The 288358-nt window shown below is 38.1% G+C and overlaps 1 long non-coding RNA gene across 2 annotated transcripts; it reads left to right on the top strand.

Annotated features, from left to right (window-relative positions):
* The first annotated feature begins 91817 nt into the window (after nucleotides 1-91817).
* On the top strand, nucleotides 91818-270026 carry LOC148107625 (uncharacterized). 2 transcript variants are annotated; one of them, XR_015721946.1, is made up of 5 exons: nucleotides 91818-91861; nucleotides 205209-205285; nucleotides 231679-231776; nucleotides 235410-235456; nucleotides 269977-270026. It is a non-coding gene; the product is annotated as an uncharacterized LOC148107625 (long non-coding RNA). The 2 variants fall into 2 exon arrangements; XR_015721947.1 differs by lacking the exons at nucleotides 91818-91861; nucleotides 205209-205285 and adding an exon at nucleotides 229497-229690.
* The last annotated feature ends 18332 nt before the right edge of the window (nucleotides 270027-288358 follow it).

Raw genomic sequence — 288358 nt, 5'->3', positions numbered from 1 at the left:
GTTTATAAGAGATCATCTTACTCTGTAGTTTAGCGAGACACCCCACCCCTGCCGTAGTGTAGTTTGCACTTGGATTTACGAACCAAAATAAGATCACGTTCCTTATCTTCACCTTATTTCTTAACAAGGCCAGACTAGCCTAGACAGCGGTATAAACACCAAAGTTTATTCTACTGCCTCTCCTTCCAACAGTTGGTTTCCTAGAACATTTTCTAAAATTTCTCATTTTCTCTTTGTTCTCAATCATTTTACCTACATGCGTGTCAGGCCTAGAAATTGCCCATTCTGACAGAAAACAAAACAAAACACAAAACAAATTGAACTTCTTGAAAGAGGCTATCACTGTTCCGATGAATGAGACATTTGTTCGGGGTCCCTCGACTCTTCTGAGAGCTTTGATTTGTCTTGCTCTCTTCCTGGGGTGCTACAGGTCACTTAGGTTAGACTATTTGTGCGCATTCGTCATGAATTATAGAAAAAACAACTGTAAAGTGAAAATGTGGGGAAAAGTAGGGTAAAACAAAGTATAGGTGTGATGATCTCAATCGTTAAAAAAGGAACATAGAAAAGTTTTTAAAGGGGCGCCTGGGTGGCACAGCGGTTAAGCGTCTGCCTTCGGCTCAGGGCGTGATCCTGGCGTTATGGGATCGAGTCCCACATCAGGCTCCTCCGCTATGAGCCTGCTTCTTCTTCTCCCACTCCCCCTGCTTGTGTTCCCTCTCTCGCTGGCTGTCTCTATCTCTGTTGAATAAATAAATAAAATCTTTAAAAAAAAAAAAGAAAAGTTTTTAAAGAAAAGGCTACAATATTAGCCACGGTTATCTCTGGATGGAAAACTATGGATTATGTAAATTTTCTTCTTTATGCCATTTTGTATTAAAAAAACACAAAAAAATCTTTTGAAATAGCATCTATAAGGCTCTGGTTGTGCTATAAGAATTATTTTCATTTCGCTGTCGCCTTCTAACCCATATCAACATACATAATTTTACATAATTATATTTGTGTATAATTATATTTGCATGCAATTTTGGGTTCTGTTTTTCTTGAAGAAACGAATAAATACATTTTAGATAAGAAAACATGAATCGTATGTCAAAAAGGAAAGACATAAATCTAGCTCCGGAGACCTTGAAGTCTAGAGAAGGAACAATGAACAGGCTGCCTCTTGATAAATGTCAGGATAGAGGGACAAAGTTCTATAAGAACAGGAAGTAGAACAAAACTGGACAAAATGGAAAAGACTTTACCAAAAAAATGACATTTAGATTGGCTCAGGATTCTATATCATTACACTAATTAATTTTTAACAGCTTCATTATATTCCAATCGATTGATGTGTCAGATTTTACTGAACCTAATTGTCTAATTATAACAATGTCTATGTCTTAGTTACTTTCAAGCTTTTACTACCTTCAGAAGCACTACTATGATCAACTTTAATTCAAAAATCCTACCCCTAGGAATTTAGCTAAAAGAAATTGTTTAAAATCAAGAAAAAAACTGCAATATGTACACTGGTTGTAAACACTGTCATGACTGTTGATATATGTTACCCAATTGTTATTATTATGACTACCTTTATTATGATTATATACATTTGTGATTTCTGCTTTCACTTTGATCTTTGCTTCATCTTTTAATATTTTTGGCAATTGGTCTTTTTTGACCTTGGTCTTGTCTTCTTTCCTAATTTTCTGATCATATGTCTCTCCTGAACATTCTCGGTGGGCGCCATACTTCAGAATCTGGTATTGAATTGGCTGTTCTCACCCGGACTTCTAAGTGACCCATTCTGGATAGTCCATGATTCCCATAGTGACTAGATGTGAATTATATTTCAGTTCAAAGGAAACTAGTTTATATGTATACTCACTACTTCTGTATGGTGAGAGCTATCATAAAGAATCAAATGAATCATCAAAAATGTAGACAGACAGGGGTGCCTGAGTGGCTCAGTCAGTTAAGCATCTGCCTTTGGCTCAGGTCATGATCCTGGGGTCCTGAGATCAAGCCCTGCATCAGGCTCTCTGCTCAGCAGGGAGTGTGCTTCTCCCTCTGCGTCTGCCCACCCACCCCTGCTCATGCTCTCTCTTTCTCTCTCTTGCTCTCTCTTTCTTTCAAATAACTAAATAAAATCTTTAAAAAGTGTATACAAAGCAAACAGTAATATCCACAATATATAACTGCTCTAGAAAATTTGTATGAAAATGATGAGCAGTTCTAGATGAAAATGGACAATGGCCATGTAAAGATTTTGTTGAAGAAGAAATACAATGAAATAATGAGTGTATGAAAGAAGCTTGTATGAAATCAGAAAAATACAGGTTAATATAGTGAGATACCATCTTTCTCCCATGAGAAAGACAAAAGTTGGCAGTGGTTGCTACATGTATTGTGGGCAAGAGTGTGGAAAAAAGGTATTTTAAACGGTGTTGGTGCATATGTATAGTTCTTTAGAAGGCTATGTGGTAGTAAATAGGAAGCTTTCAATGCACATACTGCATCAGGCTATTTAGTCTAAGTTATATTCTCACGTCCAAGAACCCCCGGAGAGCAGTCATTTATAACCAAAAAGACTTAAATTGTTTTTGTTTCCCTACCTGCCCATCCTGAGTCCTCTGGCATCCAGTTTGATGAAACAGCCTCTGTCTGGGGCGTCTTATGGAAGGATGAAAGAGAACACACACACCCTAGCTTCTAAAGTGTCCACTTACAGGGGTGCCCAGTTAGGCTCAGTCAGTGGAGCATGTGACTCTTGATCTCGGGGTTATAAGTTCAAGCTCCATGTTGGGTGTAGAGATTACTTAAAAATAAAATATTTAAAATAAATAAAGAAATAAAGTGCCCACTTATAGGGCCTGTTGTCCCTTCTGTTGGCATTTGATTGGCCAGAGCAAGTCATATGACCAAGCCTGCTGTCTATGCAGCAGGGAAGCATAATCTTCCCTGAACCACGTGCTCTGCAGAGAGGAGGGCAAGTGTTCCGAATAACAACATAGTTATCCTGTATACCTTTCCTCTTTCACCAAATAGCTCTTGTCTGAAGTCATCTAGTCACAAAACCATTTAAACAGATGATCAAAAGTATAAGTCCAAGGATGTGCGTTAAAACTTTAAGTATATTAGTATAAAAAGGACACTGGCAAACACTATAAAGAAGGGGGTAGCGCTGCCTGTATTAATATACTTACGTGAAGGATGGGCGGGTTATGCTAAGTAAAAAAAATATGTTATAGAATAGTGTACTAGTTTCCGATGGCTGGTGTAACAAATTACTGTAAACTTAGTGATTTAAAACAATACACATTTATTCCCTGACATTTCTGGAGGTTAGAAGTCTAAAATCGTGGTGTCGGCAGAGTGGTGTTTCTCCTGGAGGCATCAGGGAAGAATCCATTTCCTTGCTTTCTTGTATTTCTAGGGGCTGCCTGCATTCCTTGGTTTGCGGCCCTTCCTCGAATCATTCCAGCCTCTTGCTTCCATCATGGCATTTCCTAGTACTGACTGATCCTCTTGCCTCTGTTTTCTGTGGATCCTTGTGATTACACGAGGCTCACCCTGATATTCCAGGATAATCTCTCCATTCCCAAATCCTTAACTTAATCACACCTGCAAAGATCTTTTTACCATTTAAGGTAATATGTTCACAGGTTCCAGTGATTGGGACATGGTTATCTTTGGATCATTAATCAGCCTACCATGAATAGTATAATGGCAGTCAATATATGTACACACAAACATGCACACACGTGTGTGTAAATACAACATAGATATGGGTGCATGAGAAGAGGTCTGGAGGACGATGTAATCAATTATTGACATAACTATCCCTAGGAAATGGGAGTAGAAGACAGGGAAGGAGGTGGGAGATAATTGTACCTTTTAGTTTGTATATTTCTGTGCTATTTTGCACTATTAAATGTCTTAGAGGAAATTAATGAAATTAAACATAGTTAACATGTAATTAACTATATCAAGAATATGTTTACTAGTTTTGATCTCAACAGAGCAATTAAACGCTACTATGAATTCCATATTTTACATATTTTTACTGAAAACCCTGCTTTTATTTTAGCGTTAGAAATAATTGATTATAGTTATATAAGCTAATACAGTAGCTCAGGCACCTCTGTCTTCTGAACAATAGCTTGGGCATTTTAAACGCAAAGATTTTAAGAAACTTAAAGGTATATTCCATTGATTGATTGATTGTTATTTTGTAAGACTTAATCCTCTTTCTAAATCCAATGGTACATGTGAATCCTCTCCCCAGAAACATATACACTTCAAACCTAAAATGATTATGTAATTTTAGGTGTTTAGGGAGCTCGTTGATTCCAGTTTAAGAATCTCCCACCCTGGGGCGCCTGGGTGGCACAGCGGTTAAGCATCTGCCTTCGGCTCAGGGCGTGATCCCGGCGTTATGGGATCGAGCCCCACATCAGGCTCTTCCGCTATGAGCCTGCTTCTTTCTCTTCCACTCCCCCTGCTTGTGTTCCCTCTCTCACTGGCTGTCTCTATCTCTGTCGAATAAATAAATAATAAAATCTTTAAAAAAAAAAAAAAAAAGGAATCTCCCACCCTAAAAACATTTGAAGAAAAAATATATTGTCTTTCATAGAAACTTATTGCTGAAAAAATACTTCTCTATAATGAGACTGCCGTATTGGTGTCAAATTCTATTCTGGAGCCATGCTACACCATACAGTAGCTATTAACTACATGTGTTCATTTGAATTTGAATTTGAATGAATTAAAACTAAGCAACTAAAAATTCAGTGCTTAAGTCACACTGACCACATTTCACATGCTGGATGGCCGCATGCACCTAGTGCCCGCCATTTGGATCGCACAAACGCAGACTCTTTCCATCACAGAAGAAAGTTCCATTGTGCAGTACTGCTCCCGAGCAGGTGCTCCACGCTTCAAAGTGAATAAAGATAAAATTTAGATGAAATGATTCTAAATAATAAGATACTTAGAACAAAGTAATATTTCTTCACCTGCGGGTGCTGTCATATAAGTTATCTTATTTATTCCTTCTAACACTTGTGTGAGGGACATATGATCTTCATTTTACAGAATTCAGATGACAAACTTTAGTATAACCTGTGCTTTCAAACCCAGATCTTGACCATGCCTACCTAATGAGTGTTCTTAACTCTTCTAAGCTGCTTTTCCTATTCTAATGCTTCAGGTTCACAACTTCCCTTGAAAATGGAATATTAAAGCTCTCCACTATCAAAGGTTTCTTATTCATTATTATGTATAGAGTAACTATTTTCTATTTTCTCATATGTTTTTACCCATAATAATGGGACATCTTGCCTAAAGGCTTGCCTGAAGACAGCCAATGCTCAACAATTGTAAAGCTTATTCCTATAAAGCGTAGTTAGCACCATGAAATGTGTTTCTCTTGTTGTGCCTGCCAATGGTGCCTCATTGCTTCAGCAACAGGACCAAGCCATTGTTTAGAATTGTTTGAAATGATACTACTGCGGATATTTCAGGGGAAAATTGATATACAAGAAAGTCCTATTATAATCATCACGTGGCATGAAAATGGTTTTAAAATATTGCCTATGCTTGGAATTCTCTAAAAGATGAGATTTTAAACAGGACCTAGAATGCATTTGAACTCATTTTTGTTTCCAAATATCTCTTGATAAATTAGAGTTGGGGCTAAAAGTAATGTATAAATAGGGCTTTCAGGCCTCATGTGCTGAGTTTGCTAAACCAAGGCCCCCACAGGGTCAGATGAGAGCTGAAACCTAGCCATTGCTCAGCCCACTAAGCCATGCAGAACTCAGGTCTGGGTTACTCAAAGTAAGGGCAGGCTTTTCCTCATCTACGTAAAGATGCCATTGGCTCGCCAAACCATATTGTCATGGGAGTTTTTCCCTTTAAAGGAAGGCCACACAGAGGGGAAAGCTTTTCTGATTTGCTTGAAAATATCATGGGTAGTTATGTAGCAGAAATTTTTGGAATGACACTTTATTACAATTACTGAATTAAGGAACATAAAGTAGGAGGGGCTGAAACTACTCACCATAGGATTTAAGGGACACTCTGTGCATGTATTAAAGAGAGAAGACTGTTTTGAATGCTCATGCGCAAAGCATTGATAAAAAGTGAAATAAATTCTAGAGAAGAGAACTCTGGATAAAGATCAATTCATCTGTTTATTCAATAATTCATTTTGAAGAAAGGCAGCTGAATGGTAGTCTAGTACTTTTCAAGTTGTGATCTGCAGAGCTCTTTAGGGGTTATGCGGGTAAAAGCAAGGTTGGGAGAAAATAGAACCAGTCAGGCTTCGGATGCCCACTCCTGCTTCCAACAGAGCAGCTCAGAGTTAATCCATTTTACATAAGGGATTTCTAACATTTGAAGAAACTCCCAAGGCTAAAATATATGTGAAAACAACTACCCTAGAAAGTTCATTATAGCTATACTCATTGAGTATTCACCATATAACAGATAGTCACAGGTGTTTCCAATTGAAGCTTCACCAAAACCTTCGGTAGTCTTATTATCCTCTATCTGTGAAACAGAAAGGTTAAGTAACTTGTTAATATCACTTAGCTAGTAAATGGCCAGGCTGAAATTTCAACAAGATCTGACTTCCTTCAAAAGTGTGACTACCGAGTAATTCTGAACACTGTGTTAGCTTGATTACAATATCAAAAAATCCAAATAGAGTGTCTATTTTTAGAAAAATAAAATTTATATTAAAAATGCAATATGGGGCGCCTGGGTGGCACAGCGGTTAAACGCCTGCCTTCAGCTCAGGGCGTGATCCTGGCGTTATGGGATCGAGCCCCACATCAGGCTCCTCCGCTAGGAGCCTGCTTCTTCCTCTCCCACTCCCCCTGCTTGTGTTCCCTCTCTCGCTGGCTGTCTCTATCTCTGTCAAATAAATAAATAAAATCTTAAAAAAAAAGTGCAATAATGAAGATACAGTTTGAGATAAATACAATCCCAATGACTTTTCCTGGAGGAGTTTTGTTTGGAGTGTTATGTGCTGATGATCGATTCACATCATTTGTCTGGCCATGTCTTTGGCCACATAGCTTATAAACCTGAACGTCTGATCCCATAGAAAAGCTCAGTCATCTAGAAATAATCATTTCTTTCACAGTGTGCATTTTTCAAGTCTGTTCCTTCTTTTTATAATAATCTCTTCATTGCCTCTCATCTGTAGAATTTGTACTCATCCTTGAGGGTCTAACTTCCCTCTCATCCCTGACTTTCTTACCCAGTTTTATCCCATTTCCTCCTCTGAGCCTCTGTAGTATTTTGAATAAAAAATTTCATTATAGGGCTATATATATAAAAAAATAAAATGTGCTGCAATTATCTCTTTATATGTCTTGTAGAGCAAGGATTCTATAGGATTCACCTTTATATACTCCAACGTGTATTAGATCTGCAATAAAAGCTAGTTGAATGAGTATAAATGAATGATGACCACTGAAAATTTCCGCAACTTGGAAGTGTGAACCGTTTACTGTGGTTTCAAAACAGTCTCTCCACCTGGCCCATTCTTCTGTTCCCAGACCCAGGGGGCACTTTACCAAGTAAAGGAGGTGATTGAAGACGAGCTCCAGTGCTCTAATCTGGTCCATTCTGCGGCACTTTTCTCTCTCCACCCTTCAGACCTCAGCATTGGGAAGGCTTTATCCCTTGCAGCTCGTAATGGCTTTTAGTTGTAGAGTGACATTTGCAACACCCCTCCCCACGACAGCTCTAATTGGAAATGAATACGACGGAAGTTTCAGAAGTCGCTAGAGAGATTCTGTACTTCTTTCCTTCCCCGCTGTTACTCACTCCCTTGCATTATTTATATTTGCATGGTTTTTGGTTTAACCTGTGATGTAATGAACTTCTTGTGCGGAGAGGACAAATATCACGACTTACTCCTTATTTTTTTATATCACCCTTCTTTGCCACCGCCTTCATGCAGGACTCAGCACAGTGCTCTTCATAGGGCATTCCTAAGTTATGAAATAAAATGACTGTCTCTGGTCAGTATCGAGACAAAATGCAATATAGCATAGCAGTGCATTGCAGGCATGCCAGTGCGTTACGTTCTTTACGGTATATCGCACACATTGCTACTGTAGACGCAGTAATTTTTAGTCACCATTCTTAGAAAGTTTGTATTTAAGTTGGGCAGAAGTTTTTTTCTCCTTTCTTTCTTTCTTTCTTTCTTTCTTTTTCTTTTTCTTTTTCTTTTTCTTTTTCTTTTTTTTTACCAGGCACTGATGACATGAAGTGCTTCGCACGATCTCATTTGAGATACGTCACCACGGTCAGTTCCCTGCACCTCGGGGTCTTGTGTGTCATGAGCTTCTGTTACTCTACCCAGTTTTTCTGGGGTGAGGGGTCGAGGATATATCAGAAGGCTGAATCCGTTATCTGTGACGGTGGTGGCATGAGAATCTAAAGCAGTAGTAGTCCTCCTTCCTGGATGGAACTACTGGCTTCAACCAAATATGCCTTTTTATGGAATGTTGGGTATAAGAGACAGAAGCAGCAGGAAGTGTCGAAGAAGTCTTAGTAACACTGGAGAGGTGGGGAGAAAATTCAATTGAAGAGAGGAAGAGATAAGGAGACACCGAGTCACATGTAAGGTGGGCCTCTTGAGTAAGAAAAATGAAGCCAGTATTTGAATGGACAAGATACTCAAGCAGAGCTACTCTGGGTCATCAGTGTTACTGTTGCACCCGGAGAGTAATAATCCTAGCTCTCCAGGAGTAGTTCACTTTCACTCTGTTGTTTTGTTTTGTTTTCCTGTTTTTGTAGTTACCGAGGTTACCTAATGCCTCAAGCTCTTTCACATTTCTTTGTGAAACATTCTTCTGTCAATACACTTCCAGTTAAAGGAAAGATTAAAGGTTAATAACTTTCAGGTCAATTAGGAACTCAAGTTCAAGATTTTGCATATGGACTGATTTTGATTTTAAGCAGTCAATATATGTGTTTGGTTAGTGTTTATAAATCAATACAACTAAACTGAAGATGTGCCTAGAGCTCCCCACTTAATTTCTCCTCTTTCTGTATCTGATTTGTTGCCATTTCTCTTACGTACAAATAACAGAATTTGCCTTTAGGGACCAAAGAATGTCCAAAGGGAATGAACTCAGTCTTAATGTTAATGGTAAGAAAGGGTTAAGGCCGTTGAGAAAATTCTGTGTTGATAAATGAGGTGTGGAATATTTTTTCAGTCCCCCCAAAGGAGTGACTATATTCCTATATACCTGTATGTGCATTTGCTCTAGCTTATTCAACTTATAGAAATATTTGATGACCGAATGGTTATCAAGCACTGAAACAGTGTAGTTAGGGTAACAGGGAGACTCCATGCCTTGTGACTTTTTAAATGGGAATTACAACCATATGTCTTCGATGGTTTGGGTAATTAACTGTTTAAGGCAGCAGACTGGATAAAATTAACTCTTTGGAAGTCTTCTTCAAAGGTATGATTTTGTGTTCATTTATATATTTTGTGTAGCAGATTTTAAAATGGGTAACTGTGGCTGGAACAATGAAAAGATCAGAAACACTTTATCAATGACTGTAGATTTGCGTTTCAATCGCTTTGTAACCTGTAGTAAACACTCTAGAGTATGAGTACAAATGAGACAGTATCACTTGGAGTTCTAGTAAGCATAGACGTGATTAAGAAAACCCATGTCATGGTTAATTACGATTATCTTAATAAATTGTTATTGCTGTAGATGCTCCATTCTGTTCAGTTATCCTACTGTTTTCATTGCCTCTGCAGCTGGTTCAAATCATTTAAAACAAGAAGCAGGACAAAGGTTATTTGAATGAAGGTCACTACAAGTACAAACACTTCCCAGAAAAACCCATAATCACATTGCCTAAGTCATAGTGGTATTTCCCACAGTTAAAAACTATTCTCCCAAACCGACTGGGGTGTCCACACATTTTGAAAAGCCATTAGCAATGCAAACACTTTATTACCTCTGAGTTCTTGGGGAACGGAACAAAATTCCCAAGGAGGTTTTTGTTTTGTTTTGCTTTGTTTTTTAAATTTCCTTCCTCAGTTTTCTCTTATAAGGCACAAGGGGCACATATACAAATGGTCAAAATGATCTGATGGCTTTTGGACCACTAAGTTGAGGTCCCTCGGGGATGCACACTCACTCTGACTTACTTCCCTTTCAGCTGATGGAGGGAACTCTCTCCACGAATGAGCTGTGGATGACCCCAACCTTACTTCCCTTCATTGTTCATTTGATGGTTCACTCATTCTGGGGATCCAGATTGATACACGTATCAGACATCACACCAAGCAGTGGGCAGCACAGCGCTCGCGGAACAATCTTAGAAAGAAGTGTAGATGACCTTCTGTTAGGTAATCGTCAAGGATTATCTTTGAAAATAACCACTCAAAGCTAAAGAAGATACGAAACACATTTTTAAGCATTTCAAGAACGAATGTCCTAGTGGTAAAGAGCTGAAAGGAATTTTTCAAAAGAAAAAGTGTGTTTGTGAAATCTGTTGACCAACAGAATATGTTTATTGAATGAAGGACAAATGATAGTCTGAGAAAATACAGTCTGGGGCTCCATAATCAGAAAATAGAAGGCCAGCATACTCTGGAGTCTGATACACACTTTTCTAGGCTCTCATAGCATACTGACCATGTTTAAGTTTAGAATGAAGTTTTCAGAGGTTTTCTCCCCCACCTTGCTCCTCTGTGATGTGACCCCACGTGATAAATATATATTATTAATAGTACATCTTTGCCACTGACCGGGTTCGTATTATGGATCACTGGCACCTGTACCACTAAAAGCCACTTCCTCTACATTTGTACTCGGCTAATAGTTCCCTAGCTTGTAGTTGTAATTCTATGCCACAGGCGCTAACCACCATCTCTGAATCAGGAGCTGACAGATATGAAAAAGGTAGGAACAAAACCTAAAACCTCATCTAGAGGAAAAACAGGCTTCCCAGAGTCATTATAACAAAGTAATAGTCCTCACCACCAATAAATAACATTTATTAAAAACAAAATCTATACTCGGCTCTTTGTTGGACATTTTTCGTACGTTATTTCGCTGAATGCTTTCTCTTACCCTACAAGGTAGAAATTATTTCTCCTGTTTTATAGATAAGGAAACAGGCGCAAATTGGGTAATTTGTTTTTAGCCACACAGCTAGTAATTGGATTCAAATGAAGATTTGTCTGACCCCAGATCTGTATTCTTACTGTCTCACCTAATATTAAATATCTGCGGGAGGCCAAACCCTGAGTGGGGTGTACTGAGGTTGTAGTTCAGTGGACGGAGAACATACAATGGTAGAACGAAGCACAAGCTCTAGATTCCTCTGGAATTAATTCAAGTCCCATCCAGAGCACTTCCCAGCCATGTCGCCTTCATCAGACTCTGAGCCATGGTTTCTTCATTTGCAAACTGAGGCCTACAACTGCATCCGTCATCTAGGGTTCTTGTCCATTTTCCATGAGGTAATGCATGTTGTACAAGTTCCCTATTGGTGCTGTCACTGAGTCCCTCAAATTTAGTGGCTTGAACGAACACAAATTGATCATCTTAACATTTCTGTAGTCCTGAAGGCTGAAATGGGTCCTGCTGGCTAAAATCAAGGTATCAACAGGGCTATGCTTCTTCTAGAACCCCTATTGGAGAATCTGTGTCCTTCCCTTTTCCAGCGTCTGGAGGACGTCTGCACAGCCCTGCTCGTGGCCTCTTCCACCACCTTTGAAACCAGCAATGGACTAGTTGAGCCCTTTGCCATATTGTGTCAGTTGTCAGTTTGTTGTTGACTCTTCTACCTCCTGTGTCTGCTTTTAAGGACCCTCATGATTACATAGGACCCACCAGGGTAATCTGTACAAATCTACTGATTTTAAAGTCAGCTGACTAGCAACCTAATTCCCCTATGCCAAGTAACATAACATAATCACAGATTTCAGTCATTAGGTTGTGGACATCTTGGGAGGGGGGCATTGTTTTGCCTACCACAAATATAAAATGTGCCTTTTAAAAAACTTACTATATCATTTTTGTTGCAATTATTAGCATTATTTTAATATACAGATAATATAATGTATGAATCTCTTCTCTTTATAAAAAAGAAGTCCCCCCCACACCTGCATTTATTTATTTACCAACGGGGTGTGTGTATGTGTGTGTGTGTGTGTCTCCCTAAATTCCATTCCCCCCAGAGGTAACCACTGTTAAGAATTTAGCATGAATCCTAGTAGAGTTTTTAAAATTCATTTTGGGGAGCCTGGGTGGCTCAGTCAGTTAAGCATCTGACTCTTGATTTTGGTGCAGGTCTTGATCTCAGGGTTGTGAGATCGAGCCCTGCACTGGGCTCCGTACTCAGTGGGGAGTCTGCTTGAGATTCTCTCTCTCCCTCTCCCCCACCCCTCCCTCCACTTACATACATGTTCTCTCTCTCTCTCTCTAAAATAAATAAATCTTAAAAAAAATAAAATTCATTTTCAAACATATAAATAAACATTCACAGAAATATACATATATATTTAACATAAAATGGAATTATGCCATTCATATCATTTTACAATGTGGACATTTCAAATAGTTATTGTCCCTGAATAAGTGTATCTCTACCTTATTCCTTATTTTGTGCTGTTTTATAATGGCAGTATACTATAATTTATAAATCCAGTTCCTTCACGCTGAATGTTAAGGTTTCTATGAATTTTGTCGTCATAAACAATGCCACAATGAGCGTCTTTGTCCAGCCTTGCAAATGGATCTCTGGAAGGGATTTCTGAGAGTACAAATCGATGTAGTAGTTGTAAAACATTATTTAAATTCTTTAAAATAGTCGTACATATGTTTCCCATAAATGCGCGGGTACAATCAAATCTTATGTTCCCTGTCCTCTCTCTTCTGCCCATAGCCACACCCCAACCACCAAGGTACCTTTCTGGTATTAATACTGCTAATAGATCTCATTTCCTCCTGCTGCCAGGCTTATGGGCATAGAGTATAATGTAATTCCCTGTTACTTTAACTTCTGTTTCCTTGCTCATCAGAGATGTTAAACGACTTTCCTTGTGATTATTCATCATTTAAATATGCTTTTTCATAAATTATTCATATTGCTTCTATTGGATTGGTTATCTTTTCATTATCAATGTGTAAGTGGTCTTTATTATAGAGACTAATCCTGTGTCATCTGTGCTGCAAATATATTTTCGCAACCTATCAATTTTTTATTGTTCTAGTTTCTGATGTGTCCTGCAGTATTTTTTTCCCACTTTTATGCAGTTGATGCTGCCTATTCTTACAGAGCTCCTGAGTTTCTAGTCTTCATAAAGGAGGTCTCTTAAGTACCTAGGCTGCTCATGTGGATTTCTAATGCTCATAAAATTTTAGGAATCATTTCTGGAATTTATTTTTATAGATGATGTAAAATAAAGTTCTTACTATATTTTCTATGATTGTGTACAACTAGCTGTAGTTCTGTTTATTAAATAATATACCCTTAAACCTCTAAATTAAACAATAACATTTGGCATATATTAAATATAAAAATATAGCAGGATCTACTTTTGTATTTTCTATTGTCATCTACTGATATTCTCGTCTATGGTTCTATTAACACTACAGTTATATTATTTTAATGCTTTATGCTATGTTCTGATTTCTGATAAGATGACTTCCCGTTTGCTCTCCTTGCTAATCTTGGGCATGGATCTCTCCTTAAAATATTTAAGATCATTTTTTAAATCCAATTCAAAGCAAATAAGAACAAAAGTAAACAAATAATATACCAACATCCTGTTGGAAGTCCAAAGTAATTGTATTTGTATTAAATGTAATTATATTAAATGTAATTGTGTTAAATATAACTATATTAAATTAACATATTTCTTTAAGGAAAGATATTTCTTTTCTCCCTCTCTTTTAGTAACACAACCTTCAAATTGTAGCTGGGTCCACAGCTATCTGGAATAAAGCCTGTATTTAATAATCTCTGCAAATGGGGAGGCTATGTGCTTAAGTTCTGGTAATATTCCCATTACCCTCTGCTAGCATCTTGTCTGGACAGGATAAAATGGGTGGTGGAAGAAAAGCAGCTGTGATAATCAATTTCAACCTTGAGACTGGCTCCGGAAGTAGGGACCTTTATGGCTATGTTTTTCTGTTCATTAATTGTTTCTTTTTCCCCTTTTCTCCTACTAATTTATTTAAGAATACAGTGGTAGGATTGTGTCCAAACTTATAGCACCCTGTGGTGACACAGAAACTATTAGGACTTTGTCTAGCCCCTATATAAGGGACACAGATTTGTCTCCTGGGCAAGGGACAGACATGCTAAGGAGTACATGTTGTGGACTTTGCTGGATATGTTCTGTCTAACCCTCTATACCCCCTTCCACCTTTTTTTCCCCTGGAGGGCTGGTGTGTATGTAATATACCAGTAAGCATCTTCACGTCCAGATTCCAGTTTGGTTCACTCTGTGGCAGACACTATCAGGAGATTAGGGGGAGGGGGGAGAAGGAGTTCCGAGCTTATGTTCTCCAGGTTCTTTCCCTGCTGGTTTATCTCAAGTTGACTGCATGCCTCCACTGAAGAACGCAACTCCTTCCAGACAGCCCTTTCTGTACAGCTTCTCCTAGAGTTCTAGTATCTACTCCCTCCCTTCAGTGCTAAGCATGGTCACGGCTCCTTGCTGTTGTGAGCCCCATCATTTGTCCATTTCCCTGATGGCCACACATTTTATTAAAATCTCTGTAATTACCCAGTTTGGGTATGCTACTGTTTTTATTACCAGTTTCCTGGCAATGCACTAAATTTGCCATACAGTACACTCAACCTCAGCTGACCTGGTGTCTCCAAATACAGAATCCCTGTGAGTATCTTATCCTGTCCTGAGAGTCTTGCTTTGGTTGGTATTGCTGAGTAACAAATTAACACAATCATAGGAGCTTAAAAGTCACCCATTTATTATCTCATATTTCTCTAGGTCAGAAATCTGTGCTCAGCATAACTGGGTCCTCTGCTCAGGGGGTCAGCAGGTTGAAATCAAAGTGCCCACTGACTAAGTTCTCATCGGGAGGTTGGAATCCTCTCCCAAGTTCATTTAGGTTGTTGGCAGAATTTAATTCCTTGTGGTGATAGGCCTGAGGTCTTTTCTCAGTGGCTGTTGGTTGAGTGGTGGTCACTCTCAGCATCTAGAGGCTGTTGTCAGGGACCAGCCACAGGGCCCTCTCAGAATATGACAGCTGCTTCTTCAAATCCAGGAGAGGATCTCTCTCCAGTGGGCTATCATAGAGTCCAAAATTATATAATGTAATTACATGAGTAACTATGCCATTACTTTTGCTATATAAAAGTGACCTAACCAAGGGAGAGACATCCCATTATATCCACAAATTTTTCTGAAACTCAAGATTCCTATTCCCTTGGCTATACATCCTGTAGGAACTCAAGAGCAAGGAGAGGAATCTGGAAGGCCATTGTAGAATTCTACCTACCACAGCTGCAGAGGATTTAGGATGTCTAAGTGTTTCACATATCCTCAATTAACTTTCCTATTTTCTTCAGTACTGTACCCTCACTATCAGAGATGCCCACGCCTCAATGTTACAATCTTATTGGGATTCTTTTATATAAAATGACTTGTTGATAGGCTTTCCTAACTGTTGGCTTCCTCTTGGCTATCTTGGGTCTGATAAGACTTGGTGATTTAGTTTCTCCATATGAATTCCTTAATCTCCTGCCTGGAGGCAGGGTGGGAGGAGGGGAAGTTTAAACCAGACCGTGCTATCCTGGAGCTTGTTGGGGAAAGTAATCTGAAGACCTTTACCATCAAATATATAGACTTTCATTTAATCATTCTGTCTTCAGACCAGCACCTTACCTGTACTGTCTTCTTCCTGTAACTCCAGGTCTGGGGTCTCTTGGTCTAATTTTTTTCTGGAAAAAGACCCTCTTGTCTCCTATGAATAGAGAGCAGGAGAGTTTGCCTTTCTGTTCCAGTGGTGTTGGGAAGCTGGGCTTTCGAATGTTCTCCTATAGTCTAAGCCAGACTTTGGTTGTTAATGCCCCACCTTGCCTGCCCCCTTCAATGCTCTCAGTCTCTCTAGCTTCTCAGCTTTTAAGGGGTTTTATGAGGAAAACCTACTTGTTTATCTTCACGTTTATGTTAATAATTCTCTGCCCTGATAATTCATTGCTGTTCCTTACTAACAGCTTTCCGTTGTCATCATCATGCTTTGGGGTTACGGATATCTCCTTGTTCACCAAATACATGCACTGAATAGAAAGTTTTTGTTTCTGTGTCCATTATGATTGTTGTTTGAGGGTGAGTGACTCTCAGGTAGAAAAGGGGACACACATGTCTTTATTCTACCATGAAAACCAAAGGTCAATGTTCTGATAATGATCATTACGGTCATTATTTTGCAATGAAGTTTACAGGTTGCGGTATCTGCTTGGGGAGTTTGGGTTCTTTTTATGGAAAGAAGGTTTCAGCCCATTGTCCCCGAAGGGATAAGAGAGCTACAGTGTGGCCCACAAGCACAGGCGAAACTGAGAATGTACATGAATTACCTGTGTTGGCTTAATAGTCTACCTGCCGTCTGTGTGGAAGGAAATGCCCTCGTTAAGTCAGTGGAGTCCCTTGAGGTTGCGGGAGCGAAGATGAGATGGTTTCTGTCTCCAGATAATTCATGTTATCAGTAGACCTGCCGGCCACCTTTGTGTACTTCAAGCCACCTTTTCTTAATGTAAGTAATAAACACAATGGAAAATATAAACAACGTAGTAACATTTGGGGAAGAATTCCCATTAAAAAAAATCCCACTGGACTAGTCATTTTTGTCTAATATAAATCTATTAGAGGTTCGTTTGGCCTGTTGAAAGAAGGATGGAACATATGTCTCTATCGAAAAGATTGTGTAAGCTTCTGGCTAAGACCTCACAGGAGATGTTAGGATGAAAAAGACAAGAGGCAGATAAAAGAGGAGTAAGGGCTGGAACGCAGCACAGCAGGTCTTAAATTTGGGTGCCTATTTTTTTTAAAACTATGAAGATTCCGTATATATGCACGCGTACATACACGTGTGCAAACACGCGCACGCTCACATCACCCTGGGGTAATTAAAGCAGAGCCTCTGGGTGATGGGCTCGAGCTCTAGAATTTAAACAATAGAGTGGAGAGACTCTGAACTAAGGTCACAGATAACTTTGGCTGAAGACGAAGCTGGGAGGAGAGGTACCTTTTTCTTTTGTTCTTTTTGTGCTTATACCTCATTTTATAATTTCTAAGAAATCCATTGAAAAACCTTGAAACATTCCGTGCTTCCGGTACCCTTTCTTTCTGGACAGCAGAGGCAGGTGATTGGGTCTCTGCCACCAAATCTCCGTCTCTTCACGTAGAGAAAAAAAGAGTAAAACGGCTCCACGTCTGAGCCAAGGCTGGGTCAATTAGCATTAGAGGACTTTTTTGTTTCCCAAGGCACAGTTCCCCCTGCTTCCCCTGCAAACCCATCCTCCCACTTTAATCAAACCACCGATTGCCATGTCATCAATTTAATCACAGGCTTCCTTTTGAAAGGTTTGCTGCTGAGGAATTAGTTTCCAGGGTCACTGAACCCCTGTGAGCAGCCTCACCCCTGAAGCCAAAGAGCTCATTTGGAATTCAGAGGCTTACCTGCTCCGATCTCTGCTGCAAAACCTAGGAAGTAGTCCTGCTTCCAAAACATTGCTCAGAAATAAAGTTATGAGGGCTTGACTGGCCCCTGTGAAGGTATTGAGTTCAGCTCTTATTTTTAATCATGTTTAGAGAGAGGATCTCTTTTCATTCCTTGTAATAAAACCCGTCTTTCATTTTGAAAGGCAAACCACGGCAAGAACAAAACAGAGTGTCATCAGTTCTTTGGGTGGTTTATGTCTCACGTGGATATATTTCAGAATCATGGATATGAAAATGAGCACTTTTCTATTAGTGTGAATTAATCCCAAGGAAAATTTCCCCCTTCCATTGTCAAGAAGAAGAGAGTTAGTCAATATGATTCCACCTCACTCAGGAGTAGCTTCTGTCTGCGGATCACTGTTTTCTGGTTGTTCTGTTTGTTTCTAACTTGGATGAGCAGGTTTTAATTTTGTTATAGCCTCTTAAGACCTAGGTAGCCAGGCATAAGCTGATCTGAATTCCATTCTGTATCACGAATTGATACCCAAAGTGGTCCTCTTGAAAACTGTTTCAGACTCTTCATTACAAATGACAATGTAGGAAACCAGAAGAACACAGATGGAATTCTGAATCCCAGGTGGGGTTTTCAGCATCAGAGTAGGCAGGGTTAAAAAAAATATTATATTTGATTTATAATTTTGTTATAAGATAAATATGGAACGCTTCAATGCCAATTTCACCAGCCCCTTTTCTCTGAAATAATATTGCAGATATATTTCACTTCTTTCCTTCTTGATTCTCAAACATTCTGTAAGTTATGGGTAGAAATGTTCCTCAGAGAAAGAGAGAAAGAGAGCAGAAAGGGGCAGCGAACATTGCCAACTCTTCAGTGATATTGAAAACTATTTGAATTTAGGATAGCAACACATAGATCCATTCAACATACCTATTAGGCAATTTCCCTGGTTTTAAGTTGAATATTTGGCATTGGAATTGTGATAGTGCCTCTATTTCAAATTTCTTTATAAAAAGGGAGAGAAACCGAGCCTTAAAAGGCATGTGTTTATATTATCACAGAAAAAGAAACAATTTCTATAAAACCGACTACTCACAAAATTTTCTAATTTGAAAAAGGTTTTTGAAATGTGTTGAAGCACTTTAATATTTTTGTAGAGTTGGGGAAGACATCCTTCAAGGAGTGAGCACATCATTTTAGATTCTTCCCCAATAAAATAGTTGCTGCTTTCTTTTGTTCTCTTGTCCTTTAAGGAGAATCTAAGGGAACAGCACATCTTTTTTTCTTAGAATCTTGGCTGATCCCAAGTCACAGTCAGTCTAGAATCCAGGACTGTGTGTGTGCTTTGCTCTACCCGGATTGCAGTGAGCTTTTCTAAAACGAATGAGATCTTTGTCTTCCTTCTTTCCTGGACCTGAAGGCATTTCGATGGGTTCTTGGATTATTCTTGTCTCTTCTTAGCCTGAGGTGCTCCACATGTAATTTTGGCGACTCCCTCAACTACAGTACTCTGCAACAGCAGGGAGCTAATTTAGTTTTGGTATTCTCTCACTAATAATTTATTCACTTGTACAATTTGAAGACGTAATAATGAGAAAGACACTGTCTGATGTCAGCGTGTTTACACACTACCAGGCAACAATTTAATAAATAATTTTAACAAAATCTTTTAAAAAAAAATCTATAAGATCACCGTAAGCAAAATAGCACAAGGATTCAAAGGGAAACCATTCTGATCATGGGAATTAGGAACTGACATTTTAACTAGACATCATTTGGTGGCAACTCTCATCTTAGATGCGAGAGGCATCTAAGGTATTTCTGGAAATACACAGCTCTGGGGAGCTTGTTTCTTGGTGGAGATGAGATTATCGGTGGAAACTATGGAGTTCCCATGTCTAAATTTCCTTCCCTGAATTCATGAGAGGGGACAGTAAAGAGAGTACTGTACAGGGCATCCCATTTTTTTCATTTTGAGCTGTAATAACCACAAGTCAGGCAATAATCAAGCATGAAGAAATAAGCAAGTGAAAATCCTCTAGAATGGAACCAGGCTACTGTACAACTTAACTCCGAATGAACAAGATGACCGTGGGTATGCCTTCGCTCTGTGCACCCCGAGACTCCATTCTGAGAGACACTGTGAGGCAGGACGGACCAAGCAGTGTAACATTTGCCTCTTTACCCTCGCTGATCGCAGACTGACACAATGCTCGCACCTTCCAGAGCGCTCCCAGAGTTTGTGACAACCTAGCATAAATATTTCAAGACAGCTTTGATTCTCTTGTAAATGTAGCTAGAATACATTTTTTTTTCTTGTAAGATGTGATTTATGAAACATGAACCTTCCTATGCCAGATTCCCCTTTTTCCACCAACTCCTTTCTGTCTGAAATTAGATACTTAAAGAAATAACCCTTTGATTTAGAGGAATTCATTACAGGTTAATGTACATATACCTCAAAACACATGCACTATTAAGTCTTTTCATCAGTGTGAATTGGTTTAATCAGGTATTTTACTCAGTAATATTTATTATTTTTTAAAAAGACATTATTATTATTATTATTATTATTATTATTATTATTTAGAGAGAGAGAGGGAGTGTGAGTGAGTGGCAAGGAGGAGCAGAGGGAGAAAGACTCTCAAGCAGATGCCCCATTGAGCACAGAGTAGGATGCAGGCCTTGATCCCGTGACCCTGAGATCATGACCTGAGCCTAAATCAAGAGTCAGATGCTTCACCGACTGAGCCACCCAGGCTCCCCCACTCAGAGTAATATTTAATAAGAAGGAAGAGGAAGTAAGAAATAATATTTTTTAGAATTAGGCATGTAAGTACATTATTTCAAAGAATCTAGTAACCTAGTGAAAGATGCATTATTATTGAGAAGGACTCTGGAGTTCAAACAGGCTAAAGTACTGGCTCAAATTAGTCCCACTCATAAAAGAAGTGATATATACAGTTCTGTGTATAAATTAAATACACTTGGAGGAGAGAAAAGTGGGAGAGAAAGAGAAGGGCAAGGAGAAGAGGAAGAGGAAGGGGCAGCGATTGGTGTTGCCGTATTTTTCTTCATATTCTGTATGTGTACAAAACACCCTGTTGTTCAGAGTGGCCTTGGACAGAATGACCTAGTTGAAATTTACTTCTGTGCAATAGAACTGAAGAGAAACAGTGACAGGTGCTACGTTGATTATATATGATGTGATCTGTACATTTTTTGAGGGGATAAGCTTGAATGACAAAGGCAAAACAAAACAAAATGGCACATAGCAAACAGCAACAACAAAACTTGTTTACCTTACTATTCCCAGTCGTTCCTCTTCGACGTATAAAGCAAAAGGAGCATTCACAGGTTAGCACTTGAGGGACTGCAAAGATGTGAGGGCTGGTTCCATTATATTACTTAGAGGCGCAAGAGGTAGGCGGTGGCTTGTGTTTACCCTGCATCATTTGGACAGTCCGCAACTGCTTGGGATGGAACTGTTGAAAACCAGTTCTTAAAGATGTGCTTTGGCGGGGGGCGCCTGGGTGGCTCAGTCCGTTAAGTGTCTGCGTTCGGCTTGGGTTATGATCCCAGGGTCCTGAGCAGGGAGTCTGCTTCTGCCTCTGCCCCCCTTCACCCTCCCCCTGCTCATGCTCTCTCTCTCTCCCCCTTTCGCGTGCACGTTCTCTCTCTCTCTCAAATAAATACATAAATTTTTTTTTTTTTAAAAAGGTGAACTTTGGGGAATACATTTAATTGTTTTGCCAGCTTATGGTCATGTAGTGGAAAAACCTCCAAAATACTGTATTAGTACCATTGCAGCCACTAAACTGGCTTTTCCAAGTGCGTCGTGTGTGCGCGTCTGGTGGTGTGGGAGATGATTTGGTTTTGGTGGTACTGTGTTTGTGTGTGTGTGTGGTACTATATATAAAAGATATATTAGTATATATATTAAGAAGAGTTCACTATTTTAATAAACAGTACAGCATGCCTTTGATTTAAAGGGAATATTACATAAGATAAGGCCAAGTTCATGCATGTATTGAATGTGTGAGCCTTAAAAATATTATTAGTACGTGTGTAGGTGGTGTCCAGACGTGACAAAAATCATGATCGTGGTACATTAATGAAATTCGGAAAACACACACATACACACACACGTGCGCGCATGCGCACCAGACAATAAACTATAGGAGGTCAAATCAGGGAAGTTAGAGGCCTTTGTCTTGTCCATATTTCCAGCCCCTTGTGAAAAGTGTAGCACATAGTAGGTGTTCAATAAATATCAAATAAATTAATACTAAATGAAATTTTAAAAGCCACATTTACCTCTACTGTGTGTTTAGGGACTTATTTGTACCTTCTGAACTGCCAAGCATGAATCTATAAATAGAAAATGATGGCACGTACTGTCCTCCAATCCCACAGGGCTATTGTAAAATACAAATACAATGACATAAATGTAAAGGCTTTGTAAACTGCTGAATATCACACAAATTCAAAGTAATTTGACGTTAAGTTCCTCATCCCTGTGTCACAGATTGGTAACATAGGTGAATGAATTACCATTGTCCTTAGTGTTGGAAACCACACAGATCATGAAACAGTTTAGTGCTCCTGGGACATGATGAGAATGTTCTAAGTGCTACAAGAAATAGAAATACATGATACGATTTTGTTTCTCACACTCTGGTCTGGTAACCAATGCTGGTCCTTAGTGTTTTGCCAAACCTGTAAATAGTTGAGTAGTTTCAGAAGAAAGAGAACTTAAAAAACTTCAGTACATACACATGCATGTTTTTGTATGTACAAACATGAAATATGATTAGCTATGAATGTTAGACGTCCTCCAGTGCTCTTAATAATTATCATCATGAAAACTCACCCATGTGCCACCAGGACTGTCTCCATCGGTCAGCCTTGGTGTGCTACATGGAAAAGGGTACAGGTATGTTTTGCCAACTCTTCTCATTGACAGGTGGATTCTAATTCCCCTCCCCTTGAAACAGAAACGGTGGTAGTAAATACCTTTGACCAACAGAATATGAGGGAAGTGACACTTAGCCAGTTTCGGGGTCCAGGCTTTGGAGACCTGTTTCCACATCCTGTTCCTAAGCACACTTTCTCTGCGAGCCCTAAACCACGAGGTAGGGACTCTGATGCTCCCGAGACTGTCGTTGTGGAGAGACTTGTAAATGCTCTGATAGAGAATCCAGCTGAGAGCAGCCTTCTGGCCTTCCAGCCATCCCTGACAATGCTCCAGACTTGAGGATGAAGTTCTCTTGGCCCTTCCAGACCACGCTATCTGGCAGCTAAATACTGAGGACTTTCTTCAACAACACATAGAACCGACAGTTGTCCATCCCATCTTGATTCCTGACCCATGAAACTGTGAAATATAATTCAGACATTGTCTTACAAAGTAGTGGGTATAGTTTGTTATATCATAGTAGATAACCAGAACACTTAGCTCAGTCAGGACATTTCATTCATCTCAGCTATAATAATTCCATATAGTTTGTGTGTTATGTATATTTGCTGAAGTTTTCTTTTGCCTGTTTCTTAAATCCTCAATTCATACAAATAAAACAATGGATGGTTGCAAAATAAAAGTTGTAAAATAGCTATTTTAGTGGAAATATTCCAACTTCAAAAATATCAATATGAATATTGATGAAAATTTCAGTACAAACACGGGATGTATTTTTTTTTATGTGTTGGAACAAAGGAGGCTCTGTGATTTTTAACTGAAAAAAAGAGCAAAATTGAAAAAGTATAAATTTAAATATTTGGAAATTCAGACCAGTTTATTTGCTGTTAAGAAATTTGGTCAAAAGATAGCGTCAAATTTATGGAGTCTTTCATGTCATTTTCAAACAAAGCAAAGTACTTCTTTAGTACTCCAAGTGGCTTGTTTTAACAAGTGCACAACAGGTTCCAGGTAAAAAGTGATGTCAGCAAAGCCCCATTCCAAACCGTTCTTTTCCTAACAAAAATGAGGTATGACTCACAGTAAAACAAAGAAGCTTGTAAAACCAGCTGCCAAGTTACTAACAAATACTATACTCTTACTTATCCCTGAACTTCCTTTACCAGTGACACTAATGAATAGTACATGTCATACGGAGAAGAAATCCGATGACCAAAGTGTGCAATTTGGCCAATAGAGGAGAAATTTGGCCTTACGTTTGGATAAAATCTCTTAAGTCAAAAGGTGAATCAGCTGGTACATCTTGAGAGATTCACATATAAGAGAGAGAGGCTCCACAACTTTCTGTTCTTTTTAGCATTGAAAGCACAACCGATAGAGGAAAATACTTTTGGTTTACTTTATACTTATTTTTTTAAAGATTTTATTTATTCATTTGACAGAGAGAGAGACAGCCAGTGAGAGAGGGAACAAAAGCAGGAGGAGTGGGAGATAAAGAAGCAGGCTCCCAGCGGAGGAGCCCGATGCGGGGCTTGATCCCAGAACTCCAGGATCACGCCCTGAGCCGAAGGCAGACTCTTAACGACTGAGCCACCCAGGCGCCCCTACTTTATACTTATTTTTTTTTAAAGATTTTATTTATTTATTTGACAGAGATAGAGACAGCCAGCGAGAGAGGGAACACAAGCAGGGGGAGTGGGAGAGGAAGAAGCAGGCTCATAGCAGAAGAGCCTGATGTGGGGCTTGATCCCATAACGCCAGGATCACGCCCTGAGCTGAAGGCAGACACTTAACCGCTGTGACACCCAGGCGCCTCCCTACTTTATACTTATTTTATAAACATGACGTAGACTATGACTGGTCCATCGGGCTTGGCCCCATGTGTGTAGGCTGTGTGCCCATTCTGTGTGTGGGAAGGAAGGTACTGCTGCAAGAGTAAGCACTGCTCTAGTCACAAGAGCTGTGGGGGCCAATGATACACTTTGTTCAGTGTGCGCACAAACCCTAAACATTGGGAAGAACATCAATTCTCAACTGTTGAGACTTAATGCTAACGTCGTGTTGCTTGAAGCAGCATATCAATTTTGCCACAGTGACCATCTAGAGAATGGCAACCACACCTGAGCTTAAAATTTAAAAGGAGATTCAAAATATTTACCCTTAATTATAAATTCCAAGAAGAACATTTTTATTATGTCAAGGGGCAATACATTCACATCTTGAATTATCTGAATATTTCACTTCACTAGCACAATAAAATACATTTTTTTCAGTTGTTTTAAAAGATTTTTTTGAGAATAGTTGACATACATGTTACGTTAGTTTCAGGTATACAATATAGTGATACAACTTCTGTGTACGTTATACTGTGCTCTCCACAAGCATAGCTACCATCTGTCACCATACAACACTATTACTATATCATTGACTATATTCCCTGTGCTGTGCCTTTTATTTCCATGACTTAGTCATTCTATACGTGGAAGCCTGTATCTCTAACTCCACTTCACCCATTTGGCCACCCCTCTCCCCTCTGGCAGCCATCTGTTTGTTCTCTGTATTTATATACCTGATTCTGCTTTTTATTTATTTATTCGCGTATTTTTTTAGATTCCACATATGAGTGAAATAATATGGTATTTGTCTTTCTCAGCCTGACTTATTTCACCTTGCATAATACCCTCTAAGGTCCATCCGAGTTGCCTCAAATGACACAATCTCATTCTGTTTTCTGGCCGAGTAATACTCTATTGTGTATATGTAACACTTCTTTATCCACTCATCTATCAGTGTATACTTAGGTTGCTTCCATATTTTGCTACGATAATAAGTGCTGCAATTAACATAGGGGTGAATATATCTTTTCAAATCAGTATTTTCATTTTCTTTGGGTCAATACTGAGTAGTGGAATTACTGGATCATAATATTCCCATTTTTAACTTTCTGAGGAACCTCCATACTGTGTTCCACGGTGGCTGTACAAATTTGCATTCCCACCAACAGTGCAGGAGAGTTCCTTTTTCTCCACATCCTCGCCAACACTTGTTATTTCTTATCTTTTTGATTTTAGCCATTCTGACACGTGTGAGGTGATATCTCATTGTGGTTTTGATTTGCGTTTCCCTGATGAGGAGTGATGCTGAGCACCTTTCATGTACCTGTTGGCCATCTGGATGTCTTCTTTGGAAAAATACCTATTTGGGTCCTCTGCTTTATTAGGCTAGCTTTTTGTTTTGTCGATTCTTTCCTTTGTTGTACAAAAGCTTTTTATTTGGATGAAGTCTCAATAATTTGTTTTTGCTTTTGTTTCCTGTGCCTTAGGAGACGTATCTAGAAAACTGTTGCTATGGCCAATGTCAGGGAAATTACTGCCTGCGCTCTTTTCTAGGATTTTTATGGTTTCAGGTCTCACATGGAGGTCTTTAATCTGTTTTGAGCTTGTTTTTGAATGCGGTGTTAGCAAGTGATCCAGTTCATTCTCTTGCATGTAGCTGTCCAGTCTTCTCAGCACCATTTATTGAAGAGAGTGTTTTTTTCCCCATTGTATATTCTTACCTCATCATTGTGGGTTCATTGACCATACAAGTGTTATTTCTGGACTCAATCCTATTCTGTTAATCTATGTGTCAACTTTTGTGGCACTACTCTACTGTTTTGATTACTGCAGCTTTGTTTTATATCCTGAAATTTGGAATCGTGATATTTCTAGCTTCATTTTTCTTTCTCAAGATTGCTTTGGCTCTCTGGGGTCTTTTGTGGTTCCATGCAAATTTTAGTATTATTTGTTCTAGTTTTGTGAAAAATGTTGTTGGTATTTTGCTAGGAATTGCACTGAATCTATAGATTGCTTTGGGTAGTATGGACATTTTAACAATACTCATCCTTCCAATCCATGGGCATCTTCCATTTCTTTCATTAATGAACAGAACAAATATTTAACTTTAAGGCAATATGTAAGGATTTAAGAAGACTGAATCATTATCGAAATAACTGAGAGCTGAGAATTGTCTCAGATTGATGACTTTATTTAGGCATTAGAGAAATAAATATATATATCAGTGATAGAATAGAGATATCTTCTTATCGTTTCTTCAGACCTGAAACATTCAAAATCCTTCCTTTTGAATGTAAATGTTTATGGTTTTGCCCTCTGATAGGGCACAGAAGATAGACTTCATGGGGAAATTACTTTGAAATTCAAAGTCCATTTAAAAACCTAATATTCAGAATAATCTGTCAGAGACACCAAAAACTCATTTCCATTCCAAAGACCTACAATTATGGGTTTTAAAATTTAATATAAAAGGAGTAAACAAACTAGATTTAGTATCTGACCAATGTATCACGTATTCATTTTTGAACCAGATATGTTGTAGATCCTTTGGTAAAAGTTTATAAACAGTATCACCCTTTTGGTAAAACAAAATTCTTTTTATTAAAAGAAGTCCACTGACATTTGGGAATAGGCAAAACTTAAGAAAAGAGAACAAATCAGTGGTTGCCAAGGGTTCAGTTTTGGGAAGAGGCACCAAATACAAAGGAACAGTATGAGGATTTCTTTGGGGTGTTGGAAATGCTCCGCATACTGTCTGTTGTAATGATTACAAAAACCTACATGTGTGTAAAAACTCATGGAACTGTATGGCAAGACAGGGTGAATTTTATTATTTGTAAATTAAAAAAATAAAATGAGTCTGTTTTAGAGTGATATGGGATGAGTTTTCACATGTGCATTAAACCCTCATTAATTTGTCTAAAACATCGAGAGACCACTTTTCCTTTTTTGCGCAAGTGATTAAAAAATACGTCAACTTGTGTCTATTCAGATTATCACAAGGCCCTAGGGTTAGATGGAAGAGAATGAGAAAAGATATTAGAAGAAATAAAAACAGAGATGGAGTACTGAAACACACGAATTATTTGGACGACATGCTTGTACCGTCCACGCTCAACGTGGCAAAGTTCTCAGCTCCGACGCATGAGGTGCAAAGCGGCATATCTGGATTTAAATAGCACGGTTGCTCCCAGAAGGAGATTAAGAAGCAATGGATAAAATATTCTGTTATTATACACATGTCTTTACATTAAAGTTGCCTAATATTCTTCCTGGAATTACATTTTATCTAGAGTCCACTGTATCAGTGTATTTACCTCTTTAGATAAAAACCAGGAGATGAAATGATTAAAGTTCCAATATTCTTCTCATAAAAGAATATTTACTTATAAAGTGCTTCCAGTACTAAAGCAATTGGTCAGAGCTTTGAACTCCTTCTCTCACAGTTGAATTTAAAGCATCTTTTGCAAGCAGCACAATAGCTGTCGTGGGGACAGACCTGTGGAGAGAACAGGGGATTACGAATCATAAGGCCTTGGGGCACCTGGGTGGCTAGGCGGTTAAGGGTCTGCCTTCAGCTCAGGTCATGATCCCAGGGTCCTGGGATGGAGCCCCACATCGGGCTCCCTGCTCTGCAGGGAGCCTGCTTCTCCCTCTCCCTCTGCTGCTCCCCCTGCTTGTGCTTTCTCTCTGTCAAATAAATAAATAAAATCTTTAAAAAATCATAAGGCTTGGATTCTGTACCCAGTTCTGTCATTAGTGGGATGAGTTTGGATGACAGTAACTGTGATGAGAATCACCATGATGATCATTTTCTTTGTCCCAAATCCAAGAAGATTGAGATCAGTCTTGAAGATACTGAATCTAAAAACCGTGGACTCTGCTCAGTTCAGTACACAAGGATTATTAAGTGTCAGATAAAGACAAGGGTTCTGGAAATGTTTAATTTTGATAGTTACCCAGCAGTGTGAATATATTTAATGCCACTGAGATGTCCACTCAAAAATGGTTAAAATGGTAAATTTTATGTTATGTACATTTTACCACAAAAAAATTTAAAAGGGGGACAGCAGAATGGCATAAGCAAAGAATACACGTAAGCAAGTCTGTCTCTCAGGCATTATGTGAATTTCTATTCTTTGTAAGAATATACTCAGGGTGGACCTGTGGTCATATTCAGCACCCTGTTTGGCCTGAAAAACCCTTCAAAAAAAATCTTGATTTTTATCCTCTCCTCTGCAGAAGAGACATATCAATGGCCAGGCACCACTTCTAAGAGGTCAGACAATAGAGTTACAACCAACTCAGCCAACTCCTCCAGGCCTGATGTCTTGGTATAAGGCCTGATGTCTTGCTGTGCCAGTGCTGTACAAGCTCTTCTCCATATCATTGCTGCACATGAAGAAACCTTATTTTGCTGTGTCTATGTTGCACGACCTAGGAATTTATTTTTCTTTCTTTCTTTCTTTCTTTCTTTCTTTCTTTCTTTCTTTCTTTCTTTCTTTCTTTCTTTCTTTCTTTCTTTCTTTCTAGATTTGTCCATAGTCAGGCATGGTTATCTACAATAAAATAAAGCAGCCACAATAGATTTCATTCCTTCCCCTTCCTGGTATTCTTCTATGTGAAGGGAGTTTCATATTAGGACACTTGAGGTCCCTGATTGTCTCTTTACTCCTTTCCAAGAGAAGTAACTTAATCAGATTATTGTATTGGGAAAGATAAATGAGGAATGCATTACGAGCCTCTTCCTGGTTCCTTTTTCTTAGAAGCAGCCTTGCTTACAAAGGTTATGCATTGTCTTCTGTTCTTTCTTATTGTACATTTTATAGGGCTCTGTGTCAATGTGGAGAGATGCCTGAGATTGGGTGAATCTGTCTGGTTTCAGGTTTAATATTAGGAAGCATAGCCGACTGTATGACCAACATTTTCCAATTTCAGCTTTTTCAGTAAATAAAGGTGAGATTTTTGTCCCCAACCCCCTTTCCTCACTCCATTTGTCTCACTTTCCACCTAGTTTAGAACTTAGGGAGGCAAAAAGGATGCTTTATTGAACTTACCAAAACATCCTAATATCTGCTGCATGGATTGATGAGTTTGAAAAAGAGGCAAGGAGTAAAAGGTGGAAGGTCAAAATATATGAGGAGTAGTTGACACTTATTGCATACCTGGAGCAGGTAGGTTGGGCTTTGGAAACGCTTTACTGAAATACATTGGGTATTCAGTAGGTAAGTGTCAGACTTGCCCTTCTTGAACAAAGGCACACAGACATCAGCAAAATCACAGGCCTCAGTAAGAGTTATGGCATTCGTGAAGGTTTTGGCCATATTGAACAGTGAGCCTCAGCAAAGAAGGAGCAAAGATTGAGGGTAGACCTCAGCCCCATCTAGGCAATGGGCCTTAGGGGAATTACCCAACCAGCTGGCCCTGACTGTATCAGCAAAGGCCCAGCCATGCATACAGGTGGGCAGCCTTACAGGTTCTGCAGGAACTGGGATCCTCACTCATCTGCCATTCACAGAGGTCTCGGTAGGCAGGCTCAGACACAAGTTTTCAATCACACAGCCCAGAGTCTTACTGGTCTTTTTCACTTTGGAGGATGAGTAATTTTTGCGGCTTCTAAACTGTAAAGCAGCTGATTTCTACAGAACTCTATTGAGGTTCTAGCTTTTAGTGGTTATGCCCAGAGAAAGTGTCAATGAGTGAAAGGACATGGTCAAAATGGAGTGAAAAAATGTCGATAGTTGTTGAAGCAAGGAGATTGGTTAATCGGAAGGAATAATTGCATGACTCTCTCAATTTCTGTGCATTTTAATGTCAGGCCTAAGTAGGTGGTAATCGGTCTTATGTGTTATTTAGAGACAAAGAAGATATTGTGGACAGTACACTTGAGTTCAAATGGCTTGTCTCCATGGTCTTAAGTTTGATGTCTATAGGTTAAGTTCATGAGACTTACAGTGAGGAAATGTCTATTCACTAACAATATTTAAATCTGTCACTAGACAGGGTCCACCCTCAGTTTGTCACTCAGGTGACAAAACCATGGTGCTCAGAGAAGAAATTAAAATTTGAATATGATGAATGGAAAAAGAAAGACATCTGAAATAATTGTCTCATTTCTGATGGGCCTCATTGGTCAATGCAACTAGATATAATCGAGGATATTAAAATCAGGACTAAGTTTTCGGGTTTGAGTGTGGTGTTAATCTAATAAATGTATCTTTGTGGCTTATTTTGGAGTCTTTGGGGGAAAAAATCAACCCCGCACACCAGTGGCCTCAGGAAAATACCCAAAGGATCTGTACTTCCTTTGTGATGGGATGAAGGGTGGAGGGAAGCTTCATAAAACTAGGAACAGGCCTGTCCTAACAGACAGACCACCTCTGTTCCCAGAGAGGAATAGCTATATCTTAGTTGACCATGAACTTCTTGGTTGAAATGAATGAGTTAAAAGAACAAATAGTGAATTATTTAGAGAGTGGGGGAATGCTACCTCTTTCCTGGGTTTGGGGCCTGCTTTCATATGGAAGGTGTTCCATTAATACAGCATTCCACACCTTCATTCATTTCTTCCTTCCCAGGAAGGAGATATCATCCCTTCAACTAGTTAGAAGAACCTGGACATGGGTAGCTGTAAAGTCATTAGGGCTGTTCTAACCTGTCAGATACATGATAGAGTTGCAACTCTCCTCGCAAAAGAACTTAGGCTATTGATTCTCCTGCCACAGGACCTACTAGGACTGTTCCAGCAGCCAAGAGGATGGTGGTGAGGCCCCCAAACAACCCTTGATAGTCATGTTGCACAAGTCTTGGTAACTTGGAAAGATTTGCTGTCAAGCTATACGTAGCCTATCTTAACTGAAGCAGAAATAAGTTCCTCGAAATGTTCATACCAAGAAACTAAACTATGTAGCATTGCCTTTAGGCCCAGGTGATGAAAAGTGGGGCAACTAATATTGAACTATGGAAATATTATGAACCTATTCAGTGACAGAAGATTTGTAAAAAGCATTGCCTGCAATAATTCAAAAGGCAGATAATGTATCCAATGAGCTTATAGGTCTTAGGAGATTAGAAAACACATGTGGCTTACTGTTTATTGCATTTGAAAAGGTACTACAATCTCAGAAAAGATGGACTGCTTTGCAAGAAACAATGCAAATACCGAAAGGCCATGTAGGATTAGAAGGGGCCATTACATCTTTGTCTAATAAACGAACTATAAGTCATAGGAACTCCTTGAGCAGCAACGCTGAAAGACTGATAGGACTCAGCCCTGCAGGTAAGGAAAAAATCAAGGATTTTTGTCATCACAACCATTGTTAAAACTTGAAAAAAGGATAGATTAATGTAACATCCAGTAAATCCTTTCAGTTAGACGTCGCAGCACAGGGAATTGAGGCTAAAGATGTGGTTCTCACCACAGAGCTTGATAAGCTCCAAGTACTTACTGGTAAGTCTAGACAGAGAGGCATGCTTTTGGAAAAAAAAAATGCAATCTTGGTTATTGGCATGTGGCTCTGACTAGAATCAAATAGGAAGAAAAATGTTTTGTTTTTTTTTTTTTGAGAATTGTACTATTTGGTAAACTATGAAACTGTTCTAAAATAATTTCAGACTCTTCGAGACTTATAAAAAAAATTACCCTGGAAACCCTGTTCTCCAAGGAGCAGGAGGCTCATGAACTCTCATGAAAAAGAAGCTCTCCATCCCAACAGGGTACGTTCTGCAATGTTGTTTTCAGATGTGAAGGAGAATAATGAACAAAGAAGATCTTTCCAAAAGGCAGAGCCAATTGCCATAGAAATTGCTGGACTGTGAAGTGTTACCAGGCATCAGAATTGAAGTATAATCAAGGAACATTACCGGTCAGGGAAAGGGGCCCCTCTAGCATTTGTTGAGTGGGATTTAGAATCACCGTGAATTGGTGATGCAGAATGTCTTCTATCCTTGAGTGTATCCCTTTCTGAATGGGAACGCGAGGTTGCCCTGTTTGTGTTCATGGTTGCATAGTGTATATACAGGTGAAGGAACTGATGATGTGGGAAATATCTTTATACTTCATAAGTGTGTGGAGCAAGACGGTCATGTCTGGACCAATACAGATGTTCCTCACATCATCTTTGATGTAGAGACTGCCATTTCACCCAGATCCTAGACTTTGACTGATTCTTTGACTAAATGGGACTTGGGTTGCCTTCCTAGGGAAAGAGGTGAGTCTATTTTTGTGTAGAAAGGGTAGTGAGCCAAACATTTGGTGGCAAGAAAGGAGAATCATGAGTTTGTAGGGCTGTTCACAAATCAGCTGCTCCTCTTTCGTTCTCTAAACATAACAAAGATGGAGCCTCCCTACAAATGACCCTAGTTAGGTGTCATTTGACCATATGGCTTGTTTTTCTCAATACAATGTGGGAAGAACCAATGAGTATCACTTCTAGTAACAAGCCTCCAGCCAGTGTGGTTCACCAAGCCCTCCTCACCAACACCCCAGCTACCCCAGCAGTCCACATACTGGCTCCTCCATCAGCTTGAGTCTGGGAGTGAGTTGCATGTGAAACACATCCCTAAGGCTGCCTGTACAAGAAATGTGTATGGGCTGGAAATCCTCTTAGCCCAGCCTGGTTGATACAATAGCCCTGGCCATTTCTCTTTCCATCTTCTTGGGAGCAAACCTGCCCATAGCGGGTAGTTGTTCTGTTCCTGCATACCAGAAGTCTTAAAGATTCAGTCATACCTGCGGGAGGTGTATCAGAAAGCTCACTGTTAGCAGATGTAAATAAAATCTTCCAACTTTGCCTTTATAAGTCATAAAAATGATTTGACCCTAATCAGTGAATTCTTTGTCTTATCCTCCATTGTTTCAAAATTCAGGTATAAAAGAGGCAGGATGATCTGGGACACATGAAATGCAACGTTTCTTAAGCAACATTTGCCAGGCACTATTCTAAGTATTTTACATACAGCATCTTAAGCTTCAAACTACCTTATGAAGGAGGCTTTATTACTCCCATAACTTTACGACCCTTACAGATATTCTTAATATTAACAGTCCTTACAGAGGAGGGAATGGAGACACAGAGAAGTTAATTACCTTGTCCAACAAGTTTATTTCATTTCTTTTATCTTTATGAGTACCTATTTTATTGAATAAGAGGAGACACCATCAAAAGTGAAAGACACATTATTTTTTTTATTTGTACAACCCTCTGGGACTTTTTGTTTGATTTTTAAAACTCTGCATTATGCTTTCAGAAGAAAAGGATTTAGGATCTTTAGGAATAAGTCAGCATTGTTCCCCAAATAAATAGTTCACTAAAAAAGAATTCCAAGCAAGGAAAGAATCTGAGAATTTATTTTAAAAATTGTATTCATTAAGAGGCCATCAGAACAGAAAAATGAGCAACTCTGTATTGTCTATGATAGTCAGTATACGGTGAAAATTTAATTTCACATTATATGTAAGATATCGAGTCATTAGATAGATTGCACTTTAAAAAATCTTTGAATAGCCTTGATATAGACATAGATACTGGTTGCATAATTAAATACTATTTAGATGCATGTAAGTCTTTGGAGTTGAACTTTTATGCACCGTGGACACCTATACTGACTTCCCAAGGTCTCCACACTATCCTGGTTTATGCCTGTTGCCCTTGCACTCTCAAAGGTGTCCTGGTATGAGCAATAGATTACCTATATACCATGTCTTGATTTGCATGCAAAAAGTCATATCCTATATTCAAAATAACATACTATGGAAAAATAAGAGATAAAAGTCAGCTGAGAAAGAGAAATCTTAATTTATTTTTTATCAAGATAAAATTTGTCAAGATAAAATTTAAGTGTGCAATATAGGTATGGTTCTTGTGGCAAAAATACAGAAAACATTAGAGCCGACTCTTGTGTAGTTTCCAAGGCTGATACTATAATGTATTTGATAAAAGTTGGGGAATATTGATAGGAGAGTAGTGTGTTGTGGGGTGAGGTGAGGGGTTCTTTACCCCTTATCACCTATGTATTTTTGGTCAGGAAAAAGGAATTTTATTTACCTTGTCTCCCAAAGGAATTTCCAATCTAGTTTGGGTATTTAGTTGATTAAGAATTTAAGAACACTTAAGCCCTCAAAACAATCATGTATTATCACATTTCATATAAAAGAGTTTTAGCCACCAGTCTGTTCTCTAAATATGTGTATTTACAACCTTATTTGTAACCTTCTTTCCAGTGTAAATTTACCTTGAGTTGGTCTTGAGCCAGAGTTTCTGACAGGTGGAGTCAAGCAACTAATGAAGTTAGTGCTTCAGTTGCGTTTGCTGCTCAGGATATAACCCCATTAAGTTATGTTAGATGGAGGGAGAGTCTTCAGCATAAAAGGGTTATGAAAAGAAATGTAATTAAGTAGGTGGGTGGAAGCTCAATATATTGTAAGTTCTTAATGTTGGAAATTTCCATTGTTTATACAATTTTGTCCTAGAACTTTCTAAATAATAGATCTTTAAGTTCCTTTTTAAATTGTTAATCAGAATAATCTTCTTTGATCTTGACCTCTTTTCAGTCAACATCTGCTTGATGAATCAGATGTGAAGATAGACCAAATAGTTTTATTATAGACCATTATATATTTAATATATTCTCATTAGCATTCATATGCATCTTTTAAAGGTCAAGAGGTCTCATATGTATTTTACCTCTAATACGTTATATGGTATATATCAGTCATTTAATCTTTCAAGAATGCAGGTATAAATATTAAAGGATCCCACCATTAAATAGCATATTCAAGGAAAAGGTTTTTTTTCTGATAAATCAGAAATAACTCACCTAGGTGTGTTTGTATTTCTATTTCAGGTGACATAAATTAGTGATCTGAGGTTAGGTAAGGAAACATATCCCTACTCAAGCCATTGATGATCTCTCATATTTGTGTGGTGTCTCCATTTTGCCAATTAATTTATATACATTAATTCATTTGATCCTTGATATAATAAGCTGAGTTAGGTATTGCTGTTTTCACTTTTAACATGAGAATGTTCAGGCCCCGAATCGTAGTCCAAATCACATAGGGCTTAAACTGAAAATCAGTCTTCTTCTTCTTCTTCCAAGTCCAGTGTTCTTTTTTTTTTTTTTTTTTTCCCCAGAAGAGCACTGTTTTGTATTAGTCGTAACATTTTTTTAGAAACACATTGCCTGGGTAGCTCAGTCAATTAACCCTTCATTTCAGTTCAGGTCGTGATCCCAGGGTTGGGATATCGAGCCCTGAGTCAGCTCTGTGCTAGGTGTGGAGTCTGCTTAAGATTCTCTCCCTCTCCCTTTGCCCTTCCCCTCCTCTAGCAACAACAACAACCACAACAAAACCCCCTCAATATATATTTATGTTTGTTTGATTTTAGCTAAAGGCCTGATGTGTTCTCTATATTCATAGAGGAGACAAGAATAGCCACCACATATTAATTTAAAAATACAAATTTTAACTATGTATACTTCATATGGATTGATTGCTAGGATACATCGAAACCAATGTACTATACCACATAACACAGAAGAGTCCATGCTGAGATTTAAAAAAAAGGGCAATCGTTGTCCTTCCTAATGTATTCAGCCCGCTGAAAGCCTCCATTATTCATGACTGCAGGTCACAGAATGGGCATTGGTGTATTCAAACACCAATAGTACGAGCGCCCGATACAGTTCTCCACTCTTGAGCTTCATTGTCGGTGTTCCAATCTCTTCGCCTTGACCTATACCAAACTCAGGAGCTTTTTACCTTATACAAATACAGAGATATTGACCACGTGACCTGATCTGATCCTCACTTAAAAGTAAGAGTAGATTTCAGGAGCTCAACTCAGCTCATATGAAATACAATGTTCATCTCCGGCCCTTTGACAGAACCAAACAGTAGCTAGACAGCCGTTACATTCCATTTTGGAAATGGCTGTCTTGCGGCAGTGGATGGATTCACACTTTCTGTACATATATCACTTTAAGATGGAGATGAAAATGCCCTGTGTAAATGTAAGTTATTATCAACCATTTACAGGATTAAGGACTTCCCCCAATACAGGCTGATGCCAGATATGTTATTAGTTCTGAAGAAGCCATTATAGTTTATGGTGTCAGTGATCTGATGAGAGAATGTAATAGGGACATCATCTCTGTGACCCAGCAAAATATCATTTATACCTTCGATGAGATGGAAGAAAAGACATTAAACTTATGGGATATCTTAAGCTACAAAGAATGGTAGGAGAATGTTAGGTGACCTTGTGAATCAAGTCTGTCATTGTTTCCAGGGACAGTAATAAAGGCTAAAATGGCGGATGTATCCACTTATGTATGAAACCTTTCCAAAATATCTGGGAAACTGCATGGATAATTAAAATAAAATAATCATAAACTACTGTAGGGTGGAAACCAACCACAGCATTAATAGCCATGCACACAGAATTTCGTCAAATCCCTGAGCTAACTATCCACCCATAATTTGTTTTTGTTTTGAGTCATACGACAACATACAGTCTTTTATTTCTCCAGTCGCTGGTTGCAGAAGATTAGACACAGGAACAGCCATTTTGCATAATGTACGTTGGAGGTTTATTTGTATATGAGTTTAATGTATGTTTCTTAAACACTCTCTACATACTATGTCCCCAGCATCCATCCATCCGCTGAACAGAATTCACGAAGGCAGGACTGATGGGGGATGGATTCATTGTACCTTTGCCTCAATTATGTGTATTTTCTGTCCTTTCCTCCCACCAGCTTTCTTTTTTCTGCCATGAATATTTTGCTGATTTTACTTTTGGGAATCATGTTTGCATTTCCCTTGATCTGCTTGAGTTATATCTCAGTACACACCAGAGGGGAGTCCGAATCAATATACTGAGGTAGCAACACTGATAGGGAAATTAGGTCTTAGTGTAAGTGAGAAACAATTTGGAAGAAATTTAGAGGGAAAAACTCCCCTCCGTAGCTATATGTTTCCTACTTCATTTATATTTCTTTACAGAGCAGAAAGTATAGTATGAAATACTTTGTCAGAGCAAATACACTGTCTAAATGGGGCAGGTTCAGACACATTCTAAATCGTAAGCAGGGACAAGAATCTAGTATCTGTCAAGGGGCAACGGTGATGCTCTGCCCAATCATGCGGTGTTATTGTCATCATCATATTTGTGCCCCCTCGCCTACCAAAACTTTGCATTTTTGTAGAAGATTATAAACATTTGTTTGTGTATAAACTCAGAATCTCAAAAATCGGTATAAGATAGATAGACGTTATTGTCTGTATCTTACCAATAAAAATATGTAGGACACAAAAATATTAAGTAATTTGTCCATAGTCACATAGTTTGTACGTGGCTGAGAAGAGATTTGAAACCTCATTTTCCCCAGAGTTCAAACTTGTCACTACTTTCTTACACTGCCTCCAAAGACAGTGCATGGTTAGGACCTATTTAAAGAGTCAGATGTTATTTGAAAATGCTCTCTCTCATCTAGGTCATTTGAGTAAGCCATCTGGCCTTTGCCTAAGATTTCTGAGTGCTACAGAAGCTAACACCTTGACCAATAAGAATATTCTGGAAATAGAAAATTCTGATTATTTTATGGGGAAGGTGCAAGTTACAGGAGTTAGGAGGTTATGAATGACCAAAGGACAAAAACGAGGGCTAGTCCATTGGAAAAAGTTCGGATGCTCATTATACGATCACACTCTACTCTTTCTGTGCCCTCACAACTTTATGTCAATCCATAAAGCATCCATGGCTGCTAAAAAGTGGGGGAAATTGCCATGTTCCCAGGGTCATTTTCCTATTAGGGAATGCTGGTGGAAATGCTGGTTGGGAATCTTGGCAGCTGGGAAAATAATTGCAACCTTGATATAGAATGTTCCTCCATTCAGCACATATGCTGTACAAATTTGTGTGTGTATCCATATATATACACACACATGCATGTGGGCGGTAGAATAGAGTCCTCTAGGCTCCCCTCCGTACCCCTCCCAGCAACTCTATTTGAAAACTCAGTGCTGCTTCCATGTTTGGGGCAGGTTGACTAGTAAGAATTATCACCCTTGGTTAGGCAGAGTGGAGACCAGGAAGTGGCTGAGAGTGGAAGCTTATCAGAGCAAAGGAGATGATCCTGCCAGTTGATAGAAACCAAACCAAATTCTAAATCTAGGAGGCTCTTAAGTCCTATCTTATTCATGATCTCTTTTTTTTTATTTTAATGTTTTTTTTATTATATTATGTTAGTCACCATACAGTACATCCCCGGTTTCCGATGTAAAGTTCGGTGATTCATTAGTTGCGTATAACACCCAGTGCGCCATGCAATACGTGCCCTCCTTACTACCCATCACCAGCCTATCCCATTCATGATCTCTTAATCGCCAGGGCAAAAGAGTTCTTTTCTTACAACTCCTGTAGTTAGTATCAGGGTAAGAAGTGGGGTCTCTATTCTCTCTCTCTCACTGTTTAAAACAGTTTTAATTTTAGAATAGGTTTAGATCTACAGAAAATTTGCAAATGTAGTGCTGAGGGGTTTAGTATACTTGTCACCCAGTTTCCCTTATTGCTAACTTACTGTGATAAATTTGTCACAAATAAGCAATCAACATTGGTATGCTACTATTAACTACATTTCCTACTTAATTCTGATTCCCTAGTTCTTCCCTAATGTCAGTTTTCTGCTCTAGGATCCCATCCAGGATATGACATTGCATTTAGACATCATGTCTTATTAGTTTTCTCTGGTCTATGTCAGTTTCTCAGACCTTCCCTGATTTTGATGACATTGAGAGTTTTAGGGAGTAATGATGGGCTCTTCTGTAGAATGTTTGTTAATTTGGGTTTGTTGGATGTTTTCTCGTAATTAGATTGGGCTATGGGTTTTTGGAAGGAAGACCACAGGGGTGAAATGTCATTAGCATCAGATCATATTTTGTCTACCTGCAATCAGTGATACTAACTTTTAGCCCCTTGCCAGGTTTCTCCTTGTCAATATACTTCCCCACCCCTTTACTCTTTGAAGGAAAGTCACTTGGCACAGCCCATACTCAGACTTGGGAGAGAATAGTAAAGCTCTGGTTCCTGGATATTAGACTATCTATATAAATTATTTGGAATTCCTTTCACTTGAAGAAGTTCCTTTAACATTTCTTGTACCACAACTTTACTAGTGACAATTAGTCACTAAATGTCTTTGTTTTGCCTTCATTTTTTGTTAATTGAAAAATGTCTTTGTTTTTGTTAATCGAAAAATGTCTTTGTTTTGCCTTCATTTTTGAAGGATGTCTTTGATGAATATAATATTCCAGGTTGACAATTTTTATTTGCTTTCAGTATTTTAATATTTCCTTCCATCTTATTCTGGCTTGCATCGTTTTTGATGAGAAGTTAGCAGTTGTTATTATTCCCTTGTAGATAGTGACTGCTTTCCAGAGTCTTTAAATTTGGATTTTAGCAACTTGACTCTGATGTTCTTAGGTGTATTTTTCTTTGTATTTATCTAGATTCGTTTTTCTTGGGTTTATTGGATTTATGCACTGATAATCACTGGATTTGGGAAATTTTTTTGGCTATTTCTTCAAATGCTTTTTTTAACAAAAAAACTTATTTTCTCTCTTATCTCCTTCTGAGATTTGAATTACATGAGTGGACCACTCATTACTGTTGTATTGTTAAGTAGGACTTTGTTTTCATTGTATGTGTTTTATATTTGTTTTATCTCTATGTGTTTCAATTTAAGTAGTTTCATTTGACCTATTTTGAAGTTTACTGATATTTTCTATATCCAATGTCCAATTTGCTGTTAGCCTAATTTCACCTTACTCAATAAAGGTATTGAACTTTCACCTTTAGAATTTCCATTTTTTTTAAAATAGTTTCCATTTCACTCTTGTGATCATTTATTTATTAACTCATCATGTCTGTCTTTTCCTTTAAGGCATTGGAGTTATTTCTGATGGCTCTTTTAAAGCCTTGATATGATCATTTCAACATTTCTGTAATCTCTATGTAGTTGTCTGTATTAACTTTCTTTCCTCCTGATTAAGAGTCACATTATCTTCCTTCTTCTTATATCTAATAGGTTTTTATTTGGGGGTAGACATCGAGAATGTTACATTATTGAAAATCTCATTGTCAACCTTAGCTTGTTCTGGTCAGAGTTTGGTTTTGGTTTTAGGTTTTGCTGGAGTAGGTCTAGAATAGCCTAGCTCCTCAAGTGAGACTTTTCTAGAGTCCAGGATCTCAACCAAAGGCTGAGTGTGTGCAATGAGGCCTTTCTGCTCTGGCTAGTCAGAACTCTAATGTCTGCCAGTATTGTTCAACTCCCAAGATTGCCATTTGGTTCACGGGTCCCCACTAGTTGGGCCCTAGAAATCTTGCACAGCATTCTTGCATTTGTACAACTTCGTATTTGGCCAAAAGCATAAGAGGAATTCTTTCTAGATTTATGGGGCTCCTTAGTTATGCAGCTCCCTCTTCTCTGGTTCCCTGAGCCACACATAACGATCTTCTCAGAAATGCTGGACTTTCATGTCTTTCTCCTGACTAACAAGACTGCCTCTGTTGGCTACAGGCAGAAAGTCTGGTGCATTTGGAGCTCACATTATATATTTTCCTTATCTCCAGAATTACATTCCTGCACTGTCTGTTTTCCATTGTATGAAAGGAATTGGTTCATATATTTTGTCCAAATTTAGGGTTTCTTGTGGTGAAATGACAAGTACAATATTGGTTATTGCTTAATGACTTAAACTGGAAGACTTATTTTGATATTTATTTAGTCTTCTACCAATTCAGCCAGTTTCTAAGTATTCCGGAATTACTGTTTTCAAACATATTACTCTAAATCTTTGTCTTTATTTCCAAGGCATAGCATCCACCAGTAATATATAAAGTTATGCAGATTTTGTATTACAAAAAGTGGAACATTATCAGAATATTTTAAATGAGTGCCTATTGAAAATAGCATAGGTTATTTTACATCACCAAAACATAATCAAGGAACAGAGATAGGCCACTATGTAAATTTAGTCAGATTTTAAACAACGTCAGATCTCTAAGGCACAGAAGAGGAAGCATTCAAGACAATTAGAAACCTTTTATTTGGGGGCACAATTCACCCCAGTTCTGTTTAAGTTTCAGATTTTCATGTGATTGATATCAGGTCTCCAAAACATGAGCTTTAAAGAATATATGATTATGGTGCTTCAACTTTACACTTTGTCTACAATTAGCTCTTAAGAATGAATTGACTGGTGTTTTTAAAGATTCTCTTATTACCGTGACCTGAATGAATCCAGCACCTTCTCGGCAGAAAGGCAGGAATATTGGTGACAACCACATGGGACCAGGATGAAACAGAACCAGAGAGAACTCTTTTTATTCTAAGTAGTTGTAAGAACATGGGGAAGTCATAATCTTCTGAAACCTCATTTTTTCCTGACTAGTAAGTACATATGGGAAAGAACTCATTTGTTTACCTAACACATATATATATGAAAGCACTTTTAAATAGTAAAATGCTATACATAATATCAAGTTATGGTTAAATTGGGTGTTTTGTGGTAGTTTTAAGGGACACCAAAAAACATCAACACCTATCCATTGTTAGCTATTAATGCCTAAAAGCCCCATCATTTGATTCTCTCTCTTCATTTAAAACATAGACTTCAGAGGGCCCCACCTGGAATGAATGAAGAATTAGTTCGCGTGCTGGTTTTGTTCAGGAAACATTGAACTGGGGAGAATAGAAAGTAGAAAAGTAAACTTTCTTGGAAGAAAGGGTTGGGGAGCTCTGGAGCGTGGTGTACCACTGGCATGATCAGGCCTACAGCAGTCAAGTAGCCTAAGTAGGAAATACCATAAAGCAAAATGGGGCGCTGACAGAAGGGAGGCATCTTGAAATAGGAGCTGACCTCTGCGCTCTGGTTTAAACCCCACCTTAACTGGAAGTTTTTACAGCACTCAACACACTAATCTTTGCAAAACCACCGCCCCCCCCCCCCCCCATGTAAGAAGCAGCAGTTGCAGAAAAGGAAGCTATTAGGGAATATTAGAGACAACCTAATTTTAGTTTGAAGATTAATATACTAAATTTTCTCTTAATTCTGTGGCCAAAGCATGAAAAATGACTTGCTCTTAACACAGAGCTAGTTGGTATTAGATTTCAGACTGAGCGGAAGGCCTCTGGCTTTTGGCCCGTGGTTCGTTCCACCCCTCCAGGACACCTTTTATGTTTCTGGTTATGGGCACTATAAGAGAGGACATAACCTGCCTGCAGTCTTAGCACAAACCAGAGGCGTGATTAAATCTCTTGCCATGATTTCTAAACGTATGCTCATACTCCCAGGTGCTTCCAGACCTCTTTAAGCATGCTCTAGTAAAGTTTTGGACAGAATATAGATGTGTGTTTCTATCTACAGACAGTGATCTATCCTTAGAGTATATATCATTGTTTTCTGTAATCCTGTGCTGGCATTGTTACTACCCAAGAGGTTAAAAAGATTGATGTATAACCTGGAGTGCTTTCCTTTTCAAGAAGAAATACATGTTGCAAAACTGTCTGCTGGTTGCGTCATTGCCAAAGTGTTATTCCCGACATTGCATAGACACATCGACAGGCACCTTAGTAGGTCTTGTGCTCAAAATTCTGTGCATGAGTGATTGGATGTGTTAATAAGGAGCCTGAGACACGGAGTGGAGCCAACAAGTCAGATCCGTCTACTCCGTGTCTGAGAAAAACTATCCAGGAATGACTCCCAGTTCATTACAGCTCAGTTCACAAATAGAATAATGAGATTCTAAAAGCTTAATTCCTCCTTTTTACCAATAAAAATAGGTAGACGATACCAAAGGATGAATGGCTCACTCGAGGCCACACTGTCTGTAGCAGAGTTAAGATGGAATCCAGGTCCAGGGACTTAGTCCAGTGGTCGGGGCTCCTATGAGGATTAATGCTATTCCAATGGAAAAAAACCTAAGTCAGGAACATATCTTGAATAACTGACTTTTCCACATTAAAAAAAAAAAATAATAGAGGGGCACCACAGTTGGTTTAATGTACGACTCTTGGTTTCAGCTGGGGTCATGATCTCAGGGTCATGGGATTGAGCCCTACGTCAGGCTCCATGCTCAGAGCAAAGTCTGCCTGGGTTTCTTGCTCCCTCTCCCTTTGCCCCTCCCCCCAACTCACTCACTCTCTCTCTCTCTCTCTCTCTCTCTCTCTCAAATAAATAAAATCTTTAAAAAATGAAACAATAGAATATTTCATGACAGACTGTCAAAATATGTCTTTTGTTGGATCGGACACAATCAGACATATAAATGCAGACACATACCCACACTCAGAAACCTCTTCTAGATAAAAAATTGGGTGAAATTCCCCAAGTCGCTGCTTTGTCAGCCACTGGTATCATCAAATATTTTTAATCTCTTTTCTGAGCACAACTCAGATATTCAACAGCTGGGAATAAATAAGCAATATAAATCTATTTCTTGAAAAGAGAAATGAAGTCTATACCTTTCAGATAACTTAATAACCTCTAGCATCAGTAATAAATATCCAGCTTTCTGTGTAAATTACACTGGGTCTTGGAATATTGTACTCATATATCGTATCTCTATGTATACAAATTAGAAAGAAATGCTTTGGAACTCCCATGATTAAATTACAATTACAGGGAGGTGCATGGTGATATTATAATTCAGAAGCATTCCTTTCTATGGGTTCCCTGGTTCTTTGTTATAATTGCATTTGATTAAATAATTGCTCTAGATTTGCATGATAAGGCAAGTGTTCTCAGTGTCAAGGGAAACCACCTAGTCGCTCTGCTGTCAAAATAGTCTAATCTTGCCCAAGATAGTGAAGGTTCATCGTCTGATGATCACAGTCCTCCCAAGCTCTTCCTTCTGAGCCCTACAAGCTGGTCCAGCTTTTGTAGAGGGCCAGGGTCAGAGACAAGTTTGGCCAAGTTTTAATAGTTTTATGGTTCAGGTTGAGTCATGATGCTTTGTCTATGTTTGACCAGCGACCAGGCCTGTTGCACGGCCATTCTGATCTTTGCACCTGTCATCAAGGCTTGATACTGGCCTGCGCAATCATGCTGACGCCAGATGGATCTTCATCTGGGTCCGTTCTTCCATGGTTCACTAGCTGCACTGAGCACCACGTCGTTATGGAGCTAAAGGTGGTAGGTGGGCCTTCTCAGAAAGGCTTTGAAAGATTGAGATCAATCTTTATTACGATGTCAGTAAGTTTAGGCACTGACTAGACATAACCCTTATGTTCTAAGAAAAATGGGTGAAGATTATTTGGGTAGCTCATTCACTGTCAGTTCAACACTTCATTTTAATCAGAATGTATTCTGCAAGGAACTCCTATCTGATACACAGAGCAATGAATTTGTATCTGCTGTATATAGACCCATGCATAAAAGGAAAACACCCACAGCACAAGATGTATCACATCCTATCTCTGCAAATCACTCTCTCCCAGAGTCACAGATTTCATTATGTAAAAATTTCATTATAAATTTTGCTTGGATCACTGAGTTCTTGACCCTTTTTTTTTGTTTAACAAAACAATATTAAGTTCAATGTATTAATATTTTAGACAATAAATAAAATGTGCTTGAAAGAAATGGGTTTAATACACACACACACACACACACACTTATTCATATATGTTGAATTGAATATGTTTGTTTTGTGCTTTTTCCTTAGATTTTTATAAGGTTCCTAATAATTTAGAAGGGTGAGTCAAATGTTAGAACTCTTAATTTTGTAGATAATTGGCAAAGCAGATAGATACCCTTGCATGGTACAGTGTCCATGTTCATCTTTCAGGTTTTAAGATGACAGTAACAGTCTCAGGTCTGATAATCAGCACTGTGTGGCATGTTGGGCATGCAGAAGGAGCAGGCCCAGCAGAAGCTCATTTGCATGAGGCCTTCAGAGCCTCTTGGACAAATTTATCTGAGGGAAGAAAGAAACCACCCATCGCTTGCCCTGTGCCCTGGGTATATCATGGTATTAGGGATAGACACAGGTTAAGGGAGGGATTAAATGACCTTTTTTCTAATCTGTGTATCACATTGGGGCACAACTGTGCTATCCTGAGACCCTCTAACATGGCCTCACAGAAGGGGACACTCCTTTCTCGCACTGTATTTATAGATCACCTTTCAGCTCGGATACTTTACAGCTTTAAGGGACAAGCTGGGGTGTCCAGTGGCAGATGTCATAACATCATTTCAGTAGATCACATTTCCTTCCCTAAGAGAGGACTTTTTGCTTACACAAGCAAATTAGGAACCGAGGAGACCCATTTGCATTCCAGTTTGGATATCAATTTCCCAAGCTGTTAACCACTTGGAGCTTGGGTTATAATTTATATTAAGTCATATTACCAAGGAGAAAACTAAGGGTCCTTTTGTTTCTTTTATTCTCAAGTTTTCATCTTCCTCGCTAGTGTGACTGATTTCAAATAGTTGGCATGTATGCAACAGAGTGGTTAGTAATATCACTGCAACAGCTTATAAGGATCTTCCCCGATTGCCTTTTGATTCCCACAGCTATGGCAAACAGCCTATATTTGTTAAGTGTTATATAATATTAATGGTTAATAATGTACTCTATGGGGCCAGACAGCCCTGGATTATAATTAAACTTTTAAACTTATTAGCTATATGATTTTAGGCAAGTTAAGTAACCTCTCTATGACTCCGTTTCATTAACTGTAAAATGTTTATAAAAAAATAGTTCCATACTGAGAGTTGCTGTAGGGATGAATGATTAATACTTGTAAAGCAATTAAAATAGTACTTGACATACAGAAATATTGCAATAAATATTAACTCTTAATACCATTATATTTTTACATAAAGAGAAAACATGAACGTAGGATCCTCAACATTATGCTAGTCTAGAAAATTCTATCGATTCCATGTAGGTTCTGAGCAGACCTTTATGTGGTCCTTTCCAAGGTCACATAACCAACTTCAGTTCTTTAATTATACTGTGAACTCGATGAATAGCGATCCAAATATTTGTCACTTTTGCAATCTGTTACTATGATTGTAAGACTTAGTACTTGGAGGGAAAGAATGGGAATCCCTCCACAAAAAGAAATGGCTGTGACCTGAGTAGTTTTGGGTTTTTTTTAAAGTCATGTTAAATATTTCTTTTAATCCCCCAAGACCCATTGAACATGAGAGCATTTCATCCCAGGCTGCCAAATACTGGGAAAGATACAGTAAACACTACAGAAGTTTTCATATCTTTATCCATTCGAAACCATTAACCATTAAATTCATTATAAATTAAAGGTGGATTAATTCATTATGAAGCTCAAATTGAGGAAAGGGGTATATTATTCAATTCAGCTATTTATTTTGAGACGTTTGCAGGTTCAGAGACAGTTGTGAGAGACCATACAGAGGTACATCATGTGCCCTTTAAGAAGTTGTTGCAACGGTAAGTGACATCACAAAACTGTAGTAAAATGACACAACCGGGAAATTAGTATTGATACAGTCAAGATTCAGAACATTTCCGTCATCACAGAGATCCTTCCTGTTGCCTTTTATTTTTTTAAAGATTTTATTTATGATTAGAGAGAGAGAGAGAGAGCAGGGCGTGGGGCAGAGGGAAGAGGAGAGGGAGAGAAGCAGACTCCCTGCTGAGCACGGAGCCCAACATGGGGCTCAATCCCAGGACCCTGAGATCATGACCTGACTTGAAATCAAGAGGCTGATGCTTAACTCACTGAGGCACCCGAAACCCCTCCTGCTGCCTTTTATTTTATTAAAAAAAATTTTTTTTAAAGATTTTATTTGTCAGAGAGAGAGGGAGAGAGACAACCAGGGGGAGCAGGAAGCAGAGGGAGAAGCAGTCCCCCTGCTGAGTGGGGAACCCCATGCGGGACTCGATCCCAGGACCCTGGGATCATGACCTGAGCCAAAGGTAGACACTTAACCAACTGAGCCACCCAGGCGTCCCTACTGTTGCCTTTTAAAGCCACATCCACTTTCCTCCCATCCCACCACCGTCATAACTCCTAGCAATCACTAATCTGTTCTCCATTTCTTAAAATTACATACATTGGGGAATGTTATATAATGAAGTCATACAGTGTGTAAATTTCAAGGATTTTTTTTTTCACTGTAAGTCTCTGGAGTTTCATCCAGATGTGTGTACCAATAGCTTGTTCTTTTTATTGCTGAGTAGTTTTCTGTGGCATTCACGTAATAGAGCCTCATTAACTACTCACCCTTTAAAGGATATCTGCGTTGTTTCCAGGTTGGGGGGATTACAAATAAAGCTGCTATGAACATTCATGTACAGATTTTTGTGTGAACATTAGCCTTTATCTGGGAAAAATGCCCAGGGGTGCAATTGCTGGATCAAATTATAGTTGCATATTTAGTTGTTTAAGGAAAAGCCAAACTGTTTTCTAGACTGGCGGTACCATGTTACATTCCCATTAGCAACGTAGGAGATTGTGATCTAGTTTCTCCAAATTCTCAGTGGAATTTGGCGTTGTCACTATTGTTTATTTTAGCTAGAAGTGTGTAGTGATACCTAGTTATGGTTTTAATTTGTATTTACCTCATGTATAGTAATGATGACCATCTTTTCATGAGTTTATTAGCCACGAATTTCTGTATATCCTCTTTAGTGAAATGTCTGTTCATATCTTTCCCACATAGTCTAGTTGGATTGTTTTTTTACTGTTGAGTTTTGACAGTTCTTTATATATTCTAGGTGCTGGTCTTCATTGGACATGTACTTGGCAAATATTTTCTTCCAGAGTGTACCTTTCCTTTTCACTCTTTTAACAAAGTCTTTTGCTAAGCAAAAGTTTTTTAATTTTTATGAAATCCAACTTCATTTTTTTTTTCTTTTGTGAATTGTAGTTTTGGTGTCACTCTAAGAACTCTTTGCCTTGCCACTGATCCAAATATTTTCTGTTATGGTTTTTTCCATGAAAGTTTTATAGTATAACATTTTACATTTGAATCCATGATCCATTTTGAGTTTAATCTTTGAATAAGATATGAGACTTTGGTTGAGGTTAATATTTTTATCTATAGATGTCCAAACTCTAATAACATTTTTTGAGAAGGCTACTTTTTCTCATTGAATTTCTTTGCATCATTGTTGAAAATCAATGGGATATATTTGTGTGGGTCTATTTCCGTGCTCTGTTCTATTCTGTGCTAATCTCTGTGTCTGTGTCTTCACCAATAACGCATAGTCTTGATTACTATCTTATATAAGAAGTCTTGAAATTGGATTGACTGATTCCTCCAACTTGATTCTACTTTGCAAAGCTATTCTAGTTCTTGTGCTTTTTCATGTAAATTTCAAAATAATCTTCTCTATATTTACAAAATAATATATCTGAGATTTTGATAGGAATTTTATAATACTTACATATCAATTTGGATAAAGTTGACATCTTTATTATTTTGAGTCTTCCAACCCGTGAATGCATTATGTATTGAGATATTCTTTGATTTCTCTCATCGACATTTCATACTTTTAGTATAGAAGTGGTATACATATATTACTAGATTGATAGTTACGTATTTTTTGACTGATTATAATGATGTCATATTTTTAATTTCAGTGTTCAAGTACACATGCTAGAATAAAAAAAAAACAGTTGATTTTTGTAAGTTTATCTTGGGTCCTGCAATAGCTTAATAGTGTCCTATACTAGTTTGCTAAAATGAATTAGGAAGTTTTCCCTCCTATTTTTTGGAAGAGAGTGTTCAGAACCGGTACAGGTCTTTAAACATTTGGGAGAAGTCTCACTGAAGCCATCTGGGCCTGGAGACTATATTTTGGGAATTTTTTGAAATCATGAATTCAGTTTCCTTACTAGTTATAGGACTATTTGAATTATCTATTTCACGTTGAGAGGGTTGCGGTCCATTTTGAAGAATTGGTCTACCTTGTCCTGGTTGTCAAATTCACGTGGGTGAAGTCATCCCTTACTATCTTTCGGTTGCCTGCAGTGCATGTGAGTGATATCCCCTGATGTCTACAATGTCTGCAGTAATATCTTCTGTATCATTCCTGATATTGCTAATTTGTATCCCTTTTTTTTTAGTCTTGCTAGCAATTTGCCAATTTCATTGATCTTTTCAAAAAATCAGCTCTCCATTGATTTTCTCCGTTGTTTTCCTGTTCGATTTCATTGAATTCTGCTGTTATCTATATTCTTTCCTTCCTTCTGCTTGCTTTAGTTTAGTTGGCTTTTATTCTTCTAAGTTTCTTTAGGTAAGAATTTAGATTTTTTTTTTTTATTTGAGCCTTCTTTTCTAATGTTTGTACATTAACGGCTACAAATTTCCCTCTTGTACTGTTTTAACTGTGTTCTATAAATTCTAATAGATTCTGTTTTCATTTTCATTCAGTTCAATGTAATTTTACTCCCCTTGAGGCATTCTCTTTGACACATGGATTATTTAGAAGTGTGCTGTTTAGTTTCCAAATGATTGGAGGTTTTCCTGTTATGTTTTAGTTCTTGATAGTTTGTTGCCTTTGTTTTCAGAGAAAAAAAGAACATCTGTATCGTTTAAATTCTTTAAAAATTTTGAGGTTTGTTTTGTGCCTAGAATGTGGCCCACTTTGGCATCTGTTCTGGGGGTACTTGAAAGAATGTGTATTTTGCTGTTGTTAAGAGAATGTTCCGTAAATGTGGATTAAATTCTGTCAGTTGATAGTACTGTTGAGTTCTTCCACATCCTTGCTGACTTTCAGCCTAGTTGTTCTATAACTTCTTGAAAAAGGGGAGTTGATTGTATCTCTTTGCATAGTTCTTTAAGGCTTTCTGTAGGTGTGACGTTATATATACATAACATCAGAGTTTACTGGTGTCACCATTACCAGTTTAATTGAAGCATAGAAAACTTTACCCTCCCTCATTTGTAATATCATTGTCTTACATATTTCCTCTATATATGTTTCGAACCACATAAAACAGACTAATTTTTGCTTCAATTTTCAAACAAAATTTAGAAAATTCCAGAAGAGAAATATTTTCGCTTGCCACATTTTTCCTACCTTCTTGATGTTCCAAAATTCCTTTGTTTTTCTTTCTTTTCAGTTTTTTAGCTATTCTTTTGAAACATCTGCTGGTGACAAATTCTTCTAGTTTCCCTTCATCTGAAAATGCCTTGATTTTCCTTTCATTTCTTGTTTTTTGTTTGTTTGTTTTGCTCTGCATGCTTTTATTTTTGTTTTTACTTTATTCTTTTTTTAATTTTAGGTATTTAACATACAGTGCAATATTGGTTTCTGGAGTAGAATTCAGTGATCCATCACTTACATACAACACCCAGTGCTCATCACAAGTGCCCTCCTTCATACCCGTCACCCATCTAGCCCATCCCTCTCCATCAACCCTCAGTTTGTTCTCTATTGTTAAGAGTCTCTTACAGTTTGTTTCCCTCTCTCCTTTTTTTCTTTTCCCCTTCCCATATGTTCATCTGTTTTCTTTCTTAAATTCCACATCTGAGTGAGATCATATGGTGTCTTTCTTTGACTATTTCCCTTAGCATAATATACTGTAGCTCCAACCATGTTGTAGCAAATGGCAAGATTTTATTCTTTTTGATGGCTGAGTAGTATTCCATTCCATTCCATTCATCAGTCAATGGACATTCATGCTCTCTCCATAGTTTGGCTATTGTTGATGATGCTACTATAAACATCGGGGTGCATGTATCCCTTCGAATCTGTATTTTTGTATTCTTTGGGTAAATACCTAGTAGTGCAAGTGCTAGCTACTAGGGTAGTTCTATTTTGAACTTTTTGAGGAACCTCCATACTATTCTCCACAGTGACCGTACCAGTTTGCATTCCCACCAACAGTGCAAGAGGGTTTCCCTTTCTCTGCACCCTTGCTCTCTCCTATTGTTTCTTGTGTTATTAATTTTAACCATCTTGACAGGTGTGAGATGGTATCTCATCATCGTTTTGATTTGCATTTCCCTGATGCTGAGTGATGTTGAGCATCTCTTCACGTGTCTGTTAGCCATCTGGATGTCTTTTTTAGAAAAGTGTCTATTCATGTCTTCTACCCATTTCTTAACTGGGTTATTTGCTTTTTTGGGTGTTGAGTTTAATAAATTCTTTGTAGATTTTGGATTCTAAACCTTTATCAGATATGTTGTTTACTAATATCTTCTCCCATTCTGTGCACTGCCTTTTAGTTTTGATCGTTTCCTTTGCTGTTCAGAAGCTTTTTATCTTGATGAAATCCCAATAGTTCATTTTTGCTTTTGTTTGCCTTGCCTGTGGTGACTTGTCTAGTAAGAAGTTGCTGTGGCCGAGGTCAAAGAGGTTTCTGCCTGTGTTCTTCTCTAGAATTTTGATGGTTTCCTGTCTCACATTTAAGTCTTTCATTCATTTTGAGTTTATTCTTGTGTATGGTGTGAGAAAGTGGTCCAGTTTCATCTTCTGTATGTTGCTGTCCAGTTTTCCCAACACCATGTGTTGAAGAGACCATCTTTTTTTCCATTGGATATTCTTTTGTACTTTGTCAAAGATTAGTTGACCATATAGTTGTGGGTCCATTTCTGGGCTCTCTATCCCATTTCGTCGATCTACGTGTGTGTTTCTGTGCCAGTACCATACTGTGTTGATGACTACAGCTTTCTAACATAACTTGAGATCTGGAATTGTGATGCCTCCAGCTTTGTTTTTCTTTTTCAGAAAGAAAAGCTATTCTGGGCCTTTCGTGGTTGCATACAAATTTTAGGATTGTTTGTTCTAGCTCTGTGAAAAATGCTGGTGGTATTTTGTTGGAGATTGCATTAAATGTGTAGATCGCTTTGGGCAGGATTTCATTTCTGAATGATATTTTCACAGGATATAGGATTCAGGGTTGACACTTCTTTTCTTTCAGTACTTAAAAAATGTTGTGACACTTCCTTTTGCCCTGCATGGCTTTACTTAAGAAATTCAATGTCATTTATTTTTTTTCCTCCTGTATTGCTTTTGAGATTTTAAAGTTATTTTTAGTCCTTGGAGATTGGACTCTGATGTGTCTTGGCATGGATTTCTTGATGCTCATCCTGGGGTTTGCTCACCTTCTCTACTCTGATGCTTTCTATCTTTTGTCATATTTGAAATGCTTTTAGCCGTTTTCTTTGAGGGTTTGGGTTTTTTTGTTTGTTAGTTTGTTTTGTTTTGTCTTGTTTTTGAACTGCACTCTTTTTTTTCTCCTCTCCTTCTTGGACTTAGACGACATGAATTATAATCTTTGTCATAGTCTCACAGGTCCCTGAGGCTCTGTTGTTTTCGTTGTTACTGTTTTTAATACTCATTGTTGTTCAGATGGTGGTTTCTATTGTTCCATCTGTTAGTTCAGTGATTCCTGCCACTGCCTTCTCTACTCTGCCATGGATCCCGTCCATTGAATTTTAAATTTCAGTTATTGTATTGTTCAGTTCTAAAATTTCCATTTGGTTTTTCCTCGTTATCTTCCATGTCTTGGCTGAGATTTTCAATTTTTTTTCTGTTTCAAGTGTGTTTGCAATTGGTCAACGAAGCATTTTTATGGTAGCTGCTTTAAAATCTTTTTCAAATAATTCTAATGTCTCTGTCGTATCAGAATTGGCACCTATTATGGGCTGAATTGTTTTCTCCCCCTTCTTCTAATTTCATAGGTGGAGGCCCTAATCCCCAGTACCTCAGATTGTGACTCCATTTGAAGAAAGGAAATGTAAAGAGGCGGTTAAGGTAAAATGAGATCATAAAGATGGGCTTTAATCCAATATGACTGCGTTCTAACAAGAAGAGGAGAGGACATGGACATACGTAATGGGGGATCATGTGAAGACATTCCAAGAAGATGCTGCTTACAAGCCAAGGAGAAAGGTCTCAGAATGAAGCCAACCCTACTGACAACTTTATGCCGGACTTTCAGTCTTCAAGACTGTGAGGAAATAATTCTCTGTTAAGCCACCTGGTCTGTGGTATTTATTATGGCAGTCCTAGCAAACTAATACAGCTTTATGATTCTTTTTATACTGAGTTTGAGATCCTCTTGGTTCTTCATATAATGAGGTATTTTCAATGGAAATTTAGAGATTTTTTTGAATTATTATGTTACAAGACTCTGGATCTTATTTTAAGGTTCTATTTTACTTGGCTTCTGCTGGCACTCCTCTAGCAGGGGACAGGAGGATACATCTTCACTGACAGGTGGAAGTAGAAGTCAATTTTTCCCAGTTGGTCTCTATTGACACCTGAGGGGGTACTTTTCATTACTGTTATTTGAGGTGGAAGTGCTAGCTCCCCATTACCCTTCCACTGGTATTTGTTTGAGGGTAGGAGTATCTCATTACTGCTCTCAACATGGCCTCTGCTGAGATCATGGAAAGGTGTGGCCTTGTTACCACTGGGTGGTAGGGAGGTCTTATCTCCTCTGACAACACCTGAGCAAAAAGATGAAGGTCATCTTATTACTGTTCTGTGAGAGTGGATGTTCAGACTTTCCATGTGGTTTCCACTGATATTGCAGTGGTGGGGCCCTTGTTACCATCTAGTGGGGATCAAATTTCCATCTCCATCTTTTGCTTTTCTGATACCATTTGGGGGAGTATTTGGGGTGCCTTATTACAGTTTATTGAGGGTGGAAGTTTAAACTCTCCACATGGCATTTCCTGGTGTGGGTGGGAGTAGGGTTACAGCTTCATTTCCTGTGGTATTTGGCTGCAGTAGAGCCATTATTATATCAAAGTTTCTTGTCTTGCTTGGCTGCCCATTTCTAGGTCCTTTGATTAAGGAGATTAGCCCCTGTTTTGTCTTTTTTGCTTGTTGACATTTCCAGTTGCTGGCTTCTTTAGCTGGGATATATGAGGCAAAAAGAAAGTCCAGAAATTCACGACCGTATCATGCTTCAGGTCCTGACTCCCCTTGTTAGTATTCCTTCTCTTCTTTCTTTACCTTTCAGAGCCTTCTCTATTTGTTTTACATATGGACAAGGATTTTAGTTGTGCTCACTTGAAAGAATAAGGAAAAGTACATCTGTTTCATCTTCCTGGAAGTGGAAGTTGGGTAAGTTTTTAAGGGTTCTAACTGCTTTAATTGTTGATGTAAGTAACTAGGAAATGTGAAACTCAATTTTGGCACTATGGCTTGGCTAGTAAAATTCTCATTGCCCTTCACATTTAAAAAAAAAAAAAATCTGATTTATGTGTGTTGGAGTAAGAGGCAATGTTGCCTTTTTTTTTTTAAAGGTAAGTTGATTGTTTTATTACATTAAGAATTATTTCATATGTAATTGCCATAAGGTTAACCAAATCCTTGATTCACTGAACTCAAACTAGTCTCCAGTTCTCTGAGACCACAATTTGTCATCAAAAGTAAACAGAAAGAGTCTTTAGTCTGGAAATATCTGTTAGAAACTAGAGATCAGCTTAGAGTCATAACTGATAGCTGAACTTCTGTGCAATAATTTAAAGGAGACAGAGCATGATCTGTTAATGCAAACAGAATTAAGCACTAGAGGACCTGAGAAACTAGCTGATGGTGACAGAGCAGAAACAGAACTAATTCGATAATGTGAAGAATCAGACTTGCGTCCCAGCTTGACCTCTAGTCAACTGTGGAATCTTACTCTAAATGGTTAAACTTTCTAAACTACAGCCACTGTAGGTGTTTAGAGACTTGAATGAACTTAATTCACTCTACAAATGAAAACTGATATTATTTACTACTATTAATATTATCATTAGAATGCATCTCAATACATATCCTATATAATAATTATTATTTTGGAGATTTGTGTTTGCTTAGTTTGAAATGGCACAAGTCATAGATTTGCAGATTAAAAAAGAACATTTAAGGTTATCTAGGTAAGTATCTATAGATCATTGGTTCTCAACTTTGGCTGCACATTAGAATTATCTGGAGAGCTTTTTAAAAGCTTCAGTGCTCTGGCCCATCTCCCAGAGATTTTGATTTAACTGATCTGGGGTGAGGCCTGATCATTAGGTCTTTTGAAAAGCTCCCCAGGTGACTCTAATGTGTCCAGGGTTGAGACTCACCGATCTAGGTAAACATCTCCAGTCCCGACTCAAGATATCACTCAGCCTGTGTAATTCCAAATTGCCATTGATCTAGTAATTTCCAAAACAAGGTTGGGAAAGAGGGTTAGTCTGTCTTCCAACTCCTTCACCCTTCTCCCTGTCCATCAAGATGAAACCTTACTATGGACATTTCGAAAACGTCCCCTAGTGATTCTCATATTGTATTCTTTTGCACTTTCCAGCCCACTTTCATTGTTCAGATCTCCTTCTGCCTTTCCAGTTGGGATTTGACCTGGTGCAACTATGTCTTCAAAGCTTCACATTAATGCCACAACTTCTGTTTGAACACCTTTATGACAGGAACCTCACTAGCTCCTGAGACATATAATTTTATCTTTGGAGAGTTCCCAACAAGGTAAGATGTAAAGATGATAAGGAGATTTTAGCTCAATGTAAAGAAGATTGTGTGTGGTAATACAAAAGCAAATCATGACTTAAGTTACGATGTCTCTTGAAAATAGCTGATGTTTTCTTTTAATACTTACTATATTTCATTTGTTAAGACTTCTACTTCAAGACAATCCTGTGGAGATGTTCTGACCATCTTTGCTTTTTACGTAAAAAGGCTGTTTTCCTAACTTTTGCATATGAGAAAACAGAAGCACATGGAAGATAAGTACATTGACAGAGCCAGTAAATGGTCAAGTGGGATTTGAACTACTGCAATCACTCCGATAGCTACATTCGGACATAAGATTTCCATCTATAGCCAGATTCATTTGTTTGTGTTTGTTTGTTTGTCTTTTTAATATGAAGAGGTGCTCTTTCAATAATACGTCCAAAATATATTTCATGACCAGTATGTGTCTATGAAGAAAGGTCTGATAGAGGTGAAGGGATGCAGTTACAACCAACATTCAAGAACAGACTGGAAACAGGATCTGGGAATCAATCTGGGAGTAGTTTTATAGAAGACAACATTGGTGAGGGCAAGGTGGACTAACCCAGTCGGCTCTTCCCCTGGCTGCTGTTTCTGGCAAAGCGTGAACTCAGGTCACTCCTTGCATTTAAAGGCAAAACCTGTCTTTCCCAAAAGGAGCTCGCTCTCTGTACTGGCCGGTTCACTAATTCACTGCTGACTGGGCTTGTCTGGTAAGGGAACACATTAAATATTTAAACCTTGTCCTTTCTCAGATGCAGAGCAGCAAAGATGATTTTCCATGGAATTTAGCATTAAACTCAGGCAATTTGTACAGCTGTGCATATAAATGGCTTTTCACATAATCTCTAGAGGCCAGGGTCAATGTTCCTCGTACATTTTAATACTGTAGATGACATAGCGACATCCTTCCAATTTATGTTCCCTCATAATTGAAAGGGGCTTAATAAAAGTGAGGAAGAGGCAGTATGTACACAGCAACATCGATTTCTGCTGACAGTTGAGCAGAAGTTAATTGTAATTTGAATGTAATTTGTTCCATGGGTGATGTTGAGCCCTGAAACATAACTAAATCCATTTTAAAAGAAATGTGTGTGTGTGTGTGTTTGTGTTATAATATTAGAATGACCCAATTATACAGCTGTCATAAAGATACCAAATATAACTTCCCCAGATGAATTCTTTAATTATTTTCCCCACAGATATACCTGTTTAAATGAATGGAGACCTGGCTTTTATTATCAGCAAAGAATTTTACCCAATCAGATTTTGGGGTGACACACATGTTACATTGCTTGAAATAAATGGACACATTATTTATCAAAGTATGAGTGTAACACAGTCCTGATTGCTATAGTTAAGCTTATCTGCATGAACTGTAGTTAATATTTATTGTGGGTGAAGCAGTTTTTTATTAAGTTATTTTTTCATTTAGTAGAGCAAGAACATGCTAATAGTTTTGTTGGTAATTCAAACATTTCCTGCTGTGGGTAAAAACAAATGTAAAACTGAAGAATGATGGTGTTCTCTGGCTCTGAAATTTTGCTAATTGCAGAGCTATTCAATTATAGGTAATATCCTTTTATTGCTAATAAGATTACCGTGTGTCAACACAACTGCAATTCTGAAATGGAATTTGCCCAATTTACCTTCTATGGAATTTGAAACTGTTTTGTGTAAAAGACTTTAGAAAATTAGTACTGAAATATGAATGACAAGGAGAAGAAATCAGTAAAATGCCTAATCTAAAATCTCTTCCAATCCAGACGCTTTTCTTTTGGGACAATTTCAAAATAGATTTTGCCACCAGAAAAACAACAATAACAACAGCAACAACACAACGGACATACGATTGAATCTATTGTCAGCTAGGTTAAAAATTTCTTTAGTTTATAGTCTGCTTTTATAAAATGAGGTATTTCCAAACCCCCTCCACCAACTACTGTCTAGCATCATGATAGGTAGAGAATAAGCAGAGAATGAATGTAAGATTATAGTTTAGATTAGGCAATCAAGAAAGTGTCAGGATTAACTAGTTGGGAGAAAGGGGGAGGTAAAATATATATTCTTGGATGTATTAATCAAGGTTCTCTAGAGGAACAGAACCAATAGGATATAGATAGATAGAGGATCAATGGCTATATATGTATAAAATAAGATTTATTATTAAGAATTGCCTCATGTTATTATTGTAGCTGAGAAGTCCCATGACCTACCATCTACAAGCTAGAGACCCAGGAAACCCCACGGTATAAGTTTCAGCCTGAGTCTAAAGAACTCAGAACTGGGAGTGCTGATGATGGAAGCCCAGTCCAAGGGCAGAATATTGATGTCTTAGCTCACGCAGCCAGCAGAGTGTGAATTCATCCTTCCTCAACATTTTTGTTCTACTCAGGCCCTCAGTGGATTGTATTATGCCCACCTACATTGGGGAGGGCAATCTACTTTAAGTAGTTTACTTATTCAAATACTAATCTCATTCAGAAACACTCTCACAGACACACCCAGCATCCCCCAGTCAAGTTGGCACAAAAGGGCCTTACGTCAGACAAATGAAATCAGACTCAGAACACTGACCACAAGACTGTGTGTGCTCTATTTTATCCTCACAGTGCTCCTTATACACATGATACAGTTTGAGAATTACTGGCCCAAAGGGGTGATTCAGATACCCGATTAATGGCTTCTGTGCCTATCTGATGTTCCTCATCCTTGGCCTTTTAATGCAAAGACCATAGAATGACTTTCTTTTTCTAAGGAAAAGACTGCATTTATCTGCTTACTGCCAAACACAATTGGAAAAAAGGCTTCCATAATGTTGATGATCTTTAAATGTTACTAATGATACTAATCAAATGTTATTAATGAGGCCAGCAAATACAGGTGCCCAGGCTCATTATGAGTATAAAGGACCTATTATGAGTATAAAGGATAGATTGCTTAGCAAGTCTGATCTTCTAAAATGTTATTTCTAAAAACATAATTTATAGACCATGTATATCAGAATAATTTTGGAGCCCTGACCCATTAGGTCAAAATCAGAGAATGGATTCAGAAATCTGTGTCCTAACATGTTCTATCACAACCCCTGTCCTCACCCTCCTCCCTTATGCCAATCACTGGTGTTTGATGAGCTTGGGAAAGAACTTCCTTCTCCTTTCCCCGGATTTTGGACTAACTAGGTGATCAACCATCTCTGTTTGACTGGGACTTTAACACTGAAAGCTCCATGTCCTGGGAAACTCTCGAGTTCTGAGCAAATTGGAACAGTTGGTCCCCCTAACTAAGACCTGATTTCAAATCTTGTTCTAACATGTATTAGCTATAGGGCTTTAAACACAGCACTAAACCATTTTGAGATACAATTTCCTCATCTGTAAAATGGCTGGACTATCCCATTTCACAGAGATATTGTGCAGATTAAATGAAATTAGATGTGATTACATATATGTAACACCTACCAAGCAGACGTTCTGTACACGTTATTTCCTTTCTCTACCATTGGCAAAATCGCATTCTCAGGTCCAGGGGGGAGGATCCTGTTTTACACAACAAGAAGGTGGATGTCATTTCATTTGTTTCACCTGCCAAAAAAAGAGAGTTACTTCTTTGTCAGTAAATAACAGGTTGTCATAAGCTGTTTTCAGGCAGATTTGTTTTTGATTTTTTTTTCAATTTGCAAATATGCAAATTGAGAGTCATGATTCACTTCATTTCCATGTAAAATTAATTAACTATAAAATTCTGGATATAAACAACAAAAAAGAGAAAAGAATGAGTTGTTAGTTTCAGGATTTATACAAGACAGAGCCCTATAAACCAAAGCAGGTACCACTACTACAATTAGAAAAGATATGTGGACAAAGCCCTAAGGCCAGCTTGTATTGGTCCTGTTGGCATTAATAGGCTATATAAAGCTAGACAGATTTCAATTTTTCTAGACCTTAGATCCCACACTTATAAAAAGATGAGGTTGAAATAGTATATTAAATTGATCTCTAAAGTCCCTTCAAGCTTTATGATTCTATTCTTGATAAATTATTGTTTTGCTTCTATTTGAATTCTCTTAGTAAAAGGAAGCTGGCTACTTTTAGACAGTTGATGCTGTAGTAGGGAGATTAATTTTAGAAGCTCTCCTTTATTTTGAATCAAAATCTCCTTTCTATAGCTTATTCCTTCTAGTCTTAAATCTGTCCTTTGAAAAACTCAGAATAACTTTTTTTATTCATGAGCTAGTTTTATAAGCTATTTGAAATGAATAACCACATTAAGCCTTGGCAAATTTTATTTATTCTTTTGCTGGAAGTGATCATGACATGGCCTTGTTGAACCATGGTAGGTTTGATTGAAGCCCTGAGGATTTCTCAGACCAGGTGAGACTGTCCTAAGCAATTTGTGACTGAATGGCTAAAATCCAGCCTGGTGATTAGGGTAAGTATGCATTGGCATTGAGTTTGGATAATCAAATGTTAGGGCTGACCCTTTCTTAGTTAGACTAAGAGGGTCAGAATTCAGATAAGAGTGGATTAAGGTAAGGTAATGTGGGCATTAGCTTAGTCATAGAGACTCCTTTCTACAACAGGTAGATTTGGCTAGGGAGAAGTCTCTGTAGAGACTGAGAAACAGAGGTGTTTAATCAGTAGTAATATCCCAAGTTGTAGTTGAGAATACAGAGGGCTTAAATCTAGATCAGAGAGAATATTTCTTCAGTTATTAATTCACCAAATGTTTATCAAGTACCTACCCTGTGCCGGGCACTATTTAGTCACTGGGATATATGAGTGAGTCAAGATAAGCCTGGCTTTCATTTAATATAGCATAGTATACCAAAACTCCCACCTGTCAAGCATCTATTAGTACATTAATGATCTTATTAATTCTTCCTATGATTAAATTGGGGAAGGGGTTATGATATATAGCATATTAACTCATGCAGATTTCTGGATCCATACTCAGTAATTTTGGTTAAATGGGTCTGGCATGAGACCCAAGAACATGCACTTAATAACCTTGCTAGATTATTCTGAAACACAAGACCCCATAGATGATATGTCTAGAAAGGGCATTTTAGAAGGAGAGATCAAATTTCCCAAGCAATCTGCCCTTTATACTCTTAGAGGGTCCTGTCATGTCTAGAGAAGCCTGGATCTCTTTATCTCCTAAATAGTACTTTTTGTTTATTAAGATATGGCTTGTTCAATGCCCTGAATCTCTTTATTATTCAAAATGGTCACAATCACTTTGTGTTTTCAACCACACCTTGGAGATCTGGGGATAGACTTCCACTTGCCAATGTCAGTCTTTAAGGATGAAACCCAGAATTATCCATGGTGCTTTTGATACATTCTACTACTAGTGGGTATATTCACTTTTTCTGGACAGTGATTTTTATTGATGCAGTCAAAGAATACATCTTTTTTTTTTTAGTGAAGTCATGTTTTTAGCTTTTATTGATCTGGTAGTCAGTTATAACCTCCATATCTTTCACATATTTCTTAAATAAAATTGTATCATCCAGTCACCTCTGTGAATGGGGTAAGTCAGCTCCTTTACTCAAGGCAACAGCTGAGCCAAAACCTCAGTCTCTAGTTACTCCATGTTTTGCTGAGTTGACTTCCCCCCCAGGGGTCATAAACACTGCTACAAAGTCTTCAATCCCATTTCTGATTTCCAGAATTAATCTACTGTACCTACGTACATCCTTGGATGTCAACAGAAATCCAAGTTTCAGTGCCATACGTCGTAATACAAATGATTATCCCCTTGCAGTTGTTTACATTCACTGGTCTGATCCTAACTCCCACCCTTCAGCCTGCTCTAATCCTTCAGTATCATCAGAATCACTATCACAAACATATCCCATTCTGTTCTCACCCCCTTCTTTGAAGGGACCCTTTATCGTCTTGCTTTACTAAAACAGGGCCACACTGAAGATATTACATCTCTGTAACTTCTTGAATGGAGACAGTTTTTGTTTCTTCACTCCACATAACTCAAGTGTCTTCCCTATTCCCTTTCATTACTTGAAAACCATTCCTTCTCCTTCCTCCTTAAAAACACTAGTTTTTTTTTTTTTCAAATTCAACTCACCAGATATTATTAGCTTTCACTTCCATGCTATCAACTACTGAGACCTTGTTTGCTCTTCTTGTTCACAGAGCATCTAGCTCTTGTCTATCTCCCCATAGCTATGATATTTTGAGATTTCCTCATGCAAATAGATAATATATCTAACCCCTACATTCCTAGAACCTTCATCAACTTGCTTCCCACATTTCTTTAAATCCCTCTTGGCCACATGGTCATGTGATCATTACCTATACCTATACTGCTCCCAAAATGTCAGTTTCAAATATTTCAACAATCTCTGATTATCAAGTTCTCTTCTTCCAGCTTGCTCTAATATTTTTATTCCAGCAATTCCCCAAACTCACGAAAACCTGCAATTGTTTATTCTAGCACTTTTGCTTTATCCATCAATCACTCTAGGTCCTCACTTTCCCTAGAAACCTAGATTCTTTATTTCAGCCCTGAGTTCTCTTTGAAACCTTCTAAGTTCTCTATCCTCTCTCACCCAACATCCTACTCACCTGGAATATCCCAACCCTGATCAGCTCAACCATCCTTTTATTTTGCATCTATGAATGAGAAGCTCAACAATCAGAAAATTCACTAATTGGACTTACCTTAAATTTATGTCTACCCATATCAAAAGGAATCTTAACACTGACAGACAATCCTGCTAAATTTTCTTGTTAAATTTACCTTCTTACTTTCTGAGGTGGCAGTTTCATGCTTTCTCAATTCTTCAATACCTATGCCCTGCATACTCTCTTAGCTGATAACCTTGCATACAATAAATGAAATTTGATGATAATTAATTCATCTTGACCAAAAATTCTACCACCATACTGCATTGTTTCCTTTATTATAGTATTCCTTATTGTGGTTTCCCTTATTATAGAAAAAAATCATGTCCTTACATAAGACCAAGTTAATTTGTGCCAGAAATTCCATCCACTACTACCGTCTTAAGGATTTAATTTCTGAAATTAAATTCTTTGTCCTCTGAATCATCAAGATTCCACTCTTTACTGGTTCCTTCAAAATATCCTTTAAAATATTGTCCCTTGCAGTTAAGGCTACCATTGCTCTACTTCTATTCACAGAAAAAAAAATCGTGAGTTCTTTATATTTGTGATCTCCATGCACTCACCTCACATGTTGTCTCTCACCCATACTCATTTCAATTGGGCTTCGGACTTTGTTGTTCTTTGTGAACAGTTCTGAACAAGGTCACCATTAATCTACATCTTCCCATGACTAATGGTTAGTTTTCCGTCATATTGCTATTGCCCTCTACGGTATTTAACATGATCTATGATTCCATCCATCCTGAAACACGTTTTTCTTTTGCTCCTAGGACACCGTGCTCTCCTGACTTTCCTCTTATCTCACTAACTGCACTTTTCAATCTTCTTTCATAACTCCATGTCATCTATGAAATCTCCAATTGGTAGAATTGCCCTAGGACTCTGGCCTCAACTGTCAGCCTTCTGATACCCTTTATCTATACTCTGTCACTAGGTGATTGCAACTGATCCCATTGTTTCAAATACTATTTGTGTTCTGCTGAACTCTCAATGTTCTCACTCAAACATCTCTCAAGTACTCAAATCTAAGATAGTCAACTATTAGAGCTGAATAATCACTACCAGACTATTTAATAAGCATCTCAAGTGAACATGGCCAAAGCAGAACTATCAATTGTAGTCCTCCACCTCAGCCCATACTATCCCATCACCTCAAGGAAGGGTAGGTGCCACCTAGGTGGTCAGGCTATAAATCTAGGAGTTAGTAATGCTTGATTCTTCTTTCTTTCGTATTCTAGACCCAGTCTATTAATTAAGCTAGCTCTTCTGCCAAAACATACCTAAACTTCAACCAGTTCTCACTATCTCTACTACTATATATAGTCCCAGAAACCATCACCCAATGGAACTCAGGCAGGAGCCTGCTAAGATATCTCCCTCTTTCCTTTCTCATCTCCTCATAGGCCATTCTCCACAAAGCAAGCCACAGTGATATTTTCAAAAGTTAATCAGTGCATGTCCTTAGTACAAAATCCTGCAATGGTTTTTTGTTATGCTTAGGATAAAATCTTACTGTAACCTACAAGGCTCTACAAGATCTAGCCTCTGTATGTCTTCAAATTCATCTATGGTCATTCTCTCGTTTATGACACAACATTCACACTGGCATATTTTTGTCCCTTGAACATACCCAGGTCTTCATCTTTGAGCCTTTGCACTTGCTGTATCTTTTGCTTGCACCATCCTATTCCTCCCATATTTTTGTATAGCTTCCTGCTTCTTACTCAGAACTCAATGCAAATACTACCTCCTCATCAAAGGACTTCCCTGGTGGCTCTAGCTATAGGGCCCTCTTAGTCACTTACGACCACATTACCCTATTTTCTCATTTTTATCAGTTATTGAAATTGGCTTATTTGATTTTTGTTCTATGTGTTTATCACATGTTTCATCCCTGCATTCCCCACTGAAATCTAAGTTCCTGTAAATATTAGGTGCTATATTCCCAGAGCCTATAAATGCACCTGACAAATAATAAACCCTCAATACATTTTGGCCAACAGTCACGCTAGCATTTCTTATCCAGTGTTTGTACATCTGCTATGCAGGCACCTAAACACAGGCTCCTTACTATGGGTCAGCATCTCACTCTGTTGACTATGTTCATTGTTCTGGCCCATTGAACTGTCTTTATATATCATTATCCCTTTATCTAGTACCTTCCCTGTTAGCTCTATTTCTTAGCTTTATACATAAGTGCATTTACTTTTCTACTATTTATTTGTTTCAAATGTTTTTTTAGAAGCATTTATTCATTTTGAAAAGTAGAGGTGTAAGGTGACAACTACATGAGAAGGGGCTAAAGGATATTTTAGAATTAAAAAAAAAACAAAACCTAACTGTGAATCATAGGCTTGTTTTTGCAAAAAGTAACAGCCTTTTAATGTGTGAGTCAGTTTCCTCATAAATCAATTGGAGATTGCAGTATTTAGTTTGAAAGGTTGTTTTGAGGTTTAGTAAAATGCAATTTATATAAAGTACTTGGTGCAGGGGCGCCTGGGTGGTGCAGTTGTTGAGCGTCTGCCTTTGGCTCAGGGCGTGATCCCGGCGTTATGGGATCGAGCCCCACATCAGGCTCCTCCTCTATGAGCCTGCTTCTTCCTCTCCCACTCCCCCTGCTTGTGTTCCCTCTCTCGCTGGCTGTCTCTCTCTGTCTAATAAATAAATAAAATCTTTTTTTTTTAAAAAAAGTACTTGGTGCAAAGTTTGGTATGGTGGAGTTACACAAAAGAGAGAATGAGTTACTTCCTGGTTTGCATGGGCTTAGAAAAAAAGGAATCCAGCTTAGGCAAGAGACAAAGAAAGGCATTATATCCTCAAACATATTACTTTATACTTATATTTAGTTTTATAATTTCACGTGAATTCCTGAACTAACTTTCAGCATCTTAATTTCCCTTCTTCTAATAGAAGAGACTTGATCAGATGGTCTATATTCTTCTAGCTCTAGAATCTCTGGTCAGATTAAAATAATTCACATGGGAGACCCGAAGAAGTGAAATGTTTTGCCTTGGGCCACAGAGAGTCCACTTTTCTAGCTCTAGTTCCATTAAATACTCGGAGATTTTTACATCCTATATTTCAGCCTTGAATTACTGGCTTTCTGTCCCTCTGAAGACATTGACCGTTGTTGCTGGCTGGCTGGGTATTGGGGAAAGAGGAGACTGGGCAAGAAAGAATAATATTGAGTCTGACCCTTCAGAAAGCAGGCAGGGTAGTGAGAGCAGGAGATTGCAAAGGAATGGTTCAGAGAGCCAGAGGGATCTAGAAATCTGTGTAAGCAATGGAGATACTAGTAGGTAGCACAGAGACTCAGTGAATTATAAAGGCTTATTTCTTACTTTTCAGTGTTATCCAGAACCTTTATCTTGACTAGCAGCCATGTGGCCGGCATGTAGGGAAACAACTGAGAATTTGGTTTAGTAGGAGTAAAAAAAAATAATAATAAAAATAATAAATAAAAATAGAGCCAGATTATATGGGGTTAAGAGCTAGTCCTGCCCTTTTTTTTTTTTTTTAGCCGTGTGAACTTCACCAAGCATTTAATGTCTTGACATGTTGGTTTTCTCATTTGTAATAATTTAAATTTTAAATAAAATGAAACAATCAACATTTCCCAATCTTTCCTGATAATAGGAATTATGCAGGGTTTCTGTCAAACATACAGGTAATAAAGATTCACCCTGAGACATTCTGTTTTAGTAGGTTCTGCTTGGTGACCAAATTTTTAACAAATAACCAGGATTTATTTGTAATTCAGGCAGATTTGGAAGGCGCTGATGTAATGGTGCTATGTAATGGTAATACTAGTCAGTATTGTGAGACCCAAGACGTCCTGGTTTAAACCAGCCAGTCCAGAGAAAGAGGCTGCAAGACGTTCTCTACTTCCTTTTGGTTCTCATTTGTGTGAGGGAGATAGTAGGGTCTTGTTGTCCAAATGTACTGCATTGTGAGGGAAAGGTAGAGAGATTTGTTTTGTTTTTTTCTGCCTATCTGTCTATATACTTATCTATCTACCTTCCTATTTACATATCTATTTACTGTGGTTTGGGAGCTATTGCAAAATTGGTGTCAAATCATAATTCTCCTAATCATAGACTGGTCTATTATTATATTTAAATATAATAAACCTCAATATAGGACAGAAAGAGAGAGAAACAAGGAGATATAGAGGGAGAGAGAGAGAGAAGAGACAAGGAGCAAGTATATTATAGTATTATGATGTTATAATGGTAACTTCATTAACATCATAATTAATTATTTAAATTAAAGGTAGTGCTTTCTCATATAACTGTGATTACGAACATAAAACTGCAAAGATATCAATCAATAGTAGCATATAAGGCACATATTTAAACATTTGGGCTATTAATTTATTGGCTTGTGTTTAGTTGAAACTGAATTGATAAAATTGAGATGTTATTCTCTTTAAAAGTCAGTAACAAGTTAGCAGAAAAATTGCTTTGAATCTCTAAAGTTCTAAGAGCCATCCATTCTCTAATTTCAGTTGACTCCAGTTACAAAGTAATGCATATATAATTCATTACCAGCAAGAGACCTGGTGGAATTTAGCAAAATGCACTGAAGTATTGAGAATCTTTTACTCCTCTCTTCTTGCACTGAACTTGCGTTTGAGTAAGTACCTTAAAGGGACTAAAAAGAATTTCCAAGGGCATTTTCCAATTTATGATATATGTGTGGTCCTCAAGTCTACTTCCTTTTGGTTGCATTTCTGAACTTAGTACTTAGTCTTCTGTGATGAGAGGGTTTAGTTCCTATAGCAATCATCTGTGAATGAATTGTTACCATGAAATATTAATCGTCACCTTGATATATTAGATCTAGTACTTTGTACACCTTGCGTATAAAAAATGCCTGTATAAGTAACTAATGAATTGTTTCATTCAACCATAATTCAATGAGGCCCAACTTTTCATCTTAAGGAATTTAAGGTCTATTAGGGATAATAAAACACAGACATCATATGCAATAGGTATTTGTAAGTAATAAGTATTATATAAAGGGTTCAAATAAAGTGTCACGGGATTTTGAGGCTGGTCTGATAACTTCTCAGTTGTATGTATGTAAGCACATACATTTACACATATGTGTGCAAATGTGCAAAAAAATCAAATTCTCTTCCAACCTCCCCTACTTGTAAGGCATCAGTGGCTTTCAAAACTCTTTTTCCTCCTTCTCTACTTCTCTGAGTACCCACTTTTCAGAATCTAGTTCCTGTTATGAAGAGCGCAGCATTAGTAAATAAATGATAAAAATACTGGTGAAATAAATCTTTTTGTCCTCTCCGAAGTATTTATGCTTTTAAAAAGTATCACAGAAAGAGGAAACCTTAAGAGTTCCTTAACAGAGGTAGGATTTCAGATTCCATTGCGTTAGATTAGAGAATGTTTTGTAGTGGGACGGTGAACAGCTTTTCTGACTTCTTGTAAAACATGACAGAGGACATTGACAACTGTTCCTTAGTGGATATAACCATGGTCCTTTGAAAGAGACCAACAAGAACATAAGAAGGACATTGAAGCTGACAGAATACTTTATAGAATTATTGGTGAAACTGCCCTGGTACCCTTCTCTACTTGTATGACTTTGGCCACTTCTTTTCTAATCTTCAGTTCATTCTTCTCCTCTGCTAATTCAATATACTCTTAGATAACTCTATAGGGTACTGAACTCTTTTGCTTTCATTTCTTGGCACAGTTTCTACACATTTTCTCTACCCAGTGGTGACTTGGTAATGATTTCCCTTTGGCATGACCCCAGGATAACTCGGAAGTTAGTGCTCGCTCCTAGACATTTATATCTTGACAAAGTCCAGTCCTTGATCCATATCCTCTTCTTCACCTAGTTTCAGAGTAAATATTTTGTAAGACATTTATAATCCTCAGTTGTTTGGCATTTGGTTTTTATGCACCCAGAAATCTATCTTTCTGACTATATAATTTTAAAGAGGTTTTAAAGTCTCAGAAGTAGAGAATACCAATTATGGGCCAAGTGTAGAATCTGGCTAGAACTAGCAGCTCTGCTCATGAAGTCTCTTCTGGGTGTGCTACCTCCTCTCATTGTTCAATTCAAAACTCTCCAGGAGCTCAAGCTTCCACTCCACCATGTAAGGAGCTTAGAAGGCATCATTCTCATCTTCATACTAACAAAAAAGGCTTGAACAAACTATAAATAATCAACTCTTCTTAGAACCATCAGATAATTGAGATTATAGGATAAACTGCTGCTCCCAAAATTGAAGAGACAAATAGGTGGAAACAGAGAGTCACAGTTGATTGGAGCAGAAAACACTAGAACAACAGTACCGGGGCAGTAAATCTTAACTATAATTGGTGATGTGTTTGAGGCTCACTGAGGCTCACTGTGGACAGACTCAAGAGTTAAAAAAAAAAATCCACAGAGGACCTGTCCTAACAGGACACCCAGACTTACAGGAGTTTGACTTCTAAGAGCTCTTCCAAGATTCTGACAGGGAGTATTGGAGAGAAATACCCCTTGTGCTCTGGCACAGGGAAGGAAAAGGTAGCCATTTTGAAATTACCCTAAACATTCTCTTTCTTAATGAAGACTGCCCTTGAAGGAAAGTATTTTCCCCAAGCCTAATGACCCAATGGGGTTTATCAGAGCCTAACAAACTTGGAGGAAGAGAAATACCCAACTGTAGCTCACTCTAGCCTGCATGTGAGAGAAAATAAATTCCTAACTCTAGACACTCCCTAGACTTCCTGTCTCAAACACCAAGACATACTTGTGAACTTTGTGCCCAGTACTTGTACCCAGAGGCACAAAAAGCTCACAAAAGGATCAAGACCTAATAAGAGGGCAACAGAATGCTTCCTTTCCTTGTATAGCTTATCACAGCAGTAGGGCTCCTGTGTAATAATAGATGAGCGCCACTGAAAAAACTGGCCATCTCAGACTTTATTTAAGAAGAAACCTCTAGGGGCGCCTGGGTGGCACAGCGGTTAAGCGTCTGCCTTTGGCTCAGGGCGTGATCCCGGTGATCTGGGATCGAGCCCCACATCAGGCTCTTCTGCTATGAGCCTGCTTCTTCCTCTCTCACTCCCCCTGCTTGTGTTCCCTCTCTCGCTGGCTGTCTCTATCTCTGTTAAATAAATAAAATCTTAAAAAAAAAAAAAAAAGAAGTAGAAACCTCTAGAGGAACTGAAAGACAACAGGGAAGACAAAAACAGGAATGCCAGAGGAAATTTTAGTTTTTCTGACACATAGAGCTACAGCCAACAGTAAGCACAGCCTAACTCATAGCCAGAAAAAACAAACAAAAAGCCTCAAACCAAAGGTCTATTCCTCAGTCCCTTTTACCCAATACATTCTGTTCAGGTTTCCATTAAAAAAAAAAATAGAGGAATACTAAAAGACAAAAAATAGTTTGTTGACACAGAAGTGATATCAGAACTAGACCCATATGGCAGAAATTTTGCAATTGTCAAACCAAGAATTTAATATAATTCTGATTAATATTCCAAGAGCTCTAATTGAAAAAGCAGACAACATGCAAGAACAAATGGGTAATGTAAGAGAAGGATGGGAACTCTAAGAATTTTTTAAAATACCAGAGATCAAAATGATTGTAATAGAAATGAAGAATGTCTTTGATGAGCTCATCAATGTACCGAACATGGCCAATGAAAGACTCAGTGAGCTTGAAGAAATATCAATAGAAATTTCCAAAATTTTATAGCAAAGAGAATAAAATAATTTGAAATAATAGAATATCTAAGAACTATGGAACAATTATAAAAGGTATAACATATATGTAATGAGAATTCTAGAAGGAAAAGAGAAAAACGAACAGAAGAAATATTTGAGATAGTAAAAACTAAAAAATTTTCAAAATTAATGAAAGATAAAAAAACATAAATCCAGGAAGCTCAGATAACATCAAGCATGATAAATACCAAAAAAAAAAAACAACAAAAAAACCCCCCAAAAACAAAAAACCTATACAAAAGTGTATCTTACTCAAATGCATATTATCAAAGACATGAGAACATCTTGAAAGAAGACAGAAAGTCTGGGAGGGAGAAGAGAGTGAACATCTTAAATATGGAAGAGCATGGATAAGAATTAAATCAAATGTCTCATAAATGATCCTCACAAGAAGACAGTAGAATGACATACTGAAAATTTTGAAAAGAAAAAACAAAACAAAACAAAACAATATCACCAATCTACAATTCTGTATCCAGCAAAATGATACTTCCAAAGTGAAGGAAATGGTATGAATAAGCCACAGAGATGAAAGGTTACAGCATAGAGAATACAATCAGTGGTATTTTAATAGTGTTGTATGATGACAGAGAGTAGCTACACTTGTGAGTATAGTAGAATGTATAGTTGTTGAATCACTACATTGTGCCCCTGAAACTAATGTAACACTGTGTGTCAGCCATACTTCAATTAAAAAAAAAAGTGGGAAACTCTAGGAAGATGGCAGAGTAGGAGGATTCTAAGTTCACCTTGTCCCATGATGCACCTAGATTGTAGATACATCAGTGCGTCCAACCCAGAAAGTCACCCAAAGACTGGCAGAACTGACTTTCCACAGTTAATTATAGAGAAGAGGACACATTTTAAAAAAGTAGAAGAGGGGCACCTGGGTGGCTCAGTTGTTAAGCGTCTGCCTTCGGCTCAGGGCGTGATCCCACAGTCCTGGGATCGAGCCCCACATCGGGCTCCTCCGCTAGGAGCCTGCTTCTCCCTCTCCCACTCCCCCTGCTTGTGCTCCCTCTCTCTCTGGCTGTCTCTCTCTCTGTCATATAAATAAATAAAATCTTAAAAAAAAAAAAGTGGAAGAGGCAGAGATGCCATCAGGAACAAAACTCCAGGCAAGACTAACTACAAACAAGAGGGACATTACAGCACAGGGGAGGGGAGATCAGACCCACAGCAGGTGTCCCGGACAGGAGGGACCTGGACTGGAAAGATGAATCCTCATAACATTTGGCTGTGAAAACCAGTGGGGCTTAATTCTGCATTTTTTTTTTTACAACCAGAGGGCCGTAACTCTGGGTACTTGAAAACTCAGCAGGCTTGACTCTGGGGGAGCTAGAGAACAATAGGAAACTGAGTTCCCGCCCTTAAAAGGCTAGCATACACAACCCCACTGAGATACTAAATAGAAGCTATGGTTTGAAGAATGCTGGGGGTATATATGGAGGAGACTTATTTATTCATCTCAGAACACATGCTGGAGGGGCAGGGATCTCTAGAAGACTTCCCCAAGAATAAAAGAGTAGGCAGGCACCATTTCTCTGCCCCCCCCCAACACTACATAGCCAGACACCTGTGAGAAACAGCAGGAACATGCTCCACTTACCTTGCTTACACCACACACCTCTCCTCTGCATTTGCCTATGGGTCTGCCCCATCCAATCCACCCCACATGATAGCAACCAACTTAATATAGACCGCTACATGCATAAGATGTTGTGTATGAGCCTAATGGTAACCACAAATCAAAAACTTGTAATAGACATGCAAAACATAAAGAAAAAGGAATCCAAGCATATTACTAAAGAAAGCCATCAAACCACAAAAGAACATGAGAAAGGAACAGAAAAGAACTAAAAAACACATAACACAAATGATAAAATGGCAATAAGTACATACGTATCAATAGTTACTTTAAATGTAAGTGGACTGAGTGCTCCAATCAGAAGACTTACAGTGACAGAATGAATACAAAAATAAGACCCTTCTACATGCTGTCCACAAGAGACTAATTTCAGACCTAAAGACACATGCAGATTGAAAGTGAAGGGATGGAAAAATATTTACATGCAAATGAAAGTGAAAAAGAAGCCTGGGTAGCAATACTTATATTGGATAAAATGGACATTAAAACAAAGGCTAATGCAAGGGACAAAGAAAAAACTACATAATGATAAAGGAAACAATCCAACAAGAGGATACAGCAATTTTATGTATTTATGCACCTAACATGGGAGCACCTAAATACATAAAGCAACTCTTAAACATAAAGGAAGAAACTGACAGTGATACAAGAGTAGGGGAATTTAACACCCCACTTACATCTATGGATAGATCACCCAGACAGAAAATCAACAAGAAAATAGTGGCTTTCAATGACACGTTGGACCAAAAGAGACCTAACATATTTTCAGAACATTCCAAACAAAAACAGAATTCTTTTCAAGGACGTGTGGAACTTTCTCCAGAATAGATCACATGCTGGGCCACAAAACAAGTCTCAATTAATTCACAAAAACTGACATCACATTATACATCTTTCCTGACCACAACAGTATGAAACTAGAAATAAACCACAAGGAAATATCTGGAAAGAACATAAACACATGGATGCTAAATAATAGACTACTAAACCAAGAATGGGTCAACCATGAAATCAAAGAAGTAAAAAATACATGGAGACAAATGAAAATACCACTGTCCAAAATCTTTGAGATACAGCAAAAGTTGTTCTAAGAGGGAAGACTATAGCAATCCAGTCCTACCTCAAGAAGCAAGTGAAATTTCAAATAAATGACTTAACCTGGCACCTAAAGGAGCTAGAAAAAGAAGAACATCCCAAAGCCAAGAGAAGGAAGGAAATAAAGATTAGAGCACAAATAAATGAAATAGAGACTAGATAAAGAAAAGAACAGATCAATGAAACCAGGAGCTGTGCCTTTGAAAAGTTAAACAAAATTGATTAAACTTTAGCCAGACTCATCAAGAAAAAAAGAAAGAGGACTCAAATAAATAAAATTGGAAATGAAGGAGGAGAGATAAAAGCCCAAAACCACAGAAATACAAGGGATTATAAGAGAATACTATGAAAAATTATATGCTGACCAATTGGACAACCTAGAAGAAATGGAAAAATTTCTACAAATATATAATCTTCTAACATTAATAGAAGATTTGGACATTATGAGTAATAAAATTGAATCAGTAATCAAAAAATTCCCAACAAACAAAAGCCCAGGAACAGGTAGTTCCATAGCTGAATTCTATGAAGTATTTAAAGAAGAGTTAATACCTATTCTTCTCAAACTAACTCAAAAAACAAAATTCTGAATTCATTCTATGAAGCCAGCATTACCGTGATACCAAAACCAGAGAAAGACACTTCAGAAAAAGAAAACCACAGGCCAATTTTCTGATAAACACGGATGCAAAAATTCTCCATGAAATATTAGCAAAGCGAATTCAATAATACATGAAAAAAACCATTCACCATGATCAAGTGGGATTTATTCCTGGAATGCAAGGGTGGTTCAATATTCACAAATGAACCAACATGATACATCACATTAACAAAAGAAAAGATAAAAAAAGGAGAGAAAGAAAGGATAAAAATCACATTATTTTCTCAATAAATATAGTAAAAACATTTGACAAAGACAAAATTCATTCATGGTAAAAACTGTCCAAAAGGTAGGCTTAGAGGGAACAGAACCTCAACATAATATAGGCCATATATATAAAACCCACAGATGACAGCATACTCAATGGCGAAAAACTGAGAGCTTTTCCATTAAGATCAAAAGACAAAGACGTCCACTCTCACCACTTCTATTCAACATAATACTGGAAGTTCTAGCCACAGCGATTGGACAAAAAAAGAAATAAAAGCCTCTAAATAGGTAAGGAAGAAGTAAAACCTTTACTATTTGCAGATGACATGATACTACTATATATAAAAAAATCTAAAGACTCCACCAGAAAACTACTGGAACTGATTAATGAATTCATGAAAGTTGTAGGATACAAAATTAATAGACAAAAATCTGTTGTATTTCTATACACTAATAACGAAGTAGCGGAAAGAGATTAAGAAAATAATCCCAGTTATGACTGCACAAAAAAATACTAAAATACCGAGAAATAAACTTAACCAAGGAGGTGGAACTTCTTGGTACTCTGAACACTATAGCATTGGCAAAAGAAATTGAAGATGACACAAATGAAAAGATCAACTGTCCACTGATTGATGAATGGATAAAGAAGATGTGGTATATAGATACAATGGGATATTACTCAGCCATAAAAGAAAATGAAATCTTGCCATTTGCAACAACATGGATTGACCCAGAGGATATTATGCTAAGTGAAATAAATCAGTCAGAGAAAGATAAATAGCATATGATTTCACTCATATGTGGAATTTAAGAAACAAATGAACAAACAAATAAACAATAGACTTAAATATAGAGAACAAGCTGGTGGTTGCAAGAAGGAAGCTGGGTGAGGAGATGGGTGAAATAGGTGAAGGGGATTAAGAGTACACTTATCCTGACGAACACCAAAAAATGTATAGAAATGTTGAATCACTATATTGTACACCTGAAACTAATATAACACTCTATGTCAATTATATTTGAAAAAAGTGCAAAAAAAGTGGAGAAACAAAACTTTTTTCTTAATTTTTTTTAAGATTTTTATTTATTTGAGAGAGTGAGTGAGCACAAGGGGGAGGGGCAGAGGGCCAGGCAGGCTCCCCACTGACCAAGGAGCCTGATGTAGGGCTCGATCCCAGGACCCAGGAGACAATGACTTGAGCCAAATACAGACGTTTAACTGACTGAGCCACCCAGGTGCCTCAAAACTTTCTCAATTAAATAAAAATTGAGGAAATTTTTCAGAAGGAAATCCAACTTGCAAGAAATGGTAAAAACAATTCTGAAGAAATAAAGGAGAATTATATAGGTCAGGTACTTACATCTACATAAAGAGCATTTAAGAGGAACAAATGAAGGTGAAATAAAGTTTACTTTTTGGGACACCTGGGTGGCTCAGTCGGTTAAGGGACTGACTTCAGCTCAGGTCATGATCCCAGGGTCCTGGGATCGAGTCCCACATCGGGCTCCTTGCTCAGCAGGGAGCCTGCTTTTCCCTCCACCTGTACTCCCCCTTCTTGTGCTCTCTCTCTCAGGCAAATAAACAAATAAAATCTTAAAAAAAAAAAAGGTTATTTTTCTTATTCTTAATTGGTCTAAGAGATAAGATTTCTCGAAATTAACAATAGCAACAATACAGTCAGTGATTACACCTTATAAATAAGTGAAATGGATGTAGTAATATAACATGTCGTAGGAGATACAAGGAAGGAATTACAAATACTCTTTTATGAGGATATTTTGCTACCAGTGAAATTGTACAGTGTTATTTGAAGTGAATTTGGATTAGTTGTAAGTGCATATTGCAACCATAGGGCAACTAAAAATAGTAAAAGTGATGTAAAAATTGATATGATGAAAGGAGAGGAAATAGAATCTTCCAAAATGCTCAATTTAAACTGGAGACGGTGGAAAGGGTGAAGACAAAACAAAACAAAAATACAAAGAACGGTGACTATATAGGAAACAATAATAAATATGATAGATATTAATCTAACTATATCATTAAATACATTTAATGTAAATAAGAGACTGTCAGTGCTGATTAAAAAAAAAAAAAAAAGACCCAAATATGTTGTCTCTAAGAAATCAACTTTAAAGACAAGGAGATTAAAAGTAAAAGATAAAGAGACATAAACCATGCAAATATTAATCAAAAGGAAGCCAGAATAACTATATTAATTTCAGAGTAAGCTAACTTCAAAGAAAGGAAAACAAGAAATGAAGAGGGCCGTGAGTAATGTTAAAAGGGGTAAAGTTATCAAGAAAACAACAATCCTTAACGTGTACGTACTGCATAACAGAGCAGCATTATATGTTAGGCAGAAACTAATAGAACAGCAAGGAGAAACAGATGAATGCATTGTTATAGTTGGAGACTTTAACAAACTTCTAGTGTATCTATTGATTGGCCCAGTGGGCAGAATATAGGTAAGAACAGAGTTGAACTGAACAGCATCACCAATCAGGTGGAGCTAATTAAAATACACTACTTCATATAACAACAGCAGAATATACATTCTTTCTAAGTTGACATGTAACATTTACCAAGATAGACAACCAATTCTAGACTATAAAATATGTCTTAACAAATTTCAAATAATAGAAATAAAGCAAGGTTCCCTTATAGGGCACATGATACTAAACTAAACATCAGTAGCAAAAAAAGAGTTGAAGAACCTCAAAATACTTGGAGTTAAATAACACACTTTTAAATAACACATGGGTCAATGACAAAATCCTAAGAGAAATTTAAAAGTATTTTGAACTAAATGAAAATTAAAACACAACTTACCAAAATTTGTGGATTATAGAAAAAAGCAGTCTTTGAGGGAAATTTATAGCATTGAATACATACATTAGAAAAGAGGATTATTTAAAACTAATAATATAAACATCCACCGTAGGAAACTAGAGAAAGAAGAGAATTTAAATCCAAAGTAAGCAGAAGAGAAGGTGTAATAAAATTTGAGCAGTAATCAATGAAACTGGAAACAGGAAATCAAGAGAAAAATCAGTATAACCCATCTGTTCCTTTGAAAAAAAAAATCAGTAAAATGGATAAAACTCTCACCAAATTAACCAAGAAATAAGACACAAATTACTAATATCAAAAATGAAAAAAAGATGAAAAAGAAGCTCTCACTACTGATCCCATGGCCATTAAAAGGAAAATAAATAAATATTATGAACAACCCTATGTTCACACATTTGATAGCCTTGATGAAATGGACCAATGTTTTTGATAGAAATAGTCTACCAAACTCACGCAGAGAAGTAGATAATCTGAATAGGCCCATAGCTATTAAATAAATTGAATAATCAATAACTTTCCAAAGTAGAAAAGACCATACTTGGATGGTTAATTCAACAAGACATTTAAGGAAGAAAGAGATACCAATTCTTTATAATCTCTTCTGGAAAATAAAAGAAGAGGGTCTACTTCTTAACTCAGTCTATGAGGCTGGACCTACCCTAATGACAAATCTTGACAAATACATTATAGGACCTCAATGTGAGACAGGAATCTATCAAAATCCTAGACGAGAATGTAGTCAGTAACCTCTTCCACATCGGCCACAGCAACTTCTTTCAAGACATGTCTCCAAAGGCAAGGGAAACAAAAGCGAAAATGAACTTTGGGGACTTGATCAAGATAAAAAGCTTCTGCACAACAAAGGAAACAGACAACAAAACAAAGAGGCAACCCATGGAATGGGAGAAGATACTTGCAAATGACACGACAGATAAAGGGCTGGTATCCACGTTCTATAAAGAACTTCTCAAACTCAACACCCAAAAAACAATAAATCAAATAAAAAAATGGGCAGAAGACGTGAACAGACACTTCTCCAAAGAAGACATATGAATGGCTAACAGACACATGAAAAAATGTTCAAAATCATTAGCCATCAGGGAAATTAAAATCAAAACCACACTGAGATGCCACCTTATGCCAGTTAGAATGGCAAAAATTGACAAGGAAACAGCAAATGTTGAAGAGGATGTGGAGAAAGGGGATTCCTCTTACACTGTTGGTGGGAATGCAAGTTGGTACAGCCACTCTGGAAAACAGTGTGGAGGTCCCTTAAAAAGTTAAAAATTGAGCTACCCTATGATCCAGCAATTGCACTACTGGATATTTACCCCAAAGATACAGACGTAGTGAAGAGAAGGGCCATATGCACCCCAATGTTCATAGCAGCATTGTTCACAATAGCTAAATCGTGGAAGGAGCCGAGATGCCCTTCAACAGACGACTGGATTAAGAAGATGTGGTCCATATATACAATGGAATATTACTCAGCCATCAGAAAGAACAATTACCCAACATTTGCAGCAACATGGACGAGACTGGAGGAGATTATGCTAAGTGAAATACGTCAAGCAGAGAAAGACAATTATCATATGGTTTCATTCATTCATAGAACATAAGAAATAGTGGGAAGATCGGTAGGAGAAGGAAGGGAAGAATGAAGGGGAGGTAAACAGAAGGGTGAATGAACCATGAGAGACTATGGACTCTGGGAAACAATCTGAGGGTTTAAGAGGGGAGGCGGGTCGGGGGACGAGGTAGCCCAGTGATGGGTATTAAGGAGGGCACATGTTACAACGAGCACTGGGTGTTATACACAAACAATGAATCATGGAACACTACATCAAAAACTAATGATGTACTGTGTGGTGACTAACATAACATAATAAAAAATTATTAAAAAAAAGAATACTACATGGGACATAACGGTACTAAAAAAAAATTTACTACAAAGCTACAGTCACAAAAACAGTGTAAAAAAATGTTATAGCGGTTATCTCTAGGTAGGGATTATGGTTGATCTCTTGTTTTCTTTTTAATCTTTTGCTAATTTTCCATGAAGAATAAATGTTATCTTTGCAAAAAAAAAAAAAAAAAAAAAAGAATGAGTGTGAATTCCAGGCTTTGACCTGACAGAGTAATGAGATCTAGAAGGGGCTCTGCAAAGGGTGCAGGGGCTGCCTTCAGTATCAGTGTGTCTGGAGGCCAGGCAGAGTTTCAGAAGCATGGAACATACATCCCAAAGGGAATGATAAGCAATGAGGACTTAACACGTCACTCAGGCCCATGCAAACCCTGGATTATTCTTTGTAAAAAAAAAAAAAAAAACGATCACACCAAATCTTCTTAAATAGATGATTTTGGCTGGCTGGCTGACATATGCTATCAGAAGCTTTAATATGAAGGAAACTTATCATTAGAATTCCTACTTATCAGTGGTCTTTCAGATTCTTTTCTACATTACCTTCACAGCTTCAATTGCTTTCAGCCCACCTGTTCTCCTCGTTCTCAATCCTCCTACTTCCCATCATCTTTTTAGATTAGGTAGTTTCTTCCTGAAAGGGTATTTGCCATGTATTAATAACAAACCCCCTTAATGAAATTGGGACTCAACCAACTTGAAAATATCTTGATACATAGTTTTGATCATGTTATAACAAGATCACCTATAACAAGATCACATGGCTCGTATTCATTTCCAGTCTAGCAGAAGATGAGAGGTATATTAGTTATTTATTTCTGCTTAACAAATTACTTTAACAAAGTGATTTAAAATAACAAGCGCTTATTATCTTGTGATTTCTGTGGGTCCTGAACTCAAGAGTGGCTTAGCTATGTGATTCTGGCCCAGAGTCCTTCATGAAATTGTACTCAAGAATTTGTCCTAGGGCACAGTCACCTGAAGGATTGACAGGGGTTGAAGGATTAATTTCCAAGATGGCTTACTTACATGGTTGTCTATAGGAGGTTGTCTTCAGTTCCTTGCCCTGTGGGTCTCTCCATAGGATGGCTTGAGTGACCTCACAGTATGGTACTTGGCTTTCCTCAGGGTGATCCAAGGGAGAGCAAGGCATAAGCCATGATGTGTTTCATTATCTAGCCTTGGAAGTCATACACTTTCAACTATTATAGTATCCTAGTGTGAAATGGATTGGTGTCATTCATTGTGGAAGTGGCTATACAAGGCCATGAATGCCAGGGGATAGGGATTATTGGGGTAATCTTGGAGCTTGGTTGCCCCAGTAAGGCATTCAGAGATGTTTGTCATGGTGATTAAATATCAAACTGACACCTACCCACGCTTCCACCCTCCAAAAGAAACCACATAGCTGGAGAACAGCTAACATGTGTTGTAAAATATCCTTTCTTATATTTACTTAATGAGCCTTCACAACCACGTCTTTGGTAGACACCCCATTTTACAGAGGATGAAGCTGAGATTTTAAAAAGTTTTAGTAATTTATTCTATATTACACAAATAACAAGCTGCAAGGCTAGATTTTAAACGCAATCAGGCAATGCTGATCCTATTTGAATTTCTGTACAATAATATATGATATTCTTTTCATCTTGACTTTCCTGATGGGACAATGTTTATAAGGACATCCATCCTTATTATAATAGTCATTCATTCATTTTGAATTCTGTACTAAGACAGGCTGCAAATTATGTTCCATATTCTGCCACCTCGATGGATCACCGTCTTCTCCCATAGTTTCTTTTCCACTGATCCTTTAGTAGATAAGGTAATTCCGTGGTTGAGCACCACCACGTGGAATATTTAGTTTTGAAAGGGAAAATATCTATTTGCCATCAGTAAAACATAGGCTGTAATGCCATCATCACAAATGCGTACAGTGCTACAGTTATTTTCATTAGTATACTTCTTGGAAATCTTTAGTGTGAACATCAGCTTTTGTCCTCTAGATGAAAAAGGACGTTTTATCTTCTGCTTGTGAGTCATGGTGGCAGCTTCTGCTCTTCCAAATTCATATTCCCTTCAGGAATAAATGTGTATAATACCTGCCATTTCCATTCCCACTGCACATCTCAGGGCACAGAACCCTGAAGATATGTTCTGTCTTGGCTTTGATTCATGACCGCCTTTAATGCCTATAGTTAGCATTTGGTGCACGGGGTTTCAGCTCCAGTAAAAACATTAAAAGCACTGCCAGAGAGGAAGAACAGCAGAGCGAACTGCTCAGGCAACAGAGGCTGTTAAGCTCATTTTGACCAAAAATCTAAGATTCATATTGTGGTTTATTTAAGCAGCTGACTCATAAAGCTTAGAATTCCATGTGCAGGAGGCCTTTGCACAGATGTTAAATGTTTTAGCTTTCTTTCCATTTTATGAGCTCGATCACAACATATGTCTTCGTCCCAGTTTCATTTCTTAGTCTCCTAAACTCCGGTTACGGTCCTGAGTTCTGGTGACTCCTTTCCCCCAAAGAAAACGGGGGCTCTCCTGGAAAAGCTACGAGGCCAAAGATGACAAAGAGCAAGGAGGCTGCTCAGGGGCCACAGCTACACCAAAATATTATTGAGCTTGCATGGTAATGAGGTGACCTCACTCACCAGGATCATTCCCCGGAAGGAGCACTCCTTGCGTTTGGGAGCACAGCTTTGAGAGGCTGGAGTTGGCCTCAGAGTTAGAGTAGAACTCCAAAATGCAGGTTTGGGTAATAACAGATGATCCGTGTCTAAGCCACCATCGAGGGAAGATGCATCTGGGTAAGTGCACCCTGTCAGATGACCATTTAAAATATTTTTAATCATCTGAGGTGTAATGATGATTTTGGAGAATTTCCCTATTTTATGAAGAAAATGTTGAAATACAGAGGACAGAAGTGGCCTGTCTGTAATTTCCTTCAAAATAAGCAGCAAAATAAAATAGAATATGCAGATATGGCAACCTGTTCACAATCATTGAATGTAAATAACAGATATCTGGCCATTTCATTCACCCCACTTTTCTATAATAGAAAGCAAAGGTTGCTTAATAAGATAGAAAAATTGAGGGGCAAATGAGTAGGTCAGAGCAGCAGAAGAAAAGATGAGCTCTTTTCTCTGTCTTTCCCTATGGCACTATTCAGCCTGATGTCTAAATAAATATTGAACAAATATTTAGGGAACATATTTCAGAGATATTGAATAATGTACCTACCTGGGAGTTTGGGAGATACAGGAATTCTTCACATATCTCTGTGTCAAAGACTCAACCACTGGCAGAGCTAAGAAGTAAAGAAGATCTAAGAAGCAAAAAAGATGAGAGGACATCTACCCTTTGGTGAAAGAGAACTTCCCCTACAGCGACTGTAGACAGAAGATAGTATCTCTCTATATCTCAAGTGTGAGAACAGCAAAATACAGCAGCAGTCTGCTTCAGTGGTTTCAGAAAGTGTTACTGCCTCACACTTGGCATGTTCACAAGTGACCACTTGACGTTTCCAGAGAAAAGTCATTATTCACTGAATGATTTGTTTTAAGGATGGGAAACCAGGGTGCAGCTTTCTAAGGGTTCCATGCCAAATGATTGATTTTTCTTGAAGGGTGGTAATCAAGGAGTATTCATCAGTTATCTGAAAAATGTCAATTATCCTGTTTCATCACAGTGCAAAGTAAATTATATAAAGTGACACCATAAACCAAGAGAACCCTATTTTTAGGGCACTGTGAAGCAGCTGGCCAGCTATTTTAAACTTCTATATTCCCTTACAGTGATAAGGAGTGTGGACCTATCCTTGAGGATTCCTTTTTCTTCTTCTTCTTCTTCTTCTTCTTCTTCTTCTTCTTCTCCTTCTCCTTCTCCTTCTTCTCCTTCTTCTCCTTCTTTTTCTTCTTCTTCCTCCTCCTCCTCTTCCTCCTCCTTCTCCTGCTCTTCTTCTTCTTCTTCTTTTTCTTTTTTGCTTTGGTCACTGTCTTTTCACTAGTAGGTTATTTAACGTACACATTCCAAAGACAGGCTAACTGTGGAAACATATGGTGTTTCTGTGCAGATTACTCTGTATGTGATAGGGAAAGTAACAAAACTGAAAAATACTTTTTCCTCTACCTTTCTCTTTGCAGTTTGCAAGGGAGGCACTGGTCAGCAGCAAGGATGGTAGTAGAAAATGAGCTCATTAACTAAGCAAGAGTCAGGAGATTAGGCAGAGAAGTTGGGACCACTCTGCCAGCTGGGTAATTTGGTATTGTCATTAGTGACCACAAATGCTTGCAATTTATCAGAATATGCTTAAAAGAGATCAAAGAGAAAGTTCATGATCTTGACTATATTAATTATATAAATAACCTAGAGATGCTGATTTTTCTTCTATTCTTTTGCAGGCACATAGCATAAATATTATTTAACTTACTTTACCATAATAGTGGTTCAGACTAGCATTTCCTTGAGTAGCTTCAAAGTTGATGGAATTTAAAAAAAATTGATACTCAGTATAACCCTTTAATTATAGGTTATTTAAAACAGAATATTGAACTTGAGTCTTGGCAAGAAAGGCTTAGTAAGTATTTTTCCTTTATTAATTATAATTTTTTTTAAAGATTTTTATTTATTTATTCGACAGAGATAGAGACAGCCAGTGAGAGAGGGAACACAAGCAGGGGGAGTGGGAGAGGAAGAAGCAGGCTCCTAGCGGAGGAGCCTGATGTGGGGCTCGATCCCATAACGCCGGGATCACGCCCTGAGCCGAAGGCAGACGCCTAACTGCTATGCCACCCAGGCGCCCCTATTAATTATAATTTTGAATCTCTTTCCCTCATCTTCCTTTGCTGTTTCAAATGGAATTTAATTTGCAAATATTTGAGTCTATAAAAAATAAATGAAACAAGTGTATTTCCTCTCATATATGTGTGTGTACCTATATACATATATATATAGTGTATTATATATATAGATAATGACATATATAGTGATATATATATATATATATATATATATATATATATATTGTTATATATATAGTGTTGGGAAGAAAACACACAAGAACATCAAAAGATCTAGCTACCACACTTAGCTGATTCAATATAAATTTCAGCATGAATCCAATAGCAATTTTTGTCCTGAATTAATTTTATAACATCTAGTTGAAGGATAATTTTTCCTTAAACCATTGTAGAATTGGCTTAACACTTGATACCATTTTTTGGTTGAAATATTTCCAGATAAAAACATGCTGAGATTTCAGTTCTTTCAAGATTAGGAGAAGAAATAAATGAAAACAACATTCTTGAGCTAGTGTTCTGACCCTAGGGTGTTGTATTGGAGTATCATTAGTGAAATTAAGTTAAATTTTTTTTATCACATATACAAAGCAAAGGATATAAATAAGAAAGCCAATGGTGTTATCTGTCTTTCTATCTACCTATCTCTGTATATCTGTCTTCAGCTATACATATAAACACATTTTTTTTTTCTAAGAGTGAGATGAAATTAGAAAGATGTGGGAAACTATAAGAAATAATGTACCATATGGCAGGAGCTCAAGAGGAGACAAGTTCTCTCACCTTCAGTGGTGAGATTGTATGTGTCAACAAACCCCCAACACATATGCTTTTAACAAATGTAACACCATATATAGACTTTTGAATATAGGAAATAAAATTTCACTGTAATTAAGATGAGAAATAGTCATTATCCCTTTGGATCCATTCCAGTTTTCACAAGGGCAAATTCCTAAACTGCCATTTTCTTTTCCCATTATAGATTCTGGCACCAGGGCAGGATATTAGGATTTTAATGCCTTAATATATTCTATGAAATATACTAGTGTACTTTACTATTTTGACCTTTTGGCACATCATATTTTGATTCGGATGGCCATTTCACTCTCTGCTCTCAAGCTCAGGGAGGCCATAAAAGAGTGAAAGGAATGGGTTGACTATAGCTAGTCACAATACAGAATACTGAAAAGGTCATTGTATCTCATCGACTGTGCTATTATTCATGGAATATACAGGACCTTAAATATTTGATACCACAGTCCTATGACACAGAAATCAAGAAAAAGAAGGAACCAAGAATCACTTCTCATGGCAAAATTGCACCATAATTCAAGAAGGAGAAATAGCAGAAGCCTAGTACAAGGGGCAAAAAAAATCATTTGCTCTCCTGCTCATCTCTCCCTTTTTGGTAAAACATATCTGTGAGCACATATTCTCAAAACGAAAAGAAGTCATAGAGGCAATCTCAAAATGTAAAGAAAACAGCTTGAAAGCAACAGAACTCAGAAACTGAGATTTCTGGTAGTATTTTCCAAGAGTTTCTAGGTCATGTTTACTTGTTTTTTGGAGAAGAGAGTAGAGGACTAAACTCCAGTAGAAACATAAGGAAATTTACTCATTTTAAGGTATTAGGATAGAAAGCCCTACAGAATATTTTCTCTAGTAGAAATTTCAAAACATGTTCCTTTTCACCCATATATGATGGTCAGTAGCCAGAGGAACCCCAAGTCACTTCTTCACAGGTAGAAAGTAAGTTCCTAGGGGGTCCATTAACCAGCATGGCTTATAAAGCCATATTGATCGCTCCCAATATTTTGTTAGTTTACTTAAATAAAATCAACCATAAAAAAAGACAAAGCGAACGTGGGTCAAATTGAAGAGACATGAAGAGGCAATTCGTAAAAGAAGAAACACAAATCAAAAATGAAAAATTTTGACAATAAAACTCAATTTCACTAGTGATTCTTTAAATGTAACTTAAATGACAATTGTATCCATTTGCAACTATCAATCATTCAAGAGTAAAGGAAAATAACACCTGGTGTTTGTGGGAATGAGAAAAATGGGATTCAGATTTTTCTTAGGAATATAGATTGATAAATCCTTTTCGAAATGCATTTTTGTTCAAATACATTGAAAGTGTGCATAGCTTTAATCAGCAATGCAATTTCTGGTTTTCATCCTAAGGAATAAATTGGATGTGTGCAATGACTTAGCTTAAAGAATGTTAATCACAATGATATTAATAATAGTGGAAAATCTGAAGACAACAGGAGATTAAATAAATTCCATTCTATTTACATCATTTAACTCAAGGACACTAGTAAGGGCTTTGGAACATGTTCATGATATAGCGTAAGTGGAAAAAAGTAAGTAGCAACTGAATAGCTTGAGTATGTTCCCAATTTTCTAAAGTGGGTGTATATTCATGTAAGTTGTATCAAAAATCTATAATCTCCACAGTGGTTAAGTCTACGTGACTGCATGATGGTATAATGGGTGATTTTGTGTGTATGTGTGCATGTACAGGGAAAAAGTCTGGTACACTCAGCACTAAAATATTAGCAGTAGTTAATTTGGAGAGATAAAATTATAATTATGGATGATTTTTGAATGTATATGTGCCTGGGCCTGCTTTTCTGAATTTCCTCAATGTTTGATAATCTATATATATTGCTTCTTTGAAAACTGAAAATACTTTTTTTTTCCCTCTAAAGAGAAGAGCCAGGAGAAATTTATTAAAATGGTGATAATCACAAAGGAAGATCAGAATTCCAGTGATTCTTCAGAGAAGCTTCCAAAGATTTCTGAAGTGAATGTCCTCATTCTTCTGAATGTCATGTCTCCATCCTGGACTACTTCCCCTGGGGTGGGTGGGAACAGGATGCAGAGATACAGATAGAAACGAGTTTTTTACTTTTTTAAAGGTAAGAGGGAAATTTTGCTGGTTTTTGTAAAGCTAAAGTTATTAAAAATAGTTATCCCTTTAAAATTTTCTGAAGAGGAAGGACTAGGAACCAGGAAGTAGCTTGAATGTGAGGGTTTAGTGTTTGGCAAATCAAGTGATTTATGTCTAATGGCATGATCTCCCTTTCACACAACTGCGTAAACATCACACCGAGCAGACCTTTCTTCCAAAAAGAATCCTTTTGTACTTTGCCAAGAGTTTCTTGAAATTATCAGAAAATAAGCCTGCAACCCAGAAGTATGGTTTATGTTCTTTCACTGTCAGGAGAAAGTTAGCTACACATTACTTGGGATTCTTTTGTTTGTAGTGCCTTAAAGGACATTTGAGTTTGGTTAGATAAAATCAGTTGTGGGGCTCTTCTCAGTACATTTTCATCTACTGCAAAGCCATGAACTGGTAGTGGAAACATTCTAGTTTGTAAATTCCTCTTCAAATTATGAAAACAATAGTCCTTTGGACTATGTGGCCCTATCTTGGTTTTATTTTGTGGAATACTGTTACGTACTCCAAATATCGAAAAGAACTCAGTCCCACTCCTTTTGTCTTAAAAAACATAACTGCATTCACTCACATTTTTCTTTCTGCATTTTTCCTTCTGTCATTTTCCCACGGCGAGTCCTCACAGAAGCTGCTCATAGTTAACCTCTGATCTGTATTTGAAATTATGTAGGGTGCTCCAGAAGGGATGTGTATCTTAAAAGGCAGCAGGAAAGAGGAGAGATTTCTTTAGATTTTCATGTAGTGGAGGATTACATATCCCTAGATCAAAAGAAACATACAACCTGCTTTCTGGCAATTCCCTCACATGTTGGGCACTGGGTTCCCAGTCCTGGCAAAGATTTTTTTCTGCTCAAGGAGGCACAGAAACCTCCCTCACGAGACTTGAGAGATGAAATATGGACTTAAAGCTCTTTAGAATACTCGGTTTGGCCCACCATCTCTTGAATATTTGCCCATCTATGGGGCAAGGGGACAGGTGTGCATAGGAGTGAGATTACTGAAATTCTTGCCAGCCTCACGGAATGGAAACTTGGAGTCAAATATGATTTGCTTTGAAGGAAAAAAAAATGTGATAGTTGTCATATATCCAAATTTGTGATTACAAATATATGCTGGCTACAGAAGTCTGGGTAATGTACACAATCCTCCTTAATCAGACTTTGAGGGGAAATCATTGTGGTTTTTTGTTTTGTTTTTTTTGTTTTTGCCTTACTACATACTATTTTCCAAACAAAGTGCTTTTCCCTATCTAATTTCTTTGTATCTGCTGTATTCTTTGGCTTTCTCCCACTCTATGATGAACTCACTCTTAAGAGCCATGTGAAATGTGTATTTCCTATAGGACAATTTCTTGGCCTTCGCGGGTATAAACAAATGGTCACAGGGCTGAAATATTTTCCTATTAAGTTGTATATGTTCAGGTCAGGACAGAAATCATGTTTTAACCTCTTGTTTCCTGAGCACCTACTGTGTACCAGGCATTACAGTGCTGCCTAGGGGCACAGACCAATAAAGATACTCGATCCAGCTTAAAATGTTACAAAATCAGTCATGTATTAGAATAAGATACATCTGAAAGCCATCTGGATAAATACGCTCATTTTGTAGATAAGAAAACTGAGTCACAGGAAACTTCATTGCTCCAAGTAGTGGTTTTTGGACTCTGGGAAACAAACTGAGGGCTTCAGAGGGGAGGGAGGTGGGGGAATGGGATAGACTGGTGATGGGTATTAAGGAGGGCACGGATTGCATGGAGCACTGGGTGTTATACGCAAGTAATGAATCATGGAACTTTACATCAAAAACTAGGGATGTACTGTATGGTGACTAACATAACATAATAAAAAATTATTATTTAAAAAACCCCCCAAAAACCAAAAAACAAAGCAGTGATTTTTTACACAGAGCACAGATTGTTAAACACAAATGGTTAGACCCCACCCCTAGAGTTTCTGCTGTAGCAGGTCCAGGGCCTGAGAATTTGCATTTGTAACATATTCCCAGGTGAGCTGATGCTGCTGGCTGAGGACCACACGATGGGAAACACCAGCCTCATGTCACACTGATACTCATTCAATGTCACAGCAAGACTAGGATTCCAGTCTCCTGATGGTACCACATGGAGGTTGTTTTCCATGGTTATTCATGCCTGCGTGAGTGATCACGACAATGACCTGAACATTTACAAATATTAAAAAGATCATGAAAATTAATTGCTGGTTTTTAGAATTGCATTCAAGAAATGGAAAATCTAAGGCAAAAATGAAGGTAGAAAAAGTGTCCTCCCTTCTTTTAAGGATATCCTTTGGATCAGGGGAGGCTGACCAGTTTGCTTGTCTGGGGATTATAGACAGACCTCATCCCCTTCTCTCTGGCCATGTCCCTGCTGACACTAAGTCAGCGTCCTTTCCCTTAGATTTTCCCAAAGCTTTTGCAAAGCCCCCAAGTTTCTGTCTCCTGACCTGCTGGAGAGTGAAGCTTAGGTTTCTGAAGCTTTTTGTCCATTTTCCTCCCATGCACAGGATTTAGGAAAGCTATCTGTTTACTTCCTCCTAGCTGGTGTTCTGGGAAGAAACGGCCATCAGAAGGAAACACGTTTCTAACATTTAAAGACAACCAATACTGGTTTCGTTTTCCGGGTACACCAGAGCTGAGTGTTAACATATGATTACTCCCTACCAGGCCATACGGCACAAGCTGGTATTTGATGGATCGAGGGAGTCAAAAAGCAATAATGGTTTAACACTTACATAAAACCACCTTTTGTTTAATAGGAATAAATAATGTTCCAATCATAATAATGCCAACTCTCTGCACACAGAGCTGTAGTATCTAATGAGATGGGACCTCTGGACGTGAGGCGGATACAATAGTATGAAGAATGCCACAGAGCAGCAGGAAAAAATAGTTCTAATACCACGTACTGAGAAAGGAAATTGCTGAAGAAAACACCATATAATTAAACTAATTTTTTTGTGTGTGATTCTTAAAGAAACAGATGGATCGTGCTCTGAAATTAGGGACAGGTGATATGGATTTTCAAAATAGAATTTCAATAGAGTCATTCAGAGCACCTGAAACTAAAGCAAAATAACAACAAAAAAACTCGGAGAAAAGGAAAAAAGGAAAGAAATATATAAGCTTCTGTCTCCTTGTTTCTACATTTTCTCTGTACTCTTGACATGCCCATGCATCTCTCGGATTATGCGAAGGTGATCATTTATACCTCACAATGGTCTTCTTTACAATAGCTTCCCTAGCACTGAGCGCTGTCTGGCAAATGGTACATTCTCAATAAATATCTACGAATTTATATATTAAACATTGGTTATTCAGCTGAAATTATCTTCCTAAGCTACGTAGCTCACCCCTTTCTGCAGGCTTCCTTCCCATCCAGGCTGGATGGGTTACCACTTGAGCTGGGCAAGCCATTTACCTCCATCCGTAAGTGAGAAAACCAAAGCTCAGGCCAGTTAAAACACTCTCTGTATTCCTCAGAGATCTGGAATAAGAAAAACTGAGATAATGAGGTACGAGCACTTTAAGACGTTTAAAGTGGTGTGTGTAATTGATCACTGGCCCAAGTATACGATTTCCTCTTTTTCCATCAAAGGTGGAGAAAGGATTCAGTGTTGCTTTCTAAATCATTGATTAATTCTTTTATTTGCCACAGGGTATCATCACAGCAAGTTGGCCAGAGTTCACTAATTGCTTTATCTGTTTAGATTTTAAAAATGCTTGAACGTCAGCTGTTCCCCAAATTACTGTGGTCCAGTTAGTAACTGCAGGAATACACCTCTTACACTAACATGGGTACAAACAGTGAGGACTATTAAGGCCATTCTTCCTCATGAGACAAATGGCCATCAGGAGTTTGGAACTTCATCAAAAGAGTTGCATGTAGCTTCTGGGGAGGGTTTTCTCTACCTTGCAGATTAAGTTTGGCCCAAGTAGTGTTTAGGATTCTTGAGGGGACTGTGCTTGAATTTGAGGATTGCACACATCGATACATTCACCAAAGACCATCTGACTCCTGTTCCATTATCAGCTTAGCTACCTGAAGAAACAGACTGCTCTTTTCTGAGAGCATTCTACTTGCCATTTCTCATATACCTAACAGATCCCACAGTAATTTTTCTCCTCTCAAATTCACAGCCTGTTATTGTCTCATTGTCTTAAACCGAAAATAAACACAGCCGCTTTGGAGGCTGTCTATACAATATGCTCTCCCACTGCAAGCCTCCCACAGAGCAGATGAATGTTTATATGTGAGAGTTCACTTTTCCACAGGGTGGTATGAATAACATTATCACTACTCTTGGATTTCTTCAATTTGATCACTAATTCTTTTTTTCCCCTTTTCATGTTTATTCTTATGTATTGAGATATGATCTTCATACAATAAAATACAGATAGTAAATATTCAGTTTGATGATTTTGACAACTGTATGTACCGTAAAGCATACTTCCATAAAATGACTGTACCAACCAAGATAGAATGCTTCCATTTGTATTCTGATGGAAAAAGGGAAGGCCCTTTGTACCCTTTTTCGGTTAATTTGCCTAATGTTTGTTCCCCACCCCCACCCTCCCCCCACTCCCAGCCCAGAGGCAACTACTGTCTGATTTCACCATAGATGAGTTTCAGCCGTTCTTGGTTCTAACATGAACAGGTTCCTCGTTTGAGTTTGGGTTTGTTGCTCAACGTAACATTTTCAGATCCATCCATGTTATGTGCAGAACTAGTTGTGTTTCCATTTTTTTGCTTCATAGTATCTCATTCTGTCATTATATAGCAACATGTCAGTTCATGCCTTTGTCAGTGGGCATTTGGGCTATTTACACTCGGGGACCATTATGAACAGTTCTTACACAAGATGTTCGTATACAAAACACGGGTTTTCATTTCTCTTATATTTTCCTAAAAGGTGAATTGCTGGCTCATATGGTAGCTGCTTAGAAGAAACTGCTGAGCAATTTTCAAGGGATTGAAGGATTCTGCACTCCACTGGCCGTGAGAGTTGAGATTTTCTGCTTTTTTTTTTTTCTTGAATCATTGGAGGAGGTCATTCAGAGGCCATGACCTCTGGCTGACCCGCAAGCTGAAGCCAGGCATTCAGAGGCTCCTCACCTCCCGCCTGCCCTTGCAATATACCTTCCACCCACCAGGCCCACAGCGGAATCCATTTTCAAGGGTAGCCCTGCAAGTGGGGGTCATTGAGATCAGCTGGGCGCTATACTCGACTCTGCCCAGCTAAGGCCTCTATATAAAGCCTTAAGGTGCTGGGGAGGGGTTGGCTGGCTGGTGTGTGGACCTCCTCTGCTTGTGGCCGCCCAGAGCAAGTGTCCTAGGTAAGTTCCCTCGCTTATTATAGCTGCTACTTGCTGATCTGGCGTCGCCTGCCTCTTTCTGGGTCTCTCGGTGTGCGGCATGTACCCCCCTTCCTCCCTGTGCTCTTCCTCTCTCTCTCTCTCCTTGTGTTGTCTCTCCTCGGCCTCTGTGGGCGGGGGTGGTTTGTGAACCAACATTCGCATTTTAGCCCAAGTTTGGTATAGTCGTTCCTTTTTTATTATAGCCATTCTAACTGAAATTGTATTTTATTGTGGTTTTAGTTTGTATTTCCTGGATGACTAATGATGTTGAGTAACTTTTCATGTTTTCATGTGTTTATTGGTCATTCCTATATCTTTGTGAAGTGTCTAAGATTGCTGCCCGTTTTTAATTGGGTTGTATTTTTTGTTGTTGCTGATTTGGGAAGTTTTTTTTTAAGAGTTTATTTCTTTGAGAGAAAGAGCGTGACAGAGCACGAGCAGAGGGAGAGGGAGGGGGAGAGGCAGACTCCCTGCTGGGGGGGGGAGGCAGACTCCCTGCTGAGTAGGGAGCCTGCCAGGGGACTGGATCCCAGGACCCTGGGATCATGACCTGGGCCAAGTGTAGACGCTTAACTGACTGAGCCACCCGGGTGCCCTGTGAAGTTCTTTATGTATTCGAGATAGAAGTTCTTTGTCAGATACATGCATTGTCAATACTTTCGCCCATTCTGTAGATGGCTTATTCATTTTCTCAACAATGCTTTTTGATGAATAGAAATTTTTAATTTTCAAGAAGTCCAAACTAGCATTTTTTTTTCTTTCATGGTTAGTATTTTATTTTTTTTTTTTAAGATTTCCTATATTTGAGGGGCGGGGTGGAGAGAAAGAAGAGGAAGGGGGAGGGAGAGAGAATCTCTAGCAGACTCTGTGCTGAGCATGGAGCCCCACATGGGGCTTGATCTCACTATGCTGAGATCATGACCTGAGCTGAAACCAAGAGTTGAAAACTTTGAGACACCGAGGTGCCCCATCTTTTGTGATTAGTACCTTGTGACTTCCATACAGACATTTTTCCCAGCCTAAGGTCACAAAGGTCCTTTGTCATCTGAAAGGTTTGTGGTTCTAGTTTTTATGTTTTGGTCTATGATCTCTCAAAAATTACATATACTTTGAGTTGAAATCATGTTTCAGGTCCTTTTATCCATATGAATATTTCATTGTTCTAGAACTATTTGTTGAAAAGATTATTCTATCCCTACTGAACTGACTTGGTACTTTGGTTGGAATTATTAATTAATATTATTTGACCTGACCTATCTGAACTTTCTATTATCTTTGTGTTGTCTATTGGCTAGTCTAATTTATGCTGATATAACATGGATTTGATTACTGTAGCTCTATTGTAAGTCATGAAATTGGGTATTGAAAGTCCTCCAAATCTGTTCTTTTACAATATTGTGTTGGTTAATGCCGAATTCTGATTGGAATTGTGTTGAGTCTAAGATTATTTTGAGGAGAATGAACATTCTGTTGATACTGAATCTTCTAATATACGAAGTGATATATCTATGTAAGACTTCATTTTCTTGTAGCAATGTTTTAGTTTTCAGAGTGTAGGTCCTAAACATTTTTATTATATTTGTTCCAAGGTGCTTCATGTTCTTTGATTATATTACAAACTTCCAGTTGTATGTAGCCAATATATAGAAATATATAATTTTATTAAATGTTACCTTTGTGTCCAGTTTACTGGCTAAATTTCTGTTTTAGTACCAGGAGATGTTTTTGTAATTAAATGTCATAACATTCTGCATGTATGAAACAATTTAATCTGAGCATAAAGACAATTTCACTTCTTCAGGATCTTTATGAAATGTATTTCTTATTGCACTAAGATCTGCAATACAAGGTTAAATAGAAATAGAGTATTCTTGTCTTGTTCTCAATTATAAAGAAAAAATGTTGGTTGTTTCACCATTAGCTATGGTATTACCTGTAAGAATCTCATAAGTACACCTTATAAGATTAAAGAAATTATCTTTAGGTGGCTGAAAGTATTTATCATGAACGGTAATTGAATTTGGCTAAATGTCCTTTTTTTCTCCATCACTTCGGAAGAGCACATTCTCTTTCATCCTTTTAGTGTGGTGTTTCTACAGTGACTAAATTTTTTTTAATATATTTTTTTTAAGATTTGAGAGTGGGGGGAGGGGCAGAAGGAGAGGGAGAGAAGGAATCCCAAGCAGACTCTCCACTGAGCATGGAAACTGATGCTCCATCCCATGCCCCTGAGATCATGACCTGAGCTGAAATCGAGTCAGATGCTTAACCAACTGAGCCACCCAGGCACCCCGAGATTTTACTTTTAGGTAATCTCCATACCCAACATGGGGCAGAAACCTAGAACCCGAAGATCAAGAGTCACATGCTCTACCTACTGAGCCAGCCCCTACATTGATTAATTTTCAAATGTTAATCCAAATAAACATTCCTGTGATCTATCTTGCTGATCATGATGTATTAGCTTTTCAATAATTGCTGGATTGTATTTTCTATTTGAAGGTCATTTGTCTGCAATTTTTCTTCTAATGGTATTAGAGGTATGCTTAGCTTATTAATGAATGAGGAACTATATCCTCAATCTCTTTTCTGAATTTGTGCACTCTTAGTGTTCTTTCTCACTTAAATATTTTCTAGAATTGAACCAGTGAAGACCTCTGAGGTTTTCTTTAATACAAACTTAACTTCTTTGATAGATACAGTGATAAGCTTTTTTTTTTTTTAATTTGGTAGTTACATTTTCTAAGGTATTCCTTTTAAATTGTCAAATTTATTGGCAAGAAGATGTTTATCTGCATATATACTTAATATCTGTAGAATTTTGTGTGATGGATCCTCTTTCATTCTTGATAAAATTTTATTGATCAGTTTTGTTAGCGGGTTTTTCACTGTTAATTGGTGCAAAAAGCCAATTTTTACTTTGTTGATTCTCTATTGCTAGGATATTTTCTATTTCAATTATTTCTACTCTATTTTCATTTTCTACTGTGATTTTAATTTACTGTTTATTTCCATTTTTTTCCCCCACCTTTCTTCTTTTCTAATATATATTCTTAAAGGTAGTAATGTCCTTCTGGGAGATGCTTTAGCTACCATATACAACCTTTGATATTTTCATTCAGTCCGAAATGTATTTTCATTTTTGTGGGGATTTTTTGTGATTGATGGATTATCTTGAAGTGTTTTTGGCCAATATCCAAATATTTGGGAATTTTCTAGGTAACTTTATTATTTCAAATTTAATTTTACAGCCACTGGAGAATCACCTCTATAAGAACCTGATTCTTTAAAAAATATTGAGACTTCTTAATGGTGTAGGATATCCTAGTTAAGGTTCCACATGCACTGAAGACTACTCTGAAGTTATTGGGTATAGTCTTCTATGAATATCAGATCTAATTGGTTGACAGTGCTGTTCAAATTCTGTTTTTACTTTTTTGTGTGTCTACTTGTTTGATCAGTTACTTAATGTTAAAATTTCCAAATAAAATTGTATATTCACCTATCTCTTTAGCTTTATTAATTTCGCTTTACTGATTTTAAGGCTCTGTTTAGTACATCAACAGTTATGATTTTTATATCTTCTTGGTATATTCTTTTACCGTTCTAGAATGTTCTTTATGTCTGGTAGTACTTATCTTGATTCATTAGGCTTAGTAGCAGCATCGTACATATTTTTTTATCCTATTTTCATGTTTTCCTATTTCAAGTGTGCTTATTACAAACCTCCTAAAGCAATTTATTGCTTTTTTTATTTAGTCTGTCATTTGACTTTTATAATAGGAGTGATTAGTGCTTTAATATTTAATATGGTTTCTGACACAGTTAAACTTAAGTTACCATCTTGATATGTGTTTTGTATTTGTCTTATCTATTGTTTCCCTGTGACCCCTTTACTTTCACCTTTTATGAAATTTTCTTACTCCATTAACCCATCTATAGTATAAATTTCCTCACCATTTATACTTCTGTTGCCCTATATGGTATACTTACAAATAACATTTATATGTTTTTACTTTAACAGGTAATGGTTTTTAAAGTAAAGTTGAGTGTAGATGTATGTATTTCTCTCTGAATCTGTGTAACTATGTATCCACCCATGTATTTAGCTCTCCAGAAAGAATGAGAGAAGCGTTTTTTTTTTTTTTTTTTTTTTAAAGATTTTATTTATTTATTTGACAGAGAGAGAGACAACACAGTCAGGGGGAGTGGGAAAGGAAGAAGCAGGCTCCCAGCGGAGGAGCCTGACGTGGGGCTCGATCCCATAACGCCGGAATCACGCCCTGAGCCGAAGGCAGACGCTAACCGCTGTGCCACCCAGGCGCCCCTGAGAGAAGCGTTTAATATCAACCACATATAAACTAGTGCTTTTCATTACTTCTTGCAGATTCAGACCTCCATCTGTTAGTACTTCCCTTGGGCCCGGAGAACCTCTCTTAGAGTTTCTTGCAGTGTAGGTCCACTAGAGACCAGTCTGTCAGCTGGCATCTTTCTGAATATGTTTTGATTTTTGAAAGGTGTTTTTATTGGGTATGGAGAATTTTTCTAACCCCAAATTCTGTATCTTAGAGATGTCATTTATTTTTCTTATGTCCCCTGCTACTTCTGAAAAGGAGTCAGCGATCATTCATATTTTTGGTGAATTCCCAGCCATTAGCTCTGAAATATTGCTAGTGCCCCATTCTCTCATCTTTTTCTGATACACCAAATGTACATATATTAGGCACTTTGATATTGTCCCACTGATTTCTGATACACTCTTATTGTTCTTTTTGTTTGGTTAATTTCTGTTGACCTTTCCTGGAGTTCAGTAATTCTTCTGCTCTGTCCAATGGGTTTTAAACACACTGAAGGAGAGGTGCCTGGCTGGCTCAGTTGGTAGAGTATACGGCTCTTGATCTCAGGGCAAAAGTTTAACCTTTACATTGGGTGTAGAGCTTACTTAACGTTTAAAAAAAAATTTTTTTTTTTTTTTTGAAGGGGTGCCTGGGTGGCTCAGTTGGTTAAGCATCCAACTCCTGACTTTGGCTCAGGTCATGATCTCAGGGTCATGAGATAGAGCCCTGTGTTGGGGTCTGAACTGCTAAGCGTGGGGCCTGCTTGAGATTCTCTCCCACCTTTTCCCTCTGCCTCTTTGTGTGTACTCTTTCTCTCTCGAATACCTAAACAAAAATAATAGAAAGTTAAAAAAAAAAATTGAAGGATTTAAAAATTTCAGATGTGTTCTCTGTAGCATTTTAATTCCCCCACCCACATTTACTGAGCTATAATTGACATATAACACTGTAAGTTTAAGGTGTACAAAATGATGCTTTGATACACATAGATATTGTGAGCTGACTAAATAAGGTTAACACGTTCATCAGCTCCCATAATTATGGCTGTGTGTGTATGTTGAACATTTTAATATCTACTCTTAACAACTTTCAAGTGTATAATACAGTATTGTTATCTAAAGTCACCATGCTTTACATTAGAGCTCTAGAACTTAATCATCATAAAACGAAATTTACACTCTTCAATCAACCTTTTCCCACTTCTCCAACCACCCAGCCCCTGGTAACTGCCACTGTACTCTCCATTTCTATAGGTTTGGATTTTTCAGATTCCACATAAAAGAGCATACAGTATTTGTTTTTCTTTGACTTATTTCACTTAACATATTGCCTTCAAGGTCTCTCTGCATTGTCATAAATGCCAGGATTTTCTTTTTCTCATGGCTGTGTAATATTCCATTGCTTACATATCTACCGTATTTTCTTTATTCATCCATTGATGGGCACATAGGTTGTTTCCACATTTTGGCTATTTTAAATAATGCTCCAGTGAACGTGGGAGTAGAGATAGCTCTTCAGGATCTTGATTTCATTTCCTTTGTGTATATCCAGAAGTAGAGTATATGGTAAATCTAGGTTTAATTTTTTTGAGGAAATTCTATAGTGGCTGCACTAGTTTACATTCTCACTAACTGTGCACAAAGTTTCCCTTTTATCAACATTCTTGTCAACACTGGCTATCTCTTGTCTTTTGATAATAGCCATTCTAATGTGCTGGGTGATATCTCATTGCGATTTTGATTTACATTTCCCTGACCAGTGAGGGTGAGTATCTTTTCACGTAACTGTTGGCCATTTGTATGTGGTCTTTGGAAAAATGTCTACTCAGGTCTTCTGCCCATTTTAAAATCCAATTTGTTGTTGAGTTGTAGGAATTCCTTACGTATTTTGGATATTAATCCTCTCACTGATATGTAGCTTGCAAATATTTATTTATAGCATATTTTTAAATCCCATTTCTTTTATGACCTTTCCCACTTATTCACACATTGTTCACTTTTCCCAAAACTCTTTTAAAAACTAATTGTCCTTGTAAAATTCTCACCTGGTAATTCCAATAGCTAAGTCATATTTGAGTCTACTTCTAGTAATCCTATTCTCTTTTAACCATGGGCCATGGTTTCTTTTTTCTTTCTTTTTTTTTTTTTTTTCTCTCTCTCTCTCTCTCTCTTTTTTTTTTTTTTTTTTTTAACTTGTTTTAACTATTCTCTGTAAAATAGAGCTGGGACTGAAGTAAATGATTTATCCAGAAAAGTTCAAGTCTCTTCTCCTGTCAGACCACTAGTGTTAATAAAACTAATAACAGAGCTGGGTTTGGGCTTGTGGCAGCTTTGAGTCTGTCAATGCTTCCAATATATTAAGGATGGGACTAGAACTTTCCACTTAGCAAGGCTATGGATATGAGTGGGAGGAAGGGAGATCACTTCTCGTTTTAGAGCATTGTTGGGAGGCTTTCGGTTTCTGGGGGAATTCTGATTGCTCCCAAATCTTGTCCTTGGCCTTTGCCCCCAGCAGATATTCTCCTTTGTTGTTTTGCCCCCACTCTTTGCCTGACTGCTGCAATTTTTGCATGAAGACCTAGAGTACCACAGGATTTCTTTCATTTTACCTCTGTGTACTTACTGAGAGCCCCAATTAAACTGTTGGATGGATAGGACTTCCTCGGTGGCTTGTGCTCAAGATTTTAACTGGCCATACCAGCCAATCACAGCTGCTTTTACATTGCTTCCCTTAGGATGATTTCATCTTCCTAGTTATACAAGCCATGGGTGGTCTCTTTTCCTAGGAAAGACCTGACACTTTCTGGAATTTAGGTCATTTAAGTGTCCTTATAGCCTCATTTTTCTAATGGGCTCAGAAATCTGTGGGGTTTGTGCTTATTTAGCTTGTAGTATCTTTTATGATTTTTGTTTCATCCTATAGGTAAACAGAAGTCTGTGTGGTTCTTATTTAGGACCCACTAAGCCAGTTGTTTCTCATTTATCAACTAACTTTAGTTATCTTTACTTGGACGAATAAGCATATCTATCTCCTAAGGATATTTACAAAACTGGGAATGTATTTTATGATTCCAGTTCTACATATACCACTTAATAAACAGTCAAGACAATATAAAAACATTGTAAATGAAAAATCTTTGTGAATATCTTTAAAAATTGAGAGATTTTGCATGTCTGTGGACTAGGTATCTGCTTGTATCACAGACTAAATTTTAAATACCAGCCAGCATTCCATGATTCAGTGCCAACCTTAAACTTGGATGGCATCGACACCACGTTGTCAAGGTATCCATCTCCACACTGCTCTGGGGCTTCTTATGAAGTCTTTTCAAGTCCCTTCTATCTACTAATTCCTACAAGGTTAGAAGTAGGAGGACATGATCATTCTTTGCTGCTGAGATGGGAGATGAAGTCACAGCAATGCCAGGTGTTTCTGTCCAAGATGGCACAGTAGTCCATCAAAACCAGTGGAAGGAAATCCCCAGAGGGCAACTAGCTTGTCCTTGTCCTGTCCTGGTCAGTCAACACCTAATTCTTACAAGACAAAATTGTCTATCCAGTTTCTTAAAGGTCTCTTGAGACAGTGATGACCTGCCATGGTATTTAATAACCTTTAGTTCAAAGACATTAGTTACGTTTCGCTAAATGCTGACAGTCTTCCTGTGGCCTCAAGACCAAGCACAGGGAACAGACCTAAACTGAAATACATTGTTGGGACACCTGGGTGGCTCAGTCGGTTAAGCGTCTGCCTTAGGCACAGGTCATGATCCCGGGGTCCTGGGATCAAGCCCTGTGTTGGGCTCCCTGCTCAGTGGGGAGTCTGCCTCTCCCCCTCTCTCTGCTGCTCCCCTTGCTTGTTTTCTCTCTCTGTCAAATAAATAAATAAAATCTCTTAAAAAAACAAAAAAACCCTATAACCTGAAGTACATTGTCCGCTTCATAGATACTTTAATACTTAGAAATGTAATGATGTACCTAAGCGATCCTCTTTCTTATGCCCAAATTTCCCTAAATTTGGAATTAATGTTTATATGAAATATTCCTTGTACAAACTGCACATCTGCCATACTTATGAGTACGATCTACCATTAATCATTCTGCTAGTGTTTAAATGTATTATCTCACTTAATCTGCACTAAAACATACATATGAAAATATATAAATGGTTTCATATATGTATGAAAAGCATATGTATGTGAAACTGATTTGATTTTCATGTATTTTGTGTGTGCGTGTAAATTTAATTTTCACATTCTATAAGATGGAAGCAGAGCTAGAGCTGGTCTTGTCCCCACACCTTGTGTGTGGCAGAACTAGGGCTTGCATCCATGTTTGTTGAATTACATTGCCTTTGCTATTTACTCTGTAATCACTTTCTACTCCTTCTGCAGTAAGTTATCAAACGAAATGTGGGAATAAGTCTCAGACAAAGGAATTTATTATGGGTTTCCTTTAAATCACAGGCATCCCTGATTCCCTTAGAACTTGATTTGATGATGTATTTGGTCTACATGCTCTTTTGGGAGAAACCTATGTCATGTAATGTGCGACTATACTATTTTTTTTTTTCCCCTTAAGATTCATTTATTTTAGAGCACACTAGTGGGAGGGGCAGAGGGAGAGAGAATCTGAAGCAGACTCCATGCAGGGCATGAGCACAACGGGGGGGGGGGGGGGCTCCATCTCATGACCATGAGATCTGGACCTGAGCTGAAACCAAGAGTCAACGCTTAACCGACCGAGCCACCCGGGTGCCCCAATGTGCAACTATACTTAAGACTAAAACAGGGATGATTTATTTTAAATAAGAGAAATAAGGGTATTTTTAAATAATCCATATATATAAATATATATAACATTGGATATTATATATTTTATACTGTGTAACATTTCACACCTGTCAAAATCCTAAAACTTAAAAAAAAATCCACATTGCATCATTTTGATGTTGGAGATCTATCTAACTTGTAGAATTTCGGTTTGAATTTAGAAGGAAATAGAGTTGGAGAGCACCTGTTAAATCCCGGCCTATTAATGGAGACACCCCTTCAGTTATCACAAATAAGGCAGGGAGAAGACACTTAGGTAGAAAGGCAGCAGAAAACTACATCAGGCAAAGCTCTATATAGGGACCATTAGTTTTATCTTGCCCTTCAGGTGGTAAAGAACCATTTACAAGCAGGGACTTAATCTGATAAAAAGTATATATTTGAAAGTTAATTTGATAATTCATTGGAGGGGGAAAAAAGAAAACGACATGAAAGAGGAATAGAAAGAGGAACAGCCCAGAGGTGATTGTACCTAATGAAGACCTCGCTGTAAGGCTTTGTGGACAAACGGAACATTGAGACTCAAAACGTAATTTGGCGGTGTAATCAACTAGACTGTGCCATACACCTGAGAAGCGCTGAGCGAGGGGGAGAAATTGTGCTGAATCCCAATCTGGACATTTGAATGAAGTTTGTTTATTTTCATTTTAGAGAGCATGTGTATGTGGGGGGCGGGTGTGGTGAGTGAGGGGCAGAGGGAGAAGAGAGCGAATCCTCAAGCAGCAGCTTCCCCGCTGAGCTGGGAGCCGAACATGGGGCTCTATCCCAGGACCCTGAGATCATGACCTGAGCCGAAATCAAGAGTCTGCTTTACTGACTGAGCCACTCAGGTACCTCAGGAGTGTGAATATTTAAATAAGGTGAATCCAAGAGGAAGCAGAATGTGTTTCATATATCTGGATAAGTAAATTATTTAAAAATCAAAGGTGATTTTTTTTTTTTTTTTTTGAATCAGAAAAAAATTTTTCAGATGATTTGGGAAAATGTATTTGGAAAAATGAGCCTTTTCTTTTGAGTGTGCATTTCTTTTCCTTCAATTACACAGTGGTCACTCAAACTTTTGTTAATCAAGTTCTTCCCTTCATCCTTCAGCTGCCGGTGTTGAGATGAAGCCTCATTATGGAAAGAATGATCAATATTCTGTAGTACCTCTCACCAGAGGCTATCAAATGTAATGGCAATCAAATATTTTTGTTCTTCTTAAAATTGCAAATCCATCAATATTACCCATTTTCCATTGCCATTTATCCATGGTTCATCAAATGTTTATGCACATAACTTAATTGTAGCCGGGAACATTTCAATGCCACTGACCTTCTCCTCTTGGGTGCTTGCACGTCTAGCAGGCACCATTGACAAGTATGATAGATGAAGTTTATAACAAAATTCAGCCCTTTCCCCCATACCTTAACTAAATAATTATACTATTTTATAATATGTATTTATATTTTCTAGCTCAAAAATAATTTCATAGACTTAATTTTCTATAGTACCCAGGACATTCATGCCCGATTTCAGCTTTCCCACACAGATAAGTGATCACAGCTGCTAAGTGACCTGCCTAAATTTAATTGCTAGTTACCAATTTCTAATTAAAATTAGAAATCTTAAAAAAAAAAAGTTAGAAATCTAGATCTTCTGACTTATTCTGACATTTTACTATTCCCCTTACATACCATCTGATGCTGTAGCCTTATCATGAAGCTGGCCATCTACTTGCAGGTCTCTATTCCCAGTGACAAGAGTCTCATCTATAAGATTGTATTTGGCTCTTAAGTCCCCATTCAAGTTCTCTGCACTGTTAGCAAGTTGGGAGCTCCTCAATTCTCTTAAATTTTCTAATCTCATGATAAGCTGCATAGGCCAAGTATATCTGATTTCTCATTTCGATTGAAGGTATATCCCTTCCAAGTGGTAAGGCTGATGATTTTATTCAGGTTCCTAGGGTAGTTTTACATTTCTAATATCTAAAATATGACCAGTCAATGTATTTAACAAACCCAGTTTGCTTTGTAAACTGAACTCTTTGACAATTTGGAGTCTATGCTCCAGGTTGGGTGGGCTATCAATGCTCAGATCTATGTTTTCTTCTGATACCAAGTTGGTTAATCTTGCTGAATTTGAGTTTCTGTATCAGGAAGAAAAAATCATTTAATATTTTTTTAATATTTTTTAGATCCCTTCCCGGTGCCAGAGATGGCATGATCACTAAAAAGTGAATAAGAATAGCTTTTTCATGTGGATATTATGATTTCAGAAATGACCTGTGTAAAGTCCGTGACCCTATGCCATACCTTGTTGGCTAACTAGCGGAGGCCTCCCATGTGTACTTCAACGAGACCCCTCTCTTGATAACCCAGCTTCACAGCTGTGGCCAGGGCAGGGCCTGGGACATTGCAGAGAGAATTTGCATTACAGGTGCCTCCCCAGAGGGAGTGGGCAAGTTGATTAGAACCTAGACAGCTTCTGTTTACAGAGAAATACACTGCTTTCTAATCAGTGATGACAGAGAGGAAACAGACAAATGCCAGTTAAAATAGATTTTTTAAATTTTTTTTCTCAAGTACATTTGGTAGAGCTTGCCAGAGTGTGGCAGTGGTTCTTTAATTATACAGGAAGAAATCTTTAGAAATGAAATGGCCTCAGGCTGAGTTAAAGGGAATAATTTTGTAACAGGTTGTCAGGAAGTCTCTGAAAGTAAAGCTTATCTTTCATTGCTTCTGAAAAAGATCGCTTTTAAGCAGCTGTATATTTTTTCACTTGTGTGTGTGAGTGTGCAAGTGTAGGGCAGAAAGGTCCTTTTTGATTAACTACAAAGAAGAGCTCTTTATTTAAAGGATTAATTATAGGCTCAGGCTCAGGTATGTTCTTTAGTGCCATTTTATGAAGCGGTTTCTTTTAACATGGTATCACATCATGATGCGTGAATGCCACTTAAGGCTCTGCATTTATAAGGTACACTCCCTATTTGTGAATTTTGTGGAACCTTTTTCCTTCCTTCAAATGGACTGTTGAGATGATCCTAGGGACTCCCTCAAGGAAACGGACTCTAAAGCATTTTCTCTATGGTAGTCTGGCTTCAGTAATATTTTAGGATAGAACTACCAGATGCTATACTGGGAAACTGTAGTATCTGCTGAGTGGAGGGGATAGGATAGGACACCTGCTTATTTTTCAGTTTCAAGGGATATGTGGGTGATTGAAGAGTTAACAGAAATTCCACGAAGGCTAAGGCAGGTTTTTCTTCAACTCACACATTATTTTTTGCTGGGTTCCCAAGATTGGACTCCTGGCTTTGGCCTTGCCAGTTTCTTCATCTATTTGGGGGCCCATGTGCTTTCCTTCTGCTGTTGACCTTCACCTTCCAGCCTCCATCACTAGCAAGGGGACCCAGTGAACTTTTGCTTTGCCCAAGCTATCTAGATTGCTGTCCTGGTAATTCTTGGTTCTAACTGTACACACGCTTTATTGGTCCTCCCTGAACATCTGACTTCCAACCCAGTGTTTCACACTTTGGATAAATCCTCATCCAAATCTTTACCCAGGAGGCCATCCCTGCTTTAGTTAATTGTTCCCTAACAACAGATTAGAATACACAGCATTAGCCCTCACAAGTCAATTTCTTCATATTTATGGAAGCCTTTATGATGGCACATGACTCCATCAAAAGTGTAAGACAAATACCTGGAACTGTAGACACTTTAAGAATCCTATAAAAGACTGTTACATAGGAGGATGCCTTTTCTCTTGACTCACAGGCTACTTACTCTTCCTTATGCCTTTGTCTTTATCATAGAAACCTAAAACCATGTTCTCATCCCTTGTTGTAAGCAGACCATCCATGTTCATGTAATTGATAAGCAATCCAACAACAAAACCCATGTTTCTAAGTAGCTACAGCTCTGATGAGGATGTTACAAAAATCTTTTGCTTTCCTAATGACAAAGTGCTGTCATAGATTCAGCTGAGGCTCACAGCAAACTTGTAGGATGGCAGGTCATGCATCAGGATTCCCATTTTTCAGATGCAAAAAATGTCCAATATTAAGGCACTTTTTTGTGGCTATACAACTCTGAACTGGCAGAGCTGTTATTTCAATTCAAGTGTGTGAGCTTTAAAATATCTGAGCTTTCCCATGTACCATATTGCCTCTTCGGAAGCAGGAAAACTCCTAAGGGGTGTTCTCATTGTGATCTCAAATCGTGAAATCTCAGTCTCTTTCTTCCACACATTTTTCTTCAATGTTATCCTCCTGATCAACATTTCTTTTTCTTTCTTCTTCTTTTTCTTTTTTTTGCCCTGGTGCTAATAGCCTGCTAATATCTATTTTATGATATTAATCACGTTTTTTGTTGCATGCCCTCCTTCACCCTCCTCAAGGACAGGGCAATTTTTTGTTGCTTTACTTTGGTCATGGAGTTGTTGGGATCAGGTGCCTACAATAAGGGTCAGCAACCAATAACTTAGTTAGTTTTTGCATGGTCTCCCAAACAAAGAATTGTTTTTATATTTCTGAAAGGGTTGTTAAAAAAAAAAAAAAAAAGAATCTGTGACAAACACCATGTGTGGCTCAACAGGTCTAAAATATTTTTCATCTAGCTCCTTACAAAAAAGTCTGCCTATTGGCCTAGAAATTTGCTCAGTACTTGGTAGGAGCTCCATGTATTGAACGAGTGCCCACGTGTGTGCACGTGTGTTGAAGTGGGTCTTCTTCCATGGAGCTAATTTCTGGCAGTAGGACCCATCCAAATGAGAAAACCTGAACTCCTGGTCCCCAGCCCCCCCCCCCCAATGGTCCCCTGCTGTGAGCCGCTGGCATCTGGCAAATACGATGGTGTTTTCGGTCTGTTGTTATTTCCATCTCCATAGCGCAGATGTAGGTTAGGCATCTCAAAATCAGGAGCTATTCATCAGCTAGTGGAGAATATTCATTGTTATTTGGGCTGTCAGTGTAATTAGCTCATCTTTGAGAAGCCTTTGCACCGAGGCTTGTTTGTTATTGGAGACTTTGCCTCATCACCACCATTCACATGCATATTAGTGTTTCAGAGAGCATGTTACTATTTTGATTTTTTTTTTTTCTTTTTTTTTCCTTAGGAGTTAAGGTAAAATATTCAGTATCTTTTTCCCCCTCCTGTCACTGCCTGGAAGACAAAGCCCCTTGGTCTGCATGTAGCTAATGGCCACTATTCCATGGAGCCTTTGACAATGGTCCAGATAAGAGTGAAGAGCAGCCAAGCACAAAGTACACTGTAATAAGGTCACTAAAGCTGTAAATTACTGGTTTTCATCCTCAGATATGTCTTGCGGTGGCCTGAGAGAGTTTCGCTTCATTAAACGTGAGAAGTCGCAACTCAAGCTAAATTTCGGGAGATGTTAAATGCTGAACATATGCAATTACACCAAATGATGCTCCCCACTCGAGCAGCCCAAGCTCGTTCTTAAAACTGTTAACTCAATTTCTTACCCATTTCCTGTCCCCTTCCCCTAGCCCACCATGCCCTCCCTTACAAATAGCTTTCGAAATACCAGCCAGGGCGCTGGCGCGGGACTGCTGGCTGTTCCTCACATCTCACTGATGATTCCCACAGGTTTTTAGAATCAAACTCTGCCTCTGTCGTTCAAAGCAGCCTTTCCTGGCTACATTTTAATTAATTCCGTATGGTACAACGATGATAATTTGGCCCAAAATAAAAGCCTGAGTTAATGCTGTTATCATTAGAAAGATTTAATGTACAGAGGCAATTAGGAAGTTCTTCTGGAAGTATTGCGGAGTGTGAAGGGAAAAAAGAAGCTAGTGCCAAAAACTCATTTATCAAATTAACAAATGTGAGCACGGAAGGCCCGAGGTGAGTTCTCACCTGGGTCCCTCTCTTGATTGCATCTGCTAGCAAGTTCTAGTGGACATCCGCACAACCTATGTTTTCATTACTATAGGGTTGGTGCTGAGACCAGACACACAATCCGGAAGGGGTAGAGATGGGAGTCCCTTTCCATACCGCCATGGTGATCTGCCTTGATCAAACTGCATGCCTTTTCTCAGTCATGCCGTCTTCCTCTGCAATATATGTTCTTTCTCAAAGTGGGATAATCAAAGGCTGAACTTGGGCTGCCCTCTACACTTAGAAGTGCTCTGGCCGTTTCTTGGTGGTGGTTCTATTCCAGTTGTTAGCCTATCACATCTGGGTATGCCTGTTCTCACTATGCTTTCCTCCTTACAAAGCATTCTCTTAACTCTGGGTGGGATTTTCTCTCCAAACTGTTCTCAGGGTTGCTTCTTTTATTAAAACTTAGGTATCATGTGTTTTATCTATGGGATATTGTTACCAACTAGTTGCCCTGGAAGATGGTTCGAATACCTCCGAGCACTTATGACTGATAGCAGCTGACCTATAGCCCATCCCAGTGATATTTGCACCTTAACAATGAATAATAGTGGCAACTCCGGTCCTTTTAGTATATCTTCATTTGAGGTGGACCATTCTGGAATTCCTGGCATTTTCTTTCTTTCTTTCTTTCTTCTTTCTTCTTTTTTTCTTCTCTTCTCTTCTCTTCTCTCTTCTCTTCTCTTCTCTTCTCTTCTCTTCTCTTCTTCTTTAAAGATTTTATTTATTTATTTGACAGAGACAGCCAGCGAGAGAGGGAACACAGGCAGGGGGAGTGGGAGAGGAAGAAGCAGGCTCCTAGCAGAGAAGCCCGATGAGGGGCTCGATCCCAGAGCACCGGGATCACGCCCTGAGCCGAAGGCAGACGCTTAACGACTGCGCCACCCAGGCACCCTGGGAATTCCTGACATTTTCTAACTGATTTCTGATCCATATTGCCAAATTGTTTTTAGGAATATTTAATTTGGTTATATAAACAAATACGTAGATTTCCATCTCCTACACCCATTGATGGAAGACATTTTAATGGGCGAAAATACATCTTTTTAAAAAATTTCAATGTCTTTGAATCCTCTTAAGATTTTAAATTACCTGGGTTTTTTATTTCCCCTAATTTTCTGCATATACACTTCTATACATTTCTTTTGAAGGTGTTTTAAGAAAAATAGGTGTAATTATCAAATATATGCTGATGACGCAGATCATCGGATTAAATACAGGACATCTAGTTAAATTTAATTTCAGGTAAACAAATAGATTTTTAGTACAAGTATGTCCTAAATATTTCAGGAGACACTTCTAAGAAAATACTCCATCTGAAATTCAAAGTTAACTGGACATCCTGTTTTGTTTTTAACTTGCTAAGTCTGGAAATTACTCATAAGTCTTCACCTTTAGCCCTATTACTACTTTTGGCTTCCAGATTAAATAACTGGTTGCTTCCTCAACATTTCTACATGGAAGTCTATTAAACATCTAAAAACTGATATGTCCATAAAAGATCTTGATTACATTGGCCTGTGACCTTTCCCAAGTCTGCTACTGTTTTTCTTTTTCTCATCTTAGTTAACTGTATCAGCCTGTTTCTAAGGTCAAATGTTCTAAGTGCTGTACTTTTTTGCATATACGATCTCTTCATATGTCCGCCCACTCCACGGCCTCTGAAATTTGCCCGAGATGTTACCACTTACCATTTCCACTGTTATAACCCTGGTCCTAACCAGCTTCCATTTTTACCAGCAGTTTCCTAACTGACCTCCTTGCAACCCGTTTTGCACCCCACCATGTACTCTAAACAGCAATGAACATAATGGGCACTTGCAACCAATCCTTCAAGAGCTTCCCTTTGCAATGAAGAAGCCTCCGAACTCTGAATGGGGCTGACCAAGGTTCCTCAGGCTTCGCCTCACTGAACTCAACCACTCTAGCCTTTTTCTTGCCCCCAACACAACTTACTCACGTCTGACTTGGGGCATTTGACTTGTTTTCTCTTTTGTCTTGGATGCTATTTCCTCAGAAGCTGCCTGCTTCTGTTTGTTTACGTTTCGAAGTAAATGTCATTTTTCTAGAAGACACCACACGTTACTGCTCTAATGCTTTTCCTTCGTAGCACTTCTTACTATCTGAACTGAATGGTCCTTGGCTATTTGTGTACTTGCAGTTTAGCTCCTCTCTCTACAACATAAAGGACATAAAGCACAGGTATTTTTTTCTTACCCATACTGCATTCCCAGTGCTTAAGATTTGCCTAGGGGATGGATGGCATGCAGTAATACATGCTGAATGGCTCTATGAATAAAGAAAAATGATATATGAAGCCCTAAGCACATAACCTGTTTGTCCTGTAGTGTAATATACAGACCTTACGTGGGCTCAGAGTAATGACAGGCAACTAGATACATGCCGTAGCCCATTTACGTTTCTACTTTTTCAGGTGACCATTTTACCCCTTCTCCACTTTTTCCAAAACTCACACCACCTCCTCTGTATTCCTCCTTATCCACTAATTAATTGAAGTAAACAGGAGAGCTGTCCCACAGGCTTGGGCCACCACATGCACATATCTAGAAGCCTCCGCAGACCTACGCCCTGCCTCCCTGTCTTTACCAGCGATGAGCTATCTGTGCTTTTAACTCGCGTCACTGTCAACACGTGCACATTCTTTCCCATCTTTCACTGACTTGAGGACATCAGTGCAGCCATTTTCCCTATGTTGTATATTATCAAATTTTTCTATCCTACCCATCCCACAAAAATAAACTTCCATCTTTAAAAAAGAAAAAAGAAAAAAGAAAAAAAAAAAAAAAGCAAAGAGAAGGAAAAACAAATCTTTGATTTTTTTTTTTTTTTTTTTCCCCCAACTATCCTATTCATTTGCCCACCTCTGTAGTAAATCTCCTTGGATGAGCCACTACCTCCAATTTCTTACCTCCCATTTTCTCTTTATAATTCATAAACCCTAAAATTCACCCCCCATTCTCTCTTGAATGCAGTTGAATTAGGCTTTTGCCACGACCATGCCAACTCAGTGATCGCATGTTGCTAAATCTAGTAGGCAAAGATCAATTTTCCTCTAGTTTTCCTTATCAGAAGCATTTGACCCACTAACATTTAGCACCATTATCTTTTTTTTTTTTTTTTTTAAGATTTTACTCGTTAGAGAGGGGGGTGGAGCACAAGGAGCAGAGGGAGAGGGACAAGCACACGGGGCTCCATCTCATGACCCTGAGATCATGACCTGAGCCAAAATCACGAGTCCGATGCTTAACCGACTGAGCTACCCAGGCCTTCAATTGGCCTCTAAGACCTACATATTCTCCTGGTATTTATGACTTGTCTGGTTGCTTCTTAATCTTCGCTGGGTCTGTCTCCTTCTAAAATGTCCCAATGTTGCTGCATTCCCAGACTCAGTCCTTGGTCCTCATCGCTTTTTCATACTAGCATCCTTCTTGATATCATCAAGTCTCGTGGTTTTATATCTCTAGCACAGACTTTTCTATAAACCTCTTCAGTCATGTGTCCAAGTGATGATCCCACATCTCCATTTGGGTGATTAAAAGACAGGTCACATTCTACATGTCCAAAATGAACCCCTGGACTTCTTTCCTTTCTTTTTTTTTCCTCCCTTCCTTTCCTCCCTTCCTTTCCTCCCTCCCTTTCCTCCCTCCCTTTCCTCCCTCCCTTTCCTCCCTCCCTTCCCTCCCTTTCCTCTAAGATTTTACTTATTTGAAAGAGATGAGCAGGGGGGAAGGGTAGAGGGAGAAGCAGACTCCCCTCTGAGCAGGGAACCCGATGTGGGACTCAATCCCAGGACCCTGAGATCATGACCTGAGCCGAAAGCAGATGCTTAACAGACTTAGTCACCCAGGCGCCCCACCCCCTGGCCTTTCTCGTGAAACCTGTTTCTTTTGCAGCTTTGGCAAGTCCACTGATAACCTCCCTGCACTTTTAGCTGCTCAAGTCCAATCAGGTAGAAAACTTGACCTCTTTGGCTCTTCTTCTTCTCTCGCATTTCACACTTAATCCACCTTAGTGTTGGATCGATTTTTCTACGTACAGAATACGACCGTGTTTCCCCAGCTTTCCAACCGCTGCCTTGGTAGCACCACACTGTCGCTGCTGGATGACAGCGATAGCTCCCGGCGCGTCTCCCCAACTGCTCTGGCTCCCCTGAAATCCATTCTCAACACAGCAACTGGAGGGAAATCTAAAATATGTTAAATTGTTGTCATTCCTGCTCAAAATACTGCAATGGCTCTCCATTTTAGAGTAAGAATCAAAACTAACACGTAAACTCTCACAGATAAAGAACTGGTTCTTCTTTTTGTGGTTCCATCTCCTATTATTGTCCTGCTTGCTCGGTTCCTTCTTGCGGTGGTCATCCTTAGCTCCTGCCTTAGGAGTGACCCTGCTGTAGGCCTTTTGCTCTAGTCCTCCTGCCTGGAATACCCACCCTCGATGCTTCCTTTGCTAGCTTCCTCCTATCTCTCAAGTCTTTGCTCATACATCACCTTCCCAGTCAGGCTTACTCCATGCCTCCTTACTCTGATTCCTTTATCTTTTTCCATAGTACTTACTTCTAGCATAATATATAACTTATTTATTGTTTGTGTTTGTATTTTCTAGCTCTTTCCACTGCCTAGAATTTAACCTCCTTGAGGTTCTAAATCTTTTGTTCTTTGATAGATCTCAAGGTCTCCGTGACCGCTTAGTACATATCAATGGACGGTATGCAGTGTCTGGGTTCTGGAGTCAAACAGCCTGGGTTCATATCCCATCACTGGTTTTTGTAGCTGAGTGATGCTATGCAAGCTACTTGGCATGTTGTGGTCTCCTATTATCTGGGGGGAAAAATGGTTCATGACGTCATCTACCTCATAGGGTCATTGTTAGAATTGAGATAACCTATGCAAATTCCTTAGAATTACACTGTACACACAGCAAGCTCTCCACAGGTTTTAGCTACTACTTATCCGGCAACAATCTTGTGAGATAAGAATTATTGCTATCTACATTATACAAGTGAGAAATTGAAATTTAGAAAGCTAAAGAGTTTGAGAGACACACAGTAAGTGGCAGAAGTAGGATACAAATTCAGTTCCATTTGACAACACATTTGATGTTCACTCTCTCCTTACAGCCTATGAAGCTTTTACAAATGGAATATTTTTTCCAATTACATTTTCTAACTGTAGATATATAAGAAACTATTGATTTTTTAAATATTGTATAGTCTATCACATAAGCTTTGTCCTATTATTTATTTCACCTCTTGTTTCAAATATTTCAAATCTGCCAAAGCTTATCATATGGAGGAGAAATTTCAGAAAATATTTAATAGTGGGGCACCTAGGTGGCTCAGTCGGTTAAGTGTCTGCCTTCAGCTCAGGTCATGATCCCAGGGTCCTGGGATCGAGCCCCATGTGGGTCTCTCTGCTCAGCGGGGTTATGCTGCTGCTTCTCCCTCTGCCCTTCCCTGCCCCCCCTCCCCCTCCAGCTCATACTTTCTGTCTCTCAAATAAATAAGATCTTTAAAAGTATTTAATTGTAGAGATAACAAAGCAAGTAGTTTACGCCATTTATGGGGAAGTTTTTAATGATCATTCTTTTTTCACTGTGGACTTTAAACACTTTAGAGAACATACATTTTTAAGTATCCCCTTATTCTTATAGTTCTGTGTGTTGTGTTTTTTGTTTTTTTTGACCAAGAATACTGGAATTTATCAGTTATCTCCAAATACTATTTTACTTTATTTTTAAAGACCACTTTTATTTTCTTAATATTAATTTTTTGAGAGAGTGTGTGCACAAGTGGGGGTGGGGGAGGGGTAGAGGGAGTGAGAGAATCCTCAAGCAGACTCCCCGCTGAGCGCAGAGCCTGACATGGGGCTCGCTCCCAGGACCCCGAGATCATGACCTGAGCTGAAATCGATAGTCAGACATTCAACTGACTGCACCACCCAGGTGCCCCTGCCACATACTGTTTTAAATAACCCTGGAAGAGTAAGTGAGATAGTAGTTACAAATACCTATTCAATAGTATGAAAGAAAGTAGTTTGTGAATAGTATAGATTTGAGGTGTGCCTATTGGTATAATGTCTAGGGTGCTTTGATGGAAACTCTATTTTAAGCTCACATGGTATGTGTGAGGCAGTTTACTGCCTTTATCAATCCTCTCTCCACTTGAAATGTAACCTGATACAAAGGGCTATTGCTCCAGTGACTCATAGGATTACACTATGTTCTGTCTTCACCTCTATGGCCAACTTCCTACTCTGGCATCTCTCCTTCCCCCTCTGGGAAGGTTGACAATTGTTTCCAAGTATCTGTTGCTGTACTTGATAACCAGGAAATGCTATCATCCCAGCGCTGATAGCAGGTGCACTGATGGGCCTTCAACTGGTTAGTAGAGTGTGACCAGAATAACACATGTCCTCTGTGAGCAAAGTCATACCCCAGTTCTATCCTTACTCTTTCCCTTTATCATAAGAGCAGCATGCCCCACATAGGGCATTCTCCTTCAGTCTCAGTCTCCAAATAAAGAAGACAAAGAGCAGGGCTACCTTCAATGGGTGTAGATGAGGCTTACCTTGGGGAGGAAGTAAGTGTATTATGGGAGTGGAAGGGAGTGACCAAGACAGAAGAGTTAGGACATCCTGTTTTTCTCATGGCATTTGCTATTGCAATGTTGACCCATTTGGTCAATAAGATGTCAGCAAAAGGGGGTGTGTGGTACATGGGAGAAAGCTTTGTTTTCTCTCTGCCACGACCAGAGCAGTATGCTCCAGTTGGGAGCATACTCCAGCCTTGTTTCTAGAATAAAGACAAATAACAGAAGAGTTGCAGCTAAAGAACAATGAATAAAGGCATCCATGAGGTAAACCTTTGTCATAAACCGATGGTATTTGGGAGTTGCTTGTGAACATTGTAAAAGCTGATGGATACATGTTTTCCTTCAAATCTGGATTCTCTTTCTCTATCAACTAGACTGACCAAATGGTTAGAAAGCTGACCCAGGATACAGCCATACCAAATAAATAACATAATATGTAATAATTATACACGTATGTGTTACGAATTAATCAGAAACTTATAGTATAATTTTATCTAAATACCTGTTTTATATATTCTGTTACATAACTTTTATTTAAGCAAAATAGGACTAATAGTGACAATTAGTAATTAATAGGATTAATGCAAACAAAAATATTTTCTTTTTATCCTTTGTAGTGGTTTATTTTTAATGTTTTAAAAAAGTTTATTGGGTATATAAATTTGTAGGCTATGTTATTTAAGATACATGAATTTGTATTATTTTAAAACATATTACATTTAATATGAGTGATTACACAGATGTTAACCTATATTTAATTTTACAGAACTACATATTTCTTTGCCATGTTACAGGATATTTTTATTTTCCTTATGTCTTTTCCTAATAATACTTCTTTGACTTGTCTGCAGATCTTAGAACATTTTTCTTTTCTTTTATGGAGTGATAAAGCTTAGTACAGTCAACTGTACAATTCACTCTGACTTGCAGCTTTGGTTTTCTCAAGTCCAATTTACGTGGAATCCTGGTGTCAGTCCAAAGTGAGGACATAAAGCCAAATAGCTTCTCCACAAAAATGTCTAAGCATAGAATATTTAGGATTTTACTTATTGGCAACAACAGGTTTTTAAACTTGTAGAAATCAGTTTCCACCTCTCCAAAAACACGTACTTCCTTGTATCTACAGGCTTGTTTTGGTAAATTAGCTATTTATCTCTCAAGTCCTTTGCACCTATAAATTTACTATGTCTAATTTGCCATCATTTAAAAATGTTGGGTGTCCTCCTAAGTTAAACTTTTCTTTCTCAAGGAAAATGGTTTTAAAGCATAGGGTTAACCTGAACTTGTAAAGTCCAAGTTGGATACCAGAACTGTTACGGTTTTAGTAACGAGATGGAGAAAGTCCTGTTTAACTTCACTGCCCTTTTCTGAGGACCTTTTTTTGAGTTCTAAAGTAATCTTATTTCCAAAAACAAGTCAATTTATTGTAGTATGTTTTGGTCTCAATCTACACTTGATATTGAAGAACTCAAATACAATCAGTCCATCTTTTTCTAGTCTCTTTATGCTCGTCAAGGATTACCAAGTAATTAAGAAAAGAACAGTATAAAATTTCTGTCCTGTAATTTGTTTCATTTTCATCCTTAATGCATTTTCAAATTAAAGAAGGTCCTTTTCCTTGTCCCACACTATAAGGATATAATTTTCTCAAGGGCTGACATTTTAGCATCTTTTCTAGGGCTGGCGACAATGATAGCCATCTTGTCAGCACATGTCTAAGTTTATATCCTTAGACACATTAAGTGCTTCTCTTTGAAGTGCTTCTGCATATTTTGAGAAACCTGATGAGTGACGATAAACTTTAGGACAGAGGGACCAAATGAGGCATAAATCAATCACCCTGCCCTCCCTTACCCCCCCCCCCCCTTGTAACAGTGTCGAGTGTAGGATATTCAGCAGATCTTTTCTCTTCTTGGGTAAGACTTCATAAACTGAATGGAATTTGCCAAAATTTATGTTTGCCAAATTCGGCAAAATTACACATGCCTGTCCAATATGCGGACAGGTACACACAGTCTAGTTTGTACAGGACAGGATATTGACAATCTTATTTTGTTTTCTGAGACTTTACTAATTTCTTCATAGAAATCAAAGTATATTTGAAACCCCATTTTTCAAAGCAAATTACTCAAGAGCTAGAGAACATTTGTGACTGTGCTGTGATTCACGTTTTCATTGATACACTGTGTTAACCATGATGGCTGGTAAATTCTGACAAAACCATGTCCACACTGTAAGGGTCTAACACAGCTCTATCAGAATTCCCTCTGTTTTTTCCATGTTTGAGTTCCCATACCTGCATCAGGAGTTGTCACTTTAGTGTTTCATTGAGCAAGCAAAGGAATGATAGGACTGTGTATGTATATTCCTGTGACATGCCCGAGCTAATCCCGTGACTGCTGTTCTCAAATGAGCATTGGTTTTACTTGGGAAGGTGAGAAAAATTATTGATTTAAGACCTACTGGCTTATCTCCTACCTTACTTATAAGATTCATATTTGCTTTCACTTGCCCTTCTCCATCATGCTCAATCTAAAATTATTTTCTGGAGGAGATAATGCTAAGTGAAATAAGTCAAGCAGAGAGAGACAATTATCATATGGTTTCTCTCATCTATGGAACATAAGAACTAGGATGATCGGTAGGAGAAGAAAGGGATAAAGAAAGGGGGGTAATCAGAAGGCGGAATGAAACATGAGAGACTATGGACTATGAGAAACAAACTGAGGGCCTCAGAGGGGAGAGGGGTGGGGGATTGGGCTAGACCGGTGATGGGTAGTAAGGAGGGCATGTATTGCATGGTGCACTGGGTGTTATACGCAACTAATGAATCATCGAACTTTACATTGGAATCTGGGGATGTGCTGTATGGTGACTAACACGATATAATAAAAAATCATTTAAAAAAATTATTTTCTGGCATATTGGCAAGATCTTCTGTTTATTTTATATATGTATATGTGTGTGTATATATATGTGTGTGTATATATGTGTGTGTATATATGTGTGTATGTGTGTGTATGTATGTATGTGTATATGTGTGTATGTATGTATAATAAATTTATATATCAAATATAAATATATAAATATAAAATATTACACATATAATTTCTATTCTCTTCTGAATCCTTTTCCTGGTCATTAAATTAACAGCTCGATAGCTCTTTTTGGTGAAGTCAGGGTCATGCTAGTGTTGATATTGCCATCCTTCTGTTTTTCATTCTCTGACCTCTTAGAAAGGCTGGTCACAATATTTACAATGTTAAAAATTAAACTAGCACCATTTGGACAAAAAGAACACTTGTCCTCAGGCAAAATCAAAGATGACAGTTAATTTCCACGATTACGACCTCCTTAAGCTGCACACTGACGTCACGTCACTCGGTTGACACAACAATGGACGATACACTATGGCAGTCTAGAGATGGTGACTGCCAACGTTAGCAGTCAGGAAAATCGGCGACGGCGATACAGAAGGTGCACAACCTGTGCCATGTCGATTTGACACTAAAAGCAGTGTTGCTTTCAGCCCCTATTTCTTGGAGTGTCCAATGAGTTTTTCTGTTTTCTCCCCAAACTTTTTACACCCATCTCGGAATACCAGGGTTCCTTGCTGAACTTTCAGTGCTAACACTGGGACAGACTCGAGCAAGCTGGGAAGCTTGGCTACCCTACCAAAGCCCTCAGATTGTGGCCTTTTTGAGCTTTTGAAGGCATTGCTAGGACAGGGCCTCTTCTATCATGTTTGGCTTCATTTTCTGGAGCTCTGGCTCTGAGTTCCAGAGTCTGATGGGTTCCTTTTTCTGGACAGGTCCACACGAGGCTTTGCCACCCTTATCCTACTACACCCAAGAATGTTGCCTATTTCAGAGCATACCACCCTATAAAACATTTCATTTCCTCAACTTCTTGGAGGACTTTCTTTATTCATGAAGTTTTAGAAGGATTCTATTCCCAGACCTTTTTAACAAATGTGAAAAGAAATTTGTCAAGGAGATTTAAAATACCAGGATTTATTTTGGTGGCTTGTTTTGTTTGGTTTTCTCTTCCTCTGAGAACCTGCTTAAGTTCTGGTGGATGTAGAAGGAATGACTTATTTGCTTAGCGTCTTGTCATTTCAGTGCTTTGGTCTGGTTTTGAAATTTCTGGAACTCATTCCTGTCTTGGAATACCTGCCATAATTTATGATGCTGTTTCTTTGATGATGGGGCTTCTCCAGAAGGAAAGACAGATGGTAGTGGTGAGGGTCAGGGAGGGTATTGAGACCAATCTATAAATGTTGTGAAAAAACAGGAGGGTGTAATAGCCAGAGTCTGGCAGTTTATCTCTTAAATAGAAATTTTCATCCCTCTCTCCAGAGAGGGAAACACCAGCACTCGTGTGCTTGTCAAGTTTGGAATAAAATCACTAACTGTTTAATTTTATAGAAAGTTAAAAGAAAACAATTTCTTCATGGAACTCTAACAGGACTTTTCAGGACCTTGACCTCCAATGAAGTTATAACATCTCATTTGTATATTAGTATAAGATATTGGAGTCCATAGACCACCCCCCTCAACACCACCAACATAATACCCAAAGTGGAAAACACGTTGGGAAAATGTAGATAACTAAGGGGAAACTTCCACAAAGCAACTAATGGAAATAATTAAATGGAATTATAAAAGGAGCTTAAAAAACTATATACTCTAATTTTATTAGCTATTTTATGATATTTGATTAGCAATTTTAGCTGCAATTACAGTTTCTCTCTGAAATAATTAGGTATTTTTTTTTTGACTATGTACAGACTCTGAAATGTTGTGTTAATAATGAATTCTTTGATTTCACTATTTTGACCTTTCACTACATTAAAATTTCTTTTGACTTATTTCCAAAGACACTGATTTCTTATTAAAACCATACTGGCACCCTGTGTTCCTTTGGATAGATACTCTGTTCAGGAGGGAAGAAGTACGCAGGATAAACGTACTGCATTAGCAGTAGGAAAAACTCGCTTTCAGATTTCAACACCTGTGCTTGTTGGAGAGCCCAGATGCCTGATTCTCCTATCCTTGAGGAGAGCATGCTGGGTTCTGGGATGAGAGGCTCCCGTGTGTCTCATTCCACAGCTACCTTCTTTCCTTCTGTTCCTGGTTTCTGAGAAGCCTCTTTCCCGCAATTCTCCCACCTCTCCTCCTTACTCTAATCTTATTTTCCTTCTCTTATTCTTCTCCTTCTCTATTTCTTGGCTCCTTCTTTCTCCCAACTTCGATCATATTCTTCCTTTCTGCTCAAGACAAGTTCCCGTAGATTTTCTTGTTTCTGAGGATGTAGTGGAAGCTGGAACAGGGTATAATAGAACATGAAAAAAGGAGAGAGTTGTAAAAGAACATATACCTTCAGTTAGGAGAGCCACGGCTGAGTGAAATTGTTCTAGGCAACTGTAATTGAATCGAATGAGAGGTATGTCCCCTTTCTTCCTTCTGCGCTTTAAACCTGTTGACATTGATGGGTTACTCTCTGAGACCCTTGAGAAAAACCAGTAAAGGGCAGATTCCGTATACATGAACAATCATGTTGCAACTACGTAGTAATTTTTAGTTCACTCTAAACTAATGTATTCTTAGAAATTACTCTAGTGAGTAACTCTTATTGTATGTGTTTTAAAGGAACTGGGTATAGAAACCAAAGGTTGTATTTTACAAATTAATTTATCCCTATCCTTAAATAGTGAGAATATGCTATCTTAATTGCATTCTAACCAATCATGACTGTTGGAGGTAAGATATGGCCATGATGTTAGGGCTGGCCAAAATCCTCTGTATGTCTTCTTGGAGCTCCTTGGAAAATTCTGTAACAAAATTGTTCCCGTTTCTTGAAACAGATTTCCTTGACAAATGTTGAATACTACTTTGCCTTCCCCCACCCATAGCGTTTTTAGTATTGCTTTACGCTTTTGAGCTGAACTATCTTTGTCAAGTTATTTCTTTTTTCCATTCACAGAGATTCCAAAAAGAGAAAAAAATGAAATAAAAACAAGCACAAATACCTGAGAAATTAAAAATTGTGTCTAAGCTCAATGAATATTAGCAAAGAAATGAAAAAGGCAAAGGTAAACAGAGTGAAAATTGCATACATGGAGTCATGATGATTGCAGTAAAAGTTACCCAAAGAATGTCTATTTCAGGAGAACAAAGCTGGATAACTTAATCTTCAAAAATAGCCATAAATAAGGACTATAAAAAATAATAGAATATGAAAGTTGTTGCAAACCTACAGAAAACATTTCAATTAACAAAAGAAAATATTAGTTAAAACCTTAGGAAGAAAATAATACTGGTAAATATTGGTAATGGTCTTATTAGTAGACACTTCATATGAAATGTGTGCTTTCAGGTGCTTAATTTGTAGTTCGGAATGTTTGCTGATTCTTTTTGATGTAAAGTCATTTAAACACTGCTTATGTTTGAGTGCCTATTGTGGTTACTTGCATTTGTGATATGTGTCAGGATGAAAAAAAGGAAACATTAACTATTGCCTTTGTTTTTTTCATCAAAGTCCATTTGGGGGGAAAACTAGGCAGATATAAAAGCAATATGTGATTATTAACAAGCATGTAGTGGTTACAGTAAAAGGTGCCAAAATTTAGGTAAAAGTGAGATCTTTAAGTTGGGATGATTGTGAAAAGAATTTCAGCTAGATTCAGAAAGATGGGTACAATTCTATTAAATACTACGGAGAAAAAGAATCAAGTTATGTGGGGGATAAGCATACAAATGAATAAAACACATCTTTAAGGGAGGAATTTGTATGAAAAAGAGGGCAGCTATCAAGGAGAAAATGGAAGGTAAAGAAAAATGATGAGGAAATAGATGATTTTAATATAAATAACATCTTTTGATATAGCCTAACCCACAGGCTTTCTTTTGAATGAAGCTCTATGCTGAGAAGGAAAAAGAGAATTAAAATTTGAATTTCACAGGGTTCCTGGGTGGCTCAGTCAGCTAAATGTCCGACTCTTGATCTAGGCTCAGGTCATGATCTTGGGGATGGAGTCCAGAGTCCGGCTCTGCACTGAGTATGGGGCCTCATTAGAATTCTCTCTCGGGGCACCTGGGTGGCTCAGTCAGTTAAGCATCTGCCTTCAGCTCAGGTCATGATCCCAGTGTTCCTGTATCAAGCCACACGTCAGGCTCCCTGCTCAGCAAGGAGTCTGCTTCTCCTTCTCTTTCTCCCTCTCCCTCTCTCTCTCTGGCTCATGCTCACTGCAAAAATAATTCTCAATCTCTCACACTTAAGACTTGAGCAAAATTTTGAAAGCCCCCCCCCCCAAAACAAACAAACAAAAAAACAAACTTTGGAGGATTTTCTCCATGCTTGGTTTTCTCGCTTCATTGACAATTTTGGGTGATATCATTAGCAAAATTTCAGTAATATCCTATGTTCTTATAATTCCTAAATTTAAATCTCTAGTCCCAATATCTTCATCTCTTTACCCAGATATGAAAGGATCATTTCCACCTAATAGTCTGTGGGATATATATTTATCACAGCCATAATTAATATCCATCGAATTATACCAAATGTCACCAAATCTTTTTAATTCCAAATTTAGTTATTCCTTCATCTTTTCATGTTCCCTTTATTTCTACTGTATTGTTCTGAGATTCTGTCCTTTAACACTATTTCTGGAATTTTCTAAGGCACAGATTATCTTCTCACCCACAGCCTTTCACTGGCTTCTAATTCTTGAAAGGTAACTTGTAAAAGACTAAGGCTTAGGAATTTAAAAGTGCTTTCAGTTTTCCCCAATCCTTCCCCATATTGTCTTCTTACCCTCTTATGTCTACCCCATTCATGCCAAACCTCATTGACACCCCAGGCCTTTCCTCATGCTATTAAAGCCAGGTAGAATAAGGTTTCCTTCCTTTCTCTTCATTTGGAAAACTTCAAGTTTCATCATATATATATATTCAGCCTCTGTGAAGCCTCCATTTTCCTGCTACCAGCAGAATTAATCATCTTCTCTGTGCACACCTTGAAAATGTATCTATTTTTAAACTTAGAATCTGGCATTCTTATTACGTGTTTATCCTTATTTAACTAAAAATTCTTCCTTAAAAATAACTATCTTATTAAATTGAATATTTCCAGAACATAGCATAGTAAATGACAGCACATTAAGCATTTAACACATGTAGAATAGAAGTAAATAAAGTTAAGCTTAATATGTCAAAGTCAGTTGTGCTGGGCTCTTACTGTTGAGCTGAGACTACCACACAGCAGACCCAGGCTCAATTTCTGGTCAATGCAACAGTCAATCTGTCTCAAGTTTAGTCTCTTAGAGCACATTGCAAAAGGCCACATTTTCCAGTTTGAGCCTTACTTTTGCCGATTAACTTTTCTCCAACCCTCATTGCAGTATCACAGGTTATGCCATTTAACCTGATTTAGTTATCTCATCAATGCCTTGGTCACAATGACAAACTGAAGAAAAGCAAAGTCCTTGATGAGCAAAATAACCCCCAGGACAGAGGGAATAACCTCAAAATGCATCCTCTATAGATCATCAGCAGGTCTTCTTTTAAATACACTCGAAGTGGTACATGGTAGTGACATCACAGCAAGATAAGTTACTTAGAAGTTCCAGTGGAAATATCCAGGCCTAGCTCCCTAGAAGTATGATCAGTGAAGTTTTCCCGGTCTGAACAATTTTAAACCAACAGGATATCTACCACCTTAAAATGTGAAGCTGGTAGAAGTTTCTACAAATTAGTATGTTTTAAGATTCAAATATGAAAAGCTGTGAAATTTATTTATTTATTTATTTATTTATTTATTTATTTATTTATTTATTTATTTATTTATTATTTAAGAGAGAAAGCCTGCATGTAATTAGCAGGTCAGGGGGAAAGGGAAGAGGAAAAGAGAGAGAGAGAGAGAATTTTTAAAGATTTTATTTGAGAGAGAGGGCGTGTGCAAGCAGGAGCAGGGAGGGGACAGAGAAGCAGACTCCCCACTGAGCATAGAGCCCAACACAGGGCTTGATACCAGGACCCCGAGATCATGACCTGAGCCCAAGGCAGACACTTAACCGACTGAGCCACCCAGGCACCCCAAGAGGTTGAGAATTTAAACAGAACTCTGGGGGCACCCGGCTGGCTCAGTCAGAGGAGCATTGTGACTCTTGATCTCTGGATTGTGAGTTCGAGCCCCACCTTGGGTATAGAGATTACTTAAAAGCCAGCAAACAAAAACCAAACTTAAATAGAACTGTTTAAAAGCAAGGAGACAGGGCCTTAGTAAGCACCTAGGGAGGGTTTCTGTGAGGAACTCCCTAAAGGGCAGAAACCTAGGAGTGTGACTGCTTCAGATAAAACAGAATGAACATTTTAAAACTGAAAAACCAGCTTCAAATCAGCTTAGGCCCAGGTGGAATTTAGGTGATATACCCTCCACTGTAATTGCCCAACAGTAGATAAGGTATCTCAAAGAAGATACCATCATTTCTAGTCTTGGCAAAATATTCTTAGTAAATACCTGGAATTGAGTCAAAAATCACTAGGCTTATCAATAAAAAAGAAATAGACAATAGAATCAGATTTATAAATGTCCCAGTTTTTGAAGTTATCAGACATGGACCTTAAAATAACAGACTATAAGTAATCGACTCAGAGTGATATATTAACAACAACAAATGGTGAGATGGTGACTTTCACCAGAGAAATAGAATCTGTAAGAATGTAATTGATATCCCAGAGCTAATAAAAATGACAGCTGAAATTATAAATGCATGAACTTCAAAAGCAAATTGGACAGAGTAAAAGAAATTAATAAAATGGAGTGTGTTGAATAATCAGGATGAAGCAGAAAAAGCCCACTCCCTATGCCCCTTCAAAAAAAAAATACAAAGGTGATTTTATGTATATATATATACACACACACACACACACACACACACACACACGTATATATAAATGTGTATGTTTATGTAATGCATTTAACAAAGGAGCCATATTAGACACAGAGTCATCGAATATACTTGAAATTGAAGTACCAAGAGGAACAAAGAGTGAGAATAGGACAAATGATAATTGAAGAGCTAGTAGCATAAACTTCTTTTCTGAAACTGAAGAAAAACTTTTGAAATAGACCAAAAGCACTAATATCCCCGAGCTAGATATATACAACGGAGATAACGTGAGGCACATCAGAGAAAAATGGATTAAACCCAATGAAAAGCAAAAAAAAATTTAAATGGTCCATGGTCCGGAAAAAAAAAAAAATCTCTTTAGAGGGTAATTGAAAGATGGACAACCTACTTCTCAGCAAAATATGGAAGGCAGAAGACAATAGAGTGAGATCTTTACTGAAATAAACTAACCACTGACCTACATATCTATGCCCAGTGGAAATATTTTGCATTATTCAAAGAAAAGTAAAGACATTAAAAAAACCAACCTGAGAGAATTCATTGCTATAAAAAGCCACACTAAGAAAAATACTAAAGGGATTTGTATAGGCAGTAAGGGAACTACCTGAGCTGGAACCAGAAAAATGCAAGGAACAGAGAGCAATGGAAATAGGATAAATGTAAATAACTTCAGATAGTCACTGTGTTAATAATGGTACGAAACAGTACTAATCTGTCTTGTTGGGGTTTGAAATGTATATACAATTAAAACGTAGTATAACAATAATACGAAAAGATGAAAAATTATAAATGGAGTTAAAATATTCCAAGATCCTGGCATTGTCTAGGATGTGATAGAATCCTAATTTATATTAACTTGCAATAAATCAAATGTGCAGTCTTAAACTCTCATAGATAAAAGATATATAATTAACAAGCTGGTACAGAGGAAAATTGAGTAATTGAAAAGATGATTAACTCAAATGAAGGCAGGAAAGGAGAGCAAAGGGAAACAAGACAAAAGGGAAGATTGTAGATACATGTCCACATATATCACTAATTGCAGTAAATGCAAATGAACTAAACACTATAATTCTCGATGACAAAGATGTCATACTGAAAAAGAACACCCCAGCTAGAATGTAAATTGGTACAATCACTTTGGAAAACCGCTTAACATAGGCAAAACTGTCAGCCGGTGATTCTGCTAAGTCTATACTTAAGAAACGTACATCTATGCACAAAAGCATCTGCTGTAATGTACACAACCATACTGTTTATAATTCCCTCGAACTGACAAAAACGTAAATCTTCATCAGTACTATACATCATACTCTGGTATACTCATACAATGGACTACTAGACAGCGATGAGACTGAATGAGCTGCTTACTACATACATCATCATGAATAAATCTCCTAAGTGCAACCTAGAAAAAAGTATTGCAGACACAGGGGCATCTACAACATGGTCCAACTTACACAAAATTTAAAAACAGGCAAAATGAATCCATGATTGAAGTCGAGATACTATCTTAAGTGACTGGGAAAAGGGCAAGGACGCATCTTTTTGAATCTTTGTTCCGAATACAACATTGGGTTCACTTTGTGAAAATTGATTAAATTAATTATACACTTAAAATTTAAGGGGTTATATTTTAAGAAATTATTTTCTTAACAAATATCAAGCCTTGCTTAATAAATCCTTACAATTCCTATTAACTTCTGAGTGGGGTTAGAGCCTAGGGGAGGTTGATGTGGGCATCAAAGCGGTATTAATCTTTGAGGCCTGATCTTAATTCTAGCACGTCTGCTGGAAATGTCAGATTTCTAGAGTCATTAAGTGTATTGTTTGGAGCTTATGTGACTTGAGGATATTGGTAACTATCTGTTAATTAGTCACTGCGTTGGACATTTTAAGTAGATCCTTTTAGGGAATTTGCAAGCAATCCTTTATATTGTTTGCAAAGTACTGTGAGAAGAAAATGAGAGCCATATATAAAGTAATATTCTATTTATTGAACAGTGGGGCAGCATGGACACTGCTTTCTGGTTTGCATCTAATTAAACTGATAGAGCTGTGGAAGTTCCTCCAAGCCCATTGCCACTTGTCAGCTGGCTGTTCAACAAGATGGCCTGCAGTGTAAGTGCTGAGATCTGCGAGAATACACATTTCATGTTTCCAGGAAACACTTGGGATAAAGTACCTTCCCTCTTTTTTTTTTTTTTTTTTTTTCAAATAACCAGTAATAGTTCCCCAAAACTGAAGTCTGACTCCTTTTACCTTAGAGAAGGCTGCTCTGGTCATCATGGATCACAAAATATTGTGGCCTCTTTAGAAGTCTGAGTAAATAATTTAATTCTGGCCAATAAATGTAATAAGTTCCTTCAGCCCAACTCTGTCCTGACTTGTGGGACCGATTAATAAAGGTGAAAAGTGAGTCACATAAGTGGTTCATTGATTCTTTCAGAAGCCATCTAAATACACTGTCCCCTAGGGAAATCATAGTGACAAAATTTGGCTACACTGCACGGCCCATCAGGGATAGACTTGCAAATGCAGTGCAGGAGGGTTGATAACGCCTGTCTTCTCCAGATTCCAGCTAAACCCCTCCATTTAAAAAAAAATGTTTTGACTGAATTATTTTTAGTATTCAACTTTAAAGAGGCATTTGTGGTTGAACAGGGCGGCAGGGCCATTCAGGAGTGGTGGGACATGGGAGGAAAGGAAGGTCATACCATTCATTACATCAAGTGGCAAGGTCTGTGGTTTCAGGCAAAGCAAATTCTTTGCATTGTTTAAGGACCCTAAAGACAACAGATGAGACCTAAAGGTAAGTCAACATTATTCATGACATAAAATAATCTTCCTCCCAAATGACAGTAAGGATGAGGTCAAATGAATTTTTGCCTGATTCCTCCAGAGGGGGGAAAATGATTTTTTTCCTTTCCTTCAGAAAAAAATTCACCTCTTCACATGTTTCCATTATGACTCACACTCAATACTTCTGACATTTCTGGTCACCAAACATGAGCACGTTGTGTGAGTTTCCACACACCAAGGAATTCTGTGACGCAAGCTGAGTGTTCTACAATGTAACTCAATTGTGACTCTCTGTCCCTGGAGAGACATCAGGTCCTACAGGTGAAGGGCTCCTTACAAGACTGCCCCTCCTCCCCCTTCAGATGCCAGTCCCAAATCCAGGTTGTCACCTGTCCTTAGACCAGCAGCTGGCTGTAAATCAAAGGTCTGTTTGACCTCCTCCTTAGGTTGCATTAACTTGCCCGAGTGGCTCACAGAAGTCAGATAAACCGGTTACTTAATAGATTACACCAGTTGATTATAAGAAGATAGAACTTGGGAACAGCCAAATGGAAGAGCAGGAGAGGTATGAGGAGAGTGTATGGAGCTTCCACAACCTTTCTGGGTGAGCCACTCTCCCAGCACATTCACATATTTCCCAGCCAAAAGCACGCTGCACCCCATCCTTCTGGGGTTTTGTTGAGAATTCATTACATAGGCATAGGTTGATGAAATCATTGGTCATTGGTGATTGAACTCAGTTTCTAGCCCCTAGACGGGGGTGGGGGCTGAAAGTTCCAACTCTCCAATCACCTGGTTGGTTCCCCTGGCCCCCAGTCACCATACTTGAAGGTTTTCCAAAAGTCACGGCACTAACGCACTCAGGTGCTGGTGGAAAGGGGTGGGGCTTGTTATGAATAGAACACCTGTACAGCTCTTATCACTTAGGGATTTCCAAGGGTTTTAAGGGCTCTGTGCTGGAAAGGAAATAAGACCAAATAAAAATTACTATACAGTGGAACTGAACATAAAAAAAAGTAAGTACATCATTAGTTTTTGATGTAGTGTTCAATGATTCATTAGTTACCTATAACACCCAGTGCACATCACAACACGTGCCCTCCTTAATACCCATTTCTTATTGTAATAAGAAAATCGCCCACAACCGCCCCCAAACCCCAATAATATAAGTAGATGCACAGACATACAAAAGCAGAACAAGACACTAGACTTCCATTGATAATAATTTTGATAACGGGAAATTCTTAAAAAGCTCTATATTCAATGCGGAAGTGTCTATTAGGTCTGATTTTTCTTTTCAATCTCAGAGACCTATTCAATGCATATGAGTCTTTTATAAACTGCTTTATCTTTCAAAGAACTTGCAGCACTAATTACTTGTTAATTACCGACTATTTCATAGTTACATCGAAGGCCTAAAATAATAATTACTATTAACATATTGCATTCATTTCCTGAGGAGCCCCCTGTGCACGCACATTTTATTAACAACCGACATGATTGCTACTTTGCTTATATGTTTTATTTATTTCCATATAGGTTTGATTCCATTGCAGTTTCTCATTTTTGCCTGTTGTATAATTCATGATTTGTACAATACTCTAGTAGGTGTATGACACCCTCATTTTATTAGCTACACTATAATTTCTACAACCATGTAAAAATGAAGTTTGGACTTAGAAAGTTTTATTTATTTATTACTTTTGACATAAAATACATTTCTTCAAGACTTTGAATTTGCATCCATGTTTTGAAGTTTCTTTTAACCTCCTTGGATCTCAAAGAACATTTTACTTTATTATTTTTTTTTAAAGATTTTATTTGAGAGAGAGAGAGTGCATGCATGAGGAGGGGGCGGGGCAGAGGGAGAAGCAGACTCCCCGCAGAGCCAGAAACTGGGTTGGATCCCAGGACCCTGAGATCATGACCTGAGTGGAAGTCAGCTGCTTAACTGATTGAGCCACCCAGGCGCCCCCATAAAGAACATTTTACAAAGCCAAACAGCTGTACTAATTGCTGGAGTTTCCTAAGTCCTAACGGTACCTAACAAGAAATTGGAAGAAAAAATAATCCTATAGCAGCAAGAGCTGGGAGCATAGTCTAAAACTTCAATCAGTTGGAATTGGATGCACTGGCATTGGAAATGCAGTCACACTTCATGAATTTATTTATGACGTTTAGCCAGAATTGGCATCCTTTTTGACAATTCTATCAATTAGGATGCAAAGGAATTTATTTGTCCAATAGTGGCTGAAGTACCACTAGCTCACTGAAATCAATTTCAAAAGGTTAAACATAGGGATTAAATTCTCCAATTATTTTAGGTTTTAGGGAAACTGTTCTCAAAAGATTTGGGCAAGAATTCAAGTTAAGATGCTACTGTGACTATAAAATATCTGAACCTAATTTTACACAATATCTGCTCTTCTTAAAATTAACCTTCTTGATTTGTATTGAGCCCTTCACCACCTGCCAGGCAGGTATGTGCGAAGCCATAAAGATAATCTGAACTGGGGTCTGGAGGAAAGAACACAGAATATGAGAGTAATGCTTCTAAAACTGCCAGATGTTTTTTGAGGGAGGCATAGTCTGTTGGAAGGGGGATACTGGACGGAAGGTTGGGAAGGGAGCTTATAGCCAGAATGTGGGCTGCATTGAATGTTAGGCTAAGGCATTCATTTGGATCAATAATCGATATTATCAGCTTCTACCTAGACTATTGGTCTAGCCTCCTAACTGATATCCTTGTTTGCAGGCTTATCTAACACTTAACCTGTCCATCAGAACACGAGTAGTTTTCCGAATTGTAAATCTGTTCAGATCACTCTGTTATATACCTTTCTGTGGTTTCTCATTTCTTTCAGGATAAAATCCAAGCTCCTGAGCTAAGCGTGCAAGACCATTCATGATCTATCACCTGATTTCTCCCACAGCTCATTTCATTTATCCCTACCTGATCTGTCCGTTTCTCAAGAGCAGGGTACCGCCTTCCTTTGCAGTAAAGCTCTCTCTGTGGAAAAGGTCTCCCTGATGGCATTTTCACCTATCTTTCCTCCCTAAATGGAACGTATAGAGCATTTTCTTTTGGATGTCTACCTGCAGTGACAGTGTAGCTTATTAGATCTTTCTCCTCTGTGTTATTGTATAACCATGGAATTAGTTCTATTTTGACAGTTATATTATTTTCCAATTGCCCCTTTGATTACAGGTATTCCCCTTTAGACTGTGACTTCCCCGAGGGCAGGGTTTTGACTCTTCTTGTTATCTATCTAGTAGTCTTACAAGGATGTTCAAATATCTGTTGAATAGATGGGTGCTTAAGTCAGTGTGTGGCATGATTTGAGCTGTGCTTTAGATGTAATATAGCGGCAGTGAGAATGGATTAGGGGAGAAGAAAGTACTGAAATGTGGTGAGCAGAGCAATGACACAGACATTTTGGTCTTGCCAGTAGCTAATAATTACTCTGTCACCATATGGACTCCACTGCATGAATTTCTTTTCCTCTTATGACTCCACCTACTACTTATAGCTAGATGACTTCCAAATCCATATTTTCAGCCTTGATATATCCCCTAAATTTCAGTGAGGCACTGGAAAGGAGGAGAAATGTGGGGTTTCGATTCATAATCTCTGTTCTTGGTGTGACTCCGACCTTCAACATTACTTTGGCACTGGTCTTAACTGAAATATTTAAAAAATCAGATCATTGGCCCTGAAAGAATAATTCTTATCATGAAGATTTAAAAGGTACAAATTGGGGTGCCTGGGTGACTCAGTTGGGTAAGCGTCAGGCTCTTGATTTCGGCTCAGGTCATGATCTCAGAGTGGTGAGATTGAGCCCTGCCTCAGGCTCTGTGCTGGGCATGGAACCTGCTTCAGAGTCAGTCTCTCTCTCTCTCTCTCTCTCTCTCTCTCTCTCTCTCTCTCCTTCCCCTTCTGCCCCTCCCTCTCTAAAAAATGCAAATTAGGTAAGGTTTACAGTAGGGTAACACTTGGTGTCTGGTGGGTTTTCCTGGCTGGCAGTCATTTCCATTTGCTTGGTGGACTCTGCCACCTCGCTACCACACAGGTATATGTTTGAGATTCGGTTTGCTTTATCTTCCCCCATACTGGATGCTTCTCATTTGGTTTTCTTTTTAGAATAATGGGAACTCTAGCCCCTAGTCTTATGAGGCATAAATCTAGTGGTCATCTAAGACTTCTTGTCCTCCAACTGCTTGCATGCAAATGGCAACAAAACGCTTTTGTGCTAACACCTTGATGACTCTTGAATGTCTGATATTCCACTCATGCTCTTTAGTCAGATTCCTCCTAATAGTATCCCTCTGTCCAATTTCAGCTTGTCCTTCCAATCTTTGAGTCCCAAGAGTGATTCTTCTAAAGAGCAAGCATTATCATGGCAGCCTGAGGCTTAAAATACTTGAATAGTCTCCCTTAATCTATAGAATAGAGTCCAGATCTTCTAGTTCCGCTCAAATGATTAAGTCCTTGCTTTTTTTTTTTTTTTTTCCCATTCTTACTTTCAGGCTTCTACCTACTGCACACTATGATGAAGCCATGATCTCTTCTGCATCCCAGATTGTGTCACCACTTTCTTAAATTTGTGACTTTGTGTAACTGTTCCTCTCACCAGGATACATTTTTTTTTTCCTTCTTTCGATGAACTCTTCTTTTTTCAAGATTGGCCTCAGTGTATTTCTTTGGGACAATTTCTGAATCTGTTATTGGAAGGGCATTAATTTCCTCAAAGTATACATTAAAATGTAAAAGCACCCCCATGCTTAAATAAGTATTCAACCGCAATCTATGTGAAGTAAATCGCTGGTTCCGAGAGCTACAATGGTGAGCAAGACATACATAATCTCCTCTTCAAAGCATGCTATGGTAAATGCACCGAAGAATATTAATTCTTTGTGTATAAACTCCCTATGTTTAAGTAGACATTTGACTGAAATTTAGATGGAAGATTCTGTATGGTTCATGAGGTGCTGGTGATACGTCAGTGACTAAGACATTACCTGGTTTCCTCCTCAGTGTGGTTATATTCAGTTGCTAAAAGAAGGTTCAGCTAAGTCAACTGAACTAAACTATTGAAATCAGGGCAGACAGAGATCTTCCAGATGTTTAACTTCTCCCTTGTAGTGGAATAGACTAGAGATAATGCTTATTGAGCTCCAAGATTACAAGCTAGATAAAAGATATTTGCTCTCCTAGTGCCAGACTCAGGGGGAGACAGATGAAGCAGCAATGCATTCTGGGTAATATCAGCATCAATGATGAGCATTCCAGGGAGACATATTGTAGCATTACGACCAGAAGTCAGCCTCAAGTCTGTATCCCAGAGTGGCAGAATCTTATTTCTAGTGCCCGAGGATTTCATAGCCATGAAAGTTAAATCACTGTTCGAAGTTCTGCTTCTTCAACTCAATTGAAAGAACAGTTCAGTGAGGAGGGTTTTTAGGTAGTCCTGGCCAAAAACCAACAAGCAAAAACAAAGTAGATAGATCCTCAGTAAAAACAAGTCACTTGACATCAGTTATCCAGGAGGTTTAGTCCACCCTGTCACCAAGTGAGGGAAGAGGTAACTCGCCTTGAGCTATTTGGAGAAAAATAAAACTTTGCTCTTCTAATAAATAATGAAAATACTTCCCGGGAGTTTTTGAGCCTATTCTTAAATTTATCTGTTTGGGAATATAAGTACCTTTAGGGCAAATATTATGTATAACACCAAGAAATGATATATGCTTCATAAATATTTTAGAAACCCCAGGAGCTAATTGCTGGGGGAGGGGCTCGTTAGTTACTATTTCAACAGGCACAGGCAGCTGTTACCGGGGTGCCCGTGTGTAAGACGACTGGAAACCCTTCATCTCAGAAGGGAGACTAAATCAGATTGTTGGGGTCTAGGGCAGGAATGGAAATCAGGAGCTATCCTCTCTTCTCCAACCTTCACAGAAGATACACTTCAGCTATGTTAGCATATTATCTCTATGACAGTGTTTCTCAACCAAGGCTGAATGAGAATTACCTGCAGAGCTTATAAAAGATACTAATGGTCAGGCCTCACTCCTAGAGGCTCTGGGTTGGGGCCCAGACATACTGGAGTATGCAACCAGGGATGAAAGCCACTCCTTTGGTATTACTTAAGTGAATTTTTTTTTAGAGGAAACATATTTTATATATGAAGAACTCATGGTGACATAAAGAGCATTTTTATAGATCGGTGCCACTCGGCTTAGCTTCCCACTTCCTCACAGGATTAAGTCACTGCTCAAATCCAGGTGGCAATTTCCACCTCACAGATATTAGCAAGTCCTGAAATTAGGATAGCTCAGGGAAAGTTCTGCTCCTGTTAAGATCCAGAGATTGATTTCTATCCTCTATTAACCCAGATATTTTCTTAATTTAGGGTCTAGGGACTCATGAAAGCAGCTGCGGCTTTTTTTTTTTTTCTTTTAAAAAATTTTTTTGGGGTTGGAACAACTCAAGATTTAATGTGAGGATTAAATCAGATAATATATGTGAAGCCTTTAACACGAAGCCTAGTGCACGGTAACACTCAATATCAGGTTAGCTGTTACAAACAAGAGCATCTTGAATCTGTTTATCGATGTTTGTGAACTGGGCACAGAGAAAAATATCTTATTAGTGTTATTTGCTGAATTGTGTCCCTTCCTCCTCAAAAAATCCGTATGATGAAGTCCTCGTTCTCAATACCTCAGAATGCAACTCTACTTGGAGAAAGGGTCCTTGAAAGAAGTTAAAGCGAGGTCATGAGGGTAGGCCCTAATGCAACATGACTGGTGTCATTATAGGCAGAATAAATTTGGATATAGACCCGTATAGAAGAAAGGTGACGTGAAGACACAGGGAGAAGACTACCGTCTGTATATAAGTCTAAGAGAGAGGCCGCAGACTCTGTCAGACTTCTAGCCTCTAGAGCTGTGAGAAAATAAATTCAGGTAAGCCCCGGTCTGTGGTACTTGGCTATGGGAGCTTGAGCAAACTAACGCAATTGGTTACTCTAAAACTTATTCTGGTAGGCATTTGCTGGTTTCTTCCACAACCTCCTTTTTTGGGACAACCTTTTTCCAATAAGAATACCCTGATTTAGTTTGGAAATTAACCATTTTTCTATCTTTAGCCAAGTAATTCTGTCAGACTCAGCTCCCTGCTCTAGCAGTGGACTCTGGTTTATGCAATCATAGCCCAATCTTCCATATATTCCTGGGCTAATCTGTTTTATAAAAAAATAAAAATGAAAAAAATAGCCTTTAATGTTTAAGCAAAATTGAGTTATTTATATATATATATATAAGGCTATATATATAAATGTGTGTGTGTATGTGTGTGTGTGTATCTGTGTGTGTGTATGTGTGTGTGTATGTACATGTAAAGAGTTTAATATAGTGTATTATATTGTTTTCATTATGAGTTTCTAGAGCATACTCTTCAATAATCAATAGCCATGGTTGCCATATTATGATTACACAAAATCCAAGTATTTACTATGGCCCACAAAGTTCTACACTGCTTGGAGTCTTTCCTATTTCTCTGATTCCAGCTCCTATTATTCTCAGTGAGGTCCATTCTGCCTCAGACACATTGGTTTTCCTAGTGGGGAGGAGTTAATTTCCCCCCCAGGACCTTTGTAAGTGCTCCTCCATCTGCCAGGTTGCTCTTGCACTAGATCTGCACATGGTCTGCTCACTTCTTCACTTCATTCAGATACTTTATTTTGAAAGTGAGGATTGTGTCCATGTCATTTACTACTCTGTCAGTATTTAGAACACTGCCTGGCATATAGTAAGCACTTAGTAATATGTCCCAGATGAATGAGTCCTCAAACAGTGAAAAATGCATAGAATTTTCTTCATGATATTAACTAACTGTATCTCCCCCTGTTGTGATTATGAAGACATCTCAGAAATTTTCCAATGAGAGACCTACCTTGAGTTATATGTATATAAGTAAATATAAATAAATAAAATCTGGAAGAAAGAGAGTTGATAGAGGTGGGGCTTTGGGACAATTAATATGCTCTTGCCTCACATGAGTTTATTTTAAGGTCTTCCAGCAAGTCAAGGGAGTGGATGTTGAGTAGTTCTGCTAGCAAGGAATTCTCCTTGGCTATTACGGTTTCATAAGGCCAAGTAATGCAGAGTCATCTGAATCTAACCAAATACCCCCAAACCAAGACTTAGGATTGCAATGTTTGGCAATTGCTGCTCTCAGATAAAAGAGCTAGTGAGACTGTGAATTATTCTGTAATTCAGCAACCCAGTGATTTTGAATCTGATTTTTGACCATACTAGCCTTTAGCTATTAAAGAGAATAAAGTCTTCTGTGGTTTGCTGATACTTTGACTATGATTTAAGTTAAGAATTTCAAATTTTTAGCTTATAACTTTTTCTTTAAATGCAGATAAAAGCATGTTCCCTTTTTCTGAATTTTTACATAGCAGTCTGCTGCAATAAATTCCTGATATGCTAAAGCTTCCTTTAATAGTACTTCCTTTTAGGTGATAGCACCAAAGGAAACAGTTTTAATATTTTAATAACTGTATTAATGCTGTATCTCTTGGCTAATCATCAATATCTTATTTTCTACTGAACTCTGGATTTCATTTCCTTGGTTTCAATCTGATTAAATATGACTTAATGTGATTAATATGATTTAAACCATAATATGTTAGTATTAAATAAATCATATATTAATATAAATATAAAATATAAAAATACAATATAATCATATATATATCAGATTCCAGTTACAGGAAACTGATATCATTTTAGATTTTTTAAGCGGAAAGGGATGTAACATGGGAATAGGGAACAAGTTCTTGTGGTATCGCTGAATGATCAAAGAAGTAGGATCTGGTCTGCTTTTTCAGGAATGATTCCTTTTTTTTTTTTTTCATAATAGTATTTTTATTGTATTATGTTATTCATCATACAATACATCCCTGGTTTTTGATGTAAAGTTCGATGATTCGTTAGTTGTGTATAACACCCAGTGCACCATGCAATATGTGCCCTCTTTACTACCCATCACCAGCCTATCCCATTCCCCTACCCCCTCCCCTCTGAAGCCCTCAGTTTGTTTTTCAGAGTTCAGGACTGATTCCTGAGCACAGCCACTGAGCTAGTCAACTATGGGAGTAGCTGCCAACTATGGGAGTAGCTGTTTTCCACATCTGAACCCAGAGCGACATCTTTCAAATGTAATATAACCATCCCCAGCAAAAGTCTAAAGAACTCAGTTGCCTTCCTTTGCTCTTTGGGGGAAAGAAAAAATGCTTAGTGTAGCCTTTAAGGTTCTTTTGTAGTGTGGATCTTCTACTTTGCTGTGAACTTACCTTGCACCGTTTTCCCTGGTTTCCTACACATTAGCCACATTGTCTTCTCTTAGCCCTTTTCCTTTCTCTTATGCCAGAGGCCTTGGCACATTTGGGCAGATATGATCAATTTGCTTGCACATCATCCTTTACTTTTCAATTTTTATTTGGTTTTTCTTGATTATAGATGGTGGAAAGGCAAAAACTTTCTTTTACTGGTCTCCTTGTAGGTAAGCTTTATGATGTGATTTTGGGTTCCAGCACTTAAGTCTATTTATATGAAATGTATATGGTGGAAGTGAGGTGAAAGCCATTTTCCTGCTGTTTAGGTGCTTTCTGTGGTAAGTAAAAGGCATTGAAACATGGGTGTTTTAGTGGCGGTGTTCTAGGTCTAGTGATTAGCTTGATGGGTGGCACTGAATAATTTCTTACTTTTCTGATTATGATTATAATTTTGCTTGTGTTCTGCCGGCTTCACATTTCATTTTCTAGATTAAAATTACTTTAAGTAAAATAATTTGTACGTTGTATTCCATTGCTTACCAGCTTCTGTTGTGGTTGGTTTTGATTTCTGCTGTTCTAATTATATTTCTTTTGAAAATAAGGTCCCCCCCCCCCCCGCCGGGCCTCAGTTGCTTTTTATTTTATTTTATTTTATTTTATTTTATTTTATTTTATTTTATTTTATTTATTTTATTATTTTATTTTATTTTATTTTATATTTTATTTTTTTTTAAAAGATTTTATTAATTTATTCGACAGAGATAGAGACAGCCAGCGAGAGAGGGAACACAAGCAGGGGGAGTGGGAGAGGAAGAAGCAGGCTCATAGCAGAGGAGCCTGATGTGGGGCTCGATCCCATAACACCGGGATCAAGCCCTGAGCCAAAGGCAGACGCTTAACTGCTGTGCCACCCAGGCACCCCTCAGTTGCTTTTTAAAAAAATATCCCTATCTTTGATGTTCTGCAGTGCATGACAACAGGTCTATAGGAGAATTTCTTTGCATTCATCCTGCTTGATATGTGCTAGGATTCCTAGTTTTGTGGGTGTTATATACTATCTTCATTAGTTTAAAAAATTTTCATCCATTATATCTATAAGTACTATGCCTCCTCCTTTCTTTTTTTTCCTGTGGGACTCAATTTGTACGTATATATGACCTTGTCACTGTATTCTGCCTATTTTTTAAAAAAATATTTTATATTTTTAACTTTGTCTCAATGTGCTGCATTCTATATTTTATTGGACTTTCAGGGGTGGTAAATCTGTTCAACTTGTCTATCATTGTTTATTTGAGCAGCTATATTTTGCACTTTTAGATGTTTTTATTTTTCCAAATCTATTATTTACTGATAGTTTCTTATTGCAAACTTAAGTTTGAGATTATAACATTCATTTTTATATGTGCTCCATATGTAACTGTCTGTATCCGTGTCTGATAATTTTAATGTTTTAAGTTCTTAGCATGTAAATCTGTTATTCATTGTTTCTCCTGGCTCTCTTTCACAGTGGCCACTTTCTTAACTGCTCGACGATGTTGAATTGTAAACAAATTGTTTAATCTTAACCTGGATCACCTGAATTGAGAATTTTATCCAGGCAGGGACTATTGCTGATTCTCCTTAGAGTCAGGTTATACAACCCACCTGGGATTTCTGCACCTGCTTTAAGAATTTAGCTTATCCCAAACGTACCATGCTCAAGTGGTCCAGTTTGCAGGAGGAATAAAGTTTTGTATCATGAGGGCTATGCTGCTATTAACATCACCTTCCAACTAACCCTGTCCCTTTAGTCTTCTAGCCACTCTTTCTACAATTCCTTGAGGATATCTCCCCCCAATCATATTTTAGAAAGGGAGGAATATCTTCAAACAAAACTCTGCTACTGCTGGTGAGATTGGTTCAGAGTTTTGTCAAATACAGGATATGTTTATTTTTTCTTTTTTTTTTTTAAGATTTTATTTATTCATTTGACAGAGAGAGAGAGAGCCAGAGAGAGAGGGAACACAAGCAGGGGGAATGGGAGAGGAAGAAGCAGGCTCTCAGCAGAGGAGCCTGATGTGGGGCTCGATCCCATAACGCCAGGATCACGCCCTGAACTGAAGGCAGATGCTTAACGACTGAGCCACCCAGGCGCCCCGGATAGGTTTATTTTTTCTAAAGTAGAATGATTCCATAGAACACCCAGTCATCTCTAATGCCAGAAGCCTGAGACTACAGTTAATTTTTTGGACTGATGATGTTATCCAAAAGTATGAGAAAATAGAAGTGTTTTGCCTCTGAGTTATTTAGAAATTAATATAGCCTTACTCCAAACTGACTAGGAGTACATAGTTTGGAGTTTCCCCTTTGATCTTTTTTTTTTTTTAATTATAAGTCTTAATGTTAAGCTCAAGCAGAAAAAGCCCGATGCAGCCTTATGATCTTTGTTTCTTCTCTCTTGCTCCTTCCTCTTAATTCTGTTCTCAGTATCACATCCAGAAGTCTGCAGTCTCATGAAGACTTTACCTTTCTCTTCCCCGAGTCAAATGAACTTCCTAATTGCAAATATGTTTGTTTTCTTTTTTTCCTTTGTTGTGACTCTGGAGAATTGTAGAGTGGTTTTCTCTCCAGGAAAACCCATATATAACACTTACTGTTTTTTCCCCTTCTCGTTCTCATGGCAGATACTGTTATTTGATTACAACTTTTTGTTGTTGTTGAGTATAAAGACTTCATAATCCTTCCCAACAGAGAACCCCAGACATTCAAAGTGGTTGGATTGAGGTTGGTGCTGTAGAGGAAACAGGCTCCATTGCAGGGTTTATTTGATAGATATGAAGACCACCCGGGGGAATACAGAGTAACTTACCTGGGGAGAATTGTCAGTATGTTTCTTTCTTCTGCTTTATATGTGAAGGGACTCTGTCTTTGTGGGGGGAAAATGCATATATGAAGCCAGCGTGGAAATTTAAGTTTTTAAATTGAAGTAGTAGTACACATACAGAAGACTGTATAAAACAGTAATGTATAGTTAAATGAATTATTACTGTAAAACTGATCACTGTATAGCTGGATTGTATATATAGATGTAATTTGCTCATTTTATTGCTATATCATCTGGTCTGAGATGGTGACATAGGTAGCTTCTAAATTCTCCTCCTCCCATGGACACATTGAATCAACAGCTACGCATGAAATAATTCTCTCTGAAAGAAATCCAGAAACTAGCTAATTGATTCCTATAAAACAGGTGAATGGGAAAACACACACACACACACACACACACACACACACACACACACACACTGAAATGGACTGTCAGTGTCTTCCTAAGAAGAGCTTGTGCACACACATCTGGTATCCTGGCTTTTGTAGCTACTGCCAGAAGATGCATGCCTTGATAACCTAGCCCTGGTGGCTAGTGGGGCTTGCATTCATGAGTCCCTCACTGCAGCAAACAAGGAAATCATTCTTAACCAGCTACTCCTCCAAGGCTCAGTGCAGAGGCATTGGACAAATGCTCAGCTTCTAGTCTTCCTCTGAAAGAGTTTTACTTGCAAACTTTAAAAGCTTCTGGCCTGAAGGTCTGGCTTCCAATCAGCCAATATATAGGTATTGACTGAGATCCTTTCCCCTGGGACACTGACAGGTTTTGGCACCCTTCAACTGCTGGGGGAGCTACTAAGTAGAAAGATGGCAGCTTTGTACAATTACAAAAGTTTGAGAGATGACCAAGATCTAGGGTCAGGCTGAATTGTAAGGTTTCTCTCCTATATGAGGCCACTCCTTCAAGCCAGGGAGAGGTAGTGGTTTTATCTAATATCTAGAAACCAATACAGAGGCAAGAAAAATGAAGAAATAGAAGAATATGTTTCAAATTAAAAAAAAAAAACTAAGAGAAAACTTTAGAAACAAATGTTAATGAAATGGAGGTAAATGATTTACCTGATAGGCGTTCAAAATAAGGATGTTCACTAGGGTAAGGAGAGCAATGCATGAACCAAGGGAGAATCTCAATAAAGAAATACAAAATACAAGAAAGGTACCAAACAGAAATCACAGAGCTGAAGAATACAACTGAATTGAAAAATTCAATAAGGGGTTCAACAACAGACTAGATCAGTGGAAGAAAGGATCAGTGACCTCAAAGACAGCACAGCAGAATTCATCCAATGAAAAGAGAAAAAGAATAAAAAGAGAGAAAATAGCTTAAGGGATTTATGGGACACCATCAGGTGTGCTAATATGTACATTATATGGGACTCAGAAGAAGTGGCAGAGAGAAAGGGGCAGAAAATTGAAGAAATAATGACTGAAAGGACTAACTTGTAGAAAGAAACAAGCATTCAGATCCAAGAAGCCCAGAAAATCACCCCCATCCCTCCAAGGGATCCAGAAGACACCTATTGTGAGACATGTTATACTTGTCAAACATTCAAGACAAGAGAATCTTAAAAGCAGCAAGAGAAAAATTTGTTACATACAAGGGAACCCCCATAAGACTTTGAGCAGATTTTTCAGCAGAAACCTTGCTTGCTGCAAGAGAATGGCATTATCAAATACATCAAAGTGCTGAAAGGAGAAAAAAAAAAAAAAAGGCAACTGTCAACCAAGAATCCTACTCTCCTGGCAAAGTTGTCCTTCAGAATAGGAGAGAATTAAGAGTTTTCCAGACAAGCAAAGCTGAAGGAGTTTACCACTAGACAAGAAAGGTTAAAGGGACTTTTTAAGCTGAGACAAAAGGATTCTAATTAATATTAAGAAAAATCTAAATCTCACTGGTTAAAGTAAATATACAGTTGACCCTTTAACAACATGGGTTCGAACTGTGCAGTTCCATGTATATGTAGATTTTTAAAATAAATATAATACTGGGGCACCTGGGTGGCTCATTTGATTAAGCGTCAGACTCTTGATCTCAGCTCAGGTCTTGGTCTCAGGGTTGTGAGTTCAAGCCCTGCACTGGGCTCCATGCTGGGCATGGAGCCTAAATAAAATAAAATAAAATAAAGTACTGTAAATATATTTTCTTTTATGGTTTTCTTAACAGAATTTTCTTTAGCTTATTAAATTATAATACAGTATATATACAAAACATACAAAAAATATGTGTTAATTGTTATTGGTAAGGCTTCTCATTAACGGTAGACTATTAATAGTTTTTGGGGAAATAAAAATTATGTGTGGATTCTTAACTGTGTAGGGGGTCAGTGCTCCTAACCCTTGTTTGTCCAAGGGTCAATTGTATAGTGAAACTCAAAATACTCTAGTGTTGTAACAGTAGTGTGTAAATTGCTTACTAATGTAATATGAAGGTTAAAAGACACAAGTAGTAAAAAAAAAAAAATTTGGAGCTATAATAATTTAATGGATACATGAGATAAAAAGATGTAGATTATATCATGAAAACCAAACTATGGGCTGTGGAGAGTAAAAATAAAGAACTTTAGTATGCATTCGAATTTGTCAGATTAAAGTAGACTATTACCATATTCTGTTGAATTAAGTTACAAGGAATTATATGTCCACTGTAAGGGACATTAGGACCGCTTTTAGTACTTGTCTATTAAGAATAGTGCTGCTGTTAACATTCTTGTTCATATCTTTTGTTCTATCTATTTATCTATATATAGATATATAGATCTTTCAGTTGAGTATATACCTAATTGCAAACAATCTAGGTGGTTACTGGTAGAATAAAATTTCTCATCTAAACCAGAACCTTTTGAGAGGAGGAGCTGCTATTAGTCATTATACCAGAAAAAATAGGTATACATTGAGTCTGTCTTGTGTAAACTAGGACATATGGGCCTTGTGGTCACAGCATATGCCTATGTCCACATTTGGCAGAAAATGCTGAATATTTTCCTAAGAGATTATATAAATTCTACTCCCTCTAGGAGTGTATGAGAGGTCCAGTTCTTCATATCCTCGGCAACACTTGTTATTAGAGTTTGTGTAGTAGTATCTCATTTTGTTTTTAATTAGCATTTCTGTGATTATTGATGGAGTTAAGCAGTTTTTTTCAAATAGGTAATGGTAGTTTGGATATCCACTTTTGTGAATCCTATTTTAGCCTTTGCTCATTTTTCTAACTCACTACCTTTTTTTCTTACTGATTTGTAGACATGCTTTTTATATTCTAAAGAGAAGTTGGAATCCATATATACATGTGTGTGTATAATATTTATATATAAATTTTTATATATTTTTTATATATTATATATATTTTATTTTTATATATACATATATAAAATATATATAATATATAAACATATTTTATATTTTTAAATTTTATGTATTATATTTATATATATAAAATCTCCATATAGATTTTAAAACTATCTTGTCAGATGAACAACAGCAAAAATTTTCATTTTGATTGGAATTGCTTTGAACGTACAGATCAAAATGCACAGAAGTGGCATCTTTATAAGTGAGTTATCTGTAGTCTTTAGACTCCTATAGTTTCACAAGAGATTCATCTCTGAGAAAAAAGAATAAGAAATACCTGGTAGCACTGTGTCCCTCTCCAAACCTAACTTGGAATGGAGGGTGATGGCAGAAGAGATACTGGAGGCCTGTTGGTCTTTATTTCCTGTGGGCTTACTGATCTCCAAGGTAAGAATGGAGCCTATTGTTGGTAGAAATTGCTTCACTTCCTCTGCAAAGAAAGGGGGATGCAGTGTCATTGCCCCATTTTCTTTTTCACCAACATAGAAAGAAATCACTCTAACAATATGTTCCGCTGATCTAATGAGAAAACCAGAAATCAGTTAGTCATCTGGAACTAGATTTAAGCTATTAACAAAGAGGTTACCTACTATTCTCTCCACTGCCAACTGCTCTTACATCATCTGTTTTGATGAAGAGCCAAACTGATCCACTTTGAGAGTTATAAAATTCTTTGTTTTTTTCCCCCCATATTTGTAAATCTCTGCATTTTTTATGACCATCTGTTCATTTTCCGTTTCCCAGGATACACAGTAGAGTTCAATCCCAGATCCTCTACTTTTTTTCCTCCTTTATTCAAGCAAATTCTATTTTTTTTAAACTCCTGGAAGAGTCCATGACCTAATAGCATTCCATCTGAAGTGATAGCCACTTATTTCTCTTATATATAATCAAGACTTTCTTCCCTATATTCCCATGTCCCAGTTCTCATTAACACAGCTCCAGATGTCACTCATGCTGGTGTAACAATTTCTGTCAGTCTTCGGTAATTATCTTAATTCCCACAGAAAGCTCTTTTTATCCTAAAGGTTCAGAAACCCATTCTGTGGAAATGGTTGTGATTTCTTTTTGAGATTTTAAGTTGTTTTGTTCTCAGTTTGCCGGCTGACAATGGGAAGGATGTTACAGCCAGACCATCTTATGATTAAGACAGAGGCTGGGCAAACACTCTGAAAGCATCTCTATTATTCTACTGCTAAGACACACTGCCTAAATATTCCACTATTTTGTTCTATTCACAAATTCCCTGGGATAGGCTCCTCTTAGCTGTCCTTAAAAATCTGTATTTCTCAAGTAACTAATCAATTACTGTATCTTTATCAAAAGCGTAAATGCTGAGCATTTAGATAGGGAGCTGCATAGAGTTGCCATTGAACTTGAGTGTTTTGAAATAAGAAAGCCTGGGTTTCAGGGTGCCTGGGTGGCTCAATTGGTTAAGCGTGTGCTATGATCCCAGGGTCGGGGATCGAGTCCCGTATTGGGCTCCGTGCTCAGCTGCGAGTCTGCTTCTCCCTCTGCTCTTCCCCCTGCTCATGATCTCTCTCATTGTCCCTCTCTCAAATAAATAGATGAAATCTTCAAAAAAAAAAAAAAAAAAGAAGAAAGAAAACCTGGGTTTCAGTCCCATTGCGTCAAATGATTGTGTATAATTGTCTTCATCAGGGTTGTCAATACACACTAACGTAGCAAACCGCCTTACAGTTTCAGTGACTTAACATAATAAGTATATTCCTAGCACTCAGAAAATGCAGCTCAGGTGTTCTTTACTGAGTGACTTGCCCGGGTAGCTCTACTCTAGGTGGTGATTAAAGTTTCCATGCCCCTTCCATTTGCTGGCTTCTGGCATTCCTTAGGCGCGCTGCTGAATGTCTACATTCATCTGGCTGATGAGTGTGTAGCGAACTATAAAACATCACACAGAACATTTGGGGGACCAGGAAATAACATTATTTCTGTTCACATTCTATTGGCCATCACCAGAAATATGGCCCAAGCTATATGCAATTACACTGGGACTTGCAGTCTTCCATGTTCTGAGGAGAAAATTGAATGGTTAATACTGGGAAAGGTCCTTTATTGAGATTTCTTCGAATGTAAGGTAGAGCTGATAGTGGCAGGGACATCCTAGGTTGGCATGAGTATGTCTGACCGTGGGAAGTGTGATAAATGTTAGCCTTGGAAATGTACAATGGCTTTTTAGACTAAACTTTATTTGTAGTAACAACAAAAACTCTTGAAATATCGGGAGGCCCATGGACTAAAAGGGACCTGAGGAAAGAATTTTTACTTTATAGCCACAGAAAAAGAGGAAGGGAGGGTCTGCCTCAGCTGCCAACTCAACCACGGGTATCTACAGATTGTTACCAGACTGATCCAAAACAAACAAACAAAAAAAATTATTATCAGATCATTTCCATTTTGGCTAAAATAGAGGAGCTCCTATCAACCTGATATCCTTCGATTCCTGAGCGATTGGTCTGGGGGAGGGGAAGGAGGGCCGAGAACACCCTGACACTGTATGATAATGAAGATGTGATTCTGAGCACGTTTTTCCTGAGGAGAGGGTCCCTAGTTTCATCACCTTTTCAGAGGGTTCTGTGTCTTACAAAAATCAAGAATGATTGGTCTTAAAGGAGGAACTAGTATCTAAAATAATTTATGATGTCATGGCGGGGATTTAGCCAATTACCTGGGGGCCTCTATTTTGACTGGAAAGGGTAAGATGGCATTTAGTAAGAAGGAAGGTGGAATCCTTACCAGCTGTCTCCTGTGGCCTCCCCATCCTGTTGCAAACTGCATGGGTAGAGGACAGTGATGTCTTTATTATGTACTTTTCAAAGGGGCCTTTCTCTGACTTTTTTTTTTTTTCTTTTTCTTTACAAGGGGTACTGCTTTTCTAGACTTCTAGTCTTGCCATAGATTTTATCTACTAAAAATCTACACCAATGATCTTCATATGCTGCTAACCCTGTTAGAACCCATTTTCTTTAATTATATTGACTAGATGCTATCACAGCCTCTGTTCACCTTACAGAACGTTTTGGACTCTCTTTGGATGGTATAACTTTGGATCAGCTGGAGCTCACTTCTCTGCTCCATTGCTAAATGGACTTTCTTTTTTAATTAGTATAGGATACCTCCAGTCCTTTATCCCGCTAGCTTTCCACTTTTCACTACAGTGGGCCTCTTACAGTGATGTTGTTTCCTGTGGATGTTTATAGACTCAGGGCACATACTGACCTTATATGTTGAAAGAATTTCACTGAATCTAGTCTTCATATCAGCTTTAGACCCTGTTGGTTATATAGTCAATATTATCGAGACAGGCAAAATCCTGTTCTCCAGTAACCAATATAGGACAAATAAAGACCTGTAATTTTCACTGGATGGTAAAAATGCATAGGGGCAGCTTTGTAGAGATATCTATGAACAGAAAGACAACCATCTTGATTAAAAAATGCTGACCCCAGATTCCTGCTCTCATCTCTATTACTTGGTCCTATCGTCTTCCTTCTTCTCTCCCCCCAAGCTTTCCATTTCAACAAATACCACCACCATCTACCCAGACATTAAAGTTGGAGACCCAGAGTCATCCTTATTTTTTATTGTTGTTGTTCCCCTCAATACTCATAACCATTAACAAGTCCTTTTTTTTTTTTTTTTAAGATTTTATTTATTTATGTGACGGAGAGACAGCCAGGGAGAGAGGGAACACAAGCAGAGGGGTGGGAGAGGAAGAAGCAGGCTCCCAGCGGAGGAGCCCGATGCGGGACTCGATCCCGAAACGCCGGGATCACGCCCTGAGCCGAAGGCAGATGCCCAACGACCGTGCTACCCAGGTGCCCCCCAACAGTCCTTTTATTTCTAACTTAAAAATATATTTCAAATCTGTCCATGGCACTCCAGTCCCACTGTTACCTCCTTTTCCACACCATGTTATGTCTACAAGTCCCTGAGCCTCCCAGCTGGCCTGTTTCCTCCTGCTCTTGCGCATTTGAATGTGTTCTTCACACAGAAGCAATAGTAATTTTGCTCAAATGTAAGCCAGAGGATAGTATGCCTTTTTAAAACACTTAAATGACTATCATCACCTTTTAAATACAACGTATACTTTTTTTATGTTGGCCTGCAGAGCCCGGATCACCTTTAATCTTACCCCTTCTCACTCCGTGGTTGGTTCAGTAAACTTTTTATTTCCGGAAAAGGCCAGATCAATGATTACTTAGGGCCTTTGAATATGCTATTCCCTCTGCTTGGGATGTTCTCCCTTTCCTTCTCTGTATAGCTCATTTCTTTGCTCGGTTTCTCAGCTTGCTCTTCTCAGATATTTTTACTGACCACCCGAAGGACACTCCTGGTCTTTGACTTATTCCATTCTCTTATGTATTCTCCATTTTAGCACTGATCACAATGTGTATTTTTTTTTTATTTTTTTGCTTATCACACTAGAACATAAATTCTCTGAGTACAGTAATCATAACTGTCTGGTTAACCTCATTTTGGAAAAGGCACAGTATACATTTTATGAGTGAATCAATAGTTAATTTTTTGCAACCTGATCTCAAGTCCTTTTCTTTCTTATTTTTTACTTTTTTTTTCTTTTAGATTTTGAGAGAGTGAGAGTGTGAGAGAGTATGAGCAGGGGGAGGGAGAAGGAAAGAATCCCAAGCAGATCCCACACTGAGCACACAGAGCCTGACATGGAGCTTGATCTCATGACCCTGAGATCATGACCTGAGCCAAAAACCAAGAGTTAGGTGCTTAACCAACTGAACCACCCAGGCGCCCCTCAAGTCCAATTCTAAACCTTCTTGCACTTAGTGAATAGTAGTGGAGTAAGAGTCCAGAGAAGCAGAGCAGAAGCCATCCATTCATGAAATTTTTATTATGTGCTTAGCATGTGCCAAGCAGAGTGCTAGATGCTAGAGATTCAACGGTCAGAGAAATATGTTTCTCGTATCTTCAGGAAGTGTACAAACTACTTCAAAAGAACAATAGTCAAAAAACTGTATGAGTTTGAAGTTACAGTGAAGGCCACAACTGCAAAGTCACAGGTGCCATGAGAGTGCCTGGTCAGAGGAGAAAAGCGAGAACATTCAGGAAAGGAGTATCCTGTGCAAAGGTAGGACGGACCATGACAGGTATGAGAAAGTAAGGGCCGGCTAGTGTGACTGGAGTGTTAAGCAGGAAGGACTCTGGTATGGGGGGAGTTGGAGGGGTGTGTACAGACCAGAGACAAGAACCATAAGACATCAACATTTAAGTATTTTGTCAGGGCTGAGAGAGGAGGCTAGGAGAAGGTGGGAGTCAGTGAGAACTGACACAATCAGACTATGTTTTCAAGGAATCCATCTGTCTGCATAAGTGGACATTATGGAGTTTAGTCATGGGGAGGTCATCGATAACTTTAGGGCGAGCTTTAGCGAGGTGAGGTAGGTGGCTATTTGCGTGCATGAAGTCAAGGAAATTAATAGTTAATAGAAGGACATAGCACATGGAGGAAAGTAATTAACAATTCATCAAATATAAATCTATTGTTTATTAGTCAATTCCAAGAGTAGTAAACTGTGAAATAATTTGTATATGTTTAAACAATTGACCAAGTAATTATATACGGAGAAAATTAATTCTGATTGTATTTAGGCTTGAGTGCCGTGCTCATTACATATACTCAATCTAATGTTATCTAGGTGTTCCATTACCAGCCTTCATGATTAGGCCAGATAATGATCAATATGATAGTTGTATGGTATGCACCAAATATCATGTGTATAGCTGGTCTCTCGTTTTTAAGACCCATCCTGGCACTTACGGGAACATGCTTCCTCCCACAGAGGGGCTCCTGTGACCCTACATATGAACTTTGTAGTTTACTTCTCTGTTACATACACTCCAAATTAATAGCTTCAGATTGTTGCAGATATCCCTGAAGGGAAGACCGATTAAACATGGAGGTAATGATTAATCTTTATTTTTAAGAATTGACTCTCTCTCGTTTCCTTTGACCCCACCACAGTCTGAGTGACATAAATGCGTAGTTATCTTTTTATGTAGAATTCAACCCTCACCCAAAATGGACAAAGGCATGAAGCATCACCAAAACCTCCCCATCTCTTTTTCTGTGAGATCAAATGTATCAGAGCTAAACTCTTTCACCATCGCTTGCCACAGATAACAGCGGGTTCCCATGCTGAAGTCAGTATAAAAGTTTATGATGTTATTGACTTCACACAGCTCCATCAGACCTCAGTATTATTGATTTAATGACTCTTTCCTCTTCCTTTTTTTTTTTTTTTATTTTTTAATTCAACTCCACAGTTACTCCTTGGTTTATTAGAGTGCCAGTGCTCAGGGCTTTTTATTACTTATCTACAGACTTATTCCTAAGGATGCCTGCCCACAAATTACTCACCAACCGTTCAAATGCAGAGCCAGAATCTAATAAATATCAAGAGATTGGAAGAACAGGCCTAGGTAGAGCTCAGATTTCTTCTTGCTCTCTGTCTGTTGAGCATATTTCCTAGTAAATAAAAAAAAAAAAAAAAGAATTTAAAGGAAAATGTCACCTGGCATGTGCTATATCTGTGTCTCATAGCAGATGGCATGGTTCTGCATGGGGAGAAGGATGAAATGCCACACGCATGGCTGGAATGGAGGGGTTTTGAGCAAGTGGCATTCCTGGGAAGCTAGCCGGCAGGCTCTGACATTAACGGTTTTATTAAGTTCAGCTGTGGGCTGGAGCAGCCTTGGCCCCAGTGTGTGTGGTAGTGTTTTAATGGCTGTCCCTCTGGTTCACGCAGGGTGGTGTGAAAAGTAATTGTAGCGGGTGGCAAGATGGATAGGATTGAGGCGGATGGGGAGATAATACGCTTTATTTCCAACTTTTCCGTGTACTTAAGAAGAAAAGGCAACATGGGTGAATTCCTCCAAGAAGGGAATTTGCTTTTTAAAAAGGAATTAGATGAAAAAGGCGACAGCGCATCCCATTTTGAAAATTTGCTAAATTACAGTTCCGATGAATCCTGCATTGTATATAAAAATTGCATGCCCCACTGTGAAGTCCGTCAGGAAGAGAGCGAGTTTGCAAACACACTGGCTCCAAAGAAGCCTAGCATGCATTTAGCAGCATGATATTTGTGAATATCAGGGTGCCATCTGCAAACACCAGGAGTGGTTTTTCTCTTGCTTCTATTTCAAATGACTGTCCGAAGGAAGAGCTGAAACTGTACGATTAGAGTTTATTGTGGCTGTGTTTACCTGTTGACCCCATTACGTAGTAATACCTGTTTCCTTTCTAAAGAGGTTGTTCTGATGTTTTCAAATTTTGTCATTTTAAGACAGCCTTGGGTGATAATGGATTGTGCTTTCAGCAGTATATCTCCTGTTTGCTCCACTAATCATTTCCCCAAAGGCCTATAAACAGCATACAGGAGCTCCAGTGGCATCTTCCGGCTAGCATAAATGAGGTTTGCTGGTCCCTGGTTATGGAATCCTCATGCTCTATTAGGCTTAAAGAAAACAGATGCTTCTGTGATGGGCTAATAATTAGGTGTCTATATAACAGGAAATTTTTGATTTTCTTTTTCTCTGCTACTTGTCATCAAACACCACCAACATAAGTGGAAAATCGTGTCTGTGTTTCTGTGCCATGAAGCTTATGTCAACACAACACTAAAGTAACTAGTTAATTCAATAAATTTATTCAAACCAGTTCTATGTTCATGGAAATACCCCAGTAACATTTACTACTGAGCTAGTGGTATTAGTGTTATGTCAGCATAGTCTGTGACCAATTCATTTTATTTTGTACAGTGAAGACAAGTAATACAGAAGGTTGTTGAAAGCTGTATTTAGGTATGTAGCTTTCTGTAAATTCAGATTCTCTGCCCCCCTTCTCACAATCATTTTAGTCTCTTTTCCGTTTTCTTATCCCTTCTTGAAGCACAGCTTCTCACATTAATACCTTTAAAATTATGACAAAAGGCAGTTTCCAAAATGTTTATGTTGTTTCCCGCTAAAGTAGAATAATAATTATCTTTAAAGCAATGATGGTTAGATGTAAATAAACTCTAATGGGTATGGATAGGCTGTAGTGCACACATTACACTCAACTTCCAGAGTGCCCCCGGTATACTGAGTACCGAATTACATTTTAAGTGACCTATTTTCTTAGTTCGAGAAATGTGTATTTTTCCACATTACCATAATATATTTTTCTATATTCTACTCCATTCTTTAGTGAAGCAAAGATGTCATGTGGTTAAACATGTTAAAATGGGAAATGAAATTAGGAACATAAATAACCAGAACAAAATTTGGGGCTTTGGAAAAAGAAAAACAATCCTATGACTATATATAGAATGCTCCGATTTTTTAAATACATATAGACATTTATTTCTATCTCTCAAGAAAATTGCTTAGAAATTAAACTCTGACAATTTTACATTATGATTCCTGAGGAAAGGAGACCCTTCTCAAAACCAAATTCATTGAACTTAACTATAAAATCTTTCTTGATCTCTGAAAAGGAGAGTAGTCTGTTTCCCTGTACCTCCCCATTTCACGCCACCTCTTTTAAGTATGTTGACATTCACACATGATTTCTATTCTTTTTTCCAAAGATTTATTGATTTTAGAGGAAGAGAGCAGGGGGAGGGGCAGAGGAATAGAATCTTTCAAGCCGACTCCTTTTTTTAAAAAAATTTTTTAAATTAAGTAATTTATTTTCTTAATTTCAATATAATTAACTTGTAGTGTCATGTTAGCTTCAGGTGTATAATACAGTGTGATTCAGCGATCCTATGCATTACTCAGTGCTCATCACAGTAAGTGTACTCGTAATCCCCTTCACCTGTTTCTTTTTATTGTTTTGTTTTTTTATTATATTATGTTAGTCACCATACAGTTCATCCCTGGTTTTTGATGTAAAGTTCGATAATTCATTAGTTGCGTATAACACCCAGTGCACCATGCAATACGTGCCCTCCTTACTACCCAACACCAGCCTATCCCATTCCCCCACCCCCTCCCCTCTGAAGCCCTCAGTTTGTTTCTCAGAGTCCATAGTCTCTCATGCTTCATTCCCCCTTCTGATTACCCCCCTTCTTTATCCCTTCCTTCCCCTACCGATCTTCCTAGTTCTTATGTTCCATAGATGAGAGAAATCATATGATAATTGTCTTTCTCTGCTTGAATTATTTCACTTAACATTATCTCCTCCAGTCTCGTCCATGTTGCAGCAAATGTTGAGAACTCGTTCTTTCTGATAGCTGAGTAATATTCCATTGTATATATGGACCACAACTTCTTAATCCAGTCATCTGTTGAAGGGCATCTCGGCTCCTTCCACGATTTGGCTATTGTGGACAATGCTGCTATGAACGTTGGGGTGCATATGGCCCTTCTCTTCACTACGTCTGTATCTTTGGGGTAAATACCCAGTAGTGCAATGGCTGGATCATAGGGTAGCTCAATTTTTAAATTTTTAAGGACCTCCACACTGTTTTCCAGAGTGGCTGTACCAACTTGCAATCCCACCAACAATGTAGGAGGGATCCCCTTTCTCCACATCCTCTCCAGCAATTGTTGTTTCTTGCCTTGTCAATTTTTGCCATTCTAACTGGCGTAAGGTGGTATCTCAGTGTGGTTTTGATTTGAATTTCCCTGATGGCTAATGATTTTGAACATTTTTTCATGTGTCTGTTAGCCATTTGTATGTCATCATTGGAAAAGTGTCTGTTCATAACTTCTGCCCATTTTATGATTTATTTGTTTCTCGCATACTGAGTTTGAGAAGTTCTTTGTAGATCTTGGATACCAGTCTTTTATCTGTAGCATCATTTGCAAATATTTTCTCCCATTCCGTGGGCTGCCTCTTAGTTTTTCTGACTGTTTCCTTGGCTGTGCAGAAGCTTTTTATCTTGATGAAGTCCCACAAGTTCATTTTATCTTTTGTTTCTCTTGCCTTTGGAGATGTGTCATGAAAAAAGGTTGCTTTGGCCGATGTCGTAGAGGTTGTTGCCTATGTTCTCCTCTAGGATTTTGATGGATTCCTGTCTCACATCGAGGTCTTTCATCCATTTGGAGTTTATCTTTGTGTATGGTGTGAGATAGTGGTCAAGTTTCATTCTTTTGCATGTAGCTGTCCAATTTTCCCAGCAACATTTATTGAAGAGAATGTCTTCTTCCCACCGGATGTTTTTTCCTGCTTTAGCAAAGATTAGTTGCCCAAAGAGCCGAGGGTCCATTTCTGGGTTCTCTCTTCTGTTCCATTGGTCTATGTGTCTGTTTTTGTGCCAGTACCATGCTGTCTTGGTGATCACAGCTTTGTAGTACAGCTTGAAATCCGGCATTGTGATGCCCCCAGCTTTGTTTTTCCTTTTCAACAGTTCCTTGGCGATCGGGGCCTTTTCTGGTTCCATACAAATTTAAGGACTATTTGTTCCAGGTCTTTGAAAAATGTCCTTGGCATTTTGATCGGGATAGCATTGAAAGTGTAGATTGCTCTGTGTAGCATGGACATTTTAACTATGTTAATTCTTCCGTTCCATGAGCATGGAATATTTTTCCATCTTTTTGTGTCTTCTTCAAAGTCTTTCAAGAGTGATTTATAGTTTCTAGAATATAGATCCTTTACGTATCTGGTTAAGTTAATTCCAAGGTAACGTCTGGTTTTTGGTGCTATTGTAAATGGGATGGATTCCCTAATTTCTCTTTCCTCAGTCTCATTATTCGTGTATAGAAATGCAACTGATTTCTGAGCATTGATTTTGTATCCCGCCACATTACTGAATTGCTCTATAACTTCTAATAGTTTGGGAGTGGATTCTTTTGGGTTTTCCATATAGGGTATCATGTCATCTGCGAAGAGAGACAGTTTGACTTCTTCTTTGCCGATTTGAATACCTTTGATCCCTTTTTGTCGTCTGATTGCTGTTGCAAGGACTTCTAGTACTATGTTGAATAATAGTGGCAAGAGGGGCATCCTTGTCGTGTTCCTGATCTCAATGGAAAGGCTTCCAGCTTTTCCCCATTGAGAATGATATTTGCTGTAGGCTTTTCATAGATGGTTTTTATGAGATTGAGGAATGTACCCTCTATCCATACACTCTGAAGGGTTTTAATCAGGAAAGGATGCTGTATTTTGTCAAATGCTTTTTCTTCATCTATTGAGAGAATCATATGATTTTTGAATTTTTGTTTCTGGATATAATCTATAACACTGATTGTTTTGCAAATGTTGAACCACCCTTGCATCCGAGGGATGAATCCCACTTGGTCATGATGGATAATCCTTTTAATGTGCTGTTGGATTCTATTAGCCGGGATCTTGTTGAGGATTTTGGCTTCCATATTCATTAGGGAAATCGGTCTGTAATTCTCCTTTTTGATGGGGTCTTTGCCTGGTTTGGGGATCAAGGTAATATTGGCCTCATAGAATGAGTTTGGTAGCTTTCCTTCTGTTTCTATTTTTTGAAATAGCTTTAGGAGAATAGGTATTATTTCTTCTTTGAATGTTTGGTAGAATTCCCCAGGAAAACCATCCAGGCCTGGAGTTTTGTTTTTTGGAAGGTTGTTTATCACTGTTTCAATCTCTTCATAATTAATTGGCCTGTTTAAAAAATCAATTTCTTCCTGTTTCAGTCTTGGTAGTTTACAGGTTTCCAGGAAGGCATCCATCTCTTCCAGATTGCTTAATTTATTGGCATAAAGCTGTTGATAAAAGTTTCTAATAATCTTTCCAGTTTCATTGGTGTTGGTGACCTCTCCTTTTTCATTCATAATTTTATTAATTTGGGTCCTTTCTCTATTCTTTTGGATAAGCTTTCCAGTGGTCTGTCAATTTTATTAATTCTCTCAAAGAACCAGCTTCTAGTTCTGTTTATCTGCTCTACTGTACTCCTGGTTTCTAATTCATTGATTTCTGCTCTAATCTTGGTCAACTGCTTCCTCGTGCGTGGATTAGGCCTGTCCCTCTGTTGCTGTTCCAGCTTCTTGAGGTGAGAATATAAAAACTGCATTTTAGATTTTTCTATTCTTTTGAGTGAGGCTTGGATGGCTATGTATTTCCCCCTTAGGACTGCCTTTGCAGTATCCCATATGTTTTGGACAGTTGTGTTTTCATTCTCGTTGGTCTCCATAAATTGTTTAAATTGATTTTTGATTTACTGGTTTATCAAATCACTACTGAGCAGGATGGTTCTTAGTCTCCAAGTGTTTGAGTTTCTTCCAAATTTTTCCTTGTGTTTGAGTTCCAATTTCAGAGCGTTGTGGTCTGAGAATACGCAGGGAATAATTTCAATCTTTTGGTATCGGTTGAGACTTGTTTTGTGACCCAGAACATGGTCTATTCTTGAGGACGTTCCATGGGCATTAGAATAGAATGAGTATTCTTTGGTTCTGGGGTGTAGTGTTCTATATATATCTATGAGGTCCAACTCGTTGAGTATGGCATTCAAAGCCCTTGTTTCATGGTCAATTTTCTGCATCGGTGTTCTGTCTATTTCTGATAGTGGAGTGTTGAGGTCCCCTACTATTAACGTATTTTTATCTCTATGTTTCTTTATTCTGGTTAAGAGTTGGCTTGTGTATCTTGCTGCTCCCCTGTTGGGGGCATATATATTTATAATTGTCATATCCACTTGTTGGATACATCCTTTAAGAATAATATAGTGCCCTTCTGTGTCCCTAACTATAGTCTTTAGTTTAAAATCCAATATGGCTGATATGAGAATTGCTACTCCAGCTTTCTTTTGAGGTCCATTGATGTTAAAGATGGTATTCCATCCCTTTACTTTCAGTCTGATTGTATCTTTAGGTTCAAAATGAGTCTCTTGTAGAGAGCAAATGGATGGGTCATGTCTTTTTATCCAATCTGCAACCCTGTGGCGTTATGGGAGCATTTAGGCCATTTACATTGAGACTGACTATTGAGAGATATGATTTTAATGATGCCATGTTGCCAGTAAAGTCTTTGTTTCTATCGAACAGAACTTTCTGTTCTGTATCACTCTTGGGGTCTTTTTGCTTTTATAGAACCCCCCTTAATATCTCCTGTAGGGCTGGTTTCGTAGTTACGAAATTGGTCAGTGACTGGCAATTCTGAAAGATCTTTATTTCTCCATCAATTCTGAATGACAGACTTGCTGGATAAAGGATCCTTGGCTGCATGTTTTTCTCTGAAAGAGCTTTAATAATGCCCCCCCCAACCCTTTCTCTCATTCCAGGTCTGTGTAGACAGGTCTGACATAATTCTGATACCTTTGCCTTGGTACGTGAGAAATTTCTTTGCCCTGGCCGCTTTCAATACTGTATCCTTGGATCTAATATTTGCAAATTATACTATGACGTGACGTGGCATAGGTTTGTCATGGTTGAGCTTGGGAGGGGTCCTCTCTGCCTCTTGGACACGAATGTTTGTTTCCTTTGCTAGATTAGGGAAGTTTTCAGCTACAATTTGTTCAAATATCTCTTCTAGACCTCTGTTTTTCTCCACCCCCTTGGGGATGCCGATGATTCTGACATTGGAACGTTTCATTGAGTCCGTGATCTCCCGTAACCTACATTCATGAGAATGGATTTTTTTGAGTCCAGATTCTATTTTAGCTTTCTCTTCTACTAACCCACCCTCCAATTCGCGGATACGTTCTTTTGCCTCATTCACCCTGGCCATCAGAGCCTCTAGTTTGGACTGCATTTGGCTTGTAGAATTTTTCATTTCTTCCAGATTCGCTCTCATTTCCATCCTTAGAGATTCTATATTCTCATTAACATTTTCATTAATACTTTTTTCAAGTCTACACATCATCTTGACCATTGTTACTCTGAATTCCATTTCTGATAATTTGGTTATATTCATATCCATTAGTTCTGTGGCAGAGGCCACAGACTCATTGTCTTTTTTTTGCGGGGGGCGGGGGAGACTTCTCCTTCTCGTCATTTTGATGCAGGGAGGTTGCAGGGTTGTCCAGAGCCCAAATTATTGACCAGGACCCAGGCCGTGCGCCCTTGTTTTATAGGGATCTTAGGGATGTGGGCTTCTTGATTTTTCAGCCTTCCTTCTGGGGGAGGGGCCTGCGCGCCGATACTCAGGCAACCCTGTTTGGGTAGAGTCTCTGTGTCCTCTGCGAGGGGGGATGGGGATGGGCACACTGTGAGCCGGTATTTCCAGGCTTTTGTTCTCTGGCGGCTTTCCCTGGCGGTTTGCTGTGCCTCTTCTGAGTCAGAAGAGGCCCAATCTCAGCCTCTGTCTCAGAACAGAGGGATCGCGGACCGTTCTCCACTGATGTTCTGGCCACTTTGACTCTGTTTCTGTTGGTGCTGCTCAACCCTGCAGCGTCCCGGGATGTGCGGCCCACACCCGGCGTCCCAGCCCTCACTTCCAGGGCCGGCGTGTCTCTGTCCTTTGTGTTTCTAACACCACCAGCCTCCAGCCGCCCCACGTGCTCCAGAGCTCCCGGTCTCAGTCTGGTTCCAGTGAGCACACCGGAGCTCCGTTTCAGTCTGGTGGCGTGTGCTCCCGGCTCACGGTCTCAGTCCGTTTTCTCTCAGGTGCCGGTCCACGAGTCTCCCCGCTCCCCCGTGCAGGTGGCTACCGCTTCCTGGTGCCCAAACACGGCGGCTCCCTCCCCCTTCCGTTTATATTCCGATATGTGTGCGTGGTTTCACGGCTCCCCGCTTCGTACCTCAATACTCGGTGCTGGAGATGTTCATTTGTAGAGATCTAGATGTATCTTCCTGCGTCTCAGGCTGATTCCATGGATGCTCAGGGTGGTCTGGTACCTATCCAACTCGACTCAGGGGACCGGCTGAAAAAGGGGTCCCCTACTCTTCCGCCATCTTCTCACCTGTTTCCCAAGCCGACTCCTGACTCCCGGTGGAGCGCCCAGCCCAGCACAGCTGGATTTCATGGCCCGTGAGATCATGACCTGAGCTGAAACCAAGAGTCTGACACTGAACTGACTGAGCCACCCAGGCACCCCTCACGCATTATTTCTAATTCGAAGCCACCCTGCCCTCGCCTACTTTTTCAGGCAGCCACTTGTTTGTTGCACTGTCCCCCAGAGCTGCCGATTGCTGGACACTTTGGCAGGGAATGAAATTGACCAGATAGAGAATTTTGACAAGAATTGTAGACTAATATTTGTTTTTTATTATCTGTTGATTTCAAACTCACTGATAACTTTTGCTCTCTAAAAACTAAGGAATCGGTATTGCCGGTATTGAAATATAAAAATCAGGAGTTAATACTAGGACACCCTTCAGGGGGTGTTCACACTCGTATCATGGGAATGCGGCTCGGTGCCTAGAATAGATCAAGAGGGCTCATCTTTATATCCAGCATCTTCTAGTTTCTTGTTGCTATCGTAAACATAACTTTCTTTGATCTTCATAACATTTCTGTGAAGTCTTCAGCAGCCAGTGATGGTTTTAAAAATATTAAAAACAGAAACTGCTCCTGCACTAAATAATCAGAACAGAGGAGGTAGCAGTCAGCACCCAAAGGGTCCTGTAGCAGGTAGGCTTTGATCCTTTAGTGGCTAAATGTGAATGCAGGGATTCTAGAGGAAAGGACTAGACGGGCACAGGCATTGGTGCAGGCAGGATTGGGAGAGAACACCTGTCGGCCAGTGCAGGGCAGTGGCTATTTGTCACCCAGCGTGGAAGTATTTCATTATTGTAACAATGGCTATAGCACGCTGGTGCATGGTGGTGACTACCTACCTGGGTCGTGTCTCCTGAATCTGTTCTCTGCTCACGTGTCCTGTTCTCTGTAGTTGCTTGCTTGCCTGTTTGTTTTTATGTCAATGGGAAACACAATATTATGGCATTCCTATGACTGGTTTAGAAGTTTGAAAGTTTGTATTCTAATTCCAGCACCGTCACAAAATAAGTGCTGTGAAATTGGTCAAAGCACTTCTTCTCCCTGAAGTCAGTTTCTCTTGCTATAGAATGAGGATCATAATATTTGTCTTGGGTATTTAAATATGTCCTAGAAGTTACATAGCTAATACTATCAATATTGTCCTGGGCTTACTGGGGATACTTAAGGAATAACTCATTGAAGTTTCATAACCTTCTGATGATACGGCTGCTAATATTTTCTCCATTTTATAAACAAAAGAACCGGGGACATAAAGCGGTGAGGAAACTGCCTGAGATCACATATCTGAAAAGTAACAGGACTTGGATTGACCCCATGCACTCTGTATCCAGAACCTCTTAACCAAAGTGCTGTCTTTTCTTTATGAGAAAGCCTTTTGAAAACAACAGCATCCTTTGTGCTTGAAGTATGCTGTCATCTTCAATACTGTCTTTTCATCATTTCTTTTGGTTGTTTTTTACAGCCAGAAACAGAAACTAAGAATATTCCGTATGCCTCTAAGAATGATTATCAGCTCAATTTAGGGGTTTGGCTTTGAGAACTATTTTTGATTATAGAATCTGTAGGAGTGCAATTGCCACACTCCGTTTTTATCTGTAGGTTGTTGCTATGGCTGTATGTTTAGTTCATTAATATTAGAATCAGTGCTTTGCTCCATAGAATATAAATAATCGTACTGAACCAGCATAGAGTTTTTCATCGGAATCTCTGATTAAGTATTGGTGCATAATAATAGGCTCCACAGTGATACTAATAGCGAAACCTTTAACATTTGAATGTTTATCATGTATGGAGAGCTGTTCTAAGCAGTTTGAATGCCTTCTTTCATTTAGTCTTCCTAACGATATTGTGAGATATATATATTTTTTTAATTACTGATAATTTACTAGTGAAAAACCTGAGACATAAATGGCAGAAATAACCCATGAATGGTAGGGCTTAACTCCAGTTCCACCCACAGAAAGCCAGTTCCCAATTACAAGTTATATGTCACACAAGGTGTCTACTGCCTATGAACTAAAAGTACACAAGAAATTTCTTAAAATGTATTCAGTGAATAAGTGTGGTTTGTCCGTAAAGCTATCAGCAAAGTAGCGCTAACAGCTTAAAACGTGCTCAGTAACTGAAATTATCTTTTTAAAAAGTTACATAATGAGTGAGATTATATTTCTGGAAAAAGAACCTATTCTAAAATTAACCTGTGTAGATAAAGGTGCTTTATGGAAAAAAACTTTAATCAAGGAAAACATGACTGGAATATGGCTATAATCAGGAAGAAGAAGCCCTGAAGAAATATTCCATGAAATTTTGCTAGCAGACCAAAGAATGGTCAACATGGTACCTAGAAAAAAGAAGAATTTGTCAATATTTCTCTACTCTTCTGAGGAGTGGGCGCTTTGAGTTTTCACTAATTCAACAAAGTTTATTCTATGCTTATCCTGTGAAGGCCACGGTTAAAGAGCTAGTAGCAAAAGAGAATCCCTGTCTTGGCAGAACTTAACGTTTTAGGAGGGGTAACAGAAAATAAATAACAAATAAATAATGTAAGATACTGAAAAGTGTTTGGAAGTAAAATAAACCATGCTAAGAGGATAGAAATGACGGAGAAGGCTATTATTGATAAGGTAGCTTGGGAAGGTGGTATCTGACGAGAGATGGGAATAAATTAAGAACATAGGTCAGGAGGATCTGTGGGTAAAGAGCATGCTGATGAAGGGAGTGCAAAAGGCAGAGTCTGAGGCAAGGGTGCATACGTGTTTTTGAGGAGTAATGAGAAGACCTGGGTGGCCGGGATCGAATGAGCAGGGGGAGAAGGGTGGGAGGTGAAGGCATGGGGCTACAGGACAGATAAAAAAGAGTTTTCTAAATTCCAAAGTTTTCTAAATCCATGAATTTAGAAATTGTACATTTCATTGTGTCATCAAAGCCATTGGGTTTTTGTTTTTTAGTTTTCTTTTTGTTTTGTTTTGTTTTTTTAGGGATTTTAGAAATCTTTGTTCATTTTTATGTAAAGCTGTCAACATGTAATGTATACAATTTGATGAGTTTGGAGATCAGTATGAATCCATGAAACCATCACCACACCCCGTGCCATTAGCATGTCTATCACCGCCAATGGTTTTGTGTAGATGAGTGGTATGATTTGGCTTCAGTTTTGAAAGAATCATTCTGGCTATTCTGTGGAGAATCAATAACTCAAGGTGAAGGGTAGAAAGAGTAAGGCCAGTCAGGAGGCTGTTGCAATAGTTCAGGTGAAAGATGGCGATGAGCTGGCCCATGGCATAAGTAGCAGAACTGGCGAGAATATTGGATTTGGGATATATTTTATTTTTTTATTTTTTCTTTTTTAAGAAATTTATTTGTTAGAGAGAGAGTGTGTGTGAGTCTGTGGTGGAAGGGACAGTCTGGGAGCCAAAGGGAGGAGAGGGAAGCAGACTCCCCACTGAGTGGGGAGCCCAACATGGGGCTCCATCTCCCAACAAGGAGATCATGACTTAAGCAGAAACCAAGAGTCAGATGCTTAACCAACCAAGCCACCCAGGCACCCCTGGGATATATTTTAAAATAAGAATTAATAGGACAAGAGCAAAAGTAACCCTACATGGTTATATCTCATAACGGTCCATAGAAAAAACAAAGTCAAATCTGTATAACCCTCAATGTATCTTCCTCTTGGTATTTATAAAATATGTTAATTTAGTAAGGTCCTTAGAAATCCTGCAGTAAAAGCACTTTAAACTATTTAACCTAGAATTTCTCAAATCCAGTTTGACTTTGAGAATCCCTTTTTTCATGTAACAGTTATTAATAGCAACCAGTACTCTATAAATATATTTCACAAAATGCTTCATTTAAGTTAGACAAATGACTACCATTATTCCAAATTCATGGTCACCATGCCTGCTAGATAAAAGTTTGCTTCTTATATAGATTTTGGATAAGGAGAAGAAACAAACAAAATCGACTTCTTTGACCATTTATTATTGGAAAATAATTATAATTCTAATTTAAAATTCTTTTTGTTGTTATTTAGTTAGCATGAGTTATCCTACAAGAATTTGATCATTTCTAGGTATAAGTATAAAAATGAGTTGTAGACATACCAAAGGGCCAGATTTTGGGCTGTGATGACCCTCCAAATTAGTGATGATACTTTGGCAAGAATCAAGAAATAGACTCAATTTTATTTAAACGATAAAAAACAGTTTTGGACTTACCTAAAAATGGAAGAGTTAGCTCTGGCTTTAGGGGAAGCTTGATGTGGCTTCTTCACAAAATTGACCAGGACTAGGTTTTTTTTTTTTTTTTTTTTTTTTTCCCCTTTTTGGTTCTACTTCCAGGAGTTCATACCATTCTTAGCAGCCTTTCCCTACAGTTGTCTTAAAATGGCTACATAGGAACCTGTTCCCACATTGTACCCTGCAGGGGAGAGTGAATATTTCCACGGAGACCTGGATTTCCATCACATTGAATCAACTTAGGTTATACGAATAGCTTTGAACCAGGAAGTGGAAATGTCACAGTTAAAGTTTTGAATATTAAGATAAGACTCTGTGGGTTTCACTTCTAACATGGTCTTTTTTTCCCTATTAAAACAAAACAACTAAACTTTGTACTTTTTCCCATTTTTAGTAAATTCTACTTTTATTACCAACTTGTGCTGCTTCAAAACTAATTTGATTTGTGGCAAATTCTCCAAGCTGTAATAGTCTCACTTATAGAAAGTAAAATTATTTATTATCCTCTCACAAAACTCTTTCTAAGGCAAAATAGTATCTTAAAAGTTAAATGAGACTTTTATATATCAAAATTATCCATGTCCATGTTCTAGATTATTTCTGATTAGATTTAGACTGTTGTTTTTGTTAACATTTCATAGGTACATGTATATGAAACCTATGCTTATAATAAGGAGCCTAAAAATCTCTTGTAATGTGCCAGGGTCGTGAATGGTATGGAAAAAGTTTTATATTCTGTGAGGCCAAGAAAACAGTGCTTCTCAAGCTTTATTTACTTTCCTATGTGGCTTGAGAGGCTACGCTGTCAATAGTTCTGGTCTTGGTTAAAAGTCACAAAGCAGACAAGGATCAAGCAAGTTGGAAAGGACTGTCCTTTATTGGTGTATAATGAATCAGTTCAAATCTTTCTATTGACCTCCAAATCACTGAACCATGAAATCAGTAGGACAGCAGACCAGTCCCCCATAACTGCATATTTTCCCCATGCCCACTCCTGTCGTACACACAATTCCATCAACATGGGTTATGGTGGTGTCTACACCCAGGGAAACCATATATACATTTAAGGAGAAATAGAAATATATGTGCCATGTTCAAGGCACCCCACTGACTAGCAGTGGGCACAAGGATGAATAAGGATGATGTAAAGAGGGTTCAGTAGGAACATGAGGGAAGATATTATTAACACCTTTGGAGTTAGAAGGGTAAATAAATATGCCTTAAGAAAGGGGGAGGAGGATGGGGTAATACTGGGGACCAGGGTACCTCATAGTACAGCCATTACACGTATAATAACCTCAGCTAAGTCACTTAACCTTTCCCGCTAGTATTTATTCAAGAGGACAGAGCCGTTTATTTCGTCTGTGTATTCCCATCACCTACTGCATTGCCTGGCAGATACCAGCCACCCACCCCCCGCCCCAAACACGCACGCATACAAGGAAGGGTTCTCAAGGCATGTTTTTATTGAAATGAATAACTTTCTCTATCGGATGACCTCTAAATGCTTTTTCCGTGCTAGCGTTCAATGATTCTAAGAGAATTTGGCATGCCCCTGTGTTACCGTGTTATCTATGGTGTTTGTGAGGAGAGCAGGCCCGGAAGCTAGGAGCAGAATGATAATTCATGATTAACAGGAAAACCACCTGTCTAAAGATGTCCTTCTTGAGAAAGGTCAGCTGTTGCTGTGAGTAAATATACTTCTCTGGCAGAGTAAAAATGCTAGATTATTACTTTCTGCCTTCCCTCTGTATTTTTCCCCCCTTTTGTACTATTGCCTTTGCAAATGTTGACTTCTTGTGAAAACGTGAAAGGTCAGAAGTGAGCTTGTTAAGGGGGAGGTGGATGCATTTCTTTTTCACTTGTATTTCTACAGGCAAAATTATTGAGCTAGAATAGAAAGTTCATTCACGTTCTTGAACGGAGGGCTCATGCTCTGCTGATGCTGTTGTCACATTGGGTAAGACCCTACCAGAAGAGGGCAGTTATACCAGAGTTCGTTCAGAATGATCATTCAGGGGCAGCAGAAGAACATGAGTGAGTATTAGGAGGTCCTGTGACCTGTTAACCAGGGTCAGTCCTACTTAAGCAAACAAAATTTAGCTTCCGAGAAGTTCCTGCCTGGGAAGCAAAGTGGAGAGTAAACCAAACAATGGGGAGATTGATACACAAAAGATGACCAAGCAAGAACTGTTTTTCAGCTGCTGGAAACATTTCAGTTCAGCCGGAGTAAGAGGAAGGCATGTACAAATCCAAACAGGTGCTTTCATAGAAATAAGAAAGATCCAGGGGCGCCTGGGTGGCTCAGTCGTTCAGCGTCTGCCTTTGGCTCAGGGCGTGATCCCGGCATTCTGGGATCGAGCCCCACATCAGGCTCCTCTGCTGGGAGCCTGCTTCTTCCTCTGCTTGTGTTCCCTCTCTCACTGGCTGTCTCTCTCTCTCTGTGTCAAATAAATAAGTAAATAAAATCTTAAAAAAAGAAAAAAAAGAAAAGAAAAGAAAGATCCAGGGAACACCCTAAATATTCCTCTGCAGCCAGCCTGGCACCCACTCTTACACATATTAGGGCGGCTGAGGTGATGGTGGCCATCTCAGGATGTTTCACCTTCCTTACTCTTTACCTCTTCAGGATGCAGCTTTATTTCTGTGTCGTTCAGCCACTTACGTGAAGACAACAGTAGCTGCTAATTAAACTCACTGAAGTACATGTGTCTCGAGGCTATGCTGATGAGTTATTTTAGCTACTCAAAAATGCCTCAAACTTGCATGTCAAGATGTATTGATACTGAAGTCAGTTGATTGAGACCGTAGTTGCCAGATTTTTGGATTTTTCAGAATAAATAATATACAACCTACATGTACTTATATGTACAGGCACGCTCATACACATAATTGCTCACTTTTAGTTTTGCCAGGAATGAAAAATAAGCAAACTATCATTTGGTTTAATCCTTTTAAATAGAGCATTTTAATACAAAACCTAGGAAGGGTATGTTTTCACAATAAATGACAGAGCTATAAATTGGACAAATCTGAATTCTGAAAAATTCATGAAGTTGACCTTATTTTCTTATGCCACGCACATTTGAAAAATTAATTATGGATCGGCACCCGTTCCTGCACTGGCATTTGGATTATTATGACATGTGGCACAAGGATCCAGGCCAGGATAAATGTACCCTTTCTTTCTGTTTCCGTGTGTGTTTTTTCAGTCTTCCTTTTCTTCTCTCCCCTTTCCTCCTCCTCTTTTCTTTCTTCTTATCTGCCCATTCCTTGAGAGAACAATGAGCATAACTCATTTTGCACCATGAGGTTGTCGGGTGGCTGATGGCTGGATTAGGAGATTTTCTAGAGTTGTTTAGATAGGTCTTATCTAGGCTGTCTATCCAAGTAAGTAAGGAAACAAGATTTGAGTACTGGGCTGGGAAAGACCAAGTGAAAAGCAGTTGGGGTAAAGGGAGGGAGATGCTTAGTACAGAGAACAGGACTGAAGGGCCAAGTGTAAAGCTGGGGTGAGGGGCGTGTGGGTGGCTCAGTCAGTTAAGTGTCTGCCTTCAGCTCAGATCATGATTCCAGGGTCCTGGGATTGAGCCTCATGTCAAGCTCCCTGCTCAGCAGGGAGGCTGCTTCTCCCTCTCCCTCTGCTTATGCTTTCTCTCTCTCTTTGTCAAATAAGTAAATAAAATCTTTAAAGAAAAATAAAGTTGGGGTGAGCGTGTGGCCGTGTTGGAAAGTCAGGCATCTGAAAACTAGGAATTGACACCAAAATCCATGTAAACGAGCCTTCATGGTGTGGACGCTAAGGCTGAGGTGAAGACAGAAGTAATAGCCTTGAGCAGGGATTGGTTATGATTATTTACATGTATTTGAGAATCCTTAAGGTTTCCGGTACTGTTGATTATGCTCTCATTTTTGACAAGGGCTTTTTCATATGTCAGACACCATAAAACTAGCTGTATCTATTGCAATCAAAATGTCAGGGAGTATATTCTTCTATGTTTTCAATTAGTTCATACTACTTTTTTCCTTCTTAAATCATACTGTAGTTTGTTAGGCAAATGTTAAAGGCGTCTTGCATAACTGTTTGCTCTTGCTCATCATTCATTGCCTTCAAAATCACATTAAAAGGAAATGAGCCCCAAAACATTGGCTGTATTTCTATTTTAATGTGGTTTACTAACCTCTTATGATTTTTAAAGTCACAGCAGCACATGAGTTTTTTTGTTTTGTTGTTGTTTTGTTTTTGTTTATAAAGCTAATTTTCTTCAACGCAGTGATTGTTCTCTGCTGCCTGTTAGAATGTTCATGTAGATATCTCTGAGCACAGCTACACCTGCTCAATTCAACCAGTTCGCCTGGTCCATACCCCCCCCCCCCGCCCCCGCTTACCCAGTTCCCGTATTTCAATGAATACTTCCATTATTCTCTCAATCACCCTAGAAGCTATTTTCATAGCAGAAGATGTCTATGAATGTTCGATCGATTCCAAGTACCATATTGAGATCTGAAGTATGTAGACATGGCGGCAAAGATGTAACAAAGGACTAAAGGACAGGGACGGTGAAGGTGGATTGTGTAGAAGATGTATAAGGAAGGAATGGTTTACGTATCAGCTCTAGAAAAATCAACATTACTGAGAAGGATCAACAGGGTCTAATAGAAAGACCTCGGATTTTGGAAACAAATGCTCCCAACCCGCAGTATTTGTTATGTATGCCAAATTCTGTTTTTATAACATTAGGAATGCAGAGGGAAGGTGATTTAAATAATGTAATTTAGGCCATGATTCCCACTAGCCTGTATTTTTTAACAATACTAATTTGTGTCAGTTTCGAACATGTTATACATGCTGACTCCAGTGTATCCTTATTGCCTCTGAGACAAAACTCAAATTTACCAACCTCATATTTAACATCTTCTCAACTTGGTTTTATCTTCTTCGAATTATAACTTAAGTGGGTGATTTTCATCATGACATGAACATGTTTATATTTTTGCATCTTAAAGAAAAATGTAAAAGAAAGGAAAATCCTACCTGGGTTTCTCTTCCTCCTCTATCACCTGCCCCATTACTTTTCCTTCTAGACCCTTCTTAAAAGGGTTTGTAATGATCATCTCTACTTTTCTCTTGACACACTCACTTGAACCCACTCCAATCAGATTTTTCCCTGACTGTGTCCCCAGACTTGCCCTCCTCAAGTTCATAGCTTCTCTGTTGCTAGATGCCATGGTTATTTTTCAATATTAATTTAACTTGATCTGTCAAAAGCACTTGAAATACTTGATCACTTTCCCCTTCTTGGAACACTTTCTTCTCTTGGCTTCTACACTCTCCTGATTTTTTCTTCCACTTTTCTTCTCTCTCTTTCTTAGATTATTTTCACTGGTGTTCCCTTACATGTCCAGCTGTGAAATGTTGGAGAGCTCCCGGGCTGAGTCTGTCACACTTTCCTTTTCCACCTACGCTGACTTGTCTGATCGTCTTTCATGGTTTTACATCGCGTTTATATTGTATCTATATCTCGAGTCAAGACTTCTCCCCTAAACTTCAGTCTGATATATCTAACTGCCCACGTAAGAACTCTACCTGATGTCTGCTATCCATATCAAGATGAACATGTCCAAATTGAGCTCCTGACATTGTTCCATCCAAAAGCCTAGCAACATGAAACAAAAGGTAATTCCTCTCTGTCTTCCCATGTCAGTCATTTGTCTTTTTTTTAGTTGGTGAGGCTAAAAGCCTAGAAGTCTTATGTGATGCTTCTCTTCTTTTTGCACACCATACCTTCAATATACCTCCAGAATCTGACCATTTAGGCATGCGATCCCCCCTCCCCATCTTGACCCATTCACCATACTCTCTCTGTTAGGTTCTTGGTCTAGCCTTCTAATTGATCTCCCTGTTTCTATTCTTGCCTCCCGCTTCTTCTCTCAACACAGTACATAGATTTGTCATTTAAAAATACAGATTGACTCAAGCTCCTCTTCTGGTTAAAACCCTCCAATGGCTTCTTAATTGTCTTAGAATAAGTATCTGTGCACTTACTGTCTTCTATAGGCCCTACAGGAACTGGTCTCTGGTTACCTTGCTCCCCTCATCTCCTAAGTTCTCCTTCATTCACTGTCCAATATTACTTACCTCTTCCTGGCTTGTTCCCACTTGAGGATCTTGGCAAAGGCGGTTTTTTCTCTGATGAGGATGCCTTTCACCCACACGTTCGTGTAACTTGTTCAGATTTTGATTCAAATTTCACTTTCTCAGTGAGGCTTCCCGTTCAATTCTCTCCTCAATATTTCAGGTTTCTATTTTGTTACTTCTTTTTCTTTTTACATTTTATATGCATTTTTATCTTGTCCACAATCTTGCATAGTATCTGTCACCTCATAGAATGAGAAGAATTTTTGTCTATTTTGTCCATTACTGTACCCCTGGCACCTAGAACACATAGTAGGTGTTCAATAATTAATTGTTGAATGAATAAATGTACTTTCCACTACTTTTCAGCCTTTGCTCCTAAAAAACAAAAAACAAACAAACAAAAAAAACCCTAGATATTCAGCTTCCAGGTCTACATCATGTTCTCTTCCTTTCCTTCTTTTCCTTTGCCAGGAACATCTTTCATCCTTTCCCTAAGTATCTGCAAGGCCAAATCTCATAAACTCTTCACATCCCTTCAAAAAGTTTGCACTGGTCATTGCTACTTTTCAACAACTTTTCAACCAAAGACTTCTTGGCTTTATTCTGATCCTTGTCACAGATTTGCCACAGGTGAGAGTAATCTCTCTCCTTCTGAATAACTACAACATTCTTCCACAGTGTCCATCCCCCACCAGAAATGAGCTCTCCATTTCTATTCTCATTCGGAGCACTGTCTGTAAGGTCAGTAATGTCATCTGAACCTTGATGCACCTTAGGTTTGGCTCTCTCGCTAGACAGTATTATACCACTTGTCTCTATATCTCCTTGATTTCTTTTTCATCGCTCTTTGGTTCTTTCATTTTTTTGTAACCTAAACTTACAGAGAGCCCCCTGAGGAGCTTCATGTATTTTCATTCTTTTAGGATCTTCCCCTTCCCCATTACCCCTCCCCCTTCTCTCACTGGAATAATTTGCCATCAAAGGTCTTCAGAAACCTGGGGTTTCACAGAGTTTCTTGTTGTAGAGATAAAGAAGGAAGTCAGGAACTAGGAATTCTTAGACTCTTTCCACATCCACAGCGCCCACACCTGTTTTTGCTGTACCAGTTCAACATATGTGCACGCACTCATACATACGTGCATGTGTGTGTATGTACACACAGATACCTTTTCTTGGACAAAATTATTGTTTTTAAAGATATTTTTAAAAACCAAATGCATGACTGCCCATTAGCAGATGAATTTTCAGTTTCCAATTTCCTTTTGAACCACACTCTAGAGCACATGACTCCCTTTTCAACTTCGTGCGCCCTAAATTATGGTCATTGTCTAAGTTCAAGTTCTTCTAAATAAAATTATAGATAACAGAGCTTCAAGGATGTTTTTTGAACTTCTTGTACAGTATCTGTTTTCACAGATGATGAAAAGGGGCCCTAAGAGGGATTGATTTGTTCACATTCACAGTGATACTGAGTACAAAAGTCAAGAGATCAAAAATCAGAAATGGGTTTCAAGAAAAATACACATTTTCTCCTCCATCTTGCCCAAATAACTAGTATTTTCTTTTACCTTAAGTTAGTCTGAAATATCCCTCAGTCCATAGAGCAGTGAAACTTGACTCAAGGTAAGTCGGGGATTTACCAAATATTTTGCTTTGAACAAGCTTAGGTTGCTAGCAGCTATTTCCATAGCAGAAGATATCCACACGTTTGATCTTTTCGAAGTGCCATTTTTAGATCTGAATTATGGAGACATGGCGGCAAAGAGATAATAAGGAAGGATTAAAGAACAGGGACTGTGAAGGTGGGTTGTGTAGACGATGCGTGAGGAAGGAATGGTTTACCCAGCAGCTCCAGAAGAGTCAACATTATGAGAAGGAACAACAGGGTCTAATAGAAAGATCATGCATTTTGGAAACAAACACATATGAGCTCAGTATCCTGCTTGGTCATCAACAGTTGTAACCTTGGGCAAGCTACTTAATATTTCTGAGCTTTGGTTCCTCATCATACATTAACATGGCAGCAGTAATAGTTTTGTTGTATATATTCAATTAGATAAATTAGGTAAGAAACACTGCCTCAGAGTAGTCTCTAAATAAATGGTAGATATTAGCAACTGAGTAATGAAATAGCTAGACTAATGACATAAAATTAGCGGAGAGCATATTACATTACTAATATGACTTTTAATGTCAGACCAACAGACTGAATTCTCTTACCTGGCTCTCCGATAAATGATTACATCAATTGACTCTTTGTGATGGAACTCTGAAGATTCCTAACACTACACCATATACCTGCCTCTACTAGTCTTAATGGGGAGGTGCCTGGCGCACAGCATATAACAATTTTTTTTCTTATTTTGGAGTTGATATAAATGTGGCATCTATCATGTAATGTTCCTTGCTTGTAGTCTTGTACAGATCCTCAGATGATGCGTGACTGCATTTTATTTATTAAGTTTAAGCAGAAGGAACAAACCAGACAGGCCTACCTATATCATCATTTCTTCTGAGCCAGTATCAAATGCCTCAGTGAGATTAATATGATTTATATGCAGATTCGTGGAAGGAAGGGGAACTGCTGACCTCCTGTTCCACTGCCTGGAATCTCCCTGGACTCTGGAACAGGGTGTTTAAAATATTAATGCTTTGAATAATAAATTAGAGTACATAGTAAATGAGGTATGAGCATAACAATTTTAATTAGTTTTAGGCACATTTTAATGATTGTTTGGCCATTAACTCCGGTAAACATAAAAATGCAGGGGAAAAAGATGTACGAGTTCCTTATTACTTAGCTTTGTTTTAACTGAAGCCTTTGCAAAGATGTATATCATTTTAATTTTGGTTCCAGAGGCTTTTATGTAAATTAATTGCATTGGAGAATTGGCAAGAACATTTTATTCAATTTGGAACAGCAGTGATTATAAGCTTTACATTAATATAACAACAATTTAACAATGGCTGATAGATGGGCCACAGCCATGCAATTATCAAAAGTGAGCCACTCTCTTGATCTCTAATTAGGTCTATAAGCAAATAGAATTTTGCCAGCACTAATTGCCGTATTAAAGCTGGCAGTGAGGTAGCAAGGTAGTCAGCACAGGGTGCTGTATATCCAAAGATTTTCCCATTTTCTGATTAAATCAGATATGTAATTCAATTACATATGTTGTGGAAATAGACATTTAACTGAATCGGAAAGCTTTCTCCTCCTTGCTCAATACAACCGTACGTCTTGTTAACTGCGAACATCAGTGCTTCACGTCTAAGAATACGCATTAGGTTAAATGTTTTCCCCACCCTCCTCACTGTCTGCTCAGATGCATGCCCCCTCTAATAGCTCCGACTCGAATAGCACCTACGATATCTACTGCTCCTTGCCAAATACATAGATGGAAATAGTATACAATTCCTTGATCTGCTCTTCCATGTTAGTAGGGATTAAAAAGCACTCAAAGGGGATTTGGGAGACATTTGAGCACCAGGCTAGATATTGCGGGACCCATTTTTAAAGAAGCCAGGAAATCCCTTTATTTCTTTCAGTCTTTGACTAAAAGCTTGGTCCATTATGCAACAAAGACTCTTTGTTTTATTTTTTGCTCCAGCTTTTTCCAGTGTGCACATCATCAATAACATTTAAAAGGAAAGGGATTTTAGTTTAGACATCAAGTTGAGTTTAAACCAGATCTAGAAAAGGCAAATTTCTAGTGAAGAGCCTGTAACACGTCAACCCAGAGAGAAAAGGCCATTTAACTGGCTTTCTAGAAGGAAATTTACTCCTTTAAATACTCCTCCTTTTGGAAACAGAATAAATCGTTCCCATCCCATACCAAATAGAAATTGATGAGCACGAGTGTCCATGGCGAAGAACTTCATAAAATCCTATCAGAGAATTTCAAATCTTTGACCAGGTCTTTGGTACCCACAGGAGTGGCCATTAAGAGAAATCAGGTGCAAAGACCTGAAAGGGCAAAATTTGAAAGCAGGAGTTAATTGTGCAAAAGTATGTAAAATATTTACACAATCGTATAGAGAAGCACCTTGAAACATATGAGACAGAAAGATATATATTATTTTGCCCTTGATGGGTTTAAGCTTCACTGGCATTGATAATTACTATTCTGGGAAATTCCATGTGTTTGTGTTGTCATGCAATTGCACTTGACTTCCCAGTTACTGGACAATTAGGATGACGAATAGGTGTGCCCATAACTCACACAGAACAGAGATCTCAAAGAGAATCAGCCTCAATGTTCCCATGTCAGGTGTAGAGTGTGTTGTGCCACTGACGATGGAAAAGCCCTCCTCTGAGTTATTCTTGAGACTTGAGGTGTCAGTGAGCAACTATGACAGAACATGAAGCCTGACCTTCACCCTGTTCATTACCTTGGCTTAGTAACTCAAACCTGTGGAATCTACTGTTACCCTCAGTATAGGGGATAGACATACCAAAAGATGAACATCAATTTACACACTGCAGATTAGAAGGAAATGCTCTCTGAGCAGAATCCTTAAAGCAGGGGAGCAAGGTTAGGAAGAAGAATGTACTCAGGAAAACATCCCAGCAAAGGATCAGCTTGTTGGGTACTTCTCCAGAATGGTGGGAAAGCAGTAGTTGGCCCACAGTTTGAATTTTTCCCTTCTTTTTTTTTTTTTTTTTTTTAAGATTTTTTATTTATTTATTTGACAGAGATAGAGACAGCCAGCGAGAGAGGGAACACAAGCAGGGGGAGTGGGAGAGGAAGAAGCAGGCTCATGGAGGAGGAGCCTGACGTGGGGCTCGATCCTGGAACGCCGGGATCACGCCCTGAGCCGAAGGCAGATGCTTTAACCGCTGTGCCACCCAGGCGCCCCTGAATTTTTCCCTTCTGTTAGAGTTCATCAAAACCACTGTAATCCTTCAGTAAAATCCTTAATACCCTTTTGGCTTCGTAAGACTGTGTTGTGGGGAATAAAATTACAGAAATAGCAAAGGAAAGCATGGCCTCTCCTAGATGAACCTGTGGTCTGGTACTCACGAAAGGAGCGCCACACGTTACTAGGGACTGTGTTGAGAGGACATTTCAGATGCTAACTGGCAGAAACTGATCAACTGGCTATGCAGCTGGGAGAGGAAAGGGGGCACAGTTTCTGGGAGAATCAGTCTTGGGAGGGGAGTCTGCTTCAGTGAGGTCACGCTTGCAAGTGGTTGAGGAGAAGGGCGATAATTGTGTTTCTCTCCAGTTTTCATAATCTCAGTAGTTAAAAATGAACTTTCAGTGTGTGTGTGTGTGTGGACTGGAAAGGGCACCTGATTTGGGACAAGTGACATTCAAAGTGTTACCTTTTCTGGCAGGTCCAAATCGGATAACACGGCCAAGGTAGATGCATGTGACTAGGAAAAGGCTGCCATTTGTAGTTTGGTGGCTGTTCAGGCAATTGAACCTTCACAATAACTAAGAAGGCTTTCTCCTTGTACTTTAATAAAAATAAAAGAAAAAAACAATAATTATGCTTCCCTATCTACCACATGCCGGAATCTTTGTTATATATGTGTATACATAAGTATACATATGTACATATAATATTTTTTAATTCCCCTGCCATTATTACCTCCATAGATAAAGATACTGAGGTGAAATGAGCATAAACAGCTGTTCAAGAAAATGATGAGGCCAGCATGTATACTCAAGGCTAGCTGGTCCCCAGAGCTGTGCTGCTTTTTAGCAGGCTGTATTCCTGCTAGATATTGGGTATGACTTGAGGCATATTAAGTCCTTAAGAAGACTATACTTATACTGATGTATACATGTTCCCAGTATCTTATGCTTCTGTCTGCTAGCAATTCTTACCCACTGGTGAATGGAGACATTGGGGGAGATCGAGGGGGTATCAAAATGCTTGTCCTTCCCTCAATCCTGCCTGAAAGTCTAAAAATCTGATATTCTTAAAGTCTATTATGCTAACATTATGTCTTGATAAGGTGTCAGTTTGGGTTACTGGAAAGTTCACTGTATCACAATAGTCAGAATAGCCAGATGCTTGGAGTTCAGGCTCATTGCGGGTGGGGGGGGGGAAGGTTCTAGAATAAATGGCCTTCAAATTTTCCTTTCCTTATAAAATTCAAAATGTGTTTGATGTTATTTGTATTAGGACTTTGTGTTTTTCTGGAAAGATAACATATTAGCCTCTCACAAAGTAGTAGGACTAATATTGGTATATCAGTCTCTAACCATCTAGGAACTGCCTCTTGAACAAATGGGGTAGAACGGGCACGTAATTGTGAGGTTACAGTAGGGAGTGGATGAAAGAAGAGTCCGTTGTTTGGGAGGGTAGTAAGCTGCTACAGAAAACCACACTTAGAGTCCTTTAGAGAACGTGTGATCTCTCTCAGTGTCAAACAAATGAAATACAGAACAAACGAACAATATGTGCTGAGTTGGGACACCTGGTTGGCTCAGTTGGGTAAGTGTCTGACTCTTGGTTTTGGCTTGGGTCGTGATCTCAGGGTCCTACTCAGGTGGCCTAACAATACAGATCTTTGGCTCTGAGTCTTGATCCCAGTTTTTACTTAATGGTGCCTTGCTTGATGTCTGCTGTTTTTTGAGTCCTTGACTTATGGGACAGTAATAACCTGCAGAGGAAAAACTCCCTGATTCTGAGAATCAGCCAGGAAGTCAAGAAGCCACTGAAAGTTGGACTCCTTGGTTTCATGCCTCCTGTTCCAGCCTCCTGGTAGTACTTCAGAGTTCTAGCAAGGTCTTCCTTCCAGAATTCTATTGCCAATTTACTTGGCAAGAGATATGCATCATTGGACGAAGGCTCAATAGTCACCTTTTTTAATTTTAATGTTCCTGCCCTTAATTAGTAGTTTAGTCTTCCAGACCTTCATCTGTCACACTTAAGTGGATTTTGTAATTAGCTATGCATCCTGGTCAGGTTTGTTGCCCCATCCCAGTTCAGAAAAACAAACAATTAGATCTCGCTTCCCATTCCTTCCTACTTTCTTGGAATAACTGCCCTATTGGTAATTGCTTAAGCACAACTAATACAATCCAACAAGATCGTAGCTGGGCACTGCTAATACACTTAGTGAGAAGATGATTGAATTTATTAAGCATTTGGCCCAATATAGCTCCTAACAAATGCATTTTGAGGATATGACAGTCCTGGTGAATGAGTTAAAGACTTATTATTAGGACTGCTAGTGTCGTTGTAGGGAAACTCTGATTCTTGTCAAGTCCATTAACTGCTTTACAAAACAAGGGCTGTCATTTCATTAAGCTGCTCCACACACATCAACAGCTCCAGGCTGAATTCTGGTCACTTCTTATCTATGTCACAATTCCTTCTGAAAGCCAGAAGCCTACAAGCCTTTGCTGTATAAGGAGGTACCATGAGTCTAAATGAAAAAGCAATATAATTAAATAAAAAAAATCATAAAAAAGATTTTTAAAAAATGTTGTCTTTTTGTCTAATTTTCTTCATTTGTTTAAGAAAGAACCAAAAAATATTGAAATTGGAGCATTACCTCAGTCTACTTTTTAGTTAAGGACAGAACAGGGGTGGGAACTACAGATCTTCTATCTTCCATTCTAGGTGTTCTTCTGAGAAATCGCTCTGCCCCTCTGGTGTTCTGCATATGTTAATTTCTTCAGTTCCCCATTTATCTAATATTTATTGGGCTCTTTTTTTATGCGGGGTGCTATTGTAGTGCTGGAGTTAGATCAGTGAATAAGACTAAGTCCTTACCTTCATGGAACTTAAGTTCTAGCTAGGTCAAGTAACAAATCAATTTAAAAGTATTGTATCATATAAGATTAAGTAAAATGAGTCAGGATAATGGGGCTGGAGAATAACAGAGTGTCCTTTAAGATAAGGTGTTAGAAAAAGCCTCTTTGAGGCTGTGTTACAAGAACAGTGATTTGGCTGAACTGAGGGTGAAAAACAAGCCACGCAGAGAGGAAAATTGCAAAGGCCCTGAGGCAAAAATAAATGTTGTGTGTTTCTCTTCACAGAATAGCAATGAGGCCAGTGTGTCCAGAACAGTGAGGGTGGCTGAGAATAGTAGGAGATGAGCACATAGTTATAATGATTATTTCTAGTTCCTATATGAGTAGAATTGCAATTCCAGTGACAGGAGAAAGAGAACATTTATCCTTATCAAGAAGACTGATAAATGGCTGCATAATCTGGAAACACTAAATTTTCTCAACAATGAAAAAAAAAAAAGGGCCAAATTCAGTCCAACTCAGGCTAGGAGTGTCTTAATTTCAACCTAAATTGACTGAGCACCGATGGTATGCAAGGTTCTGGAAGACCTACAGTGAAGCAGAGACTAATTTTGAAATGAATGACCGGAGTTGAAAAACAAAAACAAAAAACAGGTGAATGAAAAAAATAAGTAAAAGATTAATGAAACCGAATATGCCATTGAAGCTGGAAAGGGTGCTGGGGAGGTTCAGTGGGAGGGTGGATGAAGCTTGCTGGAGGATGTAGACATGGGTGATGCAGAAGCGACCTACAGACCTGGAGTAAAGGAGGACCGGGGCAGCGACAAGGAGGGACAGCTGCGTGGGAGCCCGTTACAAGCTGAGGAAACAGCATGAGTCAAGATGGGAAGATGACAGAGGGGGTAGTGAATGGTGCCCAGTGAGACGTCTCCTTGTTTGGAACAGAACAGTAAGAGAATCTGGTAGATAAAGTTGAAAAGATAACGAAGAGCTTTGAATGCTTTAATTAGGAACTTTGACCTATTCATTAGGTAATATAGAGCCATTAAAGGTTTTGCATTAGAAGGTGAATATGGCAAAGAAAAGGAATTAGCTTCTCTTGAGTTCTTTGTGTAGCTATCCTGGAGAAATTTAGATAGATTCGTGTTTTACTTTAAGCATTGGAACTCTGTACCAATTGAATCTTTCAAAGGACCTCTATTATAGACAGACAGGCAGAAAGAGAACTTACTTGTTTTGAAACAGGATTAGAATTTCTGACTTCCTAACCTCTCTCTTCACATCTGAGGAAGTCCCAAAGGCATTTTGGAGAAAACCCAGGACCATGAGAAACACCGTTTTGAAAATCATTGAGCCGAAGCATCTTGAATCTACTTTCTTTCTTTCTTTCTTTTTTTTTTTTTAACAAAGCCAACTTTTAGGAGAGATTAACTTCACTTGAAACATATTGCATTACCTTTTCCTTGTCATAAAAGAAGCTTCTTTAAAACATTGGTGAGTTGTCCGCACACACGGCCCGATAACCCATCCTTTTAATGTTTGAGGTTGGGTTATGAAGCTGGCTGTTTATCTCGATAATTGGAGACCAAATAGAGAATGAGTCCCTCAGAGTAGGAAGTAGTAGTCTACTAGTCTACTAGACTAGTAGACTAGTAGATTAGTAGACGAGTATGAGTCTTTAGAATCTTACAATGATGCAAATAAATTTTTTTAAAGTAATTTCACCGATTCTGGAAAACATGAGGAAATTTCAGGCAAAAGCTAATGTGATCCATTTTTTTCAAAAAGGTGGTTTTCCCAGCAGGAGCTCACTCATGTTTTTACAAATATCAATCCTTTGAGCACCTGAAAATGGAAGTGAGCATGTGGTCAGTAGTGATCTCTGGCAGATTAAGGATATCAAAAAGAGCAGAAATGAACTCAGACTCACCTACTTCCCCACTACCCACATCTCAACTTACAGTTGGGGTGTGAATTAACAGCACAGCATCGATTTGTGCTTCAATCTGTTCAAATTCCTCACACTGGTTCAAAAAGAGAAGAATCAGAAGAATTTGAGTTCTGAGAGATGTTATCCTTTCCCTTTCCTCCAGTGCCTCCTACACCACTACCCGACTGCTGACTCCCCCCTGAGACCCACCTCTAAAAAAGGATGCCCATGTGGTTGCTTCCAAGCCTTGGTGCCTGACAGAACACCCCCCCCCCCAATATTCACAGCTCCTCTTCAGGGTTGTCCTAAGACCATAGATCAGGAGATGGCAGCAGTTTCTTCAGGCTCGTATGGGGACAGTGGGCTTGACGTGCAGTGCCCCCCTCAGGCTCCTGTTTCTCCACACGAACACAGAGTTCTGTAGTGGGCACTGTAGTTAACTTTCCAAAATCCATGATACTAGTTTCTGAGTCTGAAACAGGAAGATGGCTTGAGGAATCGAGCCGAGGGCCGAGTGAATCCTCATTGGTCTGAGCCTTTCCCATGCCCCCGTTGGTTCAGTCTACCCAAGACGGTGGGCTTATGGTTTATGCACCTTTGGGTTATCTCAGTGTTCAGCTTATACCTGGCTTGAGAGTTTGTTCTTTCTTTTCAAAGGTGGGACGGTAGTTGAAATCAGAGTGAGGTCGCTCAAGAGGAATTTGGGAGTTTAGTGATTGCCTTTAGCTTTGCAGAATCACGCGGTGATACGGTGAGGAAATTCAGACGCAGGCCCTGGCATAATTAATTCCGTGATGAGTTAGGTAGTTTGAGTTTCCTGATCATTGGTTCTTTATCAATGAAATGAGAAAATACAATCCCTGCCTTTCAGGCTTCCTGTATATATTTTATAATTACGTTATATGAACCCATTTGGAAAAGTCTACAGTTTAGATACTGAATTTTAAATACACTTTAACACATGTGGTGGTATAGTCCTGAAATACCTTTCAGCAAAAGACCAGAGGCTTCAATGGAATCACCCACAAATCCTCTTCTCTCCCCTCAAATTGGAGAAGTGGCCAGAAGGAGTCTGCCGATGAAGTAGAACAAAATGAATGGATTCTCACGAAATAGACTCAGGTGGTATCAGCGTATGCTACAGGAAGCAGGAAACTGTCAGCACTTGGGCCACGGGTGAGGCAAATCAAGATGGAGAGGAAGAGAACATTGCCACTTGTTGGTCCATAAAAAACAACACGGACACTAGTGGCTTTTGAATTGTTCCTGTGCTGGTGTTCTCAGAAGCCTCCATGGTATGTGGGTGGATGGGCAATGGGGGTGTGGGGATTCATGGAGGATAAACCAGCGGAGGTCTGGGAACCCTCTGGTTTCAATTTGGTGGGTTCTTGCCAATCAACATTTCAAAGCTTTAGCAGAGACGGCACTACCTGTGTTTTGGAGCTAAGGGATTAAAAGAACAAAATTGCTCTTAAGAAGGAAATGAGTATGTGGTTTGTTGCTGAAAGGGAGAGGACAGTGAGGAGAGAAGGAAGAAGCCTGAGACTGAAGGTCTCTTGGAAATGGCTGAGGGACCTGATTATAGACCAAGCAATACCTTAAGGTATTTGCGTTGTTTGAAGTAAATCTCTCCATCCACTGAAATCTCAACAAAGTTAAGTTTCCTTTAAAGTGGTTTTTTTTTTTGTTTTGTTTTTTTTCCTTCTGGTTCTTACCTATGGAAGCAGCTGTTTTTCAGGTACATACTTAGTGACAGACCCTAAGCGTGCACCACACATTTTTATGGTTACTTCTACATACTATTTTTGTTAAACAAATTAAGCTCGTACAATTTAGCGCAGAGCTTCGCCCATATTGGGAGCAGCCTATGATTAGACATGCCCAGCTAGTGTGAAGCAGTCCCATGGGCCGATTTGGATTTGAATTCTCTGCCCCTAGCCACATGTTGATGGAGGGATTACATGCGAATGACATTAGGGAGGCAGCAGGAGAGAAGAGGAATCGGGAGACTGACTAATTCTCAAACTGGATAATTCAGCCATAAAACAACTGATGTTAGCACACCTCCTCCATAGTCTCAAAGGAGCTGTAGAAAGAACTATTGACAGCACTTTTTCAGAAGCACTCCTTCCAAACCCGCCGCAACAGCTGCTCGGGCCGTTCAGCAGGGAAACCCAGGCAGATGTCGTGCACCTTCCTTTCCATCCCCTCCTACAGGAATGTCACAGGAACTAAAGGGGCGTTTCTAGTAAGGCCGCCAAAAGGAAACCCAGTCCCCAAGCCTCGCGGTACAGAGGCACAGAGGCGAAGAATAACTCCATTTCCTAACGTAACGAATGCTCAGTATCTACCTCAGATCATAGGAGGAATAGAGACAAGGAAAATGGGTCACCCAGGAAGAAAAGTACACTCAGAAAATAAAGTACATACAGAGAACAACAGTCAGATCTTAATTTCACAAACCTGACATCAAATGAAAGGAATGTCTCTCTTGCACTGGTCTTGGCTCACTCTTGTTTTAGCAGTGCTCTGTGCTCAAAATTGTAAGCTGCGTCAAGGGAGTCTTGCCCTGGTCCCCATGTGTGGCACGGGCCCCCAGGGGCCATGCTTGATGGTCCCCTGTGATGAGGGAAACACAAGAGGAACACTACACCTGCTATTTATATGAACCTTCAATGTCATCTTGTTCCATTTAAACTGGAGTTTATTTTTAATGTACGTATCCAATAGCACACTTAACGTCCCTTATGAATAAGCATATCTTTCTATACACACACCCCCTGCACAGTGAATGCTTAATTATTGTTTTACAGTTAGGAATTTATAAAAATTTGGATACCACTGCTCTAAGGGTTTATAGATTCATCAGGGATCTGTTTATAAGAGAGATTCAGAAACCCCTAGGGGAAAAGCTCAATAGCGCTTTGACCGCGTCTGACTGTTGGCTAGAAACTGAATGGCAAATACTTGAGACCTGGCCTGGGTCTCTTCTCAAGGACTCCTACAGAGAGATCTTTTTGCAGATAGCTGCCTAGGAAAGACCTTTTTGTCTTGAGAAGATGAAGAGCTGGAGAAGAACGTGGTCTCCTGGGGTGAGCCAGGAAATTGGAATGCTGTAGAGAAAGACTGCTAAAGCTAGGCAAGTTCTTTTCAAATTGTAAATGGCCAATTTCAACAATAGTTTTCCTCTGCCTTATTGAGTGGTTACCTATTTGAACACTCTCAACCTACGTATAGAATTGAAACCCTGAGAGTCATAAACCCATATTCCACGGCTCTGTAGGATCTCTGTCGCGGTAGATGATGGAAGGACAGACACGTTACGGTCTCCTACAGAGGCGAGCACCTTCTTAATTACCAGTTGACCAAAGAAGGCAAATATGACTACAGGCACAGCATGCTGAAGTGACCTCTAATTTTTAATTTTAAAACTACTCACGATGAAAGCATCATAGTCTGTTGCTATTAAGATACTTCTGCAAAGGATGTAAAGTAATGGGACATTTTATTATGAGCTTCAGGTCCAGGCTTAGGTCAGAGCTTTAGTTTTACTTGTTTTGGACAAAAATATTTGGGCAGAAATCTGCTACTTCCCCCCAAACTGTAAACGAAAGAAAACAATTCAGATCACTTCAGACATCCAAAATATTTTGGTTTAAGATAGTCTTTGAGTGAAACTTGATTTTTGCTTGGAGATTTGAGCATTCTTAAGCCTGGATCCCCCCTAAAAGTGAAGCAGGCAGTGACCCTCTGGTTCAATGAAAGCAAGACTCATGAAGATTTGGGCTTTGTGATATTTTTATGCCCACACCTGGGAAAATCAACAGGAATTCAAAATTGCTTTTCTGTGCTATGAAATAACAAGGGATTTGAGCTTATCTACCATGATCGGTATAAAATCAAGTAAACTAAAAATAGCTTGATTGGGAGACAGTTGGGGAAATCCTATGGGAAGGACTCCCCCGCTCCCCCCCACCCCCCCCCACCCCACCCCCCGCCCCATGGAAGTCTTTTGGGCGTGAATGATGGAACTGTCACTGTTCTATAGCTTTTTCTTACTGACTCGAGCCAGGCCAGACCAGCTGTATCAAGCTATTTAATCATATTCACATCCTTTTGATGGTTTTTCAATGATCCTCGCTGCTTATTTTGCATGAGTTTGGTTTGCATGAGTGCCAATATTCCCTCAGGACTTAAGTGAAAGGGGAAAAACAGAAACTGAGTGAGCAGCTTTACCGGAGCTTGAACGTGGACTAGCCCTTTCCCAGCACCCCAGCGCTGAGTGAACTGTGACTCAGGAATACACTCTGACAACAGGCAGACGTCACCTTGTCCCTGAGTCATCCTATCATCGTTTCAAAATTGCATCCTCACATACAGCAGATTTACATGTGTTAAGATTCATTTAGAAATGGCACACGAGCACCTGCAATTTGGCATTCCAGTTAGAGCCCCAGTGTATCAAACACTTGATTAATAAACTCTGAAGTGTTGAAATGATTCTCTGTCATTAATCATATTCTCTTCTACCTCTATATTACCTGAAATCATTAGAGGAGAAGAAAACCTGAAGTGCAATCAGCCGCTAGCATGTTAATGCAATGACTAGACTCTCCGCTCCAAACAGGCAAAAGAAATTAAGTAAATGGGAAATTGCCCGAGATGTGGTTTTCATTTTGGAAGGGTTGGAGGGGGCAATCCTGCTTTAAAGCAGTGGGTATCTTATGCAAATCACATTTGAATAACGTGGATAAGAGTTTAGGACTATAGGCAGACACCATTTCACCTACTAGAGTAAGAGTCTGGATTGCTTGCGGCTTTGGGCAGAAGGAACCCCCAGCAGCAACTCAGGACTTCACCCCAGGTTTTTGTGGAGCTGTGGAAATGTGCCACACAGAGGCAGCAGGAAGCTATGCTGCCTCATGAGCTCTCTAGTTCATAGGTATACATTCCATTCCCCCACCAATCAGCGCTTACTAGGAAGAACACTGTCTCTTTGAGGCATGGGTCCATGTTGTCTATATTTCATTGAGATCGGGTAGCCTTATAGTCTAGGTGTTTAAAAAGATTGCAGCAAAATTTGGATATATCGGGTGCAGAGCCTTACAATGTATATCGGCTGGTCAATGTAGACTCTTGCCCTAACAGGAGTGCACTGAATTGCTGTGCACTTAAAAATGAACGTCGACCTGCACAACTCTAAAGGATAAAAGACTTCTACAAGACAAAGGCAAAGAAAACTTTTGAATCAGATAAGCTGATTCACTATGAGTGTTGAATCCTAATATTGAAAGAGATTTTAATATTCAGACTGGAGTTGGCAAGAGATATTTACCTTGAATTAAATAACTCTTATGGGCACTTTGTTTCTTACAATTTAAATATTCAATCTTTCTAGTGTCAAGGATCCTGAAAGAACAGCCCTACTCTCTAACTTTCAAGAAGTGCTGTGTTGGCAAGGTTATTTCTTAAAAGCTCTTAGTTAAATAGATCACACAGCTTGTGATATGCTGGGGTGCTCTTCTGGGTCTATATGTTGAATAGGATGTTGGGATATGTTGTTTTCTTCCAATTAGTTTAGATTATTGAATTGGCCCTGGAAATTACTAAGGTGAAGAATGGAAAAACGCCGTGTTGGTTCTGTACACATTCAATGCCCTCACTTGGGCATGAATTCAGCAGTTCAATCTGGTAGTCTTCTTTCATTATTTGTAAAGTGAAGGGCTTGGGCCAGGCATCTCTGGATGGCCTCTGGCTCATACACTCCAGGAATCTTCAGTGAATGCAGGGATCTAAGCTCCATGAAGGCAAGCACTTTGGCTTTCCTGTCTACTAAAATTTTTCAAAGAACAGTTAACATCCTTTACTGGTTCCCCACAGTAATCCTATCAGCAAGGATATCATCCTGATATCTTTGTTTTATAGTGTATAACAGAACATTTATAAATTGTAATATAAATATGCATTACTCTTTATTGTAAATTTCTATAGCCAATTGATTCCTGCAGAATGTTTTTGTTGATCTATGCCAGATTTTTGTATTTGAAGCCAAACTACAATTAAACCATGGTTTGACAAATAGCTTCTTCCTAATTTACTAGCTCTGTCTTAGTAAATTTATTATCATTAAACCTGTTATGTGATGTACTATGAAGCTATTTCTCACCCTTCTGTAAATTATATTAAATAGAAACCTTTTTCAACTTTAGCACCAAATCAATCCTGATATGTTGGTTTTCCTGATTTCAGTGGGGTAAATACTCCATGGACAAATTCAAGCCACTAGTAATGTGACATTATTGAACACAGAGTTGGGAAGAAATGCACAGGGTTATGAAGTATTTCCACTCTACAGATAAAATAGACATAAATAAACTCAACACCATATGTAATGGTAAAATATAGTAATTAGGAAGTGAGGAGTTTCAAATGTTTATTACCTTTGCCTTTAACATGTTATTGTAAGCTTTTATAATTCAATTTTTAATAATGACTATGTATAACAACCAGGTTGTAAAACTTCTGGAAAACTTAACCATTCAATTTTATAACCAAGACTACCGAGGCCTGAGCATTTTTTGCTTCTCAGGCCATTCTGTGCTTTCCAGGCCTTGCTGTTTTAGAGTTCCAGAAAGAAATGTACTTTGTCTACCTTGAGGTAGGTATATTTAGCCTGAAGATGCTTCATAATGATTTTGTTTTGGGGTAGTGGTTGTGCAGCCAGATAATTGGTGTGAATTATCTGATGGAGGTTCCATTAGCCATAATAAAAAATAAGTGCATTTGCTTCTTCTGTCCTGCCATCATTCTGATTTGAGATGTTTTCTGCTGACCATCTGGATAGACTTCCTAGCCTCTTGGCTAGCTTCCTCATTACCCACTCACTCTCTGGGCATCACTGGCTTTCCTGCTTCCTGCTCTTTTACCATTCCTCCCACCAGTCCTTCTGACTTAGTCCTTCGGAGACCTTGTATGTTACGTGTATCGATCTAACTTAGTAAATCTCTAATCCTAAAGCCATGTAAAGGCACAAACCAAACCAACAAATACTGAAATGAAATATTGTTTTGATTGCATCTCAGTACAGCATTTGATGAAATTCATAATGAATCTGACGTCAGTGAAAGTCTGAGAATTGAATGATATTTACAAGAGTGTCTGCATCTTCTTTCCCCTGACTGTAAGCCATCCTTACTCAACACAGTCTCTTCCTACAACTGGGGATTGTCCATCATGTAATACTCTTCCCAAAGCTCTATCTTCATTCCCCTTCCCAGACAGATAAGGCCAAAAAACGAAGAATGGTGAGGAGTGTTCATGTCTGTTTCCATTGAGTAATTTACTATCTGGTAGGCAGGATTCTAAGATGGCATACCAAATTTCCACCCCCTTGTATATACACCCTGTGTAATCCCTTTCCTTTAAGAGTGTGAGAAATCTGTGGATATGATGGGGTAGTACTTCTAGGATTAGCTGCTAATCAGGTTACTTGAATTAAAAAATTATTCTGGGTAGGCCTGACCTGATCAATGGATCCTTTGAAAGAAGGTGAAGTGTCCTAAAAATGTACTCCTGCTGGCCTGGGAGAAAGCAAATCCCCATACTTTGAACTACCTATTAGGGTCATGTGACAAAGAACTGTGGTGGCCTGTAGGAACTGAAAGCAGTCTCCAGTTGATAGCTAGCAAGAAAATGGGGGTATTGGGGCACCTGGGTGGCTCAGTAGGTTAAGTGTCTAACTCTTGATTTCAGCTCAGGTCATGATCTCAGGGTTCTGGGATCGAGCCCCATGTCAGGCTCTCCACTCAGCATGCACCAGAGAATCTGCTTAAGGATTCTCTCCATCTGCCCCCCCCCAACCACCAAATAAGTAAATAAATCTTAAAAAAAAAAAAAAAGAGAGAGAAAAGAAAAAGAAAGAAAGAAAATGGGGATATTGATCATAATGCTTCAAGGAAATGAATTCTGCCCACAACCAGTGTTTGGGAGAGGACCCTGGATCTTAGAAGACAATCACAGTCATAGCTGAAACTTTGAATTCCATCTGCCTGAGACCCTGAGCAGAGAACCCAGCTAACCCAAATCTGGACTCCTGACCCATAGAAACTGTAAAATAATATATTTGTCCTGTTTTTAGCCTCTAAATTTGCTATGCAGCAACAGAAACTAACACACCGAGGCTCTCGTAGACCTTAACTCCACTGATAGGTCTAACAGAGAAGCCCCATTTAGTCTGCTTCTTGCCCCTCTCTTTAAATGGACCCAGTATCCCTTTATGTCTTTTTAATCATATCATTCTCAAATCAATCATAAAATTAAGTTTAACACAATCTAAAGATATTTTTATGGATGTATAATGCACTATAAATTTGTGCAGTCACCTATAGTAACTTATTTTTAGTGTAAAATCAACTTTTTGAGGAGAGAAAATATATTACAGTATCTATCATTCATCTGTGAATGGGCTATACTCATTAAAGGTAAAGATACTTACCTGCTACTGCTTCCTAATCTCCTTGTGGCGTCTCTCTCGACAACTCATTTGCTAGCTATTCACATTTGGAACAAGTATGCACTAAATGGCATAACACCTCTTTAACTAAAGGACATTGGCACTGTGCCTGGAATTGTGCCCTCTCTCTCACATCATCTTTTACTTCCTCTCCTCTGTGCCTCTTTTATTAATGCACAAGCATATTGTCTCTCTCTCATCTTAAAAATCAACAACAATACTCTCTTGACTCTGCCTCCTTCAGTTACTGCCCCTTTTCTCTGCTTCCCTTATAGTGAAATTGCTCAAAAGAGTTGTCTAAACTTGCCATCTGCAATTTTTCCTCTTCAATTCCCCTTTGGAACATGCTCGAGTCTCTCTCTCTCTCTCTCTTTTTTTTTTTAAATAAGGATTTTATTTATTTGAGACAGAGAGATAGCATGAGCAGGGGGAGAGGCAGAGGGAGAGGGAGAAGCAGACTCTCCTCTGAGCCAGGAGCCCCATGTGGGGCTCAATCCCAGGATGCTGGGATCATGACCTGAGCCAAAGGCAGATGCTTAACCGACTGAGACACCCAGGCGCCCCACTCCGGCCTCTTTCAACCCTGATACCCTACCTGATCTGCTCTTATCAACCCAACCTGTCAGCAGGATTTGACCAACTTCATTACTCAGCCTCCTCCCCAGACCTCTCCCTGCACACATTCTGGTAGACAACGCTTTCCCACTTTTCTCCTTCTACCACTGACTTATTGCTCAGTCTCCTTTGCCTATTTCTCTTCATTTCCCTAACTTCTGAAATTAAGTGTGCTCCCATGTCTCAGACCGTGGGTTGCTTCTCCTTTCTGTCTACATTTGGTGATCTCATCTAATCGATATATGCTGGTGACTTTCAAATGTTTATCTCTGTGGATCTCTCCTCTTGCAGACTTGCATATTGTATTACTTGTAGGTAGCTCTATTTTAATGTCTAATAGACATCTCAAACTTAATGTACCTAAACCCACATGTTTGCTTTCTCCCAAAACCTGAATTTCCTGTGTTCTTTCCCATTTTGGCAAATAGCATCTCAGTCATTCCAGGTATGCAGGCCAAAAAACTTAGTCACCAGTGCTTTCTTTTTTCCTAACATCCACATAGAATCTGTCAGCAAATCTATGATTGCTGCTTCCACACTGTATCCAGAATCTGACCTCTTATCAACACACCTGGCGCTGTGATCCTTTTTCTATAATCGTTTCTCACCTGAATTATCATAGTGGTCTGCTCAGTGATTTCCAGCTTCTTCCTTCATCCTCCTAAAACTTACTGCCAAACACAGTGGCCAGAAAATATATTTATAAAGACATAATTTAGATTATTTCACATTACAACCTGAGATTCTCCAATGATTCTCCTTTCCATAAAAATGAAAGCCAGAATCACTAGAATGACCCATGACCTCATAGCCCAACGTGATTCCATTCTGCCCTCGCACCTCGTCCTCAAATATTCTCCTTGGCCTCTCTCTCAGGCCTCCTTTCTGTTTTCTGAATCCTTCCATCTGCCTTACTGTTTCCTCTGTGTGGAATGTTCTTTCCTCACATATCTGTATATCTAATTCCCTTTTCTCCTTCAGACCTTTGCTTTCTTGTCGCTGAGTCTTTTTAACCACTCTATTTAAATAATTTTCATCCCACTACACCCTGACACACCTCTTTTCCTCTCGTTTATTTTTACATATTTATCACAACCTGATATGCTAAGAACTTAACTTATATAGTACCTGCCTCCCACCCCCCAATTAAAATATAAGCTCCATGAGAACAGTCATGTTAGCTTATTTGGTTCACTCTATATCCCCAGCACATAGAAAAGTACTTGGCACATAGTAGGTATTAGGTAAATATTTGGACTTTCCTTAACAGCAACAAATTATAACATCTCACGATTTATTGCACTTTAGAAACACTAGATCCTAATGAATTAATAATCTATAAGTGATTTTTAAATTAACACTTAGCCTGTTAATTAACAAATGGGGGCCATGTTGAAAAGTGATCTCTGCAGAGATCCCTGAATTTCACCTTATCAATAATTTTATTTAAAAAAAGCAGATAAAGACATAATCCAAAAAGAATCACACAAAACTGACAGGGTTATTATAATAGAGGTAGATTACGATTTACTGTCTTTTTTTATTTTCCCTTCCAAACATAAGTATAATTTTATTTGAAGGAAGCAGACTTTGCTCTCACAGGTGAAAACATGATTAGACTAAAGAAGATCCTAGTTTTCTTGCCAGAGATGGTTCAGAAATGAGTACGTCATCCTAATCTGATCACTGAGAAGAGCTTTGCTGGCGGCATCTGAGAAAGTCCTTAACTCTTAAGGGAGAGCCATGAAGGCTACTTTTGCCCTCTCCTATGTAACCAAGGAGGTGGTAGCTGTGACCCTGCCTGGCAGCTTCTCTGTGACCCTGAGGGTAGATCATCTAGGACAAAGCTGTGGAATGAACACCGGAGAGAAAGGACAAACTCGAAACACCAATGACATTGTTCAACCCCTGGGTCCATGATATTGAAGTCCACTCTACTTTAATGATATATGAACCCATAATTTTCCTTGTTCACGTGAATTTCATACAAGTAGCTAGCAGTTATTTGGGGCTTAAGGCATTCTAATTGGAGAGAGAAAATATCAGCTATCAGAAAAAAATACTGCAAATTTCTCGACATGTTCATATCACAGGACAAAACTCATAGTAGTAAACGTAACAGAAAATGTAAATTTTTATATACACGTTGCTAATTAGTTATTTAAATAAAGAAGTGACCACACTTCGCGTTTCACGTTCAAAGCATTTAGCAGGTTTTATCGACTACACACTCCATGTGAACCAGCAAAGAGCTGCCACTGCAATAAATCTAAGGCCAGATTAGTAGGAATATAACACCTATAAAAAAAATTCTGGGTCTCCATAATTCATTAAAAAGCAAAATTGAAAAATGAAAACTAGTTAAACAATTAAAAGTGACTTAAGTAAGCCCAATCCTACATACATCTCTACATTACCATTAAAGGGGATTTATTTCATAAAGCAAACAACATTTCAAGTCCTCTTTCCCTCATTTCTCTCTCTCTCCAACCTTCTTACAGTTTCAACTGCTTAGAAGTCTCGCTCTTCTTCTACCCCTTACCCTCACTCTCTTCTCCCTTTTCTACCTTACAGTTCTCAGTGCTGCCCTTATTTCTCTTCTTTCTTACCCTTATATTGCTGCTGTTATGAATAGTTTCAGTTTATGAGTAAATCTTTCCAATGCAAATAGCTCAGTGTTGCAGCTGTTTAGGTTTTTCCCCCCTCCCCCATCTCCTATTAACTAGTTTTATTTATACAATAAATACTTTAACGGTAAGCATCAGGGATATGTGGAACAAAGTTTTCCATAGTGGGTGAGAGAACAAGTGTGACTATTCAGATATCATTAGGTTTCAGAAGCATTTCAAAAATATTTCTTGACCCTTCCCTGGGATGGGAAACTTGAGAAAAGCATTAATAAAGCAAAGCAAAACATAAAATAAAGCAGTGATAGGTTTTTCAAATTTGAATCTTGATAATAAGTTCCTTCCACTCCCATCTCAAAGCATGGCGGAGAATGAGATTGGTCAGTTTGGTAAAGAGCTAAGATTTTGCAATCAACCTTTTTAACTGAGCTTAAAACGTTTGTTTTCTGTATGTTGTAAGACCCGCACACATGTCCGCGCGCGCGCGCACCCACACCCACACCATCATCCTATAAAATTTGCCTTAGCGCACTTGGTTATGTCACGTGTACCTCGGTGCCCTAATTCTTCCTGCCTTGACAAGTCTTTTCCCAGGAAAGAATCTGAAACTTACCCAGACGTGAAAGCATAGGTAGAGTTTCAAAGTTTGAACTCAGAAAATCTAATCCTTATGCTTTATAGATAAGAAAGTAGACTCAGTAAAAAAAAAAGTTTACGTAGTTATTTACCAGTCCACCCAGAAAAGGAACACACGTCCCTCACTCACTAAGCAGAGTGCCTTTCAACTACCAAACTTTTGTCACAGGAATTAAAAAATAAAACTGGGAGCGCCTGGCTGGCTCAGTTGGGGGAGCACGTGACTTTTGATCTCTGGGCGGGGAGTTTGAGCCTCACCTTGGGCATGGAGATTACTTAATAATTAAAAAAAAATAGATAAAACTGAAGGAATCAGCTTTCAACAATATGATTTAGGTCTTCAGCAAGTCAGTAAGGGCTACGTTTTAGAAGGGAGGAGTTTGTGCATGGAACGAATAGAATCTCCCTCTTGATCCTGACATCATCACAATATGCTAGGTACTTTCTGTGAGCTATTTCTACAAATCAAAATAGACCCCCAAAAAGTTGTGTGTGTGTTTTTTTTTTTAAACCAATTTTCTGTGTTGCTTTGGTTTGTGTGTGTTGATACACTGGTCTGGAGCAATAAGGGAGCTCCCTGTAGTGAGACTAAAGCATCTGCAGTTAAGAAACAGTGGAAAAAAGGATGGAATTGGCAACTCTCTTGATCCATTCTACAAAAAGTCAAATTATGATACTCGGGGGATTGAGATTAAGTGGTTTGTTTGTTTGCTCTCGCTCCAGATAAAGAGGTAAATCCAGATGCAAGAAAAACATCAGCGGGAGCAGGCTTGTTTCCAGGACACCCTGTTCAGGTTGATTTAGAAGCTGAGGCTAAAGGAATCTTGGGGAGCCCATAAAGGGCTATTTAGTTTGCAGTGTTCACTAGAGTCTGTAAATTGGCCAAAGTTGTCCAATTCACACTTCATTGAGAATTCTCTTCTGTGTTCTGTTTCACTGACTGTAGCATATTTTTCTTTTCCCTTTTCTTTTCTCTCCCTCCCTTCCTTCCTTTTTCTTCCTCTCCTTTCCTTTTTTCTCTTTTTTTAGCTTCTTAAAAATTTCTTTTTAAGAGAATTTTTGTAACTACTGGAATTCCGTGAAATTATATGATGCTGTTTCTGTAAAGGAGATACACACACACACACACACACACACACATATTGTATCTGATAAATATATATTCATCTTTTTAACTTGAAATACACACATACATATACATACACACACACGAATAGAATAGGGAAATAGAGATTTGAGCTTCTATTTTCATAGTATATACTTTACCTATGGAATTGAACCATTGCCTATAGCTAGGAGTTCTCAGTTTCATTTTATGATTTGGAACTGAAATCTGTGCAATCCTGAGACAACTTTCTTGAGATACCAACTTTCTTTCTCCTCTTGATGGGACAGTCAGAGGAATAAAGGAAAGTTAAGGCAATATGCAGATCAATTTGTATAATGTTGCCTATTTATGAAGATACGTCACTTGGCATTTGAAGAGGATCTACTTATATACAGAATAATTTCCTCTCTTATGGACTGGCAGGATAAAAGAATAGACCACACACACACACCCCCTACACACACACTGTACAGACCAAGGGGGAATCCTAGAATCCTGTTTCCATTCACCACCACCCCCACGTCCCTGGTTCTATTCTGTGGAACACTAGTCCAGTCAGATTCATATGATCCAACAGATTTGGAAAAAGAATGCGTGTATGTGTGTGTATGTATGTGTATATATACACACATATACATATGTTACCCTAAGCCTATTTGATTTATTTTTGGGTAAGTTTAAAATGTATTAATATATTAAGATCTGTTCATTTTTGTTTAACTTAGCACTTTTTTTTTTTAAAGCTTAGCATTGTCTAAACGTATTTATCCACTCATTTTTTTTTCCTTTAGCACCTATTAACCCATTCCACTCATGGAGATTTCACAGGATACTAGATTCGTAAAAGTTCCTTTGGGATATTTTGACCTGAGAGAAAGAAGAATATCATCAATGTTGAATGGTGGGGTTATCGGCTAATATTTTTTGTTGTAGTACTTGATAAATTCTTTACATTAAATTTAAACCACTTTTATAACATGAGAAAGTGATTCTTTAATGAACTAAATGGAATCAATGTCTCTTCTGATGTCACCTTGAGGTCTGTACAGATGTCGTCCAAGACCAGCACATCGGGGCACCCTTGCTGGTCTTGGGTTACATTTGATTTTGCCACATTCCCTCATTCCTTTAATATGCTAAGGACATAACGCAAAGAAAACTATGTTATTGACATAATGGAACACATCAAACCTTCATCAACTATTAATGCAATGGGATGGACTTTTAGACTTGCATTTTTCATTTAGCTGGCTTTGAGAATGAAAACCGTTTTGACAAAAGGCGAAGAATGGCACAGTATCATCACTGACCAGTACTCTCTTATTCAAGCCAACACTTCTCTGTTCATAACACTTAGTCCCATACATAACCTTTTATAAGAATCTGGGGCCTCCTGTAGTCTTCCCACAGTCCAGCTATCAAATCCTACACTCCCTACTAATTATTCCAGTCCAGCTAGGTAGGCTTATTATACAGACCTCCAACACGCTTTGTATATTCTGGCACATAATGCTGTTTCACCTCCTCTCCTTTTATCTTCTATCCTCTCCCTGGTTCTCTTCCCCACCTATAGTATTCCTGTCTATCTTACAAAATCAAATTCAAGTTCTGCATTTATCATAAAACCTCCCTGATCTGTCTAGTTGCATCAGTAGGAAAAATAGACCTATAATGATTTTGTTAAACAAATACACACACACACGCACACACACGCACACACACTTGCACATGCAAACCAAATGGACAGGCTTTGCTCCTTCTCTCAAATAAACTGGCTTGCTTCTGATCCCAAGTGAAGGGCAGGCACCCTTCAGATGACTCTGCTCGGTGTATGTTTGCTATGTGACATTGGCCGTGTATGTACAGGGTGTACACCATCATCTCTTGTGCTTCTGCTGGCGTTCTGACAGCTTATCCCCACGTTTAGCCAATGGAGAGACCTCAGTGAAAACACAATCTTTGAGCCAAAGAACAATAAGCTTGTGAATAGGAAATTCTGTATCCTATAGAAGCCAAATAATTCAATCCTCATAATCATCCATGGAGTTAATCAGCTTCCAGGCACTGCCTCATAATCAAGAGTTGACTTGTACTTAGCATGCTGCAAACCCAGAAGCCCGCAAGGACCTGGGACCAGGGTGGTGACCAAAACCAACCAGGCTAATGGGTTGGGATAGAGAAGTTTTTGCACTGTTGACACCTATATCACATTCTCATTGTTTAACATAGTTAATCTTTTCCCCTATTAGACATAGAAGTTTGAGTGTTACTTGTTTTGGCAGAGTGTCAGTTTTCATGCTACGCTAGAGAATAAGATTGTTGAGATTTACTCTTTAGTGATCATGTTTAGATTGAGAACTCTCTGAATCCCAAATTGGAAAATAGAGGGCAAAAGAAAAACAGACCTGTTTTTTGGGTGCCTGTATATTTTAGGAATATAGTCAGCAACACAAGTACAAGAACTAAGTAGCTTGGAAGCTTCTGGAAAGTGCCTTTCTTCTCCCATCTAGGATATATGGACTGGGAAGGAAACTCCAGACCTTCTGAGTCTTTTGAACAAATATCCCACATATATTGGACACATAAGTTGGCCATCAAAGTTGGAACTTGGTATTCTGGCAATGACCCTGGAAAGGGCCTCAATATTCTATCAAGAATGAACAGATGAAGGAACCTCCATGGTCTTTAAAATGATTTATGGACAAGGAATCATGCGCAGATGAAAAAAATTTTTTAATATTTTTTATTATGTTAGTCACCATACAGTACATCCTTAGTTTTTGATGTAAAGTTCCACGATTCATTACTTGCATATAACACCCAGTTGAAAATTTCTAATTCCTTGTCTAATTCCTACATTCAGTCATTTCTATTATAACTTCAGTTACCCAGAATGCATTATCCCTGTGTCTTTTTGGGCATACTCACTCTGCAGTCCCCAAACCTAGGTAGACCCAACTACCATGTACTGTCTCATATCGTTAAATATTATGTCCAAACTGAATGGGTCACTGTGGCCCATTCTGCTCCTCCTCCAACTTATTATCATAACTGGTTCTACTGTCCTCCCTCCAAATCTATGTACATCAGCATCCTGCCTACCTCCCTCCTTCATTCAGGAAAACGGAGGAATAAAAAGGCTTATCACCATATCATAGTATTAAACTCAACCTTTCCATGAGGGATCTTCCATAGCTTCTGGTACCCACCATTGATGATAGGCCATTAGCGACGTGAGGGTCTCGTGCTTCGAGGCTTTCACTGCTCCTTAGCCACTGTTGAAATTTTCCAGCCTTCAGGTGAGAATAAAAGGGAATCGTTTTAAAAAGACACACTGGCATGTGAGTAAATCACAATATTTAGACCTTCCTGTTGCACAATGATGGCAGGGGCTGAGGCAGGTGCAAAGGAGAGCAATTATCTTCACTTACAGCCTTCCTGACAGTTGCGGAATTTGTTGATTCCTTTGTATGACAAGTTACAAAGAGGAGAGCTATACTGAATATTTGCTCCCTGCAAGAGTACAATGCTGAGTCTCGAAATGAGGCTTTGGCAGAACCCCGGTGCAGTATCTTGTGCATTAATCAAACATAGCGGTTCCTTTGTTGCACCTAGCTCTCTGCTGTTCTCACAAAAACTCGAAGAGCAAGCTGCTGCAAAGCTACAGCAATCCTGCCAACTTGACAGAAACAGCCCATACATTTCAGTTATGAGGCAGCGGGGGCCATATTCCTCACAAGACAGAGGTTGGGGAGCTGTTGTGCCCTTCCTGTTTTAGCATCTGTGCCCACAGAGGACCCTTGGTTCCAAATCTTCTCTCGAGTAGTTCTTTTTGTTGTTCATCTTCCCGCGTGTTCATGCAAAGACAGGAGGGCTCAACTTGCAAACCACTTTCAATTAGGCTGGAAAAAGGACAAAATCAGATTTCGGGCTATGTAGCTGGTTGCAGACTCTTCTCAAGCCCATAATCAGCTAGCTCTCTTCTCTCTCCTCAGTCTTCCACTCCTCCCCGCCCCCTCATTCAGGGCTAAGGTGAATATACAAAACACCTGATCTAAGGGATTCCTAAGTGGTATCACTAAATCCTGAAGATCAAAGAATGCTCTAGAAATTGCATAGCCACCTCAGAACCCCACATGCTCCCCGAATTGGCACATGACCCGTAACCTACTATCATGATTGGGAATCCTGAAATGCAAGGACTGTTTCCTTAAGGATTTCTTTTTGAAGACGTGTTGAGGTTTCATTCATACCCTGCCCCCAATTCTCTAAGCCCATGATTTAAGTGAAGCCCCTGACCAGTCTGCAGAAAAGCATCTGGTAGAGTTTCCTTCCCATAAATCTTCAACTCTTCACACGGTGGCTGGAGAATTAAGTAGCCCATCAGCAGAGGTAAAATTTATGAACCTCCTAGAGCTCACCCCAAGTACCAAAGTGAAATGAAGTAATTCACTGAGTAGCAAACCTGTTCTCAAAATTCGCCCTGGGGCTGGGAATGGTTCTGGGTGAAGGGACACAGGTCCCCTTTGGGACCCGAGCTGAGACGGTGGAGCTATTACCTAGGTAGCCTGGGTGTAAATTTGACGCACAGAAGAGAGGGTCTCATTGCTCATGCAGAAAAGCGCTGCACGTTGTACTGTTTATCCTAATGACCTTCACACTGAAGGGCTGTTAGTCTGCACATGCAATGCTCTCCTGAGCCAAAATGTGGCAAAATCCTGGTGCGGAGCAAGAACTGGAACTCCTCTTTCCTTGAAAAATAACTGAATTCACAACATTCTCTCAAATAAATTCACAGAAGAAACTAAGTTTTAAATAGGCATATGTTTGCCTAGAAGCAAAATAAAGCATCTGAGTTTTCCCTCACTCTGTGCCTAATTCAAATTTTGTTTGGCAATCTGCAGATCCCATGGAGGCAACCCCCAAAGATAGTTGATGGGTTAGAAAAGAAGCTCTAAGAGTAATGATCCAGTATCTCAGCTGGCAAATATTTTCTGACTCTGGACAGCCCTCCTCCCATTCAGCTCCTTCTGCTCACTCCGACAGCCATGATGGGTTCCAGTTCTTGCTTTTCGGTCCAGGGAGGTGGCAGGCACGCTGTTGCTCTGAGGCAGCTGCTACCTCTTGAATTTACTTGGCAAGTGGCTGCCAACACAAGGTGCTGGGATGGATTTCAGAGCACCAGCCACCACTTTGTTCAATGCACAGCAGGCAAAGCTGAACCATGTGGAGTCTCTTTAAAATGAGCCTTGTCAAATGATCCCCATGTGTCTTTGGTTCTTGGAAGAGAACTTATTGATTTTAAGACTGTCTGCTTTTTCCCTTTTGGTCCCTTGCTCTGGAATATCTCCTCAAGGAGCTGCCCGCAGTAGAAATTCCTAGAAATAGATCAGCCTCATGTATCATATGTGGTAGAATTTGGGGAGTCCATAACGACCCGTATTTTTCCAGGCATCTCCTATCATGGTGCATGTGGGCACTCACACACACACACACACACACACACACACACACACTCCCTCAGGAGCAGTTATGATGCTTCCCTTCATAGTCACATTCATTGAGCTTTTGCTTAGAGATACTAATGCAGATACCAGTATGAAGCTCCAGGGAAGAGAGATTTTTAAAAAGATTCTGTCTCACAGAAGACTAGTCTGGAAGGAAAAATGCACATATTAAAAATATTAAAAGATATTTCCAAAAGATTTATTACCACTCCAGATCTCAATTTTATAGAATTCTGTGTGTATAAAATTTTAAAATAACATTTTACAGTGGTAATACATATTCAGTACTGTAGAAATTAAGACACTCAAAACGATAAGAAATTCTCCACTATCTAGAAACAACCCCTAGACCTGTATGGGTGACTATGAATCAAATGAGACCAAACTATTGACAATGTTTTGTCTATATAATTTTAACTTTTTCCAGTTAAAATATATCATGACATTTTTTCCTACCACATGAAATAGCATTCAATAGTATTTGTAGTTGTTGCAGAGTTTTTGATAACATAAATGTATCATAAACCATTTAACTCATACCTACTACTGGATATTTAGTAGCTTCTAAACTTTTGCCATCATAATTTATACTCTGATAAAGGGATATACCTATATATCTTTAATCAACAAATATATAGATATGTAATGATGTAGCTAGGACTAATTTCTAGAAGCAAAATTTCTAAGTAGCAGAATTTGCATGTTTTTTATAGCTTTTGCTACATTTACTAATCATTAACTTACAACTTAATGGCAATATTTAAGAATATTCGTTTCTTAGCATTCTTGGGAACAATATCTTAGTTATATCATCTTTTTCAAATTCACAAGTGAAGAATTTAAGTTTTTTTATGTGTCGATGTGTATTTTTTTTTGCTACAAGTGAGCATGTATATTTTTTCAGATTCTTGATATCTGTATTTCTGTGTTTCTGAATTCCCCTTTTCTGTTGTTCATTACTCTATTTCTGGTTATAAATACATTTTTAAAATTATGTGATAACTTAATACATATTAAGAGTATATGTTTTCCTTTTGCCTATGTTACAAATAATTTTTCCAGATTATTTGTCCTTCAACATTTTCATGTATACTTGACAACAAATCCTTTTTAATTAGAAAATTATATAGTGAAATCTATTGACTTTGACATTTATGGCTTTAGTTTTGCTGCTGTTTTTAGAAAACTCTTCAGAACTTGGGGCGCCTGGGTGGCACAGCGGTTAAGCGTCTGCCTCCGGCTCAGGGCGTGATCCCGGCGTTACGGGATCAAGCCCCACGTCAGGCTCCTCCGCTATGAGCCTGCTTCTTCCTCTCCCACTCCCCCTGCTTGTGTTCCCTCTCTCGCTGGCTGTCTCTATCTGTGTCGAATAAATAAAATCTTAAAAAAAAAAAAAAAACACACATTCTACAATAATTTCCCTATATTTTCAGATTTTAATTTACTATTTAGTCTAAATTTAAATATTTACATTTTAATTTGAATATTTCAAACATCTGAGATATACTTGGGTGTAAGATAAGTCTGTAATAAAATGAATAATTATTGAGGACTGAGTAAGTAGCTAATGATCTAGGGAGCTAGAATTGGAGAGAAGTGATTGCATTCAGCGCTCAGGCTTGTTTTTTGTTAGTTGACATGTATTACAACATAATGTGGAATTAGTCTGTTTTTCACTTTTAAAAATAAGGATAATCATTATTCCACCAGAGCAGAGCAAACATTTTGGCACTATTTTAATATTCTGCATTTTATTATGAAATGTTTCTTCATAAGGAGAGTGGTACTCCACCCCAAGTCATTGTTCTTATCTTCACATTAAGAAAACACTGTTTGGGATGCCTGGGTGGTGTAGTCAGTTAAGAGTTAAGTGTTGACTCTTGATTTCCGCTCAGGTCGTGATCTCAGGGTTGAGAGATTGAACCTCGTGTCTCTCCATGCTCAGCACAGTCTGGTTGAAAGTCTCCCCCCCCGCCCCTCCCACTATGTTCTCTCTCTCTCAAATAAATAAAAATCTCACTATTTGTCTTCCAATTACATATATATGTAATTATGTGGAGACAGTATTACTCATCAAAATGAGTAATTTTCTTAGGAAAGCCCAGGCATAGACTTAAGAAATCCCTTCTACCATAAACAAATATAAAGCTGGACAAAGCGTATGAGGCAACTGTTTCATGCATTGGATGACAGGCAGTGCAGAATTGTGATCCTTGAGAGGTGGGACATAGCCATTCTGAGTTCCATACTTATCCAGGCTTTCCTTGCTGTGGTATGCTTCCTACAGGGGACAGGAATGGGGGAGCCAAAGTGTTAAAGTCTCACTGAGCTGAGGAGGCAGAGTTTAAAGCTCTGAACTTCAAGTGAAGTGGCTAGAACTTTTAAGGCGGGGTGTTGGAGAGAAGACGGTACACCAGTTAGAGAAGGGTAGCCAAGGACTCTCCATGTAGGAGAGTCCATGGGTCCTACGCCAGTTGCTGGCTGTTTATAAGCGGGAAGGCATTCTGTGAGGCACATAGGAAATCACCTGTTGTGGGGCTGAGAGGTAAAATAACACACCAAATATAGTACAAGTCTTAGAGATATTATTGTTTTGGCCCAATGAGAGTGAAGAGACATTGATGAACAAAGAATTATTTAATCTAAGTGAGAAAGAACTATTAGTAATTTAACTATTACAACAAAACTTATAACCTTTTTTTTGTTTAAAAATTTAATTTATTTGAGAGCAAGCAGGGGGAGGGGTAGAGGGAGAAGCAGACTCCCCACTGAATGGGGAGCCTCATGAGGGTCTTGATTCTGGGACTCTAGGAACATGACCTGAGCTGAAGGCAGACATTTAACCTACTGAGCCACCCAGGCGCACCAAAACTTATAGCCTTTTGATAGAAGATAGCAGAATCACAAATCCTTACAGCATATTATTCATAATGTCCATATATAATTCATAGTTAATATGCATGTGAAGAAACAGGGAAATAGACCTCTTTAAAGGAGTAAATAGAAACAAAATATAATATTTGGCAGATGTTGAAATTAACAGCCAGGACCATAAAGCAGCCGTTATAAATATTTTCAAGGATGTAAAGGAAAACATAATCATAATGATACATATAGATGGGGAATTTTAGCAGAGAAAAAGGAATTATAAACCAATGGAAATTCTACATCTAAAATTAAAACAATGGAAATGAAAAATTCATGGATACTTTTGTCAGATTGGAGACAGTAAACTGAAAACAGATCAGTAGCAATAATCCATTCGGACATTTATCAAATACCACATTCAACAGCTAAAGAAGTCATAGTCTTTTCAATTGCAAATAGAAGCAAGATATATGCCTATGATGACTCCTACACACACACACACACACACACACACACACACACACACACACGTCAAATTCAAAAGTGTTGAAATCTTGAGGAGCATGATTACAGACTAGAGTGACGTTAATTTAGAAATCAAGAGCACTAAAAGATTCAGAAAATCCTCCGCATACTTTGAAGGTAAATGATATACTTTTATACAGTTTATTCTTCTGTATAGTTTATGGTATGATATACTTCTATACAGTGTTCTATATAATCTGACAATTATGAGGGAGATTAGAAAATATCTCAATGTGAATCATATTGAAAATATATATAAAATGGAATGCAGCAAAAGCAACACTTAAAGGAAAGTTATAGATTTCTTTCTTAGGGAAAAAAATCATAGCTTGAATATTATATTAGAAAAGAAATAAGGTTTAAAAGTAACCATGTCATAGTAAGATAATGGTGGCTTAATCCCAGATTTCTCCACTGCTCTCCAATAAACTACATTAGCAAAAATAAAAACTCACAAATCCACACCTTAAGCATAAGTAAAAGATTCAAATTACCTATAAGTAAAAAAACAAACATACACACATGTACACACACAATTTTCAGCAGAACTCCTATTGCAAGCCTTGTTGGGAATTATGGGTACAGAAAAAAGGCATGGAAGCAAAAAAGAGTATCTGTGAAAGAGCACTGGTTGATTTGATCAGTGACTATAAGGGACAGAAGTCCAGGTTCACAGGACTAAGAATTGGCAGTATTGGAAAAGCAATGTTACTGGAAAAGAGGAGTAAAAATTGAGTCTCTCTTTGGAGAATAGGAAATAAAGAGGAAAATAAGCAAGAGGGGAAAATTTAGCACTTTATGAGACCAAAGAAAACCAAAATAGTTGAAGAATGTATCATCTACCCTCAGTTCCCAGAAAAGCCACCCATGAATCAAACTGCATTTTGCTACAAGACCAAGAAGGACACTCTAAATCACTAATCCTGTTTACAGTAGGTGCTAAAAGACAACAAAACAAAATATCAATCAAACATTCAACTGATAAGATCCAAATAATCAAGAAGCAAAGAAAACTGTAATATATCACTTCAAGCTAAACTACATATCTTTAAACATTATATGAAAAAAAGTAATAAAAAGTTTTAAAATTAAAGATGGAAATGGAAACAAAAAACAAGAAAATAAATGAGAATTCACTGAGCCTAGGAATGAAATAGAGTAAAAATAGAAAATCAAGTTGGAAGTAAAGATTAAATTACAAGATGACAAAAGAGCATATTTAAATACATTTTATCTTCAAAATTTTGAAATTTCCCATTAACAGGTTTCATAACCATAGTAAAATGATCAAAACCAGGAAATTAGTACTGATACAATTTTATTAAACTGTGGAGACCTTATTTGAATTTTTCTATCTGTGGCACTTTTCGCTGGCCCAAGATTCATTCCAGTATCCTCCACTGCATTTAGTTGTCCTACTTCCTTACTCCTTTCAATCTGTGAGACTTCCTCAGGCTTTTTCTTTTATTGGCTTCAATAATTAAAACAAAAAAACACTTGGTCAGTTACTTTGTAGAATATCCTTTAATTTATGTTTGCCTAATGCTTTATTATGAGTTATGCAGTTATGCAAGAACACTACCAATGTGATGTATCCTTTTCAGTGCATGGTATCAGGAGGCACATGATGTCAATGTAGCCTATTAATGGTGATGTTCACTTTGTTTAAGGTGGTTTCCTCCAGGTCTCTCCACTGTAAAATTGACATTTTTTCCCCCTTGAAATTAACAAATATCTTCTTGGAAGATACTTAGAGACTGTAAATATTGTTTCTTTTACTTTTGCAAGCTAATTAGAACATTCATTCATTCATTGTATTTTCTGAAGTGATGTTTATCTTGACGTTAGCCAAATAATATTTTCTATATTATAATATCTTTTACTTTATTAATGAGACTTTTACTGTGAGGAGGAGATTTGTGTCATCTTCTACTTGGTTATGTATTCAACTATTTATATTTGAAGGAACACATGAATTCTTATTTATTACATGGATTATAATCCATTTTTATCATTATTTACTATATTACTCAAATTGTTCCAGAGTTGACCCTTGGGAGCTCCTTCAAGTTGGCTTCTGTGTCCTTTGGCATGTCTCTGTAATTTTTTGAGAAGTTCTTATTTCTGGGTACCAAAAGTTGTTCTAGGTGCTTCTTATACTTGCCTTGCCTAAGCCCAGGAATCAGCAATTTTCCCAAGGGCCTTGGGTTCTCTTTCATAAAAAACAGCATTTAGAAATTGAACCCATGATTAGTATTGGAATGTTATTGCTCTTTGGTCCTTTCAGCAGACAGATGCAGAAAATATATGCCTGTAAACACACACTCATATCCATTTCTATATCCATCCATCTGAATTCACATTAAAAATTGCTGAGACAGTTCCCGATCTGTTAATGATTTTAGAGACATCCTTTTTAAAGTTCTAATTGTTTTCAGTCCCACCAATGATTGGATAAGTGGATGGATCTCCTTTTCTTTAGATTTTAGCTTTGGGAAGACAGCTCTGTGTCTAATTTTGTTCAATATCCCCTTATTTACAGTCTCATCAGAAATATCAGCCTCCTCAGCCATTCAGATCTTTACAAGAAGAAATAGAATCTTGAAGTACACACTACATTAAGGTCAATAAATTAGTGACAAGTGGGATAATATAAAGTTCACCTTTCATATTTAAGCCATCATTCTATTTGACACACCATGGGATTTTTATGCCTAATTTCTCTCAAGCAAACAAAGCATTTTTTGCCTGGATGTCTATGTATGGAAATCTTTGCTCCAGAGGAGGGAGAACTAGACTACATAATTGGTCCTTTTTCTTTGTTGATACTCTCTTCCCTTGTCACTGTCTTCATTTCCTCACCTCACATTCTCTCCTCATACGGCTGCTATCAGTCTTCTGCCCACAAGCCTTGGCAAAATTGACTGATGGCCGCATAGTTGCTATTATGAAAATGTTTTAGTCCTCAACCTTTCTGACTTCTCTGCAGCCTTTGCTGTTCTTTGTTTTGCTCTCCATCAGGGCTGTTGTAGAGTAGACATGGTCAGTGTTATTACGTTCTGCAACCTCATCCCTCCTTATCAAAAGCCACCCCCCCAACACCTCAACTCCATAATGTTAACTCTTTCTTTGAGATTTTTTTCTGTTTTCAAATCAAAACCTGCTACAAACTTGAGAAACATCTGAATGGCTGAAGCTCCCTTACTTTTCACGTCTACCTTGTTTTTAAATCTTGGTAATTCCTTATGTAGTTTCACATTATTGTCTCTTCTGAATCTGCATGGCTACCACCCTAAGAAGCAGGCCTTCATCACCTCTAAAGTGGACCAAAGACAATGATCTCACTATCTTTCATTTCACTGTAAACTTTATCTTTCACTCTGCCATCAATGAAACTTCTATACCATGTACATCTAGTCATTTCCTACTTCTGCTCAAAACTTTCCTTGACATCTCTTCGCCTATCGCCTATCAGTTTATATCTAAACTCTTCTACAAGCTTCATGATTATCTTTAAGACCTGGCTATTTCCTGCCTATGAATTTAGTTTTTAGTTTTATTTATTTAAAGATTTTATTTATTTGAGGGGGAGAGAGCATGAGTGGGAGTGGGGAGGGACAGAGGGAGAAGCAGACTCCCTGCTGACGTGGGGCTCAATCCCAGGACCCCAGAATCATGACCTGGGCCAAAGGCAGCCAATGGAGCCACCCAGGGGTCCCTAGATTTTAGTTTTAGATTTTAGTTCTCTTTCTGCTCTTCTTGATTCTCACTGTATGAGTTAGTTTTCTCCCTACTCTCATGTTCTTCTAATATAATTCAATCAATTGTTTTTACCATAGGGCATTTTCCTCTCAGGTTTGTGCTAATCACATTTGCAAGCATCCACATATATTTTCCTAATCTGCATATGGCGATCTTTGTTCTCAAAGAGATACAAAGAAACAGATAGTTGGGGATGTTTTTCCTCTAATAAAAGAATGACTCTTTGGGCGAACATGGAAACTATACAGGCAAGTGGTTCTCAGTTGTTTGGGATAGGTGCCAAAAAGAGATTAAGGTAGGATATTAAAATATAAGTGGAAATTCAGGTTGATTTTGAAAAAGTTCATAAAATTTCTCTACTTTGTCTTTGTCACATAGAATTTACTATAAATTCTAAATAACGTTATGTGAAGTCATAAAAGAATATTGAGAGACACTGATCTCAAGTAGCATAAGCTCTGTCTCTTAGGCTTTGCAGCAACATTTCTTGACCAGTACCCCCTTCATGTTCTGGTGGGATTTGTGGGTCAGTGCTACCCTAGCTAGTATCAGTTAACAGTACCTCCTTATTCCATGAGCATAGCATCAAGCACCACTGAACCAGTGGTCATTTATATGTTCTTAGGCTGTCTCTGCTTATTTAGCACATGTCTTGGTTTTACAGTCTTTCCCTTGAATATATTTCCTGAGAGCAAGTGTGGTTAAAATAAAATTTAAGGCAGTCTAAATCAAGATTAAATCAAACTGCAGAGATTATGATAAAAGGGTTGGGGGAGAAAAGGTGCCATGCCATAAACTCAGTCACTATGGCCTTCAAGTATGTATGAAAGCATTTTACACCAGTGTCTGTGGCATATAAACAGCTTTCTCCATGACTCCATCTGCCTGTTTAAGATTTAAATTATTTTGGGGGGGGGGGAGAGAGTGCGAGCAGGGGGAGGAGCAGAGGGAGCAGGGCAGCAGACTCCCTGTTGAGTGGGGAGGCTGATGGGGAGCTCAGTCTCTGGACTCTGAGATCATGACATGAATCCAAACTGAGAGTTGGGATGCTTAACTAACTGAGCCACCCAGGTGCCCTGACTCCATCTATCTGTTATCCAAAAATCTCCAGAGGGCATCCCTGAGAGGTGGTTTCACATCTGGGGAGTTCAACACTACTGAAAGGAAGCAACCCACACTAGAGGCAGAATCTCACCATTGTGTGAAGGCTGTGGGAGGGGAGCAAGAGATACTGAGAACTCCAGTTGGGATAAAAGCTAAAACCTGGGAAGTTAAGACTCCCTCAAACTCTTTGGCACATCATTGCACCTGGTCCAAGGAAAGAGCTATGCTATTCAAAGAATAAGTATGTTCTGCTCTGGTACTGCTAATTGAAGAAGGCATAATATTAGGGCAAGTCCCACCATAATTAGAAGACAAACTATTTTATGGCCAATAGTCATGGTCAGGAACGGGAAGTAGAAATTCAGCTACTTGACATTTCTCTCACCATGGTTTATAATGGGTTAATTAAAATTGTATAAGGCTAACAAAAATGCCCAAGGTAAACATAAAGCCACATGACATTGCATTAACAGCATTCAGAGCCCTGTAGCTCAGGGCTTGCTACACTCCAAACTGAGTGTGTGCTGGAATGAAGGCTGTGGAGAGTCTCCCTGCTCTAACCTGGTCTTTTACTTAGCCTCTACCTTGAAGGGGTGTAGCTTTATGACCTGATGACTTTGGGATCCTACAGAAAGAGGCTGCAGAACAAATTATTTCTTCTCAATGCTCACTTCAAAGATTTTTTTTTCCTCTCCCCCACTTCCTGCTACCTCATTTCCTAGGTTGGTTCTACCTTCTGAAATAGCTGTTTTCCATGTTGCTTACCCACAAAAGCAAGTTGATGGTTTTCAGACAGTTTTGTACCATAGAGAGGAAAACACAGCCATTGTTTGCAAACATCCCATTTAGTCTTAGACATAGCAAAAATCATATGATAGAAAAGCATGGACTTGGAGTTAGATAGTCCTGGATTTGTGTTCAAATGCTGCCACTTACCAGCAAATCATTGCTGATTTATCTTCTGCTAAAATGAGGCTAAGAGCACCCACTGTACAGGGTTGTTCTGAGTAATAAAGGAAACGACATGATCTAAAATATTCAACACAAAACTCTTAATGCCTGGCCATGTGGTAAATATCTCAGTAAATGTCAGTTTCACTTCCTTCTCAGTTTTTGGTGTAAGGTGGTCAAGAGTGATAAGATATGTCCATACTGAAATCAAAACATAATGTAAGCCCTCTCTCTTAGCATATCCTCAATTGTATCTTTTATCACTAGTGCCCTCAGAGCTCAACGGATGGATTTTCGTAACTTCTTGTTACTACTACAATGAATGAAGAGGGCAAATGAAAAGGGTAAGTCAGACATGATATCTGAAAAGCTAAGAGAGTAAATTGATCAGCACACTTGATTACTAATTTCTCAGTGAATGGTGGATTAGTACCAGGCTTGCTTCTGCCCCGTGAAGATTGGAAATGCCTCCAAAAGTGATGAATGTTTGCCTTAGTAGAGGCACTCAGAGAGCAAATGGTCTTGGAGGGTGTGGTAGAAAAGACGCGTCTGTGGTTGAAACATGATCTAAATGGAAACCTATACGTTTTCTTGTGAACTGGAAATGTGGCACTTTTGCAACTCGGGTCAAACAATAAGTAGAAGCATATTTTGAGGAACTGAAGAATTAGAAGGTACTTTCTTTGATTATTTGGGATGTTCTGTTTAGGAGGCAGAGAGTAGAGGATTCAGCACAAGTTGATTTTTAATAACTATTACCAACTGTCTGAGTTACCTATAGTGGAGAGAAGTCAAGTCACCAAGGGGTCCAATTCCAAAGCTTCCATCAAGTAGGAAAGGATCCTTTCCTGACTTCCAGTTGCCTTAGAAAGACCAGTATCAGCAATAAGAACATAACTCCTTCAGAGGTGGGTCTTCCCATTTATATTCTTGGTGGGGCTGATTCTGCCCCTTTATATAAGCAAGATAGGTGTCATCTCATGTGTAAATTTGACAAAATATGAAAGGCAAAATCTTAGACCCAGAAATTTCTACTTTTTGTTTTTTTTTGTTGTTGTTTTGTTGGGTTTTTTTTTTTACATGTTAAAAATCATTATGTTTTATTAAAATATGTTATGTTTACACACAGAGTATACATTTCAAATCAACTCTATAATCCTTTTTGGAAATAGAGAATACAAGCATTAAAAAAGTATATGTGTGGTGGTATCATGATGTGGGAGTAGTGATTTCCATTGTTTTCAGGCATGAGATCATTCTTAAAAAAATTGTGTATGTATAATCCTGTGCCATTTTAAGAAAGACTTATCCTCTTTTGGTATCTTTGAGGATTTCTTCTTATCAAGCACAGACTGTGTTTTTTTAAGCTTCCATTTGGATTACTGTAATTTGTCTAAGGCCCTAGTTAAATCCAAATATGATAATTGGTAAGGAGAAAAATTAATATCTAGACTTATTTATTTATTTCTATTTTAGGGAGAGAGAGAGTAGAGCGAGGGGCAAAAGGAGAGAATCTCAAGCAGATTCCCTGCTGAGCCAAGAGCCTTACTCAGGGCTCAATCCCATGATTTGTAAAAGATCATGACCTGAGCTGAAACCAAGAGTTGGATGCTTAATTGACTGAGCCACCCAGATGCCCTGACATCCTTTTTAAATACAGACATTTTTGGAATAAAAGAACACCTATTCTGATGCCAAACAGTTTGTATTAGAATTCAGTCCATTTAGAGGACGATAGATGAGTTTAAATTCAAAAGTACAGACATATAGGAGCATTTCCTTGGAAAAAGTAGAAGTCCAATACCACTGATATTACTTTGGAGGATTTGCATTATGTGGGCTTCCTATTATGATAGGTAAATCCTTTTGTTTGTTTATTTGGGGTCTGAGTAGATGGACAAAACAAAATAGAAAATGGATGATTTTCACCAGCTCCTATTTGAAAAGAAGCTTGTGACTAATATGACTCAGATCTATATATCGGGTATCACTTATCAGGATGCACAAGAAATTTGATAAGGTACTAAGAAACTCTTCTTCTTTATCTTCTGGATATGTGTCTGTTTTCAGTCATAAAACCTGGGATGAAAATTCAAATTCACGTGCAAGAGTATAAGCATTGAATCAACATCCAGCTCGTCAAGTTTTATGTGTGCTAGTTAAAAAAAGTATTGATTACTAAATCAATAAGTAATATGAATCCCTATGATAAAATAGGAGTGAGATATATAGAGAGAAACAGAACGATTTTAGAATCCAAGAACTTTCAGGAGCCAGTATTCAGAGTATTACTTGCTCAATCAAGGTGGGGTTTCAAGAAACCAGAGGTATCATGAGTACTATACTCAAGAATATTCTCAGGGCAAGGGAGGAAAGAGGGGTCATCTAGGTACAGTAGGAGAGGCAGAAAAGAGGCAATGGGAAGGCAGAGAGCACACATTTGAACAATTTCTAATTTTTTACCTAGACTCTGCAAAGTGCAATGAAGATCTCCCCTCCCCCACTCCAGGTTTTCAGACAATGGCCATTTTGATTACAGATTTGTTAAGAGTGTGGTTGCTCCACAGAGAGACCTGAAGATTCTATATCTAGGGAGATACACATGGCCCACTGCCCAGCTCCTACTCTGCACTCTTAATGCTCCATCCAAGGCTCTCAAACACAGTTCTTAATATGCGAAGATAGAGGACAACACCCCTTAAAGCTGTGTGACATATTGTGTTTATGCAGGTGGAAAGAGCAGTTAAATAAAATATGCAAGCTTCATAGTCCTTCAATTCCCTCCCTTTTTCTCCCTCCCAGTGTGCTTGGTGTGTTGTGCAGTGACTACTTTCCATAGAAAATAACTAGGCTGTCCTTTTTGGTGTTTTTATTCCACAATACCCCTAGGCACTAGTCCACCTTCTGGAAGAATAACCTAATAAAACCTCAGGAAGTTATTTAATTGCAGCAGAGGAAAAGAGTGAGATGGGCCAAGGCTGAAATAGCAGTGAGGGGGTGGGGTGGCTCAGAAAGGCAGTGAAAAAGAAATAAACTGGCTCATTTAGAAGACGGAATGGGAAAGGAAATCTCTAGGCTGTAGGGGAAGCAAGGATGATGCAAGGAAATGAGGAAGAGGCATGATCAACACTTGGTACAGAAGGTTCCCCAACTGGCATTGTACCTCTGATTCAAGACATCTGTTCTTTCTTCCTTCCCAAAGAACTCCACCGTAATTTATTATGTGTGATTTTCCTTATTCCAAGAAAGAGGCATTAGTAATCACTCTCAGATCTGTGCTAGAAAGTATTTTTTAAAAGAAAGGCATCAACCCAATCTAATGAGACCGGAATCTCAGTAATTGGTACCATTGTGTTCTACGCAAATGGTGCTTGCTGGATTAATCCATTTGGTTGGTGGTACAGCAATATATAGTGTTTATTCATGGATTTATTCATGTGACAGATTTATGAGTACCTACTGTGTGTCTAAGACATGATAACTGCCTTTGAGAAACAGTCTGTTATGAGAGGCAGAAATGTGATTAACTATAATAAAAAGATGGCAATTGTTACACACTGACTACATCCACAAAGAATTATGAACAGATAGGAGAGACTGTATGCATTAGTTCTGCCTGAAAGCAGGGAGAAGATCACAAAATCCATCTCAGAAGAGGTGACTCATGAGCTGGGTTTCAAAGAGCTCAAATGATTTGGCTAGAAAAAAAAGGCACTCTTAGAGACAGAAATAGCATGAACAATGGCATGGGTGTTTTGGGGAGAAATGAGTAGATTGGTATGATTAAGCATAGGATGTGATGTAAAAAGGGGTGAGAGTTGTCAGGAAATATGGCTTCAATGGTAGATTCAAGCCAAGGCTGTAAATAAACCCATGGCTAAAGCAAGGTGAACTCTAGCCTTTAGCACAGGCCATCAAGGAAATGGTGGGAGCAGGGGGAGTATCGTCAGAGCTATGTGACACAAAATTCACTGGCAACTGGTAAAGGACAGTGATGGTGTTGCTAGAATAGGAACGGTTGAGAAATTGTGGGGTCTCAGAAAAGAGGCTGAACGCTGAAACAGGAAAAATGGCAGTGGGGCAGTTGGAACATGCCCCCCCAATTATGTCTAACTCAAGCTCAAAGTCTGAAGTCCTGTTGGAATACTGCAAGTCAAGGTGAAGAAATATATAACTAGAACGGAGGACACAAAGAAGTGTCTTAAAGAAACAGGAGAAACATGTGCTTCAGGTCAAAGAGCATCTCTCCTGTGAAAACTATGGTCCAGCCTCCTGGGAATATGTGGCTTGAAGACCCTAGGCTCTAGAGTCAGAATACATGGGTTTGAATCCATTTCCGCCATGTAATCACTGGGCAACTTGGTCAAGGAACTTAATATTGCTCATCTGTAAAGTGAGGAGTGCCTTAATATGCTTCTTAAAAAGTGAGACTCTTGTGAGGCATGAGAAGAGTCCCTGGCACGTGTTAAAGGCTCAAAAGGAACGAGTTGTTAAAAGCAGCAGTAGACAGGATCAGTCTCAAAAGACACATTGATAGCCAGTTCATCCTCTTTACCCTAAGACAGCTAGATGATCTGTTGTGTTTGTTTTTTAATGGGCATGGAATCCCAAGAGGACCAATTAAACATAGAAGCAGCACATTTTAAAAAGCCATTTTTGGGGGGTTATATTCAAGAAGTTTATTCAATCAATGAACGGGGAAGAGATCAATGCCCTGAGAAAGTTGTACGGTGGGCATCATCTTGATTTCCCGACCTCAACATCCCACGAGGACTTAGAGATGCTTGACACCCAGGCCGACACAAATTACATCAACAAAAAAGCAATGCCTGTTACAGCCGACAGCATAGTCCTAAATTATAGGGAAGCAGGGAGAGAGACAGGGATAAAGAAGGGAAGCTAGAAGGAGAAAGTCATTGTTAAAACTCTAATCAGCAGGAAGACCTTGGGAAAAACTAAAAAGAAATTAACATGAGAGCACAATCTTGATATACAGCTACAGCCTCAAAAATAGGATGCAATTAAGTGCTTCTAACAAGGCTCCAGTAGTCTGATGGTTAAGTGTAGAAAGACCAGCTTAATGAAATGTCATGGGGACACTGCTTATAACAATCATATGCCCTGGATGCCAAATGGAGCTTTACCTGCTGGAGAAACAGTTACAGAGGAAAAGAACAAAAGCCTGCCAGCTGTTAGGAAATAGAACAGAATGAGGCTCGGGGCCCTAGGGGAAGGTGGAAAATTAACACAGCCTCTGTGTCTTGTTATGTTTTCTCTACTGCTGTGCCTTTCTCTTCTGGATTTAAAAATTGTACACTGCGCACCAGGTGGGGGCTCTTTTAGAAAAGTAGCATTGGACCTGGTCTGGACATTGCAAATTTGGGTATCAAGTCAGGAATAAGATTGTATAGATTCGCTTTATTATTTCCCTTGAATTCACAATTTTTATTTCCCTTAGCCAGTTAACTTACCTTAGGCTTCCTCTCATTCAGATCTCTCCCCAAAGGAAACCACATCAGAGGTCTTCTCCAAACACCTTCTCTAAAATCATTTTTACTCAATGCACTAAGGACTTTCTAGCCCATTACTGTGCTTCATTTTCTTCATTGCATTTATCAGTTTATAAAATATTATTTCTTTGTTCCTTATTTACTGATACATTATTTGTCCTGCCTTCTAAGCTTCATGAGAACAAAGACATGTATTTCTATTCTTCACGCCACTGTATCTCCAATCACTAGTGTAGTGCCTAGAATATATTCAGTGCTTAAGAGATGTGTGTAGAAGGAATTTTTGGACCTATAAATGTAAATTATGTTTAGTGCTGCCTATTCCTATTTTATGTGCTACTCTCAGAGATTATTTATTATGTACCTTCTTCACTTTCATCATTTCTACCCACCTTCGTGTTTTGTTTCCTTAAACTCCACTTTCCCTTCTTTTATGATGACCTCTTTTAAGTCTAAACTTTCTACCTAAATCTGTTCAAAATCTTTCTACGATCCCTTCATTCTCCTGCTCTATCCATTTTTCCTTCTCTACCACATCATGCCTAGAAATAGAGAAATGTGCCATGTTACTTCAAGCCTTACCAATAAGCAAAGTCATACCAGCTGCCACCCCATTCCTCCACTTGACAGAAAAAGTGTTTACACAGTTGTTTTTTTTATTCATTGCTTTTACTTTATGTCCCATGTCTCTGGAAATGAATCAGGATTTAGTCTTCACCTCTTTTATGAAACATACCGCCAAGGTCACCAGTAGCCTCCACATCGCAGAATCCAATGGACTCTTTTCAGTCCTCACCTACCTGAACTACTAAGCAGCACCTGGCAGTAGATAGGCCCCCCTTTAAAAAGAAATTGATATATAATTTATTCACTATAAAATGCATCCAATGTAAGTGCTCAGTTTGATGAATTTTGAGAAATGGGTACATACAAATGTATAATCTGTTCAACCACCAACACAGTAAAAATATAGACATCCCCAAAAGTTCCCTCATACCCAATTCCAGTCAACTGTGTCCCACTCAACTTTGGGCAATCATTTATCTATTTTTTTCATCATATCTATTAAATTTGTCTTTTATAGATTTTTATATAAATCAAACTAGACAGTATGAACTTTCCTTGTATCTATGTTCCCTCAGCATAATATTTTTTGAGATTCATTTTATTGAATATATCAATAGTTCATTCCTTTTTATTACTAAATAAATCACTTTCTTGTTCCAATATACCACAGTTTAAAATTTATCTCGCTGGCGGAAATTTGGATTGTTTCCCCTATGAATGAATAGAATGCACATGTTCAAGTTTTCGTATGGACATTTGTTTTCATTTTATTGGGTATATATCTAGGAATTGAATTTTGGGTTATATGCCATGTGTATGTTTAAATGTAAAAGAAACCGTAAAACAGTTTATAAAGCTTTTATACCATTTTATATTCCCACAAGAGATATCACAGTTGCTCCTAATCCTTGTCAGCACTTGGTACTGTTAGTCTTAATTTTAGCCATTCTAGTAGGGGTGGAGCGGCACCTCATTTTGATTTTGGTTTTGATTTCTCTAATGAATAATGATAGTTAAAAGCCTTTTTGTGTACTTTTTGCCATTTTTTCATCTTCTTTGGTGTTGTATCTCTCCAAATATTATTCTCATTTTTAAAAATTAAGTTGTCTTTCTATTGTCTATTTCGATTGACTTGTAATACATCTTTGTTGTGTGGTTTGAAATGTTTCATCCCAGTTTGTGGTTTGCCTTTCAACTTGCTTAACAGTTTTTGGAAAGAAGAAAAAAACCAATTTTGATGAAATTGAATTTATCAACCTATTCTTTTACAATCTATGTTTTCTATATTCTGAATGGAACTCTTTGCCTAACTCAATGTCAAAATGATTTTCTCTTATACTTTCTCTAAAAGCCTTATAGACTTCAGCTCTTACATTTAAGTCTATGATTCGTTTTGATTTATTTCTGCATGTGAATGTGGAGTACGTATCAAGTTTAATTTTTTTTTAAATCAGGATAACCAAGAGTTGAAGCAAAATTTATTATAACTGTTCTTAACTGATTAAATTTTCTTAGCACCTTAGTAAAAACGTAATTGGCTTTTTGTATGTGAGCTACTTACATCTGTTTCTGGACTCTCTATTTTGTTTGATATTCTTTAGTCCCGTATTACCGTATCTTGACACTGTAGCTTGATGGTAATTCTCTATATCAAGAAATGTAATAAAAAGTAGGGGGCGGGGAGCCTGGGTGGCTCAGTTGGTTCATTGTCCAACTCCTGATATTGGTTCAGGTCGTGATCTCATGCTTGTGAGTTTGAAACTTATCTTAGGCTCCATGCCCAGCATGGAGCCGCTCTCAAAAAAAAAAAAAAAAAATTAACTCAAGTCCTTAATTTCAAAATTGTATTAGTATTCTACATCTTTTGCATTTCAGTATAAGCATCAATATGAACTTATCAATTTCTAGGCCCCTCGTCTCCTCAAAAAGGTCTGCAGGGACTGTGATTGAGATTGCATTAGATCTATACATAACTTGAGGGGATGTTGACTAGTTACAGTAGTGAGTATTCTGATACACAAATCTGGTATATCTTCCCATCAATGAAGATCTTTTAAAATTTTACTTAGTGATGTTTTGTGGTTTTTAGCATAAAGGTCTTACATGTATTTTCTTAAAATTCATTCTTAGGTATTTCATGTTTATGATGCTATTATAAATGATACTACTTCATTTCAATTGAATCATTAATGGATAATAGGCATAAGTTCATTTGGTTTTTGTATATTTACCTTATAACCTGCAAATTTCCTAAACCAACTTAATGTTCTAATAGTTATTTTTAAGTTTCCATAGGAATTACCAAATAAACTCTCCATTTTCAAATAAATAGTTTTATGTTTTCTTTTCCAATCTACATGTCTTTTTTCTTTCTTGCCCTATCACACTTAATAGGAACTCCAGTACAATATTGACTGATGGCAAAAGAAAATATCCTTGTCTTCTTTTAGAATTTAACCAAAAAAAAAAAAAAAAAAACAAAAACAAAAAAACCCAGGCTTGCACCATTAAATTTGATATTAGCTCAGGTTTTCACAAATACTCTTTATCACTTTGAAGTACTTCTATTCCCAAGTTAATGACTGGTATTATCATGAATAAGTGTTGGGTTAAGTTTATAACTTTTTCTGCATCTATTGCAATTATATGTCATTTCTTTTTACATTTTCATTTTTTACATTTATTTATTTGGTTAGTTAGCTAATGTGATAATTAAACTGTAGTTTGAATGTTAATGTTTCCAAAATTGTTCTTCTTGGCCATTATGTATTTTTATACACTGCTGGTTTTAATTTGCTAACGTCATGTTAAGAATCTCTTAATCTTTTAATTTATGAAGGCTGTTTGTCACTGTTTTACTGTTCCTGTGTCTTTTTGAGTGATTTAGGTATCAGGGTATTATTGACCTTATGAAGTTAGTTGAGAAGTATTTCTACCTTTTTTCACTTGTTGCTAAAATTTCTTTTCAATAGGTATTATTTATTCTTTAATATTGTGGTAGTATTGACTAATTTAGCAATCTCAGCCTAGAGCTCTTCATTGTGTGGAAATTTTAGCTATGAAATCTGTTTATTTAATAGACATATGACTCAATGATTCTTATGTTAGTTTTTGTATTGAATGAGCTTAAATTGTTTTTGTCTTTCAAATTTATTTTCATTAAGTTATTCTTAATTTTTTTATTCTCTCTCTCTCTTTTTTTTACTTTCTATTGTGATTTTACCTCTCACATTTCTCATATTGGTAGTTTTTTATGTTTGTGGGTTTTTTTAATCTGAGTAAAGATTTATCAGTTTTGTTGATTATTTTCAAAGATTAGCTTTCAGTTTAATTGCTTTTTTCTACATTTAACTAGTCTATATTTCATTGACTTCAATTCCTTATTCTCTTTTTTTCCCTTGACTATGTTTGGGTTTAATCACCTTTTTCCTAATGTATTGTGATGGAGGATAAGTTATTGATTTTTATCTTCTTTTTTAATAAAAATTTCTAAAACTTTAAACTTTCATCTAAGAGCTGCTTTAGCTGCTCTCTACCAATGTTGGCGTATGTTGTGATTTCATTTCAATTTAGTTTAAAATATTTTCAAAATTCATAATTTTTTTCTTTGACCTATTTATTTTTAAAAATGTTTATTAATTGTGAAATACTGTTTTTCCCAGTTGGTGCTTTTTGAATAGCTTTATTGTTCTAGAATGCCATAAAGTTTCCTCATTTTAAGTGTACTAATTTTCAATGTGCAGTGATTTTTTTAGAGTAATAGAATTGTGCTGCCATCACTGCAATCCAATTTTTAAACATTTCCAACCATCTCAGAAAGATCCCTTATGCCCCTTTTTAAAAATTAAAGTCATAAACATGTAATGAGATCTATGTTGTTAACAGGTTTAGGTGTATAGTACAGTATTTTTAACTATATGCATATATATATATATATACATATAATTATATACTCTATATCATCTATTACTATGTCTATATAGTACAGCATACATCATTTTGCTTGATGGAAACCCTATACCCATTGCATGGCAATGCCCCATTTCCCTTTATCTCCAGTACCTGATAACCATTATTCTACATTTTGCTTCTCTGAGTTTGTCTATTGCAGATACTTCATCTAAGTGGAGTTATTCAATATTTGTCCTTCTATAACTAGCTTATTTCACTTAGCATAATGTCCTCAAGTTTCATCCATGTATAGTAGATGACAGGATTTTTTTTTAAGGCTTAATAATATAACGTATATATATGTCACATTCTTTGCATCTATTTGTCAATAGATATTTAGGTTGTTTCCACCTCTTGGTTATTACAAATAATGCTGCAATATTGGGGCACCTAGGTGGCTCAAGGGGTTAAGCATCCAACTCTTGATTTTGGCTCAGGTCATGATCTCAGGATTGTGAGATTGAGCACCATTTTGAGTTTGGTGCTGGGCATGGAGCCTACTTAAGATTCTCTCTGTCTGTATAACAGGGTGATGGGTATTAAGGAGGGCAGGTGCTGTGATGAGCACTGGGTGTTGTACATAACTAATGAATCATTGAACACTACATCAAAAACTAATGATGTATCATACAGTGGCTAACTGAACATAAAAAAAAAAAAAAAGATTCTGTCTGCCTTTCCCCCACCACTCGTGTGCACCTATGTACTCTTTTTCAAAAAAAAAAAAAAAAGAAGAAAGAAAAGAAAAAAGAATTAATACTGCAATGAATATGGGAGTGAAAATATTTTATGGAAAACTTGTTTTTAATTCTTTTAAATATATACCAAGAAGTATGATTATTAGATCTTATCAGTCTATTTTGAATTTTTTGAAAAACATTCATACTGTTTTCTACAGTTACTACACCATTTTACATTTCCACAAATAGTACACAAGAGTTCCAATTTAACTGCATTCTCAGCAATGCTTATTTTATGTTTTTGTTTTTAAATGACCATCTTAACAGAAGTGTGGTAATACCTCACTGAGTTTTTTATTTACATTTCCCTGATGATGATAAGTTATGTTGAGTATCTTTTTTTATACCTGTTGGACATTTATATGTCTTCTTTGGAGAAGTGTCTGTTCAAGTCCTTTGTCTTCTTTTAGTTGTTTGTTTATTTTTTGAGTTGTAGGACCTTCTTATATATTTTGGATGTTAACCCCTTATCAGGTATATAGTCTACAAATATTTTCTCCCGTTTCATAGGTTGCCTTTTTACTCTGTTGATTGTTTCCTTTGCTATGCAGAAGCTTTTCAGTTAATGCAGTGTCCATTGTTTATATTTGTTGTCTGAACTTTTGGTGTCATATCCAAAAAATCATTTTTTAAAAATTTTTCTACTTTTATTTCTTTGAGGGAGAGAGAATGTGTGTGAGAAAGAGAGAGAGCGCGCGCGCACGCTGTTGGGGGGGAGAGGCAGAGAGAGAGAGAGGGAAGTGGACTCCTGCTGAGCAGGGAGCCAGATGCAGGGCTCAATCCCAGGACCCTGGGATCATGACCCAACCTGAAGGCAGATGCTTAACCGACTGAGCCACCCAGACGCCCCTAAGAAATCATTTTAAAGAGCAATGTTATGAACGTTTCCTCCTTTGTCTTTTAGAAGTTTTATAATTACAGATCATATGGTATTTGGGGGGGGTTGTTTTTTGTTTTTGTTTGGTGCAAGATGAGGGCCCAATTTCATTCTTTTGCATGCCCAGTTTTCCTAGCATCATTTGCTGAAGTGACTATCCATTTCCCATTGTGTTGTCTTGGCACCCTTGTCAAAGATCATTAGACCTTATTTGTGTGATTTTATTTCTGGGCTCTCTGTTTGGTTCCATTGTTTTATATGTTTATTGCCTTTCTTCCAGTACCATATTGTTTTCATTACTGTAACTTTGTGGTATGTTTTCAACTCAGAGAGTGTGAGGCCTCAAGCTTTGTTCTTCTTTCTCAAGGTTGTTTTGGCTATTCAGGGTCCTCTGCGGTTCCATCTGAATTACAGCATTCTATTTCTGTAAAAAATATCATTGAGATTTTTGTAGGGATTACATTGAATCTGTAATTACTTCGGTCTGTATGAACATTTTAACAATATTAACACATCCATTCTGTCATCACAAGAAGTCTTTCAATTTATTTGTGTTTTGTTTAATTTCTTTTAGAGATATTTTTTTAATTTTTAGAGTACAGGTGTTTTGTCTACTTGGTTAAATTTATTCCTTAGTAATTTATTTTGATGCTGTAGTAATTTGGACTGTTTTGGTAATATCCTCTTCATATAGTTCATTGTCAGTGTACAGAAACACAACTGATTTTTGTGTATTGATTTTGTATTCTGAAATTTTATGGAATTGTTTTATTATTTTTAATACTTTTTATTTGTGAAATATTTAGGGTTTTGTTCATATAAAATCATACAGTCTGCAAACAGAGATAATTTTACTTCTTTCTTTCTGATTTGGATTCCTTGTATTTCTTTTTCTTATCCGATTGCTACAGCTAGGACTTCCAGTACTATGTTGAATAAGTGTGAGAGTGGGCGACCTTGGTACATTTTTGATCTTATTGGAAAAGTTTCAGTTTTTCACTGTTGAGTATAATGTTTTCTGTGGGATTTTCATATATAGCTTTCATATAAATTCCACCTATTCATAGTTTGTTGAGCGTTTTTATCATGAAAATCTGTTGAATTTTGTCAGTTGCTTTTTCTGTGTCTGTTGAGATGATCATATGATTTTTATTCTTCATTCTTTTGAAGTAGTGTATCACATTTATTGATCTTTGTATGTTGTATCATCTTTACATTCCCAAAGATAAATCCCAATTAGTCATGCTGTATGATCCTTTTAATGTGCTGTTAAATTCAGTTTGCTAGCATTTTGAAGATTTTGCATCTATATTGATCAGGGATATTGGCCTGTAGCTTTTTTTTTTTTTTTGGTAGTGTCTTTGGCTTTAGTATCAGAGTAATGCTAGCTTTATAAAATGAGTTTGGAAGTGCTTCCTCCTCTTCAGTTTTTTGGAAGAGCTTCAGAAACATTGACATTAATTCTTTAAACGTTTGGTAAAATTCTCCGAAGAAGCCATCTGGTCATCAGCTTTTCTTTGTTGGAAGAAATTTGATTACTGATTCAGTCTCCTTTCTAGTTCTGTCTGCTCAGCTTTTCTATTTCTTTATGATTGAGTCTTGGTACATTATATGTTTCAAGGAGTTTATCCAGTTCTTTTAGGTTATCCCGTTTTTTGGTGTGTAATTGTTCAAAGAAGTCTCCTAATTCTTTGTATTTCTGAAGTATTACTTGTAATATGTCCCCTTTAATTTCTGATTTTATTTATTTGCACTTTCTCTCTTTTTTCCTTAATCTAGCTAAAATTTGTCAATTTTGTTTATCTTTTCAAAAAGACAGCACTTAGTTTTGTTGAATTTTTCTATTGTTTTCTGGTCTTTATTTCATTTATTTCTGCTCTGACTTTTTATGTCCTTTTTTCAGCTAACTCTGGGCTTAGTTTGCTCTACTTTTTCTAGTTTCTTGAGGTGTAAAGTTAGGTTGCTTATTTGAAATCTTTTCATTTTAGACATTTGCCACTATAAACTTTTTCCTTAGTACTGATATTGCTGCATTCCATAAGTTTTGATATATTGTGTTTATTTTTCTTTGAATCAAGATAATTTCTAATTTATTTTTTATTCATTGGGTAATAATCGTTTTTAAGTTTTTTTCAATGGTTGTTCGAAAATGTGTTGTTTAATTTCCACATATTTGTGCATTTTCCGGTTTTTCTTCTGTTAATTTCTAGTTTCCTTCCTTTGCGGTTGGAAAAATACTTTATATAGTTTCAGTCTTCTTAAATTTATTAAGACTGGTTTTGTGGTCTAACATGTAATTTATACTGGAGGATGTTTCATATGCTTTTAAGAAGAATGCATATTCTGTTGTAAGTGGAATGTTCTGTATATATCTGTTAGGTCCATTTGGGCTACAGTGTTGTTCAGGTCTTTTGCTTCCTTATTAATCTCCTGTCTAGTTGTCCTATCCATTATTGAAAGTGGAATATTGAAACCTCCTACTATGATTATGTTGCTATCTATTTCTCCCTTTGGGGCTGTTACTATTTGCTTTATATGTTTGGGTGCTCTGATGTTAGGTACATATACATTTATAACTGTTACAACTTCCTGGAGACTTGACCCTTTTATCACCACATGATATCCTTTGTTTCTTCTGACAGTTCTTGATTTAAAGGATACTTTGATATAAAGTATGACCACCTTTCCTCTCATAGAATATTTTTTCTCTCCTTTTGCGTTTAGCCTATGTGTATTCTTAAATTCAAGGTAAGTAGTAACATAATTTGATCTATTTTTTCTTATTTTTATTTTTTATTCCTGAAGCCACAGTATGTCTTTCAACTGGGGAGTTTGATCCATAAATGTGCACATATTTGTGTGTATATATACATAAACATATATAAGCAATTTTATATGGTACTCAGTGGTCATCAAGATAAGTGTGTTCTTATCTATTTTACCTGTCCTGCCATCCACTTACCCTCTGGCAACCACCAGTTTGTTCCCTGTATTTAAGACCCTGTTTTTTCTTTTTTGTCTTTCTTTTTTTTTCTTGTTTGTTCATTTGTTTCTTAAATTCCACATTTGAAAGAAATCATATGATATTTATCTTTCTCAGTCTGACTTATTTCACTTAGCATTATACCCTCTACATCCATCCATGTTGTCACATATGGCAAGATTTTATTCTTTTCTTTGGTTGAGTAATATTCCATCACATATAAATATATATATCACATCTTCTTTATTCATTTATGGATGGAAACTTGGGTTTCTTCCATCTCTTGGCCATTGTAAATAATGGTGCAATAACCATAGGGGTGCATATATATTTTCAATTTTTTTCCATTTTCTTTGGGTGAACATCCATCCTGGATTATATGGTAATTCTATTTTTATTTTTAAAAGAACCACTGTCTTGTTCGTTAGTGGCTGCACCAATATTCATTCCCATCAACAGTGATGTAGGGTTTCTTTTTCTCCACATCCTCACAGACACTTTTTATTTCTTGTGTTGTTGACTTTAGCCATTCTGACAGGGATAGGGTGATATCTCATTGTGGTTTTAATTTGCATTTCCCTGATCATTAGTGATGTCGAGCATCTTTTTACGTGTCTGTTGACTATTTGTCTTCTTTGAAAAAATATCCATTCAGTTCCTCTGCCCATTTTAAAAATCAGTTTATTTATTTTTTTGGTGTGGAGTTGTGTAAGTTCTTTATTTATTTTGGATATTAACCCTTATCAGATTATCATTTGCAAATTTCTTCTCCTATTCAGTAGGTTGTCTTTCAGTTTTGTGGATGGTTTTCTTTCTGTACAAAAGCTATTTATTCATTCATTCATTCATTCATTCATTCATTTATTTACGTGTAGCCCCAATAGTTTAACTTTGCTTGTATGTCCTTTGACTTCAGCGGTATTATCTAGGAAAATCTTTCTATGGCTGATATCAAAGAAATTACTACCTATGTTTTCTTCTAGAAGTTTTATGGTTTCAGGTCTTACACTTAGGTCCTTAATCCATTTTGAGTTTATTTTGTGTACAGTGTAAAAAAGTGGACCAGTTTCATTCGTTTGTGTGTAGCTGTCTAGTTTTCTCAACACCGTTTGTTAAAGAGACTATCTTTTTCCCATTACTTTCTTGCCTCCTTTGTTGAACGTTAATTGACCATATAATTGTGGGTTTATTTCTGGGCTTTCTATTTTATTCTGTTGAACTGTGTGTCTATTTTTGTGACAGTACCATACTGTCTTAAGTACTACAGCCTTGTAATATATATTGAAATTTGGGATTGTGGTACTTCCAGCTTTGTTCTTCTTTCTCAAGATTACTTCGGCTATTTAGGGTTTTTGGGCTTCCATACAAATTTCAGGATGATTGTTTTAGTTCTGTGAAAGAATGTTTTGTGTATTTTGATGGAGAGTGCATTAAATATCTAGATTGCTTTGAGTAGTATGGACTAAAATTTTAACACTATTGGTTTTTCCAAACCATGAGCATGGAATGTCTTTCCATTTCTTTGTGTCATCTTCAGTTTCTTTCATCAATGTTCTATAGTTTTCAGGGTATAGGTCTTTTGCCTCCTTGATTAAGTGTTTATTCCAGGTATTTTATTATTTTTGGTGCAATTGTAAATGGGATTTTTTTCTTAATTTAGCTTTCTGCTACTTCATTATTGTATAGAATTGAAACAGATTTCTGTATATTGATTTTGCATACTGTGACCTTACTGAATTTAATTATCCGTTCTAGTTGTGTTTTGGTGGAGTCTTTAAGGTTTTCTATATATAGTATCATGTCATCTGCAGATAGCGAGAGTTGCATCTTCCTTACCCATTTGAATGTCTTTTATTTCTTTTAATTGTCTGATAGCTGTGACTAGAACTTCCATTATTATGTTGAATACGAGTGGTGAGAGTAGACATCCTTGTCTTGTTCCTCTAGGAAAAACCCGGTTTTTCCACCATTCAGTATAATGCTGGATACAGGATTTTTCCTCCTGATTGATTGCGTTGTGTTATTCCTGAAGGAGGGGTTTTAGCAAGGGAGTTTCACAAGTTACCCTACTAGCATCAGTGCAGCTGTCTCCATGCTCACCTGGGAGGGCGGGAGCCTCTTAACTGGTGCCTGGATTTCTCATAAAGATAATTGGTCTATATATGGTTGTTGAATTGGTGTCCTAATGAGGGAAGAAGGATTTGGAGCTTTCTATTCTACCACTTTATTGGGAGGATTTTTGAGATATCTTTTTTAGATTTTTAGTACAATTCCATTGTGGTCAGAGACCATTTAGTATGCTTTTACTTCATTTAAATTTATTGACTTCTTTTTTTTTTTTTATGGTTCCAAAGATGGTCTATTTTGGTGACTGTTCTGTGTGCACATAAAACTAATGCATATTCTGCTATTTTGAAGTTAAGCAACTTATAAATGGAAATTGGGTTTAGTCGATTGAGGATATTAAATCCTTCTATATCTTTACTGATATTTTTATTGAAGTATAATTGAGGTACAATATCCTGTTTGTTTTTGGTGTGCGTTATGATGATCCAGTATTTTTATACATTACAAAATGATTCCCATGATAAGTCTAGTTACTATCTGTCACCATACAATGTTATTACAATATTATTGACTATACTCTCTATGCTGTATATTATATTCCCATGACTTGTTTACTTTATAACTGGAATCTTTTACCTCTTAATTCCTTTCACCTTTTTTTGCCTACCACCCTACCCCTCTTCCCTTTGGTAATCAAGAGTTTCTTTTCTGTATCCATTCGTTTGTTTCTGTTCTGTTTTGTTTGTTCTTTAGTTTTGATTTAGATTCGGCATATAACTGAAATCATACAGCATTTGTCTTTCTTTGTCTGACTTATTTTTACTTAGCATAATACCCTCTAGGTCCATCTATGTTGTTATAAATGGCAAGATTCTTTTCTTACAGCTCAAAAATATCTTGGCTTTTGTAAATAATGCTGAAATAAATGCAGGAGTGCATATATATCTTTAAATAGGTGTTTTCATTTTCTTTGGATAAATACCCAGAAGTGTAATTGCTAGATCATATGGTAGTTCTATTTTTTTTTTTTTTTGGAAACTCCATAACGTTTTCCATAGTGGTTGCACCAATTTACATGCCTATCAACAGTTTATGAAGGTTCCCTTTTTTTCACATCTTTGCCAGCACTTTATTTTTTAGTCTCTTCGATATTAGACAGTCTGATAGGTGTTAGGTAGTATCTCATTATGGTTTTGATTAACACTTCCCTGATGACGAGTGGTGTTGAGCATCTTTTCATGTGTCTGTTGGCCATCCGTATGTCTTCTTTGGAAAATGATCATTTTTTAAAATATAAAGTTGTGTAAATTCTTTATATATGTTGGGTATTAACCCCTTATCTGATATATAATTTGCAAATATCTTCTCCCATTCAGCAGGTTGCCTTTTCATTTTGTTGATGGTTTCCTTTGCTGTGCAAAAGACTTTTAGTTTGATATAATTCCATTTGTTTACTTCTTTTGTCACCCTTGCTTGAGGGGAATATATGTATGTATGTGTATATATATATATATGTATGTATGTATGTATGTATTTATTTATTTATTTATTTATTTATTTATTTATTTATTGCTGAGACATACCAAAGAGCTTACTGCATATGTTTTCTTTAGGATTTTATTGTTTCAGATCTTACATTCAAATCTTTAATACACTTTGAATTTATTTTTGTGACTGGTGTAAGATAATAGACCATTTTATTCTTTTGCAAGTCACTGTCCAGTTTTCCCAGCACCATTTATTGAACAGACTGTCTTTCCCCTATCATATATTCTTTTTTTTTTTTTTAAAGATTTTATTTTTTTATTTGACAGAGATAGAGACAGCCAGCGAGAGAGGGAACACAAGCAGGGGGAGCAGGAGAGGAAGAAGCAGGCTCATAGCTGAAGAGCCTGATGTGGGGCTCGATCCCATAACGCCGGGATCACGCCCTGAGCCGAAGGCAGACGCTTAACCGCTGTGCCACCCAGGCACCCCTCCCCTATCATATATTCTTGTCTCCTTTGTCATAGATCAGTTGACCATATACATGTGGGTTTATTTCTGAGTTCTCTATTCTGTTCCACCAATAAATAAGTTTGGTTTCATACCAGTATCATATTGCTTTGATTGCTACAGAGGAGTAGAATACTTTGAAATCAGGGAGTGTGATACCTACTCTTTACTGATCTTATGTATGTTTCATCAAATAGGGGAGTGTCACAATTTTCAATTTTCATTGTAAATTTTTTAATTTTAGTTTTTAATTCTATCAGTTTATGCTTCATGTATTTCGGAGCTCCTTTATTAGGTACATTCACATTTAGGGTTATAGATTATAGTACCATGTTGATGAGTTGACCTCTTCAGCAGTAAGAAAAATTCCTCTTTATTCATGTAATATTCCACGTACTGAATTTTACTTTGTATGATATTAATACTGCAACTCTAGCATCCTTTGGTGCTGTTTACATTGAATATATATTTCCATCCATTTATTTTTTAGCTATGTGTGTTTTTGTACTTAAAGTAAACCTGTTTTAGATGTGAAATAGTCAGGTCGTGGTATTTATCCAATTTGACAACCTGGGCCATTTAAGTGAAGTGCTTAGATATTCACGTTACTGTAATTATTGATATGATCGGGGTTGAATCCACCATCTTGCTGTTCGATTGCTATTTGCACGTATTTTTTGTTCCTTTTTTCTCTTTTCCTGCTTTCATTTGGAGTGAATTTTTATGATTTTATTTTATAATACTTTATTGCTTATATTTTGTTTTCCTTAATGGTTAGTCATGTTTATAATGCATATGTTTACCTTATAATATTGTATGTTCAAATAATATTATGCGTATCACTTGTAGTAAAAGAAACTTACAATAACATATTTCATTTTCTTTCTCATTTCTGCTATTATTGCCATGCATTTTACTTCGCTATATGTTATAAAGGCCACAAAATATTTTCATTTTTATTGTTTTAAATGGCCAATAGTTTTTACAGTGTTAAAAATTAAAAATATTTTTATGCTTATCTACATTTATTATTTTGCATGTTCTTTGTTTTTCTAGAGCCAAGTTTCCATCTAGTGTCATTTTTTCCTTTTGACTTCAGAGATTCATTTAATAATTTTTCATACAATTCTGGTAATAATTTCATTTTTTCTTGTCCAAAAAAGGGTTTCATTATTATTTTTGAAAGGTATAATTATGGATATTAAATTCTATGCTGACTATATATATATATGTGTGTGTGTGTGTATATATATGTATGTATGTGTATATATATGTGTGTGTGTATATATATATATGCATTTTTTTTCTCTTTGGTGTTTTAAACATAGCATTCTATTGTGTTTTTCCAAGCACATATTATGGCAAATTTTAGTTATCAATTCTTACCCTTTTGCTCCATACATATGTGTCTCTTCCTTTAAGTTGCTTCAAAGAGTTTAATTTTTTATCATTTTTGGGGGACAATTTGATTATGATTTGCCTTGGCATGTTTCACTTTTAGTCTCCTTGAGGCTTGTTGAGATTCTTGAGTATGTGGATTTATGGTTTCATAAATTTTGAAAAAATTGAACTGTTTTCCCTCAAATGGTTTTTCAGCATCAGACCCTCCACCACCTTAGAATCTAATTATATGTGTCAGACTGCTTGATATTTTTTCCTTAATCTACTGTGTTAAGTTTTTCAATCTTTTTTCTATCTGAGGTTCATCTTGGGAGTTTTATTTCATATCTTTAAATTTATTGATTTTTATTTTTTGCCATATCCAATCTGCTGTTCATCCCATCCGAAATATATTTCCTTTACATTAGTACAATTTCCATTTATAGATATTCCATTTAAGTTCCTTTTTATATATCCCACTTTTCTTTTTATTATGTTTATATGGTATTTTGCTTTTTTCAGTATTAGGAGTATGCTGCTAATTTCATCACATTAATCATTTCTGTTCTGTGTCTGTAGATTGCTTTTCCTCTTGGTTATTATTGCCTGCTTTTTCATATGCTAGATTTCATGTTTTTGAATGTTTTTTTTTTTTTCTTTTTCCTTTTTTCTTCTTCAGGCCATCAGTTAAAGACTTGAGGATTTCTTTGATTTTTCTGAGGTTTAATTTTAATCTTTTTCAGAGAGGGTACAGAGTACCTTTTTTGAGGATGAATTTAATCCCATTTCTTCATCTTGCCCTTCTGATTGTCTACCGAATGCTTATATGACAAGATATTTCCATTTTATTTGGTGAACAGTAAAATGATTCCTAGCTCTGTGTAAGTTCTGGAAGTGTTCCTTTTCTTTCTTTCCTTTCTTTCCCTCCCTCCCTCCCTCTTTCTCTTTCAGATTTTATTCCTTTATTCATTAGAGACAGAGAGAGAGAGAGAGAGAGAGAGAAGCACAGAGGGAGAAGCAGGCTCCCATGGAGCAGGGAGCTTGATATGGGACTCGATCCCAGGACCCCAGATCATGACCCAAGCCGAAGGCAGACACCCAACTGACTGAGCCACTCACGCGCCCCTGGAAGTTTTATTATAGCTTGTTGGTTATTGTTCTTTCCTTAGCAGGTTTTTTCTGTACTTAGAATAGTAACCAGAACCTTGTATAGATGGGCAGTCAAGCAGAACCTTATTTAGGCTCATGGAACTCCAACTCAGCTTAGTTTTCTCTTGTCTGGAAGTTTTCTCTACAAATTCTAATTAACTTGACCTCCCTAAACTTTGATCTCTGTCTCATCACTGGGAGATCATGGAGCAATGTGTGATCTACTCTCGCCTCTCTGCAGCTCGGCAGCTGCCCCGTAGTAACCCAGGACCATCCGGAGATCACCTCATTTCTTTTCTGTTTGTTTTTCAGGAATTGTATGCTTGCGTTGTCATTTTCTAGTGCCGAAAGAGTTATTTTGCATATTTAAGCTGATTTTCCACTTGTTTATGGAGGGAGAGAAAGTTTTTGTTTTTGAGGAAGTTTTATTTTACTTAATAGTTCATGAATGGAAGAAGAAGCCCACTCCTTTCTTGAACCCCCCCCCCCCCCAACTTGGCCTTAGCAATACTGTACCCTTGTGTTTTACATATTACTACACTGAGTGCCTTTTCTCAGTCTCCTTGCTGGACTTCTCTCTCCTTCTAAACTCCTAAATGTTGGATTAGACCTCTTTGGTTTTGTTTGTTTGTCTGTCTTTTCTCACTCTCTGGTTTGTCTTACAGTTTCATGGCTTTAAACACAACTTTTCCATTTGGGTGTCTAATAAGACTTGCTGTCTTAACCTGTCAAAAATGAAACTCATGATTTGTTATCAAAACCTGCTCTAGCCTAAGGAGTCCCACCACAGTAAAAGATACCATCATTCTCCAGTCGCAAAGGCTAGGAATTGGAATCATCCTTGACTGTCTTGTGTAACCCACATCCAAGTCACCAGAAGCCCTTGTGTTTGCCACTTTTCACACATACCCTAGATCACTTGCACTGTTACAACCCCAGTCTTAATCCCATCATTACCTACATAGAATTCTGCAATAGTTTTTTAACTTGTGCCCCTGCTTAATTTTTGTCACCCGAGCCTGTTCTTTATATTGCATTCAGAATTACCCCTTTTAACACATGACTGATGATGCCACTCAGCTGCTTAGATCTGAAATGGTTTCCATTCACACTATGAAGAAAATAAGAAGTTCTACAAATCCCTAAAACATCTGGTCCTTTGCATTCTTTACAAGCTCATTTCTAACCACATTCCCCCTTATTCATATCACCGTAGTCACACTGATTTCCTTGCTATTTCTTAAGCAGTCGTGCATCCTCTGGTCTTAGGACCTCTGCTATTTCTGTTCCCTCTACATGGAACATTATTTTCACAGTTGTATAATGGGTCTTGCTGCATTTGAAATTCTACGTAAGTGTCTCTTCTTCACAGAGGTATCCCGTACCCCTTTACTTACAATAGCAACTCTTGTCACTCTCCATTTACTTATTTTTCTTGTTTTTAGATTTTAATATAGCTATTTTAATTTTACTACCTAATATTATTATTTGCCTATTTGTTTTTGTCCCTCCCTGGAATGTAAGCTGCAAGAGAGCAAGGGTGTTTATTTTTTTTCAGTTGTAACCCAAGTGCCAAGTATCCAGTGTGTATTTAGCAATTGCATCTTGAAGGAGGAGTGAGTATAATTACGATTTTGCAAGGTGTCACCAGGTAGATTGTGACACCTGTTAGGATAGATCACTCTGGGCACCAGGTTTGGATAGCTCCTGTCAATGACACCTTTTCCATTGAAATAAAAACACTCAAATAGGACTTTGTGTGTGGTTTTAAAACCCGTTCTTTACTTTGGGATTGGAGAAATAAATTGTCTGTCCATATCTTTCTCTAATTTCTTTGGCTTCTTTCTCTTTCATCCGATCCAAATGGGTTTACTAATAATCCTCGTCTGTAAGATTTATCTGTTCTAGTTTTTCAGTCAACTAGTTTGTCACCCTTTATCATAAGCTCAGTCCCAGCAACTAAATCATCATGGCTTATAATGAAGTGTAATTATCTCCTTTTTGAAATTGAGCCGTCCTGTTACAAATGCTAATTCCAGCATGGTTTCCTTTGCTGCCTAGTAGACTTTGAATCTGACGGGCAAACAGCTTGAGGAGCCATGGAGCCCATACTTTTTCCCTGTCCCTTATGTCAAATCGATTACCCTCCCTAGAAAACTTATTGGGAGTGGGTCCCAATTTGCTATTAGAGAAAGTTAACTTCTCACTCTTCCTAGGGCCCATGCTTGATAGGAATTGTCCTGTTATAACCATATACCCTGACAGATCAGTGTCTTCTGATGAAGGTACCAAGAATTATATACTGTTTAGAATTCCGAAAGCCTTACTGTGGACACCTGGTTGCATTTGTCTCCAAATGAAAAACAAGAATCTTATGTTCACTTAAATTGTTTATTTATACTACATGGATGCAATTTTCCTTATCCTTGGGTCTCCTCCTTTCAAGGTGATTCTTCTGTAATCCGTTAACCTCTGTTGCCAAGATTCCATTTATTTTTCCTTCTGGAGTTCACCTTAGTGAACTTACATTACAACTGTTTTCAGTTAGTGCTTAATTCAGTGTGGAGTAGTTTTTGTTTCTATTGTTGTGGTGGTGGTTGAGATTTTTGTGTGTTATTTTCCTCTTTTTATCTTTTAAAAAGTTGAATTAGATAGGGACAGCTCTGCTTGCTACTTCTTAACTGTTTTGACTAAAGTCATTTCCAGTTGCTTTTAGAACTATCGCCTGATGCACTTCACAGATATTTTACTTCATTCTTTCAAATTTTTTTTAGAAAGAATCATTAATTTTTAATTAAAATCCATAAAGTAAATAAAAAGAATAATTAACTGCATTTTAATATTAGGTATAATTATCAACTCAACAGCTATGAAGTTAAAACTTTTGGCTGACTTTCTGTTCACAAATGGGACTTTCAAAATGTCCCTTCAAAAGAGAGTATTCTCTGAAGTTAAAACAGAGTATGAGGTAGACTTTTCCTTTTCCATGTATCCCCATCTCATCCCAATCTACATGTATTTACAGATGATCTCATAACTTAATAATTCTCCAAACAGAATATGTTGCCTGAATGACAGCTTTCAGTCTTCCATCATTCTTCTTTGGATCTAACAAAAAGTGTAACAATTGTTTTGCCCTGGATAAGCTTGCCCTCCACACTCTTCATTGTCTGGCTTACATATAATTCCTTCCGTTGATATATAGAATTTTTTTCTGACAGGAATTATTCAATTGTCTTTGCCTGCTGAACATTCAAAATATATTTAAAATACTGAGATAATTTTAAAAACTTAAAACTGAAACGAGTAGATTTTTTACATTTTTCTTAGCTGGACAGCCCTCAAAAATTATGAAGTTGGTGAAGTTTGTCTTCGGGGGCTCTCATCTTGGATCATGACGCTGTCTCCTAACCTGCTAATGCCCCATGCCATTCCCTCGGACGGTTTTGCCATCTTGACCTATTCTTATCATCTCAGCAACCAGCTTTTGCATCTTTCTGTTTAAACCGATCTTATTTCCAATGAGCCAGGTATTTCCTACTTAATTTTTACATACATGTCATTTACTAGTTCTACAGGTAATATGTACATTTAAATAAAGACCTTTCAGTGTGGGATCTACATTAGACACAAGAGTGTATCCTGGTCTTATTATATCTGCAAATTTTTCTTCTCTGAGCTGGGATAAGTCAATTAAATTTACCTAGCTTTACTTTATCTTACCTAGTTTATACATTTCTGAAAATAAGATTAAAAGCTACTTCATGAGACTTTTGTGAGTGTAAGTTCATGCATATAAAATAATTGACACAGTATCTGGAAAAATGTAGGTACTCATTATCTGTGCATTTCTTTGTCCTTTGCAAGTGTAGGGAAGACTGTAGCACCCTTCAAATCTAATCATGTCTCATTCACATTATTTACCTTCATGAAACATTTTGTCCATAGTCAATTATAGGAAGGGTTTATATATCTACCATACTTTGTTTCTTTTTTTTGTTTGTTTCAATGTTAACTGTTTATTTAACTGCTAGGTTTTCTCCTTATTTGAAATATTAGGTAGAAAGAGCTCATACTAAATAGAAAGGATAAGACACTTGATTTTTCTTTAAAGGCTTAGAGAAACCAAAATACTTTTGATTGTCAGCTTAGAGAACCCAGAATGACAGAGGTTACAGTTGGGTTAAGAACTCTGAGATCATAGTTTCATGACCCGAATTTCCTGATTCCTATAAGGTTTAAGTACCTGTGTCTTCAAAACACATGCTCTTCTTTGACCAACTAAATTGGTTCATAATGAAGGTCTTTGCCCTTGTTCCAAGTGCATTTTTTCTTAGTTTGTCTTTCGATTGAACTCTCCCAGCGCTGTATAAGCCCATATATTTGCACACCCTCTGATACTATACTCAGTGCTGACAATATGCTAACAAATTCCATCTAGCAGGTAAAAAATGTCACATCCAGTAAACAGTCGTTTTACTCATAAATTATATCATCTTTTAATCTTATCCTCCAATCAAATTATTTAAGTGTAGCTCCCTAAGGATGAGAAACTAATGGTGAATAAATTTTACTCAAAGCCAATATCAACCAACCAAAACATGATAATAATAAAATGGCTTAAAAACTTTCTTATTAAGCTTGCAGCATGTAAATTCCTATCTATTGAACAAGAAAGTAGGCCACTTTCTAGGTTAAGATAAAAAGCAAATGAAAATAAAAGAAAGAGAGAGAAAATTTGAATAAGAAAATCTAAAAACGCTTGTTTGGTAAATGCAATTTCAAACTAGAGGTTATTTATATAATAAGATTCATGTAAATACAAATATAAACATAGCCGGTTGTACAAATCAGAAAATGCAAAGAGCACTGAAGGAATTTTAAAGCTTGATGTATACAGCTAAATGCATGCATTTTTAATAAGAGAATTTGCTTTTTCTTCAGAAAAAGAAAATGAACCAGACAACTCGTATCCCTTTTTACAAATTAGGTTTAGAAAACCATGATTCTCACCGCTATTATCCTCATGCAGTGTTCGACATGAGAGATTATTTTCTTATACAAGGTATTATAATACACTGCTAGGCATCTAATGTCAGAGAATTAACGGGGCATATTATTGAGATTCTATCCTTTGGAAAAGAGAAGGATAACTTCTGTAGTATCCTAGAGGATAGAAAAAGACCAATAGATGGAAAATACAGTAATGAAGTTATGAACTCAAGAGAAGATTTTTTTTTTTAATTTTTATGATTAATGCCATCCAGCAATGTTGTAAAACCCAGTGCTTGTCACTTCAAGTGTATCTAATAGAATCTGGTAACCAGATGTCAAGTAGATACCTGATGGGACTTCTGTGTAGCCAGAAATTGGAATAAATAATTTCTGGGCTTGTTCCTATGCAAGTTCTATGTGACTTTGAGTGTAGCATTGATTTTTCAGAGCTAAATTAAAGCAAAATAGAGATAAAGACAAATTTGGGGGGGGAATGACTAATCAGTATTTGTGTCTTCTGTAGACCCCACGTTATCTGAAGGTGGATTCTTTTCAGTCATATTCTCAGCCCATTTTGAACACAGGATTCTACATGGCAGTGTCACTAAAGCCCTATGAAAGGTAATATTTTCCTATTTTACATATATACAAAACTGAATCAGGGAGATATTAAATAATTTGACCGAGGTCACAATACTGGTAAATTGCAGAGGTCAGATCTGAACCACGACAGTCTACTCTGACTCCTCACTCTTCATCGTTATGCTTTACTCCTTTTCTAATATTAGACACTGTGCCTTCACCTGTGGGCAAGTCCTATTCTGAGTCCCATTTATGGACAGTTGCCCATCTATCACAAACAATTCTGGGCTGGAACAGAACTCACACCCACGGAAAGGGACTGACCCTGGCAAAAAATTAGAATGGGGGAAAGAAGCCAAATGCATAATGTCTGTGGAAAGCTTACTCTCAAGAGAAAGGAAGAGGAAGGTGGGCAACATATACCCATTTCCTTTCTCCAAAATCATCAATCCAGTTAATTTTCTCTTCCTCCCTGGAGAAGAGAGTGAAAAGGTGGAGAGAAGAGAGTGTATTACATTACCGGTACTACCTCCCTATGGAAGACAACCTCAGTAATGAGGAAGTGTCCTCTGCTCTTCCACCCGCCTACCACCTTCTCCATCCTTTTTCTTAAATTGGGCTTAAACCTATGGCCAACCAGGGCTGTGGGGAGATCAGCAGGGCATCAGGACAAATCCAACCTCACCTTCCTGAAGGAACCAATCTCTTATCTGAGGGTGTCCTGCTGGAACTACCGGTAGGGATTTGAGATTTTGTCTGCGGAGGACTCCCAAGTAGGTCTGAATAATAATTTCATGCCCTGCTTATTTAACGACATTCTGGGTCCATGCAGCAAAAGTTGAACTTTTAAATGAACTTGTCTCCCATGATTCAGGTCTTTTTTCTTTCCCCTATAAATTCAAGCCCTTGTAAACTTTTGGTATGAAGAATAGAACAGAAATGAGATGCATCGCATGTGCCCACTTGCTCCCTCTAAACTCACCCAATAAGTATTACCGGAGCTCTTTAGATACAAAAGGAAATAACAGAAGGAGAAAGAAAAGCATTATTCCATTGTAACAAAATAGTATTAAAGTCTGGCATGTAAAAATACTGAGTACCAAATCAAAGAAGGCCAAAAAAAAAAAAAAGAGGAAAATAAGGTACAGAATAAAACTTTCAAATATATCCTCATTCCTTTAAACTACTACATTTTTAAATAACTTAATTTCATATCAGCAAGCCCTAAACCTTAAGTTCTGGCATTCACTTTCAGCGCACCATAGAGGAAATCTCTGAAATGTTCTTCCTACACTTCCTCCAAACACTGAAAAATCCATGTGGCCTGGAAGGACACAGTGTCGGTGTGGTTGCAATGACTTTTTTTTTTTTTTCCCAAATGGCTGTTTAACTGTCTGTATTTCACTTATTGGGAAACCCATATTTCTCTCAGTGATTTGAAATGCAGCTTTCGTAGTATACTAAATGCTTCTTGGTACCTCTGTCTACCCTGGATTTTCTATTCTGTTGCATCTTTCTGTAATATCACTTGGTTTTAAGTACAGTGTAACATAGCATTGTATAACATAGTACAATATAATATATTTTATATTTGATGCAGCCACATCTCCTTGGATACTTTTTCTTCTGTAGGGTTTTCCTAACCATTATTGCTTATTTATTTTTCTACAAAAACTCCAGAATCAGGTTGCTAGCTTCAGAATAAAAAGTGCTTGTGGATATTTTTATTTGAGATTGTGACAAATTTATATATTAACTTTGGGAGAATTGACATTTTTATGATGAGTTTTCTTATCCAAAACAAAGATGTCTGTTTGCTCAAAACTAGTTCTGTGACTCTCGGGAGATTTTTAAAGTTCTCCACATGCAAGTTTTGTACATTTCTCATTAGGTTTATTTCTAAGTATTTCATCTTTTTTTTTGTTGTTGTGAGTGAAGTCATCTCTTTCATTATATTTATTGACTACTAGTGTTTGTAAAGCCAGTTTGTAAAAAATATTAATTTTTTAATATTAATTTTACATTCTTCTACATGACTAAATTCTCTTATTGTTTGTGTTAGTTTCAGCATTAAACCTTCTGGGTTTTTTTCAGACATAAAATTATATCACCTTCAAGGAGATATTCTAAAAAAAAAAAATCTTTTTTAGTATTAAACCCTCTAATTGTTTTCTTCTTTTTGGCTGCAAAGTCTGGTATCTTCAATGCAACATTAAAAAGGAGTAGAGATAGGAGCATTCTTGTCTTGCTCTTGATTTTAGCAAGCAGGACTCTAGTATTTTTCCATTAGGTACTAGGACAATGGCTTTTGGAATAAGGTATATATGTTTTATCATTTTAAGGATGTTTCAATTGTTTAATAATACTTTGAATCAGAAATAAGTATTGACTCTTGCTAAAATCTTTTTTAGTACAAAATATAATCAAATGTTTTATTTGTTCTCTTTATGTTTAACAGATAATTACATTAATGGATGTCCTAAAATTGAAACATTTTTTTAATTTGTGAAATAAATTCCCATTTGGTCATTGTATATCATTTTTTAATATGTTTGTTTAATTCTCTTCAATAATTTTTGTTTAGGATAGTTCCAAAAGTGTGATAGGTAAAATATGGGGTTCAATTTTTCTTTTTTTAAGGATTTTTCTCCCTATTTTCTGGAATAGTTAAGAGTATTGGGATTATATGGGTCTCTGAAACTCTGATAGAATTCTCCAGTGAAAGAATCAAGGCTTAGCAATTCTCGTGGACAGTTCTTTAGTAACTTTCTCCATATTTTCCCTCGGTATTCGGTTGTCTTAAGCATTCTGCGTCTGCCAGGATGTTTGGATAAATTATAATTCCCTGGAAAATTAATCATTTTATGCAGGTTTTCCAATTCCTTTGCATAGAGTTATGCCGACAGTCTCTTATTATATTTTTATATCTTCTTTTTCATTTGTTTTGCATAATTGTTTATTGTCTCTTTTCACCATTTAGAAAATTAGATTAACTAGTATTTTAGAATTGTCACCATTTCCTTGTCTTATTTTCTAACATTTATTTCTTCTCTTGCTCTTATTGTTTCTTCTGCTTTTAAAAATGGTATTACTTTTTCTAGTTTAGACAAATATTATAATAATTTATTTCCATTATTTTTGAGGATTTTTTAAAAATTTAAATTCAATTAACATATAATTTATTATTTGTTTCAGGGGAACAGGTCTGTAATTCATCAGTCTTATATAATACCTAGTGCTCATTCCACCACATACCCTCCCCAACGTCTCTCACCCAGTTACCCCATCCCTCCAGCAACCCTCAGTTTGTTTCCTATTTATTTTTTAATTACGCATATTAAAAATAATAAAAACAATTGGAGTATCTTTATGGGCAAACGGTGGTGTTGGGCTGTGTAGATCCAAAGATTCCAAAAGCCATGTTTGTTGCTTGAACCTAACAATGCTCTATGAAGTAAAATCTACTGACAAATGTTTATTGGTCTGCCCATGAGCAACTAGTATTGCACAAAGCAAGCCTGGTTCGGAGTGGAGAAAGAGGGTGTGCGTTATCGTCTGCTGGTTGATCGATCACCTCACAGATGTAGACTGGAACACCAGTTTGATGGTGTGGAATTGCACACGCTTTTGAAGTTAGCATACTCAACATAATTTTTATTTTGTGTATTTCAGTGGTCGTATGATTATGTTCTGCTCAGACAAATAGAAGAGAAAACACGGTAAGAATGGAAAAAAAAAAACTTAACTCTTTAAAGGCTGTATTAAAAGTTTTGTGATGTCGACAAATAGAGATTATATATATGTATATAAATTTAGACTGTATTATATTCTTTTGGGTACTTAATATGAAAAAGTACCCATGTAAATTAGAAAAAAAAATAAAAAGGAAAAGTACCCATGTAGCGGGTCACTTGTAGCTTACCCATCCAACGTTCACCAGTGTGGACTGAGTTTATAGTTAGCTCATTCATTACATTTTGCCCTCAAAAGTAAGAAAGAGGGAAAGACTAGAGAAATTGACCTTTTCTTTTCCTACTGAAAGCTTAGGTTGGTGACTGAAAAAAGAATTATTGAAAGTTTTATTTCTGGAACCAAAAAAAAAAAAAAACTGTGAGTAAGAAAATGAATATTTTATATTTCATCTGCCAAGAACTCAAATCCCAAATGACATAGCATATGTACCTAAAGACAGTTATTGTAGCCAGCTAGTGTTTGGTCTGTAGCAATACAGCATTATATAAAAATGTTCAATTGTTAGTATTTAAAGTCATTGTACATATGTTCCTCATTATATATAATTATATGTAATATATAATCACATTATAAATATATAATTATCAGATATAATTATATTATAAATATATATGTGAGTGTGTGTGTGCATACGTATGTGTGTGTGTATTCCAAATTCAAAGGCACCTTCACTGCAGGACAGAGTTGATTTCAGCACAGAGTCATTTCCAGCTGTGTCAAGCTGTGTACTCAATCTCCTAGTACCCAAGTATGGCTCCCAGTACTTTGTCCTGACCAAAGTGAAAAATGTCTTCCACCAAGCATTCTTGGCTATAGAATTTTAAAACCAGGAGCGAATCAGACTAATTCAAATTCATCTGGACACATTTTATACAATATAACAGGAAGATCTTTTCCTCCCAGTTAATAAATCTACTCTCATGCAGAAACTCTGAGCTCCAGCGTTACAAGAAGATTTATGGTTTTCAGAGATCTCCATACGTGTTTTGCCTTCTCTTGGCTCAAGATACCCCCCCACCCCCGTAAAATGCTCCCCTTCTCTCCTTTTGCCTTATTCTCCTCATAACAAGCAGAAGTTGTTTCTCAAAGACTGAAGAATCACTTGTCAAAGAGTACACTGTTCTAAAACCCTAGTAGCTTGGGCTGTGATTCTCCCATGAGTGCTTGCTGCAGGCTTCATTAAGTATCCACACCTGATATGCCATAGATAATTCAAGCACTATTTGATGCCTTGGCCAAGTGGTAGAGTTTTTTGCTCTGCAGCTCATTCAAGGGCCCCATTCAAAGTTGGGGAGTCCCACCTAAGGCTGGTACTTTATAATTTACTTGGCAAATGGATCAATGTGAAATATTTGTCTTCAAGGTGCAAAGAGAACCCCTTGAGGATTGTGCCTTCTTTCATGGCGGTACATGCAATATCGTATAACAGTTTTGCTTTCACTCTGGTGATGATATACCAAAATGTTATAAACCACTGGTTTCGTCCATCCCCAAGAGTGCCACAGGCATGGCAGAATCCTGAATACTTTGAATGGTATCTGCATAATCCTTATCATTGCCATGACGCTATCAATATAGTAGACCAAAGGGATGTCCTATGATATGATGAGATAATCTAAACTCTTGGAGATTGAATTATGAAAGAGAGCCAGAAAGTTCCCATAGCCTTGAGATAAGAGAGTGATAGTGTTGTGTCTGTATTTGGTGAGTGGGAACTTAATCTACTATTCTCTGGTAATGGTACAGATGGAGGTGGGGTGGGGAAGTCAGCCTGATATCTGCATTCCAGAGGTATGTTTTCCATATGCTGTTAGCTCCAAAAAAGGGACAGCATATAGAATAGTAATTACAATTTGTTCACCACCCGATAAAACCTGTAAAATTCGCTGTCATTTTCTATTTTACCTATTTACTTTACCCATAACCCAAAAAGAAAAATTAGATGGAATTGTGATAAACATCACTAACCTGAAACTTTCAATTATTGAATGATTGCCCTAATCTTTGTTATTCCCCTAGGAACATAGTATTGATTTCTGTTTGCTATTTTGGTAAGGGGCATTATTTCTAGGGGCTTGTGCTTGCTCCTTAATACCATATTATCACTCATACCATGGTCCAGAAACCAGGGTGGGAAGTTTGCCAGTAGCTCGTTTTCAACTATGCATTCAACAATTAAAGAAATAACCAGAGCCTGGTTTTGTAGACATCTTGGACCTACAGTTGATTTTGCTTGAGACAGTAAGTTCCTTATCACCTGAACCTCATAACCTTAACTCTGAAAAGTGGACCTAAGTGATGTTTTTTTATCCCTAGAGATAAGCATTTGCTCAGAGTTGCAAAAGATTGAAGATTTACTTTCAGTATATGTACAGGTTCCCTGGAAAATGTTTACAGGTCCCTTTGAGATGGCTGGGAGGAAGGTTTGGAGTCATAATTTCTGTGCCATCACAGGATCCAGTTCTTGATAGTTCCACAGGCTCTCATTTCATGCAAAAGGCTCTCAGTCTGTGAAATAAGTCAAATCTGGGGACTGGGTCACTCAGGTTAAGCCTGTGTTCACCGGAAGTCTGGTGGCTAGGGAGAGTTGCCATGTAGCTTCCGGCACTCTGGGTCTGATCATCTCTACCAAAATTAAGGAATACCATTAAGTGGAGCATTTCCTAACTTAATCCTTGGTTTCTAGAAGACAGCCACTATAGATTTGATTGGCTGGCTGGCTGGCTGGCTGGCTGGTTGGTTGATTGATTGAACGCTGGCTTTCTCTTCAATCATGTATTTCTCAAGCCCTAGTGAAGGAATGTCCTCTGGATCCTCCAAGGGGGTGTATGTATCTGGCCTAATATGTCGGTTACACATGATAAACATACCTTGCTTTCTTCCTGAATATTTAGATTCCTTTCTTTATATTACACCCAGAAGTTTCTGGTATCTCAGCTACCTAGTCTGCCCTTGAGTCTAGATCTCAGTCCACCAGTTCAGCAGCTCTTATAACTACTCTCAGCTGTGTAAGTTAATCCTTTGAATACAGAATCTCTGATAAAGTTTTCCTAAACTTGGTTCAGTATAAAATTCTGTTTCTTCTACCTACTCTAAGGCCAAACAATTGATTTCTAGACATATTCTGTTGATGTAGAGTTAGCAGAGTCTTACAGTTTTTGGTGTGTAACTGCCCTTGAACGTCAGACCTGATGGCTGAGCATCCAACTCTTGATTTGGGCTCAGGTCATGATCTCAGGGTCCTGGGATTGAACCCTGCATCAAGCTCCACGCTCAGCACAGAGTCTGCTTGTCCCTCTCCCTCTTCTCCTCTCCTCACCTCTCTCTTGAACAAGTAAATGAAACAATCTTAAAAAAAAAGTCAGCCTTGATTCTTGTCCTCCTGGAGTGTGTTGAGAGGTGGCAGCAGGTGAGGATAAACGGCTTCTCTCTATAAGACAAATCATCAAGTTAAGTCATTTTAGGGTCCAAGCCTAAATAACTTGAACTGGCCTCACCAGAGGGGAAAGGGTTTGTTTCTGCTGGCAATGGCAATTCAGCAAGGTTCCAGGGCTGGCAAACTCTAAATCATACAAATCTATCTGAAAGTTCTTAAATGTTTGCAGTTTACCTCTTTCCCAAACATTCCCCAACTTTCACTCAGAAGAACTAGCCAGTCTATGCATTCAGATTTGTTGTGAATTAATAGCACTTTGAAGCTGACTCAGATTCTGATTAAATGTATGTCTACGCTGAAGTGAGACGAGGTAAGGAATTATTTGGGGATAGTCAGAGGAGCTTCCCTGGTCTCCTGTCCATAGTTCAGTTGAGGATTTCAGACTATGAATTTGCCATTTACTTTCTTTAAACTCTCCACTGCGTTCACATTTCTTATATTCATTTGTGCAGTAAGGATCCACAGTGACAGTCACTTGTCCACCAAATCTTTGCCTTCAATCACCCTTTATATAATCAAATATAACATCTGCCATTGGTTGCTCGGACTGCTATGCTAAGGGAATCATCTTTGCATTCACACCCAGTTGGTTTGGATGAATAGAATTAAATTCCCATGTCCTTTCATCTCCTCCCTACAACCCTTGCTGGTTCCAATTATAGTGTCAATCAGGGCTTAGTTTTAGAAAACAAAATGTACTATGACAAGTTTGAACAATACATGTTTCCTTAAATTTTAGAAAATAACTTCTAGAATTTAGGTAGGGCTGAAGAAACAGATTCTAATTGAACCTTCAGGACTGACACCAAGACATCTATACTCTAGAACCTGGCCTCCAATTTACATTACTGTCACCACCATGGGGAAACTGTTAATATCTAGAAAATACTCTCGACAGGAAGTAACCACAACCACAAATCTTCTCAGAAAACTCATGAACCATGCCACACTATCTGAGGCATACTCACAGAAATGACTTTCTTCATGTCCCTCTAGACCCCTAGGAAGCCAGTGACTAGATGGATACCAACATCTCTGCTCATCTTGACAGAGAAAAATCTAATGGCCCATTGACTGCCTACCGGCAAGAACTCAGAAGAAGCAAAAATGAAGCCTTTGCCTCCACCCTCCAGAATTCATAAAAATAATCTAATTGGCCAAACATAAACCATAGTTTGTAAACTACCTTCAGGGAAATCTGGGAAATGAAGTTTTTTGCTTTCTCTCTTTTAAAGTTAAGGAAAGCATAGAAAACAGTCGTGTCCCAATTCACCATATTCACCACATTAAGGGAAGAAGAATAGATGTCAACACTGCGAATGTGTATAGCTGTTCCTGGCACCAGGGATTACAGATGTGGGAAAGCTCTTCATCTCTACATGCCTTACAGATTTTTTTTTATGAAATAAAATTAAATTATGTAGCTCATAAGGACGTTGTGATAAGTCAATGAGATGCTATTGAATGCTTTGGCATAATTGCTGAGTGCAGTCACATTGCCCAAGGGGAACTGAAGCATTACCTCTCCCCGTACAGGTACTGCTCGTGCTTTCTTCTCTTCCTCCTCCTCCAACCCACCACAAAACCCAGCATATCACCTCCTCTAGATATCACATTAGCTAATATTAGAAACATCTTTCTTTAGCAGATATTAAATCCAATAATAAATGAATCAGATCCAAAATGGAGCATTCGCCTCCTTCCACCCTCCACTCTCTGACGTAGCTGGCCTGATGTCCAACCCATGTGTGCCAGTAACAAGAGCTGTTGACAGGTAGCATTCATTCTGACTGATCAGTGCCTTTGCCCTGTTATTGTTAGATAGTTTGATTACCCCTTGGGGGTAGATATTATCAAGGAATAAATATGGTCATACAGAAAAGAAATCAATTAGAGAGCGAAGTGAGTAGGCAGCTTCTGAATATTAAGAGTGCCTGAGGATGAACAGACGTTATCCAGCTCCTAAAGGAACCTTCTTCCCCATAAAGTATATATTATATTTATATTGCTTATATTGCTTCACAATTTCCTAAGCGTCTTCCTATATGCTATTGTATTTGACCTTCCTAACCACCCTGTGAACTATGAAGTGGGAGTTGCCACTTGTTGGAATAGCATCCTGTATCCCTGCCTGCCCATTGCACTAGATATGAAGCACTTATTCTTTGGATTTTCCTGCTTTGTATTGGACCTATACTAGAAAAAAGATTTCTCTCTGTATACAGGTGTTAGGACCGACCATATTTATAGAAAGAGACTTTTTTTTTTTTTTTGTATAGGAAAGTAGTACTTCTCTCAGTTGTGACCCCAGCAGTAAGTCCTAGGTAAGGGAATATTCAGAACTCGTTCTTGTGCTTGAACAAAGGAGCCAAGATATCTGTGAAATAGTTTTTGTGTCATGGATTTAATAATAGCTCCTGAAATACGCAGATATCCTTGGAGCTAACAAATAAGAAAAACATACCTTGTATCTCTTCTTTGATGTGTGCGTGTGTGTATATCTGTATCTGTTTACCCTCTTTTCTCATCTCCTTCAAGAGTAGATCCCTCCATCCCTAGGTACCATTCACTGAAGGCAGTATCAGAAACATATGTGTATGTGTATTCTCTGTTTTTATGATGTTGATATCACTTTTATTCTCCCTTGGTACTTTAAAAGTTCTTTAGGAAACTTTAGCCTTCCTTTGTTATGCTAAGTAGAAACAAGGGAAGATATTCATGTGTACAGAGATCAGATAATTAAAGCGTGGGGGGGGGGGTGTGCCAAGGTGCATTTTCTCCTAAAAATGTAACTCAGCACAAAAAAAGTCAGTATCACAGGCTCAGTTCTTTCACACCACTTGAAGACCAAGCTTTCTACTCCTTGTATAATGAAACTCATCAAGAAGTATATACCCATTGCAAATCCTTGGTGTTTTCTGGTGTTATTTAACACTCAACACATTTTTATATGCTAATTTTTTCTATTTTATGAATAAAAAGATCAAAACTCAGGTAAATTTCTTTTATCAAGATCCTACAGCTAGTAAATGTCAGAGCCAGGACTAAAACCCTGAAGCTCCAATGTTCATACTTCTCTTCTGCTGAAAAAATTCTCTTTCCTGCCCTTAGGGTGGCAGGGAAGAGAACTGTGCTTTTGAGTTCTCTGAAGCAGGCATCGTGATACCTCGTATTGAGGTGGCTTGGGGACTACAGATATCACAGAAAAATAGCTTCAGAGTATTAGAACTTCTCCTCAGGATGCCTGTTTGATCCCGAAGCCATGAAGCTGATAGGTGTTCAAACACGAGAATTATTCCTCTTTCTAAAAGAGTTGTGTATTACAACACAGACGGACACAAACTGATATCTCAGTTTTTGTACTGTTCATCCCCAGATGTGTGCTACAGTGAGTTATGCTCAGGAAAAGTTCTCAATATCAAAAAAATTGCCTGTTTTTTAAACCTCCTTCATAGATTTAAGGAACAAAGAAAATAGAAAAAGCATGAAGAGAGAAAAAGGAGGGAAGAAGGAAGGAAAGGAAAAGAAGGAAAGAAGAAAGAAAAAAAGTCTGAATAAATGTGATCACAGGGGAGGCAGAGACCCCAAATCCACCTCACTTCCTGATCCATTACCCATTTCCCATCCCATGTGAAGAGTCAGTGATGACACAATATTTCTTTTTATAGAGCTGATGACAGTGTTCTTTACTCACATTGATTGAAAAACTAAGAAGAGTGTTTTTGCATTGTTGATATTGTTATTCAAATATTTATTACAGGCCTATCCCAATCTGGTGATGGGTATTAAGGAGGGCACACGTTGCATGGAGCACTGGGTGTTATACGCAAATAATGAATCATGGAACATTACATCAAAAACTAAGGATATACTGTATGGTGACTAATATAACATAATAAAAAATTATTATAAAAAAAGTGAGGATAGGGCCTGGCACACAGTGAAAGCCCAACAACAACAACAACAACACCCAAAAACCCCAAATATTTATTACAGATATCATAGGAGCTCATAATGTAATGAGGAGAAGATGGTCAAATAAATACTTGTGATATAAAATAGTGTTTTATTTATTTGTTTTTCAATAGTGTTTTAAGAAAATGTTGGCTTCACATTCTAACTTCTAGAAAAATACCAAGACTTTTTTTCCCTTTTCCTCTAATCTCTTTCTCTTGACCTCTACATATTGGTCAAGGGCATAGAATTGAGCCACATGTATAGTGAATCAATCAAAAAGGATAATATTCTTCTTGCCCCTTAATTTATCTTTTGTAGAATTCTTCCCTTTCTGGATTTCTTTGCTTTTCTTCTCTTTCTGCCTTTTTTTTTTTTTTTAAGATTTATTTATTTATTTATTTGACAGAGAGAGACAGCCAGCGAGAGAGGGAACACAAGCAGGGGGAGTGGGAGAGGAAGAAGCAGGCTCATAGCGGAGGAGCCTGATGTGGGGCTCGATCCCATAACGCCAGGATCATGCCCTGAGCTGAAGGCAGACGCTTAACTGCTGTGCCACCCAGGTGCCCCTCTCTTTCTGCTTTTGTAATACAGGTACACAGCTATTTCTGCATTTAGGAAGAGGTGTCATTCCTCATATTTCTCCTAGTTTGAGTATGTGGCGAGATCAAAGAATAATAGAGTCTTAAGACTGGAGGCATGGCAAATCCTATATAGAAGCCACAAACTTTAGGGGATAGAACAGGATCATAGGACTTCTCTATAAAGATGTGATTGGCAATTAAGAGACGGTCACAGATGACCTTCAGAAGATCAGCATCTTTGGTAGGGTGAATCGTAAGACTAATTGCAGTGGAACGAATAAAATGAAGCAGAATGATAATAAATAGAGTTGCCCTTTACTATTTTTAAGAAGATTAAATCAAATATAACTTCCTTAGTAAAGACTTCTGTGTGATCAAACTCCTGTCAGTTAAAATACCCATTTCAGTTAATCTTCTTATATATAATTTACTGGCTTAAAATTTTATTATATTTCCTATGGAAAAGTTTGTTGACTGGGCTCAATGGCAACTCCTGGATGAGATCCCTCATGGTTTGCAGTCTGATATCAGCTGGAACTGCATTCATTTGAAGACAGACACATTCAGTCGAAGGCTGGACATCCAAGATGGCTTCTCACATGAACGGCAGATAAAACTGACTACTGGCTACAGGTGTAGCTGACGCTGTGAACCAGAGCCTTATTCATGACATCTTCATATAGTTCTCTAACAGTATGGCAAATTCCTAAGGTATCCTCCCAAGAGTGAGTGTTCCAAATATCCAGATGGAAGCTACAACACTTTCGTCCTATGTTCTCCAAAGTCATGCAATATCACTTTTGCTACATTCTGTCAGTCAAAGCAAGTCAGAATCAGTCACATTCCTAGTAGAAAAACACTCTGGATAAACTTTGAATGAAAACTATCATTAGCAGCTCCCCTCTGTTCCAAAGTTGGTTTTCAGATAATACCATTTCGAAGGACACAAGGCATTGGATTGTGATCTAAATTTGTAATTTAATAGAAATTATTAAAAATTGATGTACATGATCAATATGCTATTTTAGAGGACTATAATATATTCTGTAGAGAAGAAGGGATAGGATATAAGAAACTAAGAATGTTCTTTCATTTATTCACTTAAATTCTATTCCCAAGAGTTGTTGACATCCTGATGATGTAATTATGTCCAAGGAAGCTATCAAGACCAATAAAATGAAAAAGAGTGTTGAGTCAATGCCTCTGGCTAAAGAAAAATCAATGTATACATATGAAAAAAACAACCAAAGTGATCAAAGAAATGAGACAGTCTTGCCAAGCTTCAAGAAAGGACAAGACTAATCAGTAAGACAAGCAAAGGAACCAATATATAACATGGGGCTAAGTGTCTATTAAAATGCAGTGTTAGGAGAAGTCCTTTAGAGGAAGGGTCCATTTGGTCTATGGAACACTGTAGTGTACTAAACACTGTTTTGAGCTCTTATTTTGAATATATAAATGGCAGAGAAAGAGCATGATGGATTTTCTTTTTACACGTGCACTCCAATGCCCATATTTGCTGAAGCATTGTGCTCCCAATCAATAGTACCCTTGTGGCTTGTTTGTTTAATTGATTGCAATGCTATGTCAACCTTCACAACCAAAGTGTCAAATATTTGCAGACTGGAACACAGAGTGTTTGGTGCAACTTGGTCCTTTGTGCAATGCTGCTACAGATGGTTCAGTTTACATACTACATTTAGCTGGACAAAAAGGCAAATTTATTAAACAGTTATGTCCGTAGACTGCCCCAAGTCTATCATCATGACTGACAATTGTGATTTCAAAGAAACAAACAAAACTACTATTCCTAACTCATTTGTATTGCCAAATGGTTGTTTTTGATAAATTTACTCTCAGTATTAAGATATTCGATGAAAAGAGGATATTTAAAAGAGTGTTGAGGTCCCCTACTATTAACGTATTTTTATCTCTATGTCTCTTTATTCTGGTTAAGAGTTGGCTTGTGTATCTTGCTGCTCCCCTGTTGGGGGCATATATATTTATAATTGTCATATCCACTGGTTGAATACTTCCTTTAAGAATAATATAGTGCCCTTCTGTGTCTCTAACTATAGTCTTTAGTTTAAAATCCAATCTGTCTGATATGAGAATTGCTACCCCAGCTTTCTTTTGAGGTCCATTGGCGTGAAAGATGGTATTCCATCCCTTTACTTTCAGTCTGAATGTATTTTTAGGTTCAGAATGAGTCTCTTATAGACAGCAAATGGATGGGTCATGTCTTTTTATCCAATCTGCAGCCCTGTGGCATTATGGGAGAATTTAGGCCATTTACATTGAGATTGATTATTGAGAGAGATGGTTTTAATGATGCCATGTTGCCAGTAAAGTCTTTGTTTCTATAGATTGTGACTTTCTGTTCTGTATCACTCTTGGGGCCTTTTTACCTTTATAGAACCCCCCTTAATATCTCCTGTAGGGCTGGTTTCGTGGTTACGAAATTCGTCAGTGACTGGTGATTCTGGAAGGTCTTTATTTCTCCATCAATTCTGAATGACAGCCTTGCTGGATAAAGGATCCTTGGCTGCATATTTTTCTCTGAAAGAGCTTTAAAAATGCCCCCCCCCCCAACCCTTTCTCTCATTCCAGGTCTGTGTAGACAGGTCTGACGTAATTCTGATACCTTTGCCTTGGTATGTGAGAAATTTCTTTGCCCTGGATGCTTTCAATACTGTATCCTTGGATCTAATATTTGCGAATTGCACTATATGACGTGGTGTAGGTTTGTCGTGGTTGAGCTTGGGGGGGGGGGTCCTCTCTGCGTCCTGGACATGGAAGTTTGTTTCCTTTGCTAGATTAGGGAAGTTTTCAGCTACAATTTGTTCAAATATCTCTTCTAGACCTCTATTTTTCTCCACCCCCTCAGGGATGCCGATGATTCTGACATTGGAATGTTTCATTGGGTCAGTAATCTCCCGTAACCTACATTCACGAGAATGGATTTTTTTGAGTCCAGTTTCTATTTTAGCTTTCTCTTCTACTAACCCACCCTCCAATTCGCTGATACGTTCTTCTGCCTCATTCACCCTGGCCATCAGAGCCTCTAGTTTGGACTGCATTTGGCTTATAGAATTTTTAATTTCTGCCAGATTCGCTCTCATTTCTGCCCTTAGAGATTCTATATTCTCATTAACATTTTTGTTAATACTTTTTTCAAGTCTACACATAGTCTTGACCGTTGTTACTGTGAATTCCATTTCTGATAATTTGGTTATATCCATATCCATTAGTTCTGTGGCAGATGCCACAGACTCATTGTCTTTTCTTTGCTGGGGGGGGGGATTTCTCCTTCTCGTCATTCTGATGAGAGGTTGCAGGGTTGTCCAGAGCCCAAATTATTGACCGGGACCCAGGCTGTGCACCCTTGTTTTATAGGGACCTTAGTGATGCGGGCTTCTTGATTTTTCAGCCTGCCTTCTGTGTTCTGGGGGAGAGGCCTGCCGCACCGATACTCAGGCAACCCTGCTTGGGTAGAGTCTCTGTGTCCCCTCGAGGGGGGATGGGGATGGGCACACTGTGAGCCGGTATTTCCAGGCTTTTGTTCTCTGGCGGCTTTCCCTGGCGGTTTGCTGTGCTTCTTCTGAGAGTCAGAGTAGCAGTGGCCGAATCTCAGCCTCTGTCTCAGAACAGAGGGATCAAGGACCATTCTCCACTGATGTTCTGGCCACTTTGACTCTGTTTCTGTTGGTGCTGCTCAACCCTGCAGCGTCCCAGGATGTGGGCCCCACACCTGGCATCCCAGCCCTCACTTCCAGGGCCGTCGCATCTCTGTCCTTTGTGTTTCTAACACCGCCAGCTGCCCCCGCGCGCTCCCGGAGCTCCTGGTCTCAGTCTGGTTCCAGTGAGCGCACCGGAGCTCCGTTTCAGTCTGGTGGCGCGTGCTCCCCATTCACGGTCTCAGTCTGCTGTCTCGCGGGTGCCGGTCTGCAAGTCCGCCCGCTCCCCCGTGCAGGTGGCTACCACCTCCCGGCGCCCGAACGCGGTGGCTCCCTCCCCCTTCCGTTTATATTCCAATATCTGTGCGGGGTTTCACGGCTCCCCGCTTCGTACCTCAGTACTCAGCGCTGGAGATGTTCATTTGTAGAGATCCAGATGTATCTTCCTGTGTCTCAGGCTGATTCCGTGGGTGTTCAGGCTGGTCTGGTACCTATCCAGCTCGACTCAGGGGACCAGCTGAAAAAGGGGTCCCCTACTCCTCCACCATCTTAACTCCCCTAATCTAAGAGAGATAAATATTTGTTCTCTGTTTTTGAAGATATCTTCTTCATATCTCTTCCACCTCTAAATACTCACCTGTAATATATTTTGTTCCCTTTGAATGGAGAATATGAAATGGAAAATTGGTGTAAACATGTTGTCGATTTGCAGGTTTTGTGTGGGAACATCACATAGGTCCACATGCTTAACAATTTTCACTTTGACTTGAACGTGACAACTGCGTCTCGGTGTTTCCTTTAGTAGTGTTGGCAGGGTGGGACCAGTCAGAGAGCCATCTGATAAATCGAGCCTGGCCAGGTAATGCTTCCAGGGGAGCGTGCTGGCAGCCCCAGAGTGTGGCCAGCCAGCCTGGCAAGCTTACACTACGTGTGGTAGTTTGTTTTCCTCCCCGCTTCCTGTGTTCCCCACATTGTTAACATAAGGCCTTGGGTTTGAATTAGGCCCTTGCTAGAGGGTAAGAGGAAATGATGATTGAGGCGCAGGAAAAAAAGACGGCCGGCACAACTTTGGTAGTGAATCTTTAGGAGCTTGTGGGGTAGAAGAAAGACACTTTTCGCTGAGGTCGCAGCAACCCCATCCCACTTGAGGGAATATATTCAAGTAGGTGAATTAATTTTCCCAAGGCCACTGAGAGTTGTGAAACAGGACGTCCCATCTGGGTGTGTCAAACTTCAAAGTTCATAATTTTTCCATACTTCCATGCCCCCCTCCAAAATCCCTGAATAGATGTATAAATGATATTATAAGAAGAGACATCTACTAAAAGTGACAACTGGGGATTTCATGTAGTTGATGCAAAATTTTTTTTTTCCCTTGGCATAATTTCATCAGCTTTGTGAAACCAATACACCAGCAACATTGTTATAAGCCTGACAGGGAGGACAAATTTGTGTTTATTTGTTCTGTTTAGAAATCATGAACTCAGTTCAGCATATGTGGGCTTAATACATATTTGTTTATTGATTAATCTAAGGACTATATGAGGTTAAAATATAATGAAAACATCAAATGCCATTTTAAACTGCATTATACGTGCCAGATCCTTTGTTAACAGTTTAAACATTTAAACTATTCATTCACTCCTTATAACGCAATGGTATTTTGTTGTCATTGTACAGATATGAAAATAAGTTCAGAGTGTCATTAGAAGACTAGATTCGAAGTTGTGTCCACATCACTCCAACCTGTTCTCTTTGCCACTATTCTATACAGCCTTTCTCACCTCTACTCTGTCAAAGTTGATTGAGAAGAGTGCTCTGTTGGGGTCACATTACTACGACATTTGATCTGTTAAACTCATAGTCTTGACAACTCTGATCCTTACGGTGTGATGAGTGCGCTTTGATAATTTGGATGGTGTTTCACCTGACTCAGCAAGGCTTCCATAGGTGGCTAAAGAGACTACATCAAACACCACCCTCAGTGCTCTGAGTACCGAGCAACTCATAATGAGTATCTACGAAAATTGTCAGGTGGAAGCATGCTAGTGTTCTAGGTAGGGAATGTGATGAATTGCATAGACACTGGTGCTACTGGGAATGCATACGATCCCTTGGCAGTATGCCAGATATTCTGTCATATGGATGCTGTTCTATTCTAAAAACTACAACTGCCTCACCAACTAGGGCATATCCATAGTATAGTGAGACAATCAAGTGGTTTAAGAGAACTAAAATCTAATCCTGGGTTTTAACCAATTTCTTTCCATCTTTTTAAAATTTTTCTAGGCCTCAGCACTCTTTCTGTAACTGAATAAACTAGATAATTTTAAGGCCTTTTCGGTTCCCAAATCTTCATTTAAATAATAAAATTAAAAACAATAAAATTATGGTACCTGGAAAAAATCTACAAACAATTTATAACAATGACAAGAGCTGGAATGGAGTGTACTATTTTAGAGGGGAAAAAAATGAACCAGCACACCTGTCTTCCAGTGCTCCAATTAGGTAATACGGTCGGAAAAGCAGACTGTGCCAGGAATTTGATCCTCTGGAATTACATGGCTTCCTGTCTGGAGGAGTGACAGAGATCTTTCACAAATAGCTCCCCAAGTTTGAAATCAGGAAGTGCTAAATGCCAGTGCACACAAGATCTTCTGTATCTTCAGAGATGCCATGCTGAACACTCAAGACAACTTAGGTTTTTCTTATAAAATTACAATACTTCCAGTCACCATCAAAGTACATCAGATATAGATTTCTGAAGCCTGCACTTCAGAGGTGGTAACTGATTTGGGAAAATGGGAATTGGAACTCATTGATTGATTCCCTTAGAGGAGATGATGATACTAAGCTTGCATCTATATTGTTAATTGTTTGACATTGTTAAAATGCTAGTCATAGACTATGGTAGGCAAAGGCAAAGTTGAAAGTGAGCCCAAATCTAACTATTATTTCTTAGTGTCTCTTTTTCTCACTCATTCTCAGTCGAATACACACACACACACACACACACACACACACACACACACACACACACACGTCCCTTTGCATTTAGTAAGCATGCGGGACTCAACACTCAGTGACAACAACCATACGAAATCTCCCGTCTATTAGAATTTTCTATAGAGCTTTAAATAACTCTAGTGATCGTCAGTTTCTTTTTTCTTCCTTTTTTGGTGGCAGCTAAAAAGGCTGCCCTTAGCCTGAACCAATTTATCAGTTTCAAAGGAAAGGATAATAAAACTGTCATTTCTGGCCATAGCACCAAGGGTGCTGCTGATACCCTGATATTAAAGCTTATTAAAAGTAAAGCTGTCTCTTTGTTTTTGATATCAAAATTGCTTCCAAGTCTTGCTAAGACTCTGTTATTCTGGATAGAACGGGGGGGGGGGGAGAACCTAAAATGACCCCAACGGGCAATGAAGTGACTGAGCTATTAAACACCTAGCTATGTGGATGATCTTGTGGAGTTCTTCAATTTATCACAGATACAAACTGCCAGGAGAAAATTAATTTAAAACTCACTTCTCTTGCAGACCTTCTCAAGAGTCTCAAAATGTGAGAAAGGTTTACAGAAAGAGAGTCAAAATAATTGTTGACTCCCTAGAGACTTCACCGGTTGCCACTCTTCCAATAACTGGTAACTTCGGACAGCCCTTTATCAACAGGACTTCTGAAAGAAGGAAGCAAGTAAATTCATTATTTATTCCTAATGTGGAAAATTCCACAGGAAATGGTTTTGACCTAAGTAGAGCAGAGTCAGAGTAAATCATGTCTTGCATCAGCTGTCTAAGGCTGAAGAGTCTGGGCTTTTCTAACGAGAGACAGTGTGTGTTATTGGAAAGAGCTTTGGAGTCAAGTAGACTGTTGCTCAAATTCTGGCTCTTCTACTCATTAGCTGTGTAAACTTGGGCAAATTATCTAATACCATTAAGCTTCCTCCTTCTTCATTAAAATAGAATTAGTGCCCACCGGTAGGACTGCAGGGAGAATGCTCAAAAGTTCACCACAATTGGGGCACCTGGCTGGCTCAGTTGGAAGGCCATGCAACTCTTGATCTCGGGGTCATGAGTTTACCCCCATGTTAGGTGTAGAGATTACTACAAAAAAATAAAACTTGGCCACAATTACCTTTTTTTCTTGGTATGACTTTTAAAATCACATCTATTTGTATTATGACTGCCTATACTAAAATTTTAAAGTTGGGAATGACTTATAAAAATCTTTGATGTGTAAGAGGCATTTCTGGGGACCTAGGACATTTCTTAGAAATGTTTGTGTGACAGTTAAGAAAGTATGCCCGTGCGTCTTTCCTACTCTACAGTGTTAATTGTATTAATTCTTCTGTGGCAGAGACAAATTTGATTTCCTAACTAGTGTGTTATTTTTTCCCCCATATGCTGGTTGCACAACATGGCTTGATGTCAACCTAGAAAAAATTGTCAGATCAATGCTGAAAATAAAGATGCTAAACTCTACGTTTCTAAGTTTAAGAGCTAAAGAGGAAGGTTATGTGAGAGAAAGAAATTATTTGAAAGATACTGTAAATTATTTCTTTCTTCATCCCTTCCTCTAACCTACTAAACCCTCGAAGATCTCTCCATGAAGGAGAGAAAGCTAAATTGGAAAGGTTTGAAACACTTAGCAAAAGGTATGTCACTGCGGTCTTCCCTAAACCTCTCTGCCAAGCACTAAGCTGGGAGATGATGAGGGAATGGTGATAGAACCCTTCCTTTGAAGTTGGGAGAAAGGAGAGGAGAGAAATCTGGGCTATACTGAAAAGTTCTAGGAATCTAAGAAATAGCTAAGAGAGCTACCAGAAGCAGAGAATGCCCACTCACAGCCCTGAGCTTCCTGTAGCACCCAAATGTCATGGGGTAGCTTTCAAAATTGCCTATCAACTCAGTGGGGAGAGCAAATGATTGCTAGGAGGGGAAGAGAGAGAGGTTAGAGATGGGAAGAAAGATTGAGGGAGGCGAGGAGAATTTTATTACGGGGATCAGGGAACTGATACTCCAGCATCACGTGGTGTGCTCATTCCTCCTTGAGGATTATACGAATCCTGTCTCCTTGCCTCCATCTCAAAGAGTCACCAGCATCAGGGGCTATCCAGGTGCCATTCAAGGACCCCTACCCATTAGTGGACCAACCACCAGATACAACAAGGTTCATCTTAAGTAGAAATCTTGGGAATAAGCAGCAGAGAATTTTTTAAGACTATAGTTACTGGTACTTTCCCAACAACATCGCTCCAGTAGTTTCTAAAGCCTTACCACCTTCCCTCTCCACTCAAAGTCTTAAGACCATCAAAGAGGAGAGAGACAAGGAAACAAAAATGCCAGAAGGAAGGCACAAAATTTAGATGTTTAAAACATAAAACACAAGACTTGAAGTTAGACAGCTGAATTATCATAAAATAATCATAGTAACTCTAACTACAACCACCGAGAGTGCTACAAGAGCAAATCACTTGTGTGATGTCAGGTTCCAGATACTGCTGTGAATCCTTTGTATAGATTAATGCATTTAATATTCACAGCACCCTCATAACTTAGTTACTCTTATTATCCTCACTTTACGAATGGAGAAACTGGAGCACAGCGAGATCAATGTAACATGCTTAGGGTGACAGAGCTGTAAGTGGCAGAGCAGAGTCTGAGCCTTAGTCCCTGCCCTTAATTACTGCATGACTGCTGTGTATACGAAGGAAATATCACTGCATCTGCTACCCAGTTCTGTGACTTTCAGATTTATACATATTTTCTCAGAGTTGTGCCCATGATCACAGTAACAAAATTCCACATTTTAGATCTTTGCTAAAACTTGAGACTCAATAGAAAAAAAAAAATAATCATGTCCAAATGGACCTTTCTAATTGGATACTGGAAGAAGGCAACCTAGGATAAGTGGGATGATGGTATTTACCCCAAGGTCCTATTTTGTCATTCTCAGAGCTGCATAAACGATTTGCTATTGTGAAGAGTTGCTCTCAACCCTTCTAATTTAGACCTTTTGTCTCCTGCTGTGAGCGCCCATTGGGAATACAGCTATTGCCAGGTGGGCTTGTCCACTCATTATCCCTAGAGAAAATGTCATGGGGTGATAGAAATTCACTTATGTCACAAGAAATTAAAATATAAAATACATAAACACATATTGATAGAGAATTTGTGACACTCACCATCCAGTTTCTCCTTTGGCTAATCGCATCCCATTTTAAAATAAATTTCAAAATTATTTCCAGACCCCTCTCTTGGGGGGAAAAAAAAGAGAAAAAGGTTTGCCCTTGTTTTTGTTCCACAGTTGTGAAAGCTGGAGGGAGGATTTGGTTAAGAAAAGAGTGTTAGAGTCTTGCTGCGTGTTCCATTGTAGAGTAAACAGCCCCGGTCTTTTATTCAAGGCAGATCAAACCATGGCCCCATTATTAGTTATTGTTTAGCTGCCTGGGTTTAGGATGAAATTACTCTGCTGCCCAGGGACCCAGCATTTTAGCTGCAGATCCAACTGTGCTCATAACACAAGGCACAATGCTTAGTGGCGCTGTCAGCCATTTAACCTAAAAAGAGCATGCTGTAACCAAGTGGGGACTGTTCGACTGTGTCACTCTTGGGTCCCATTTCAGGGAGCCTAGGAAACCTGCTACTGAGTTTTAAAGGGAGAAGGAAAGAAAGCAGAAAATGCTCCAAATGGGGCAAGGGTAAGTTTCCTCTGCATTTTTAAAAACATATATGTATATATATTTTGTTTTCAACTTACAACATGTCTCCGTTTTGAGAAAGTTGGACTGATGGCTTTACATGTAAGTTACTACCAAATTCCTAGTTTCTCATCCATGAATCAGAAGCTCAGGAAAATCAGAATGCAATATTTAAGCCGTCTTGGTTGCTACATCCCTTGAGAATGGGATCTAGTTCTTAGCAAGAATAATGTTACCTGCCACCTAAATAAATGCTAAGATTTAGTGTGTGGAAATAACAAAGCCAGAAAGATGAAGTGGATTCTAGATATATTAAATCTGGGATAGCTTCAGATAACAGGCTTAAGCAATAAAGTGAAACTCTCATCCTGTATTCATAATGTCAGTGTTACTGCGGAAATGCTAGCTTGAAAATACAATCATCCACGGTTGTCTTCTTAAAATAATTTCTTCAGACCTTTTTTAAGTCCCTTTTACATGGAATGGTAATGTCACCAATTGGGGACCCTAGAGTTTTGCTAGGAAGGATTCCTGCTGACATCCTAGTGTTAGGTTTCTTTTGAATAATTTGGAATTGAAGGCATTTCTGTGTGGACAAGTACTTATTCCAAGAGGAGAGAATTATGTTGGAACAATTGGGCCTAGATCGAAAAAGGACTTGGATGGCTGTCCCGTTTATTAAACTGTGGGATAGAAGACTGAGGGGTTATAGTTTGAGGAAAGCAGATGCATTGTTAGATGCAGAATCAAAAACTGACTTTTCCAAGTGCAGAATTCACTACGGGCTTGAGGTGAAATTAAAAATACATAACCATTGAGTGTGCTTCTCTTCACGGTTGTGAAGAAATAGCAATCCTATCTGTTGTATTTGGAAGATCCCAAATGTGGGATCAGAAGTCCTGGGTAGAATCCTGGATCCCTTAACTAACTGGGTAACAAACAAATCAGTTCATCTCCCTGAGCCTCAGTTTGCTTACCTATATATTGGAGTTGGTAAGGTATTGTCTAATTCATACTGTTCTTATGATAATCAGAAGGGAATAATGCATGTGAAAATGTTTTGCAAACTGTAAAGAGACACGTAAATCTAATATGAAATTGTCATTAGGAAGTTAAAAGGTGGTGAAGGAATAAATAGGTACTTGAATACAAGCTTCCTAATGGCCAGGACATTATTTTGTTCAGTGATATGTCCTCAGTACGGAGGGAACAAGCAGGCACACGTAAGTACTCAGTAAGTAACTGTTAAGTGCAGAAATAAATAATTGTCTCACTTCCCTCTAGAAGGGCTAGGAACATCGTCCTTTTACTTTTGGGATTCTTAAAGAGTTCATGCCTTTGCCAGCAATCCAAAACCAATCTAAATCTCTTTTTTTTCTTGAGTAAAATGAGAATATTATCTTACTTTCCAATCTCAAGGGAGAAGATGCATTGTCAAACTTGATCTCTTTCAGTAATGAAATATTGCAAAAGACAACGTGCGTTCATATGCACATCAAGACTTCAAGTTAGGTCAGTAGAAATGTTAGCAAAAATTCAAACTTTGTATCTGCTGTGCTAATACCGCTCTTGTTTATGAAGTTTAGCTCATTAACAAAATACACGATTGCTAATGGCCTTATTAATTATGAGGGGAACCAGAAAAATAGTTGGCCTGTCCACACACACACACACACACACACACACACACACACACACACCAGTTCTGGTCTTTAATTTAAAATGTGACCTTAAAATAACCACTAGGAAAAAAAAAAAAAAAAAAAAAACCTAAGTTTTAGGATTGGAAATGTCAAACCACTCCATCAGACTTTGGATGGTTTTTCCCATTTCTTACTGTCTTTCAGAAATAAAAATCCATTGCTGTGGAAGAAGCTGTTTATAATGGTAACTGAGCTTGCAGAGTATGAGTCATCCCAGAGCACAATATACCAGATAGCATCACATAAAAATTTGTGATAATTTTTCTGAGAATTGGACTGAATTTTATCTTCATGCTAGCAGGAGAGAGAGGTTTTTCTAAATTATTCATTGTATAAACAAGTATGCTGGAAAGATATTCAAAATACCTAAAAGAAATAATTGTTTTCAAAATCCCTCTAGTGCTTGAGAAGTACCATTTATAAACAATTAATGGACATACTATAAATCATCCTTATGTATGTATGAAAAAACAAGATGTCTAAAGACCTCGTAGAAAACAATTTGCATCATTTTTACCATTCATTGTCTATATTGAAAGCTACAAAAATGACTTGAAAGCATTCTAAAATTCAGGGTTTTTTTCTGTTTGGGATTTATTTACATGTTCCAAATGAAATCTACACACCCCTACACACACACACACACATCTACCCACACATAGTCTGAAATAGTGAGGTTTTACTGTATTCTTTTCCCATCCAGGGAAGAAAATTGTATGTTGATTATGACTCTCTTTGTCTATGAAAAGAAAGAGCAGGGATCCCTACTGACTGCATTAGGCCCCTGTTCCCGGGCCTTACACAACTTCCCTAAGATAAGCATTGTGAGAGCCTCCCCCACAGACTTTGCCTTGTATCAGTGGAAGTGTAATTCGTAACTGTCTCTCGCCCGGGTTTTGGCAAAGAGCAGAGATCATTGAGGCCAAATTTCCTTGGGGAATGGTCTGAATTACTTGTCCACTTGAGTGATGGTCCTGGTGAAGTGTCTAATTGATGGAACTGCCTGGTGTTTATTGTTCTAATAGTCCTGAAGAAAGTCTGGATGATTCTCCATTAACCCACAATGAAACTCTAGGGGAGCATTTCCACAGCACTTCAGAGCTTGTTAACCTAAAAGTAATTGGGCATATAAATTTGGAGGGTCTTATTTGTTCTGCCAGCACTAAGTGGAAGAAAAGAACGGCCATATTTACTCTATTTAAATATTCCATTCAAAGGAAATATGCAGAAGTGATGCTAACTATCCCTGAGTCCTAAGAGAGAGATCTTGGAAAGATACCACAGCACACACATGAGCCATTATGCCGCTCACATTTGATCACAAATAGCCACATATGAGTGCTCTAGCATTTGTACTTTTATTTGTAGTGGCAGATAAAACAACAAATGCATCCAGTCATGAAAATACTATCCTGGCTCATTTTACTATGGCTTTCTGCACTCTATCTTTAGCTGGTTAATATTGACAATTCAGAGCAAACTGGGTATAGGAGAGTGGGAGGAAACATGGTAGAATTAGGCATGGGAATCATAAACCAATACAGAAGAACATTCTAAGAATCCGGTAGAATAGATGGGTAATTGTTAGGAAGATAAGCATCAGAGAAGAGTCTTCAAGAGGGTAACCACAGAGCCAAAGGGAGAGAGCAAGGATGGAGAACAGAGGATGGCGGTTGGGGAAGGTAGGCATTGGAATTGGTTTGCCATGCTTCAAATCAGCTTCCTTCTGCTGAATAGTCATGGTGTGATTTCAGCTGTGTTTTTCTCTGACCCCCAGCTTTCGTTTGGCTCCCAGCCAGGAGTGCTTGAAATAGTTGTGACCTTTGATGATACAGCTTCTTCTTTGTATATCCTCCTTGCGTGCACACACACACCTTCAGATAATGTACTAACAGACTGCTAAGTCACCCTACTGGGAGAGTAATATAGGTGCAGAGTGGTTCAATTCTTTGAACCATTAATACTGATTGACAAGTGTCCAGATTGGGTTCATTCTCCAGACTTATCTGTGAGTGAAGCAGGGTAAGGCATAGGCGTCTCGCATGATGAAACTCACTTGTTGTAACAAACCGTACTTGCCCATTATTTTAAATCCTTTTATGTGGACTCCAAACCACATATGGGGGCATAGTCCAAAAGCCCTTTGTAACAAACATTACTTGCCCTTTATTGTAAATCTTCTTGGCCTCATTTACCTCTGAACCCTTTGACCATCTTTTATTGCTCCAGAAACCATGGCGATGATCAACTTTATGTGGACTCCAAACCACACATGTGGGCACAGTCCAAAAGCCCTTGGCCACACGCCTGTCATGTACCCTTCACCTTCAGCCCTAGAGCCTCCCTGTTGATGCTCAAGCCTGCAGTTTTACAAGGTTGCTCTGTACGCAGGCACGTGCAGTCAGGAGATGTAAAGGAATTGCTATCTTATGGCACAAACCTTTGAACAGTGGGAAATCGTGTGCATCTTATAAAGTTCTCTCTCCTTCTCCTTCAGTGGACTGTTCAATGACTTAAGTACTTGGGAGGACATCTATGGATGGCGGGAAACACCAGGGATAAAATCTATATTTACTGGGAAAAAATGAGATTTGACATTTAGCATGGACTAGGTTGTTGTAGCAGAACATTACAGGGGACTACTAGGTAATTCACATCTTCCTGTTATAAAGTCTAGCATTTTAGGAATTGTCGGAAGTCCTATAAAATATATGCTTTTAATCTCATATTTTAGATAGTTGACCACGTAGATGTGGCTTCTGGTTTAGAGAACTTCAGAAAGGGTCTACAACAAATAAGAGAACATTGGTGTCCAGTCTAAAATAATCTCATCTCATGTGAAGCCTGAATATTTCTTGCATAAAAATGATGGCTGAGAATAAGGTGCCTCATTTTGTATGATAAGACGGATGAGGTCCAGGATGGCATCATGTCCCTGAGGTAGGAAGAAGATTTGTGATCAATTTTTATGAAATATTTCTCATAATACTGAGAGCTTGGGCTTTTTGGTTTTTCAGATCCAAGTTACATTATGAATTGGTGGTCATGTGTTATATTACTTTTTGGACATTCCAAACATTTTAGTTGACCTCATTAAAGGCATTATGTATTATTTGATACATTCTTTGGAATATATCATGACACCTTTGAAGAATATGCATTCCAGGACCCTAAAACTGTTTACCGGGGAGAATAATCATGCCGAAGGTAATCTTGAAGGAAGAGTCATCTAAGTCTGACTCTGGATTGACATCATAGTCAGCCTGAATGTGTTACATGCATGGTTCATGTACTGGGGGCAAGAGTCTTTTGTATGGAAGCAAAGATTTCAGATTGTTTCCTGTGTCAGTGGTTCTGTGGCTTTTCAGTATAAACATTTTCAGAAAGAAAATCAACATCGAAGTTGTGGTTTTTGAACATTTAGATTTTCTAGATCCAAATCTTATACTGATGTAAGAAACTCAAATTGCAAGTGTAAGATGAGGTTACCCATTAATCATGATTTCAGTTAATAGACCTTATCTAGGAAATGATTTCAGACTTCTGATGCTACCTTAATAGGAATTTTTTTCTTCTCCAACATTCATCAGAAATTATTCTTTGAAAAATAGATTTTGGAAGCCAGTAACAAGGTCTTATTGGGAAAGGATGGTGTTGAAGACCATCTTGGAAATACTCATCTTGCGAGATCAGATATTCTTGATTGGGGCATATCAGTATAAGAGATGCCATAAAGTAATGCTTGAGGTTTCCTAAGCCACTGGGCATTTAAGGAATGTATGAACATTCTTCAGGGGGCTTTTTTTCAAGGGGGAGGAGCAAAAGAGAAGTGGGACATTAAATACTAGAAATAAGCAGTAAATTCTAGGAAGTACTGATTTTTCCTGAAGCTCTTGTGAGTTAGTTAACCAATACTAAGATTACTTTTGTGGATATTATTTGTTTCATTTAAAGATCACAGAAAACTCAACACTGGCTGATGACTTTCACTTTTATAAAGGTTAATATTGAAATAATTTCACCTTAAATAACACCAATGCTTTCCCTTCATTGCACCCACCTCGCTTCTAATTATCTCTCTTCTGTAAATGTTTTTCAGTAGGTCATAATTACATAAGTGCAGGGACCATGTCTGTCTTGCATAAAGTTACATACCAGGAAATCCATTATCAACAAATGTTTGTGAAATTAATGAATGAATGAACTAAAATAATTTAGTATTCCTTTGTTGGTTGTATTAAAACTGGGCCATTAGAAAGAAAAAAAAAAAAAACCCAAACTTATCCAGATACAGAAAATTATCTTGTTCTTCAGTTTATCCATTTTTGTTATTTACCAAATATGTGTTGAGAATTTTGTATATACCTAATGTCATGCAACATACTAGGGATTTTCAGGGAAACAAAAACAACATAAGACAAACATCCAAAAATGGTTCCTGACTGTATAGAGATCTCATTTACTAAATTTTAGGATAATATAAGGGAAAACATTGTCCACAATTTCTGTATCAAAAAACAAAAGGAATCATAAAGAATTGACATATAAGGTTTAGAATATGCATTCACATACCACCTGCCTAAATTTGAGCAGATTACTTATTTTTATAAGGGAGAAAGCAAACTACCTTCCAAAATATCTTCTCCCAAAATAATGGGGGACTTGGTTTTTAGTGAATTGCATGATTGCTCAAAATAAAAGCTATTTTTTTTTTGCAGTTTGTATGTGTTGCTCTGAAAAATAGAACATAAATATAAGCAATGTGTACAACTCTATGTAACCTAAAAAGAAAGGGGCATGCCCTTCTCTTCATCTTTTTCTGTCCTGGAAAATGGATGTGTTGTTGAGCCATCTGGGTTGATAAAGACAAAGGACGTATTCTATGGGTAGTAGAAGTACAAGATAAAAATGGTCTTTGGCCTTTAACAAATTCATAAAATAATCTAGTGTACAAGTTCTGATTTTACCTGATAAAAGGGGAGAAGTCATCAGAAAAAAAAAATATGTGTGTGTATATATATATGTAGATGAACCACAATTGACAAGATTTAAAAGAGAAATAGAGAATCCATAATCATAGACTCATTAGGAGATTTTTAAAAAATGCTTCCTCAAGTAACTGATTAAAAAATTAGAAAAATATCAGTACATCAGTAGAAGACACAAACGATACTACTAACCAACTTCATTTCATTGAATTTCTAGAACACTTCCTCCAATGACTGTAGAAAGTACTTTACTTTCAAGTACACGTGATATATTTTCCAAGATAGAACATAAACTAGATCACAAAATAAGGCTTGCAAATTTAAAAATAGAAGTGTTCTCTGACCAATGTATGGTTAAAATGAGAAATCAGTAACAGTAAGATATCTAAGAAAGCTCCAAATATCTATAATTAAACACCACAATTCTGGAGATGAAATGACAGAAAAACTAGAAAAAATTTTGATATTAATAACAAGGGAAAAAAATAAAAATTTATGGGATGCAGCTAAATCAAGACTAAGAAATGTATAGCTTTGTTTAAGTGGGCCATGTTTCACTCTTGAATTTTATCAAATTTTAACACTTTTCTTAATCCTTAACTCATAATTTTAATTTTTATTTTATCATTCTTAATTTTGATTTTAATTCCAATGTAGTTAACATATATTGTTATCTTTGTTGCAGGTGTACAATATAATAATTCAATTCTGTACATTACTCAGTGCTCATCACAATATGTGTACTCATAATCCCCTTCACCTAAGGAATTCATAACTTTAAATGTGTATTTTAGGAAAGAAGACAGATCTAATCGATGACCTAAGGTTCCAACTTAAGAAGCAAGAAAATAAATAAGGGACAAAGTAAAATCAAAGATACAGAATGCAAGAAATGATAAAAATAAGAAAAAAATAAGTAAAATAGTAAAATTAACAAGATTTTTAATTGAGAAAATAAGCAATGTCTAAAGCTAGTTCTTTGATTAGACCAATAAAATAACCTAAATTTTCTAAAATTAAAGAACATAAATCATTATTGACAAAAATGAAAAATAAGTTATCACTACAGATCTTACAGGCATTAAAATAGTAAGAGAAAACTATCACCAACTTTATACCAATGAACATAACTTAGATGAATTGGACTAGTTCTGGGAAAAATCCAAGTTGTCAAAATTGGCAGAAGAAAAAAGGGAAAATATGAATAAATCTAAATATATGTTTCTATTTAAAAATTAGAATTTATATCAAGTCTCTTACCCAAAAGAAAACTCCAGGTTTGAATGGCCCTGCTAAAGAATTCCATCAAACATTCAAGGAAGAGATAACTCCAATCCTATAGAAACATTTTCAAAAATTAGAAGAAGAAACAGTACTCAAAATCATGTTATTAGACCAACATCACTCTAAATTTCAAAACTCTAGAAAGTAACTCAAAAAGAAAATTACACACTGATATTCCTCATGAGTATAGACGGGAATATTCTTTTAAAATAATAAACCAAATTCAACAATATGCAAAAAGGATCATATAACATGGCTAAGTACGATCTATCCCAGTAATGCAAATTTAATTTACATTAAACAACAACAACAATAATCAACATAAATCACCCATTAATAGAATGTAGGAGAAAAAAAATAAGGTTATTTCAATAGATTTTGAAAAGCATTGAAAACTGTTCAACACACAATGATATTTAAAATGCTCCACAAAGTAGAAATAGTAGGAAAATTCTTCAAATTGATAAAGGCACTCATAACAAGTCATAATATCGTAATTAACAATAAACGGTTAACTTGGTTACCTGCAAACATTAAAAACAAAGCATGATTGCCTACTTTTACCACTTTTATTCAAAATTGTACTGTAGGTCCTAGCCAATTCAATAAGGCAATAAGATGATGTAAACAGAGTAAGTTTTGACAAAAAAGAAGTAAATACTTATTGCGTCTAGATTATATAACTTCTTCTCTAAAAAATTTCAAGGAACCTACAAAACAAGTACTAGAACTAATACATGAATTTAACAAGGTGTCAAAAAATACAAGAATTATATTGCAATACCAAATACATTCTTATAGATTAGCAGTAATTAATTGAAAATGAAATTTAAAATATATTAATAGTAGCTCCCCCCAAAATAAAATACTTAGTATTCAACATAATAAAATGTGTCCAAGATCACTACATTGAAAAATCAGAATAATCAAAAAAAATAAATGCAAAGATATACTGTGCATATGGTTTGGAAGACCTAATATTGTTAAGATAGTAACTCACCCCAAATTGATCTATAGACTCAAAATAATCCAATTAAAATTTCAGGAATATTTCTTTTTTTTTTTTTTAAGATTTTATTTATTCATTTTAGACAGAGAGAGAGCATGAGAGGCAGAGTAAGAGGGAGGAGCAGGCTTCCCGTTGAGCAGGGAGTCCAACTCAGGGCTCAATCCCAGAACCCTGGGATCATGACCTGAACTGAAGGCAGATCATTAACCGACTGAGTCACCCAGGAGCATCCAGGATTTCTTTTTAATAGAAACTGATAAGATTATTGACATGAAAATGCTAAGAAATTAGAATAACCAATGATTTAAAAAAAAAAAACTGGAGGATTTACCTGTTTTCAAGACAGCAATCAAGAAAGTTTGATATTGCAGACAAGCACATAGATCAATGGAACTGAGTAGTGAATCGAGAAATATAGTAGGTGTGTATGGGCCATTGATTTTTAACAAAAATACAAAGGTAATTCATATGGGGAAAATTAACATTGATTAATTTACCTAATCACATCCATAAAAATTTACTCAAAAATATATCATACAATTTCTGGAGGTAAAAAAGAGACAATTTTTGCAAACTTAGGCAAGGTAACAGATTCTTAGATAAACACAAAAAGCATGAACCATAAAAGAAAAAAAGTAATAATATGGACTTCAAAAAAAAAAAAAAAACCAAACAAACAAACAAACATTTGCTATTTGAAGGACACCACTGAGAAAACAAAGACAAGCCACCATTAGGGGGAAAAGTTTATAACATATCAGTCAAAGAACTTTCAATCAGAAGATATAAAAAAACTTTGCAACTCAATAATAAGAAAACACCATAATAAGAAAATGAGTAAGAGATATGATCAGAGATCTCACAAAAGAAGTTCAATAAGCACCTAAAATGATGCTCACTATCATTAGTCATCAGATAAATACAAATTATAATCAAAGTGAGACAACTCTATACAAATATTAGAATGACTAAAATTAAAATGACTGACCATACCAAGTGTTGGTGAGAATCAGGAGCAACTAGAAATCTCTTACCATTCTTTTGGAAATGTAAAATGGCTATAATCATTTTGAAAAATAATCCGAGAGTTTCTTAAAATGTTAAATACTTATTAATCAACTTAATCATTCCACTTCTGGTTATCACCCAAGAGAAAGGAATGCATAGGCCCACACTTATGCATGAATGTTCTTAGCAGCTTTATTTATAGTAGCCATCACATAGGAAAGAAAAAATAAAAACACAAATATCCATCAGGTAAATGGGTAAATGCATTGTGGTATATTCATACTGCAATGGAATAGTACTCAGCAATAACAAGGAAAATAAAAACAACTATATATATAATATGTAGGCAATTATCAAAATTTTTATAATGAGTGGGGCACCTGGATGGCTCAGTTGGTTGAGGATTGGACTCTTGATTTCATCTCAGTCATGATCTCAGGGTCCTAGGATCAAGCCCCATGTTAGCTTTTGCACTCAGAGGAGGATGTGCTTGAGATTCTCTCTCTCCCTCTCCTTCTGCCTCTGCCCTGCTTGCACACACTCTCTTTCCCTCTAAATAAATACATGAATGAAATCTATAAAAAAAAAAAAAAAAGTCTTTACACTGAATGAAATAAGCCAGGTGAGAAAGAGTGTATATAGTTGCAGAGGAGGTATCTGTGGTTGTCTGGGATTGAAGGTGAATGCAGGGATAAATTGAAATGTCATAAGGAAACTTTTAAGGATGGTAGCAATGTCATTATCCTCATTGTAGTGATGGTTTCACATTCTGGAAATATTTTAGAACACATAAAACTGTATCTTTTACATCTGTGCAATTTATTTTACTTCAACTGAAAATCAGTAAGATTGTAAAAATTATGATAATTACAATAAGAGTGTAAAGAAAAGGGCCATAAATTTATTGGGAAATTTAGGAAGGATTTTTGGATAAGGTAGTATGTTTAGGCTTCATGTCACAAGCCCTGTATATTTTTTAATTTATTTATTTTATTTTTTTTTTCTTACACAGTACACAGCACTTACCACAACACATACCCTCCCCAAAGTCCATCACCCAGTCACCCCATCCCCTCCCCCAGCAATCCTCAGTTTGTTTCCTGAGATTTAGAGTCTCTTATGGTTTGTCTCCCTGTTTGGTTTCATCTTGTTTCATTTTTTTCCTCTCTTCCCCTATGATCCTCTGCCTTGTTTCTCAAATTCCACATATCAGTGAGATTATATGACAATTGTCTTTCTCTAATTGACTTATTTTGCTTAGCATAATACCCTCTAGTTCCATCCATGCTGTTGGAAATGACAAGATCTCATTTTTTTGATGGCTGCATAATATTCCACATCTTCTTTATCCATTCATCTGTCAATGGACATCTGGGCTCTTTCCAATAGTTTGGCTCTTGTGGACATTGCTGCTATAAACATTGGTGTGCAGGTGCCCTTTCAGATTACTACATTTCTATCTTTGGGGTAAATACCCAGTAGTGCAATTGCTGGGTCATAGGATAGCTCTATTTTCAACTTTCTGAGGAACCTCCACACTGTTTTCCAGAGTGGCTGCACCAGCTTGCATTGCCACCAACAGCATAGGAGGGTTCCCCTTTCTCCACATCCTCACCAAGTCTTATTGTGGTTTTGATTTGTATTTCCCTGATGTCAAGTGATGTTGAGTACTTTTTCATGTGCCTGTTGGCCATTTGGATGTCTTCATTACAGAAATTTCTGTTCATATCATCTGCCCATTTCTTGATTGGATTATTTGTTCCTTGGGTGTTGAGTTTGATAAGTTCTTTATAGATTTTGGATGCTACCTCTTTATCTGATACATCATTTGCAGATATCTTCTCCCATTCTGTGGTTGTCTTTTAGTTTTGTTGACTGTTTCCTTTACTGTGCAAAAGGTTTTTATCTTGATGAAGTCCCAATAGTTCATTTTTGCCCTTGATTCCCTTGTCTTTGGCGATGTATCTAGGAAGAAGTTGCTGCAGCTGAGGTTGAAGAGGTTGTTGCCTGTGTTCTCCTCAAGGATTTTGATGGATTCCTGTCTCACATTTAGTGTTTTTTTTTTAATAAAATTTTTTTTATTATGTTAGTCACTATACAGTACATCCCAAGTTTTTGGTGGAAAGTTCCATGATTCATTACTTGCATATAACACCCAGTGCACCATGCAATATGTGCCCGCCTTAATACCCATCACCAGCCTATCCCTATCCCCCACCCCCTCCCCTCTAAAGCCCTCAGTTCGTTTCCCAGAGTCCATAGTCTCTCATGGTTCATTCCCCCTTCTTTTTACCCCCCCTTCCTTCTTCCCTTTCTTCTCCTACTGATCTTCCTACTTCTTATGTTCCATAAATGAGTGAAACCATATGATAATTGTCTTTCTCTTCTTGACCTACTTCGCTTAGCATCACCTCCTCCAGTCCTGTCCATGTTGCTGCAAATGTTGTGTAATCGTTCTTTCTGACTCAGCCTGTCTCACATTAGATCTTTCATCCATTTTGAGTCTTTTTGTGTGTGTGGTGTGAGGAAACGATCCAGTCTCATTCTTCTGCATGTGGTTGTCCGATTTTTCCAACACCATTTGTTGAAGACACTGTCTTTTTTCCATTGGATATTCTTCCTGTTTTGTCGAAGATTAGTTGACCATAGAGTTGAGGGTCCATTTCTGAGTTCTCTATTCTGTTCTGTTGATTTATGTGTCTATTTTTGTGCCAGTATCATACTGTCTTGATGATTACAGCTTTGTAATAGAGCTTGAAGTCTGGAATTGTGATGCCACCGGCTTTGGTTTTCTTTGTCAACATTTCTGTGGCTATTTGGGGTCTTTTCTGGTTCCTTACAAATTTTAGGATTATTTATTCCATTTCTGTGAAAAAAGTTGCTGTTATTTTGATAGGGATTGCATTGAATGTGTAGATTGCTCTAGGTAGGATAGACATTTGAACAACATTTGTTCTTCCAGTCCATGAGCATGGAATGTTTTTTCATTTCTTTGTGTCTTCCTCAATTTCTTTCATGAGTATTCTATAGTTTCCTGAGTCCAGATTCTTTGCCTCTTTGGTTAGATTTATTCCTAGGTATCTTATGGTTTTGGGTGTAATTGTAAATGGGATTGACTCCTTAATTTCTCTTTCTTCTGTCTCATTGTTAGTGTATAGAAATGCAACTGATTTCTTTGCATTGATTTTATATCCTGCCACTTTACTCAATTCCAGTATGAATTCTAGCAGTTTTGGGGTGGGTCTTTTGGGTTTTCCAAGCCCTGTACATATGTTTAAGATTTATTTATTTATTTCAGAGAGAGCGAGCATGAGCATGAGGGGCAGAGGGAGAGGTAGAGAATCTCAAGTAAACTCTGTACTGAGTTCAGAGCCCGAGTTAGGGTTTGATCTCACGACCATGAGAACATGACCTGAGTCCAAACCAAGAGTGGAAGTTCAACACTCTGTGCCACCCACATGCCCCACAAGGCCTGTAATTTTAGAAGACCACAGGTGGGTTGCTGAAATTTTTCTTAACTTTTTATTTGGGTAGGCAGAAGTTTCTTTCCTAGTTTTCAAGTGTCAGAAGAAAAAAAAATGTTGGCAGCATATCCCTAAGTCAGCCTGTCTTACAAACTATTTCATTTCCTTAGACTTTCAGAGGTGAGGATGCTTTGTGGGACTAGATCTCGTTGTTTCCTCAGAGGTTCCAGGAGAGGCACAGATGTAACTTCTTGCTAGAAAACTCAATCAGACAAGAGGAGAGGTACCAGACCCTGTTGGGATAGGCTCAAGTGGTTAAGCACATCTGGGCTTCACTGCACAGGCTTCCTCAGTGCCTCCTGTTCAAAATTTTAAATACATCTGAGATTTTAAAAAAAGTACATGAATAAACATTTAAAAAATAAAAACATTTATATGTAAAAATGTATTATTAATAATGTGCACACATATATGTAATTGTTTTTAGAAAAATTTTTTGAAGATTTTATTTGTTTATTCGACAGAGAGAGAGAGTGTGCACACACACACACACAGGGGGAGGGACAGGCAGAGGAAGAGGGAGAAGTGTGGCTCCATCGCAGGACCCTGAGATCGCGAGCTGAAGGCAGATGCTCAACAGACTGAGCCACTCAGGTGCCCCCATATATATGTAATTAATACCAACGTTTTATAGAGAGACTGAAGACAGATTATACTTGTGCTTCAAGTAAGAAATTTGCCTGAATGCCCTCCTTTGATCATCTCTTCCCTTCCTTCAGTTTCCCTTCCATAGCAATGGCTTCATCCCACAAGTCCTTCCCTGTTTCTCTCCAAACTCTCCATGCTTGTCCTTTTAGCCATTGCCCATTGTTCTAGGCCTTCAGCTAGTTGCCCCTCACCTAGCAAGATTTAGGAAAAAAACACAAAACAAACAAGCAAAAAACCACAAAAACCTCTATTCTTTTAATCACAGATCTCTTCCCTCAGACTTGTTCTTATCTCCTCTTGCTAATGTGGAAGTAAAGTTTGTGGTCAGCTTGGTATTTGTTTCTGAGTAGTCAATTATTTCCTTTCCAGATGCTTAGAGAATTTCGTTTTCCTTATGGTAAAATTTTAAAATTTTACTATAAGAAAGAATATCTTAGTATTTTAAAAATCATTGCCATGGGTAGTTTTCAATGTTGTTTATCAAATATTTTCTCTCAGAGCATTCTGTTGAAGGGTCTTTCCTGATCTCTTGAATTTCAGTGTAGCCATATGACTTACTTTGGTCGATGAGATGTGAGCCAACAGGTTATGCACCATTTCCTGGTAGAAGTTCTGAGAATCAGTGTATGATTTACAGTGTTTCCTTTTCCTGTCTTGTCAATCATAAAAGTGCAAAGATGGAGGTTCCAGAAGCCCACATTCACCATAGATTTATAGCATGAGCAAGAAGTGACCTTTTGTTATTTTAAGCCACTGAAATTTGAGGATCTGTTTTTTACTTCAATTCATCTTTCCTCAGTGATAACAGTGCTAGGATTCTGATGGTTTAAGGTCTTTGATTAAAGAATAAAAAAGCAAAACAAAATACATAAGCCAAAAGCAAAGCAAGAAAATTAAAAAAAGAACTTGAATTCTATTTCTAGCTCACCAAACTTCTTTTATCGTATTTCTATTGTATTTTAGTTCTTATGAGTTCTTTCCCCATAGCAAAGTCTGTAATTCTCAAATGAAATCTCCATTCAGTTATCTTAAATTTTATATATTTTTATTATGTTTCTCTGTTTATGCTTTTCTCATATGGTGGTATTTCTCAACCTTATCCTCTATATCCCTGGTTTATTTATTTGCTTATTATTTAAAAGCTATTAATTTAAAAGCTCTTCCTAATGCACATAACTGAGTGGGGTTTTTTCCTCCATAGTACTGATAACTGGGATAAAATTTCTAGGACATAAGTAAATCACTAATTTTCATAGATATTGTCATAATCTTAAAGTTAAGTCAATCGATAATCCCTCTGAGAATTTGTAAGTACCAATTTCCTGCGTTCTTAATAACTTTAGACATTAATGTTGTTTAAGTTTGGTCCAGCTAGTGGCAGATAGTCCATGATTGTTTATATTTGCTCCCTCTGATGTCTGTCTATACTTCCATGGTGACCTACAGTATCCCAGCATGCCCTGCTCACTTTTATTTTATTTTTTTATCACTTTTTTTGTATATGAATATTTCCGTTGACAGGAATTTCAGGATTTAGTTGACTCAGTGAACTTCCATCAAGCCAGCTCAACTTCTTGCTTTGTTGAATCTTGTGGTTTATTGAGTCTCAGCAGTCTGTTAATAATTATGGGGAACATGCTGGGAAAGAAGTAATGGCTGTGGCTTGCTCGGAAATTGTTCCCAGACATCCGGAGATCAACTGCCTGTTGGGTTTTTGTTTTTCATCTTTTGTTATTTGTTTTGTTTTGTTGTGTTGTGTTTTTTTTCTCAGTGCAGTACCTTCTTCTGAGATTTCAGGACAAATTGTCAAAAGAGTAACATTATGTCCCTCCTGTCCTAGTTCAGAAGGCAGATCAACTGTAGTGTAAAGCAAAAGTGTTTCTTCACGGTTGTGGAAATTTCTCTGGACCTCACTATATGAATTCTTCCCAGTTTTAGTTTACAATTCTGTTCAATTTCCTTTTCACATAGGTCTTGAGTATTTTTACGGAACATTTGGAGGTTGAATGTAAGATAAGGTGAGTAGGCTATTTATTAGCTCAAAATGCTGCCTTATCTGTTTTTCTCAATATTTCCCAGAACTCTCATAGTGACATCTAAGGGGAAAGTGAGTCTCTCCAAATATTGTGCCAAAGATTTCAAAACAAGAAGGAGGGAAAGTTACAACTAGAGCCAAGATTCTTTTAAATTACGAGTTCTCTTCACTATATCGTGGTGTTTTCTTTAACGTGGTGATAGAATAGCTCTTAAAATGTACTTATGTTTTCAAGCAATATTTCAATAATGTATCCATTTCGTAAGAAGAACTCTACCAGAGAAGGGATAATGCAAGTCTTTCTGGGGTTTAGGTGGTCTCATGTCCTTTACATTGCCTGGGAAGTTCCTAATCCCGTAGGCAGAGCCTGAAAACAGAAAGCAGCCAGGCATGAACCAGTGCTCTGTCCTGGCCCATTAGGCTAATGAATGAGGTGAAGGTAAAGTACCATTCTTCTACTCTTCTATTTGTTCATAGTCACTCATCGCATAGACAGGTAAAGGTGTGTAGACAGCCTTGGTTTCGTGATCTGGACATGAACAGACCATTTCTTACTGTTCAAGCAACCACACGTCACACGGGGAGCCTGGGAGACAGAGGTGGTGTCTCTCTCCACTGCGCCTCCTTTGCTCACTGTTTTAGGAGGAAAACACACTCATCATATGCTTACTGAACCGAACCAGGTGCTTTAAAGTGCACACACATCACAATTTTTTTCATATAAGTTACTTCTTCATTACCTATGATTACTTTCCAAAGAAAATACATTCCTGTGGAAGAAGCTAAGAGGATTTTATTCTCCTCTCTGTCACAGACTCAATTGACTATACAAGTGACAAAATCTCTGAGGTGTTTTTCTTTTTTTTTTTTTTTTAAGTCTTTCAAATAGGAAGAATATTCTCTACCTTGACAGACTGGAGTTGCATATGAAAAAAACATTTGAATATAAAATTCATTTGATAGTGATTATAGCATGATACCTATTTGACTAACTGTATATCAATATTAAAATTGCATACTTTCCTTGGTTTGATCACATGTATTTTTAAATGTGTGCTCCAAATTGTCAAAATGATAAAACTAATGGAAGTCGGTTCATTGAGTACCAAGAATATTCATTAGTGTCTGATAAAGATGAGAGTAAATATCAAGTAAGTCAGATAGTTATGAGTTAGTTAAATATTGGAGGGGGTCACTGGGTAAACGATTCCTCTAATTACGGAAGATCGACACTGAAAGCCATTAGACCCCCACATCCACGTGGGAAAGAAAAAAAATTCCTTCTTTTGGCTTTTAACTTATATAGAACTGAAATCAAAATGAATAAGCACTTTTCTTGTATTCTAAGTGGAAAAACCAGAGGTCAATATGAGCAAAGAGGTCAATTAGAAAAGCCAAAAATATATATATTTTTAAAAGAATAAAGTCTTTCTATTGTGAGTTATAAATATGTGGGTCACTAAAAACTACTGACAGGGCTTTTGATGCCAGGCAACTGTGGTATCAAAGCTAGAAGTGAGTCCTCTGGAAATTAAAAAAAAAAAAATAGAAAAGGATAAAAATAATTTTCTCCCATCTTGGGATAATATAAGTAATATTGAAGGTTGCAGATTAGTGAGGAAGGAACAAATTATGTGCAGGTGCTTTTATTTCACATCTTGACTATATTTACCTAATTTAAAAACACCTAAAATGCTACTAATAAAAAAATTAACTTTTTACTTCAGATGGAGCTATTTTTATACAAAACTATAATTAGCAGGCATGTAAAGTATTCCCTTAGACCACATTATTCACACTGGATATGTAAAAGCTTTTGTAATACAATTGCAGTCTTAAACTTTCTAGCTAGAAATTGTTATCCAATAGTAAACATGGAACTTATAAAAGAAATTTTAGAAAGAAAACCCAATGGATGTCATAAAGGTCAGTATACTGACATGTAGCAAACCATGGCTCCTGCCCTTTTATCTTTTAAATGCAGGTTCACCCATAAAGCTTGTAAGGAGGAGCCCCTTACTAAGGCCATTTGCCCCCAGCTCTCACTTGTCACCCTAATTACTGACCTTTCATCTATCTCGACTTGAGTTATAATGCATTCCTAGAAAGACAGACTGATCTGGAACACTGCTACTTTTGCAGAGTCCCCCGTTGGTTTTTAAGCCTTCCGGGGGAATTAATTCTGTGAGGAAGTCTTATTGGATGACAAAACTAGAAAATCACCTCTGAATACAGAAACCACAAACTCCGGCCGTCTGCTTCAGAGTAACAGGTGTACCTGTCCCAGGTGACATTAGACTGTTTGATGTAAATGAAGCACTTGGCACATGAAAATTCATGCATCTCATCAGTGGTAACTTTTAAGAGAGCATTTCATCTCATCCCAGAAGAGAGGAGCGGTAACCATGTCAACAGCAGAAGCCACAAGCTTCCTTTCCTTCCCTTCCCCTTTCCCCCCTCCCTTCCTCCTCAGTCCTGAAGTCGAAACACAGTCCCACTGCATTTTCAGCAGGGCCAGTATTGTTCCCAAAGGGCCAAATTTGGTTCTTTAGGGGGGAAGGATCTTAAATGTTACTCCAAAAACTCACATGGCATAAACACCTGTTTAGTAAAATTATATGGGCAGGGGATAATTAGGGGAAATATGTCTAAATGAATAAAAGTTTGAGAGGCACTGCTGGAGTGTAAGAGGGGGAAATGGCTAAACATTTATTTATCTTGTTTGTTTTAAAATTAAATAAAATGCAATTTAAAAATATAACTGGCTAATGCAGTGTGAAGGTCATGTAGGTAGGCAATAAATGGGAAAAAAATAAAAGCTGGAGGGGAAATAATTGCCATTTGTTAACAACGATGAAAAGCTACATATTGGTGGGAACTTGAATATTGCTAAAAATTGGATGCTTTCCAGTTTGGAGTATGCAGGAGGCTATGGGACTCTTTCTCAGAATATGATGGCAGAATGGAGGCAGACACAATGTGGTCAGTAAATAAGCTGGTATCTGACTCTTTGAAGGGTTGAATCAGGAGAGAAGAATCCAGAGCCATAGATACCTCTGATCTGTGTTGACTGGGACAGACACTTGCAAGAGGCAGATAGGTGCCTTTAGTCATGAGATCTAAGTTTTCACTCAATTCTTCATAAAGAGGGAAACTCAGGACATTCCACCAGAATGTCCCATGTCTCTTTCAAGCTTGTCATGGATTTGGAGCCACGGAATGAAGACATGAATACTGAAATCTATTTGGCCTCAGTTTCCCACTCTGCAGGGTAACTGGGGAGTCTTCGTAAGTGAAACTTGCTGATGATCAGGATTGGAAGATAAAGTTATTACACTAATGTTTGGACTGGATAGAAAACTGAAAGTTTAGAGGCAAATACAACATAGGGTAATAATTGTTTTGGAAAATCCATTGTAACAGAGCTGCCATTTTAACAGAGTATGGGCAATTTAAGCTATTTAGAATAACAAAAAGTTGAGAGAACCCAAGACTTCTGATCCTACCTCATGTTTTGCTTTTCCTTTGAAAAGGGCTATGAATAAAAATACAAAAATAAGAGGACTCTGATGTCAAACTGCCCGTTTGACTCTCCTTTTAGATGTCTAAAGGGCAACTCAAGGAGCATATTCAACACCGAGCTCTTCACTTTCTGCCTCCTCAACTTACTGTTTTTGCCGTCTTCCACAGATCCGTCAATGACAATGCTATTCCAGCTGCTCGGGCCCAAATCCTTGCTTTTCCTCTTGACTTTCCTTTCATGGTCTATAGTGAGTTTTTCATGAAAGCCATAGACTTTACCTTCAGCATTTCTCCTGAACTTACCCTTTGTTAGTACCCTTATTGCCACTCTTTCAGTCCAGGCCACCATCAGCTCACACCTGCATCATCGCATTAATCTATCTGGTCTCCTTGCTTCCAATTCTCCCTAAAATTTGTTTTCAACAGAACAGCCTTTGTTAAATCATATCAGATCATGTCACATCTCTGCTCAAAACTTGTAGATGGCTTCTGTCCCATAGTAAAAGTTAAAGTTCTTAGTGTGCCAATAAACCCCGCCCCCTAGACACAAACATGCCTCATCTCCTCAGACTCCTCTTAGCTCTCTCTATTCCAGTTCCATCATCTTCCTTGCTGTTTCTCAGACTTTCCAGGGGAGGAGAGAATCCTGCTTCAGAGCCTTTGTATTTGTTGTTCTATCTTCCTGAAATGATCTCTCCTCATGAATAGTTCTCCCTCTTCCTTCATGCCTTTATTCAAACGGACACCCTGCTTAAAATTTTTTAGTCAACTCCCTTTCACACAATCCCACTTATGGAATTTTATACCCTCTTCCATATTTTAGTCACTTTCTAAGAGGTATATCGTTCACCTATTAATCTTATTTGCTGCTATTTTTCCACTATTGGGCTATAAACCCCACGAAGGCAGGAAATTTTGACTATTTTATTTGCTAGCGTATCCCCATCACCTAGAACTCTGCCTGTCACACAAGAAATACTCTCTAAATAATTAAATAAGTGGATACATTTCCAAGGGTTTTCTTTAGTAGCCCCGATGTCAAAGTTTGCTCAGCTGGTGTAGCAGAGAAGAGCCTGCAGCCCTTAAAGACAACTTTGAAAATGGTCTTACAGTCTCCGATCTGCCTTATCTGTGCTCCAGACTCTAGTGTGTATTAATTCCGGGCTTCTGCCAGGCAAAGACAACTATCTTAATTACACTGGGCTCTGGGTCCCTGGTGGGCCTCCTTGCTCTGCTCAGTCAGGGACAGTGAAACCACTTCTGTCTCTCTCATCAATTTCCACCCAGAGCATCAGGAAGGGACCCCCCTCTGGCCCTGGAAGAGGGCTGGATTCACTGCTGTGCCCAACTTTCCCAGGATACAAAACTTAATTAACAGATGCCTTTATTTCCAAGTGTTCTTTTTCTGCCCAGGGAGAAATGATGCCTTTGGGTTTGAAAACTGGCCACTGCAGCTCAAATCTGCCACAACTCCCTTTTCTCCCTCATCCACTGAATGTGTAACATGGAAATCGTCAAGTGCACTTGAGCTGTACAGAGCTCCCTATGTCTGTGCTGGGAGCACAGGAGGACTTGATTTGGGTTTTAGAAGAAATAGGAATAAAGAGTGAGACGAGCATGGATGCTATGCTGGGGTCTCACTTCTCACTCACTCGGAAGCCTGAGTGAAGCTGGCAGATGGGCTGGGCTTCAAAGGGGGAAGGAAGCTGTGCTGAGCTAACAGATTCAGAGACTGAATCACATCAGACTGAACGTTCATCCAGAATTATCTGAGATTACATAGCTAAGGAGCAAGAACTTGAATTGTGATCACAGAGCACAGCTGTGATCAGAGCCAGGAAAACAGTGTCAAATTTCAAGTCTTTGGAGTGAAGATGTAAATGGAAAAACAAGGAGAGGTCAGATGGGTAATGCGACAAAGAACCAAAACGTTAGAGCAGGCAAGTGCTTACTGAGAACATGAATGATGAGAGGGTGCTCAGGACCTGCTTTTATGAATACCAGTATCAGGGCAGCTTATCTGCTCTTTTACTAATGAAAGAAATCAGTGATCCCTTCTGGAATTAGGTGGGAAGAATGACACTATTCCTGAAAAACCCTTATGCAAACAACTGAAATCCAGTAGCACAGTAATTGATTTCCATTGTATACAGAGTGCAGGCCAATAAAAGCCCTTTGAAGGAGGCTGAATGACTGCATGTGAGAAAAGACATATTTTATTTCCTCCATTAGACAGGTTATCAAAAATTCTCACTCTGCCTCCGAAAAGCTGGGGGACTTGATTGGTCGAAGTATTTTGCATAAGGGACCCAAGTAACATTCAGTCAAAAACATCAAAGGTACTGATGGAGTGTAAGTCAGTGACTAGAGCTGCCGGATTTAATTTTCACCCAATGCCCAACAATTAATTGTGTGAGCCATGCTTTCAGTTTGCTACAGTGCACCTTTGCCAGGTACCTTGGTGGTTGCTTTAAGCTTATTCTTGGCTAGGTGAATGGGCTTGATATTAAAAACTCTTCGGGTTTGGTAAAAATAGCATCCAGGAGCCAAAGAAGAGCATAGGGGATACTTACTCAAGGTGAAGTGAGTAAATACAGCTCATGGGATAATGTGAATAGCATTTGAGTATAGAGTCAAAATCATAATAAGAAGGATAATGGTCAACACAGCAGTCCTCGTTCAGACGGCTCAGCCACTTAGTTACTACTTGACCTTGGTCAAGTCACTGTTATTATTGTAGCTATGAAAAGAACCCGGCCATCAAGTATAAATTCAACATGGAAGATAGGTAGATGAGGAACACGTTCAGAGGCCAGCAGTACTGGGAGATGTCTAAGGTGTGGTGCAGTACTAAATACTAAGCTAAACTCAGGAGATTCAGGGCTGATGTTTCATTTATACACGGTACTAGTTCTTTTTTTTTTTTTTTTAAAGATTTTATTTATTTATTTGACAGAGATAGAGATAGCCAGCGAGAGAGGGAACACAAGCAGGGGGAGTGGGAGAGGAAGAAGCAGGCTCACAGTGGAGGAGCCTGATGCGGGGCTCGATCCCAGAATGCTGGGATCACGCCCTGAGCCGAAGGCAGACGCTTAACTGCTGTGCCACCCAGGCGCCCCACACGGTACTAGTTCTATGCCACCAGACCAGATATTGCAGCTTAATGATCCCAGAAAGAACTGGGTATAGAGGAGTTAAATATGTGCAACTGATAACATGTATAAACATTTACAGAGCGTTTGCGTATGTGCCAGGACCTATGCTAAACTAATTCCATCAATTCTACGAGATAGATACTATTATCCTCATTCTATGAATGATGTTTTTGAATGTTTTGAATGATGTTTATGAATGATGATGTTTAAAATGTTAAATACCATGCCCAGAAGCTGTAGCTAGCTGTGAAAGAGCTTGGACAAAACACAGGTTGTCTGACTCAAAAGTCCATGTTCATACCACATCACAACATGGTCTGGGAAGAAAGGCGAGCTATGGTTGTTAGAATTTGGTCACAAATGTCTCATGTGTTTTAGAGCTGAGAAAAGGTGATTAAGAAATGGGTTGTGTGTCCCCCATGTCTATCACCCTCTTCCTATAAACCAATCAGAAATGAGGGTGTTATTTGTCAGATCCTTAATAAAAGTGAGCTCATTCCATCCTCTATGTTTGTCCTTGGGGAAGTTACATTTATAATATTCATTTTTAATGATAATTTCTTTTTTAAGTTTTTATTTAAATTCCAGTTAACATACAGTGTAGTATTTGTTTTGGGTATACAGTGTAGTGATTCAGCACTTCATACAACACCTGGTGCTCATCACAACAAGTGCCCTCCTGAATCCATCACCTATTTAACCCATCCGCACACTCACCCGCCTCCAGTAACCCTCAGTTCTCTGTAGTTAAGAGTCTGTTTCTTGGTTTGCCTCCCTCTCTTTTTATCTTCCCTTTGCTCATTTGTTTTGTTTTTTAAATTCCACATATGAGTAAAATCCTATGGTATTTATCTTTCTCTGACTTATTTCTCTTAGCATAATAATCTCTAACTCCTATAATACTCTCTAGCTGCTATAAACGTTGGGGTGCACGTATCCCTTTGAATTAGTATTTCTGTATTCTTTAGGTAAATACCTAGAAGTGCAACTGCTGATAGTTCTATTTTTAACTTTGTGAGAAACCTCCGTACTGTTTTCCACAGTGGCTGCACCAGTCTGCATTCCTACCATTAGTGCAAGAGAGTTCCCCTTTCTCCTCATCCTTGCCAATAACCTGTTGTTTCCTGTGTTGTTGATTTTAGCCATTCTGATGGGGGTGAGGTGATATATCATTATAGTTTTGATTTGTATGTCCCTGATGATGAGTGATGTCGAGCATCTTTTCATGTGTCTGTTGGCCATCTGAATGTCTTCTTTGGAAAAACATCTATTTAAGTCTTCTGCCCATTTTTTAATTGGGTTATTCCTTTTTTGGGTGTTGAGTTTTCTAAGTTCTTTATATATCTTGGATACTAATCCTTCATTAGATATGTCATTTGCAAGTATCTTCTCCCATTTCGTAGGTGCCTTATAGTTTTGTTGATTATTTCCTTTGTTGTGTAGAAGCTTTTTATTTTGATGAAGTCCCAATAGTTTATTTTTGCTTTTGTTTCCCTTGCCTCAGGAGACATCTCTAGTAAGAAGTTGTTGATATCAAAGAGGCTACTGCCTGTGTTCTTCTCTGGGATTTTTATGGTTTCAGGTCTCACATTTAGGTCTTCAATCCATTCTGAATTTATTTTTGTGTTTGGTGTAAGAAAGTGGTCTAGTTTCATTCTTTTGCATGTAGCTGCCCAGTTTTCCCAACACCATTTGTTGAAGAGACCTTTTCCCATTGCGTATTCTCTCCTGCTTTGTCAATAATTAATTGACCATATAATTGTGGATTTGTTTTTGGATTTTCTGTTCTGTCTTATTGATCTATGTGTCTGTTTTTTTGCCAGTACCATACTGTTTTGATCACTACAGCTTTGTAATATAAATTTAAGTCTGGGATTGTGATGCCTCTAGCTTTTTTTTTTTTTTTTTTTTTTTTTTTTTTTTTTTTTTTTTAAGGTTGCTTTGGCTATTCTGGATCTTTTGTGGTTCCATACAAATTTTAGGATTATTTGTTCTACCTCTGTGGAAAATGCTGTTGGTATTTTGATAAGGATTGCATTAAACGTGTATGTTGCATTGGGGAGTATAGACATTTTAACAATATTTGTTTTTCTAATCCATGAACATGGAATATCTTTCAATTTCTTTGTGTCCTCTTCAATTTCTTTCAACAGTGTTTTATAGTTATCAGAGTATAGGTCTTCCACCTCTTTAGTTAGGTTTATTCCTAGGTATATTATTGTTCTGGGTGCAATTGTAAATGGGATTGATTCCTTAGTTTCTATTTCTGTTGTTTCATTACTGACGTATAGAAATGCAACAGATTTCTTTATGTTGATTTTTTATCCTGCAACTTACTGAATTCATTTTTTCAATTCAAGCAGGTTTTTGGTAGAGTCTTTTGGGTTTTCTGTATACAGTATCATGCCATCTGCAAATAGTGAAAGTTTTACTTCTTCCTTGCTAATTTGAATGCCCTTTATTTCTTTTTGTTTTCTGATTGCTGAGGCTAGGACTTCTAGTACTACGTTAAATAACAGTGAGAGCGACATCCCTGTTTTGTTCCTGAACATAGAGGAAAAGCTCTCAATTTTTCCCCATTGAGGATGATATTAGTTGTGGATTTTTCATATATGGCCTTTATTTAATGTTGAGATATGTTCCATCTAAACCTACTTTGTTGAGGGTTTTTTCATGCCTGGATGTTGTACTTTGTCAAATGCTTTTTCTCCATCTATTGAAATGATCATATGTTATCCTTTCTTTTATAATGTGGTGTATCACACTGATTGATTTGCAAATATTGAACCACCCTTGCAACCCAAGAATAAATCCCACTTAATCGTGGTGAATGGTTTTTTTTTTTTTTTTTTTTTTTTTTTAATGTATTGTTGGATTCAGTTTGCTAGTATTTTGTTGAGGATTTTGGCATCTGTGTTTATCAGGCATATTGGTTGATCTTTTTTTTTTTTTTTTTTTAGCGGAGTCTTTATCTGGTTTCATGGTCATGCTGACCTCATAAAATGAATTTAGAAGTTTTCCTTCCTTTTCTATTTTTTGGAATAGTTTAAGAATAGGTATTAACTTCTCTTTAAATATTTGGTAGAATTCACCTGTGAAGCCAGTTGGCCCTGAACTTTCGTTTGTTGGGAGTTTTATGATTACTGATTCAATTTCTTTGCTGGTTATCAGTCTATTCAAGTTTTCTATTTCTTCCTGTTTCAGTTTTGGTGTTTCTAGAATTTATCCATTTCTTCCAGCTTGTCCAATTTGCCAGCATATAGTTTTTTCATAATATTCTCCTATAATTGTTTGTATTTCTGTGGTATTGGTTGTTATTTCTCCTCTGTCATCTGTAATTTTATTTGGGTCCTTTCTCTTTTCTTTTGATAAATCTAGCTAGGAGTTTATTAATTTTATTAATTTTTTCAAAGAATTAGCTCCCAGTTTCATTGATCTGTTCTTTTGGTTTTTGTTGTTGTTGTTCTTGTTGTTTCCATATCATATATTTCTACTTTAATGTTTATTATTTCCTTCCTTTTGCTGGCTTTGACTTTGTTGTTCTTTTTCTGGCTCCTTTAGGTGTAAGGTTAGGTTGTTTATTTGAGATTTTTCTTGCTTTTTGAGGTAAGCCCATATTGCCAAATACTTCCCTCTTAGGACCACTTTTGCACTACTGTGTTTTCATCTTATTTGTTTTAATGAGTAACCAATTAGTTCCTTTATGTTTGTTATTAATTTTTTATATATTTGGGTGCTCTAATTTTGGGTGCACATCTTGTCCCACAAACACAACTAGGTGGTTATCAAATCATCCTAAATAACCCAGAAATTGACCTAAAGTCTGACAGAACAAGCTCCACGATTAAGGGAGAGAAGAGACCACATCAAAGAAGGTAGGAAGTATAGAGATGTGGTTTAGGGGAGAAATGGTTCACAGGTGCTGCAGAGGGAAGAAAGCTGTGGTCACAGAGAAGGCAAAAGAGAGAGGGGCACACAGGGGAACACACAAGGAGAACATTTCCCCAAAGTCATTGGCTTGGAAAATGACAGGGGCTGAATTGCGTGAGTTCTTGCGACCAGTGAGGCTTACAGCTTGCAGTTTTAAAGGCTACTGGGCTTAGCTGGGATATCATTGTTCTTCTGCTAGAGAGAAGGCAGGCAAACAACCCAAGGGGAGGACAGTGTGGAAATAGTGATTTGAAAAATGCCTGGGGCACACTAGGAGGATTATTTGCTCTCCTCAGAGCAGGTCCTTAGAGGCAGCATTCACAGAGATGCCTGTAGGGGAACAAAGGAACTGGTAGGTGCCATTTCCCTCCCATGCCCCTCAGCTTAAACACAGAGCCACCTGCTGGAAGCAGCACAGGACTGACACTGGCTGAGTAACTTCCATACACCAAGCCCCAACCCCCTGGGCTCTGATGGACTGCCCTTCTCAGTCAAACTTGCCCCAGTCCCAATGCGGTGGGCCCCTTCCCTTTCCTGAGAAGACCAGAATGAACCTCTGCCTACACCACTTCTCTAAAGCCTGGAGTTTGAAAGGTCAGCAGTCTTTGCTGGGATAGAGCCCGGAGGGCACTACATTGCTCCTGGAGAGAAGGCAGCCAAAAAACCTGGGAACAGACAGTGGAAACAGCTACCTGAAAAGTGCCTGGGGTACACAGGGAGGAAATTATTCACTGTTCTAGGAGTGTTTCCCTAAGAGGCAGTGTTCATGGAAACTCCTCTCTGGGGACAAAGGAGCTGGCTGGCACCATTTCCCTCCCGTGCCCCTCAGCATAAACACAGTGCCACCTGAGGGAAGCAGCTCAGCATGGACACTGGCTGCCTAACTTTCTTACACGAAGCCCCGCATCCCTGTGCTCTGGTGGTACTGCCCTTCTCAGCCAAGTTTGCCTCAATCCCAGTGCAGTGGGCCCCTCCCCCAGAAGACTAGCGAAACCCCCTGGCCATACCACATCTCCTTACCAGAGAGTTCTGCAAGGCCTCAGTTCTGATGCAAGTGGTGTCAGGTCTCATTTCACAAGCAGACCAGAGTGCACCTAGTTAAAACTTGCCACATTCAGGTCAGGGACCAAACACTGCCTGCAGCAGGCAAGGAAAGCCTCTGCAGATGACTGGTCTAGGGTAGAGCAGCTAAAACACAATAGACGAGCACATGCAGCACACACTGGAGGCACTCCCTGAAGCACTAGGCTCTGGGCACTACACGACCTCTTCTTCATAAAGCCATTACTTTCAGGAGCAGGAGACATACCTGACTTTTCTAACACATAGAAGGAGACAGAGACTTAGAAAACGCCAAGAGGGGGAAATTTACCCCAACGAAAGAGCAAGATGAAGCCACGGCTATAGATCGGAGTGAAACATGTAAGTAACGTGCCTGATGGATAACTTAGGGCAATAATCATAAGGATACTCAGTGGGCTTGAGAAGACAATAGAAAACATCAGAGAGACCTTTACCACAGAGGTAAAAGATTTAAAAAAGGATCAGTCAGAGATGAAGACTGCAATAAATGAGGTTGGAAACAGGCTTGATGCAATGAACAGCAGCCTGGAAGAAGCAGAGGAACAAATTAGTGACCTAGAAGACAAAATGATAGAGAGTAATGAAGCTGAACAAGAGAGAAGAATTATGCTACACAAGAATAGACTTAGGGAACTCAGTGACTCCATTAAACATAATAACATCAATATTATAGGAGTCCCAGAAGAAGAAGAGAGAAAAGGGGACAAAAAAATTATTTCAAGAACTAAAAGCTGTAAACTTCCCTAATCACGGGGAAGGAGACGTCCAGATCCAGAAGACACAGAGAACTCCCATCCGAATCAACAAAAGCAGGCCAACATCAAGACATATTGTAATTAAGTTTGCAAAGTATAGTGGTAAAGAAAAAAATCTTAAAAGCAACAAGAAAAAAAAAAGACCAAAACTTACCAGGGAAAACCCATAAGGTCAGCTGGATTTCTCAACAGAAATTTGGCAAGCCAGAAGAAAGTGGCATGATATATTCGAAGTGCTGAGTAGGAAAAAACTGCAGCCAAGAATACTCTATCCAACAAGGCTATCATTCAGAATAGGAGGAGAGGTGAAGAGTTTCCCAGACAAATAAAAACTAAAGAAGTTCCTGGCCACTAAACCAGTCCTGCAAGAAATATTAAGGAGGACTCTTTGAATGGAAAGGAGAGGCCAAACGTGGCAAAGACAAGAAAGAATCAGAGAAAATCTCCAGAAACAGTGATGAAACAAGGAATAAAATGGCAATAAATACAAATCTACCAGTAATTACTTTGAATGTAAATGGACTAAACACCCCAATCAAAAGACATAGAGTGTCAGAATGGATAAAAAGCACGACCTATCTATATGCTGCCTCCAAGAGACTCATGTTAGACTGTAAAACACCTGCAGATTGAAAGTGAGGATGGAGAAACATTTATGACATAAATGGATGTCAAAAGAAAGCCAGAGTAGCAATACTTACATGGAACAAACTAGACTTTAAAACAAAGACTATAACAAGAGACAAAGAAGGGCATTATATAATCACAAAGGGGACAATCCAACAATAAGATACAACAATTGTAAATAATCATTTCTACTAACATTTTAATAAGGATCTAGTTATCAACACATTGAAACAAGATATAGCCAGGAATAGAAGAGGCTAAAATTTAAAGCTTTGAATTGAAGACTAAAAGAGCAGAATCACAGAGAAGACATCCTAGGAAAAGCAACAAAACCAAAATTTCCAGAAACAATAATTCTGACAAGTCCTTCCCCTTTAAGGTGTTAAATCAAAGTCTTCACTGATTAAACATGTAATTTGGGACAACCCTAAAGTCTCATTCATGTCCAACCTTGGATCTTTAAGTTTGTGTGTCATATGGCATGCTCCAGATGTGGGAAGACAGGGCTTCTGCTCAAGAGCCACCATTTGATGGAAGGAGAAAAAGAGAAAATTAAACTGGCTGGCCAGATCGAGCTCTTTAACCGAAGTTTATGCCAACTACGTGCATATTGCAGTGACTAAGAACATGAGCTTTTATGTCAAATACACTTCTTCATGATTTTTCTAAAGAGTTCCTGGAGGTTATGGAGGGTCCTAAATAATTTTATTATAGTACGTATAATTTTATGTCCATTGGAACAAGACTGGAACATTTCTTCTCTACAGTATACACATTTACTAAATCACACACACAGACACACACACGCCCCAGATATCTTTATAATAACTCTCCATACCAACCTTTTACTAATGTTATGCTGTTGACTCTTTTTAGCTATACCTTTGAATAATTTACTGGGCATTTCAGTTTTCACCAAACCTTTTTGAAAGAACGTTAGTAGTCAGTGAACCATATTTTCAGTTAATCTGAAATTTCAGTTAACCTGAAATTTAGAACCATGCTTCTAAAAGGTGGTGTTCATCTTTAACTACAGAATCACCTATTTAAACAAATGTTTCATTTCTTTAAAAATGAGGCAGCCACATCAACAGCTGGCCCCCTCAGCTGTTTGTCAGGTGGAACTCTGGCTGGGCTGGGGAAGGACATCGTACCTCATCGCTCCACAGTGTCTCTCCAACATTGCCAGCTCTCTGCACCTGCTCATAAGGTCTCCATTTTGGGAACTTGCCCTTTCCTCCACACCAACTTTGTTTTATCCTTAACGTTCAAGTCTAACTCATAGGTTAAATTCTTAATTGCCCATTATTTTTTTACACTTACTTTCTGGGATCCAGCAGTTTTCTGGATAACATTTGTTTCTGTCTTCTTACATTTATCTTAGAAATTGATTTCACTCATTTTTTTCAAACCTAAGCTTACGCAGTACTCTCCTTCATCCCAACATCCACTAATTTCGTTCTCAGAATTGATCTCCATAGGATTATCTTTGATTTCCATCCCAGTGATAGTCCCAACCTCATCACTTGGCTGCATGTCTTCACTAAGATCCAGTTCGCTCTAGAAGAGAGCACCTCATGTTTACATATATCATGTGTACATGTGGTGTATACTGCTATGGGTATATGTATTCATAATAAAGCATTTTAAGCATTATAATGCACTAATACGCCTAAAGAATTTTACCTTTTAATCAGTGGCCATATATTCTGCAAATCAGAGAAACCACTTTTTGGTTCCAACTGTGGGATACAAAGCCTCCATAAACAGCAACCATCCGTTCTATTTATGTTCATTTCACTCACTCGTCAAACATCTATGAAGCACAAATCATGAGCCTGATCTTTTGAGGCACTGCTACTTTTGCGATGTGCCTGGTACAGTGGGCAGCTGTCTCCCTGGTGTTGGGGTTTGTGGCACACTTTTATAAAAGAAGCCGAGAAACAATACAAACATTTCACAATATTCCAATTTTTCCAAAATTTAAATCACCTGCCCTCCACAAATATTACTGTGCTTTGTGAGATTCTTTTCTGAGCAGATTCTCTCTTTTTCCCCCCTCTGAGAATAGGTTTTGTACTGCTAATACCCTGTGCATTTTTCATTAGAAGAACTAGAGTAGGGGCGCCTGGATGGTGTAGTCGGTTAAGCGTCTGACTCCTGGTTTCGGCTCAGGTCCTGATCTCAGGGTGGTGAGATCAAGCCCCTCATTGGGCTCTGTGCTTAGTGCAGAGTCTGCTTGAGATTTTCTCTCCCTTTCCCTCTGCTGCTCCTGTTCATTCTCTCTCTCTCCCTCTCTCTCAAAATAAATAAATCTTAAAAAAAAAAAGAACTGTAGCTGATTGAAATATTGAAAACCCTTTAATGTCTTTAGCACTTTTAGTTTAATAGGCTAAATCATATATCATGATTTTTGTTTTTAGTTAAAATATAGGGTTGCAGTTAAAAGTCATATATTCTAGCTGTGCTGGACTCAAATATCAGCTCCACCATTTGCTACTTGTATGACTCTCAATTTCCTCATTTATAAAATAGGGCAAATAGTCATACCTCCCAGTAGGTAGTTATGAGGAATGAATGAGTTTCCATATGTAGAGTGTTTTGCACAATGACTCACAGAGGAAGTGCTATGTGTGTTTGCTGCTATTAGTAATAAAGAGGGTGCTGAAAAGTACATTTCCAAACAAATCCCTCAATGACCCCTATTATCAAATTGGAGGTGTGTTTTTTCCTGAAAAACATAAGCCTGGTGATATGACAAAAAGACATTTTAAAATTCCGCAAAGCTTCTGAAATTACATGTGTAAAGGAAAAAGAGAATGATAATTTTTCTGATGAAGTATTAAAACAATACTCAAATCAAGTCATTGAATATGAATGAGAAAGTAGCCAGGGTTGTTTTTCTGCCTGACAAACAAGACTAGAAGTGGAGAAAACGATAGCATAACTTATCACAGCGCTACATACCGAGAAGTAACTTAGAACCCATTCCATGCCCTGCCTAACATCCCCCCACAGAATAGGGACACTGAGTATTTCAGTTCTGCATCCTAGCAATGTCTAGAAATAAACAGAGTTGTCTGGGCTGAAGGGAAAGATAGAAATGGCGACTTCACCAAGGTAAAGTTTCAACAGTAAAATAACAAAGGGGACACAATTGAAAACGGGGGGGGGGGGGCTGGGTGACTCAGTCAGTTAAGCATCTGACTCTTGATTTCAACTCAGGTCTTGATCTCAGGGTCTTGAGCTCAGGCCCCATGTTGGGCTCCATGCTGGGCATAAAGTCTACTTGAAAAGAAAAAGAAAACAAGCAATTTTTTAAAAAGCGATTTATTCTTTTCAAGACTCTTCCAGTGTGTTGGCAGAATCAGAAGCCTTTGATGAGACTAATAACACAGGGATTCATTTATCTTTACTATCTCTTTTGCCTGTTTTTCTGCATTGTGGTTGCTCCTTTGTGTTAGCACATGGATGCTGCTTAAATTTTGCTACAAAAACATGCCTTCCCTGTAAGAGACAAGAGCTAGGACTGCTGGCTTTCCCTTTAAGTCCAGTTAATGCTGGCAACCACTTAATTTTTTGCGATTACGTGAACCCTAAGATGGAAGTCTGCGTTTAAAATCCATTCCCAGGCTGCCTGTGTGGCTGTCGGTTAAGCATCTGCTTCAGCTCAGGTCATGATCTCAGGATCCTGAGATCAAGTCCTACATGGGGCTCCCTGCTTAGCACGGTGTCTGCTTCTCCCTCTCCCTCTGACCCTCCTCCCCGCTTATGCTCTCTCTCTCTCTGTCTCAAATAAATAAATAAAATCTGTCCCTTACCTGTTTACTCTTGCCCTCATTTCCCCCTAATTAGTAAAGCATGAAAGTCTCTAGGTGAGATGACTAAGTGATTTAATTTTTTCCTGATGGAAGCATTGTCCCTAAGAAAGAGAGTATGGGAGGGCATGAGTTTATATATGTGGGTGAGGATGAGGTGCCACGGAAGGAGGGGTGAGTACTGCAAAGGTCTTGGACTGCTAGGGAAACACGTTCCAGTCTCCCATACGAGCTATACCAGTGGTGTGATGAGGCCAGCTCCTTGTAGCTCTTGAAAGCTGATTGCGAACATCTCTTCCCAGTTCCACATACCATTACATCACGGTGGTGCTTTGAAATTGTGAGGGTATTTACACCATGGAAACTGGTGTATGCTACAAATCAGGTCCTTTTTTCTCCTTTGCCTAGAATTCCAGATGTTAAATATTTACCAGCATCCATTGACTACGGCTGGTCATAAGTAACGTCGCTATAAGCTAATATGAACACTGTAACCTGGGTTAGTTTATTCTGAGGGAATGCAACACAGGGAAGGTAAATATCGCATGGGTCACAGGTAATGTAAAAATGGCAGTTTGTGCTATTACTTTGGAGGGCAAATTGCCATTTTATAAGTTTTTTAAAAACGCTATATTTGCCTCTTTGTATCAACTCTCTTATATGAATATAATTACCTATGCTCATCTTGTTCATGTCATGGTGAGTTCCTTAGAGATAAAATGATACATGGTTTCTCTTCATTTATTTAGTGTTCAGTTGTGTGTGGCAGAGTCCTGATGGTTTCTAGGCCTCCTGCTTTCTGATTTCTTTACATCTAACAGAGTGGAAATATCATGTGTTCCAACTGTGTCTTGAGATTATTGCGAGAATCAAATGATAGAATGTCAATGTCAGCCTCTCTCTTAGGTAGGGGCCTCACCTATGATTTTTAAAAGTGTGCATATTTGTATTTATTAGACATAATTTGTAGACAGTGAATGAATCAGAGGGATCTTCATCAAAATAATAATTTGCCACTGCTTAACAATATAACGTTTAAGAAAATCATATAGCCATTTTGAGGCTGTTTCTACACTGAGTTATAAACATATAAAGCCTGCCTCACAGGGTTGGCATGGGAATTACAGAGACATAATATACAGGAAGCTCCCAACCAACACTGTTGCTGGCATGTGGCAGATGCCTGGCAAAGAGTAACTCCCTTCCCTGCTCTCCCACGTGATAGAAGCTATATGTAGACATCCTGCTTCATGCTGTGAATCTTGGTCACCTCAGTCTTAATGATCATCTTTGTTATCGCAATTGCAATTTCCGTGGACAAGTTTTTCAAAGTGATGACCTTTCCATATATCAATAACGAATCTCGTAGAAAACCTCCAAATCCAACCCACTTTAGTGGTATTTCTGTTCTATAAAGAAGAAACACAA

The sequence above is a fragment of the Ursus americanus genome, chromosome 27, assembly GCF_024610735.1.
Source record: "Ursus americanus isolate L20-20 chromosome 27, mUrsAme1.1.p, whole genome shotgun sequence".
Taxonomy (NCBI): domain Eukaryota; kingdom Metazoa; phylum Chordata; class Mammalia; order Carnivora; family Ursidae; genus Ursus; species Ursus americanus.
This window is presented reverse-complemented; position numbering and strand designations above follow the sequence as displayed.